At 41.5% G+C, this 288,358-nt stretch overlaps 5 protein-coding genes and 2 pseudogenes across 11 annotated transcripts; 6 read left to right on the forward strand and 1 right to left on the reverse strand.

The window, feature by feature from the left end:
- Window positions 1–7,853: 7,853 nt before the first annotated feature.
- Window positions 7,854–53,359, forward strand: Cdkl1 (cyclin dependent kinase like 1). 4 transcript variants are annotated; one of them, XM_076941815.1, is made up of 11 exons: window positions 7,854–7,999; window positions 8,125–8,209; window positions 8,855–9,129; window positions 28,931–29,052; window positions 38,857–38,929; window positions 41,682–41,772; window positions 42,367–42,567; window positions 44,696–44,778; window positions 47,370–47,426; window positions 49,118–49,273; window positions 51,608–53,359. In XM_076941815.1, exons 3-11 carry the CDS (start codon window positions 8,962–8,964, stop codon window positions 51,713–51,715), a joined length of 1,059 nt encoding a protein of 352 aa, XP_076797930.1. In that variant the 5' UTR covers window positions 7,854–7,999; window positions 8,125–8,209; window positions 8,855–8,961; the 3' UTR covers window positions 51,716–53,359. The 4 variants fall into 4 exon arrangements, with proteins under 4 accessions (XP_076797930.1, XP_076797932.1, XP_076797931.1 ...); XM_076941817.1 differs by having other exon boundaries at window positions 7,855–7,999; window positions 8,131–8,209; XM_076941816.1 differs by having other exon boundaries at window positions 7,884–8,029.
- A 498-nt stretch (window positions 53,360–53,857) lies between these two features.
- Dmac2l (distal membrane arm assembly component 2 like) lies at window positions 53,858–71,128 on the reverse strand. 2 transcript variants are annotated; one of them, XM_076941819.1, is made up of 6 exons: window positions 71,043–71,102; window positions 70,489–70,599; window positions 58,820–58,930; window positions 56,721–56,929; window positions 56,008–56,179; window positions 53,858–54,790 (listed from the first exon to the last, which is right to left on the reverse strand). In XM_076941819.1, the coding sequence occupies exons 3-6, from the start codon at window positions 58,924–58,926 to the stop codon at window positions 54,676–54,678; spliced, it is 603 nt and encodes a 200-aa protein (XP_076797934.1). In that variant the 5' UTR covers window positions 58,927–58,930; window positions 70,489–70,599; window positions 71,043–71,102; the 3' UTR covers window positions 53,858–54,675. The 2 variants fall into 2 exon arrangements, with proteins under 2 accessions (XP_076797934.1, XP_034370196.1); XM_034514305.2 differs by lacking the exon at window positions 70,489–70,599 and having other exon boundaries at window positions 71,043–71,128.
- A 30-nt stretch (window positions 71,129–71,158) lies between these two features.
- Window positions 71,159–103,098, forward strand: L2hgdh (L-2-hydroxyglutarate dehydrogenase). The gene is made up of 10 exons (XM_034514640.2): window positions 71,159–71,399; window positions 73,808–73,923; window positions 74,649–74,800; window positions 80,860–80,991; window positions 85,298–85,460; window positions 86,653–86,687; window positions 89,832–89,999; window positions 90,778–90,935; window positions 92,408–92,539; window positions 100,984–103,098. Exons 1-10 carry the CDS (start codon window positions 71,260–71,262, stop codon window positions 101,177–101,179), a joined length of 1,392 nt encoding a protein of 463 aa, XP_034370531.1. The 5' UTR covers window positions 71,159–71,259; the 3' UTR covers window positions 101,180–103,098.
- An 8,316-nt stretch (window positions 103,099–111,414) lies between these two features.
- Window positions 111,415–207,296, forward strand: Sos2 (SOS Ras/Rho guanine nucleotide exchange factor 2). Of its 2 annotated transcripts, none has more exons than XM_034513816.2 (23): window positions 111,415–111,628; window positions 136,428–136,553; window positions 142,162–142,293; window positions 144,145–144,309; window positions 154,587–154,793; window positions 158,153–158,296; window positions 161,654–161,764; window positions 165,945–166,043; window positions 176,953–177,080; window positions 177,625–178,280; window positions 178,778–178,859; window positions 180,151–180,273; window positions 183,225–183,328; window positions 186,341–186,563; window positions 190,620–190,739; window positions 190,890–191,052; window positions 194,626–194,743; window positions 196,967–197,139; window positions 199,617–199,733; window positions 201,553–201,814; window positions 203,513–203,554; window positions 205,367–205,476; window positions 206,441–207,296. In XM_034513816.2, exons 1-23 carry the CDS (start codon window positions 111,542–111,544, stop codon window positions 206,948–206,950), a joined length of 4,002 nt encoding a protein of 1,333 aa, XP_034369707.1. In that variant the 5' UTR covers window positions 111,415–111,541; the 3' UTR covers window positions 206,951–207,296. The 2 variants fall into 2 exon arrangements, with proteins under 2 accessions (XP_034369707.1, XP_034369709.1); XM_034513818.2 differs by having other exon boundaries at window positions 176,956–177,080.
- LOC117717308 (chloride intracellular channel protein 4 pseudogene) lies at window positions 116,598–117,179 on the forward strand (annotated as a pseudogene).
- A 1,720-nt stretch (window positions 207,297–209,016) lies between the features above and the next one.
- Window positions 209,017–219,341, forward strand: Vcpkmt (valosin containing protein lysine methyltransferase). 2 transcript variants are annotated; one of them, XM_034513820.2, is made up of 6 exons: window positions 209,017–209,326; window positions 209,417–209,527; window positions 209,695–209,764; window positions 210,972–211,091; window positions 212,513–212,684; window positions 215,053–219,341. In XM_034513820.2, exons 1-5 carry the CDS (start codon window positions 209,061–209,063, stop codon window positions 212,645–212,647), a joined length of 702 nt encoding a protein of 233 aa, XP_034369711.1. In that variant the 5' UTR covers window positions 209,017–209,060; the 3' UTR covers window positions 212,648–212,684; window positions 215,053–219,341. The 2 variants fall into 2 exon arrangements, with proteins under 2 accessions (XP_034369711.1, XP_034369710.2); XM_034513819.2 differs by having other exon boundaries at window positions 209,018–209,326; window positions 212,513–212,617.
- A 59,298-nt stretch (window positions 219,342–278,639) lies between these two features.
- Window positions 278,640–280,315, forward strand: LOC117717263 (splicing factor 3B subunit 4 pseudogene; annotated as a pseudogene).
- Window positions 280,316–288,358: the final 8,043 nt, after the last annotated feature.

A 288,358-nucleotide genomic window follows, 5' to 3' on the forward strand; every position in this document is an offset into this window, starting at 1 on the left:
CTAGAGGAAGAGGTGGTGCTTTGAAAGGACTGGCTTCTGTATTACATATAAAGAACCAGGTCAGGTTTATCCAGGAGGTGAAACATCTTACTTGACTGTTGGCTGGGCCCATATGTAAAGTCAAAGACACTTGGTTCTTTTAAACTTACACTGTTCTCTCTATGCTTAAACTGACTCACCAGCCTTGCTGATATCAATGAACAATAAAAGCAATTTTTCCCTGCCTGGATCTGTAGTGTTTCTACAGGGACTGGTTAAGGAAGATTGTGGCTGTAGCTTCTCTTCAGGTTGCTACATGTTGAGATTTGCCCATCAGGTCTGCTCTAGTGTCAGAGTGCCAGAGGCTCTGGAGGCTAAGGACAGAGAATGATTCCCAAGGTGTTCTTAGGTGCTCTGACTCCATTTGGAAAGAGGTAGCACTGAGTTTGGACCCTGTTTCAATCCCAGGTGTCAGAAGGACTGTCCCTTTCCACACTGATAAACATCTCAGGGCCTTAGCAACTGCTGTAGAGCAGATAACTACGTCTATTTAGTAACTATTAAAGCTGATAAATGCCTGTGGAGTTGGTATATAAATAAGAGAAAACTGAACCTGAGATGTAACTTCTCATGGTAATGATTAAGATCCTTTTTGTTGTTTGTTTGTTCGTTTGTTTGTTTTTGTTTTTGTTTTTCGAGACAGGGTTTCTCTGTGTAGCCCTGGCTGTCCTGGAACTCACTCTGTAGACTAGGCTGGCTTCGAACTCAGAAATCCACCTGCCTCTGCCTCCCAAGTGCTGGGATTAAAGGCGTGAGCCACCACTGCCCAGCCTTAAGGATCCTTTTTATGTGCCCCCAAAACAATTCCCTTTCCAAATTCACTTAAAGAAGGGACATTTCCAAATTCACTTAAAGTAGGGGAAACAGATGTAAGCGATTTTCTCAAGCTGCTAAATAGTGTCATCTTCCAATGCCTGTGGCTGAACTCTCTCTTCCTTATAAGAAACAGAATTAAGGAAAATACTGCAAGCATTGGTCCTAGGATCAGCACTCAGACAAAGCCATATCCTGTCCAAATCTATAGAGGTGGCTTCCCCTTGAACATTGAGAAGAGACTGCTGCATGTGGAGAGGCTGCTGAGGGACATGAAGAGTAAAAGTTCAAAAGGAAGGAAGTTTGCGCTACATTGCACGGGATAAAATAGACCAATTGAATAATCCCAGTATTGACCCCTATGCATTGGGTAGTATTGGCAAATGAGAAGGAAGGTTCTGGAATCAAAATGCCAGCATTCTAACACATATCTACAGCCTGCAAGCTGTGTCTCCTGACTTACTCATCCTCTCTGACTCTATTTTCTCCTCTAAATCCTCATATGCTTATGAAAGACTACTGCAAAAACTATGGTTAGCACAGTGTCTATCTTGAAGTAAGTGTCCAGCTGTTGGACACGGTTGATACTGTTGCCCAGGCATCAGTGATCACGATGCCTGGGATCAGACACCAATAAGAAAGTAACAACCCAAGTGTGACTCCAAACCCCATGAACTTCTTTTTGCACTTGCTTGAAGAAACCCCACATAACAGGCCATCTATCAGCTTTCTGAAAGCGCCAACCTGGAAGTTACACCTAGCTATCGAAACCAGTTCTGTACTTACCAACAGAAAGGGCCTTTGATTTGACAGCCTGTGGCAATAGTGTCTTCTGTGGTGACATGAACTGTTATCTCCCTTTAAAAGTTGTCCTCTAATATTTTGCTCCAGTTTCTCTCCAAACAAAACAACTCACAGCTGGAAGTCACGCTAGCTTTCTGGTTCACTGCCTGCTTAGGCCTAAGTAGCCAGAATACTGGCTCCTACTCTACCTACCACTGGTTCTGGCCCTGTTCCACAATCCTTGGGCACTGAACCTTGTGGAGTCCATAAAGTTAATTTTCCAAACAAACTTTATTTAACCTGATATGAACTTTCTACAAGCTAGCTCTGGAAAAATTCACATTGACAGCCTCACTTCATTTCAAAATATTTTCTTAATTGTCAAAAAAAAAAAAAAAAAAAAAAAACATTTACCAACACAACTATATTATGGACCATAAAGCCAGCCTTAACATATTTCAAATCATTTAAGTTATAAAATCAGCTCTCTGAAAACAATGGAATTAACTGAAAGATTATTAGAGAAAGATATTTGGAAAATTCTTAAATCATTGGAAATTAAACAATTCACTTAAAAATAATCCTTAGATCAAATATGAACTCACAACGAAAAGTAGAAAATTTGTGAACTGAATGAAAATAAAAAATACAGCACATTAAGATTTCTGTGATGCCTTCACAATGACTTGGGGGATGCCATTAAAGCCATATTTAAAACAAAGAAATCCCTAAAACCAATGATGTAAGCTTCCATCTATTAAAAACAAAAAAAATCACCAAAAGCAAAGCAAAAAGTGGAAGAAATGAAATCAATAAATTAAAATGCAGAAAACAAAAAAAAAACCCAACAAAATAAGTAAATAAAATCAACAAGCCAAGCTAATTAGAGAAAACATTTACCAATATCAAGAATGAAACAGCCTGCCATGATGGCACAAGCCTGTAAAGCCTTAGGACTGAAAACTGAGGCAGGATGATTACAGCTCTCAAGACTAGCCTGGGTGCCACAGTGAGACAAGGACTCCAACAAACAACAAAAAGAAAGAAACCATTACTATAGATCACAGAACATCACTATAGATCACAGAACATCACTATAGATCACAGAACATCACTATAGATCACAGAACATCACCATAGATCACAGAACATCACCATAGATCACAGAGCATCACCATAGATCACAGAACATCACCATAGATCACAGAACATCACCATAGATCACAGAACATCACCATAGATCACAGAACATCACCAAAAATCGCAGAACATCACTATAGATCACAGAACATCACTATAGATCACAGAACATCACTATAGATCACAGAACATCACTATAGATCACAGAACATCACTATAGATCTGACAGACAACAGTATAATGTGGAAATGTTGGACAACCAAATCCAAAAAAATTCATTTATCTAAGTGAAGTAGACAAATTCACTGAACAACAACAAAAACTAACAAAGCTCTCTCAAAATGAAATAAATGTCCTTAATGGTCCTCTAATTTCTTAAGGAAATTGAATTTGTAATTACAACTATCTCAATAAAAAAAACTCTAGGCCTATGTGGAATTAGTTGCAAATTTTACCACACTTACAGGAACTCAGAATATCAACCAAAAGTAGATATCTTTTAAATATACAAGAACAAGAAATGTTTTCCAAATCATTTGTAAATCAGCTTCACTAGACATAAATAAATAATAAATAAATAAATAAATTACAAAACCACAGATCACTGTATCTCAAAAAACAAAAATGTCTAGCAATGGAGGTAGGAAGTCAGTCAGCAGTCAAAGGCAATTACTGTTCTTTCAGAGAACCCAAGTTTAATTCCCAGCACCTACCTGATGCTCTCAAACATATCTCCAGTTCCAAGGGATCCAGCGCCCTCCTTCGACTTCCTTGGGGACCAAGCATGCATATATGGTGCACATACCATACGTGCAGGTAAAACACTAACACAAAAAATGAATATATCTTAAAAAGTATATCAACCAAAATTAAATATTGCTGGTCTAACCCAGCAGTGTCTCAGAGTGGCAGAGCATAAGGGTCTATCCGAGGAGACAAAGGTTGGTTCAGTATTTTACAAGTCAGTGTCATTCACTGTGACAACAGACTTTATAAAGAAAAGTCATATGGTCATCTCAACAGATAAGGATGGGAGTGGGAGATGGTTTGGTGGTTAAGGTGCTTGCCATGAAGCATGGGGACCTGTGTTTGGATCCCCTGAAAGCACATGAATGCTAGGTGTTCTTAGCAGGCTGCCTGTAATTCCAGTCTTAAAAGGTAGAGCTGGGGTTCCACAGAGCAACCTGGCAGTGGCACTGGACATATGAGTGAGTTCCTCATTCGACTTTATAGGATAAGATCAAAGAGCCATGGAAGGTGATGATTCCTAACTTCAGGCCTCTACATGTATTCACACACATGTATAGCTGCACACATACAAAGGTGCATACACATACTACACACACACATGAAAATGGAAAAAGAAATTGGAGAAAAGAATATGATAAGTTCAGCACTTGTTCATGATTGAAAAACAAAAGGAAATCAATTCTTGTTATCTAAGGAAACAAGAATTAAAGGGAACTTATCAACATTATAAAAGGGTAGTTCTATTTTTGCGCAACAAATCACCCAGAACATAACAAGCAACATCTGTCTCTCAGGTTTTAGGGCTAGGTATCCATGGTTAGCTCAAGTGGATCCTCCGGTCTTCTGGCTCAAGGCCTCACAGGTTGAACTGAATCTGTCAGTAGAGTATGGAGTTCACCTTCCCATCTCACTCACAGGGATGCCGATAGGACTTTCTTATTTCTTCCCTGCCTCTTGGTCTGTCAGGTCCTTTCTTGACTTGAAGCTTTCCTCAGAGCAGTGAGGAGGGCACCCAAGGCAGAGTCATAATCTCCTAAGTGGTATTCCATCGCTTTGCATGCTTGAGTCCTTATAGATAAATCACCAGATAGACATACACCCTCGGGCCTGCTTTCTCAAATGGCAGATTGTGTAATTGAATGGGGCTGCCAAGAAAAAGAATTGGAAATAATGAAAGATTTCTGAATATGAAAGGTTCATTCGAAATCAAACAAGTAAATCCTAGCGGTTTCTGAGAGTGCTCAGCTGCAATGGGTTATGTAATCTCGTTGCAGCCTTTGTTTGCTCTGAACACACCATGTGCACACCTTGCTCTGAATACACACATAGTGTGCACAGCCTTGCAAATGCCTTCATTCGGCTCAGCAGGAACCAACACCACCTGAAACACCTTCTGTCAGATTTAAGACTTTTTTTTGCATGTTATAAGCACAGTGCTTTTTCTGTAAGTACTTCATGGTTTGACTGTGGGAAAACAAATGCTTTTAATACTTCGCTATATAGTTCTTCAGCCTGTAAGCATCCTTAGCTTGCATTGTTAGAACATTTGGTTTTTCAAAAATCACTGTTTAAATTAATGACCTGAGTCTTGTTTTTTTTTTTTTTTTTTTTTTTTTTTTTTTTTTTTTTTTTTTAAATGAATTCTAACTTGGGATTTAGAACACATTTTCCATGAAATTTTGAAACGGCCCTAAGTATACTACTGCCGTCCTATATAGCATAGTTTACTGTTGTTTTGGTGCAAGTATGATAAAATCAAGGAGTTGATCAACTCTTAAAAACAAAGATACTCTTGCAACATCAAATGTTCTTTATGGGAAGATAAACAAACATATTCATTTTCTTTTTAATAAGTGATAAAATTATATAGACACCAAAGAATTCAAAGAATTGGTGTGTGTGTGTGTGTGTGTGTGAGAGAGAGAGAGAGAGAGAGAGAGAGAGAGAGAGAGAGAGAGAGAGAGAGAAGTGTTATGTACAGGAGGTGGGTTTTTTGAGACAGAATCTTACATAGACTAGGCTGGCTTGAACTACCAATGCTGTCTGGGAATATGATTATAAACTCCTGGTCCTTCTGCCTTTAGCTGCCAAGTGTTGGGTTTACAAGAATGTGTCACCATACCTGACTCCCAAAGAATTGTTTTAAAATAATTTTTTTCATGATTTAATTTTAGAAAATGTTTAACTTGTAAGCTTACTTTATATACCTATACACCTGAAGTCAGTTAAAAATTTCTCAGGTATAGGCACAGGCCCCCAGTGGTGGGAGGGGGCTACACGCGCATATCAAAGTTTTCAACCCAGAAATGTTCCTGTCCAAAGGAAGAACAAGGACAAAAAATGGAGAGCAGATACTTAAGGAAGGGCCATCCAGGGACTGCCCCACCTGGGGATCTATCCTGTCTGCAGACACCAAACCCAACACTGTTGCCATTGCCAAGAGGTGCTTGCTGACAGGAACCTATTATGACTGCTCCTTGGGAGGTTCAGCCAGCAACTGACCAGACAGATGTGGATGCTTGGAGCCAACCATCAGACTGACCTCAGGGATCCTAGTGGGGGAGCTGGCAGAAGGACTGGAGGAGCTGAGGGAGATTGCAACCCTATATGAAGAACATCAGCTGGCCGGACCACCCAGTGTTCTCAGGGACTAGACCACCAACCAAGGAGTGTACAGGGAGGAATCCACGGCTCCAGATACATAGGTAGCATAGAATGGCCTTGTCTGGCATCAATGGGAGGGGAGGCCTTTGGTTCTGTGGAGGTTTGATGCCCCAGTGTAGGGGGATGCTGGAGAGGGTAGATGGGTGGGGGAGCACCTTCATAGAGGTAAAGGGGAGGGAGGAGAAGGCAGATGTGCAGAGGGGGGTTATGGAGGGGTAACCAGGAAGTGGGATAACATTTGAGATGTAAATGAATGGAATGATTAATTAAAAATAAAATAAAAGGATATCTCAAAGTCAATAATAATGATGATAACAATATAATAATAATAATAATTCCTCTTGTAAAAAAAGAACAGAGTGGGTAAAGCTTAAGAAGGCCTATAATGGCAGAGCTGTCAGAAGGCCATCATCAAGGGGCCTCTTAGAGGTTGCCTACAGGAAGCTTAAGGAAATCAATGAATAAAGAATAGCCAGCAATGTGCTTACTAGCATAAGATTGCTTTCAGTAACAATGCAAGGAATGTGGTGTTGCCATCACACTGAAGAACCTACCTAGTGAAAAGAGAAACAAAATCAAACTGATTAAGGAAAATTAAAATGTTCCCACTTGGTAGTTCCTATAAATAACTCTTTTAACTCCTTTAAAAGAGTTTAAAAGAGTTATAATAGTTCCTTTAACTCTTTTAAAATGCGAAGGGGAGCATTGTCAGTGGTAGAGACAGTAACAGCAATCCTGTCTCCCACTGGGGGCACCTACCTGGTGAGCACTCCATCCTCAGTATGGAAATTACTAATGATATCACTGTCTTGTACTTAGTTCAATCAATGAGAGGTTTTTGGCCTTTTGCCATATCCCAGGTGAGAACTGAGACCCTCCGGGGAAGAGGTATTGGGGCTAAAGAGCTTCTATAAGCCTCTTAGAATCCGGAAGTAAGAACACATCTGTAGGGAGGTAAGAGTCAAACTCATATTAAAACCATCAGAAGCCATTAACCATCTGTTTAATAGCTAAAGTAGAAAAGACAGCAAGGATACCGAGCACTGGGAACATTGAACGTGGGAAGGTAAAATGGAAAAGATCAACTCGATGTGCAACCCAGAGGTCGTCTGCTAAGTATTTCCCCAAGAAAAAGGAAGACATATCTTCATAGAAAGAACCATGTATGGCGTCTATAGTGGCTTCATGTATAATCACCCCAAATTGGAAACAATTCAAATATTCTTCAACCAGGATTGACTAAACAAACACCACTACATTATTCATACAACAGAACGCTACCTGGAAATAAAAAGGAAGGCATTGCTGACATTTGCAAGATGTGTGTGAATCTCAGATGCATTCTGTAATGTGAGAATCTGATTCTTAAAAGCTGTGCACTGTATGTTTCCATTTATACGATATTCTGGGAAAGGCAAAGCTATCGAGAAGACGAAAGTTAAAAAGAATAGGCATTCACATTTGCACACGATTTCTGGGGAGGGCCCCAGACCACCGCTAGCCCATTCCTGTACCTCATTATACTTCTACCCTTTGCCAGGCAGCCGCCACACCCTGTGTGCCCAGCCCCAGCTTCCTCTTGAGCTCTGTGTACATTTGCATCGCACGTTCCTTGGCCCGGGTTGGCCAGGTTTCACATTGTGCCTTTTCTCTGCTGAAGTCCTGCCGCCAGTGCACATGCACCTTGGCGCCTAGCATAAGCGATGGAAGAGCTGACAAAATGAAAGGCTGTCTGTGCGGTCCTTATTTCAAGATTTTCTGCATCCATCAACTGCTACTGTCACTGTGCTGAAAGAGGTTCAATAAGGAGGTGATTGGGGAAAGAGTCAAGGCAACCAAGGCAGGCTCTGCACCGCCAAGACCCCACTACTTGGGAGGGAAGGCCATCCTGCCTCGCTCTGTTGCCTCACTCTCTGTCTCATTCATTTTTCGAAGCTGCAGAACCGAGCGGGACCCACGCAATTGCTGCCCTCCGGGGTTCACAGGCGAGGAGGGGACACCAAGGAGTGAGCGTTGTAAGGTATGGACCTGGCCACCCTAGCCCGAGCAGGCTGCTAGGAAGGACAGCCTGGGTGCAGGCGTTCTCCCTGCAGACTCTCCGTGCTGTGACTCCCACGATCTAAACCCTGCGGACCTGCAGCGCAGGATCAGGGACCCTGCCAGGTGGCTGCGGGGACAGCAGGGCGGAGGGCGGCCCCGCCCAACCGGCGTGGTTCCCATGGGGATCGCAGCAACGACCCAGCGGAGCTGCAGGCTGCGGTGTCCGAGCTGGGCCGAGAGGCGCCGGGAGTCAGGGTGGGAGGTCCCCGCAGTCCCCGCAGTCCCCCCGGGCCTGGTTGCCCAGCCGGTGTCCTCTTCCGGAGCGAAATGAGACCCGAAATTAGAACCGGGGAAGCCCTTCGCCTTCGCTGTGCTTCAGCCAGCTCAAGTGTCTTAGATCGTATGAACCATAACGTTAAAAAGATAGATTATCTTACAGCTCGGCTCATTTTTGGATGCTGGCTACATCTTTAGCTCGAGGGAATGAAACAGACAACTGAAATTGGGTCACCCATGGCAGCCACCTGTAGGCTTCCAGCCTTGACCGCGATGTCATTGCTGGGTGGGGGTGGAGTCCACACCTGGCTGGTCCTTATTTTTTAACTCGAGCCCTTGTTTTCTCTAGATCCGGAACGACAGACCTTGTTTGATGAGGCTCGAGAACGGTTGGTTCACGTATTTCATAAGCGACCTATATGAAAATCCATTCTCAAGAAGACTTGCTCCTCTGTAATGGAGAAATACGAAAAAATTGGAAAGATTGGAGAAGGCTCCTATGGGGTAGTATTCAAGTGCAGAAACAGGGACACGGGTCAGATCGTGGCCATCAAGAGGTTTCTGGAAACAGAAGATGACCCTGTCATAAAGAAAATCGCCCTTCGAGAAATCCGCATGCTCAAGGTAGTTGATTTGCTTTTTTCTGTGTTAGGTAGATGCTGTGGGCTGAGGCTCTGCCCTGTTCCCTCACAGGCTTTGTCTTCAGTGGTACAAACCTGAGTCTGTGCACAGAGAACGGATTATGTAAGAGTGAGCAAGGTGGAGGGGAGAAGTGATGGGGTCTCATCGTGTCAAATGCAGGCAGCCTTTTCACGGGTCCCTGAGAAGCAGAATTTAAAACAACTCAACTTTGCTAGAGTTCTTGAGTTTTGAACTTCTAGACTGTTTTCACTTCATATTTTTAACCTATTGTCCTGTTTTCTTGGGCTATACATGCATGCATACGCGCACGTGCGTGTGTGTGTGTGTGTGTGTGTGTGTGTGTGTGTGTGTGTGTTGAAACGGTGTCTTACTAGAACCCAGAGCTTAAGGACTGCCAGGCAGTATTCTCCAATATCCAGCACTGGGACTGCAGGTGGACAGCTGCCCTCGGGCAGCATTTATGTGTTGGGACCTAATAGACTTACATGACAAATTTATCCATAAAACTCTGGCCCCAACACCTGTTTTCTCACTGGGAGAAAGTGATTGGTTTTCATTACACCTGAAGCATTATCTACTATGGGGCTTCACAATGTCCTCTTATAAAGCAAACATCCCAGCACAGAAGCAAAACAGTGGCGTTGTCAACGTGTATTAATCCTAGAACTTAATGTGTGTGTGTGTGTGTGTGTGTGTGTGTGTGTGTGTGTGTGTGAGGGGGGTGTTCATTACAAGATAAACGTGTTTTCCCTTTTCTTTTGGAAACAGGCTTCTTCTCTGAATTTATCAGAGGAGATGCAGTTGCTGCTGTAGGATGAGGCAGGCCATGGCTCCCATGGGAATTAACTGTGCTTTAGAAAGTATGGCCTCTAGTCAGGCTGTGGTGGTGCATGCCTTTAATTCCAGCACTTAGGAAGCAGAGGCAGGCAGAGGCAGGCAGATCTCTGAGTTCAAGGCCAGCCTGGTCTACAGAGTGAGTTCTAGGACAGCCAGGGCTATACAGAGAAAACCTGTCTCGAAGAAAAAAAAAAAAAAAAAAAAACAAAAGAAAAGAAAAAAGAAAGTATGGCCTCTGTATTCACTCCTGCCTTCCTACGTGGTTAGGGAAGGGCGACCCCTCATCAATAGAAAGAGGTTGAAAATCAGGCTGTACTCTTTGTCTTGCGTCTCCCTTTTCTCCAGGCCTCTCTAGAAATTCTTTCACATGGATTAAATGCGTGTATCTAGATGAGGACCAAGGACTGGAAGCAGCGACCCTAGGTAAATTACCACAGATGCTAACAAGAAGGTTGCCGTCTTGGGACTTGAGATGTTTATAACTTGTGGGTTGTTGTCTGTTCTGAGAAGACACTGGCCAAGTGTCTGAGTGGATGATCCTTTCAGAAGGGGTGAACTCAAGTGTTTGTGCCCATCCACAGCTGAGCTCCCCTGCCTGCTCATCTCCACAGAGCCAATGTTTGCCATCTGCTCTTGTGAGCGCTGGACACTTCCGCTTTCTCAGTAGAAGGTGATAGTTGAGTTACTCTCTATTTTATTTATGACCATCATTATCATCAATATTATTACTACTTTGTGGTGTTAAGGATTGAACCCCATAGCCTTTATCAAATTAACAAAACCTTCTCTCACAGGGAACATTGCCAATGTTCAAGGAGTTGTTTTATTTTAAAATTAATAATAATAATAAATAATAATAATAATAGGCTAGAAAGATGTCTCAGTGCATAAATGTGCTAACCGCCAAGCTGACAACCTCAGTTCATCCCTTGGACCTACATGATATGGAGAGAATCGATTCCCTCAAGCTGTCCTCTGACCTCCATGGTGCACAGTAACACTGTGTGTTTCATCCACCAAAATAAAAGCAAATGTAAATTTTAAAAACATGTCCCCAGGATCTTGGTGGCTGTTCTCTCTCTGGCTCTGAGAATGTCCTCGCTGACCTCTCACCATCGGTACATGTATCTCAGCACATTTTAGCAACACTGTATTCCCAAGTTTCTCTAGGTTGGGGATCTTGCCTCCCTGTCTCTGTGTCTTCCTAGCACACTCTGTGGCACCTGCTAGACTCCCAATAAATATTTTTTATTGAATTTTTTTAGGGTTAATAAAATAAACTCTTAGGGAAGAGAAGGTGTTACAAGTCGATACTAATTGAGTGAGAATCAATTCTCCCCAAGGTGACCTCTGACCCCTCAGTGCTCTGTAGCATCTGTGTGCTTACCTACCAAAATAAATAACACTGTGAGGTGGGTGATGAACACCACAGAGGATGTGAAAGCGGGAAGCGCCCACCCTCTAAGCCAGGTGCTCAATGTTTCTTCTCTAGTCTAAGTAAGGTGATGGGAGATTAAAGAGTGTTGTGCAGAGTTGTCTCACAAGCTCAGCTATTGGAAAGGAGGTGGAATAAGAGCTCCCGGTTCTCACTTCTGCTATGCTGAGATCCTAATGGGCAGAGCCTATGTCACTCACTGACTTTGTGTCCCAGGGGCTGGCAAGAGCTCTTCTGGTGATGTTGATTAAAGAAAGCATGTTAGAAGTAGACTTTAAAGTTTGAGGGAGACAAGGGGTGAGATGAAGCAACTGTGTTTCAAGTAGGCTAAGCTGGAACTTGAGGTGTAGCTCTGTGGTTCTAGGGGAAAGGGATACTAACCTGGGTAGGAAATGCAGGTAGACACTACAGGGCCCCTGGCAACTAGGTGAGCTCCTCGGGAAGGTTGCTGGATGCACAGTGAGAAGCTGAGATCCCAGATGAAGAGAAACACTCAAAGTGAGATCTCAAAGCAAAGGGTGAAGGCTCCTCAGTGGCCACAGGCCAGACAGGTAAGGGCTGGCCCAGACAGCCCTTTACAAAAGCCAAAGAATAGCAGCTGATGCAGTAAGTGGGACTTTGAACATCATACTAAAGGATCTGTTTTTCTTCTGAAAAGGATAGCTAGCCAAAAAGAGGAGGATGGGTGGAGGAAGAAGAGGATGAGGAGGGGGACAAGAAGGAGGCAGTGGCTTTGGTTATTTTGAGAGAGGGTTTCTCTGTGTAGCCTCAGCTGTCCTGGAGCTCACTCTGTCAGTCATGCTAGCCTCAAACTCAGAGATCTGCCTGCTTCTGCCTCTTGAGTGCTAGGATTAAAGGTATGCACCACTATTGCCCAGCCCGCTAAGATTATATTTTATGGAAAGGTTGTCATTTGCAGACTTTTTGGACTAATAACCGATGACATTTCAAAACACATTTTTTTCTCTTTATCAATTGAGGTAGAATTGTTAGGATTTCTCAGGGCGTCCTGTTAAGTACGTGGAGTGTAGTCTTGCTCCACCAGACCGTGCTGTGTTTTCTTTTTCCATTCCTTGAAACAGTCTTATGCTGTAGACCAAGCTAGCCTTGAACTCCAAGCTTAAGATTGAACCCAAGGTCTCTCTCCTAAACCAGGAAAGTGCTATATCCTGGGCTACCCTCAGCCCAGTCAAGACCTAAAAACAACAACAAAAGCAACCAGCAATAATCTACTATCTTAACCATCTCTTCTTAGAAGATCAGAAACTTTCATATCAAAATGAAAGCAAAGAAAGTCACCCTTTGGGCAAACATGACCTTCCTGAGAGAGAATAACTGGCAATAGCTTCTAGCTTTACTTACATCCGACATGTCTGTGTTGAGTGTTGCATGTCATTGTGTGTTTGTGTATTGCTAGTTCTTTTCTTAGCTTCAGTATCCACCAATGAAACAGTGATATCATTTTCTTGTACTCTGTAAATCTCATGACTTTGAATATTACATCTGGGGACATAAAGATTCCCAGATCAAGTGCTCTCCTACACAGAGGATGCATAGCTGGTAAAACAAAATACCATTTATGTGGTTCCAGTTGGCTTTGAGAGGATGGTCCCTGGGATTTCATATTGTAACAAAATTGAGAATTCCTTGTGTAGATCTTTTCCAGACTGTACTTTGCAATATTGTAAGGCCCACTAACTGCTTTGTACTTCCTAAGTCTACAGTTGTTTCTTTGTAAACAGATGTAATTATGGGAGGTAATTGTCTAGCAACCAACTGGGTAGTTATAAGGTTTTGCCTCTTCCATGTTCCCCTCTCTGATGTGAAGTCTCATCCTGAAGTTATAGCTAGGGGGATTATATTATCAAGGTCTTTATCTTGCTAAGATTTTACAAAAAAAAAAAAAAAAAAAAAAAGGTTTTTTTTCTTTCCAAAAAAACTGGAAACACTACAAATAGCATTGTTTCATACCACCTGGAGAAAAAAAAATGTGAACTTTTTTACAAAACAAATCTGTTTTTTAATAATAATAAACTTCTACCTAAACAAGATGTAACCTGTGCTTACCAAGACGCCTTATGAGAGTCAGCCTCGATATCTTAATTACCAATCAGGATTTTCGTGGGTTATATAATTGAGCTTGTTAGAAGAAAAAAAAAAAAAGGTGAATCTGTTTCCTTAGAGCTGTAAGCAGCACCATAGTCTCATAACATTACAATTGTTCTGGTTAAAATCAGTCAAATCATCCTCTCGGGACAATTAACACCGTTCTAGTGACAGGGATAAGACTGTGCCATGGTGGATAGATAATAAGCTCTGGGTGCCATTTTCAAATAGACTTTCTGGAATACAAAGAAAAGAGTGAAGTACATTCAGCTGGTGTTTTTGGTGAGATGTTTGTGCACAAGATAACTGACTTGCCCACCCTGCAAGCATGTGCAGAATGCTGCCACCTCCAGGGACTGTTCTTTGATGCCACTCCCCCACATAATTTAGCAAAGAGAGACCAGTAATAAACAAGTAAGCTGTAAAGCACAAAGCAGGTTCAGGGGAAAGGGAAGGGTGTGAGCTTGCTTTTTTAAATAGTGGAACTCAAGCCCTTTCTATAGCTTGTTTTCCAATGTGTTACTACTAACATTTAAACACGTTAAAGACATATTTCATGACAGGAAGAGTGGTCAAGGGATTTGCCAGAAAACAGAGGGGAGAAAGATCTCTTGCAACGGTGCATGCCTTTAATCCCAGCACTCAGGAAGCAGAGGCAGGTGGATCTCTATGAGTTTAAGGCTAGCCTGGTCTATATAGTGAGTTCTTGGACAGTCAGGGTTGTCTCCAGTGAGACCCTATCTCAAAAAAAAAAAAAAAAAAATTACCTTAAATCACAAACTCAGGTATCAGACTGGGGAGCGGGTTCAGTGGGTAAAGGGACTTGTTACGTAAGTACTAAGATCTCAGTGAATCCCAGACATCATATTAACAATTAAAGTAAATAAATAAATAAATAAATAAATAAATAAATAAAGATGCTTAGTGAGGCCAGTTTCAATCCCAACACCCCTACAGGGAGACTGGAGGTGGAGCCAAGAGAATTTTCTGAAGCCGTGGGCCTGTTAACATGGCGTATGCAGCAGAAAAACAACAAAAAGACCCTGTCTCAAACAAGGTAGAAAACAATGTTGTCCTCTGACCTTCAAATGTGTAGTGTGGCACACACACACACACACACACACACACACACACACACACACGAGCCAGGCATCATGTGCTATACCATTAGGGTCCCTGTGGTGGGAAGTCGGCACTTACTTTGCATAGAACACATGCAAGCATATAAATGTGCTTTAATCCACCCCATACCCTCCCATCCTACCCCCAGTAATATACATGTATCCAGCAACAGGGACTGTGTGGTTAAGACAAATGTGAAGCAGCCACCTCTTTCCTGGGCCTCCAGTCTCTGTTGCTGCATTGCATCTCTGTGGAGTGAAATGGTAGACCTGCCGAGAGAGAGGAATCTATTCCATCTGGCCTTAATAGAGGGCACAGAGGGCCCTGGGGCAGTTGGAGATCAAAGATAAAACAATGCTACTGTGGGTGTCTGGGTGACTGACCCCAAGTAGGTGGTACAGGGGGTAATAGAATAGACCAACTCCAGTCAAAGGGCTAGAAGCAGCAACTAGGACACAGCAGCAGCACTCCTGTTCTCTCTCTCTCTCTCTCTCTCTCTCTCTCTCTCTCTCTCTCTCTCTCTCTCAAAGCAGGAGAGGGCATCACACATTTTCACTTGGAAGGTAGTAGTTGTTGACCCATCAGACTTGGCTGAATTGCCAACTCAGTTGCCTAGGCCTCAACAATTAACAGTAGTAACTGCCTCAGACGGTGGCTATTGTATCCTGTTTTGTATATTGGTTAAGAATGGTTAATGATTTGCCAGAACCCTCCTAGACAGGTAACTGGAATGTAGACACAACTCTGTCCATCCCTAAGACCAGGCCCTACAGCTTACACATATCAGAACAACCAGCCGTGGGTCCTTGGGATCTATTTCGTCCTCTCTCCTGCAGGCCTTCTCTGTGACCTGTGGCTCCCATGGACGTCTAAAGACAGATTGAGAATGACAACAGTAGGAATGGTGGTTGGCCATGGGGATTTCATTTTTAAAGAAGGAAAAGTTACCATTCGCTACCAACGGGGATGGTGAGAATAAGTGTGGGAGCAGGGTGTCCACCTGAAACTTTACCAAGAGGCTGGAGATGTTGCTCAGTGATAGAGACCTTGCATGGCATATGCAAGGTCATGGTTTATGTCAAGCACCACAAAACTCACTCTGCTATACCTATTACAAAATTCATTGGGTGTGTTTGTTGGGGGGGGGCACCCACTAATGTGTATGTGTACTTCTGTGTACAAATGGAGGACAAAGGTTAATCTCTGTTATCAGTCTTTAGGTGCCATCCTCCTTGTTTTTTGGAAACAGGGTCTCTCTTTGGCTTGGAGCTTGCTAATTAGGTGAAGGCTGGCTAACCATCGAGCCTCGGGATCTTCTTGGTTTTGCCTTTCCAGGGTTGAGATTAAAGGCATGTGCCACCTTGCCTAGCCATGCCTAGTTTTTCTTAGGCAGGCTTAGGGATTGAACTTGGGTCTTCACACTTGCAAAGCAAACACTTCATCAGCTGAACTATTACCCAGTGCCTATAGTATTCATTCTTCATATTTTATTTTGTGTGTGTGTGTGTGTGTGTGTGTGTGTGTGTGTGTGTGTGTGTGTAGGTAGGTAAATATGCATGTGACACAGTGCACATGTAGCGGTTTGAGGACAACCTGAAATAATTGGTTCTCTCTTTCTACCATGAGGGCTTACAGACTGAACTCAAACCATTAGACTTTTGGCAAGTGTCTTTACCTGCTGAGACATTTTTCTGGCTCTCCAGGATACATTCTTAATGAGAACAATGTCACCTTCAAAAGGATCAAAACAAGTTCTTACAGGAGGATGACAAAACATCTCCTCTTTTTACTACATAAGACACAGATACATATGCAATGTGTACACAGCTATCTGATATATGAGTAGCATTAAGTTTTCTTTCATAAGTGATTAGGGAAAAGACGAGTAAAAAGACACATTTGGGAAACTGAACTGGGAAAGGTACTCAGGTGTGACTGGGACTGGAATACAGTGCTCGGCCGGAAGTGCTGTCAGTCATGGCCTGCCTGGTGCTGGGAGAGGCTGCTGTTCTCACCTTCCAGTGGGGACAGAGCTGGGTGACTGTATGGCCACAGAGCTGTGGCTAGGGACCTCGGTGTTGATCCTGCTCAGGGCTGTCAGATGACCTTGGACAAGCTCTAATGCCTTCTGGAACCCTGCCTATCCTTATCTCCTGATTTATGTCCCTGCCTGGTACTGCTTCACTGACTTTTTGCTGAGGGGAGCATACAGGGCTCTGGAGCCCAACATGGAATGGCGTTGGGGCAGCCTGGAGATGCAGGGATAGAAGAGTGTGAAGGTCAAAGACAGCAGTAGCAGAGGAAAGAAAAAAGCTAATGAAGAAAGGCAGAGGGTGGGATGAACATGAGACTGTCTCCAAAGGGACATGCGCGATCTCAATGCCTGTAAACCTAGGATCAGGAGTACTGGGTGAGTCACCACCCTGCTGCCAAATGTCACTGGGAAAAGTGAGACCCCCTAAGGCTCCCTGTTATTCAAACAAAACTTTAACTAAGCACATGATATGAGCTTTGTGCCAGGCTCATGCCACTAAATACGACCAGTGTGCCATGTAAGTATCCTCAGCACCACAGCCCAGTCAAAGCTTTCATCCAATATTATTATTATTAGATGAAATACTATTTGGAGGAATATTTAGCATGCAAACAAAAACCTCTGTGGGTAATCCTGTGGTGTTTCATCCTAACAAAATAAAGAGAAAAAAAACAATCAAACAAAAACAGGAAAAAAACTACCTAATCCTGCTTTTACTAAAAGAAACTATTTCTAGGTTTCTTCTCTTCAACTTGTTCAACTGGCTTATGAAAATGGATTACTAATGCAACCCATTAGTAATGACTAACTAGTTGTTACATTGTTACAGCCATGTTCAGCATTGTCAGTTACGGACTGTAGGGGACCAGACTCACAAACTCACCTATTGGTAAGGATCACATTAATACCATAAATGTGCAAAGGTGCATGAGTGGAGAGCAATGTGGAGAGTCGGGGACTGGGGTAAACTGTAGCACTCATGTCTCTGAATGGAGCCAGTGTTCAGCTCTGCAGGAAGATCACTCAAGAAGATCAGTTTTCTGTTCTTTTAACAAGAAACTGGAATTTTGTATATCTCCTGAGAGTTTTCTCTACAAGTTTTGAAAGACAAATTCAAAATGTTCTTTATCTTTCATATGCGTGTGTGTCATGTGCATATGGGTGCTTGCATGCTGTGAGATGGATATGGAGGTCAAAGGACAACTCTCAGGAGTCAGCTCTCCCCTTCTGCCTTGTTGAGGTAGAGTCTTTCCTGATTCTGCTGCTGCGCTTTGTATCCCAGGCTGAGCTGCCCACTAGTTTCTAGGTAACTCTCTTGTCTCCACCTCCCATCTCACCAGAGAAGGGCCAAGATTATAGATTCACACCATCCCATGCAAATTTTTATGTCAGTTCTGGTGCTAGATCTCAGGTCGTCTAAGCTAAGCTCTTCCCCTCAGAGTCATCTTCCTGGCCCCTAAACTCATAATATTTAAAAGTAATAAGAATCATTCAGTTGATACCTATAGAATTTAACTGGTACATTCATCCATGTTGGAGCCTGGCTGTACTCCTTTCTCTTACCCCTCTGCTCCACCCCCACATTTTTGGCAGGGCCACCTCTCTGGATATTTGGCACAAGGCCATTCTTCTACATAACCATATTGTGAAATTTACCAGCAATTCAATACTGTTATCTAAAGCCTAGATGATACCCAGATATTTCATATTGTCCCAGTAGTAGCTATAAGTGTATATGGTGCATAAAAACTAATAGATAATTGGATGTGGTAGTGCATAAGGAGGCAGAGACAGGCAGAGGCAGAAGGATCTCTGAGTTCAAGGCCAGCCTGGTCTACCTAGTGAGTTCCAGAGTAATCAGAACTACATAGTAAGACCCTGTGTCAAAACAAAAACAAACAAACAAACAAACACCTCCCAAACAAACCAAACAAAAATCCTAATAAATGTAGCGAACAGGTGTTAATATCTGTTGGTGATTTTGCCTGAATCCAATTATTGTCACAGTTGTTTTTTTCTGTACATTTTTCTTATTTATTAGTGTTTTTTTTTTCTGTTAGAAAAGAGCTTTCACCCCCAGAAGCATACTTATTAATATCATTATATATTCACAAATGTGTAAATTCAACACATTATATACTGTTAATAGAGCCATTACTCCTTTTTGATTCTCAAGGTGTCACATGTTTGGCTATTTGGCCTCCTTCAGTCTGCCCCTGGGTTCTGACAGGTGTCCATCACTGTTTGAGGACTTTGCTGTGTGACAGACAAATAAAATGTCTTGGACTCATCCTGCCCCAGCCCACAGATTATCTATTTTTCCAGGAACCTGGTTCCTTTTAGTGATAACAAAATGTCCTGAATTTAAAATGTGAAATAATTTTTAAAAAATTCTCACATCGCTCAAGCACAAAACAACGCAGGATCTGAAGACACCATTTGGCTATTAGGGTGCCAGTTTGGGGCCTTTGGACTCTCTGGCTTTTGTTCTGTGCAATATTGGCTCCAAGGACCAGTGGAGCTGGGGCCAGTAGAGAGGTATTTTTGGGGAGAGGGGGGCAGAGGTTTTATTTTGTTTTTTTAGAGTATACAGTTTTTTTACACACTGGGCATTTATGTAACTGGTTGTCAGTGTCATGGAGGACAATGGGGGCAGTTCCCTGACCACGAGGAGAGAAACCAAACAGCCCCTTCTCATCCTCTCTGTTTGTTCAACAAGTGGAGACCTGTTTAATTTCATTTCCATGAGATAATGTACAAACTGCAAATAGTAACTGGTTGCATTGTTTGTTTACTCGAAGATGTTTTGGCCTAACTCACAGGTGTTTATCTACACAGATTGTGTTCTCCACGACTGTGGAAGCCCAAGCAATAAGCTGGCAGGCAAATAGTTCAAGAACAAAAGGAACGCAGGTCAACAAGTAGGTACATTTCCATCTTTGAGGCCACAAAGAGAGTGAGCCTGTTCCCTAGTCTGTTAGTGTCACAGGCACTGTGTCCTATGTCTCACACAGAAAAACCAAATACCTCAGGACAGGAGGAGGCAGAATAAATTATTTTTAGCAAATAATTTTGGATCAGTTGATGTTCATATGTGCCGGGAACTGAATCACTCATTACAAATAATAATTTTATAGTTCATGGATGTGATGCTCTGATATATGCTTATGTTATGGTGCGATCAAGTCAAGGTAATTTGTGTACCTATCCATTCAAATATTTTCTATTACTTGGTGTGCTTGTGTGTGAGTATGTGTGTGGGCATGCTTACATGTGTGGACACGCTGTGGGGGTCAGAGGACAACGTGGACATTGTTTGTCACACACTATCCACCTTGTGTTTTGGGCAAGTTCTTTCATTGGCCTGGAACTTGTTGGTTAGGTGAAGCTGGCCTCCTGTCTCCACTTCCCCAGTGCCGGACTCTAAGCAGTGCTGAATGCTTGATCTTTTTCCTAGGGTTCTCAGGATTGAGCCCAGGTCTTTTTGCTCACAGGCAAGCAAGCAGTTTACTTCCAAGACTGCGCTATCTCCCTGAGCCCCAAATATTCATTAAGTCTTTGTGATGAAAACTTTTTTTTTTTAAATCCTCTCATTGTATTAAGTTTGAATAATAATCATTATTATATAATTATAACTATACTCACTTTGCTGCATAGCATAATGTTAGGCTTCCAAAATGAGAGTTTGTATAATTCATCTTGATTTAAAAAGTTATCTTACGACTTTCTTTCTTATTTAAATTATTTTTTCTATTTCCAACCTACAAGAATTCTAGCCAAACCATCTGTGTTACATGTAGTTATAAAATATCCACACCACACCTGAAAGTAGTAATTTTCCTGTAGGATGGAATTTTTTTTTTAAAAGGAAAAAAAGAAACTGGGTCAGGGGCGTGCCTTTCACTTAGACTTTTAAAAATGTTTTAATTCAGCTGTACATTTGGCAGGATTAATGTTTTATGATGCAATTTTGCTTCCAACAGGCATATTCTCTTGTTAATCATTATCCTTCTCTATTGTTTATTAACCTTAAAGGCCTCTAGTAAAAATACCAGTGAGTAAAACTGTGTCTCTGAAAATCGTTGAACTTGATCTCCATTTTTGGCAGAACAATGGAAGGTTCCAAACCAACCTTACCGCTCACAGTGAGAAGCCAGCCCCATGACTGCCAGCCTGTGGTGGCCTTGCCACACCGGCTCTGCATTGTTTGCCATTGTGACCATGGTCGTACTAATAAGTCTTTCTCTGTATTTTTCAAAACAAGACAAATCAACCATCCGCTGCACACATCACTGGCATGCTGGATTTTCAGAAGGCTCCAGAAGAGCTCTCAGACCAGGTTGCTGGTCAGAGAGCCAGGCTGGCACATTCTGTCCTTCTGTGGAGCCTGCAGCAAGCCTATGAGCCCCCGCTGCCCCAACTGCAGATTCCCAAGAATGGTGTTTTCCTTTTAACTGTTTTGTCCAGGGTTGGGCTGAGAGGAAGGCAGGCAGTTCTGAGGGTTTCTGCTTGTCCCCCTCTTACCGTATAAGATTATGAAATGAATATTTGCCACCTGCCAAGGGTCTACCTGAAATTCGCGCTTGGGAGTAGAGGGAATGATTTCGGGGTGGCACTATGGATCTGTTTATCCCACTGTCTGTCAGTTTTTTAACCTGGGGCCCTGAGAACACATTGAGTCTGAGGAAGTAGTGCTTAGACCTCAGACCAAATGGCTTTGTGGGTTTCCAAAGTGGTCACAAATCCCTTTAGGAATGCCCATGGTGGCATCACAGGGTCCTTTCTCAAATGTATTTTGGTTTGTAAGCTGTATGAAGAACTTCCACTTTCCATTTTAAATGTCAACATCAGCTTGGCTATCTTTCAACTCTTTCTGCTACTACAAATCAGTTAACACATTAGCAGTAGCCTGTGGCCCACCTCCCCTTCAGGGATCCATGCCATGGTATTGTGTAAGTTGGCTCAGAGATCTGTGAAATGAGGCGTTCTGGCCCTGCTTCTCGTTGCAGTCATTATATGCCACTCTGGGCACCTAATATTGGCCTTTCTAGACTCTTGTTCCCATTGGAAGAAGAGAGACTAATTCCCATGGTAGCAACTGCAATACAATAAAGACAATGCTTTCCACTCAGCCTACCCAAAGCAGCCATGGATGGGCCCTCCAGGCCAACGACAACCTTACTGTTTGCAGGGAGAGAGTGGAGAGAGTATTTTCAGGGCCTTCAAAGAAAACATGATCATGTGTGGGGGTGAGGCTCTGCAGGTTCACCTAACATTCCAATTTAGAATTCCTACCTCTTCAGCTTCTCCAATCTCTTCCTTCCTCAATGCTCTGCCAAGGCAGCTCCTGAGTGCCTACCTTATCTGCTGAAAGCTCAACCTCTAGACAGCTATGCCAGAAACATAAACTGTCTTCAGGTGCCCTTGTCAGGAGCTAAGTCCAAGTCACAACAGTGCTCTTCCATCAATGAACGTGCCTGCAGCTTTTATATTTCACTGTACTGATGCTCCAAGCCTCTCAAGATTCCTGCTAGCCCAGATGAGACAGGTCTTGTTTATTCTCAGAAGATGGATACTTCCTCCTTGTTGCCCTCTTCATGCTGCTTCCTTGTAATTAGGGGTCTTTTGGCCTGGAGGAGTAGGGACTTCATTTTAAAAGGATGACTGTCTTCTGCAGAGGCACCTGAACCGTAAGAGAGATCTTCAAACTGTGGAAGGAGCTTCAGTTCATCTTGCCAGTGTGCAAACCTCTCCAAGTCAAGAGGGTTTGGGAAACTTTAGGATTTCGGATTTCCAGACTCATCACCCCAAATATCACTATCCCTTGTCACAGGTCCTTCTTTTTTTCTGACCTTACTCCTAACTGTAGTCTGAGGAACCTGTCTCCTTTGGGACACAGTACTTTGAAAGTGAAGTGTTTTCAGCAGTCTGTCTCACCTCTACAGGGGACAAAAGTCTCTTAGACTACAGTTGGCAAACCCTCTACTTCCCAAGCACAAAGCTGTCAGGTGACCAAGCTTGACCTGTCATTGTCTCTTTTCTTTTTTAATGATTTAAAAGAGCTAGTAAAAGCCAGGTCATGTAATACGCCCTGTAATTACCACGTCTCCATCTTTCTCTTGTGCCACCATTGTCACACAGTCACCTGCATATCATTCAAAACCAACGAAGGTCAGAGTATTCATGTTTGTGTTGATTCTCCATGGGGCCTGCCTTCCACTGGACCCACCCAGCCTTCATGAGTACCATGTGACTGGCAGCTGATCCATTCTGTAGATGTACAGTTCCATTCTGTAGATGGAGCAGGGCCCACTTCTCACGTCACGCCTGTGTTTGGCGAATTCCTCCACGCCAGAAGCTAAAATCTGAGATATAGAACCACACGAGTGTTAGTAGTTTACTTTGGGAAGTAACCCTGGGGACAGGAGAATAAGGAAAGAGAGAAGCCCATAAAAGATCCAGGACCTTGAACCCTTGAAACTTATAGTAATTCCAGTTTGAGAATCCTTAAGAAGGACCCTGGATTAGTCATTTTAAAGCTATGAGCAGGGAGAAGGGCCCACTTTCCATTCTGCATGGACTGGAACTGAGAAAAGACTCCCTCCAAAATGCATATGAGACCAAAGAGTTAAGTTCACAATTTTAAACGATTGTGAAAACCATTCTACTGGGACAATTACCACTTTCTAAACTTTAATTTCTGGTCTTTCGTTATTTACCACAGTTGTGAGAGAAGAAGGTTTTAAAAAGGAAAACTAATGTATAATAACCACTGAGGAAAAGGTTCAGTGTGCGTCCCTAAAGTACAGACACTGGATCAACATCCTCTTACTCACCCACAAAGAATCCAAGCCAGAGGGAGAGGGAGACCACAGACACAGTGATCTGTACACTGGTCAATCTAAAAACATGTGGCCACTAAGGACTCTCTAGAAGATCACTAAGCCAGTACCTTCAGGGGACCAGGCAGGTTTTGAAGAATGATTCATCATGGTGAATAATACGCTTGGTTATTGGTCTTGAAATGTGCTGTCATCTCTATTGCTGTGGGTTTTCTCTCATTAGACAGAAAGACCTGTGTACCAGGAATAGTTCATTTCCTTGAATATTTGGAATCAGTAATGGGAGAGCGATGAGATGGGCTGTCTCACTGGGCTGGAGTGTCACGGGGTGAGAGGGAGAGGTGAAGAGAGCAGCAAACACAGCACAAGGTCCTTCACCGAGGCGGCCCACTATTCTCAGAGCAAGCTCATTAAAGCCACGGGGATGGTGGGCCTGAAACTGCCAGATCGCCAGCGTTTTCCAGAGCAGCCTTGTGACGAAGATTTTAAAGTGACATTTCCTGATCATTAAGTGTTGGCAGTGAATATTAAGTCTTAAAAGTGCTGTGGAGGAGGGAAACTAAACAACAGACCTCGGGGAGGTAGGGCCTGAGCTCATCGCAATAGGTAGATGGATGACCGAGGAAGAAATGGGGTGGATGACAGACACAGGAGCCATCCAGGAAGGACATGTGACGCTTTGCTCTTCATAGGAAAACCAAGTGAAGACCAGGTCAAATTCAACAAAGGAGAATTCTAAAGCACAATCAGAAGACTTGGGGGCGTGCAGAGATGATTCAGAGGTTAGGAGCATTTGCTGTTCTTGCAGAGGACCTAGTTTGGTCCACATCTGTCTGCAACTCTGGTACAGGGGGATCCAGTGCTTTCTGGCCTCAGGATGTAGATATACACAGTGTGCATGCATACATACAGATAAAAAATATACTCATAGCCATAAAATAAAAATAAATATTTCTAAAAGAAGTTTTGTTTTTGTTTGGTTTGGTTTGGTTTGGTTTGGTTTGGTTTGGTTTGGTTTTTTTATGCCAGAGAAAGTGCCTCACTTAGCAGAGATAACAGAAAACATCAGAGAGAAAATAAAGGGAGAGAAATTCCAAACTTGACCAGCCTTGTTTTTAAATGGAGCCTCACTCAGAACAGTGGTAATGACCTAGAAAGGACAATCAAGATCTTCCAGACTAGGCCAGCCCAAGAGAGAGGATGCCAAGAAATAAAACCAAGCTTGAGGCTGTGGCTTCACCCCGCCTCCCAGTAAACCAGGAACAATTATGGCTAAACAAGCTGTACCACCTTCGTAGTATATTTGGCAATTTAATATGTTCTGTGTATTCACATTTCTTGTACATGACATTTGGTTTTTGTCATCTAACTCATTTGCATGTTCCTCAAGAACTCCCTTCTGCACTGATGTGGAAATAAGGCCCAGGCATGTCCAATCTTCTGACATCATGACACCCAGTGTTGACATCTACAAAGTTGATGCTCAAGAACTATACAGCAGAGTTACAAGCGAAAAACAAAAACAGACAGAAAACCTCAAGATGATTTAAGTATGTTTCCAATTTTGTGTTGGGCTGTATTCATAGCTATCCTGAGCCTTATGCAGCTTGTGGGCCATGGGAAGGAAACCTGAGAGCCTCCATAGGCTGAGATTCAAAGCTACAGGGTTGTGAACCAGCTTCAGGACCAAGGTGTCCTCCTGACCCTACCTCACTACCCCAGGCCAGTGAGTTAATGGACAGAGAGAAGGAAAGTGGCTTGAGATGCCAAATCCACCACAGTCTGGTTCACCACCCTTTGCAGGAATACCACAATGGGTCACAAAATGCCCCAAATAACAAGTCCTTAGGGTGCCTTCAGTCTACTCCCCACCTGACCTTCCAGCAGCCTCTGTTGCCACTAGGGACCTGTTTTTCTCTCTTTTCTGCCTCTTCCTCATCTCTCTGGGTGTCCAGGTTCTTTGGATTTTTTGCTGTCTTAGCTCACCTCTTCCTACAGCTCCACCATGGCACATGGGGGCTCTCTGACTTTATCCTCAGCTCTAGCTCCAGCCGACCTGATGTGTATACTTTGGAATCTTTGGCTCCTGTGAAGTCAAAGGATCAAGAACAGCAGTTTCTTCCTTCTGGACCTGCTCTTCCTCTCTCTCTGCTGACATCAGCAAGCCCTCAACTAAACACATCTTTGTTCATTCTTGATATCTTCCCTTCCCTTGTCTCTTAACTCGAGTTCATTGTCACATGCTGACTTGTGGTAACAAAATATCTCTAAACAGCGCTTTTCTGCCATCCCTCTAGTCTCTGTGCTGGTCCAAGCTCTATCATCTCTTACATGTCAGAAGGCCCCACACTCTCCCTTCTTGTCCATCTTTGCCTCTTCTGAGCCACTCTTTGGGGCCATAATGCTCTCAAAAAACCAAGAGCTATTGTAACACAGCTTCCTGAACTTCCTTCCCGTGGCCTAGAAGAAAGTGTGTATTTTCAGCCCACGGGGCCCTGCAGGAATTCCCTAAATGACCTGAGTCAAATCCCTTCTTGATTCAGCCCAGCAGTCTGTTATTGGTATTTATCAGGAGAAAGGGGATGGGTAAAGAAGGTATTGTGGTATACAGAGACTTGAGGAATTATTGTTCTTCTGTGTTGGGGTATTTTTTTGACAGATACAATGTTTCAATTTTGTACATGGAAAGAGTCCTAGAGATGGATTGGGTGCAGAAAAACAATGATCCTCTCTTTATAATAAGAATACAGGAATCTGTACAGCAAGGCTGTTTATTTTACAACTTTATAAAGTTAGGCATTAGCCCAGAAAAAATGCAAAAATGGGTGGCCTTTGAAACTGGAGCAAAACAGTGGTTTAAATTTTTGTTTTAATTTTTTTTGCTTTTGTTATGAATCATAATGTAAATATCTATGTTTTCCAGTGGTCTTAGGTGACCCACAGGTTGAGAAACACTGCTCTAATATATATCCTGGAGCTTGAGATTCCTGTCAGGTCCAAATGAAACTCCTATTTCTTAAACTCCAAAAGGCAATGCAGAATGACTATCTTGGCCCAGTTCAAGCTTGACTACAGAGGATTTCTGGTGGTTAGATAAGAGCCAGCATTCCTCAGAAACTTGTGAAATGTTTTCCCTTCCTGAATCCCAGGAGTCATTTCCCTTGCCTCCAGCAGAAGGGACATATGGCTTTCCATTGACGTACCCCCAGGGTTGCATATCAAAGCCCATGCTGGCCTCCAGGCTCCTACAGTCACTAGTTACAAGTATCCCCTTCGTGCATTTCAAAACCATACTAGCATCCTGGTTGCATCAGCTCTGGGCTTCCCTCCCAAAGTTACTCCCCCTTTTTATAACCCACCATTTTCCACTGTTGCCTCCCTCACTATCTCTCTGTCTCCACTACTCTCTCGTGTTACTCTCTGCCATCTCTGCTTCTCTAGTCCTGGCCATTTCCAGGCTGTTTCTTTCTCTGTCTGTTCTGGAGTCTTCCAGATGCCTCTGGATGTCCTCTCTCTTTATGTACAATAAAAACCTTCCTCTCAATGCAGTGGCCATTTTGGTAGTTTCTTTGCTGCACCCCTCAAGTGCTATTCCCTCCTTTTCTGGGATGTGAGCTCAGTCACATGCATACTGCCTGGAGCTTTTCAACCTTAGGATGAACTAAGAGTGCCTAGACAAGCAGGTGCAACTGCCAGCTAGTGAAGAAAGAGCCCAGTGGCTCCCGCTTGTCTGCAATTCTCCAGTGAGATCTAAACACACCTCGTGTTGAAAATGGATCACAGTGATTTATTTCTTACTATTGTTATCATTGCTTAAATATGAGTTACTTAGTGTCACTGGACTTGAGATATATATGTATATATTCTTAAGTGTGTGTGTGTGTGTGTGTGTGTGTGTGTGTGTGTGTGTGTGTGTGTGTGTGTTGAGACAGGGTTTCTCTGTGTAACCCAAGCTATCCTAGAATTCTCTCTATAGACCATGTTGGTCTTGAACTCTACCTGTCTCTGCCTCCCAAGTGCTGGGATCAAAGGTGTGAGCTACTTCCACCTGACTTCTCAGGATACTTTTAATGAGATAGAAAAGTTAACATGATAAAGACAAATCTTGACTATAAAATTCGTGAGGAAAACTGTTAGCAACTTTAGTGGTTTGAGTATGAAATGTTCCAAGACACTCTTGTGTTTGAACATCTGGTCACCAGCTGATGGCATTGTTTGGGAAGGTTGTGGAGCCCTTAGGAACTGGAGCCCTTATAAGAGAGAGAGACCACAGGTGAGTGGAGGTAGGACTTGAGATTTTGTAGCTCAGACTCATTTTGTGACATTCTCTGCTTTCTGAATGTCAGATAATGCTATCAGCTACCTCATACTCCTGCCACCGTGGACTGGATCCCTTCAAACTGTAAGCCAAAATAAATCCTTCTTCAGTACATTGTTTTTTGTCTTGTGTTTTTCCATAAGAACAAGCAAAGTAGCAACTATCAAAGATTATTTGGAAAAAAAAAGTGCTAAGTGCCAATGTTAGAAATCATTAAACAATAATGAAGTAGACATGAATGGTAGTTATTGGTCACAAACAAAGAAGGGGTACTACAAAGATGGAATGGACTGGGAGGTTTCTGCATGTGCGTGGTGTGTGTGTGTGTGTGTGTGTGTGTGTGTGTGTGTGTGTGTGTGTGTGGTGTTGTATATCTCTTTTTTTTTTTTTTGTTAGAAAAAAAGAGAATGTTAATCATGCTGGCACATGCCTTTAATCCTAGCTCTCAGGGAGAGGCAGATGGATCTCTGTGAGTTGGAGTCCAGCCTAGTCTACATAGTGAGTTCCAGGAAGGCCAGAGCTACATAATAGAGAGGTCCTGGAGAGAGAGAGAGAGAGAGAGAGAGAGAGAGAGAGAGAGAGAGAGAGAGAGAGAGAGAGAGAGAGAGAGAGAGAGATTCTACTGGATTTACTTATTCTATCTATAGGTATCCATGCAACCAGAAAATATTAAACAGCAAAGTAAAAATAGTTACTAATTACATAATAGCAATTACTAATTACTTAGTACGGTCAGAGTGAGCCATCTGGGATTCTGACACAGGGGCGCAGAGCCAGTTGGGAGAACTCTCCAGGAAAGGATATTTAACTAGAGCCTTGAAGGCTGAGCTTGTCTAACTCAGCCCCCTCAGCATTTCCTCATCCTAGCCAGCCTTCTCAGATCTCCCTTCTCACAAAGCACTGGCCCTAATCTCATTCACCTCTAAGTCTGACTAAGAGCCGTTGAAGAGAGCTCGGATAACCTTGATTTCAGACTCCTTCCACACAAAGAACGAACCTCCTGAAGGAGGACAGCTTTATTTTTACTGCCTGGGACTCAGGGAAAGACTCACAACTCCTATTAACCACCCTGCCTCTTCTACTTTCAGCAACTCAAACACCCCAACCTTGTCAACCTCCTGGAAGTCTTTCGGAGGAAGCGGAGGCTCCACCTGGTGTTCGAGTACTGCGACCACACGGTGCTTCACGAGCTGGATAGATACCAGAGGGGGTGAGTGGCCCACCCCTTACCAGAACACAGAGGAGGAAAAACCCACAAGGGTCTGTAAGGGGAAGTAGCCTTGGGAACTTTTTTTGTTAAAGGCTGTGTAAGAAGCTGTGCGCCGTAATGTTTGTAGTTGGGAGACTGAAGGAAGAGAATTGGCAGACAGGTTGAAGCCACACTGGGCCATAAAACCTGTCTCAAAAACAAACAAATAAACAAACAAGTGAGCAAAAGTATCGGTCTCTGCTGCTAATAGCTGAGAAATTTCCAGAAAAGTTGTGAAATAAGTGATAAAGTCATTTTAACGAAGAAAGCATAATACCATGGAAGACAAACCTTGGCTTCTGCGCTGAAGTTATCTCAGCCTCTCAGAAAGCAGCAGACACAGACAGTAGATACTTTGTGTCTGATTAGGGAAGCACAGTGGCTTGGACTATAGAGGAAAACCTCAGTGGTAGAGAGCTTGCCTAGCAAGTGCAAGGCCCTGGGTTCCATCCTCAGCTCTGAAAGAAAAAAAAAAAAAAAGAAAAGAAAAGAATGGTGACACGCACCTGTGATCCCAGCTCATAGGAGGATCACCAGTCTGAGGTCAGCCTGAGCTACACAGCAAGACTCTGCCTCAAGATAGATAGATAGATAGATAGATAGATAGATAATCACCAAAGGGACATTTAAGGCCATCAAAATCCTAATGTAATCTAAGTATTTGGCGTGCTGCATTAGTCAGGACTTCTTTGGTACAAGTGACAAAAACTCAGCTTGAGGCAAGTTCAGGTATAGAGCACAGGCCTTGGTGGCTCTAACTGGCAGAGTGGGAGTGACTGGTGTTTGTGGCCCCAGACAAGAAGACCTGGGAAAGGAAAAGTGCAGGCCGGGCATAACCCAGCCTATATAAGTCCACACAGTTTTCCCAGAAGAAGGGAACTCTTAAAGAGGAGGCTACACATAAAATCTATTGAATCTCTGATTGTCCAGCTAGAATGATATGGCTATCCCAGGAGCCAGTTGTGCCGTGGGAATCTTATACTCCGTTCCTGGAGGGGAGAGGGGTCTGCCTTTGGCTGGGGAAACACGGAGAATGCCTGACAGCTCAGAGCTGTGCAATGGTGGGCAGAGTCTTGCTTATGTCTTCCCTCCAGTAGCTGGAGGGTGAGACTCTTCTCAGCTTTGCCCAAAAGCTTGCTCTGCCCTGTGATATTGGTTACATAAGATCTGCCATGACATCCTGTAAATGAGATTACAGTGGCCTGTGGTTTGTTAATGTCCATGAAGCATGCTTTTCGAGTTCCAGAATGTTAGTGCCAAGAAGATAGGCACCTCCCTCCAGAATGCCATCAACACAGAGAAATTATGTATTGAAATAAGGGAACATTTCCTGTGTTGCTATTTGCTCTTTTGGCAGCTTGCAAGTAATGTTCAATGAAACCTTACTAGTGTAGTTGCTCCTGCTGTGTGGTACAACAGCGACACTGTGGTGAGTTGGACTACTCATGGTGGGCTCATTTTCCTGTGTTTTATACCATAACCAACACAGAAGCCTTCAGGAGCCTCAGATGGAGATATATATATAGATATATATATATATATATATATATATATATATATATATATATATATATTCATTCTCCCCAAGTAACAAGCAAGTAATTAATTGTACAATGGAAAGCAGCTAGCTGGCTGTCCCCTAATCTAATCCAGTCCTTATGCTGTCTACACAAATATAGCAGCAAATCCCACATGTTCATGACTTTAACTATCCAAGACTGTCTGTTTCCCTTAGATGCCAGTCACAGCCCAGATTATTTTATCTTGGCTTCTGACTAACTGCCTGTGAATCAGGACACCCACTACCTACATCACCCTTGGGTTTGATATGTTTACTCCAGAAGCATACAGGACTCCAGAACACATTTGTCACATTTGCTGAGATATTACAAAGGATACAGACAAAAGTTACAAACAGAGTAAAGTATGAGAAGGGTGTGTGGAGTCCACTCCCTCTCCATACTCTCTGTAGGAAGACCCACAAGTTTGGCTCTCTGCAGACTCTCCAAAGGCTGCCATCCTTTTGGGTACTTTTGGGGACACCAATGAGAAGACATGGTTGCTGACTGACTGCATGGGGAATTCAGCAAGACTTGTCTGTTGAGATTCTTCATGGCTTACCTGTGATAAGCCAGAACAGGGAACAGGGCCACCGGGGATGAGCAGGGTCGACAGATGAGATACTCTCTTCATGGCTATCTTATCTCTATGACAGAAATAGGGGGTGGGGCATGTTTCAGGTTTTATGACCTGCCTTCAGGAAGGAGTTATGAACCAGGCATCATAGATAAAACTGACAGAAACAGATAGATGGACGTGTATGTGTTAAGACTTTTTTGACATTGTGACAAATCTCTGAGAGAAACAGTTGTTTATGAAGAAAGATTATATTTGGGTTCACGATTTCACAGGCTTTGGTTCATGGTTGACTGGATCTCTGGCTGGAGGCCTGAGGTAAGGAAGAATGTCATGATGCTCCTGTGATAGGCTGAAGCTGCTTGTCTCATGACAACCAGGAAACAGAGAGGAGTAACAGGAAGTGGGGGTCAACCTTTACCCTTTAGAGACATGTTCCTAGTGACTCACTTTCCTCAGCTAGGCCTGTTTTCTACTGTTCCACTCTCGTCCAATAGTTCACTCAGAGTTTGAACCCATCAATTAGTGAAACCTCCATCCATTAGGTCAGAGTCTTTGTGATCTCGTTATCACTGGAAAAGCCCTCACAGACAGAGCCAGGGGTATGCTTCACTAGTTTTCTTGGGTCCCCTTAATGCAGTCAAGTTGACACCTACAAGTAACCATGATAACTAAGCAGGGGTGAGGGCAGGGATACCCTAAATAGAATAATTTGTTATATTCAATTAAAGGCATTTTATCTATTGACATGGGTCTCTCTTGAAGTGGGCATGGATGTAGCCAAAGTGCCTCAGCATGATGACAAGGGCAGTCATGCCTGCCCCACCCCCAACCCCAATTCATTTCTCCTCATAAAGATTATAAACTAATTTACCTTATAAATTGCCTAGGACTAAGCCAGCAGACACAATTTATATATGAATGAGAAAGTTGCTGCTCTGGTGTTCTGTACCAGGCTGGATGATTTGCTTGGCACTCATCTTGTTGTGGTGCCATGGTTACTGTCTTGGCATGCTGACAAAGCCAGGTGTCTAGAGAACTGGAGATCATGGCCACAGTAGCCAATTCACCAGCACCTTAACAAGAAAGCAGTGCATGCCCTGTGTTCTGGAACAAGTTCTCTGCTTCATTAATACACTTTCACATGACAGGAATATAATTTTCATACCTATTATTACTGTAAGTCATTACACTAAGTTACATTATTTCTAGCCATTCCTTCATTACTGAATATTCAAGAAGTTGTCAGCATTTGGTCTGATAAATAATTCTACTGTAATTTTCCCTACAAATAGGTTTTTCTTTTTCTTCACTTTCGATTTAGAAGCTCTTGAACTAAGGTTCTGGGGTGCACATTTCCCCTAACAGAACAAATTTATTTTGCCACCCAAGATGGGAACTGTTATACATTTTTCCTTATAACCATGCTAACTTGGGTTCTAATATTCAAATATTTTTGTGAAGTCTATCAAATGCATAAGAAGGAAATAGCAACCCTATTCAAATTCCATGAAAACACAAAAGGAACATTTCCCAAGTCATTTTCTGAGTCAACTCTCTCCTGATGCAAAAAACAAATAAAGGCATTTCAAGTCAAGAAAACGATAAATGAGTGTTTCTCATGGACTTTAGCGAAAACCCACTACTAAAATAATTAGCAGATAATGTAAGGCAAAATGTGGCATAATGACATTTCCTAACATTTTTGGATATTGTGGGCTTCTTATTTTAAATTTAACTTGTTGTATGTGTGTATCTTGCTTCCATGTGTGCTATGTGCATGCCTGGTGTCCTCAGAGGGCAGAAGAGGGTGTCAACCTCCTAGGACTGAAGTTATGGATAGTTATGTACTATCATGTGGATGCTGGGAACTGAACCTGGGTCCTCTGCAAGAGCAACAAGTGCTCTCAACCTCTGAGCCACCTCTCCAGCCCCTGCAGGCTCCCAATTTTGATAGATGAAGATTTAATTCTCTCTTAAATTATTATCCCCTCAGCTTCCTTATCCTACCTAATTGGTTGAATACTTATATAAACTAGTCACGTTATACAGCTCTGGCTGTCCTGGAACTCACTCTGTAGACCAGGCTGGCCTCGTACTCACAGAGATCCTCTGCCTCTGCCTCCTGAGTGCTGGGACTAAAGGCATATACCACCACTGCACCTGACTTTATCAAATTTTTCCTCAAATTAATATCTGCTTTGCCTTTTAATTTGCCTAGCATTCTTTAACCCTATAAATAATTTCTTCCATTTTTAAAATGGCCTCTCATACTTTTCTTCAGGGCACTCACATCTGATTCTACTAGTAGTTATTTATTTATTTATTTATTTATTTATTTATTTATTTTTCCTTTGTAGCATCACACTGTTAATCCCCTTTGTGAGAGCCTGCTGCCCAGCTGTCCTCCTGGAGCTCCCCTTTGCTGCTCTCTTGTGGTTCCCGCTGCATTTCTCTGTAGATGAATTCTTTATTTCCTGGGTTTCCTGTCTTCCTTTTTCTGTTTTTTTTTTTTTTTTTTTTCCAAGTACACCTGTCTCTAATTGGTAAAAAGATAGTATAATTACTCAAAAATCTAGACTAGATATTTCTAACGATTCCCCTCTTCTACTTCGAAATCCCCAGGAGTGAAGCAATGAGGAATCCTTTGTGTTTCTGGAATAAACTTCCCAAAGCAGGCAGATTTTTGTGAGTTCAAGACCAGCCTGGTCTACAGAATGAGTTCCAGGCCAGCCATGGCTACACAGAGAAACCCTGTCTCCAAATAACAACAGAACATAGTGCAGCCATACTGGCAGGCAGCTCCAGAGTGTGGCTATCCTCTACACTCCCTAAGCAGATGGATTTCAGTTCACTCTCCATGGAAGAAGTTCTGGAGTTGGCAGCAGTCCAGGGCTCCAGTGGGACAGTTGTAGCTTTCAATAAGGCAACTCCCTCATCCAAACAGAACCACATGACTACCAGTGGAAGGATGTGACTTCCCAAGTTCCCTCCAACTTGGTTTGAGTTGGAACGAACACCCATGCTTGACTTTTCTCATAGGTATTACCCGGCTCCTGAGGGCCTCGTGTGTAGGTCTGGGGATTTGTGCTCTTCAGGAGTATAGTTCCAGGGACTCAGGCTAGATTGTCAAATTCTAAGCATTCCTTACCTAGAAGAAATGGATATATGGCTTGTCTAGAATTTAGTCAGCTAATCACCTGGTGGAAGAGACCCAGACCCCAATTTCTTTCAGAAGTTATGTTCTAGTAAATTTGTGATTCCTTTGAGGGAAGAATGTGGACTCCCTCAAAGTCCCTTTGAGCAGGACTCCAGTGGGAGATATCTGGGGCAGGAAAGAATGGGAGGGAACTGGCTTCTTCCCACTACCATTACCCCAGTCCTCCACCTTCTGCCCCAGAGCAAGATCACATTTTGCTATCAACACAGAACCCCACACTATGGAACCAACCAAACTTCTTAGCCTTGTTGCCACAGACTACAGCTGAGGAAGACCTGTCTCAGTCTGGGGGTTCTATCCAGTCACCCCAAATTTCCCAAAACATTTAAGTTTATTACAGATTTTTATAATTTACTCAGGATGAAAGAAGGCTGATGGCATGATGACAGCCTCCAGCCTTCCTGACTTGTAAATCATGTTATTGCAATCTGACCGGTTCCCTTGCTTGCCTAAAAGGCAATTAGTCACCACCTCCCTTCACCATCCCCGCTGTGCTGAGTCTCCAGCTCTCTCCATGGCATTAAGCTTTCTTTCAGTTCACTCTCCATTTTGAAGAAGTGAAGCCTCGGAGCCTTCCTGATGAGGCATTACATGATGTTTCCATGAGGCCTACATGATGTCTACATGATGCTTCCATGATGCCTACATGATGTCTACATGATGCTTTCATGAGGCCTACATGATGTCTACATGATGCTTTCATGAGGCCTACATGATGTCTACATGATGCTCTACATGATGCTTCCATGAGGCCTACATGATGGAGGAGGTACAAGGAAAGAAAGAGGAGGCTGAGGTTTGCCCTGTGTCTCCACTCTCACAATGACTCGTATTCACTTTGCTTGAAGGCTGTCATCTGCTTGGTTGACATTTTTCCTTAAAAATTCTGATAATACTGTTTTTGTGCCTTCCCTTCCTCGCTGATGTCAAGGAGTCTGAGGCCTCCAGTCATGGTGGAACATGCCTTTAGTCCCAGCTCTCAGGAGGCCTCTGTGTTTGAGGCCAGCCTGGTCTACAGAGTGACTTCCAAGACAGCCAGGGCTGCACAGTAAGACCTGTCTCAGGGAAAAAATAAAAAAAGTGAAAGAACAAGGAAAAAAAAATGGTGACATTCTATATTTTGTTTCTTGGGGTGTTTTGTTTTGTTTTGTTTTTACTTCCAGAAGCTTGAAGAGTTTTCTTTTCATCTTCAGAGTTTCAGATTCTGAAAATTTTGGACTTTGATGAGCCTTTCTGTCGATGAAATGCATTTTAATTATTTTATTATTTATTTTCTACTTCTTTATTAGTTTTTAAAAAAATTTCCTGGACCTTTTATTATTTGAGTGTTGGAGTCTAGCCTTTTTGTTGTTGTTGTAGCCTTGTTTGTTTGTTTTAGTTGCTTTTTTGAGACAAACTTTTGCTATGTAGCCCAGGCTGCCCTTGATTTGAGATCCTCTTGGCTCAGCCTCTAGAGTATTGGAATCAATCACAAGTATGTATCACTATTGCCACAGTCCCCAGTTTTATTAGAAGCTGCTCTTAAGCATCATATAACCTCTAGTTTTGTTTATAGGGAGGATCCAGGAACTACTGGAAGCCCAAGCTTCACTGTGCAGTTAGTTATCTGGCTGAGCCACATAGTGGGACACCAAATCAGAACCTTCAGATCTCTGTTCCTGAGCTTGCCCTTAGTCTTCCAACTGTGACTGACTGCCAGCTGTCTCCCAGCCTGTGAAGAAAGCAGGCTCAGAGTCTCAGTACTCAATAGTTTACTTGTGGGTTTGGAGAAATGGCTCAGTAGTTAAGAACAGTGGCTGTTCTTTCAAAGGACTAGTGTTCTGTTCACAGTACCCACGTTGGGCAGTTCACAACCACCTATAATTATATCTCTGGGGGATTCAGTGTCCTCTTCTGGTCTCTCTCTCTCTCTCTCTCTCTCTCTCTCTCTCTCTCTCTCTCTCTCACACACACACACACACACACACTCACACACATACACACTTCCAGTTTTCTCCCAATGCTGCAGAATATATTCTGGTTTTCTTCCTTTTTGTCTCTTCCCCAATAGCGAAAACCTGTGTCCTGGCATCATCTCACTGTGCTTCGGCTAAAAAGATTCTTAGAATATGAGGCTCCCATGTTGAGGAAAATGAAATAATAAAGGCAGGAAATAGCTACTAGCAGGGGACACTGTGTAGTTTGTAAAGTTTCTACACTGAGAAGTGAACAATGTGATAGTGTGCTCAGATAGTGTACTCACACAGTATGCTCACACAGTGTGCTCACACAGTGTGCTCAGATAATGTGCTCACATAGTGTGCTCACATAGTGTACTCACACAGTGTGCTCACACAGTGTGCTCAGAAAGTGTGCTCAGATAATGTGCTCACATAGTGTGCTCACACAGTGTGCTCACACTGTGCTTAGCATTAGGGGAACACTAATGATACGTAATCATAATTTACTTGTAAACACTCCTTTTGCATTATTTATTTTGGGAAATATTTTTGGAGACTGAAGTTTCCTGGCACTTTTAACTTTATGTTTAAAAGTCATTGAATAAGCACAGTTCATTTTTCTGAACAAAAGATAGGTGCTGGGGAACCTTTAAAGCCCACTTCTTACTTGTATTTTTCTAGGTCATTTTCCTGACAGGTGAGTTCCCTTGGTGTTTGTGCCTACGTGTCTCTAGAACAAGAACGAGGATTTGGTGAGAAGCTACCTCAAGCCTGAAAACAGTCCTAATCCAAAAATGTCCTGGCCATTCTTCCTGGAGGTGGCCTCTCCATTTCCGGCAAGCTGTCCCTGGGTCTGTCCAAGCATCCTTTGATTTGCCTGAAAGGATTTCCTGCACATCTGGTCTGCGACTACAGTGGCCTTGTGGCCTCTACCAAGGGCCAGAAGTGACTCTGTGTGCTCACTTTTAACACATCTACACAGTTTCCTCCCTGGTCTGCTACATAGTAATTCTGGCTGAGGGACACAACACCATTTAATTTTCGATTCATAAAAAATAATAAGTTTAGCATGTGTGTCCAGGGGTTGTCTCCAAAAACAAACAACTCTTTTCTAATTAATTAATTAATTTACATCCAAAGTGCTGTCCTACCTCACGGTTCCCCCTTCACTGAGTCTCTCCTTCTATCCCTCCTTCACCTTCTCCTCTGAGAGGGTGGGGTCACCCCTGAGTATCCCCCAACCCTGTTGGATCAAATCTCTGCCAGATTATACGCATCCTCTCCCACCGAGACCAGAAAAGGCAGCCCTGTTTAGGACCGGGTACGGCAGTCAGATTACAGCTTTAGGGAGAGCCTCTGCTCCAGAACAATTTTCTTTCTAATCATTCTTTGTCTTGTACAGTAACCTACATTTGCTCAAATCACATCTGCCAGGACTCCGGCACCCATGGTTAAATCCACAGTGAGTCTGTGAGGAAGGGATGAGGAAGTGGCATGGTTAGATGTTGTGCGTGAGCGTGAGGGTGATGAGGAGAGAGGTGCAGTGTGGAAAAGGAACACAATGCTTATCTGTGTCTTCAGTTATTTTGAACTTTAGTTATATGGTATGCAAAATAAACCTTCTCCTTGTCTCAGGAAAATCTCATTCTTCTCCCTTCCAAGAAAACAAACAAAGCAAGTGACTCAGGCATTTGGAGACGCTGCACACACAAATGGAAGTCTTGCTTCAGGACCATGGTTTGGAGCAACCGGAGCAAAGAGCACACCATCTTTTGTGCTATATATTAACTAGCAAGGACCCCCATTATAGAAATGGGGCTTGGTGGTGCATGCCTGTAATCTTGGAGGATGATCCAATACAGGATGATCTGGAGTTTTAAGTCTCCAAGCCACCTTAGCAAGACCCTCTTAAAAAGCAAAACAAGGGGCTGGAGAGATGGATCAGAGGTTAAGAGCACTGACTGCTCTTCCAGAGGTCCTGAGTTCAATTCCCAGCAACCACATGGTGTCTCACAACCATCTTTAATGGGATCCAATGTCCCCTTCTGGTGTGTCTGAGGACAATGACAATGTACACATATACATAAAATAAATAAATCTAAAAAAAAAAAAAAAAAAAAAAAAAAGACAAAGACAGAAACTGAGAAGTTCAAATTTCAGGCAGTCCCAGGTCATAAATACTTGTTGAAATCCCTGTGGATGTCACTGTTCCTCCCTGTTTTAAAAAAAAAAAAATCCATGTTTGTAATTTTGTTAACCTGCTTCCCCCTACAACTCAGCAGTGTGCTGGCCACACATTACCAACACTGGATTTGTGGGCTGACAGCCTGTGGATCCAGAGGAGCCTGGGTCTCCTGAGATTTTTCAGTACTGCAGCCTGGCCTGGTTTGGGTTTCTTGAGCTGAATTCCATGACTAGAGTAAAGAATGTGTTTGTGCTGTTTTTTTTGTTTTGTTTTGTTTTTATTAGGGTACCAGAGCCTCTTGTGAAGAACATAACTTGGCAGACACTACAGGCTGTAAATTTCTGCCATAATCACAACGTAAGTGTCCTGGCCAAGACTGAGCCTCATTCAAAGTTCATATCATACCTTTGTAGGTATAATTTTTTTCATGGAAATCTTCCTAAGACTGGGGGGGGGGAGGGGGCTCCGGTAAGAGACTTAAAGATGGCAGCTTAGCTATTCCTTTGTACCCAGATCTTATGGAAACATACATTATAAAAATCATTGAAAGAAACTTGTTTGTTTTTTAATTTGTAAAATGTGAAGTTATAAAGAACCCCATTTATTTAGAGAGTCTGTGTTGGGTTGATTTCCCCAGAAGGCTTTGAACTGGGAGAGGTAACCCCAGATGCCTGCTGTAGTTACAATGGGTGGGGTCCTAGGATCTGAGTGCTAGTGTCTGCGTTGGTGAGATAAGAGTGTTAAATAGGTCTCTGGTCCTCCTTGCCACAGCTGGGCTTGGGGGAGCCACAGTGGGAAACTGCCCATGTGACATGGCTTCATAGATGCTGAAAAATCTGCTATCCCCTCTCACCCCACACAGAGCTTACCCACTTCCTGGGCTGAGCACAGTTCCGTGGTCAAGTATTTATCCAGAATGAATGCAGCCTTGGGTTTGATTCCCAGTACTGTAATCAATCAACCAACCAATTAATCAATATAGCAAAAAAGAAACGGGGGTGGGGGGTGGGGGTAGGGAGGAGATCAGATTCCAACCACTAAAACCACCCATAATCCCAGACGGGAATTTTAGAGTTCCTAGTCACGAGTATGATTGGACCCCAGCTCATCTGAACTGCGCGGGTCGCCCAGGCCTGAGGGGTTAAATGCCCTCTTTTGAGTTTGCCCAAGTAAGTTTTTCTGAAACTGCTTACAAGGAGAAAACATGAGAACAGACGCTATTTTGGCTGTCATTAGCTTTGCCAGAGCTAGAGAGGCACTCCATGGTTAGACCTCTTGCCTAGCTCACATGTGGCCTTGGGTTTGACTCCTCACACCAAAACCAACCAACCAACCAAACAGTGCCATTTCTCAGCAGGAAGACTGGATGCTTCCAGTTGCTAGCCCCTTTTATTAGTGATTAGCACTTTCCCAACAAACAATTTTCAGCATAGGAGCATAGGGGTGGCAGGAGGGATAGTGGGGTGGAGGGAACAGAGAGAAGGGGAGAGGAGAAGGCGGAAAGGATGAGAAAGCTCTCCAGCCAGCCCTGGTGGGGGAAGATCCGAGGAAAGTGAAGATAAATACAATGCATACCACAGCTCTCTGGAGAGTGCAGACTCTGCTGGGCTCCACGTGCTTGGGGGTAGTGGGGGCCGGCTGACGGGGTGGGGGAAGGGCGCAGAAGCTTGAAAACAATTCCCAAACAAAGCAGTGGGGGGGGGGGGGGGGGGGGGGGGGGAGGGGAACACATTCTTGTTTCTGAGTCCATCTGCCCATATGACATTCATGGAAGGACCTATTTATAGCAGAATGCAAAATGGCTAGTGAAAGACTTCAGAGCCCAGAGCCATCGATTACTGAGAACCAGATAGGTAGGTAGGTTATAAGGTAATGCACCCACCCCACCCCGCCTCCATTTTTCCAGAATAAAAATGCTGGTGGGAAACACTAATGTTACTCTCTCACCCTAAACGTCCCTTGGAGTGGAAACTGCTGCGCCCACGAAGAACCTCTGTCCCTCTTTCCGGATTCTAGAGTCAAGGATAACCTCAAGGGTTGCAGGCTTCAGGCCAACAATCAGTTGGGCGGCAGAAAGACCCAGCGTTTCCCAGCAGAGAGGAAAACCCTTGGGAGAAGGGAGGGAACACAAGGAACCCAGAGTGATATTTTGTCCCAACTCAATTTTTAATGTAATTGTTGACTAAAAGTTGTTGACTTAAGAGATTTATTTGTCAAAGACATTGTCATTTAATAAGAAAGTCCTGTGAAGTTCTCAAGCGATCCTCTTGGTAGTGGCTTCACCCTGCTAAAGAATGTAGCTTGAGACAGCTGGTGAGTCAGGATGCAGGAGCTGCCTGCAGAGCTCCACTGTGCTGTGGGACAGAGCTGACATCTAGCGACGGACGGCGGCGCACCCCAGAGGGTGAGGCTGCAGCCAGCTCTTGTTTATCTTGTCAGGACAAATGTCGGAGCTGGAAGGGAGATCTTTTGGCAAGCGAGAGCTTCCCGCCCTCTCTTCCCTAGCTTATCTCAGCAGGCCCAGGGCTTACAAAGCAGGCCGCCTTCCAGTGAACCCAGCTTCTGCTCCAATCTGTCCTTCCTGCCACAGGCTGCAACCTCAAAGCCTTTCAGCCCTTTCCCCTTCACTGACAGCCGGCAGGTTAGGGGCGACTCCTAGTTAAGTATGAAGTTCCTTTTTTCTAACGTAGACTGTATGAGATATATTTACATTTTAGTTGGGTTGGAGGTGTAGGTCCGAGGCTGAGAGTGTGGATAAGGTTCTGGACTGATCCCAACACTGAAAAAAAAAAGTCGTTTATCTGAAATTCAAATGTAGCTAGGTGTCTTACATCTTTTTATTTGCTCTCAACATTCATTTTTCCTATTACACTTCTTGGTCTTTGGGGCCATTCAAGAATTTGAAATGATTCTGTCTGTAGGTATAGAACTAAGTTTATTTTAGTCTGCTGTTTTTTTTATTATTATTATCCAACAGGTGAATGGCAGATTAAAAAGATGTATCCAATATTTGCTAAATATTCCGGCCCTTTGCTCATGGTAGATATTAGGGCTGCTCCTTCATGACATTTTGTTTTGTTTTTTGTTTGTTTGTTTGTTTTCTAACCAGTGCATACACAGAGACGTGAAGCCAGAAAACATTCTCATCACCAAACACTCAGTCATTAAGCTCTGTGACTTTGGGTTTGCTCGGCTTCTCAGTGAGTATCTTCTTCAATGTAAAAGAAACATTTTTGTTATGATAGCTGGTCTAGAGACTATAGAAAGCTGGCTCTTGTATTCTTCCTCGGGGATAACCTTGTTATAAATTACAGTTCTTGCAAAATTTTGTAATGGAATATAACTTGAAAATATGTATAAACACACAATGGTTTAGATATGTATGATATACGTGAATTGTACCACAGACGTTTCCATAAAGCATGCTAGTCTCTCGACTTCTCCTCCTCTCTCCAAAACAATACTTACCAGAAGTTTTACTTTAGATGAATGGCTTTTAATCTTGGCTGTAGATTAACACCCAAGGAACTTAAAAACAAACAAACAAACAAAAAAAAAAAAAAACCAAAAAAACCTATGTGGCCCTCTCCTTGGACCCTCTCCAAGTGTTCAAATTAATTGGACTGGGACAAAGCCCAAGCATCAGTAACTTAAAACATTCTAGTCAGTGATTTCAACTAGCAGCTAGCACTGAGAACAGTGATTCAGAAAAATTTTGTTTCTTAGGTTTTTTCCGGCCCAATTTTGATCTCAGGCTTTCACTATTCTGTTTTCCATGTTTCGTCACTGGCCAGCTGGACCAGGTGACTACTACACAGACTATGTGGCCACCCGGTGGTACCGCTCACCTGAGCTGCTAGTGGGAGACACGCAGTATGGTCCCCCAGTAGATGTCTGGGCAATTGGCTGTGTGTTTGCTGAGTTGCTGTCCGGGGTACCTCTGTGGCCAGGAAAATCCGATGTGGATCAACTCTATCTGATAAGGAAAACCCTGGGTAAGTGATTTCTGTCCTGACTTTTAGAGAACCAGCTAGTTTCCCCCACATTCCCTGCTCATCAGACACCTTAAACAGAAATTTCTTAGCCTCACTGAAATGGCTCCATTTAAAGTGTCTATGGTTGGGCAGGAGAGATGGCTCAGCCGTTAAAGTCTAGGCTTACAACCAAAAGTGTCTATGGTTTGTTTAAATGACAATAATGAATGATTACTGAAAATGTACTGACTGCCCAGGATATATAGACTTATCTCTGGAGCTTAGGTCACATCCTCTTAACTTCTAAATGTGTTAATCTTGGCAACAGAAATACTGCAAGGACTTAGCTGGTCACAGGCTGCTTTCATGGCCGACTTCAGTTACGTGCTGAATATCCCTCATCCAGACAGCTTGGGTCTAGAGTGTTTATGACATTGGAGGCTTAAATGAGGTATCTTAGGGAAGGAACCCAAGTCTAAACACAAAATTCATTTATGTTTCATTTCACTTTATTCACATATCCTAAAGGCCATTTATCTGATCATTTTAGTGTGCCTACGTTTGACTGTTGACACTTGGGGTCGAGTGTGTCATCTCCTACTTGTAGGGTCATGTTGGCAGTCAGTCCCAGATTTTTTAATTAGGGATGCCAAGCCTGTTTTAGGATGAGGTGATTCACTCAGACGTCCTCACTGCAGCCTGCCTGACAAGTTTTGGATTATTCAGACTACAGTAGAGGAAGAACCTCAGCCTTCTAAGTGTCGAGAAGAAAGTCTTGTCTGCCATGTTCCCGTCTTTTCTCTACAATTAAGGGGAATGGCAAGGACAGAAGAGAGAAGGGATGGGAGGCGGGTACAGTTAAAAAGATCCATAACCAGTGGTTACTCTTTTCAAAATCCAGGAGTTAGATCCCACTCTGCTAAGGAGCCCAATTTAAAGCAGACTTTGTCTGCTCCATAAACTCCTGTATTATCAGTAATCACCATATAGCTGTATCTTTCCAAAGCACTGAAGGCCACCTAAGGGTGAGACTGTTTCCATTTGTTTGTTTGTTGAGACAAGGTTTCTCTGTCTCAGAGACAAGCTCTGGCTGTCCTGGAACTAACTCCTTAAACTCAGAGTTTCATCTGCCTCTGCCTCCTGAGGGCTGGGATTAAAGGCATGTGCCACCACTGTCTGGTGGTGTTTCCCATTTTTATCATCTCCACCAATGTCTTGTTCATTGGAGCCTCCTGAAGTTCATGCAGGGTCACTCAACCTTCCTTGGCTGTTTCCTCCAGTGGCCTTAGGACACTCTTCTGCCACTCCAGCCCTGGTGAGGAAGCTTTGACAGCACAGGGGCATATGTCTCCACTGTGCGTGTATCTGTAATTCATTTTTAAAGTTAGGGGCTAAGGGGCTTCATTACAGTGTTTTCAGACATAGGAATCAACACCCTAGAAGCTGTGTTTTTGCTTGCTTATCCAAACTAGAGCAAGGTTCTGGATCTGGGTGAGAGGTAAAGTTCTGAACCGAGTAGCACTGGCTACTCAGATGCTCTAGTCAGGGGCTACAGCCACTTTGCTGGCAGCACCACAGGCTCCTGGCTGCAGACCTCTGCTTCCCCTCTGCTCTAGAAAGTGGCCATTTGTGCCCCAGAGAAGCAACTCATTCTGTTTTTTGAACAAGTCTTTCACAGTAATATCCCTAGGACTTTACATGAAGCCACCGTCAGCTGACTTGGCGGCCACTGCTACTGAATGAGCTTCCTTTGACAGGAAACTTCATTTCAGAGTTTCATACTATAAGTGTTTCTAAACCTTAGATGACAAAGTTTCTAATAGATCAGCAACTGGCAAAAAAGCAAAAGATGATTCCAATTTGGAAATGGATTCTTTATGAACAGAAGGCCTTCCTGCAGCTCCCATGGTTTAGAGTCTTCAAATACAGTGTAAGCTTACGAGGGCAAAGAATCTTGAAGCTCTCAGTTTCTGTTCCTGACACAGGGCACTGTTCCGTGTAGGCTGTGCTGTGTGGATGCTTTTCCTGACAGGAGAGGAAAGCTACAACCTTAGCAGCCTGAGGCACAGGTCCACAAGGCTGTGGAGGGAAAGCACAGCTCTGTGTTTCCTAAGCAATCCCACTCATTTCTGTCTCTTCTTGCCCAAAGGGGATCTCATTCCCAGGCACCAGCAAGTATTTAGCATGAATCAATACTTCAGTGGGGTGAAAATTCCAGACCCTGAAGACATGGTGAGTAACTCATTTTGGAGGTGGCTCCTTAGATCAGGCTAGATAGGTTTTGGTAGTTACTCACATATGGGGCCCATGACTCAGTCTGCATTGAAAGTTTTGTCTAAGAGTGATAAGGAAAACTGGAGCAAGCTGGTGAGCAAGATCCTGGCCTCAGTTCACACTTAGGAGCCCCTGGGAACAGAGGTTAGCCAGCCTGTGAGATAGGAAAGCAGGACTGTCCTGATCATATCAGTCCTTGACTGAGCACAGATCAGAGCCAATCAACTTTAAGCAAACATAAACATTGGCTCACCTGTGGAAGCAGCTCCCTCTCCCCAACATTGCCCAGATTTTCTCTTCTCCTGTTAACTTGCCCTCCAGAATATGGAGCAACACCACCATGACCCCATTCTGCTGCCCCTCCTCCTGTGTGGTTAATGTGGAAGCTGCTCCTTTAGAAAGGCCTGAGAATCTAAACGCTCCCCAACCCACTTTGAATAACGTGTCCCAGTGAAATCATTAGACAAGGGTGTAGTGGTGTAGCGTTTACACTATTGCCTTTAGTATTCAGTAGAGGTTAAGTTGAGGTACACCTGTGCAGTAGCTGTCGTGGGGCTAATAAACATAACTAGATCTGTATTCATCTATCTGGAAAAGTCTACAACAGGTTGTTGAATGAGAAAGTATAATTTTAATATTTTATACCTATACTTGTAAATATACTGTTTAATAGCAGCAAACAGTATAATTTAATCTAGTGATTCAAATAAATATTTAATAAAATATATACGCACATATAAATATAAAAAAGATGAGAACAACTAGGAAGTCATGCAAAATTTTACTTTCTCTTTCCCTTGAGATAAGGTCTCAGCTTATAGCCCAGGCTGTCTTTGAACTTCTAAATATTTTATTTGTTTATGAATATGAGTGTTTTTGTTTGCATATATGTCTGTGCCTCACTTGTATCCGTGTGCTTGTATCCGTGGAGGGCAGAAGAGGTAGCTGGATCCCCTGGAGTTCAAGATGGTCTTAAACCAGCATGTGGGTGCTGAGAATTACACCCTGGTCTTCTGTGAAAGCTGCTGGAATTTATCAGCTCAGCCAGCTCTCTATCCCTAGTTTTGAACTTTTGATTCTCCAACTTCATGATCCTGGGGGCTGAGATTACAGGCATATGCCACACTTTATGCAAACTTCTTTACATTTGTTAAATAAATAGTTGAGGCTGTCTCTCTCTCTCTCTCTCTCTCTCTCTCTCTCTCTCTCTCTCTCTCTCTCTCTCTCTCTGTTTCCTGTTTGTTTTTCCGGTAGTCTAGACTGCCCTTAAACCCCTGATTATCTTGCCTCTCAAGTATTGTGGTCCTTGGTGTGCACTACTCTGTCCAGTTTACGGAAGTCAGCTCTTTGTAGTGAGATTTGGAGTGGTTTCTATTGTCATTTCGTTTTTTTTTTCCCTTAAATTTTTGAAATGTCTTCTAATGGGTCTATAATGCAGTAAAAAGTACTTCATAACTTGGGGATGGGGGGCAGTGTAGCTCAGTGGTAGAGTACTTACCCAGTAGGCCCTGGTGGGTTTCTAGCACTGCAAAGAAAAGACTAATAATAGAATTTCAGGGCATAATTAAGGTTTGTGAGGTCAAGTTGCTACTGTCTGAGAAAGTGCTTTCAGATGGGAACTGACACATCAGTTTCCAGATGGAAGTTCCTTTGGTCTGCTGGGTTGCATTTCTGTCTTTGTCCCACCAACAAAGCTCCCATTTCCCTACAGCATTACCAGCTTTAGGAAAAGTGGGTCATGCTGGGATGAAGAGGCAAGAACAGCACCTGGCTTCTGGGAAGTGACCCACTGCTCCCTTGTGACCTGGACATCCCCAGCTGTGCACCAAATACCCCTTAGTAATTTCCTGGCTGGGGCATAAGAAACAGCCTCTGCTCTGTAAACGTGAAGAGCATCTCCTGGTTCCCAGAGGTTGTCCTACAAAGAATTTCCTGTGGACAGAAACACAGGAAGCAGCAGCACATGGCTATGCTCTCCCACTTAGCAAGGCCTGCTGGCTGCCTGGGGCTGAGGAATTGATTCAGCAGGCAGGAGGGGTCCCCTGTCTTCCAGCCAAGTGGCAGGCATTGTTCCTGAGAACCGTGGCAGTACTTGCATTAGATAAATAGAGCTTTTACAGTTGTGGGGGCAAAGCTCATGGAAAGGTACATTAGGATTCTTGCTCATTAGCAGGTGTGCAACTGGGAACTTATGTTGAGGTTGGCCAGAGTGTGGGCAGGGGCACACACACACTCTCACACCTCAGCACGTGTGTGTCTATTGATATTGCTGCTTTGGTTTTCTCCTTCCCCCTCAGTATTTACTTATTTATTTATAATGCTGCCTTTCTCAGGAAGGGAAGTGAGTGATCAGGAAATAAAATTGGAAAGGCATTTTGGAGGTGGAGGGAGAAATTTATGGCAGTCACAAGGGGATTATTACTGGTGGGAGGCATGGTGGAAAAGGGTGGAGGAGGCAAGGAAGATGCCAGGAAGGTATGCCTACTCAAAAGAAATGTAGTGTGAGGGAACTTTAATTAGAACGTGTGCTGTGTTCCTTTTCTTTTCAGGAAACACTTGAGTTGAAGTTTCCAAACATCTCCTACTCTGCACTGGGCTTCTTAAAGGTAAAATCCTAGGGCTTTCAAAGGACACAGTTGACAGAATTGTCAATTGATGAATTATTTTTTTAAAATCCTTCTTTTGAAAAGTTATATACCTTTAATTTAAAAATGGGTCTCATTCTATTATTAGTGAAAATATATGTTTTTCACTTTAAATAAAAAGTAAAATTCTATTGGAATTCTAAGTTTATACAAAATGGAAATTAAGAGGAGTGTTTTACAAAACAATCCTTTCTTTCAAAAAACATCCACAACTATTGGATGCTTTAAATAACCAACTCCCAGGACTGAGAGACAGCTCAGGGGCTAAGAGCTCTGACAGCTATTCCAGAAGACTGGGGTCCAACTCCTAGCACTCACATGGCAGCTCACAACTGTCTGTAACTGTAGTTCCAGAGGTTCTGGTGTCCTTTACTGGCCTCTGTGGGCACAGCACACATATGGTGCACAGATATACATACATGCAGGCATCATACATATAAAATACAAGTAAAAATTTAAATAATCAACTACTGTATACATTTTAAAGTTGGTTTACATATATATTTCCAGAAACACAGATCATGTAAAATGTGGTACAGCACTGATTTGCAATGTACAATTTCCCAGTATTTCAGGAAGTAGTGTGATGCTATATTAAGTACACAGAATTGTTAAAGAACAAATACAGAATTGAGACAGTTCTGCGTCTTTCCTTGTGTACAGATAGGCTTGTGATGCACAAACTGTTTCTAGATCTAGCTATCAAAAAACCTGGCAGACCCTAGAAAGGGAAGAACCAGACTGGTGCAGACTGATGACACCATGGACATTAGTTCTACCATGTATGAGTCTAATTTCAGAGTAAAAGTACAAAAATTGCTAAGTGAATTATTCCCATTGGCCACTGAGCTGAACTCCAGAATTGTATACCCGTGGCAGGCCACCAAATGCCTCAAACACACAACCCAAGGAGGAAACCCACTTCCAACACTTATCCTTTCTGGTTTCCAAGAGTGTTTGGTGTTTCACAGAGAACCCATTTGTCACACGTGCTCAAGCTAAAACAGGTTGATTTCATACATGTGGAGAGTAGAATGGTGGTCACCAGTGGCTAGGAAGGGTAGGGAGACAGAAGACGCAGATGCTGCACAAAGGATGCCAGTGCACAGACAGGGATATGTTCTCGTGTGCAGCAGCACAGCAGGGGGATATGACTTACAATAATTTATTGTACATTTTATGAACCAGAGAAGAGTTAAGACTCGTAATGGAGAAATGGTAAATGTTTAAGGAAAAGAAAATGCTGCATACACATTTGTATGCATGTATCTAATTATCAGACCACACCCCATAAACTTCTATAATTTTATATGTCAATTAAAAATGTTGAAAATCAGTGCTGGAGAGCTCAGCAGTTAGGAGCACTTGTTCGGAAAAACTAGGACTGAGGGTTGGCTCCCAGTATCCATGTGACTCACGACTATCTCTAACTCCAGTTCCAGGGGACCCAGTGCCTTCTTCTGACCTCTGTGAGCACCAGGCATGCATGTGGTATGCTTCCATACATGAGGCAAAATACTCATGCACATAAACTTTAAACATTTCAGAAAAAAATTAAAAATGGTTAAAACTAAAAGTGCTCAGTCTTTCCAAGAAGTAGAATATAAGTTACTGCAATTTCAAAGGCATAAAGGGGTTTTCTGTGCTTTCAGGGCTGCCTCCACATGGACCCTGCAGAGAGGCTGACATGTGAACAGCTGTTGCAGCATCCGTATTTTGACAGCATTCGAGAAGTTGGGGAGTTGACAAGACAACATGACAAACCAGTGAGGAAGACCCTGAGGCAGAGTAGAAAGCACTTGACTGGGGTAAAACTGTCTTACAGAAACATCTACGCTTACAGTTTTAAATGATCTCATACTTGTTACCTGGTACTGAGTTGGGAGCTAGGTTGAGTGACAACTGTAGCTTGCAGCCCCGGCATCCTCAGTCCAGAAATAGGAGACAGGTCATCTGAATTATCAACCAGGGCCTCAGAGATATTTGCTTCTTAAGGATCTTTCCTGAATCCTAAAGTTATCCTTACCATGTTTCCTGATGCTACACAGGAGTCAAGCTGTCTGATGTACTTGAGCTCAGGTTGAACATCATGTGTGTTCAGCTGTTAATCCAAAGTAGACTTTTGTCATGTTACCTCCAGTGTTAACACTGCAGGTTTCTCCCCAAATGGAATTGTTTCCTTTCTGCTTTGTCAGGGCTAATGAAGATAACACAGCAACAAGGGCCTGCTGGATAGCACCTTTAACCACAGAACAGGATCCAGCTGCATGCATAGATTGGTGAAGAATCCCGACTGGTGTAAAGTGGGTTACACAGCCTTAAATCGCAAAAATATGTAATAATCTAGACTCTAGTTGAACCATAGCTAAGATGGGTTGGCTGTTCTTGATCACTTTTGGATCCACACAGAAACTTAAGGTTCAAATTATCTTGCCTTAGTGTCTTAGTTACTCCTCTGTTGCTTTGAAGAGATGCAAGGACCAAGACAGTTTACAAAAGAAAGCATTTAATCTGGGGCTTGTTTACAGTTTCAGAGGTGAGTGCATAACCATCATGGTTGGGAGTACAGCAGCAGCAAGCAGGCAGGCAGGCAGACAGACAGACAGGCAGGCAAGGTGCTGGAGCAGTAGCTGGGAGCATACATCTTATCCACAGGAAGCAGACAGAGACTGTCCAGTACTTTTGAAACCTTAAAGCCCACTGCCAGTGACATACCTTCTCCAACAAAGCCATACCTCCTCATCTTTCCCAAACAGTTCTACCAACTAGAAAACAAGTATTCAAAATATATGAACCTATGAAGGCCAGCCTCATCATAAAGGCCACCACAGCTAATCTTTCCTTTGTATCCCCAGCTTCCTCAAATATACACCTGGATGGTGTACAGGTGGTTTAGGGAGGGAAGAGATAGAGAGGTTATTAGGAATAAGTGCTTTCTCAAGGTCAAGGCTCTGAGGTGGATTCTGGTTATAAAATCAGGCAATGTTTTTAACTCCCTGTTATGTATGACTCAGTGAGTAAATGAGGCTGAAGTCTTGCTCTCTCCACATTAAGCATCCCCCACTGCTGTGCTACTTTGTGCTCATGAGCAAAGAGACCTGATGCAAATATTCCTACTGGAAAGAATAAAGAACCTCACTGTTTGGTGTGTTGAAATCCTGAAGGATTATACAGGCCTGTTCTTTTTTTTTTTTTTTTTTTTTTTTTTTTTTTTTTTTTTTTTTTTTTTTTTTTTTTGGTTTTTCAAGACAGGGTTTCTCTGTGTAGCCCTGGCTGTTCTGGAACTCACTCTGTAGACCAGGCTGGCCTTGAACTCAGAAATCTGCCTGCCTCTGCCTCCCAAGTGCTGGGATTAAAGGCGTGTGCCACCATTGCCCGGCTCTGTTCTTATTTTCTTTTCACACTGACAATTGTTTTTCTGGAAGATCGAAGGAAGCCTTTTTAGTTATAGAAGTAAGTGAACAATGTGCCTACGTGTTATGCACTGCATGTTTTCTTCACACACAGGGCTGTGGGTTACATGATATTCTCAAACATTATAAACAAAATAAATACTGTTTTGTTCCCCAATAATGAAGACACCTCCTGATTTTTCAGTCTTTAAATTCATTCTCTCTCTCTCTCTCTCTCTCTCTCTCTCTCTCTCCCCCCCCCCCGTGTGTGTGTGTGTGTGTGTGTGTGTGTGTGTGTGTGTGTGTGTGCGCGCACGTTCGCTCGCTCATGTCTCTTTCTGGTGCTGGGGTTGGAATCTAAGGCCTCCTACATGTAAACAAGCAGGTTATTACTGAGGCACAGCTCCGGTTCTGTATGTCTTAGTGTATGATGGTGAGACTTAACCCAAGGCACTGGTTGCTTCTCTTCTTTTGCTTTGTTCTGAGGCAGGTCTCACTATGTGGCCCAGGCTGTTCCCATTGAGATCTTACTGCTTCTGCTTCTGCTTCTGGAGTGTCAAAATGCCTAGCTTGGATTGCTTTTTAAAAATAAACACATCTTTAAAAGGAAGAAACCAAATTGAAACATTTCTCCCTCTCTCATGTTCTGGATTTAGATGGAAAAGATTTATTCCTATATCTCCAACGTTATGTCATGTGATGCTTTCTACATGGCTGAGTTTTGAACCTGATTTTGTGTTGTGTTTTCAGCTGCAGTACCTACCTCAGCTAACAAGCAGCAGTATCCTTCCAGCTCTGGACAGTAAGAAGTACCACTGTAGTACCAAGAAATTCAACTACCATTTTCCAAATATTTAAGGAGCTGGCAGAGTAATGAAGAATTGATTAATAATTTGAAGAAAAAATGTACACATTTGACTCCTGTCTTGAACACACATCAGGAGAAAACACAAACAGGAAGCTGGAGGTCACTGCCAGGAAATGAAGGGAAATTCCAGATCTAGACTTCCATGGTTGGTGGAGATGTCCGAGAAGAAAGCAAAAGCTTGGGGTTTCGCTGAGTTGGTGTTTATCTAAGCAACAGAGCTTATGGACAGAAGATAAACTGGATCTACCGCCCGCAGCCGCAATATTAGATATGTCAAAGACCTATGCTTCAGTTTGGTCTCCGCCACATGCACAAAGTGGATCAAGAAATGTCCGTGTACATTTCTTTAGATGTGTTGCCTTGAGTCCTATCTCCTACGGTGTTTGCAAATCATATTTAAGTATGATTTTAGTCCCTGAAATCAAAATGTTTGAGACTCTATTTCTTGTTTGCTCTTCCTTGATTTTTATGGTTTAAGCATTTTTTAGAATTATCTAACTAAGTTGATCCAAATATCTAGAATCATACAGATTATCTTAAAACTTAGCAGTTTACTAGGCAGTGGTGGCTCACGCCTTTAATCCCAGCACTTGGGAGGCAGAGGCAGGCAGATTTCTGAGTTCAAGGCCAGCCTGGTCTTCAGAGTGAGTTCCAGGACAGCCAGGGCTACACAGAGAAACCCTGTCTCGAAAAACCAAAACAAACAAACAAACAAACAAAAAAACAACTTAGCAGTCTTTATGCTTTTATAACCAATGAGATCCTTATACGTCTTACATATACTTTTATCTCTAAGATCAGGAGAGAAGAGAGCCAGATTTGCAGGCTTCACAGAATGTACTGAGTGGACCTGTCAGCCTAAATGTCATTATCACTGCAGTCTTCAGCTCAGACTGAAGACTGTTTAAACAAAACTCACAATGATCTGGATGTAGATATGGCTGCTTGTGAACATTAACTTCGATCAGGAAACATATAAGTTAATTGATATTCTCTCCTGAAAGTATCTTATTACATGTGTAAATGTCTGTGAGCACATACACATTTATATGTGTTTGTGTGTGTGTGTGTATATACTAACAAATATAGAACAACCAATAAGAAAGTGGTTAAAAAATATTGCCAAGCATTCTTAGTTTTAAACAGTGAGACTTAAAATTAAATTACCTTTGATTTGGTTTATTACTCCTAATAGAAAAGTTTTTCTCCCCTGTCCCTGGACACGGGCAATGCTAGTCCCACGTCAGTTTCTCACTAACATTTCTGGCTGATGTGCTGCTGGCTCACAGGAGTTCTCAGGCATGGCTTTCAAAGCTCTGCTTTATTGCACCTTCAGAATGTTTCTTCTGCACTCTCATTTCCTTCCTGTGTTTACTTCATGACATCACTTGCTGCTATGTAGTTCACTAAATCCTATCATCTGTTCGACATTCTTGGCTACTCTAAGACAAATTAAGGCTTCCTAAATTCATATAGTTTCTACCACAGACATGACAGTGGGTTAAATGACAGCTCCAGGATTATTCAATTCTTCTTAAATAGCCATGATTTAAATGACAAGGAAGGATATTAACTTCTGAGAATAATTAAAATTGCCTTCCCCCCTTAAATCAATAAAAATATATTTGATGAAAGCGGATGCCTGTAACTGCCTGTTTTATCCAGTAGTTTTACAGAATACATTAGAGTAGCAAAGTCACTCCAGATGAAATCATGATGAGTTTGCTGTTGGACCACACAGTACTAAAGATAGAAGGACGTGTCTTTTACATGTATGCTTATCCTCAATGGAACCTTCTGCAAACCTCTTCCTGATCCCTCCTGTGGAGTCACTACACATCACATGCAACAGTCTACAGTGTTTTACCTCGTCCTTGTTTTATTACCATCTTCTGACTTGTGCTGTATGTAATTTGTACTTCCCCATGAATTAGGGTGGTTTTCCTTAAGCATAGCTCTAAATACAGCTAATGCTCACTTTTCTGCCTGGATGCTGCACTGCCAAAGGCCATTCCTAGTTAGATTTATATTCAGCAACCTGGCATCCAAACATATATACAGAAACCTACACACCAAACAGCACACAACTAGCAACGATGGAATTGCAGCTATTTCAAGAAATTAAAGACTAATCTTTGTCTACTTATGGCATTCTTTATTAGTCTTTTCTAGATATAAAATTCATTTTTGTATTTATATTTTTATATACCTTGAGTTCACAGAAGGTAGAATTCAAAGTATTCGAGAGATAGCAAAATTAGCTTCTAACAGACAAGCATTCCTGTTTGAAGCAGATGGAGAGTAGGGTTGCCTGTTTCCTCTGTTTGTTTTACCAGCAAAACTAGTTGGGTGTAGATAAGTATTGCCTTCTGTTTTAACAGCAGGAAGTAGCCCAAAACTTTAAAGTAGGACAAAGCAGCCAGCACCTCTCTTTCTGAGCAAGGGTATTTTTAAAAGTACGCACTATTAGGAATGCAGCTTGAGCAATCATGCAAATCCTGGGAAGTGATACGGCAGGCATGCTGTTCTCAACACCACTGACAGCTCTGTACAATGAAGCCCATCAGTGAATCTGTAACTGAGCTTTCAGGTTTTCATAATTGTACATTTACAGTAACATGCTTCAATGTGATGTAAATTATTATAAGAAAGAATATTCACATTGCAGTTTAAAGAACTCTACATTAACATCTACATATATGTATATTACTGAGAAATACATTAGAATTAAAATGCTATGTTGTATTTTTAAAAATGATTCAATGTACATAATTTTTCACATCCAACTAAATAACTTTACTGAGTCACTTTTGATTATTTATTCTCTTCCTGACATCCATTCTCCACTTGTAAATCATTTTCACAGTTCTATTGGTGATTATGTAATATTTGTAGCTATCTAATATCAGCAATTTCAAGTGATCCTTAATAGTGAAACCAGACACTTATTTTACTTCAGGTTTAATTTTAGTTCCAGAGAAGGCAGTGCTGTCTTAAAGACCTGGGCAAGGTATTCTTTATCTTTTATTCCAGGAAGATCACTTAAGAACAAATACCTGAGGTTCCTGCAAATAGAGAAAAAGCAATCACTTCACTGTGGCCTTTTATAGCTTTAAAAATGAATTTAGTTTATATTATTAAAAAAAAAACATGCAGAAGGTGTTTACAATGGCTCCTCAGAGCAACAGTGGGCGGGGGAATCACGTTAAATGAAACTCATATAAGACTTTAAAATTATAATTTTTTCTTATTTCATTGATTTTTTTTAGTTTTGTTTTATTTCTGTATACATCTCCTTTGTATGTAAAATACTGGTAACAATGCAAACAAACAAACAACAGCACTCCCAGGGCAGGGGTAAGTTCTTAAAGGTATTCAAGTTTCTATTAGAGGAAGTCTTGAAGCCTCAGCTAGTGCTGAGATGAATGACTTAGTACTTTTGCTTCTATGTTTCAAACATCTCCAGCTGCCTGTGGTACTGAGATTCTGATGGATCCATTGCATATTAAAATGAATACACCAAGTAGCCCAGAGTCTGAATGCTAGGATGAATAAAACAAGATCCAACTAAACTGACTTCATGCTTTTGTCATTATCTGATAGAACTGAGAACCCTGTGACATCCCCTCCCCTGCTGTCCACTGTGCCAGGGTACTGTGTGTATATACACATGTGTGTGTGTGTGTGTGTGTGTGTGTGTGTGTGTGTAAGTGTGTACACACATGTGAACACACAGAAGCTTGAAGAAGGTGCTGAGTACCCTCTGCTATCAGTCTTCCCCCAGTTTTTCAGCTAGACTGGTATCCAGGAAGCCTAGCACTCTTCTCATCCCTGTCCTTGTCAGTGCTGGAGTTGCAAGACTGAGTGGGACCACACCTGGCTTTTATTTGGGTGCTGGGATCCAAACTCTGTTCCTCATGTTTGCATAGCAAGCATTCTTAACTGCTGAGTTAAGAGTTCACACTCTTGGGAGATGGCTCAGTGGCTACAGGGATAGTCTGTCTTTCCAGAGGACTAGCCACATGGTGGTTCACAGCCATCTGAAACTCAAATTCTAGGGGATGCAACGCCCTCTTTTGGCCTCTGAGGGCACTGCACACACATCAACATGTATGTACATCAACATACATGCAAGCAAGATATTCGTATACATAAAATAACAACAAAATGTAAAACTCATATTTTTAAAGTATATTTTTAGAACTACAGACATCATCTCTAAACTGTTATATATTCTGAATAGTCATCTTATCAAGTTTTTGGTTTGGTTTTGACCACTTACCTAAAATGTCGCAAAGCAATGATGCCGTTGTCTGTGACATTTCCACAGGCAATTATTTCCAGCTCCAATAGGCTTTTTCGTAAATTTTCAAGTTGACTAAGCCTCTGCAAACTGTTATCTTCAATATAATGACACTTGCACAGTGTTATTTTTTCAACATGCTCTAGACCCACTGGGGGGAAAAGTACAGTTAAGAATCCTTTTTACTGTTCCCATGACTAACAGTTCTTGGTTCACCTAGGACAGAAGTGTCCTGGCTTTGACTGTCCTATGAAAACTGGAGTGACTTCTCACCCTGTTAACCATATAGCATATTCATTACACAGGTTGTGCTGATGGAGGGGCCACTGAAGTCACATGCCCATGCATGGGAAGAATTGAGCACAAGCTATCTGGATATAATTAGTCTTATGTCACTGAGCAGTGCACAGAGGCATAAATTTGACAAAGATAGTCTGACAAAAATCAAACAGGCTTTGGATTTAAAGTGAAAAGAATACAGAAAGAAGCTCATGAGGGAGAGGGGGGAAAGGTGTTTGTGATCTCTATTTACTTTACTCTGAAATAAACATCAAACACAGGAATAAGCAAACTTAATTTTCCTGAAATGGGCAAAATACAAAAACATGCCCGTGACTATCAGAGAGTCAACTGTAACAAAACATTCCTTGCAGACCACCTGCATGCCCCAAAAGCCAATGACAGGGACTTACCCATGTGTTCCAACCCAATGTCCATGATACAAGAATCGGTGGCATCAATTGCTTGAATCTTGTATCTGTCCACGGAGCCTCCTGGGAGTTTGTTATAGTCCTGTAGCCACTTCTGGTGGCCACAGTAGCGTACTTTGGCTCCACACCGAAGTAGCCACTCAGATGCTGCCCTGTCAGGGCCAACATCCTTGATTCGTTCATAATCTACTCTGTTGACAAGGAAAAAAAAAAAAAAGCAGGTCATTTCCATTGTCACTAGCTTCTTAGTTGTGTTCACCAACATAAGTACGGACCAGCGCTGGGTGGTCGTGGTGCAGGCCTTTGATCCTAGCACTTGGGGGGCAGGGGTGGCAGATCTTGAGTCTACAGAGTGAGTTCCAGGACAGCCAGGGCTACACAGAGAAAACCTATGAGGGAGTGTGTGTGTGGGGGGCAGGAAACAAAAACAACAACAACAACAACAAAAAAAAAAAACAATCAGAAAACAAACAAATAAGGACCAGAAATATATTTCTATTTCAAATGAATGAATTGATGGGATGCATGGGAGTAAAGACTGTAGCTTTCTGTTCCCTCTTTTTTTTCTTATATTTTTTCTTTCTTTCTTTCTTTCTTTCTTTCTTTCTTTCTTTTTTGCTTTAGTTTACAAGATAGATCAATATCAATATAATTACTAAGATTTTGGAGGTAGAGTCTCACTGTACCAGCTAGGCTAGCCTTAAACTCAGGATGTTTTCCCCTTTGCTTCCCCAGTTGTGAGATTACAGGAACAAGCCCTCATACCTGGCATGATGGGATTTTATTTCATTTATTGTTTTTGTTCTGGAGCTTGAACCCAGATCCTCCCTATGTTAGGCAAGCATTCACACGTGCCACAGAGCTTGACAATAGAGATCCCTATGTTAGGCAAGCATTCATACGTGCCACAGAGCTTTACAGTAGAGATCCCTATCACAGTATAGTAACTGTCTGGTGACCATTTTCATTACTGATAAAAAAAAAAAAATTAAAGAGAAGCCAGGTGTAGTATCTCACACTTTAAACCCAGCACTTGAGAGGCAGAGGCAGCTGGATCTCTACGAGTTTGAAGCCAGCCTGGTCTACATATTGAGTTCCAGGACAGCCAGAGCTATACAGAGAGACTGTCTCAAACAAACAAACAAACAAACAAACAATTAAAGAGGGAATAATTTTTAACCCATTTTCAAATTAGTCTCCTTGTGCTATTTACTAATTTCTGCAAATGCTTTTTTCTCTACCTTGTAGTCACAATGGTAATATTTAGCAGTAAGAAAGGGTTTGTTGTACCTGTTTTAATACGGTACTTCTACAACTATGTCATATACTAAGTTTTCACTTTTTATTTTTATTTATTTTATTTACCCTATGTAGTCCTAACTGTTCTAGAACTTACTATTTAGACCAGGCTGGTTTTGAACTCATAGAAATTGTTTTGCCTTTGCCTCTCAAGTGCTGGGATTAAAGGTGTGAGCCATCACATCTGGGCACACTAAGTTTTTAAACACCAGAGTTCTCCTAGCAGAATTCAAAAGGCTGATAACATTCCTCAAGAAGCTAGAGAATATGGCATTTCAAAGTTGCATATACTGTTAAATAAAAAAGAATAAATATTCACTTTAGAAAACTTGAAGGGCATCAGTAGATAAGAAAAAACACATGTGGGGCTGGAGTGGGGCTTGCTGGGTAAGAGCACAAAGTGCTCTTGTAGAGGATGTGGGTTCAGTTCCCAGCACCCACATGGTGGCTCTGATGCCCTTCCAACCTCTGTGGGCACCAGGTACATACATAGTACATATCCATACATGCAGGCAACACACACATACACATAAAATAAAATGAATAAATCTTAAAAAAGAAAAAAACCTAACATTCTATAACTCAGATAAGCAAATTTATTATTTTGTAAGCTTTTTTTAATTTAAGTATGTTTTGTTTGTAAGAAAAAGTTAGGATCATACTATATTTATCATTCAAAAATTATTTGAAACACAGGAAATAACTGTCTAGCCAATGAACAATTCAGAGCCTGTCCAGTTGTAGAAATCTTCACATTTCTTCATGTAATTAGAATCACTTACTTATTAAACACTGTATTCAACCATTCCCAGAAGTATCTGGAGTCACACGACCATGGGATTTTCTTTAAGCTGAAGAGCTGCCTTGAAATTTTTCCAAACATCATCATTGATCTAGACACACAAAACAGTATTCTCATCAGCCAGCAAGCAGGGTCCCACAGATCTAGTAACTCACCACACAACTTCAGTGTCAAGACTCTTGTGCCAAGAGAGCTGATGCTACCTACTGACCAGTCACTTCTGTCTGTAACTCTTGGGGTTTGTTTGTTTCTTATTTGCTGCAAAATGAGAAGTTGGTACTAGGTGCTGTCTAAGGTCCCTTTAGCTTAAACTTCATTGTTTGAACCTTGCCTGTCTGCAGGTGCCCCCTCATGTATATTTTCTGTATAACTCCTGATTTGCTCAAACCAGCTCCGCTTCAATATACATTTCAAAAACAAAATGACAAACTATAGTCCTGTAGGGAACAGTGAGACAAAGTTAGGGTTTCCATCCAAGCAGGGAGATAAAAGCAGATCTAGTTAGGATAAAGACACGAGTGGATCACCAGAGCAGCAGACAACCCTACGAATGGCAGCTGAGGGAGCTGAGCAAGAAATTTCACTGGGCTGACCCTGGATTTTCTCCTTTGTGAAAAGAGATGATTCGTTCATATGATCACTGGCCAGGAGCATCGGAGAAAATAATTTCTGATTAGGTCTCCGTAGATTTATCTCAATTCAACTTCTCTCATTGTGGACCAGCTGTGAGGGTTAAGGGTTGCAAGAAAAGTGAAATGTGTTCTCTGTCTTTGAGGAAATTACAAGTGAATCCAGGGAGGAGAGGCTCAAGATAAGTCACCAATTAGTTTAAATAAATGACAAGACTTGATACATGCCTTGAAAGACTTAAAATAAGGACAGAGACAACTCAACAGAAAACCTAGGCAGTTATGCTAGGTCTTAAGTCAAGGTAGGAAATTAAGGCTTGCTATACATAGTTTGGCTTGTACATGAGGGTCAGGACAAGGAGAGTCAGACACTCACTACTAGGTCACAAAGGCCTTGCAGCCCAGATATCTGGACTATATTCTGTAAACAGCAGGGAGTCACTGGGATGTCAGAACAGAGCACTGGCATTGTTAAAGCTGTGTGCTCCAGGAAATTTACTCAGACAGCAGCATCAAAACCAAAGGTCAAGTCAGGTATGGTGACATGGTCCTGTGATCCTAGCTATTTCAGAGGCTGAGGCAGGAGGATCAGTTGAGCACAGGAATTTGAGGCTATCCTGAGCAATATAGGTACAGTCTGTTTCAAAATAAACAAATAAGTAAATACAGAATGGCCCAGAAATAGCTAACAAGGCCCTTCAAGATAGGACTTAGTTACAGAAGGATGGAATGACATTAGAGTTAAGACTCTGTATGGCTCAGTAGGGGACATTCAGAGATAAGAGATAGAGGACTGGGAGATGATACTGAGTTTTGGTCCTGGACCACTGGTGCAATGGTGAAGTCATTATCAGAAGCCAGTATCAAGAGGACGGCTCAGTGGGTAAGGTGCTTGACAACAAACAAGAGGACCTGAGTTCAGATCCCTAGCTTTCATGTAAAAAGCCTATTTGGCAGCATGCATCTATAACACCAGAGGTGGGGAAGTAGAGACTGAAGGAGCCCTTGCTGGCCAGCCAGTCTAGACTAATTGACGAGCTCCAAGATCAGTATGGGATCCTCTAAAAATAAGGTGGAAGTATAACAGGGCCCCAGACTACCCCCTTAGCACAACCAACTCCTCAATGGAAGTACCATTCAGGCCATAACACTCAGCATGCAAACAGCACCACCTTCCAAAGTAAAAACAAAGACCTACTTCGTCAAAGTCTGCAATTATGGGGAAGTCTCTAAATGTACTAACCTTGTTTTTTGGCTTTTGCAGTTTTGCTTCTGGCTAACTGTTCTTTTTAACTGAAGCACATCAATCCAGAATATGGTTTTTGTGCTTAAAATTTCACCCCCAAGAAAGGCTCAGGGCTAAACTGGGATCCCAAACACCCAGTGTAATCATCCACTGGCTAACAAAGGCTTTCTACTGGCCTAACCCCATGTCCCTAGTCTTTTTTAGTGGATGCTACACAATAGAACGTGACTGAAGAAGACACTCCATGTTGACCCTGGTCTCCACATACAAGCACACACATGTGAGCACAAAGGACATGGACAGATGCACACATACACACTGTGGTACGAGAACAAGAGATCATTATGGGCTCAATTTCTTTTCCTTCTGCTTTTCAAATTCTAAATATGAAGTGTTGGTGGGACTCCTAAGGGAAGATGACCAACAAAATCATTGGAATCAGATTCACAAAGTGTTAGAGTTGGAAGGAACTTAGGTCAGCTACATGGAACCTCTCATTTAGCAATGAAGAAACTAAAGCCTTGATATTAAGTAACATGCTGACACTCTAAATCCTTTCTAGAACAAGGTGGGGCATTAATAAATGCATACACCTGAAGGACCTTGCTCAATATCTCATAGCTAATTTGTGTCAGGGTTGCATTTGAACCTAGTATTCTTTCCTACCAGTCAGGGCTCTGGGTGATTCTAGAACAAGAGAGAGAAAATTTAAAAGATGACAGAGTGGGAAGCATTTTAAAGCTGAGGACATGGGATGCTGGGGCAGTGAGGTGTGAGCTGGAGGAGACCTCAGGAATACCTTTCTCAGGCCTCTCTCCTCTCCCCTTTCCCCCTGTCTTTCCCCAACCCCTCCCTCTTTTTGGCAGTGCTGGGACCTGATCACAGGGTTGAGTATATTAGACAAACACTCTACTACTCAACTGACAGCACCTGAGTCTTCATCTTTATCTTCATCTTCCTTCCAAGGCTGTCCTCAACACCACAAATGTCCATGTCTGCTACATCCCACAGCCTCAGCCTTTCCAGATTTTTGTTGAGCTCTCTGCACTTATATCCATCGTGAATAACCTGTTTGTTGCCAATTTGGTTTACAAAGCGGGGCTTTCTCATTCTTTACTCAGGCTATTCCCTGTATTCATTCCACCCCAACCTCATCTGTGAAAACTTACCCAGACTCTCATTTAAATGCCACACCTATCTATTCATTCATTCATACATTCTCACTGAATGTGTGCTATACTTAGTACAAACTAGCAATGGAGAGGCACAGCAGCACCAGAAGTACAGAGAAAGATCCCACCCTGTTCTCTTACAGCCCATAGTTTCATGGAGAAGACAGATGACATGACAAACATTATCCAATATGGTTCCTTGAGGCATGGATTATGCATGAAAGCCTAAAAAGGTGGGAAGGGGGAGGTTTCATACCAGATTAACTTTATGAGATAGGTCTCAAATAGTCTTTAAGGGTTTTTAAGCATCATGTCCCAGCACTTGGTAGGCAGAGGCAGAAGATATGAGTTCAAGGCCAGCCTGGTCTACATAGTAAGTTCCAGAACATTCAAGACTACACAGTGAGACCCTGTATCACAGAGTTTTCAATCATGAAGGTTAAGGGGGATGGGAACAGGCTGGAGGGGAGGAGCAGGCATAGGTAAACAAGCTAAAAACACTTGTTTCCTTTTTCAACATAACACAAAAGTTATCAGTATCTGTTGGTTAGTAGTCTTCAGTGGCTGGCTACTAGGGTGTAAAGGTCAAGCCAGAGAGGCTGTTACTAAGCAGGTAAAATACAAAGTCTCTGAAAACTCACTTCTTCATTGGTTTCATTTTGGTTCACTTTCTAATTGAGCTTAAATAAAGGCAAGGCCAGACTAATTTTAGCTATGATTTCTAAAGACACTAAATGTTTTCCCTAAATTGAGTTATAATAAAATTAAATTTATATCTAGAAATAAAGTTTTAAAAATTTGGTGGGTTTTAACATTCTCAACTTCAGGTTTACTAACTGACATCTGAGAAATACTTCCTGCTTGAAACCAAGAAGTGTGCTTTCTACATGGAAAGAGGAGACCTCTAGTGGTGAGTAAGTGAATATAACTCAAGTAAGTTAGAAAACTAGAAAATAGTTGTTGCTATATGCTAGGTTATATGCAATAAATGATTTAGAAATTTAAATTATAAAAGAAAACACACTTCTGTTTACTATCAGAAGAATCCCTAAGTTTATAACGGTGTTTCTAACATTTGCAATTATATTTGTGAATTAATAAAGGCCAAATCTTGCCGGGCAATGGTGGTGCAAGCCTTTAATCCCAGCACTTGGGAGGCAGAGGCAGGCGGATTTCTGAGTTTGAAGCCAGCCTGGTCTACAGAGTGAGTTCCAGGACAGCCAGGACTACACAGAGAAACCTTGTCTCGAAAACAAACAAACAAATAAATAAATAAACAAATAAATGCCAAATCTCTAACGTGTTAGTTACTACACACACACACACACACACACACACACAGAGAGAGAGAGAGAGAGAGAGAGAGAGAGAGAGAGAGAGAGAGAGAGAGGCAGAGACAGAGAGAGAGACAGAGACAGTTTTCTGAGTAGATCTGATAGCACTTCCTTATTTGCATAAAGTGAATATTTTAAAGGTGGAACTTTTGATCATATATATTAAATGCAATTCCTGAATAGGCAGACTATCAAATGATGGCTAGTTTGTTGACCAAACGTTGAATTAGTTCTTGAGAGTGATAGGGTGAAGGCAGGGGTTGGGCAACAGAATGGGTACATTTTTCCTTAAATACAACTCTATCCCTCTCTCCTCCTCCCTGAGGGAATAGACCCCTCATTATCTGCTGAACTGGCAGTGACCTTTTCTGAAGGTGATGCTAAGCAAGACAACACTGATGTCCCTCAGTGCCCACCAGTAACTGCCCCTGTACCTGAAACCACCTCAAGGCTAAGCAGGATCCTAGAAGTGAGAAAGTTTAGTCCATGAGGAAGTCTGCTATACCACTGAAGAGCTTAATGAGTGTCAGGTCCCAAAGAAACCCAGGACAAGGCTCACCCAGAACCTGTGGCTTTTCCAGGCACTTCTCACCCATCCCCTACCCTAAACCTCTCCAGTCCAGGGGCTGAGCTTCCCTTCCCACAGCTTCTGGTTCTCTTGGTCCTTGGCTCCCTCTCTTGGCCTACTTGCTCTCCCTCTTCTCCCTCTCTTACTCTCCGCCCCTTTTCTCTCATGGATGCCTCTGGCTGAACTCTCCTTCATATCTACAATAATCTCCTTCTCCTTAACCATATCCTGGCACTGTCATGTCCTCCTTTCATTCACCTGCTTACTGAAACTTGTGTTTGAGCTCCCTTCCAAGGGGACTCAGCCTCTTCGAATCAAGCTGGTGATTTGACTCTCCTAAGGTACGTCTAGATCATTTGTTTCTGCTAGCTTTGCCTACTACCAAAATTTGACTCCAAATTCTAGAGTCTGTCTCTTGAGCTAATTCTTCCCTTCACCTGCTCCAACGGTCAGTCTGTCCTTGCATTCTCGGTGTTTCTTTGGATCCTGGAGACTGCCTCACCCTCCTGGAGCATCTGTTACCTGGGCATCTCTCTGGTTTCCTATGCCCTTGTGGACATCTATTAAGACACTTTCCCTTCTCCTGCTACTGGAGCCCTCCTTTTTACAAAAGCCTCTCTCTGACCACCTCTTGAGCTATTTTCTCCTCTACCTGCTCTTGCCACTCATCTCTCCTCTTCTACTGGGTAAATGTCCCCCTATGACAGACACCATGTAGGAGCAGCTGCAGTGGGCAAGTGAGCTTCCTGGAGAAGCCCTGCTGTTCTGCACAGCTGTGACTGGTGAATGCTGGAGAGGCGTGGCCTCAGGAGCTTTGTTCCAGCATTGCTTCTTGGTGCCTCATGCCTTCTCATGTTTATTCCTCGTTTTTTCTAATATGGTGTGATTGGGCAAAGAAAGACCCTTCTGCTTATAGTCTGTTATGATTGATTCTTGGGGATTATACTACCATATTGGGCAAATGTTCCTGCATATCAACATGAAGATGGAACTTTCATGAAATAATGTTGTTTAGATGAATTAATGATTTTATAGAATTCCTGATTTGATTCAAATAATTTTAGGAAGTTAGAATAGTTGATAGAAAGTTTTAAAAGAGGGTTTTTTGTTTTGCCAGAAATATAATGAAGTTAGAATCAAGACTAGAATGTGCCCCCTCCTCATAGAATAATAAGTAAAGGCTGCATGAAGAGGAGCACAGTGAGCTTCCATATGTTACAAGTACACAGAGAGAAGAGATTCTCTAATGTGGGAAGTAGAAGAGGCTTTAGGGTAAGAGGCTTCTGGCCTGTGTTCTACACCAGGCTTCTGGACATTTTAAAATAAGGAGCAACATATGTCTAATGAATAAGGTATATTTGATAAATAAGGTTTATAAATTCCTAAGGTTATAAAGGTCTATTCAGATTAACAAAAGATGACTTAAAGACCCATGTCTAACTACTTCTGTCTTTACTAACTGTTCAACAGCAGGCTTCTAAAAATGTTTAGATTAGTAGCATATGTTTGATGAATGAGGTGTTTGATAAATAAGATTTATAAATTCCTAAGGCCTACTCAGTTTAACAGTAACTGATTTGAAGATGTTTATCTAGCCTTTTTGTCTTTGATAACTTTGCTAGGCTGTAGCTACTTAGATAAACCCAAGTCATTAACAAACAAAACAAGCCCTGATATTCTGTAATGGCACACTATAAAAAGGATCAGGGACGTTCCCAGTCTCCCTGTGGACTATATTTATAGTTTAAACTTTGCTCTGTTTATGGTTTAAAGTTTTATGTTGATGCTTAAAGGATCTTCAATAAAATCTCCAATTTAAACTTATAGGCTCAAATTTAACAGGAATAAATCTGTAAAATCCTAATCTTATAAAATTGATTAACTTGTAAACTGTTAAAGAGAATTAAGACATGCAAGTTAATGCTCAGACACCATTAAGAAAAATCAAATTCTTTAATGTGCTCAGGACTATACTCACAGTCATGTGAAGTACTGATGTAATTCATTTACACGCTTTATTTAGTCTTCTGTATAAAAATCATGTATACTTAGTAAATAGTGGTCCTCAAACTCCAAACTGTGGATCGGCATTGAAAATGTTTAATGAAAAACTTCCTATGATAGATGATAGGCAGAAATGCCAGCTCCTCACGGCAACCCTCAGGTCTCAAAGACAATAATGGAGCACGTATGACTCCACATGGATTGTGGTAATGCTAACCACTGGGCAAAGAGCTGCCCCATGCCTCACTTGCAGCCAGGGTCTGGACAAACTGTGGATACTGTTGGATGGAGAGCTCTACTCTTGTCAAAGTTGGTCAGTTTTCCCAAGTTTGTCATCAGAGGAAAAACCTCTCAGACCTGGGTCTGGCAGCCAAAGGCCAGACTGTCCTGTGTTACAGCTGAAGATATAATGCTATCTTGTGTGACAGCCAAAGATCTCTAATTCCTGCCCCTCAATGAAGGCATCATCTCCGGGAACTAGGGTAACAGTCTAGGTAGCAGTAAGTCTCTGCCATTTTAACTGATACCATTTGGTTTACACTTCCTGCTATAATTTATCCTTTTCAGATCTCTAATGGTGTTGATGGCTAACCGTAGCTTTGTCAGTTACCAGCTACAAGCAAACAGGCTCCTCCCAATAAGACTGCAGCTGCCTGGTCATTTCATTTCATATGTAATATAAGGCCCCACCTTTCTAGAGCTAATAGGTCTCCAGCTGAGAAAGGTAGACACAAACTTAAGTTTACCTTGCTGGCTCACTTGACCCTGAAACAGATAAACGTACAAAAACAGGTTTCAGCAACTTTTAAACTTGCTTTGCATGACTACTCTCAATCAACTACTTGTGTCTCATGCTAAATGACTGAACAAAAGAAAAGGGTTGAAGTTTATGTAAGTTATGAGGTTCTAAAATAGTATTTTATACAAGTTGGAAAGGTTTCACATTTTTCCCTTCTCACTATGTTATGGTTATATTAAGATGTCGAACGTTCAGAGTTTAACATTATCATAGTTACCAGCTCAAAAGTTAAATTTCCTTTGATTGTCTTCTAAGTACAGATTTAAAAGTGTTTCTCATTGTGCTAAAATAATCTCTGTCCAATCTATATATCCAGCCCTCTGAATATATAGGAAAGGTAGTAATCATTTGTGGGTCCTCAAACTCTTACTATGACTCAAAGTCATGAGTCTACTGCCTTTTCTACAATGTAAATTTCAGTACAGATTACAAACAAAGGTAATGCTAACTTATCTACATTTTTTAATCTCTTTTTGCAAACTTAAAAAATGTATGGTGGTGGTGCACGCCTTTAATCCCAGCACTTGGGAGGCAGAGGCAGGTGGATTTCTGAGTTCAAGGCCAGCCTGGTCTACAGAGTGAGTTCCAGGACAGCCAGGGGTATACAGAGAAACCCTGTCTCGAAAAACCAAAAAAAAAAAAAAAAAAAAAAAAAAAAAAAAAAAAAAAAAAAAATGTATTTATGCTTCAGGGAATCATTAGACTTGGCTCCACAGGTGAAATGGACTCAAGATAAGTACTCCTGTCAATCAACAGGCTAAGCTTCCCCACCTACTGCTTATTCCTCTATCTTCTCCTCTTCCCACCCCCCTGACCCCCCCGCCCCGCCCCCTGATTCCCTTCATCTTGGGACTCTTCCTCTCTCCCAACTATCAGGACCATGGGCCTGTAAGTATCTATACCCAAGATAAAGATCCCCTAAACTCCTTAGCTTTACCTTCTATCCCTAGTCTGTATCTGTCCCAGCAGGTTTCCAATCAACTGCAAGACTGCAAACTGTGCCAGAACTGCCTACAATAGGCTAACCTCAGGTGTTCCTAGACTAGTCCAAGTGGCCTGGACTTCACTAGCCCTAGGTGGTCCCTCAGAACCTGGGCAGTGATGGCAACTGGTCACCCAGTCCACACTACTCTCCCTTTCCAGCCTTTGACAAACACTCCAGCTTTCCTGAGCCCAATGAAGATACCCTAAATTCAGCTAAGAAGCAGTTACAGAAGAGATTTACATTTGCCCCTTATCATCCACAAAAAGGCTAGAATATCAGATCCCAAAGAAACCAAGGACAAGGCTCACCCAGTACCCATGGCTCCTTCCAGCACTTCTCACCCATCCCCTATCCTAAACCTCTCCAGCCCAGGGGCTGGGCTTCCCTTTCCTTCCCTTCCCCCAGCTCCCGATTCCTATATCCTATATAACTTGGCTACTTTGGTCACACATTCTCTTGGCTCTACTCTTGGCTCTCTTGGTCTACTTGCCCTCTATCTTCTCTTCTCTTTTGCTTCCACCCCCCACCTTCTCTCCTCTCCCAGCCTGGTTCACTCTAGACCTTTCTAGATGACTCTGGCTGAACTGTCGCTCACATCTAATAAAATCCTTCTCAGTCATGTTCTCATTTTCATTCACTGAATTTGCTAATTCATTCAAGAAGAAATCTGGGGGAAATATGTGGGAATGGGTTTTTAAATATGGAATAATGGTGGAAGAAACATAAAACTAGAGCAGGCTGAAATTGTAGATATGGAGCCATTGAGTGAATATTCTAGGTTTATTTAATATGAAAGCTCACAGAGCAAAAAAAAAAAAAGTCAAAATTTTGATTGGTTGGCAGGAGAGCACGTCAAAAGCCATCTGGGCTGGAGATATCTAACATTCCTTGTCTTGGTGCTGATGAAGGGGTTTTAAGGCTCAGGCAAACTGGAGTGGGTACATGTAAAAACCAATTCACACTGAGAGGGTCCAGAGGCGTGGCTTTCAATAATCCCACAGAACTGAAAACGGTGGGAGCGGCATTGACACATTCAGGAGCTTTACTGTTGCTTCTTCTTTACTTGTGCCAGACACTGATGCTCAGTTAAGTCAGTGTGATAGATCTGAGTCCTGGATTAGCAGGGGTCAGGTGGCAGCATTAAATTGTCAAAGGTTATGCTATATTTTATATATTAATATTAGTGATATTAATGGTAACATGGCATGTTGAGAACAAACAAGAAGGGGAAGTTTATGGTTTAACAGTTATGTGCTTGGGTCCAGTTGACAAGATGTCAACTGTATTAGTTTTTGGTCAAAATGACAATAGCTAGAATCATCTGGGAAGATGGAATTTTAAATGAGAAAACTCTTCCATATGACAGGTAAGATTGTGGAGCATTTTCTTGATTGATGATTCAGTGTGGAAGGGCTAAGCACACTGTGGGTGATGCCATCCCTGGGTAAGTGATCTTGAGGTATACAAGAAAACAAACTGGGCAAGCAGTAAGCAGCACTCCTCCATGGCCTCTACTTCAGTTCTTGCTCTGACTTCCCTTCACAATAAACCCTTTCTTTCTGAGTTGCTTTTGGTCATGATATTTATCACATCAAAAGCAAACTAGGACACTGGGGTCTTTATTGTTTTTCACAACTGTATGAGATCCACAATTACTATAACACACTGAATTTAATATACAACCACCCATGCTATTTGTGTGTGATGGAATGAATAAACAGGGGACACTGTTTCTTCTCTTCCAATGAAACATAATATCTAGTACTGTTCATGAAATACATCAATCAAGCACAATAAAAAGCTAGTGCGTTGTTGAGCTCCACATCTGATGAATCTTGTCACATGCACTATTATCTGCTCAAGGGCACTCCAGAGTGTCTTGAGGTGGAGATGCTAGGATGAGCCTGAGCCACCTACTGGCTAGAACTAACATTCAAACCAGCAAGTTCTTCCAACAGTAGTCTGTCCTGTCAAGCCGTTCTAACCTTAAAGATGAGGAACTACCATCAAGCACAGAATACATTGCTATGGTGACAGAGAATCACAGAGCTGTACCCTTCCCCCTACCATGAGCAGGCCTGAGAGACCTTGTTTACCACAACAAGGTCAAGTGATAGGATCTAGGTGGAGTTACCCACCTTGGTTGCCCAGAACACAGAAGCAGAACTGCCCCTGGGCTTGCCTTGAGACATCTCCGGCCTTGACTTGGAACGGACTATGGATTATCCCACCCATCTGAAACCAGGAGGGGTTGTGGGTTGGGTCTTCCCCTTTAAATTGAGAGCTGAACATTAAAGCTTGGGGCCTTGATCAGAGAACTTTGTCTTGGCCTCATCTCTTCTCGCCCTCCTTCCCTCTTCAATTCCCAGCCCCCCTTTCAGGTGAACCCAGTTGACTTGTGGCCACAGGCGGCTACACAGAGCTTTACAGAGTTAGTTATAAGGTCTTTTAAGTGATTACACAGCGCTCATTTTTACAGTAGAGGAAACAGAGTAAAGTGCCCTGCTCTGTGAGTATCTATCCTGAGGCATGAACAATTAAAACTGTCTCTTAGTCCAGTGGTTAAGGAAAGGTTGGGCCAGGAAGCCCACATGGGACTGACTCCTATGCGCATATGTTACAGTTGTGCAGCTTCATGTGGGACTCCTAACAGTGGGAGCAGGAGCCATCTCTGACTCTGATGCCTGCCTTTGGGACCCTTTCCTCCTACTGGGCTGCCCTGTCTAGCTTCAATAGGATGGAATGTGTCTAGTCTGATGCAACTTCATGGCTGGTTGATATCCAAGGGAGGCCTCCCCTTTTCCTAAGATGAGTGGATGGGGTGGGGGTGGGGTTGAGAGTGATAGGAAAGTGTGGAGAGCTTTTGGAGCTAGAGAGATGGCTCCATGGTTAAGACTGCTAACTGGTCTTACCTGAGGACCTATATTCCCAGCACCCACATGGCGGCTGACAGTTGCTCAAAATTTCCAGTTCCAGGGGATCCTTTACTCCCTTTTCTGGTTTCTACGAACTCCTGCACATACCTGTTGCAATAAGCTCTTATAGGCACATACACATACATAAGTCAATAATAAAAAAACAAACCACTAAATGATGACAGGGACCGAGCTATCTCCTTTCATCCAGTGCCTAGCTCGACGCCCGATATTTACAAGCCGAGTCAGTGGTTGGATGAACGACACCAACCGGGAGCCCCACGAAAGGACTAAAAAAACTGCGGGCAATCAGCCCGGTAATGACAGGGTGCGGCAGGAGGTGGCTTAGCCCCTAGCTCCCGGGCCACAGCGACGCCAACCGACCAGGAGGCGTGGCCGAAGGAGAGGCCGCGGGAGCCAGAGGTCATCCTGCCACGCCAGACCTTCTCTGGCGGAACAGCGTTGGCGTCTAGTCAGGCCTGTGCCGGCCGAGGCCCGGGAGAGTGGAACCACCACCCGGTCCCCGCCTTTGCCCTCACTCCTCTACTCACGGCGTGCGGCGTCCCTGCGTCTGGCCAACCCTTCGCCCTCGGCCTTTTTCCCTCCACCGCGCTCGCCCATTGGCCAGAGGAGGCCACGCCCATGCACGCTAAAGCGCGCGGTTCATTGGCCCTTGCTTGGAGGCGGGGCTGGAGAGAGGCGCGCTTCACCCTTGAGTCAGTTCAGGCTGCGGCTGCTGAGGTTGAGGAGGGGGAGGTAGCGCAGGCCATGTGGCCCACCCTGCGTTACGTGAGCGGTGTCTGCGGACCGGCCCGTTGCTGCGTTACTGGAATTTTCCTCCGCGCAAGAGGGCCGGCGTCCAGGGTGCCCGGGCTACTGTGCGGGGGTGGCCGCAGCTCTAGCACCAGGTAAGCGAGAGGCGGCGGCCTGCACTTGCTGCTCTCCTCAGATTATCTCCAATTGAACCAGTGCCCCGACTCGATGTCTCTGTCCCCGGCGAGGAAGTCCTGATTCTGTGGTCCAGCCTCGAATTTCAGGAGCTGCTAACCTGCAGGGTTCGTCCACAGCGTTTGTGGGCCACAGGAAACAGTGTTGAGTAGAGGTCAGGAGCCAATCTGGCTCCGGATACACACCTCCTATTTCTTAACCACTCTAAAGGGTGAATGGTGAATAGGATCCTAGTCTGGCCCCTAGGTGGTCATTTTGAAGATTAAAAGACCTAGCACACTTCAAATAAGTATGCTGCTTCTTAGCTAGCACCCGTGTGTTGCTTGGAAAATCCAGAACTTGGGCTTCAGTGGGTCAGTTCCTAACACACACTAGAGTTGTCCTCAGGAGAAACAACTCAGTTGCCTGCCGTGAGCTGTCCAGGAAAGCCGGCCACTGCAGTGTCCTGTGTGAAAGCTTTAAGGGGAGAAAGCTTTTGGTTGTTTAAGACAAGGTGGGCCATGCGAATGGATTTAGTGGCAGACAGGCGTGGAAAGACTGGAGAGGGGCAGTGTTTTTGTTTAAGCTGCACATCAAGTTTTAGTCTAAGGGTCATGTTAAATGGTAGTGGTTTGCTTTTCTTTGGCTGTCCTATAACTCCCCTTGTAGATCAGGCTGGCCTCCAATGCCTCAAGCGATCAACCTACCCCTCCTTTCCAAGTGTTAGAATTAAAAGCACTTGCTATACCACCTGTTCCACCTAAACTTTTGAGACTGGGTCTTCCCCAATCTTCCCCCCTCTCTCCCTGTCCACCTCTCTGTTCCTTACCCCCTCTGTGTGTGTATGTGGTGTGTGTTTCTGTTTTTCCACTAAGGATCTCTCTTTGTATCCTGGCTGTCCTGTCCTGAACCAGGTTGGCCTTGAACTCAGAGATCTTCCTGTGTCTGCCTCCATCGTGCTGGGATTAAAGGTGTGTACCACTATTGCCTCTGGGGTAAGATAGGGTCTCTTAAGGTGACTGGTTGGCCAGCAAGCATGAGGGACGCCAAGGTTGAGAAATGTCTTTACATAAAGGCACTTTGGATACAAACTCAGGTTCTCCTGTGTACAGTAAGCACTTTACCCATTAACCATTTTCCTATCCCAATTTTAAAAATACTGATTATTTTGAAACAATTGAAGACCCTTAAAAAGTTGCAGAAATCATAGAATGGTTTTATTTCACCTTCCTCCTGTCCCACCATCGCCCTAGTGTTAGCATAATAAGACAGCAACGCCAGAAGATTAATATTGATTCAATGCACACATGTTCAGGTTTTATCAACTTTACATGCATTCTATGTGTTCTGTGTATAGCTCTATACAGTCTAATCATATTTTGTATAACCTCAGTTTGGGCATAGAATGTTCCATTGTGGACCTAGACACAAGTGCCCACCAACATGCCAGGGCCCAGCTATTAGGTAACTCTTGAGGCTCACCAAAGATGAACCCTGGCACCTACCCACAGCTCTGCCAGACACTGGCTGCCCTTGGTAGTAGCATGAATGAACAGTATCTGCCAAGTGCTGGCTGCTGTAATAGTCAGCAGTGATACCAGCCAAAATGCAAGGTTTAGGGATTTTCCTGGATCCTATAACTATGGACTAGCTCTTTGATGGATTTGTTCCCATTTTGTCAGGTTTGGGGGCCTCCATGCTAGGTTCTAAGGTTATAATGGTGCCTATAACATGGTGTTGGTTGTGCCTCTGACAGCATCTCTGGAGACAAAACGTTGGCCATAGCCTATCTTCTGGTGGAGTCATCTGCTACTTGTCACATGTAGTGGGCTTCCATTCTCTCCACCCCTTAGTTCACTTCCATCCACAGATCCCCTAACTCCATCCCTGCCACCCAGAAGCATATGATAAATGCATGGTCAGAGCAAAGCTGAAGAAGGTTCAAATGCCAGAGACTATAGTCCCAGCAGAACTTCAGTTATCTAATTCTGTCTGGGAGGGCAAAGAGCCTGATTATATATGATATATAAGTAGTATAAATATAAATGATATGTGCTATATAATGAGATATGTGTTATATAATACATAATGTTATAAATTAGTACTTTAATTGCTCACTAATGAAAATTATGAATGTGAAATTTGGTGAGATCTATAAACATAAATTCTTTTTAAAAATTTATTTATTCATGTGTTTTATGTATGTGGATGCTCTGTCTTCATGCACATCAGAAGGGGGACTCTTATCCTATCACAGATGGTTTTGAGCCACCATGTGGTTGTTGGAAATTAAACTTGGGACCTCTGGAAGAGCAACCAGTCCTCCTAACCACTGATCCATCTCTCCAGCCCCGAAACATAAATTCTTAAAGCTTGCTTTCTTTTAAAGCTCCTTTGATATAGTCATCGTTGGAGGTGGAATTGTGGGGCTTGCCTCTGCCAGAACACTCATCCTGAAACATCCTGGACTTTCGATTGGTGTGGTGGAAAAGGAGAAAGATTTAGGTATGTATACCCTCAGCTTGCTGGGAACCTGCTTATGAATCAGTTATGAAACATGTGGATGTTAGTGTCTCTTGAAAGCAAAGTCTGGCCAGGCGTGGTGGCACACGCCTTTAATCCCAGCACTTGGGAGGCAGAGGCAGGTGGATTTCTGAGTTCGAGGCCAGCCTGGTCTACAGAGTGAGTTCCAGGACAGCCAAGGCTATACAGAGAAACCCTGTCTCAAGCCCCCCCCCCCAAAAAAAAAAAGCAAAGTCTGGGACAAGAGCTTGAGAGGAGGTGGTTTATTTGAGGGATTATATGAGATGGTAGGAAGAAGGGAGGGGGTGGGGAGAATAAAATCATAGGAGGGTATACCTTCTCCTGTGGCTGGAGGCTTGAGTACACTGGGACCCCTAGTAGCAGAGTGCTCTCCAGGTTTGTGCTCATTCATCCAATCAGCTTCTAGGATTGTCACTATTGATGCTAATAGCTCCACTTTCCTCCAAAAAGACAGAAAGGGCCTTAGAGCATGTGCAGAGAGCCCCAGCAGGCCTTTAAAGTGGCTTGGTGAAGTAAGTAGTGTTAAAACAAAGCTTAAGGTGAAATCAAGCATGGATGATTCAGCATGGCAGGATAGCTGCTATAGGAGATGATGTGGACTCTGATAGCTTCGTGTATAATTGTTCTTCACCTCCTAGGTTTTGTGTGAGTCATTTACATTTTTTTTAATCTCTCTTGTTTCATAGCTCTTCACCAGACTGGACGGAACAGTGGTGTTATACATAGTGGAATCTACTATAAACCGGAATCTCTGAAAGCTAAATTGTGTGTAGAAGGCGCAGCCCTCATCTATGAGTACTGTGACCTCAAGGGAATTCCCTACAGGCAGTGTGGCAAGGTACAGCATTCCACTATGTTCTCGGCTTATTTATAACTAGAGTCCTAAAGTTTAATGTTGAAAAATTTAAAAAGATATGACTTCTGCTTTTGTGCCTATGTAACTTAATATAGTACTATGGAATAACAAAAAAGATATTATGATGTCATACAATTAAAAGTAAGTTTTATTGACATAATAAGTATACATTTAGGTTTTAGTATATTTACAAAGTTGTGCCAGTCTTAACACTAATTTTAAAATATTTTCATCACCCCTAAAATAAACCCTATACCAGCAGCTCCCATTCCTACCAGACCTGAGCCCCTAATAACCATTTTGTTTTCTGTCTCTACAATTGCCTGCTTTTATACATATCTTTTCTTTAATATTTTTTAAGATATATTTATTTTATGAATGAGTGCTCTGTCTGCATGTACATGCCAGAAGAGAGCATTAGATCCCATTATAGATGGTTGTGAGCCACCATGTGGTTGCTGGGGATTGAACTCAGGACCACTGAAAGAACAGACAGTGCTTTTAACTGCTCAGCCATCTCTCCAGCTTATATGTATCTTATAGGTAGAATTATGTCAGAACATTTTTTCCTGTGGTATTTTATGATATTTTAAAAAGATAGACACTTACCATAATGTCATCAGAGATTGTCCATGTGGGAGCATTAATTAGTACCCTGTGCTCTCTAATGCCTGACCCCATTGTGAGAGCCAACTGCAAGTCCTTTCCCCACAGAACCATCTCCTCAGCACTCTTAAGTTTATTTTTAATTGACAAAATTGTGTATACATATATATATATATATTAAACATATACATGCGAATATGTGTGTGATAGTGTGAACACACATGACAGTCATTTTGCAATGACAGTCATGTGCTTTATCTCACACACTTGATGAATTAGGTTTCTTTGTTGTTGTTTTGGCTTTTCGAGATGGTTTCTCTGAGTAGTTTTAGCTGTCCTGGAACTCACTTTGTAGACCAGGCAGGTCTTAAACTCACAGAGATCCTCTGCCAAATTTTAATCAAGATATCAAATTTTGGGATTAAAGGTGTGCATCGCAAGCTGGGCGGTGGTGGCGCACGCCTTTAATCCCAGCACTTGGAAGGCAGAGGCAGGCGGATTTCTGAGTTCAAGGCCAGGCTGGTCTACAGAGTGAGTGCCAGGACAGCCAGGGCTACACAGAGAAACCCTGTCTCGAAAAAAAACCAAAAAAAAAAAAATCCAAAAGGTGTGCATCGCTACCACTGTCCAGCTTACTCTTGCTATTTTAAAATCTGTTCTCAGTAGTCTCCAGGAATACAACACGTTGTACTTCCTGTAGTCACATGTTTACAAAGGATCTTCTGAACTGTTCTTCTGTCCAGTCTTCTGTACCAGTCACTGGTAACCAACATTTAACTGGCTACTTCACTGAATTTAGTTCTTCCAGATTATACGTGCAACAGCCTCTATGCCACATTTTCTTTATTCATCCATTGCTGGACACTTAAGTTGCCTTTCTGCCTTTGCTACTGTGAGCAATGTTGCAGAGAACATGGGGATGCCATTAATCTCTCTAGATATCTTGATTTTCTTTCTTTCGAACATACATCCAGAAAGGGACCTGCTGTACCTATTTAATATCTTTTAATGGGCTTATTGGTCACTTAAGTAGTTTTCTTTAGAGCAATAGATATTCAGTCTTTTACTCATTTTAAATTTGTGCCATTTGTTTTTTAATTGTTGAATGATAGTATTCTATATATATCTTGAATTCAGAATACAATAGTTAAAACAGCCTAAGACTTCCCATGAATGTCTGAAACCTCAGATAGCCCTTTGCTTTTGGTCTTTCTTTTTATCCTATCCCTTTCCATGCGTTAGTTTTCCTGTTCATGTACACCAGTGATAATGTTTAATGATAAAGATAAGAAATATAAGAGGCTAGCAACAACTGTTTTATTAAAATAACAACTTTAGCAAATGCTCTACTAAAAGTTATGTGAATGTGATCAATCTCTGACTTTCTCAGAATACCTGATTATGCTATACTAACCCTTCTTGTGATGTTATGAAATACTTGCCAGCCCATGACTCTTGCACTTTGGGCCATTGCTAAGTAAAATAAAGGCTAACTGAACACAGGCATGATGATAGCATGCAGTCAATCTTGTGTCCTGAGTGACTACAAAGTGACTAATGAGTGTGTAGCATATACAACATGGTTGTGGGAGACAGTGTTGGTCCACATCCCACAAACTTTTCATCTAGAGTTTTCAGACTGTGCTTGTTTGGGAATAACTGAAATCTCAGAAGATGAAGCCATGAAGGGGAGAAGTTTTGTATTACTTACATGATCCCGAGCATTTGGTCTTAGTCTGTAGGCTTCCCTGATGGTAACCTTTGAAGTTCCAAGAGTTTGGATTTTGACAAACGATCCAGGGTCTTCTTTTGTGACTTTGCTTCCAGTATTATATCTAGGAAATGACCAGCTGATACTAGACTGTAAAGATTGGCTCCTGTGCTTTTCTCCTAAGAGATTTGTATTTTTTATTACATGTAAATCTGATGTTGGAATTAACTTTGATATCTGGTCTGTGTTAGGGTTCAACTTTGTTCTTTGGTGTGTAGATGCCTGTGTGTCTCAACATGATTTGTTGGAAAGTCTTTCCATAGGAAAGACACTTTCGTAAAATCAGGTGTCTTCTTGTTTTGACACCATTCTATAAATCAGTTGAACATATGTGTATCCCTATATACAGGATGTAAGTCTCTTAACTTTAATGCTTATTTTTCAAGATTGCTTTAGCTATTTGGGAAATCCTTGAATTTCCAAATGAATTTTTAGGGTAATTTATCAATCTCCACAAAAGGGCAGCTGGGATTTTGATAGAAATTGTATTAATATGTAGATCAATTTAGAAGATATTAACATCTTTAATTTTTTTTTTATTATTTTTTATGTGCGCGCGTGCCTGTGTGTGTGTGTGTGTGTGTGTGTGTGTGTGTGTGTGTGTACATGGACCCATGGAAGCAAGGAAAGGGCATTAGATCCCCTGGAGCTGGAGTTACAAGTAGATGATCTGTCAGAGGATTCTGGGAACCCTCCGGTCCTCTGCAAGAAAAGGAAGTGCTCTTAACTGCTGAGTCATCTTGATATTGCCATCTTGACAGCATTAACTCTTAATCCATGACTATGGATTTCTTCCATTTGCTTATTAGATCTTTAACTTCTTTTAACTGTTTTATAGTTTTTCTTTTCCTTCCTTCCTTCCTTCCTTCCTTCCTTCCTTCCTTCCTTCCTTCCTTCCTTCCTTCCTTCCTGACAGAACCTGGCTATCCTGGAGCTCACTCTGTAGACCAAGGTGGCCTTGAATTCAGAGATCCACCTGCCTCTGCCTCCCAAGTACTGATTAAAGCATAGTTTTCAATATGTAAGTCTTGCCGCCTCTTGTTAAATTTATTCCTCTATAATTTATTTTTATTGATGCTTTTATGAAAGAATTGTTTTCTTTCTTTTTTGTTTGTTTGTTTGTTTGTTTTTGTTTTTTTGAGACAGGGTTTCTCTGTGTAGCCCTGGCTGTCCTGGAACTCACTCTGTAGACCAGGTTGGCCTCGAACTCAGAAATCCGCCTGCCTCTGCCTCCCAAGTGTTGGGATGAAAAGCGTGAGCCACCACCGCCCAGCGAAAGAATTGTTTCTTAATGTCATTTGTTTTAGTTTTGTGCGTGCATGTGTTTCCGTGTGTGTGTGTGCGTGTGTGTGTGTGTGTGTGTGTGTTTGTGTGTTTGTGTGTGTGTGTATGCTTTCTTTATATATACTGTTGTGTGTGTATAAAAGCTAGAGGACGAACTATGAGAGGCGTTCTTTCATTCCACCATATAGGTTCTAGCAACCAAACTCTGGTGTTTAGGCTTGATGGCCTTTTCCAGCTGAGCTACCTCGGCAGCCCCTGGGCTTTTGCTTTTTAGAATTGTCTTTCTATGTCTGTTGAGCTTTTCTTACTTTCTGCTTCATTACTCTAATGTATCAGGTCATAACTAGCTTTTGGGTGTTAAGCTGATCTTGTCTTCCTGAGATTCATCCTACTTGGTTATACCTACCATACAACCCTTTTTATATGTTGCTGTATTTAATTTTACCATTTTGCCAAAGTTTTTTGTGTCTGTATTTACAAATGATGGCTGAGGGTATATAGCTCAGGAGAGCATGAGAGTGTGCTGACTTCATAAAAGTGATTTGAAAGCTGGGAAGTAATGCACACACCTTTAATCCTAGCATTCTGGAGGAGGAGGCAGGTGGAGCTCTGAGGAGGCCAACCTGGTCTACAAAGTGAGTTCCAGGACAGCCAGGGCTACACAGAGAAAGTAATTTGAAAAATGTTTCCTCCTCTCTCATTTTTTGAAAGTCAGGTTTGAGTCCTTCTTAAACGTGTGATAACTTTCATGAGTAAAAGCTTTGCTGCATGCCTTTTGTAGGCAGTTGGTTTTTGTTCTTAGTTTTTTGGGTTTTTTTTTTTGTTGTTGTTGTTGTTTTTTTTTTGTTTGTTTGTTTTTGTTTTGTGTTTTAGTTTTTCCAGACAGGGTCTTTCTTGTAGCTTTGAGTGCCCGCTTCCCAGCTCTGCCTCCCACGTGCTGGAATTAAAGGCATGTATGCACTGCTATGCTTGTGTTTTGTTGGCTTTTTATTCTCTTTACGTGTTATGGATCTAGTCAGGTTTTTTTTTTTTTTTTTTTTTTTTTTTTTTTTTTTTTGTCATTTCTAGAAGTATCTTTCTAACAATCTGAGCATCAACACAATCTAACAGCACACAGTTAAATGTTCATCACACTCTTTATGAGCCTTTTTTCTATGAGGTTGGTCTCGATGTCTTTTCTCCATATTTTTAAAGATTGAAAGCTCATTGTTGTCATTAAAGATTCATTATCCTAAAAAAAACCAACAACAAAAAAGATGAATTACAGTTTTCTTTAGTAATGAGAGAAAATGACCTTGGCATAATGTTAAGTGAGAAAAGGAAGCAGAAAGCTCATGGGTTGGATGAGGTCAAGATGGTGGACTTTCATCTGCACTGTGATTTACAAATATTTCCATTCTGTGATTTGTCTTTTACTTTCTTGATGGTGTCCTTTGACTCATCTTTTGTTTAAAGGTTAATAATTTATGACATAGGTAGCCTTTGTACCTTGACCAAAAGCATTACTTCATGGAATTCTGTTGACTCTTTGTATGAAGTAGTGCCCTGTGCATCTAATGTACCGTGAATATGTATCTGTGTTTTGCCTTGCTGCAAAATAAGAAACTCAATTAAGATACCTTTCTCAGAAATAAATAGAAAAAGAGTTTTGAAGAAAGTTGATTAAATTTAATTCTTTTTTCTGCATCAGTAAAGACAGTAATTTATTTCAAGACATCAAAAGAATAGTTTGCCAAGAATGGACCCCCATTACACTGATTACTGGCTGTCTTTTTTTTGTACTGGCATTTCACATTTTCTTTGAAAGTTTAAAGAAAGCTGGAGATGGCTCAGCAGTTAGGAGCACTGGCTGCTCTTGCAGAAGATCCAGGTTCAATTCCCAGGATCCACATGGTAGCTCAGAACTACTTGTAACTCCAGTTCCAGGGGCTCCATGACCCTCTCTGCCCTCCATGAACATCATATACAAACGACACAAAGGCATACATGCAGGCAAAACACTTATATACATAAAACAGATCTTAAGAGCAACAAAAGAAAGCTGTAAACATTTGCTTTTCTTGCTACCAGGATGGAGGAGGTGGTAATGATGACTGTGTATGTCTGGGGTTGTGTTGCTCAGCAAGAAATGGAAATTGAGGCAGCATGCTCCATTTTGGGACATTAGCTTTAATGCTATTTTTTTTTTTTTTAAGATTTTTTTTCTTGGTGGAGAAAAGAAATAAAATAATGAACAAAGGAAGAAGACTTATAAAAGAAAAATGCTTTATATCAACCTCAACTGAGAAATCTGATAATATATGATTTTTACATTGACTTTATATATTTTATAGCTGGTGATATTTTTAACTTTATTCAATCATTTGGTCATGTCCTGAAGCTAATAGTAGCTGTTGAACAAGAAGAAATTCCTAGACTTCAGGCCCTGTATGAGCGAGGCCTACAGAATGGAGTCCAAGGCTTGAGGCTGATCCAGCAAGAGGATATAAAAAAGAAGGAACCATATTGCAGGGTAAGTGACTGACCAGCCTAGTGCACACAGTACTTTCCATAAGCTATTCCAAATAACACTGCTGTGAGTGGACATTCTAGAATACATGTTTGGTAAATACATACTAATATTGCTGTTGGAGATATGTGTGTGTGTGTGTGTGTGTGTGTGTATGTCAAAGAAAAATTGTTAGGTTACAGTTTATGTGTGTATATTCAGCTTTGCTATTGGGTAAATATACATCAAAGAGAATTTGTTAGGTTACAATTACGTGTTTTATCTTCAGCTTTGGCAGATATTGCCAAAAATGTTTTCCAAAGTACCTGGGTTTATTCCCTTAGTCATATATGTTCCAGTTGCTCTGTGTCCTCACCAACATGTGGTCTTTGTTTTCACTGAGGTCACTTCTATGGGTGTGTGGAACAGGCTAAATATAGCTCACTGAAAGCACAGCAAGCCAGAAATCCTTCAGATTCAGGGGTGTTGCCATAGGCTTTACCAGTTGAACACTCCTAATCCAAAGGTTCAGAAAAATCAAAATGTTCCCAAGTTCAAATATTTTTGAGCATCTTGTTGCTATTTTAAAAGCTTCATATATTTTTGGATTAGAGATTCTCAAACTATAGCATTACATTATGCTTTTAATTCATATTTCCCAATGACTTGGTATTATGTCCCTTTTGATATGTTTATTTCCCACTTGGAAACTTTGCTTCTGAAGTTCCTGTTTAAGAGATTTGCCCATTTTTCTATTGAGTTTATTGCCTCTTTTATAATTATTAATTCTTACTAATTATAGAATCTGTTACATAGTCTGGTTATGTCTGTGTGTATATAAATATATACTTGTTCATTCATCTAAATATATATTGTAGGCATCTTCTGCCTCTTCGTAGCTTGTCTTTTATTGTAATAGTATCTTTAGAAGGACAGAAGTTTATAATGTAATCAGTTTAGTGGCTTATGCTTTTTTATGGTTTGTGCCTTTGTTCTGTTTGAGATGCCTTTTTCTGCTCCACAGTTTGTCGAATATCTTACATGTTTTTTTTTAAAAGCTGCATTTTATCTTTCATTCAGAGTTGAGTTTCGTATCTAGCATAAGGCACAGGTCAAAGTATGTTCCTCCTTTATGAATACCCAGTTGACTAGAGGAGCATCATTTACAAAGAGATGATAATCCCCCTGCTGCATACAGCACCTCTTTTTGATGGCAAGTGTGTGTCTGAGTAGAGAATGGATTGTATTCTGTCCTACTGTTCCTTCCATTAGGCCATATTTACAGTATGTGCAATATCATGTCTGAGCTACGGTAGCTCAGATGAATACTGGCTCCAGGGAACTGAGCAGAGGAGGCTTAGGTAGAGAGGGCCAAGGAGAACTGAAGCAGCACACAGCAGTAGGGCACTGCAGGTATCTCTTTCCCGGTGGTTCACATAAGGGATACTTTGTCTCACCCACTAAAATTGATCACTTTGGAGATTTGGCTGTCATTTCTTCCTCTTGGGTTTTTAGATAAGCAGTTTAATTTACTGACATGAAATTGACACCATTTCAGTTCGGTCTGTCAGGATTTGATGCTTAGTCTGAAATATAGCCTCTTCTAACTTTTACTAAACAAGTGTTTTCAGAAAGCACACTAAATTTGTTGGTGTTTCATAGCTTTATATGGATTTAATACATTTTGATTGTGAACCTAATATTTTAGAATTTCTCTGGCATGGATTGTCTTTGACAGTAAAACAATTTGTAATCTTCAGAAAGCATACAAGTTTAACATGAAATTTTTATCTGACAATGAAACTTTAAAATTTAAAGATTTGTTTGAAAAGACACACACACACACAAAAGCTCCATTTGATATCTATAGGTTTAGGCATGCTGTAGAAATTCCAGTTTAGTTCCATTTTGAGCTTGAGAACAGACTTTCCCCATCATCCTAAAGTTTCGGGATCTAGAAGGGTCTTTGATTGTCATCTGCTGTATGTTCTTGTGGAGAGTTGTAAAGATTAAAAACCGTAAGGAGCAAGATAGGAACAGGAGCCCATGGTTCCTTACCAGGCTTTGCTGTCTAAAAACAAAACTTCTCACCTATTGTGAGGACTGGAGATGAATCTGGATAGTGTCTTCAAACCTGACCACAGGATCCTTCTAAGTCTTTTGAATGAGGCAGATGAAGATAATAAAAAGTGCTATATGTGCACACTTTGTTTTTAAGAGAAAAGAAATTGATTGTTATTCTCCCAAGCTCCTAAGTGTGTTACCCCCAAAGGACTCAGAACAGGTTTATTTTCTGTTTGAGCGAAGGCAAATTCTTTATTTGTGCCAAATACTTTAGGTCTGCAGATATGATCGATGTGTAATAAAGTGTGTCTGTCTGCCTGAAAGGAGTCATAATGTAGAGAAGAGAGAGTTTAGTCCAGCACAGAGTGCCAACTCTTCTGATAGAGTTAGTTCTCTAATTTGTACCAACAAAGGAGTGTGTTAGCTTAATATAAGAGGATGAGCAGCCTTCCCAGTGGTGAACCCCCTTGAAAATGGGTGGATAGAGGACTTATAAAATAGGCAGACCTGGCTTCTCTCTGAAGCTGCCACACAGTGTTGCACTCTATGTGATGGCACCTGTGGTCCTAAATGTGACAGTACATAGTGGAAAATACAGTCTGGATATTTCCTAAAGGGACCTCCGTCCTCACCACCACAACCAGGAATGTTCCATGGTACACAGTCACTTCTGAGCTCCTGACCTGCTACAATGAAGTTTATTAGGTCAGCTCTAAGACTGAATAACCCCAGGGAGAGGATCTTGCCAAACTCTAAGCTGTGTCTGTAAACTTTGAAGTAGGAACAACTCTTGACAGTACCCTCTGATACTCCTGCTGTTGGGTCTCACCCTTGGGCCTTTTCTATTAGCATAAGAAGTCAACCACATGGTTTTGCTCCTTTGTGTTCTTACTGAGTTTAGCTCCCAACTTTTCTTGGCTCACTTGCCTGGCTCTTTCCCAGCTGTTTGACCTGCCCATGCATTATTTTTTTCAAGCTAATGTAGAAAGCATATGGCCAGGCCCCAGGCTGAGACAAGTTTCTATCCACAAGCTCCAACTCAGCTACAGCCAGGTCTGGACCTGGGAATTGGACGGCTTGGCCATGATAGCTTGTTCAACATCTTCCCTGCACATTTGCTTAAGGACACCAACACTTCCAAGACTAGAAAGAGAAGAACAGAAGGGAGACTCTAGAGTTCTGAAAGGTGCAAATGCAGTAATTTAAAAACATGCCTTAAATGTTTATTCACTCAGGAAGCACTTGAATGGTTTGTGTGCAGGTGCCAGGAATACAGAGTGAGTAAGGAGAATGTTTGGATTGTAAAGACTGTTGATTCAGAATGAAGCACATTTGCAGAACGTTTCTTTCTATCCCTCCATTGTCACAGTTTTTATGCTAGGTGAGAAAGTTTCGTGGGTTAAACTCTTGGTACATTACCTTCCAAGGTTGCTGCACCCAGAATTCTTTTTGTAGGTTAAGATTGAGTATAGCTGTTAACTTGTATGGATTGTTTAGCATTAAGTCTCACATGTGTCCATCATATCAAAATGGCAATTTCCTAACTGTGACAAAGGCTTTCATGTTCTAGAATCAAGCCTGGTGATATAAATGGTGAGGTTTGCCAGATGTTCTGTTTTGTGAGCCCTTGGTCCAACCTGGGCGGCTGGAGGTTGTGAGATGTTCTTATTTAGCTAGTATTGTTTCTGTCCTCTAGTACACATGTGCATGCATGTGCACATGCACAGACACACAGAAACATGCGTACTTACATACATACCATACATACATAAATATATATATACATAAATTTGGCCATGAACACACATATATGTATGTATACATATTTGTGTGTGTGTTCATGACCAAATTTAGACATATAACAAGAGCAAACTTTTCTGTTACTTTTAAAAGATACTGTCAGATTTTTGTCAATCAAGGATAATGTGTGCCACCAGTCAAAGATAGTTTATATATCTAGGTTGGGTATTGGGTTACACTTCTTATTGAGCATTAGCAAACTTATAAAGCCCTTAATTAACATTTTAAAAATGTATAAAAGCAAAAAGGAAAAGGGGGCATGGGATAGGGGTTTTCTAGGGAGGGGAAATGGGGAAGGGGGATGGCATCTGAAATGTAAATAAAATACAAAATAAATAAATAAATAAATAAGAAAGAAAAAAAGGATAATGTGTGTTACCCATAAAAATAAACAAATATAGAAAAATAAACAAACCTTACTGATTCTTGACTGCATCATTTTGACTTTTTTATACATTTATTCTAGGGTTTAATGGCTATCGATTGTCCATACACTGGCATTGTGAACTACCAACAGGTAGCTTTGTCATTTGCCCAGGATTTCCAAGAAGCAGGTGGCTCTATCTTGAAAGATTTTGAGGTAAAAGATATTGAAATAGTTAAAGAAAACCCTTCAAGAAGTAAGGATGGTAAGCTGTCTCTATCTTCTCTACAAAATATTTGTATTAATTAAAAATGAAATAAAATTGTCCCTGTCTGGGTAGTGCAGAAGGGCCAGGAATGGGACTGTCCAGAGCAGACCCAGAATTCCTAGATTTTTGTGTGCTGATAGAACTGGCCATGGAATAGACGTTTGACTGGCACTGAAATCTGAACAGCCAAGGCTGTTATGTACAGTTGGCATCCAGCAGTTCCCTTAAGGCTAGTCAGCACCTCAGCAATACTTGCTATAAATATGGATTTTAGCATCATCTAGACTTCTTGAATCAGCCTGCCAGGGGATGTGGCTTAGGGAATAGTAAGTGGTTGACTATCTTTGAACACACTCAAGTTTCAAACGGCAGACCAATATTATAAAAAGACTCAGCCATTCTTAGTCTAACCTCCTAGGCCCCATTTAGACTGTAGCTAAAGCCTGCTTTATTTTGTGTTGGGATGTGTATTTTTCTTTTTTAGTCAAGTGAGAGTCTTACAAGACTTCTGCTTGCTTAGAGGAAATTTGAGGGAGAATCCAGTTTTTCCTTAGCAGGTTTTAAAGGAGGTCTGGATTGAGTGAGTCACTTGTCCAGCGTTCTGCACTCTAAAATGATGAACAATTTATTAAGTGGTTGGAAGTGGGTAGCAGAATAAGTCAAATTCATAATATAATAATCTTTTTTTCTGTAGGTATGTTTTATAGGGTATTACTATCTCATCAATAAGTACAAACAGATGTAATAAATGGTCAGTTCATTGTTGAAATTTTTTGTCTTGTGAAAACTTTTGCTTCTCTGAACAACCCAGACTGCAAAGCATCAGGTTACCAACACTTGGACACAAGGTTGCCTTGTATTTGATATCCCATGCTTTGGTTCTGTGGGCTAAATTAAATTCATCTATGATTGTATTATAGTATTTTATTGTTGAAGTAGGTGTCTGTGCTAGGGTAAGCTAGAGAATGTATGTTAAATAAATTTTAAAAATCCACCTTAAAACCTTCTAGCATTTTATATTTTGTCAAATATGAATTGCTTTAGTTTTCTTACTTGGTAAAAGTTTCAGAATGAAAATTAAAATGTAATTAAGACAATCACTTAAATTTGTCACTGGTATAATATTTTAATAATAACAGCTTTCTTTTGCTCAAATAAAAGTTTCAATAATTCTTTTTGTCTTTTCCAGGGATGAAATACCCAATTGCTGTCAAGAATAGTAAGGTAAAGAGTCACAAAGTCTTTTCACTTTCATTGACTTATTAAGTTGAATTATTGACTGATTGCTATGTTTTTGTGTATGTCTTGATTGCTATGTTTTTGTGTATGTCTGTTTACATGCATGTACATGTTCAAGTGTGTACAGATACATGTGTACGTGTGTGTATACATGTGAGAGTCAGAGCACAACCTCTGTTATGGTTCCTTGGAGCCACCCACCACATGTTTTTTTTTTTAATGTCTTTTGTTAGCATGTATTAATTACACATAGCAGCAGGCTTCATTATTGTGTTTGTATCACATTCACCCCTACTCACTTTCCTTTTTCCAATCAGTTTCCCCTCTTGCATGTCTTTTTTAAAATAATATTTATCTTATCCTATGTGTATGGGTGTTTGCCTGCATGTGTGTCTATGCGTGTTGTATGTTCCTGCTGCCCTGTGAGACTGTCAGAGGGCATTGGAGCCCTGGGACAAGAGTTATAAGGAAGATTGTAATTCGCCATGTGGGTACGGGAATTGACTAGATCCTCTGCAAGAACAGTCAGTTCTCTTAAGCACTGAGCCATCCATCGCCTTCGCTCCAGCCAGCTGATAGGTACTTTATCACTCCGCCATACATTCACTTATTAATTTCTAACTCGGAGACTTGGGGAGGACTGCGCAGGTTGTGCAGGGGGAGATGATTGTTTTCCTCCAGTCTCCATAGTCTAAAGTGAGAACCATAGGACACTGGATTCCCTATACCTTCAGGGGTCAGCAAGAGCAGAATCACCTATAAGTGATACTGGATTTATAAAGCATTCAGCCTTAACAGTTAGGGGATACCTAGGTTAGAAGGAAGTTGGTAGGTCATGGGCTTTCTGGCAAACTGAGAAGTCAGTTGCTGAAGTGGACACTGCAGCTCTTACCATCATTCTCTATGCCCAGCAGATACAGGACGACATGCCCCTGTTAAACCGGACTTGGGTTTGACAAATAAAAACAGGGAGGGGCAAAACTACTATGTTTTTATCTAATAAGATGTAACTGTTTCTTACATGAATGAAACATGCTCACTCTCCAACACAGATTTTAAAAATCATTTAAAACCATTGTCTCTGGGAGAAGTTCATTATGAGTTTTACACTTCTACTCTGAGACCTTAAGTGCTGAGATGTAAGAGTGGTCACTTTAAACATCTTACATTAGATTAATAGTCCCAACTGGAAATTATTTTGAGTTCCAGGGAACAGCAACAGTGGCCCCTGGAGACTTTTTTTGGTTGTCAAAACTGGATGAAGGGCCATGGCTGCTGGCGTGTAGTGGATAGAGGTCAGGGATGCTAATGAACATCTTTTACTTTGGGAAGCAGCCTCCCTGCCTCCCAAGAAAAGAGTGTCCTGCTTCAAACGGCAGTAGTGCTGAGGTTGAGAGACCCTGTGTTAGACAATGAGAGAAGAGGAGAGGCCACCATGAAGACACACCACAAACTGGGTGACCTGACAAACAGTCATTCTCTCATACTTGAGGCTCTAGAAGCCCAATACCAAGGTGCTGTCAGGGTTAGTTTCTGGTGTGGTCTTTCATCCTAGTTTCATGTGTTACTGCTTTTGAGGTGCTGGAGGCCGAACCTAAGTAGCTAGAGGTAGTGCCTAGGGCTTCTAAGGTGCTAGGTGGAATAAGTGGCTTGTCCTCATGTCTCATCTTGGGTATCAATTCTTTTGGGTCAACCCATGTGACCTCATCTAACCTTAATTGCCTCTTTAATGGGGACAGAACTTGAACATAAAAATTATGGAAGAACATAAATTAGTCCATGATACTGATGATAAAAAATAATTGTGTAATATATAGATAAATGATTTATTTCCCAGGAAGTGTGAGAGGATATCCTGAGGCTTTGTTTGTTTGGGTTTGTGTTTTGAAATAAGTCTCTCTTTTTAGCACTAGCTATGCTGGAGCTTCCTATGTAGACCAGGTCCTCCTGCCCCTGTTCTCAAATGCTGGATTAAAGGCATGCACTACTACGCCCTGTCCCACGAGTTTCAACTTGCTCTTCTCTGATTCTGGTGTCAAGCACCTTTCTCATTACCTTTTGGTAATTTACATGTGTGTTTGAAAAGAGTGACTATCCAGGTCCTTTTCCAAGTTTTGTTTTGTTTTGTTGTAGGTTTTCTTTGTGTCGCCCTGGCTTTCCTGAAACTAGCTCTGTAGATCAGGCTGGCCTTAAACTCTGCTTCTGCTTCTCAAGTGCTAGGATTAAAGGTGCATGCCTCCACTGCCCTGCTCCTTTCTCCAGTTTAAAGTGGATCATTTACTTTTTGGCCATTGAGTTCTTGAGTTCCTTTTATGTATTAGGCATTAACCTTTGTCAAGTGAATGGCTTGCTGTGCAGAAACGTTGTCTGGTGTAGTTCAGTCTGTGGTGCCTGTCTACAAAAATCGCTACCAAGGCCAGTGTCAGGGAGCATCTTCTGTATTCTGTAGCCATAGGTTTTACATTTAAATATTAACTCCATTTCAGAAAAACTTTGTCTGAGATAAGATCTTGCTTGCTAAGTAGCCCTGTCTGGTCTAGTGTTTGGGGTACAGTTCAGGCTGGCCATGAACTCACTTTTGTTTGAGCCACTCAAGTTCTGGAATTAATAGGAACTTACCACCATCTGCAGCTTCAAATTCATTTTTTGTACATTTTACAAAAGAGGGTTCCAGTTTTGCTGATAGTTAAATTGAATTTGTTCTTTTAGGAAAAAATATGTCTACTTATCCTTATTTTTTAGTATATGTTTTCCCTCTTTGACCTATTTATTTGTTTATACAAGTGCGCATGCACAGGCGTGTGTGTGTGTGTGTGTGTGTGTGTGTGTGTGTGTGTGTGTGTGTAGCCTAGGCTAGCCAGGGCTACACAGTAAGAATGCCTGCCACCTCCAGCCCCTGGAAAAGTGTCTTAGTTAGCATATATCAACTATATAATGGGATTCAGTGTGGTGTTTCCAGACATGCATATAGTTTGTTGATTTACCTACCTCCTATGTTGCAACCTCTGTTAATTCTGCATTCATTGGAGGGTTTTGTATTTTTAAGGTTTCACACACAAACAAGGGCTGCTGCATTTTCTTTTCTTCCTCATATTTAGAAATTAACCATATTCCTCTATTCTGTACCAGGGAAAGGAAATTCGGTGTCGATACGTTGTGACATGTGCCGGTCTTTACTCAGACCGTATTTCAGAGTTGAGTGGCTGCAATCCTGACCCTCAAATTGTCCCATTCAGAGGAGATTACCTGATCTTAAAGCCAGAAAAGGGCTACCTTGTAAAAGGAAATATTTATCCGGTAGGTAATGATACTTCTGTCTTCTCACTCATAAAGGTGGTTGGAGCCACAAAGGAAATGAAACTAAAAACGTTTACCTGCTTTAGAAGAAAGGGTTTCAGGGCTGTGTGTGTGGTGTGATATTACCTGTCTGTAGTGGTTGCTGGCCTAAAGCCGCCTTCTGCTCTGTGGGTCCATGTCTCCGACAGCATGAGTATACACTGGAAGTACAAAGAACCAGCTCCTCCTTCCTCTGTGGGAGAGCAGCATGAACACTGAATTGATTCATCAGTGTACTAAGAACAGGAGGGCCATGGCTGCTCCAGTTCCAGGAGGTAAAAGTCAGGGGTTTGTAAATAAAGCACTTGCTCTCCTGCTTTATTTACCCTGCTGATGAACCAGGGTCCCTGAGAGAATGTTAGGCTGAACTAGGTGACTGAATTCATCTGTTGCTTCTCACTTCCCTGAGGCCTATCTTGTAAATGTGTGCATTTTTTCCGGGCAACCCTGATTTGCCTGCCAATCACAGACCTCTCTTATAGGAGAAAGACCCAATAATATGACAGTTCATCTTTCCCCCCTTTCCCAGAAAGATGAATAAGTGGAACAATATATATTAATTAATGTCACTGGCATTTAAAAACAGAATATGTGTTAATAGAAAATCCTGTCTGAATACAGCTCATGCTGCACACAAAGGTCTAGAAGGAGCTCTCTTACATCACCAGTTAGATGTTTGTGTGTGCAGTGCAGTGGATGTGAGCGGTGCTAATTGTTTATTGCTCTGTTGAATCTGCAGGTCCCGGACAGCCGGTTTCCATTCCTAGGAGTTCACTTTACACCAAGGCTGGATGGCACTATCTGGCTAGGGCCTAATGCAGTGCTTGCCTTCAAACGGGAGGGTTACAGACCCTTTGACTTTGATGCCAGAGATGTTATGGAAGTAATTCTCAAAAGGTGACAATGTTATCTTTAAGATGTTATGTGCTTATTTTTTTAACTCCAGAAGTTTTTAATATTCTGATAGACTAAACTTTCATATATGTGATTGTTAGGTTAATTTTTTATTATTCCAAATTAAGATCTTTTTATAATAAGCATAAATTTGATTGTTTGGTTTTGATGCTAAGGATTGAAAGTAGACCCTTGTACATCCTAACTAGGGTTTTTCCACTCTGGAATATGTTTCATGCCAAGTGTAGTGTTTAACTACCTCACAAAGATTTTGATGAACCAGGGTAATAGTGTCTTAGCTAAAAAAGAAAGTAAGACCAAAGCCATTCATAAATCTAGTAGCCATATCTTATATGTTGCTAAAAGACCCGAAAAAATCTTTGAAAAGATCATTTTAAGCTAGTTACCATTGTTATGTAAACTATTAAATAAATTACTGATGAGATGGCTTGTGTGTGTGTGTGTGTGTGTGTGTTATGTGTGTGTGTAAATCTAAGGTTGATACCATATAGACTTATGACACTGTTCTAAGAAATAGCCTTATGAAGTATTGTTTGGTTTTTTCCTATATGCATGCACATGTGGGTATGTTATGTTTTATAAAATGGCTGTATGATGCAGTAGGAGGGAGTATCTCAGTGGGCCTGGCCAAGGTGTTCCCCTGAGGAATCATCACATAGGCCTAGTACAAAAGGAAGTTTATTGGGGGAAAGGAAGGGGACCTGGTAAAAGGGTAGAGAGAAGGGGGCAGTGCAGAGAAAGACAGAAAAAGAAAGGAGAGAGGGAGAGAGGAAGGAAGAAGGAAGGAAGAACAGTCTGGCTCTTATCTGGCATGTGTGGTGACACAAGCTGTTGCTAGGTAGCTGTTGGGCGGAGCCTAGTGGAATTGCCAAAAGGTGTCTTCCTCAATCATCATTCACCTTATTTTTATTTTGGAGACACACTCAACTAGGAGCTCACTTATTCAACTAGACAAGCAAGCCCCAGGGATTCTCCTCCTCTGTCTCCCCAGTATTGGGACTACAGGCATAGGTGTGAGCCTTCTCCAAGCCCTCTGGTCTTTTATGTAATCTTTCTCTTCAGAGGATTTTATATAAAACTACTGGGAAACATTTTAACTATATATGGGTTTTACCCTTTGCAGATTCTGTAACAGAATTAACTTGAACTTTTTAGTATGTGTACAGAATCACACTTAAGAACTATTACTAGAATATTGTACCTCTGCCAGACTAAGCTTGGATAGGTGTCCCACTGTTTTAAAGATGCCTCTTTAGTGTATTGAAAGCATTAGAAAGACTACCATTCTGAAATCACATTCCATATAAATTTTGAGTATGAATGAATTTCTCTCCTTATATTGGCCAAAAGTTTCTTTACTGTGTAACCTTTTCTGACTTTTTATAAAACATATAGATATTTTATAGTAATAAAAGATTTCTCTGTCTCATAAGTTTTTTTTTCTTCATTCTTAGTGGTTTCATTAAACTGGTGTTTCAGAATTTTTCTTATGGAGTTAATGAAATATATAAAGCCTGTTTTCTTAGTGAAACAGTGAAGCATCTTCAAAAGTTCATTCCTGAAATTACCATCAGCGATGTACTTCGGTAAGGAGATGTGGTGAGGGAGGGAACTTGAGCGGAGGCCTGACTGGTGATAGCTCTCATGCAGATGGCACAGCCTCAGCATCTTTGCTCTCTTTCCCAAGAGGCTTGCATCCCTCCTGCATTACTATATCAAAGCCCTTAGTTCTTCATAATCATCTATCCTTTTTTTGTTGGTTTTGTTTTGAGGCAGAATTTCTCTTTATAGCCCTGTTTAACTCTCAGCAATGCCTCCTTTGCCTCCTGGGTACTGGGATTAAAGGGGTGTGCCACCTTGATTGAATCTTAAAAACCTTGTAGACACATACTTCTTGCCTTTCATCTTCTCTACTTACAATTTTTTGTTTTATTTTTAATTGTGTGTTTCTGTGGAGAGATGAATGTGTGCACACGAGACCAGAGGCGTTGGATCCCATGGAACTGGAGCGGCAGGAGTGGCAGGCTGCTCATAGCGGGTGCTCATAGCGGGTGCTGGGAGTCACACTCAGATTCAGGTGGTGCACACTCTCAGTCACTGAGGATCTCCCTAGGCCCCTCTACTTGTGCTTCTGTCCACTTTGACTCTGCTTGTGGAACAGAAGTAGGATGTCGTCTGGCTATAGTTGCTCTAAATCCTTGCTTCAGGGGTGTCAGGAAAACTTTGTTGGCATTTTCTTCTTGGAATTAAAGACTTTCTGGACTTGATGTATAGATTATCCTGAATTCATCAAGCCCATGTATTTGTCCTCCCTAGAGGTATTTTTAGTGCCCATGCCAGTTGTTAGGCCTGACCCACTCTATAGTCGAGGTACTCACGCTGTATAATAACATAGCCATCCACAATGCTCCAGAGCAGCTGTGGACATTAGCCTGGTGTAATATGTCAGTGAGCTTCACTGTGTATCAGCAGAGAGTGATAGTCATGTCAGCTGTCTCCCTTAAGGTGCTGGTGGGGGGTTGCAGGGAGATCTTTCTGCTCTAAATTTGTCTTTCATGTGTCATTCTGAGACCATTCTGATGGACTCCTTAGAAGGACTATTCAGAACCCACTTCATGTTTCCTTTCTTATCTCTTCAACTCAGCTTCTGAAATGGAAGGGATATAAATATTAAGGCTTTGTTTTCTTGTGCTCACTTATAAACAAAGGCTTTTATTCTCTCTGGTTTACAGTTGCAGACTTAGACTGTCTTAAATCTGAAAACAGGCTGGTTAAATCAGGTTTCATTACTGCTGCTAATACTCTTTGGGTGGCTGGGCATGTGGGATTCTGATCAAAACTGTGGCAATGAGTTCACAACCCATATTCTGTTATCATGCTTTTATAGAAGCCTGAGGCACACCTGTTTGCAGGTGTGTGTGGAGACAGTCGACTCAGTCACAGACGAGTTCCCCTTTAGAGACATAGATGCTGGATGTATTGAGTGATGCTATTGGTGTCTTCTCTTGATTTCTTCTGGTTCCTCCGGCTGTTAAATTCAGGAAGTCTCTAAAAACAAGGAATGTGTATTTGATATCATTTGTATGAGTTGAAAAACAAGTCTAACATCACACATTGCTTGTAGATCACTGTGAAAGTAAAGAAGCAATCATAAAACTAATAAATACCTGATTCAGAAAAGTGACTACCTCTAGGGAAGGAAGATCAAATCTGCAAATACCATGTAGATTTCTACCATATCTCTAGTGATTTCTTTCTTTTTAAAAAATTATTTTTTATTATTTCCAGTTTTCCTTAAAGAATATATCTGTTGTTACGTATATCTTATATGCCTGAAATATTTAATGATAATAAGATCAATAGAACTTTTCACAGCTTGAATGAAGTCCTAGTCCTGCCTGTCTTAGTTGTCATATAACCCAGTGTATTCAGACCATAAATGTCCTGTCAGTATTGTGTCATAAGCATGTACGAAGTGTTAGTAAAATCTAACAGAGCATAAAAGAACAACAAGCTAATAGAAGCCACGCTAGGAGGATTGTATTATCTAAAATTATGCCCTAAAGCATCAGGAGCTACCAAAGGTCATTCATCTTGATTCTTATTGCTTAGCAAAGCATTGTGAATAATAATTTAGTATTGTGTGTTAGACTGGAATGTAAAGTTATTATCTATCAGATACATACATGAGTTGTATAAACATTACATAACTGTCACTAAGGCCCTTAGATTAATTCTAGGCTCCTTACATTCTTGTCTGATTAATATGGTGCCAGTGACATGTTACTGCTACTGCAGTTTGTTAGCACTGTAAGGAAGTAAAAAGATGAAGTCATAAATGCTGTGATACCCCTCTTCTCGTGTATCGTTTTGTTAAATGTCTTATTAAGGAATTCAAAGTAAAATTTCAAGCAAAAATGAAAACTATACTATGTCATAAAATGCAAAAGCAAGGCACCTCTGTAATCTTGGTGCTGTTGACATTTTGCACTAGATAATTCTTTGCTGTGAGGCCTGTCTAGCTTATTGCAGAGTATTTAATAGCACCCCTGGACCCATGTGCCCATTTGTAACAATCTAAAATGTCTTCAGATATTGCGATTCTTTAGGGGGCAGGATTTCCCTTGGTTGAGAACCGCTAGTCTAGAGAATTAGATAACTGTCACACTACAAAATTAAAGAGAAAATGTAAGAAACATTCTTGATATATATATTAAGAATATATGCTGGGCGGTGGTGGCGCATGCCTTTAATCCCAGCACTTGGGAAGCAGAGGCAGGTGGATTTCTGAGTTTGAGGCCAGCCTGGTCTACAGAGTGAGTTCCAGGACAGCCAGGGCTATACAGAGAAACCCTGTCTCGAAAACCAAAAAAAAAAAAAAAAAAAAAAAAAAAAAAATATATATATATATATATATATATATATATATATATATATATATGATTGCATACATACATAGCTGACATTGAGGGAATGCAATGGGTGTCCATATATCTCAAACAGAAGAAATTGGAAACCTGTTTGCCAAGAGGAGCTGGTACTGACACTGCCCTATAGCAATAGGAAGATTTTAATAACTAAGAGTCTTGGGTTACAGATATTCCTTGTCTTTTTTATTTAGTTCATTTTTTAACTAATTTTAATTTCATACATATATATATAGTACATTTTGATGACTTTCTCCCCTCACACTTTTCTGCCTCCCTTATATTCCTGTCAACCCCCTTTTTCGGATCATGGTTTCTGTTTTGTTTTGTGACTTACTGGGTTTAGTCAGAGCTGACTTATGAGCTTTGTTTCGGAACTCTTTGTTGGAATCTTGTAGGCTCACTAGTGGGCACACAACTGAAAGCAATGACTGCTCCCAGAATTTATCAGTAACAACTAGTCAGCATGAGGGATGGAGCCCCCTTAGGTCGTCCCGTTTATACCTGACTGTTATTAGTCCTGTCCTTGTGCAGGCCCAGTGTAGGCATCCACATTGCAGCGAACTGTTATTGCAATGGCTGTAGCTGTGGTGTGCTTCGAAGGTAGCATTTTGCAGTCTTTCTCCTTATCTTACATTCATTACCTTATATTATCTTCCCATTGAGCTTATATTTGTTTTTTAAAATTTTATTTGTTATGCATACAGCGTTCTACCTGCATGTATGCCTGCAGGCCAGAAGAGGGTACCAGGTCTCATTATAGATGGTTGTGAGCCACCATGTGGTTGCTGGGAATTGAACTCGGACCTCTGGAAGAGCAGCCATTGCTTTTAACCTCTGAGCCATCTCTCCAGCCGCGAGTTTATGTTTTTAATTGATGTATGATTCACATGTAATAAAATGTACACAAAAAATAAAAAGTGCTCAGTGAAATTTGAAAATTGTGTCTGTCCATCACACAAAAACAAGGTAATATAGCATTAGGAACTTTATTTTAACTTCCCCTAGGGGGCTTTTGATCTGTGTAACTAGTAAGTTAGACTCTAAGGTTTTATTTTTATATTTTAAAGACAGGGTCTTTGTAGTTCTGTCTGGCATAGAGCCCTCTGTAGACCTTTGGATTCAGAGAGACCTGGTGCCTCTGTCTCCCAAATGCTGAGGTTAAAGGCATGCACTACTATGTCTAGCAAAACTGAGGGTCTCTTAGTAAAAAAGGAATCTAGAAAAAAATAACCCCTTGGCACTAAAATATACTAAGGAATTTTATCTGTCCATCCTTGGGAATTAGGATGTGAAGGTATGAGAATTTAAATGTATAAATTATCAGAGAAGCTAATTTATAAAAGTGGACCCAGGTATGACTGATTCTGCTTGAATCTCAGTCTCCCCGACACTACTCTCTCTCCGTGCCCTTGTCTGTAAATTAGAGAGTTAAAATCTAAGGCCAGTTTGGTTGATGTAGGCTGAATCTTGTCAATACTAAGTGTGTCCTACTTTATAATATAGTATTCATACACATTGACATGAAATGGTGTGTCATCAGGGGTACGCCTTCAATCATTGGGAAAGTATGACTGTTGGATGAAATATACATAAAAGAAGAATGGTTATGTTTATATAATTGTTGGAAAACTTATCATACAAAATGACATATAGTAACTCATACACGGAAGTTCTTTTTGCTTTTCTACTTTTTTTTTTTTTTTTTTTTTTTTTGGTTTTTTTGAAACAGGGTTTCTCTGTGTAGTCCTGGCTGTCCTGGAACTCACTCTGTAGACCAGGCTGGCCTCGAACTCAGAAATCCACCTGCCTCTGCTCCCCAGTGCTTGGATTAAAGGCGTGCGCCACCACCGCCCAGCTATACATTTTTTTTTTTTAAGTTCCCCTCAGAACACCCAGTAAAAACAAATGCAAGACCCGTACAGAGGAACATGCCTAGACACACTTAGAGCCACAGGATTTTCTCAGATAAAGTCCTTTTGAATCAGGTGAGAGTCAGCAGATAATTTACAGAATTAGACCCCTGACAACTAAAGTAGATCCCTTCTGCCCCCAGTATAGACTGCTGGTATTCTGTAGTCTCTCACAGAAGATATATAGGACCTCACAATGTTCTAATCCCTAACACTAGGCATATAGAGCACTTGCTCAGTACATACGCGGTACAGGATTCCATCCCTAGCACCTGCCAGAAAGTAAGGAGAAATGAGCCTAGATAAAAATCATATTCTCTCATAATGCATTTTTGTTAAAGATTAGAAAGGAAAATAACTGCTCCTTCAGATCTGGAAATTAGGTTGGAATTGTTTACTTTCTCCATATCAGCACATCCAAGTTAACATGTGTCCACACAGCATCACACACTTAGATTGGCAGGAGTCCCCACATGAGCTTCATAAGCACTTGGCCATATCCTATTTAGGACCAGCCAAAGATGTCAGTTACAACTTTTCATAATACAATATATGTCATGTGACAGTACTGCAGTAGAGGATATCTCAGACAGAAGAATGTACTTTGTTATATACTCAGCTGCTGTTGCTTCTGGACATGTTTTAGCATTCAGATGTACCTTGCCATTATACTTAGCTACAAATAGCAAGCACTATATTTAATATAATTGAGTCCACAGTTATTAATTTGCTAAATCATTCTTTTTAGTTCTTAAAAATTGCTTAAAAATATAATACATAGCTTTATTGAATGTCTGTATACTGTAACACTCAAGTCTAGACATGGAGGTGAAGTAGGTGTTGTATAAGACATCGACTGCCTTCGAGGTGTTTTTGGTTTATCTTTTCTAAGGTTTCATTTTATAGTGCTTACATCAGGCTCAAGTCTTCTGAAAGGAAAGGATGCACATAACTATACCACACAGGAGAGAACATAGGTTTTCTGAGATGCTGAAATTGAAACATGGGAGTTTGGACATTCCATGCTAGTGGATCTTCTGTTTTGTTTTTGTTGTTGTTGTTTGAGACAGGGTTTCTCTGTGTATCCGTGGCTGTCCTGGAACTCACTCTGTAAACCAGGCTGGCCTCGAACTCAGAAATCGATCTGCCTCTGCATCCCAAGTGCTGGGATTAAAGACATGCACCACCATTGCCTGTCTCATGCTAGTGGATCTTAAGAAAAGCATAGTGTTTTGAGGTGCAGATTTTGGACACTTAGGCCAAAAGTATTGAGAGAAAATTTATCTTTATATGGGAAATAACTATAGATACATTCTTTGCTGTGGTTAGTTAGTATTAACTCCAACGTACTTCGAGGTGATGAGGAATATACAGTTCGAAGCTCTGTACTGAGGAAAGTGACTTCACACAGGACTGAGCACCAGTGACTGTCCCCTGGAAGACAAAGGACAAGACAGCAAGCTCCATAGGCTCTTTGACCAGCAGCCACATTCAAGGGGTGCCACTGCAGAGTTAATAAGTGGTACAGATTGCAAAGAAGGAGCCCACATTAGTATGTATCTTTGTCCTCAGAAGTGTTCATTTCAGTGCAGTTCCTCCTGCTGTCTCAGATGCTCATGGGGAAGTCCTCCCAACCCCAGATTCTCTAGAGCGGATCATTGCCTTTCACACGCACTTTCTCACAGTTGTAATTCTTCCTTAGCTCTGGAAGTGAACAGTGGAACTGAATGCTTCAGGAACTCAGTCTTTCTGTGTTCCTCTGAGGTTACTTATGCACCACACCAGCCTCTCAGCAGTTGTAAGGAGAAAGGAAATGATACCAGCACATGAAATACTTGGTCAATAGTAGCTAATTTTGTCCTTGTCCTTGTTCAGCTAGGCTGAGTTCTAAAGACAGTGTTACCATGTTGCTCTTTGTATCCTCAGGTTTTTATCCGGGCTGCCCCAGAATCAATAAAAACTGTTCATGATTGCCTAGCTTCATTGTGTCTTAATGATGCACAGATAGGTTTTTGTTGTTGTTTTGTTTTTCACAATATGCTTTGAAAGTGAACACTTTCAAAGAAGATTATTTTGGATTCTAAACATGTCTAAATCAAATTTAATCGGTAAATTTTAACTATTTTTTAAAGCAACAGAATTCTAAATCTAAAGCAGAATGTTAACATGCCTATAATCCCAGCCCTCAGGATATAGAGTAGGATTAGGAGGTTCAATGTTGAGAATGTTCCCTCCCTCTCTGTAGCCGACCATGACCAGCTGCAGTCTGTCCTCCAATGTCTATGAACTTTGATGGGTGCTGGAAGATGCTGAACAGTGAGAATTTTGAGGAATATCTGTGTGGCCTCCATGTCAACTTGGCTGATTTGCCAAAACAGAGACAGAGATTGTGCAGGGAGGCAACCATATGATCATCCATTCACTGAGTACTTTCTGGAACTGTGTCATGGACTTACAGTTGGGAAACAGTTTAGGGAGGATCTGACAGACATAGATGACTTCAAATGCATGGCCATAGTGTGCTGGGCAGGGACAAGCTCTAGCATGGGCAGAAGGATGAGAAGGGCTGATGTGGCTGGACCCAGTGAACCAAGAGTAATGAGCAGCCCCTGGCCATGAAGAGCAGGGCTACGGTCTGCAGGCAAGTCTTCAAGAGTGCGCTGAGCAGCCAGAGCAGATGAACCTTGCTCTTGAGGGAAAAGTGTCAAGAACCTGTGGTCAGGATTCCTCCTCTGCCCAGCATGGGACAGGAACCATCAACTACCTGACCTCTCACCTCACCTCTCTTCCTTTTCTTAAGCCTACCCCAATACAAGTGAAAATTTTTAAAAGTGAATTTAGAAAAAGGTTCAAGGTCATCCTTGGCTGCACATGGACTTCAAGAGCAACAAAAAAAGTTAAATGAAATAGAGCTGGCCTAGTGACTGAGTCCCAGCACTCAGGAGGCAGAGGCAGGTGGATCTCTGTGAGTTTGAGGCCTTCCTGGTCTACAAAGTCAGTTCCAGGACAGCCAGGACTACATAGTGAGACCTGACTCAAACAAAACAAACAAAAAGCAGAACTTGAGTTGATACACTACAATATCAACATGTTGCTGAATTAATTTTTTATACTTGCCATTTTTTATAATTAATTGAAGGTTTTCCTTATATTGGAAGTTAAACTATTAAGAAATTAAAAATTCCAATTGAGAGTATACTCGTTTTTTTCCCTTAAATTTTAATAATATATCACAGCAAAGTAAAAACCTACCCTGAATGGAGTGTGCAGCTGTAACCAGCTCCTACTCCCACTGTTTCATAAGAAATATGCTGCGGCCTCTGATTTATATGATTGTCGCTGATTGAGTTCTAGAGTAGTTTGTGATTTTAAATAAATAGACATCTATTCCAATTAAATGTGAATTTGCCTGCTACTTTTGGAAAGAGCAGATGTTTACAAGTAATGAATTGCTTGGATATTTGTGTGGTAGTATTTGTTACACTGTTACTCAATAGTCATTCTGCTCTGGCTAAGACTGTGCATTGGCCAGAGTATTGTCTACGCCCTTTTGCTAAACATGAAGCAAGTGGATTTCCAGATAATTGCATTCAGGATAAAGGCTTAATTGCCTTGAGAATGCTTTGGAAGCTTGTAGGCTGTCCTCTCTCTTCAGCTCACATGATTAGCACTTTGTTTTTGCTTTTGCAGAGGCCCTGCTGGAGTGCGAGCCCAGGCCCTGGACAGAGATGGAAAACTGGTAGACGATTTTGTGTTTGATGGAGGAACTGGCGAGATTGGAGACCGAGTTCTTCATGTGAGAAATGCACCTTCGCCTGCTGCCACTTCCTCCCTGGCAATTTCTAGAATGATAGCAGAGGAAGTACAGCAACGGTTTAAGTTATGAATGACGGAGGTGCTGTGCTTGCATTATAGTCCCTACATCTGTAACGAGAGTCTACAGGGTGCGGTTTAAAGTTATAGTTTAAGAAAATGGTTTTAAAACCATGTTTTTAAGGTTAAAATAACCATTGACTTACTAGCAGGATACAGTAGATATAATAATTTAAAAAACTTCAGGTCCATATTCTTGTGAACTGAAGAAAGAAATGAAGTGTATCACTACCTGTTCTGAACTTCAAGTTTATTAGAGACTTACCCCAACCCACCTCAATCTAGGAAGGGCTCTTATAGAATGTTTGGGAAGACAGCATAAAAGATGGACTGTCCCTAAATAAATGTTTGGATTTATAATATTTTTCCTTTTTCTAAATAACTGTTTATTTAAAAAACAAAAATGCTTGATTTCAAGAAAATAAGTGAAATTTTGCATTTCTAAGTAGCATAGAACAAACTCAGTCTTGTACTCGCAGTCCTGCAGTATGACACTGTCACTCCATGTGAATAGCAGTGTGCTTGTGTGCTTGCTGCCTACACTGCAGTTTTCTATGGCTGAGAAATGAAAGTCCCTAAAGGGACTGTGGTTTTATATGTGCAGCTTAAAATCCTGACCCTGGGTGTGTCACTGTGTAATTTTAACCAATTATGTGTTTCACACCTTAGTCACTTGGTCACACTAAGGTTCCCAAGATGTTGGCCAGGATTATTAATGATTCATATCTACTTGGGTTTTCAGAATTCCTATAAACTTTGTGAGGACATTTCTCCATTTTTGGTTAATATCTAACTTGGAGGCATTCACTTTTGTAAACCGCGAAAGTGCCTTACATTCTTCATACTTACTTCACTAACATGTTGAGTTGGTGCCAAGTGCCATACTGTGTGTGTGCATGTGCATATGTGTGTGCGGAGTGCCATATTGTTACTGTGTATACTGTATGTATGGATGTGTAGTACCATGTTGTATAGTGTGTATATGTATGTGTGTAGTACCATAGTATATTCTGTGTATATGTATGTGTGTGTGTGTGTGTGCACACGCATGCATGCATGTGTTTTAGCTAGTAAAGTGTGTCTTACAATTCAGAAAGTTGTAAAATAGAAATGTAAGTGAAGAACTGGTAACCTGTCCATGGGAACAGCCAGCACTTAGGGGAGACACTTCATCTGTCCTCTCCCGAGTGTTCTCTCAGGGTTAATTTTCCTTTTCCTCGACAATACTGTGATGGATGTATGAGAAGAATGTGCATGCTGATAGGAAAACCTTTTCTTTTTTTTTTTTTTTTTTTCTCTTCACTTCAGCCCTTGGTGGTTACATTTATTAAGCTATCTAATCTATTCATTTAAAAGGATACATACTGTGGGCTTTGTTCAAGAGGCGACATATCCCAGGTAAATAGATGAGATAGTTATTCAACCCTTGGGCTGGGCATATTGAAACATTCAGAAATCATTTACAGAAAAAACGAATCCTAATGGTCCTCCATAACAACTAATTCCAAAAGAAACACACTGCACAGAGTACTTTTCTGTTCTAAGACTTAAGTGATACAAACATTACATTAAGATTGTTTTACTTTACGAATAAGATAAGAATATCTTCCTTTTAGATGTGGTGAGAGAAGTATGCATTGGTTTTGTTTCATCAACTGTGAAACCTGTGCACATACACTAAGCTGTGAAAAAATAAAGTTACAAAATATAAAACACAAAAATAACTATCATGATTGAAGCAATTCTTACTCCATTGGGGTCTGTATTGTATGCCCCAAAATAATAGTGAAAATTTGTTGAAATATGTCAATCTGTTTGTAAAATATTTGATATTTATGTCAATAGGACTTTTGTTAAATACTGATATATAGGAATTTTTGTGTCTTTCTGAGAAAATAAAAGTGTATATTAGTATTAAAATATTTTAATGTTTCTTGGTGTTATGATCATATTTTAGTCCCATTAAAACCTCTGCTGAGGAGCTGGAGAGATGGCTTAGTAGCTGAGAGCACTGACTGCTCTTTCAAAAGACCCAAATTCAATTCACAGCACCCTCAGGGCAGGCATCTCACTGTTGCAGGATATTTGATCACACTGTGAATTCTGAGATTGTGTTGTTGACTGGGAAAACCTGTTTCTAGTTGTGGTATGGCTCAGCCTTAGAGCACACCTTTAATCCCAAATAATGAACACAAAGTTGGTTTGTAGAAGGAAGCTTTTGTGTTTGAAAGTGATATTTAATTGAATGGCAGACAAAGTCAGAATCAGAAAGATTGACAGAATGGGAAATTCCAACTCTCATTCATGAGAAGAGAGAAGGAAGGGAAGGAAGGTCAGCTTGGAGAGGAGTTTTCCCAGAACACCCAAGTTGACCAGCCAACCTGAGATCAGAAAGGACAAGAAAGGGTGAGCTTATTCAGCAGTAAGTCTTAGAGGCTGAAACCATTCTAGGCCTAGATAAGATTGTAGAAAGGCTAGAAGTTTCCAAGACCAGGCTTAGGTTAGCAGACTGAGTAGTAAGCCTCTGAGACTATAATTACCCAGGCAAATAAAAGGTACCTTTATAGCTCACAACTGTCTGTAGCTCATGCATGTGGTCTACAGACATATGCAGGCAAAACACCAATGCACATAAAATAAAGATACTTTAAAAAAAAAAAGTTCTAAGACTGTAACATTTGATCCACGTGGGAAGCACTTTATGCAGGAATGTAAACAACTCAAAATAGGTTAAGGAAGTTCCTGAAACTGACTAGATTTGGTGGTAAACAATAAAAACTTGAGATTCACACCCCCAGGGAAGGAAGCTGAGCTGCAAAGAAGACTCTCAAACAATCCCAGATTTGGAAGAGGTGTAGAGCAGCTGAGTTGCTTGGTTGGATACTTTTCAGTCTGCTGAGCAGCCTTCAGGCTGTCTAGTGTATGCCAGGTTCCCAGCATTTGTTATAGGCCTTGGTGATGCAGCTGCCTGAGTCATTTCTGCTCCTGTAAGCAATCCTTCACTCATATTCTATAAGTGACCCCAATAAAACTCATTGGTTCACCCAAGTTGGACTTTGGTAGTATCCGTGCTTTGGTCTGTAGTGGGTTCCCTATCTGGGCTTGGTAGACCTGTGTATCGCATCTCCCCGGGAGAAATTTTCTCACACAAATTAAATTATGTAAACTATCATAACTGTAGATAGAAGTCTTTAAAAACTCTTCTAAAATTAGGTATAGTAGTGTATACCTGTAACAACACTCAGGAGGTTGAGGGAAGAGGATTACAAATTCAAGGCTAGCCTAGGCTGTGTAGTGATATTCCTGCCTCAATACAGTAACAGAATTGCTTCTGTATTTGTGAATAATATAAACTTTAGGGATAGACATTTGTATTTTGGTGTGACAGTGAACCACCTTAGAATTTAGCTTGAGAGTGCTTAGTTTGTGGGGAACTCTTATGTACATTTTTAGCGTTTGATGTTATGTAACCTGATCTTTTTTATCCACACAAGTATGTGTGTATCAAAGTTCTTCACTTGATCACCTTAGAGGTATGCATTGTTGGAGCAGTGCCATTACTGTTGGCAGAATTCTACTTTTCCTGAGGCTATTTGGAGAGCTGCCCACCAGCCTATGGGATAACCTCAACTCCTAGAACTTTCTTCAAAAGATAGTAGTTTATTCTGCCAAACCCTGGCATGTGGAAGTCTGTTGGGCCTGTATTGGAGACTAGCCAACTGTAATGGTTTGTACTGTGAGCTCTTCCTGCACGATCGAGCCAGTGGTAAGGTGGCTGCATTGGTTGAGGGCCAACTGTGGCCTCTGGGGCCCTTCTCTGGTCAGATGTTTTCTTTCTTTCCTTTTTTTAATATAGTATAAAATAGTTTATTCAGGGCATGGGGAGGGGAGTTGGGAGAGAGAGAGAGAGAGAGAGAGAGAGAGAGAGAGAGAGAGAGAGAGAGAGAGAAGAGGGTAAGGGAGAAGCAGCGAGCAAGGGCAAGGGCTCAGATGTTTTCTTATATTTCTTACAAGTATACTTATCTAAATGTAAATATTTTGGAGGAATAATTGTGAAATCAGTTACTGGATTTTTAAAAATGTATTTTATTACTGTATATGTATGTGTGAGTGTTCAAACCATGTCCTGCATATGGAGGTTGGAGACCTCTGTGGAGTCAGGTCTCTCCTTTCATTTTGACATAGTTTCTAGGGATTGAACTCAGGCTTGGCAAGCTCCTTTACCCAATGAGCCGTCTCATTAGACCCAGTTAGATTATCTAATATATAAGGTGCACGGGAAATAAAAACGATGTCTACAGACATTTTCAAATGGTTTGTGCCCACTGACATGTTTAAGAATAGAAACACCCAAATGCCTGAGAGGAAGAGCAATACCGTCCCAACAGGCTCTACTCTCTGCCTTCAAATCCTGCAGTGTCTTGTGCTTTCTGGTAAGTGCTACCTTCTACTAAAAGCAGGCTCTCACATCAAAGTTATGCTAAGCTTCTTTTTGTTTCATGGATAAGGTGAGGATTTTTGCCATTATATGTGTCTACAGTGGTCTCTGTGAGTTGCTTAGGGAGAGCCCCTTTAATCAACAAAAGATTAATCAGTGGTAAGAGAAATCTCCCTTCAATCCCAGCAGAGGTGGGGTGGGTGGGTCTCTGAGCGGTCCAGGCCAGCAGGAGTGGTATAGTGAGGTCCTGTCTTGGAGGGGAAAAACAAACAAACAAACAAAACCAGACCTCTGAGTAAAAGAACCTTGAATTTCAGCCAAGTTTTACTTTAAATTGTCTTTGATTATCTTTAAGATAAGCTCTTTTTAACACTAGTGCTCTGGAATAGTGGTTTTAATTTTTGTTGTTTTTTGCTTTTTTGTTTTTTTTTCAGACAGGGTTTCTCTGTATATCTCTAGCTGTCCTAGTACTCAATCTGCAGACCAGGCTGGCCTTGAACTCACAGAGATCTGCCTACCTCTGTCACCAGCCATGGTCGATCATGCCCAGTCTTTCACATGCCTTTTTTAAAAAAATATAAAAAATTTTATTTTGCTTGTTTTTCTACTGAGACTATAAGAGCTGTCTTTTGATATCTATATATATTGTACCTAGTAATGAAAACTGTACAAATTGTTAATATTTGGAAGAAAACAAATGACTTTGTTTTATTTACTTAATTCCTTATTATCTGGGTCCACATATATGATTGTTGACAGCTCCCTGGCTTGGATCTATGCTGAGTAGATGATGAATTCATTGTTGTTCATAGCTTAACTTAATTACTGACAGGGCCAGGAAAGATTTTTATTGTATTAATATGAGTAATAAAAAGCTGAAATGGTGTCTTTCCTTTCCACCCTATGGTAGGAGTTGGTGTCAGGGACAACAACTTATAAAAAATGATTTCTCAACATTTAGTAGCAATATTTCGATGACATCGTGAGCTCACTGTCATCCTGAGAGCAGCAGGAACATGATTTGTGTTTAAGAGCAGACTGAATGTAACACACTGACATGAAGATTACTTGCTCTTCTGTCTTTTGGGGGAATAGGATGGGGGTAGAGGGCACACAACCCTTCAATCCCTTAAAATTTCATTAAAATTATAGTTCCCTCCCTAAATGATTGACTAATCATGTATGCATAAAAATAATTGAAGAATATAAGGTCATGAATTTGAAAGAGAACAGGGAGGGCCATGGGAGGGATTAGAGAGAGGGAGAAATTTATATAATTATATTTTAATTAAGTAAAAAGAAAATTATAGTTGCTGTTGGGAAGATATTCTCCACATGCAGTCTCTTGTAATTTTGACAAGCTTGAACATCCAGTGAGAGTCAAAAAAATGGTTTCTCTCTGTGCCTTCTCCAGCTTCTTTCAAACAGGTGACTGTAAGCAGACTAAAGCTGTGGCAGGGAACCATAAACGTGAGCAATAATAACATTTATTATTTCCTGTGGTGCTGCTTTGCTTTGCTACTGATTGACAGCACTTGTGACTTTAAGTAAATTGAGGAAGTATGAAATAGTAAATGGGAAAAATGTCAAATCCTTGAAAATGTTTTTTTCAGTGGGAGAATATTAGTAGTAAAAATATTTAACTGTCTTTAAAAATGAAAAATGTACTTGGGACATCCAAGTTATTTTTCAAAAGCCATTCTATATTTTAAAAAAGGCAGACAAAATCAGTAATATGAAATTAGTGCCTTCAAATTCAAATATGTTTGAGATTTTTGTTACAGATACCCCTTTTTATAGTATGTATTTTAGTATTTCCAGTTTTAATACTTGAAGCAAAGGTTTATGTTCTGGCTGAAAATTTTGTCATTAAAAATGACTTAATCAGTCAGGGCTGGAGGGAAGGCTGACAACTTGAGTTTGATTCCCAGGACCCATGTGGTGGAAGCAAAGGACCAACTCTGAGACACTGTCCTCTGTACATCTGTTTGGGCTGAGTACAGACTTTCACACACAGAGAATAAAGAAATGCTTAAAAGATGACTGTTGTTTCTAAATGATACATTCACTAGGATGAAAATGCAAAAGCTACAACATTTCTAAGTGAAAATTCTGTCTCTTTCAGCCGCCTGGTTTTCATCCTTAGGGTAACAAAGAACCCCGTGTCTCCTTGTTACCTAGTAAAACGTCACTTTCTAAAAAAAAAAAAAAAAATACAGGTGGAATCAGTCTGCATAGTGCTGTGCTTTGTGAAGCATATCTTGAAGAATGTTTTACAGAAGTCTGCTTTTTGCTTTGTTTCATTTAGTTTAAAAAACAAAACAAATCTTATGTTGGGAGGTTGGAGCAACTGCTGAGCAGCTGAAGTTAGAGTGCTTACTGCTCTTGCAGAGTGCCCAAGTTTGGTTTCCAGCACCAATGTGGTGGTTCACAGCCATCTTTAACTGTTACATATACAGATACCACTTTTATAGTATGTGTTTTACTATTTCCAGTTTTAATACTTGAAGCAAAGGTTTATGTTCTGGCTGAAAATTTTGTCAGTGAAAATGACTTTATCGCCTGGCAGTGGTGGCACACACCTTTAATCCCAACACTTGGGAGGCAGAGGCAGGTGGATTTCTGAGTTCAAGGCCAGCCTGGTCTACAGAGTGAGTTCTAGGACAGCCAGGGCAATATAGAGAAACCCTGTCTTGAAAAAAATAATAAAAATAAAAAAATAAAAATAAAATTTGTTTTAAAAAATGACTTAATCAGTCAGGGTTGGAGGGAATTCAAAGTCCTCTTGAGACTCCATGGGCACCAGGCTAGCACATGGTACACATGCATATTTGTAGGCAAAACACTGATATACATAAAATAAAAACAAATCTTTAAAATAGATAACTATTACTGTATTGACTTACCATCATTTATTAAAATAATACTATATTCCTAATGTTAAATAAAATGGTGTGTGGGGGACTGTGATAATGCTGCAGTGGATAACCCTGTCCTTTAGTGATTTCACCCACAAGCAAGTGTGTCTCCAGGACATATTTTACGTCCATAGTTGTGTACCTTTGAAACTGAGAGATGTTGTGTAGTTTTTTTGCCCTTTATTAGAAGTTGAGACAGTGAGTTCCTGTTTTCTTAATATCTTTATTCTATAATTAAGTTCTGATCTAATAGGTGCAAAATGGTACCAGTATAAGTTTGTATTTCTCTTAATATAAGTGAAATTTAGTGTTTATTTTTTTAGAAATACACATTCCCTTTATATGTGTGAGAGACAATTTTTCAATCTCTTTTTTCCCTCATTTTTTCCCCTTGAGACTTAATTCTACTAATTTGCAGGGTCACATCTATAGGTAGGGAAATTAACTCGAAAACTGAATTGCTGTAGTTGTGGTTTTTTCCTAGCTTGTCATTGCCTTCTAGCTTGGCCTGTGGGTCCCCCCCACCCCCGTCTCATTAAAAAAATATCAGTATATCAGTCTAGATTTTTGTTGTATATAAAAGTTATCCTTTTTTTTTTTTTTTTTTAAATTCTGAGGTCATTCGTAAACCCTTTTTTATACATATAAATCTTTGACCTATTTGGCATTTCTGCCTGAGTCTGAGATATGGATTCAACAGTTTTGTTTGTCTTTAAATGAACACTTGTCTGGCTGAGAAACTTCTCTGGTGTCATTCTTGGACCCTTCGAATCATGTGGATCCCATTTCTGTTTGCCTAGCCCGGAGATCACAGGGCAGATGCCTGTAGAGGCTAGGCAGGTTACATAAAAGGGGGAACGGTGCCAGATCGGGAGGGCAGCCAACTGGAAATGGGTGGCACACTTTTGTAAAGAGGACAGTCTCTGCACTGCCTGCTCGTTTCTTTGCAGAGATGCAGTAGGCCACGGTTGCCAGATCTTTGTCAAGAGAAGCTAGAAATAGACTTTTTTTAAACTTTAAAATGATAATATCAATTAAAACTTCTTAATACTGGCTTGGCGAAACAAATACATCTTCAGGCCAGATTAAGCTCAGGGGAATCTTCCAATCAATAACCTTTGCCAAGAATGACTTGGCAATAACCTTCCCACCAATGACGAAATATGAGAAAATACAATCATAGTCTGATAATTTGACAGTTTCGTCAAATTTTATAGCTGGGGTCTGGAAACTTTAGGGAAAATAAGGGTTCTCTATAAACCAGAGTGTCTTTAGTACATGGGACTATGAACATGACCATTTATTAGAAGAGAACTTTAGAACTTTTATTAAAAACAACTTTAGTATTATTGTGTACACATACGCGTGCAAGAACACACACATGCCACATGTAGAGGTCAGAGAACAACCTTGTGGAGCTGGTTCTTTCCTTCTTCATGTGGGTTCCAGGGGTGGAACTCGTGTTCCTTGTGAAGCAGGTACTTTTTCCTCGACAGCCCTAGAGGACCTTTTTGTTTTGACCCAGTGGATACTTAGATTACTCAAAACAAACAAACAAACAAACAAACAAAAACCTAAAACAAAACCCAGAAACTTCTGATCTCTTTAAGTATTTAGTCTGCCATTCTTACTTTATGAAGACAAAATGGTGTTGTGTTTGGAGGAAAACAATGTTCACCCACTGATTCTGGAACTGAAATTACTGCACAAGTTATCTTTTTACAGTCTGTTCTGTTCCCTTCCTCACTGCTGGTGGCGGGATGCATGATTGTTTACAGCCCGTTTGGAGCAATTTGTTCAGCAAGTTTAGTGGAATAAAATTTGGGCTAGTGAAAAAGTTTCCAGAGTTCATGCCATTTCAACGAGAGGATTTTTTATGCTAATTAGTATGACTGTATCGCAGGATCCAGGTTCTGTAGAACCTTAAGTGGAAAGGACTTGAACACGATTAACCAAAGAACAGTATCTGAAAGTTTTTAAATACCCTTTTTTTGTTTGTTTTTTGATATACAGGGACCTTAGGTGAAATACCTCGAACTGAAGTCATTTGGCCCTGCAACGTGCGCTAAGGGCCTCCCACGACCCCACAACGTGACTTTATGAAATAGCCACTATCACCTAAATATACAAAGGAACCACATAGAGCACACGTTAAGTAAATATCCTATTATCCCAAATGTCCTTTTCTCCTTACATTCGTGTTCTGCCTCACCCCAGCGCTGCAGTCACGGCTCGGGGTCCCCTAAGGCTGCACCGAGTCAGGATTATCTTCCAGGACTCAGACGCTGCGGAGTGTGTCTGGAACAGCCACCCCGCCCCGACGCACGTTTCCCAGGAGCGACCGATTACCCTCCAGGCCCCCGGGCCCCGCACCAGACGCCTCGGTCCGCTCGGCGGCGCGCATGCTCCGTGTTGGTCTTCTCCCGAGACTCGGGAGAGCGAGCGCAGGGCCGAGCCGAGCAGCCGCCGCAGGGATCCGGCGCTCGGCGGCGGCCCGCGGGGCTGGAGGGGCGGCGGCGGCGGCGGCGGCCAGCGCCGTGCACGCCGGACACGCGCGCCCGCTCGGTCCCGAGGGCCCTCTGGAGGTGACTCGGGCGGGCCCGGCTCGGCGGCCGCGTCTGCGCGGAGGGCGGGGGAGGCGATGAGGACGCTGCGGGCCGCCGCTGTCTGCCCGCCGCGGCCGTAGCGGGAGTCGGGGCGGGGGCGAGGCCGGCGGTGCCCCGCGCTGCGCACCCAGACAAAGGAGGAGGAGCCACCGGACAAGCGGGCCGGCGCCGCAGGGACAGCAGGGCGCCTCGGGCCGCCGCGCTTCCTCGGGGCTGCGGGGCCGCCAAGCCTCGGCGAACGCCCGCCCGCCCGCCCGCCGGCGCCGCCTCCGAGCGCTCGGCCGGAGCTGCGGCCCGGGCGGGAGGCGGCGGCCCGGGCGGGAGGCGGCGGCCCGGGCGAGGCGAGGCGGCCCGCGCCCAACCTGTCAGGCCACCGGCCGGGCCTCCGATGCGGAGGCGCTGAGGCCGGGGCCATGCAGCAGACGCCGCAGCCGTACGAGTTCTTCAGCGAAGAAAACAGCCCGAAATGGCGGGGACTGTTGGTCCCGGCCCTGCGGAAGGTCAGTGCTGGGGCTGAGGGAGGTGCCGCGGGGCGACGGGCTGGGGGGCCGGGCCGGGAGCCCGCACAACTCGTAACGGGGAGAGCCGGGAGCACGGCTCGCGCCCGCACCGGGTACCCGGGCCGAGCCTGCTCAGGCCGTGCGCCGGGTCCTCCTCATTGCCTGTTGCATCCCGAAGGACGTTTTCTCAACTTTCTTTTTTGGCCTGGTCCCGGAAGGAAGGTTTTGTTATGATCATAAAACTGGATTTCATCTTACAGTCATTTCGTCAGGCAACTTCCGCCGTTGACCAATGTGTTGTCCTCAGGCTGGATTCTGGCAAGACAAAGTCCTACTGGCTTTTAGTTTCTAAAACAAATGCACAATTTCGGACCGAGTGACTACTGTGAATTACGTTCTTTGGGGGTGTTCACCTCGGGCGGTTTGCTTGCCACGGTTGCCCATTCGCTTGTTGAGGCAGTGCTGTTTTTTTGCTAATATGGATGTGTGTTTCACATGTGTGAAGTGTCAGTGAGTCATAGTATTCATTTTCCAGCTCTTGAGGTGAATCTAAAGCGCCTCTTCACTTCCTGCAGAAGTCTTACCTGAATACAAGGATTGCCTCACAAAATGTGGTCAGTTTCTTCACAGCGATGAGAACTTGTAATAATCACTTTTAAGGGACAGTTGTGGGGGTGGGGGGACAGCTCATGCAAATCAATCTTTGAAGATTAGATACATTGCTAGGATGCGTGTCTCTTGGTTGGTGCTATTCTTATATGAAGTTAGGTGATTAATTAATTAATTACGATGCTTTTTGTTGCTGTTAAATTCTTTTTGTAAGAGACTTGTAGATTTGAAGACTACATGGGCTCAGGGTTAGCGGTCATGCCTCTTGAACATGGGCTTCTCCCTGTAACTTTTTTCTTTTTGGCAAAATAAACAATAATTTATGTATGTATGTATGTATTTATTATCTTTAATCCTGGGCCTTCGAGAGACTCATTAGGGAAGGTGATTTGCAGTCCAACAACACAAGCCTAGTGGCTTGAATTTCATTCCTAAAATTCACATAAAGGTGATAGGGAGAGCGGACTCCACAAGGTTGACCTGGCCTTCATGCAGGACCCTAGCCCTCCCCCCCACACACTTTAATAAGAAACTTCCATTAGGCAAAATAACACAGTTGAGGGAGACTAAGATGTAAGGAGTAAAAGTACCTTTTTGGCAAGCTACATAACTTGAGTTTATGTGCATAACCCGGGGGGGGGGGGGGAGTGGAGAATTGACTTCCAAAAGTTGTCCTCCTCTCTCTCTCAGAAACACTCACACTAACAACAACAACCGCACTTGAAAAATAATTTGTCATACATGTCTAGGAATGGAAAGTCAGGTCCACTTTAATGGTACGAACATTTCCTTGTATTTTCAGAATTTCAAATTTTCCATTGGCATAAGTCTCATAAGGAGATATTTATTGGTTTCTTTGGGGACACACACCAAATCATGTCTTTTAGAAGAACTTTGTAGAAATGGAAAGCATGTTGAGTAGTGATAATGAATTCTGTTTTGAATCAAAAGCAAAGGGGAAATACCTAGATAGTAATGAGCCTTTCTACCTCACGGAATGGCAATGTATTTTTCAGCTCTACCCGTGTTGGCCATGCGATACAAGTATATACACATTTGTAATTTTGTTAGCAAAAGGTGGCTTAGACTCTACATAATTCTTGACGAATAAATACAAATTTAATTTTTCAGAGTAGACCAGAAATAAAACTAGAACTAACATCTATTCCCCATCTCTTGCTTTGGTCCTGGAACTGTGCATTTATCTGTTGTGTTTGTTTCCTAGATACTTTGTACATATTATATTACTCCATAGTAATGAATTTTTTTTGTATATTAAAAAACATACCCACAAAAATTTCATATTCTGTGGTGAATGTTAAAAGCAGCTAATATTAATTTATTAACTTAGCATTATGAAATTGAAGTTCATGCCATGAAAAAAATTATGTTTTTAGAAAAATTTAGTTGTGATGTATTTTAACTTTATGTATTCATTTAACATTTGTTGAACACAGGTGCTTGATACCATGCCAGATACAGAGGTGAATTTTCACTTTTATTTACTTGGGTTTTTTTCAGACAGGAATTCTTTTTGTAGCCCTGGCTGTTCTAGAACTCACTCTGTAGACCATGCTGGTCTAGAACTCACAGAGATCCTCCTGCCTCTGCCTCCTGAGTGCTGGGACTAAAGGGCTTCGCCACCACCACCATGCTGGTTTTGGCTTATGTAAATGAGCAAATGTGACTTTATTTTCCTGTAAGAAGTATCTTTCTCTGCGTGAGTGAGTGAAGGGGTGTGTGTGTGTGTGTGTGTGTGTCAGAGCAGTTGGCTCAGTCAGAATAGTCTACTGTTGAGGTCACCAAAACATTTCAGAAAGGTAAAGTCATGACTTCATTTAAAATGTAAATGAACACATGTCAAGTGATTTAAACCTAATTTATTTTTGAGAAAGGGGCACATATATCCCAGGCTAGCCTCAAACTTGTCATATAGTAGAAGGTGACCTTGAACTTCTGGTCCTCCTGTCTCAACCACCCAAGACAAAATCCTGGGCTTCCTGCACTCTACCCATTGAGTTACATGTCTCCAGCCTTCAGGTTTTTATTTAATGAAAGATCTAGTAAAGTGTCAAACTCATTCATATGACCATTTAGGTATTTATAGGATACTTAATGGAGAAATAGTAAGGCTATCGGGCTAGGTATAGAATTAGTTAATATTCTAAATAAGAACATAAAAGTAGGTTTTGGCCATCCTTTCCACTAGATAGAAATTATTTGCATTTTGACCAGCCAGAATTCTATAAATTCATGTTATAGACTTGTTAAATAAATTAGTTAATAAAAAGTGATCAAAAGTTTAAACTAAGTACCACACTGAAAAGTGCCTACTGTTTTTGTTTTGTTTTTGTTTAAGTTTTGGGTAATGTTTTTTAAAAAATGAACACAGAGTGTGCATATGTTTATATGAATTTAGTAAAATTACCAGTGTCAACTTGAAAATGAAAGGATTATTCATTTCTGTGGCACTTACACTAAAACTGGAACAATACATAAAATGAATGAGTTCAATTTGATTTAATGGAAGTTTTCTTAAAAACTAAAAAACAAAACCAAAACAAAATGCTAGGTGTGGTGGCACGCTTTAATCCCGGCACCTGGGAGGCAGCAGCAGGTGAATCTCTGGGTTTGAGATCAGCCTAGTCTAAAGCAAGTTCCAGGCCAGCCATAGCTACATAATGAGACACTGTCACAAACAGTAAGAGAGGAGGAGGAGGAGGAGGAACCCCTGTGGTAGAAGGAGAAAACCAACTTCTGCAGGGTGTCCTGGAACCTCCATACACTCACACAGCACACACAAACACATAAGTAAAAGTTAAGAATATAGTCTAAATTTCCAGTTTTCTTTAATAAAAGCATCAAGTATTCATTTTAACACAAGTAAAACACAGGTTGAAAAATGCACTTATGAGAAGTAATTTTGGAAGTAGAAATCAATTTTATGTTTGCTTTTTATTTTAAAAAAAGTTTTTTTTTCTTTCTTTCTTTTTTTTTTTTTTTGTACTAAAGACTGAACCCTGTGTATGTAAGTATGTAAGTATGTTGTAAGTATGTGCTCTACCACAGATCAGCATGCCCAGGCCTTTCTTTACCTTTACAAAGAAAGCCTCACCTAGTGCATCTAAAAATGTACAGAGTCAGAAGCAGGGTGAAGTGACACTACTAATGGATAATATATGGATTGTTAACATTACTGCTAAATTATGTATCATCCCTAAAAGAGCCAGGAACTTTATAAATGCCTTTACCACTGCTCTCTAAGAACAGTGAAGCTGTCATATTCCTGGGAGCCACACAAGAGCATGCACTTGTGGATGCAGTGCATCCCCTTTGTGTCTAAATGCTTGGAGGTACTTGTGCATGTGCTGTTTGATATCTTGCTGAGATAAATCAACACTTTTTATATAAAAATTTGCTTTAAGACCATTTAATCAGGTTCTGAATCTCTCATGTTATTATTATTGATTCCTTTTCTGTATGGTTTCATTAGGCTAGACTTGGAAAGGAAAATATTGTCTTATCATCGGTAGTTTTAAATGTAAGAGAGAGATAGCAAGAGTTCCTGGGTAAAATTCGATTTGGGTTAAATATTGACCTCCTACTCTGTGACAGGTTGATCTCAATGATGTGAGGAAGTGTCTGGGTTAACTAACAGTGACTGTGTGGTAAGGTGAAAGAAGGTTAAGGAATGTGTGTGTAGATTCTGAAGGCTCCAGATGTTTTCCTTTGTATCGCTGTTCCTTGGGAGTTCATTTTAGGAGATACACTGGATCTCTTCTCTCCAGAAGATTTATAGGGTGATTTGAGAAAATAAAGTTGGTGTCATTGATGTATAATTGAAAAAAGCCATCTTTGAGGAAGCTAAATTCTGGAGATTATAAGTGACTGTGTTACTGAGTGCTTCTTATGTGTCAGCAGTAGTTTTTATATTGATGCTCTAGGTCCTGCTGACATAAAGCTTGCATTCTAAGTAATTGTGGTAGAGAGGTGAGAGACAGACAACTTAGCAAGCAGTTCTCTGAAAGATATGAATTAACAACATACAGCTGAAGAAAAGATTTGCAGCAAAGGAAAAGGTAGGTAGTGGTTTGTCTTCTAAGCCAGGAGAAGGAGATCAGATACAGATTATGTGTAGATCAAGTTTTTCACCAGAGAATAGGAAGTCCTGTAGGGTCATCATTCTTGTAGCAGAGCAATTAGATTAACCTGGACCTAACTGGGTTTTGGAAGGATTACAGTTCCAGGTGAAGTCCAGTAATTAGATGTGAAGTAATGCCAAGGATGGAGCGAAGGCTGGATTACAGCCCCAGCAGCTCCAGAACCACGGCCTCATTGGCATCCTCTAGGCCTGCCAACCATGGCACTGTTGATGTCTCCGAAAGGACTGAAGGAGGAGGACAAAGCCCCTCATCCAGCTCTTCGTCAAGGCTGGCAGATGGAGAAAGCATAGGAAACCACCCCCTTTCACAGAGGCCCTTCATGATTCTTTGCTTTGGCTCAAAGGAGTTATGTTTAATGTCACACCTGAATTCAAAAGGAAGCCTGTAAACCTGCAGAACCTCCAGGAACGCACCCACTGTAACTTTCAATAGCGAAGTCAAAACAGATGTAAATAAGATTGAGGAGTTTCTTATCTAGCCCATACCACCAAGTACTTAATTAAATCTTTTACCAAACCCCCAGAGTCAAACACTGCTGGAACATCTTTGTCAAATTCTCTGCTTATTTCAAGACCTCAAGGCCAGAGGCTAATGAAACACTCGATGGAGGGGAGGGGGCTTTGAAAATACTGCAGAAACTAGAGGAGTATCTGAATTCTCCCCTCTCTCATGAAATTGATGAGAACAGCATGGGTGACATCAAGTTTTTAACAGACTTTCTCTCCCTCTCCCCACATATCCCCCACCCCTTGGGGAATCTCGACTTTGTGAAGTCCTGACAAGCTTCTCTGTCTTTGAGCCCTGCCGTCCTCAGTGTAATTCCTTTTTTAAGGGGTAATCATGTGTCTTTCTGTTTTTGAGCAGCACTATATAAGCTGACAGTCAGCTGTAGCAGCCCAATGACTAGTATGTAAAAACTACTACAGAAATTAACCTGGGAGATGCCTTGTGACCTCATTAAAACGTCAAGTACACTTAAAAACATAATAAATTCAGAAACTGATGGAGAGCCTATGGTTTTTAAATTTTTAACATGGAGCCTGTTCTGGATTTCCTAAAGCTGCTGACCAGAACAATAGAACACATGGGAATAGTTTGGAATTATTCCAAAGTAATAATGACCCAAACTGACCTAAGGGGTCAGCCACACTTGAGCATTAGGAATGCACTTTAACTTGGTGCATTTAGCTCCCTGTCAGCCATGATTTAATAACCTTTTTCTGTTATCAGTTTAATTTTAGTATGGTATATTTGGAGCAATAATATTCCATTAAAATGTTTTATGCTGAGTATCCAAAACATTACTGTGTAACTACTTGACATAAATCAAATATATGTCTATTATATTAATCATGGCCTTTCTTTCAAGGGTTTCGAAGTTTGATTATATCCTATGTTAGGCTGCATACTTGACTGAGGGAGGAATTTTAATGGAACTAATGGATTTAGAATTATTTTATATAGCCATGTTAAAAATTAACAACCAAAACTTCTTTTCATAAAAATATGTGATAATTAGTAGAAAGCTTTTTGAAATCTATGAAGTGTTATATATTCCAAATTCACAAATTAATGTTTAGAGGTGGAACAACAAAGTGAAAATAACATGTAGGCAGTTCTAGCTGGTCAAGTCTTCTTTATCCTTCCTCCCTGCGTTAACCTTCCCCGTTTCTTTTTCAACAGACTGTTATGCATCCAGGGACATATAGAAGTCTTTAGTTATCTTTATTAAATCATGTATCACTTTGTAAATGCTACGACACCTCTTAACAAAACACTTTTTAGTTCTTTTGTAATTGATCCATTAGCAGGATTTGGTGGTTGCTCTCTTTTGCCTTACAAATCATTTTTAAAAACCAAAAGCCGGGCAGTGGTGGCTCACGCCTTTCATCCCAGCTCTTGGGAGGCAGAGGCAGGTGGATTTCTGAGTTCAAGGTCAGCCTGGTCTACAGAGTGAGTTCCAGGACAGCCAGGGCTACACAGAGAAACCCTGTCTCAAAAACCAAACCAAAACAAAAACAAACAAACAAAAAACCAACCAACCAAACAAAAAAAACCACAAAACTCTTATCTTTCAAAACTTGAAACACTCCTGGCTTGTTTTCTCTGTCTCATCTTCTCTTGGTCTCTTTCTGCCTCTTTCTTCTGTCTTGATTTCTTACCTTTTAAAACCTTGTGCCAATTCTTAAAAACCCAGTGGTGATTCTCTCCTGTGGCTCATATCAGGCTGGAATCTAACCTCTCTTGAGTCTCCTAAATTGGGAGTTTTCTAATGTTTTTGTTATGTATCTCCAAGAGAATTTGCACATTTTATTTTGATATATAGCATTTTACATGTTAAAGTCAAGTAGTTACAAAAGGTATAATTTTGTATTACAAATACTGATGATGTTAAAGTAAAATAGTTTAATCAGCTAAAAAGACTTTAATGGAGGTGCTGGAGAGATGGCTCACACATTAAAAAACAAACAAACCAAACAAAAAACAAAACACTGGTCGTTCTTGCAAAGGATCCAAGTTCAGTTCTTAGCACTCACAATGGTGGCTCACAACCATTAGTAACTCCAGTTCCAAGAGATCTGAAGCTCTCTTCTGACCTCCATGGGCACCAGGCATGTGGGTGGTATACATACCACAGGCAAAACATAAGATAAATTTATTTTTAAAAACCTTTTAAAATATCCAATGGAATGTAAATGCCAAAGTAATTTGCTATGCACTGTGATTCTTTTAAAAATGAAGATGGCAAAGTCAGTCTTTAACAGTTGCTAACTTTGTATCAGCCTTTTCTCTGTGAGCTTTGTATCCTGCATGTACATAATTATGTTCTCATGTAATATTTTTATTTTTGAAAGACCTTGGTTGCTTCTTATATTTCTTTGTAACAGAGAAAACTATATGTATTGAATTAATTTTCTCACCTCTATGCATAAAGTTCTAACACTTATTTTGAGTTAGTATGATGGTGTGTATTTGTTTCTTTATTTCTTATTTATTTAATATGTGTTTTATCTGGTGCCAGTGGAGGCATTAGATTGATGCTACAGACAGTGAACCATCATGTAGGTGCTGGGAATTGAACCCTGGTTCTTTGGAAGAGCATCAATGCTCTTAACTGCTGAGTTGTTTCTCCAGCCCCTTGATGACACATACTTGTAATTCCAGCAGTTAGAAGGTTATAACAAATTCAAGGCCAGTTCATGGCTAAGTACAAAAGCTGGTAAGGGCTACATATGAAGACCTTGCCTCCAATAAAAGAAAATTTACTTTTCTTTTATATAGATATTAACTTCCAAAAGTTAATATAAATGAACAAAAATTTTAAAGCAACTAAACCCAACCTTTTAACCTTTTAAAAATGATACGCAAAATTCTATCGTTCTTTCTAACTATTCAGTGAATCTAATATCAAGCTGCTTTTAATCTTTACCTACTCATTTAGGACTTTGATTCTGTTTAAAACAAAGATCATTTTACTAGGGAAATAATGTTTTCAGATTTTAAGAATCATTTGCCTTTTCATTTTCTAGCTTTTCCAGTCTTTACTAAACAGCCAACGACTATGGTTATTATCTTTTTAAATGTTTCTACTTAGAAGTTCTTTGATGAATATATTAAAGAAAGAACAAGACAATCAAAACTTTTAAGTGTGCCTTAGTCAAGGTAGTATTTATTGATAAAATGCATTTTATCCTACCATGTTCTTTTAAAAATAGTATTTGTTTTAGTGAGCTCAAATCAAGTTACATTTCTGTTTTTGACTCCTATTCCATAGTCAAATCAATTTACAGCTAGTAATCTAACAACAGGTACTTTAAATAATACATTTCTAGGTAGGTAGGTTTCAGAGGTTTCTTGTTCCTTAAAGTCTAGCTGTTCATTCATGATACAATTATGAATAGTCAACTCCTCTGGAGTGTAACAGTAAGACAGTGGTCATCACCCACCTTACACCTCTTTTGAGACAGGGTTTTGCTGTGTGGCCAGTCTGGCCTTGAGCTCCAGTCTTTGCCTCAGCCTCCTGAATGCTGAGGTTAGAGGTGTGCCTACTACTGTACCTGACCTCCTGCTGGTTTTTCTCCCTTTTGTTGCCCCTTGGTGATTTAGGGGGACTATCCTGAAACCAGTATAAACACTTTATAAATATTTTGCTATTTTCTAATCAATACAGTGTATTTGTTTCACACTGAACAGCATCTTTTAGCAAGAAAATGCTAAATTTGAATAAGAAAGACAAAATGAGATGGGACAATTAAAATTTACTTTAAAATTTTCTTTATGGGTAAAGATACCACATGTGTACTTAAGAGAAATACTTTTACAGTTTAAGTCTTTCATTCTCATTTGTATATCTACTGAGCCAGGGATTCCTGAGGCATGGGCTCCAGCATCTCAGACTCCTTTCTGTTCACACAAAGTGTGGAGCAGGCTGGAACCTCAGTGGAACCCTTTAGTTCCTTCCCTCAGGTGCCTTCTCTTTGGCTTGGTTTCTTTCCTTTTTCCATTGAAGGAAGCCATCTGACTCTTACCTTTCCTTCATCCACTGCAGGAAGCCATCTTGACTCTTACCTTTCCTTCTTCCATTGCAGGAAGCCATCTGACTCTTACCTTTCCTTCTTCCATTGCAGGAAGCCATCTGACTCTTACCTTTCCTTCTTCCATTGCAGGAAGCCATCTTGACTCTTACCTTTCCTTCTTCCACTGCAGGAAGCCATCTTGACTCTTACCTTTCCTTCTTCCACTGCAGGAAGCCATCTTGACTCTTACCTTTCCTTCTTCCACTGCAGGAAGCCATCTTGACTCTTACCTTTCCTTCTTCCACTGCAGGAAGCCATCTTGACTCTTACCTTTCCTTCTTCCACTGCAGGAAGCCATCTTGACTCTTACCTTTCCTTCATCCACTGCAGGAAGCCATCTTGACTCTTACCTTTCCTTCTTCCATTGCAGGAAGCCATCTTGACTCTTACCTTTCCTTCTTCCATTGCAGGAAGCCATCTTGACTTTTACCTTTCCTTCTTCCACTGCAGGAAGCCATCTTGACTCTTACCTTTCCTTCTTCCATTGCAGGAAGCCATCTGACTCTTAGCTTTCCTTCTTCCACTGCAGGAAGCCATCTGACTCTTACCTTTCCTTCATCCACTGCAGGAAGCCATCTGACTCTTACCTTTCCTTCATCCACTGCAGGAAGCCATCTTGACTCTTACCTTTCCTTCTTCCACTGCAGGAAGCCATCTGACTCTTACCTTTCCTTCATCCACTGCAGGAAGCCATCTTGACTCTTACCTTTCCTTCATCCACTGCAGGAAGCCATCTTGACTCTTACCTTTCCTTCTTCCACTTCAGGAAGCCATCTGACTCTTACCTTTCCTTCTTCCATTGCAGAAAGCCATCTTGACTCTTACCTTTCCTTCATCCACTGCAGGAAGCCATCTTGACTCTTACAGTGCTTACCATGCTCACTGTGCCTGTTCCTTCTCTTGGCAGGAATCTTGCCCTTAACATGCTCATTTACAAGGCCAGCAGCAGCTGAGTGGCATTGTAGACGCTCCTTTTGTCATGGTAACAATTAGGGATTCCTTTTTGAAAAGTGCCTAATCCCCTAATATCTGTGGCATCACTCTTGTAGATGTCACATGTATGTGGCCAAAGAAACAACTCTGTTTTCTAAAAGGCTTGGGGAGCATGCATGAGTGCCTCTCTTCTTTCCTACTGTTTTGTCACTTTGGAGAATTACTGGAAGATTCAGTACAGGTGGATCTGGCTAAGAGGAAGTCCTTAACATATTCTTAAATTCTCATTAAATGTTTATTGTGTAAGCTTTCTGTTGCTGGATAACAAAGAGTGCTCAAAAATGTAGATTAAAGCTATATATATTTATTTATCTGATATTTTTGTTTTTAAATCAGGTCTAGGTTAGCTTAGCTTGATTCTCTGCTTAGGTTCTCAAAAGGAGGAAAAAAAATCATCCTTTCTGGCTGGGGTTTTCTCTAAGGCTAGTGCTTGTCTTTGAAGCCAATGTAGGTAGAGCTTCTAAAGAGCCCCATTTCTAGGCACATCTGTTCATCATAATACATTGGTTTGCTTCTTTACATTCAATAGGAATTCATTTTATTCTGCTTTTGTGGTTCTGGGCATGGAACCCAAGGCTGTGTTCATGTGAAACAAGCATTCCTCTATGCAGCTAAACCCTAGTCCTGTTGCTACTTCTCATATTCTGACACTCACATTTTTTTTTTCCCCAGTAAGGTTGTGCTCACCCAGGGTAATCTCCTTTTTTGATTAACTCAGGGTCAGTTGATTAGTGATATTAGTCAACCTTTTTCATATTTGGTTTTTGTTTTGTTTTTGTTTTTGACATTTTCTAACTTGTATCTATGCATGTGTGAATGTATGTCACATGAAGGCAGGAGGAAACTGAGAGGGATAAATGAAGGCATTAGGTTTCTGGAGCTGGAGTTACAGATGGTTAAGAACTGCCCACACTGGGTGCTGGAACTGGGAACTGAGCCATCTCTCTATCACCACCTTTGCCATATTTTGTACCATGCTCAGAGAATTGCTATCTGACTGTATTCACAATGCCTATAACACTCCAAGGTAAGCAACTATATATACAGGGCATGCAGAGGGGTTAGGGGTCATCTTAGAATTCTGCTTACATTCATTTTATGAAAATACCTCTATATAACTTAATTATTAAGGCCAGTGGTAATTGTCAAGCTAGCTAGTCCTACCATGTTTATCTTTTGTCAAAGTCTGACTTGATATTTTAGTTCAAATTAGTGCCTTAGTACTTGTCATGTGTCTGCCACCTCACTTCTGAATGTACACTATAAGACAGACAGAAAAATAGATAATGTGTAAAAACGGGCATTGAATATTTTTTCCTGAATGAAGTAAGATAATATTGCCTGAGTATATTTTTAAGATATGCTTTTCCATGGCCTGTCATTTCAGGAGGTTGTAATTTTTGACAGTAGTCAAATAAATGGAAGGGAGAAAGCACTTAAATGAAAACAGTGTAATTGTACCTTTGTTTAATGTTACAGAATGTAAGTACACACGTATGCATTGCACTTTCAGCAGCATACCATACCACGAGAGGAGGCATTTGGGAAAGACTAGTAAAACTGCTCATATTTATCCCTGTGTGCATGTGCCTTGTTTGGGGTCTTACCTAAGAAAGAGTCCATATAGTAGTTTAGGCACTATGCTGATGGATGTGAGTGGTGGGTGGTTAGCCTAGAAATTCCTAAATTTTGATTAAATGAAACAAATCTAATAACTGTGGTCTTTTGGGGTGTGTGTGTATATGTGTGTGTATTGTGTGGTCTGTGTTGTACAGGCATATAAGTGCAAGTACATGCATCCATGCAGAGACCAGAGAAGGATGTTGAATATCATTCTCAACCAGTCTCCACCTTCTTCCCTTGAGACACAGGATCTTTACTGAATGTGAGGCTCTGCTGGCAGTGGGCAAGCCTGTGATCCTCCTGTGTCTTTCCCACACAGTTCTGGGGTTACAGGTATATCCAGCCACACCTGGCTTAACTGAGTTCTAGGGATTAGAACTCAGGTCTTCATTATTGAATAGCAAGTGTTCTTACCCACTGAGCCATTGTTCCAACCTAATACTTGAAAAAATGTTTTCTATTAAAATTTTTTGTTAGCTATTTGGTGTTCACTGTAGTTTATTTACTAGTGAGATGATGAAATTAATCAAAAAAGATATAAAATTTTTCAAGAGGAAACGACCTTTTACTTTTTGTCTTTTTCTAAAATACCTATAGTATTGATTTATGCTACTTTTTCCTAATCCTGCCAACAGTAATGACATACAAGTATTTAAATATTTTATGTTCTTCAGAAGAATACTGAATTCACACACTCTGCTACCTTGTGCTTTCTTGATTTATAGACTACCTTTATGGAAAGATGTTTACAGTTTATATGAGGTTCTGTTCAGGAAATTTTTAATAACAAAAATTTTAGATTCAATTAATAGTCTTTCTTACATATTTGATTACTTTATGGTAAGCCCTCTCCTATTATAAAACTAAATAAAATCAAATTGCAAGCCTCTACTTATCTTCATTTTAAACAAACTAGTATATTTAGAGACAAGAAGGTACCTGATTAAGAGACAGACTTTAAGAAGAGGCTGTTACTAGACAATGGAAATAGACATAAGTAGAAATCCTTTTGTGATGCTGTTACAGGGGAGCAGTTTTCCACTTTGTGGATTCTGTTCCAGGGGAGCAGTTTTCCCCTCCTCTTCTGCTCTTTCCCCATCTCCTCCTCCCCTCACATTATATTACAGATAATACAGTAAAACCAAATTTTATCAAGTTCTTAATTTCCCCCCAATCTCCAAATAATTTTAGTGAGGTCATGAATGCTCTGAATCTGTTTAGCAAGTGTTTAAAGTTCTTTATGGAAAGAACTATGGCTTTAATGGCATGGTATAGCACTGTATGAGTTACCCGTACGTTAGGAATAAAAGTGTAAGGAAATGGAAGGAAACCAGAAACAGCAGATGGTTCTCTACCTTTATCAGGAGACTGTTCCCCCAAATACTACATTCTTTAACAGCTTTGTTGATGGCATAAATGATGTATAAAAAGCTGATATAGTTAAAGTATATAGTTTGGTAAGTTCTTCTAATCTGTACACATCAGTGAAACCACAACATGGTGAACAAGAGTTGAGAATGATGGCATAGACTTATAGTCCCAGCATTTAGGCTTCGAAAGCAGGAGAATTACGAGGTCAAGACTAGCCTAAATTACAAAACTTGTTCTAAACTAGCCTGGACCAGAAGGGAGTCCTTATCAAAGAAAAATAAATAAATAAATAAAAACAGTGTAGTGTGTCTTTTGGCTCCAAAATTTCCTCCTGGCTATACTTCCCTCCCCTTCCCTTGCCACTGCCCCATCCCCCAGCAGTCCCTGATCTGCCATCTCTGTAGACTTCATTTTCTAGAGTTTTATGCTAATGGAATCTTACAATAGAGACTTCTTTTGGAGGCGTAGGTTGACTTTCTTCACTTGGTGCAATTATTTAAAAGTTACTCATGTTGTTGAAATGTCAATAGTTTCTTACATGTCAATGTTCAGTAGCATTCCAGTGTGCAAAAGTACTATAAGACGTTTAGATCTTAAGGTTGTGGCTATTACAAATAAGATTACTATAAGCATTTTGTGTGCAGGTTATTTGGATAATTACCAAAGAGTAATTGGATCAGTAACTGTTAAGTCATGTGTAGTGGGCTGTAATCCTGGCTGCTCAGGAGGCCAAGGTAGAAAGATAGAGGTTCGAGGCCTTTCTGGGGTCCAAGCCAGTCTGGGTAGCTTATGAGACAATGTCTCAAAATAGAAGATACAAAAAGGGCTTCTGGATATAGCTCAGTGGTAGAATGCTTGCCTAGCAGGCATGAAGCCCTGGGTTTAATTCCTGATACTATTAACCATAAGGCTGCCTCCCCAATCCTGTCCACAAAATAAAAAACAAACAAAAAACCCAAAAAATGAAAAAGGAAAAATTTATGGCTGTTTTCCAGAGTTTTGCCATCCTGCTAGCAGACAGTGGTGACACATGCCTCTGTGTTCAAGAACAGCCAGAGCTACACTGAGAAATTGTCTCAAAAACCAAAATAATAATAATAACAATAATAATTTTAATTATAATATGTTATTATAATATATTATTATTTTGGTATTTTGTGGCTTTGGTTTGTGTTTCCCTAATGATTAGTGATGCCAAGTAGCTTTCACATGATTTGCTAGCTATATATTTTTACTCAAGTGTTTGTTCAGATCTTGTACCCATTTTGGTTTTTTTTTTTTAATGTATTTTGATAATGTTGTATTTAGTGTGTTTGTATATGAAGTTTTAAAGATTTGTGTATGAGTGTTTTTCCTGCGTACACAAATACGTACATTACATGCATGCCTAGTGCAATGGATCCCCTAGAACTGGAGCTACAGACAGATGTGAGCTGCCATGTGGGTGCTGGGAATTGAACCCGGGTCCTCTGCAAGAGCAGCCAATGCACTTATCCATTGAGCCATTTTCTAGCCCCTGGCTATGAGTCCTTTTCAGATTTCTAAACTATGTATTAATTGTTTTTCATTCTCTTAACCCTAACTTTTCTCCCCTTTTGAGACAGGGTCAGGTCTGAAAAGATCTCAGGATTTTATCAAGCCCTGTCTATTCTCTTTTCAGACTACCTTCTAGTGTGTCATACTTAGGAATCATGGCTGAGTCCAGAGTACAGACATTCTCTCAATTTTTTTCCCCCTTTGACTCTGGGTTTTGATTTTTGAGGCAGTCACACTGTGCACTTCAGACCAGCCTAAACTTTGTTATGCAATCTCAAGCTTGTGAGCCTCCTGCCTATGCCTCCTAAATGCTATGGTTATTGGTGTGTACTATCACACCTGGATTTCTATATTTTTCTTCTAGAAGTTTTCTAGTTTTAGGTTTTACAATTTAGACTATATTGTTTAATGAAATTCTTGGTCTTCTCTTTGATAGATAACTCTCTAATAATGTTTGTTTTCCTATATTTTTTTATTTCAAAGTTGTTTACATTGTTTGAGAGCCTCTCTTTTTATGTAAAAATTTTGGCACTCAGAAGGCAGAGGCAGGTGGATTTCTGTGAAGTTGAGGTTAGCCTGGTCTACATAGTGAGTTCCAACTTACTTAGTGAGACTCTATCTCACATACAACTTAGAGGGAAAAACAAAACCCTTCAGGCTGATGAGATGGCTCAGTGGTAAGAGCACTTGCTTCCAAGCCTGACTATTACCTGGGTTTGATCACCAGGAGGAAGGAAAGAACCTCTATCCCTGAAAACTGACCTCTGACCTCCACACATGGGTTGCAGTGGTATAACTCCCTGCCCTGCCCTAGATGAATAAACATTATTTAAAATGTTTTTAAAATTAAAAAAAGGTCATTAAAACTTTAATAAAATATTGCTGATAGATATCAAAGACTGAGGACTCAGAAATACAGCTTAGCCTGTAAAGTGCTTGCTGTTCAAGTGTAAAGACTTGGGTTTAAGTTCTCAGACCTATGTAAAACACCAGAGGCAACATCTAGTGCTTGTAATCCCAGAGCTTAGGAGACAGATGGGCGGAGTCACCAGCTGACCAGAACAGACAACTGAAATAGCTATTTGAGTCATAAGCACAGACCCTAGGACAACCAGCTCTAGTCTAACTGTGTATGATCTTGGAGTAAGCCTACAATGAGGAGAAGCCAACTTGTGCTAGGTGGATTTTCATTTCTGCATTTTCTCTGGGTGGTCAGCATTTTCTGTTCTTCAGCATGGCCTTCCATGCTCCAGCCTCCACAGAGCAGAGGCCAATCAAAAGCTATGTCTGGTATTCAACTATGAGCTTCCTCTTCTGAGTATCCACCACTTGGACCACCATCTTCCTGATTTCCATCTCACTGGGATGTCCTTGGAAACTGTCCCTCCAACATCTCTTTCAGCATTCCCTGACAACTTCTTCACAGGCTGATGACCTCTTTCTCCCAAAATGGTCTCCTTAAAAGTCACTCTCAAATATCAAAGACCGCCCCCAATTTCTGTCTTCCTTAATAAAGGACATTAACTTTAAAAACAAATAATATAGTAACTGCATATTGTGGTGTACACTTATAGTACTAGAGAAGCAGAGGCAGGCAGATCTCTGTGAGTTCAAAGCCAGCCTAGTTACACAGTCAGTTACAGGGCTATATAGTGAGACCCTATCTTGAAAATAAATAATTAAATAAGGTAGAGAGTAGCTGTAGAAAGTATTCTATGCCTATCTGTGACCTCTACACACGTGTACACACATGAGCATGAACATCTGCAGATACATGTTGACATGCAAACATGTATACATACACATACAACAAACATACACACATACATACATGAAGACAGAAATTGAAGATCTAAACATACAGACTTTTTTAAAATCTGAATACTCAGCAGTATAAGATACCAATTTTTTTCAAACGACCTATAAACTGAACAAAATTCCATTTTAAATCTCAGCAGGCTTTTAAAGCAGAAATTGATAACATAAATTTCAAAATTCTAATATAAAAAGAGGCCCTTAAATAACATAAGGAACTTTGAAATAGAAAAAAAATATAGGAAAACAAACATTATCAGATAGCTATCTATCAAAAACAAAACCAAGAATTTCATTAAATGAGATAGGTGGCTTTAAATAGCAGTCCTCCTGCCTCAGCTTGCAGAGTGCTGGGATTATAGGCTTGCACTACCATGCCTGGCTTAATTTCAACAGTGCTTATAAACATCTGTCTAAGCTGAGTGGCACTGATCTAAAGACACTCAACAAAACCAGTGGGACTGAACAGACAACCCAGAGTAAGCACATATATGTGTGTGTGTACAACTGACTTTTATAATGGTTCTTGAAGACCTTTCGAAGAGAAGACAGCCTTGTCAATAATGGTAAAATGATCATCTGTCCATATGCAGCACATGTGCCATAAACAGAATTATCACATTGTTTATAACATTAATTCAAATAGGTCATAAGTCTAAGTTGTAAACCCTTTAAACTATAAAACTTATAAAAAAAAATACCAATCCCCACCCCTGGGGTCCCTACATATAGGCATTTGTATTTCTGGAAATTTTTAATAAAAGATTTAGAATAGCAGTCAGTCAGAAAGTGCAGATGGAGAAATTTACTTACTACATTTTCTTGAGATGTAAATGTTAGTTGATTGAACAAATCCACTAACAAGATTTTTTATTTGATTGTAAATGCAGAAACCTAAAAAACATAATTAGTAGAAACATTTCAGTAGGACAATTTTGGAGTTTTGGTTTCTTAAAAAAACACAGAAATATTATAAAAATATGGTTTTGTTTTAATCCCAGGTGTGAGGATATGGGGCTGCTTCAGGTTGTCCACGGAGGCTATGATTTACCTCGAGCTCTAGGAGGGGCATGATTTTACCAGCTGCAGATAGTTTCTGCAGTTGTATGATATTTGGTGTTCGGGGGACTTTTCAGAGGGTATATAAATGCTAGGGCCTTTTGAGGCGGGATGGCTTACTGTTGGTTGTTGTTGGTCATGGTTTGTTATGGTCTGGTAGAATTCTGCACTAAAACCATTTGGTCCTGGGCTTTTTGAAATTGGGAGGTTTTTAATGACTGCTTCTATTTCCTTGGGGGTTATGGGACTGTTTAGATAGTTTACCTGATTGTGATTTGACATTTGGTATCCATCTAGAAAATCATCCATTTTTGTCTAGATTTTCCAGTTTTGTCGAGTATAGGCTTTGTAGTAAGATCTGATGATTTTTTAAAATTTCCTGAGTGAGGTAACCCAGACCCAAAAGGACATGCATGGTATATACTATCTGATAAGTGGATATTAGCCATAAAGTACAGAATACCCATAATACCACAGACTGTAAAAAGTTTAACAAGAAAGAAGGCCCAATTGAGGATGCTTCAATCTCTCTTAGAAGAAAATAATCCCAGGATTCAGACGGAGGGAGGGGTCTGGGTGGAAGAAGGGAGAAGGAAGGGAACAGAGAGGGGGTCAGGATCATGTGTGGGAGGAGGCAGAAGAGAAGCCCAGAGGAGCAAGAGAATGAATTGAAATATGCAGTTTCTGGGGATGGGGGGAACTTCTAGAAAGTCCCAAAAACCTGGGATGTGAGAGTCTCCCAGGACTCAATGGAATGACCTTAGCAGAAATGCCCGACAGTGGGGAGATGGAAGCTGAAGAGACCACCTCCAGTAGATAGACAGGGCCCCCAGTGGAGGGATGGGGTCACCAACCCACTTTCAAAATTTTTGACCCAAAATTGTTCCTGTCTAAAAGAAATGCAGGGACAAAAATTGAACAGAGACTGAAGGAAAAACCATCCAGTAACTGGCCCAACTTGGGATCCATCTTGTGGGCGGACACAAAACCTTGACAGTATTGCTGATGCTATGCTGTGCTTGCTTCAGGAGCCTAACATGACTGTCCTCTGAAAGACTCTACCAGCAGCTGACTGAGAAGATGCAAACCATTGGACTGTGGTCAGGGACCCCATGGAAGAGTTAGTGATAGGATTGAAGGAACTGAAGGAGATGGCAACCCCATAGGAAGACCAACAGCGTCAACTAACCTAGACCTCTGGGAGCTCCTGGAGACTAAACCACCAACCAAAGAGCGTGCATGGGCTGGTCCAAGGCCCCTGGCACATATGTAGCAGAGGACGAGCCTAATCCTGTAGAGACTTGAGGCCCCAGGGAAGGGAGATGTATGGAGGTGGGTGGGTGGGTGGGGGAGCACCCTCTCAGAGGCAAGGGGATAGGCTGCAGAACTCTGAGAGCAGCCACCTGGATGAGGGCAGCATTTGGAATGTAAATAAATAAAATAGTTTTTTAAAAGAATAAAAGAAAAATGACATGATGAAAAAAAAATAAATGAGATTTTTTTAATGTCAGGGCTGGAGATTTGAACTCAAACCTTCATGTTTGAGCAGCAGACTCTCTGACCCATCGATCTCCTCACACCTTCTTACTGATTCTCATGCTGTCTTTTGTCTTCTTGCCTTACTGCACTGGCTAGGGCCTCTATAATATGGAGTAGAAATGTCTCTGCCCTTTCTCTCTTTCCTTCCTTTCCTTTTTCCCAGTTTTTAAGACAAACATTTCTCTGTGTGTAAGCATGTGTGTGTGTGTCTCTATGTCTGTATATCTTTCTTGTGCTTTTTCTTTCTTTTTTTGTTTGTTTTTGTCTCATTTTATCATTACTTTTTAGATACCTGGTTGTTTTGTAATGAAAGAAAGAAGGTGTTAGGACCCTGTGTTGAGAGAACAAGATGGAGAGCAACTGAGGGACACACTAATATACTCCCCTAGTTCATGTACACATGCGTGCACACAGATGACACTAACATCCTCCCCTAGTTCATGTACACATGCGTGCACACAGATGACACTAATATACTCCCCTAGCCAACATACACATGCGTGCACACAGATACAAAGAAGGAATAAAAAACTGATATATAATTTTTGGGTGCTGATATGTCCAGATAAACATTTCCCTTCCCTCTGCATTATCTCTGGCTGTCCTGGAACTCACATGCAAACCAGGCTGGCCTCCACCTCAGAGAGCTGCCAGTGCTGGGGTTAAAGATGCACACCACCATGCTTTGCCTCTTTTTTTTTTTCCCTTAAAAGATTTATGAAACATATATTTTTTTCATACAGTATATTCTGCATTCCTCTCAGGTCCTCCCCTCTCAACCAAGTTCACAACCTTTCTTTCTGTCTCTCATTAAAAAACACACAGGCATCTAAAAAGTAATAATAAGATAAAATAAACATAAAAGAAAAAGAATTTTAAAAAGGGCAGATGAAAAACATATGAGATACTCATGTTTACATACACAGAAATCCCATAAAAACACAAACCTAAAAACCACAATATATATGCAAAAGACATGTAATGTTTAAAAAAATGCTTGACAGAGCATTGAGAGACAAAGAACTTCCAAAAATACCATTAAGTTTGTTTTGTGTTGGACATGGGGCCTGGCCTTAAGAGTGGCTTGTATACCCAGTGAGACTCTGTTGGTGAAAATTATGCTCTCTTTTGTGAGTGGTTATCAATTAGAGAAAGCTCTGGATTAGGGCTAAGGGCATGTGTCCACTTCCTGTCTTTGCTGGGACTCCATGTGCTGCAGACCTATACAGGCTGTGTGCATGCTGCCACAGGTACTGTGAGCTCATGTTCATCAGTCCTGCTGTGTTTAGGGGACTTTGTTTTTTTGTTTTTTGCTTTTGGTGTCCTCCATCCCTTCTGTCTCTTATACTCTTTCTGCTTCCTGTTCTGCAGGGTTCCCTAAACCCTGAGGGGAGGGATTTAATGGAAACATCCCATTTAAGACTGAGTGTCCCAGTAACTCTCACTCTCTGCACAGTGTCCACTTGTGGGTCTCTGTATTTGTTCCCATCTGTAGGAGATGGCTGAGAAAGGTGCTGATCTATGAGCATAGCAGAATGTCTTTAAGAGTCATGTATTGCTGTGTTCCTTTAGTAGAAGAGTAGTATTGGTGTTCTAGGTTCTTGGCCTATCTAGTCTCAGGTTCTTTGAAACCCGAGCAGTGTCGAAGATGTATCTTTGCAGGGTATCCTGCAGACAGGTCACCACTGGAGACGGAAGGGGTTGTGTCTGGGTTGCTGTCTGCCTTCCCCTTTGGTGGTGTGTCCAGCATCTTGCAGTACCAAGAACACTAGTCAGTAAGAGTGAAGGCTCCAGGTAGGCACCAGCTTGAATTCACACATTCAATTAGTTGTTATAGGTGTTGTCTTCAGCAGTAGGGTCTTACCATCAGTTTGTGCAAGCAACCAATAGCCTTGCCTTGCCTTTCTCTTAATCCCAGAGGCAAGTTTTCATTATTTTATCATTAACTATGATTTTATTATAGTATTCTTACAGATACCTTTCCCCAATTAAAGAAAAAATTTTCTATTAAGTTATGGAAACACTAGGAAAAGTTTCATCATGAATGAATGTTGGATTTGTTTTCAGATGCTTTTTCTTTTTTTTTTTGTAAGTTTTATTATTTTATTATAGCTCATATATTACCAAGTCAATTCAATCTGGATTGTGTATGCAGTGTTTCGCCACACTCCCTAAATTTATCAGTTCAGATGCTTTTTCTACATCTATTAAGATGGTTATAATTTTTCTTTTAATACGTTAATATGATAAATTATGTTACTTGATATTTCAGCATCAAATCAACTTTTTTTCATTAATTAATTTCTTCCCCATATATCCTGATCACAGCCTCAGTTCCTCCTCTACTCCCAACCCCACCCTAACAAATTCCTCCATTACTCCCTCCCCTTCTCAGAGAAGGGGAAGCCTTCCGTGGGTCCTACCCAGCCAGTCTCAGTAGGACTAAGCACATCCTCTCCTACTGGGCCCAACCAGGCAGTTCAGGTAGGGGAAGGAGATCCAATGGCAGGCAGCAGAGTCAGAGACAGCCACATCTCCAATTGTTAGGAGACACACATGAAGACCAAGCTGCATATCTACTCCAAATGTGTAGGGTGCCTAGGTCCAGCCGCTGCATGTTCTTTGGTTGGTGGTTCAGTCTCTGTGAGCCCCATGGGCCCAGATTAGTTGACTCTGTAGGTCTTCTGGTGGTGTCCTTGACACATCTGGCTTGCTCAATTCTATCTCCTACTCTTCCACAAGATTCTCCAAGCTCCACCTGATGTTTGACTGTGAGTCTTTGCATCTGTTTCCATCTGCTGCTGGATAAAGCATCTCAGGAGACAGTTATGCTAGGCTCCTGTCTGCAAACATAGCAGAGTATCATTAATAATTTTAAGAGTTGGCTGTCTCCCATGGACTGGGTCTCAAGTTGGGGCAGACATTAGTTGGCTGTTCCCTTAGTCTCTGCTCCATCTTTAGCTGTGTGCATCTTGTAGGCTGGACAGATGTTGGGTTGAAGGTTTTGTGGGTGGGTTGATGTCTCCCTCCCTCCACCAGGAGTCCCACCTGGCTACAGGATGTGGCCATTGCAGGCTCCATATCCACCACCCCTTGCACCCCCTACCACACACACACTGGAAGGAATCTCAGCTATCTAGGAGAAACCAAACTTGTTTATGTTGTCTTGTGTATGTATCTGTCTGTCTGGGCTGTGTAGTGGAATTTATGTAGCTGATACTTTATTTTGGATTTCTTTCCTGGGTTCATAAGGGAAAATCACATATTATTTTCATTTCTGTTTGTCTGGGCCAATCTCAAAATACGTCTGTCAGTCTTTTTTTTTTTTTTTTTTTTTTTCCCTGATTGAGTTTGCTTCAGATTGTTGTATTTCTTCTTTAAATGCGTGACAATTTGTCAGCATATAGTTTGTCAACTATAGTGGACTGTGTTCTCAAAAAATTTCAAAAAACTGAAATAATCAAGTTTTTATGTGTTATTTATTCTTTTATGCTTCTGAGTAACAAACTCAGAACCTTGAATATACCAAGCAAGCACTGTGTCAATGAGCTAGCTCCATCCCTGAATCTCATGAAGTATGGTTTTGTTTTTTATATCACGTGCAATTATTGTAAAACCCAATGCAAAACATCTTAACAACCCATGTATAATTGAGGCACGACAGTACACTACCAGTAAATCCTAACACTTGGGAGGCTGAGGGCAGGGATCTAGGCCAACCTGGACTGACGGGAATACTTAGCTTCAAAAACAAAACAAAATCTCTATGTTTAGGAATTCTGAAATAATTCCTGGATTCTAAAGTATGTTAAAAACATTAAAAATTAAGAATTGGTTTGATTAGGAAAATTTATTAAAAACCTTAGTTTTCGTAAAGGTAGATTTTACAGTGTATACAATAAAAAAAATGAGAAATGGTCATGTAAATAGCCATCTCAAAAAGTCAGTAGAACCAAAATGCAGAATATAGTCAAACAGAAAAAGAAGTAAAATCTAGGATCAAGAAAGTCTTGAAAAGATTAAAAGTGTTGGTAGCTCCCTGACCTATTGCTCAAAAAAGAATGAAGACACTCATAATGTGGGAGTAAAGGAAAGAGCTTCTCCACGGACCCCACAGACTTAGAGGATATAAGAGGAGGTAACACACTAGTTTATGCCTTGATAATTTTCAGGAGTAGTCTACTCCATGTGTAAGGGAAATTTTCATGCTAAATTTTGCTAATCAAATTATCTCATGCTGATTTCTTTGTGGGAAGGCTTTTCAGTTCTTGACCAGTTTTTTAAAATACTTTTGAGGATATTTAAGATTTTTGTTTTGTGTATTGATAGTACTGATAGCCTTTTAATACTGTGGCATAAAAAGTTAGAGCGGTACCTAGTTTTTTCAACAACTGTTTGCAATCTGTAGGTACAAGTGTTAATTGCTGTGTTTTTTATATCCAATCACAGTGGATTATTAGGATAAATTACTTGTTGTAGCTTTAGGAAAAACAACTGTAAAAGCTCATCATAGTTGAGTAGTGGCATTAGGGAGCACAAGCCATTGTAAAGGCTGAGTGCGACCTACTTCTGACTGCCTCTAATACGGGCTTTCCGAAGTGTCTCTGTCTATTGCAGGAACTCAGAGTTTTCTGTCTTCTAGTGGATACTTTAGGTGGACTAAGGATATCTATGATTCCTCTAAAATTGTATCTAATAGTTTATGGAAGTATGCTTTGTCTGTGTGTGTGTGTGTGTGTGTGTGTGTGTGTGTGTGTATTTGTGTGGGTACATGTGTGTTCATGTGCATGTGGAGGCCAGAGGTCAGTCTTAGTCATCACTCCTCTTCTTGCTTTTTGAGGCAGGGTCTCTCTGTGGCTCACCAAGTAGTCTAGACTGATTGGCCTGGGAACCCAAGTGTTCTGGCCAACTTCAGTGCTGTGATTGCAGGCATGTGCCACCATGCCCAGCTTTTATTATGGGTTGTAGGGATGGAGCTCAGGTTCTCATATATGCAATACAAGCACTTTCTTGAAAACTGTCTCCTCAGCCTTGAATATGGACTTTTTACTTGTAGTGAACTTTCAGATTCTCAGAATTTAAAAATGTTTAAAGAAGAGTTAAGAAAAATGAACACAGACCAGAAAATTGTTTTTCTTTTTACTTAAAACTTTTTGAAATATATTTTTATTTTATGTGTATGTATGTTTTGCCTACATGTATGTCTGTATACCACATGCATGCAATGCCTAAATAGTCTAGAAGAAGATATTGGATACCCTGGATCTGGATTCACAGACAGTTTTGAGTGGTCATATTGGTGCTGGGAACCTAACTTTTGCCTTTTGTAAGAGCAGCAAGTATTCTTCATTACTTAGCTACCTTTCTAGCTACCTGTACACTTTTTGCTTTAAAAATATTTATGTTGGTATATAATGATTTTAGTAAAATATTAAATACATGTAAAATTCTTATTGATTTTTGTTCATTTCATATTTTTTGTCAGTGCCTTAACTGAAAAACTTTCTTTTCAAGGTCCAGGAGCAAGTGCATCCCACCCTCTCAGCTAATGAAGAGTCTCTCTATTATATTGAAGAACTGATTTTTCAGCTGCTTAATAAGCTATGCATGGCTCAACCAAGGACTGTTCAAGACGTTGAGGTAAATGTAATTATGTCATTTCAGAACCCATGAAATTAATTTTTAGATTTGTACCTCTGTCATTTTAAACTTCTATGGAAACTAAAACCACTGAAATTATGTGTGATATATATGTTCAGTTCACTTTCAAGAATATATCAACTCAGTTCATTTTAAAAAAATGAAAGTGTTTGGAAAAATGTGTAGATAAATGGAAGGAAAAACCTTGAAACTTCATTTCCTATGATAGACAAAGATTAACTCGAGATCATAACCTCCTATATAAAAACTGAAATTATAAAGGAAAAAATGCTGACGAATAGGATCATAATTTGGAATTAAGCAAACACATTTTTAGAGAAGATTGAAAACACAGACTATCAAAGGTTAAAATTAAGAAAATAAAAAGGTATCCATCATGCCTGTAATCTCAGCACTCACAGGCTGGGAAGGAGGATCTCTAATTTGAGGTTAGCCTGAACTTTACATACAAAATGATGCAAGCCACAGACTTAAAAAAAAAGACAACTTCCTCCTCCAGATTTGCAAAGTTATTGAATAGAAACTTCAAAAAGAAGACATGTTAATTGTCTATAAACACAACAAAAGTTTCTGAAGCTCAGAAACCACCTGAAAAATGAAAATTCAAGTCATAATGAACTTCTTTCCTAGCCACAAAAAGTGAAAAAGTACAAAAAGGTGGAGATGGTGGTGGTTATACTGCTCACAGGCGAGCGACTGCGTAGAGCTTTATGAGTGGGAGTGTCAATGCTATAACAGCTATGCAAAGTTGTTGGGCAGTTTCTACCAAAGTTACTTCTGCGTCTAACTGTTAGGCATGACTTGACTCCCAGTAGACAGGCCAGAGTGTGGGCATGGCTGGGGACCGTGGATAAGCACCAAAAGTACATGTCAAGTTTTTGACCTATTTTCTCCAACTTGCCCGTATTCCCTAAAGTGTACAAAATCTCCCATAATAACACTACCGTGTATTAACAAGCGTTTTAATACATGAGCATGTGAAAGATATTTCATGATCAAACCGTATCTTTTTCCCCTTGCCCAAAGACTCATTGCCATCTCATAATACAAAATGCATCTCATCTATTTCTAGAGTTTCCAAAATTCTGAACAGTTCTAACATTGTTCATAAGTGTAAACCCAAAGTTTCCAATAAAATCAAAGCAGTCTCTTAGCTGTGATCCTCTAAAAAGTTCAAAAAGAAAATTACTTCCAATGTGCAGTGGCACAGGATGAACAGTTCCATTGCAAAAGGGAAAGTGGAGTTACAGAAAAGCATTGTAGGACCAGAGTAAGACTAAAGCCCAGCAGGGAAAACAGTAAATATTGTAGCTCTGGTTCCAGCATCCTTGGCAAGTGATACTGACATGTGAGGGCCAACAGGCTTGGACAGCTCCACTCCTGTGGCCTTGCCACCTGTAGCTGACCTGATAGAGGAGAATACCACAAACCTGATATTTTCAACATTCTGTTATCTCCATTGCAGCCTAGGTTTCTTACATCCAAGCACTTTGCCTCCTCAGGGACTTCCTGCAGGAATCCTGACCCTATCACACATCACCACCTTTGAAAGCTCATTGGAAGCCTACATGAAGACCTCATTACTCTTATATTTTGCATGCCCACAAACCCAGTACCATATGGACAAGACCGGACTGCCACAAACCTGAGCTATGACTAGGCTAAGATCACATCAGCAGCAGCTCTGGGTACCAGAGCAATTGAAGCTAAAAAGCACTTTCCCAGATGGCTGGGCGGGGCACCTGTCTTTTAAATGAATTAAACCCTCTGTACCCTGATCCTGCAGTAGGTAGGTTCTGGCCAATTCATATATTCTTTAGGTCATCTATCCTGTTACTCAGGTACAAGGGACTTGATTTCTTTTTGAGATGTGGAGTGGAGGTAAGGCAGCTGTTTCGGCAGGCTGGCCTTGAACTTACTATATAGCCTCATTCCTGATCCTCCTGCATCCCCCTCTCAAGTGCTAGAATTACAGGCATGAACTGACATACTGGGCTTGAAGTTTCTGTTAGTTTGTCACTCTTTTCCAAAACAGATTTGTTTATTTTTATTTTATGTGTGTGGATGTTTGACTCGCCTGTATGTCTATGTACTACGTGGATGCTTGGTGGCATTTGATCCCTTGGCCCTAGAGTCACAGATGGTAGTTTGCTGCTGTGTGCTCTGGGATTTGAACCCTGATCCACTGCTAGAGCTGCTAGTGCTCGTCACTACTGAGCCATGTCATTACACCATTAATCTTAAACAACCAAGTCTTCCGTGTTTGAAATTTAAAAGCATTCCTTTTTGATCAAACCACACATTTTCCCAGTCTTTCTACTTCTCTTTTGCTCTGGATCTTCACTGTAGACCAGACTAAAACGTGCCAGTAACAACTCTTGTCACAATATGAATGCTATGCTATTTTGAAATTTTCTCTACTAAGTTATTTTAAAATTCAGCCTCACTCAGAGTCTCAGAACATATTCACAGATTCTTCCAGAGTACAACATACTTGACCTCTGGTCACATTCCTGACAGTATCCTTTCCATCTGGAACTATGTCAGTACAGTTTACTGTCCGCATTTTAGCAGCATCTTGTCTTCTGACTGCTCACTGGAACTGAGTCCTAATTGAAGCACCAAAGGATTTTGCTAGTTTGCTTCTCCAGATCTCTTTCTACAGATCCCTTCCAGAGGCTTAAGAACCACTTCATAGGTATCATCGACATAATGGCCCTGGTTATGTGGTACCGATTTCTTCTATTGGTCATACTTGTATCACTGTGGTGAAGTACCTAACATGAACAACTTAAACTCTGGATCATGGTTTCAGGTGGTCAGTCTGGTCATTTAGCTCATTTTTCTATGTCTGGAATGAGGCAGAACATCTTAGGGGCAGGAACATTTGTGGAGGCCATTTATTTCATGATGAAACAGAGAGGGAGGCAATTCAGGGGATGCAAAGAGAGAGGAATACAGAAACAGACCACAGTAAGAATAACCTTGAGGACACAATCCCAAGTGACTTACCTCTTCCATTTTACAACCTGCAAATAATTCCATTACATAATGATGCTGTACTTTGGTCAGAGTCCTCAGGATTCAGTCACCTTTCCCAGAGCTCATCAACTTGCAAACACGCTCCTAATACATGAGACTATGTGGAAGCTATTATATTCCAATCATAACAATATGTGGAAAAGTCAGGTTCTCTAGAGGAACAGAACATACAGAATAAATATATAGTACAAGAGGAATTATTTGATTGGCTTACATGATATGGATTAGGCTGGACAAACAGTGGCTGTCTTCACACTGGAGCTATACTAACCTGGTCACTTCTCAGTTCATGAGGCTGGAGCCCCAGCACTCCCAGTCTGCTGCTGAATACTTGTAGGATTTCTGGAAAGACACTGGAGGCACACTAGAAGGCCAAAGAAGCTGGATTCCCATGTTAGAAAAGAGTAAGAGCAGGAGCAACATGGTAGATGCACCCATGAGCAAGGGGCAAAGACAGGAAAGCAAAAGACAAGTTTTCCCTTAGAGTGTATGTCTAGGCAGCTGCCAAAGGTACCTACTCTAGGAGAGAAGCTGGCAGTATGAATTAAGCCTGCTAGGAAACACCCTCCTAGTCCTACCTATGTCTCAAAGTTGATTCCAGATCCAATTCAACTAATAACCAAGATTGACATTCCCAGTCGATAAACAAATGACAATAGATTAATAAAATATTAGGAATAAAATGAGAAAATGAGAGATTATGTGGTAAAAGCTACATTTTACAGAAGTGTAGGATAAACAAACAAACAAACAAAGCTCTGCCCAAAAGACTACATGTAACATTTCATTTTATGAACTTTAGAAACTGCTAATACCAATGGCAGTAGAAATCAGGGACCAAGATGGTTCAACATGTAAAGGTGCTTGCCACTTGATGATGTGCAACGATGGCATGAGTTTGATCCCTGCAACCCACGAGAAGTTGGATGGAGAGAAACACCAAAGTTGCCCTCCAACCTTCATAGACATGCTGTGACATATACGTATGTGTGCATGCATGCGTGCACACACACACACACACACGCATTAATAAGATCAAGACTACAGAAATTATATATTGATTTGGATGATGGTTACACAGGTGTATACATTTTCAAAATTCATTGAACTGTATAGCAAACAGTGTTTTCAGCTTGGCGTAGTGGTACATGCTAATAATCTCAGCACACATGAAGCTGAGACAGGAGGAATGTAAGTTTAAGGTCATTCTGGGTACATCTCAAGAAGAATAAAATTGCTCATTTTAGTACATACAAACATTACCTTGATAAAAGATTAATGTAAATCTTAAGGTTATTTGTTCATTGTTTACATATATATGTATATCCTTCTAAAAGTCTGCATGAATTAGTGTTAAAACATTTTTTGTATTAGTTATGTAAGAACATTTTTAGATTTAAAAAGACTGTCAATGCAGCTTCTTTTGCATTGTACTGGTACATTGTTTGAAGATTATGTAATAAAGTTACAACTTCCCATGTAAGAAAAACTGTGCTTTAGACACTCTTAAAATTAAAACATTTAATTTTTTCTCTAACATTTCAGCATTAAATAAGTATAACAAAAAATCCTTTCAATAGCTAAATTTTCTTAAGTTTGACAATATTATTTAAATATAGGAAACCCTACATAATTGGAGTTCAGTTCTAATAGATAGTTCTTATTCATGTTAACCACTGGTTGAATTTAAGATTCCATGAGCAGGAATTTGGGTTGTTTCTATGGAGATGTGTATTTTCATTACCACTTTGAGCACCCTAATCCTACAGTATACTAAGAGTCACATAATAGCTGTCCTCTTAAACTCTTCTCTATTGCTCTAGGGTTATCAGAGGGTGAGAGACTTTCTGGCAATATTAATAATGAGATGACTTCTAGGTAAATGATACTAACCTTAAAAATAAAGTTTAAAATCACTGATACACACTATTTCATGTTAATATATAGGTTTTTTTTTTTTTTTTTTTTTTTTTTTTAGATTTCTTTCTTTATTTCCTCTATATGGGTACACTGTTGATATCTACAGACACACCAGAAGAGGGCATCAGATCCCTTCCAGATGGTTGTGAGCCACCATGTGGTTGCTGGGAATTGAACTCAGGACCTTGGGAAGAGGAATCAGAGCTTTTAACTGCTGAGCCATCTTTCCAGCCCCCCCTCCCCCTCATATTTTTTAACTGTGCTAGGACTCAGACCTATGCCTTGCACAGTCACACAGGCATTCTACTGAACTATGCGATGCTGGCATGATAAACTTAAAAATTTTGAGGTAGGGTTTTACTGGGAAGCTTGAGCTGGCCACAGCTCACCATGGCGCCCAGTCTGGCTTTGAACACACAGTCTTCTACCTTCTTAGTGCTGGGATTATAGATGTCTGTCATGACTAGTGACTTTTTTCAAACCAAGAAGCGTTCTTATTTCTGGGATCAGAATTAATTGTATCCCCATGATTTTCTTGTATTAAAGAGACTGATCAGGTTTTTATATGTTTTCTATTTATAAACATTTCTGATGATTCTGAATGGCCCTGCTCTGATCTGAACAGGAACGAGTTCAAAAGACCTTTCCTCATCCTATTGATAAATGGGCAATTGCTGATGCACAGTCTGCCATAGAGAAACGAAAACGAAGAAATCCTCTTTTACTACCTGTGGACAAAATTCATCCTTCCTTGAAGGTAATAAAAGATTAGACACTGGGGGAATTCTTCATAATAAGTAATATTTTTTATAATATTTATGTATAATATTAATGGTCTCTTTGTGTATGTATTATGTACATTGTAATATGTGTATGAATTAAAATGGGGAGATGGGATGTATGCCAGTGGTATGCTTTACGTGAGTGCTACCCTGGGATACCCAAACATGCCATCTACACACCTCCAAAAAAAAGAACCAAATAAAAATAAATATACCCTAATGAAATCCATGGCTCATATCCTCTCTCCACTCCCTCTCCTCTCTCCCTGTCCTCCATCTCTGCTTGCTCATGTATACACACATGCTCACACACACACACACACACAAACACACAGTTATTAACAGCAGTATTACACCTTGTGGCATTTTGTGGTATCTTCAATGACAACTACCTCTTATCACTTCCAATGTAGTAGACCATGATTTTCAGTTTTGCTGTTAAGAAAATGTAATATCAGAAGGCTCTTGAGTGTTTTTAAATTAACCTGTATACATTGGAGAAAGACACTAGAGAGTAATCTGTAGAATTTGCTTGCTATATCTAGCTTTGAAGTTCCTTTGGTAGAAATTTCAGTAACCTCCCTCATACTAGTTTGTTTACTGTTGTTGTGATGAGCACCACAACCAGAAAATAACTTGGGGAGAAAAGGACTTATGTCAGCTACTGCCTTACAGTCCATTATTGAGGGAAGCCAAGGCAGGAACCTCAAGCAAGATGTATGCTGTTCGCTGCCTTGTTCTCTATGGCTTCCTTAGCACCCCCTCCTCCTAGAACCGTCTGCCCAGGAATAGCTGGGCTAGGCTCCTCTGTCAGTCATTAATAAAATAGTCCACACACTTGCCTACAGTCTATCTGGTAGAGGCATTCTTCTTAACTGAGGTTCCTTCTTTCCATACCTCATATTGAGCTGACAAACTACACATACACACACACACACACACACACACACACACACACACACACACACCCCACCCCTGCCCACTCGTCAGACACATGCATAGAGAAATTCTCTTTCACAGGAGACCACAGAGGTTAAAAGATAATGCCTAGTACAGGGTCCTTTGTGTGTTTTCTGACTTTGTCTTTTTATGGTGTGTGTGTGTGGGGGGCTTTTTTTAAATGCTGGTTTTTAAATTTTGTTTGGCTGTTTGTTTTCCAAACAGAAAGAGAAAGAGGGCTTAGAGTTGGATGGTTGGGAGGGTCTGAGAGGAGATGAGGGAGAGTCAACCTCAAAAACTAGAGCTCAGATTTCCTGTTAGAACCACCTTTATTGTTTGATGAAAGCTGCATTTATTAGATTAGATCTTCTCCTCATTTTTCTCCTCCTCCTCTTCTTCCTCTTCCTCTTCTTCTTGGTAAGATAAATAATACTAAGATCAACTGTTAATTTTATACCCTTTTTCTGTGGTTCTAGACTTTCCTAACAGTGTCCCTTTGATGTGACCCCAACCATAAAATTATTTTTGTTGCTACTTTATAACTATAATTTTACCATTGTTATGAATTGTAGTATAAATATCTGTTCTCTGATGGTCTTAGGAGATTCTATGAAAGGATCGTTTGACCCCAAAGGGATCACAACACAGGTTAAGAACCACTGTCCTAATGGCAGCCATATATTGAGATACTCGGTTTTAAAATTTTGTTTATTAGTAAAAATGTAAGAAGAATTTTTTTCTTTCAGTGCTCAGTGTAATCTTGCTTTTGCCAGGCAAGTTCTTTACAGTGAAGCCACTCAAGCTCTTAAGCGGGAGTTTTAAGCATTTAACTGATACTTGGCAATGCTTTTATTTTGGAATTGAATTATTACTTTTTTTTTAAACAGGAAGTTTTGGGATATAAAGTTGACTATCATGTGTCCCTCTACATTGTGGCTGTATTGGAGTATATCTCAGCAGATATTTTGAAATTGGCTGGTAATTACGTTTTTAATATCCGGCATTATGAAATATCTCAGCAAGACATTAAAGTGTCAATGTGTGCAGATAAGGTAAGTGTTAAAAATAGTAACTCTATATTGCATTAGTTTTACTTTTTTAAAATTAACTGTGATGAAGTTAGTTTTTTTTTTTTAAAGTTTATCAGGACTTTTATATATTAAATGCCCACATTTCACATAGAATAAAAGCTAGTACTAGAAATACAATGCAAATAGTTCCTTTTGTTGAACTAGGGATCAGAACCAGGGCTCTGCACGTGCCTGACGGGTGCTTTGCCACCACTGAGCTGCACTTTTAGTTTCTTTTACCTTTATCCATTTTATTTATTTGAGAAGTTTTTTAAGAATGGGAATTGTTTTTACACACACACACACAGAGTGCACATGTGGAGGTTGGTGACAACTTTCAGGCATCTTCTTTCTCTATCTACCACGTGGGCCTCAAGATATCAGGCTTGGTAGCACATAACTTTACTTGCTCAGGCATTTCCATGGCCCTGCTTATTTTGGAGACAGATTTCACTGAATAGTCCAGGCTGGCCTTGAACTCACTGTACAGCTCAGACCAGCCTTAAAATTCTCTTGATTTAGGCACTGAAGTGCTAGAATTATCAGCATGCACCATCACATTGGGTTTGTTTGTTTCTTTCTTTCTTTCCCCTCCCTCCCTCCCTCCCTCCCTCCCTCCCTCCCTCCCTCCCTCCCTCCCTCCCTCCCTCCCTCCCTCCCTCCCTCCCTCCCTCCCTCCCTCCTTTCTTTCTTTCTTTCTTTCTTTCTTTCTTTCTTTCTTTCTTTCCTTTGTAGTACATGATGATACTAGGTTATTGCATTTCGTTTTAAAGCCATGCATCCCCAGCTGGTCTGAAACTTGCTTTGTAGACCAGGCTGATCTTGAATTCATAGAGGTTCTCCTGCCTCTGCCTCCCAAGTATTGGGCTTAAAGGGGTGTACTTTCATGCCATGCTGTATATTAGTAAATTTTATAATTCCTGATACTTCAAGACAGAAAATTACTGGCTTTGCAGACGATGGTATTTCTAGAGTTGAGCATCAGTAGTAGGGAGGAGAGCTCTCCTTTTCAGCAGGAGGCTTTATATACAGGAGGGTGGAGGTGGCGGTATTGATCCATCCAAATCAGTTGAAGAAAGGTAGTGTTAAGTAATGTTTATTCTGTCCAGTTTTTTTTTCCTGTATTGCTTTTTAATGGCAGGATATCACTATATAACTCAGACTGGCCTTGAATTTGCTTAGGTTGACATCAAACATGAGATTCTCCTGCCTCTTGAGTGCTGGAATTTCTAGACATGAGCCACCACACACTCCTGAGTCTTTTCTTTTTAAAAAGGGAATATACAGTGTTGTTTCTGGTAATACTAGTAATTTTGAAGAATATGCTTTGCTATCTTAAGACAGCTTGATAGGACATGGGCAGAGAGACAGCTCATAACAAAGCTGTTGCCCTCCGGCCATTCTCCTGATTCCAGATTCATCCTGCTTCCTGTTCATAACGACTGCTTGTGGAACGTTCAATCTTCCATTTCCTTCTTTCCTCTTCCATCCCTTTTTTTCCTCCTCATATTTCTCACCTATTATTGAGCATTGTTTGAAGAGCTTGGTCCTGAACAAGTAAAGTACAGCAGTGAAAAAGATAGCAATCTCGTGTTAAAGAAATATGTGTTAGTGTGAATGAAAATGAAATATGAAAATATCATAGACAAATAACTCAGTATAATGTGATTTAAATATTATACCAGTAGATTCAGTGTGCAGAGAAAGTAATCAACTCATGTTGGAGTCTAGGAGGTCGTGACAGAGTAGATTGCTGGAGTTGGGGCACCTGTCCTAGTACAGACTGGTAGTTATCAGCCTTGACTGTACATTAGAATCACTAGGAAGTTTTAGAGAATACTGGTGTTTGCAGAGGTTTAAGTAGCCTGAGTTAGACTTCCAAGCCACATTATTATTTGGAAAAAGTATTTTTTAACTGTAGTTGAGATCTATTATTCTATACTTTAATTTAAAAACTGAGTTTTTTCACTTCCATTTCATTGTATAAATTTGTCATTTTTATTTTGATGTCTAAAATCAAGCTTACATACTTTTTATTACTTTGAAAGTAACTTAAGCTGATAGAAAAGCTGGAAGCACAGTATGAAGTAACCATTGCATTCTGAGTCATTCTGAGAGTAAAGTCACAGCATCGGATGCTCTGTTGACAAGAACATCTCCCTAGAGGACAGTAGTCCCGCACAGAGCACATCGATGCAGTGTGCTGTGCAGTTGTGACTCAGACTCCATCCCAGTTTCAGCTCTTCTTCTGGTGGTGTCCTGTGTAGCAAACTGAACTAAGTCAGTTAGTTGTCATGACTCTTTCCTCCTAAGAAATTTCCTTCTTAACTTTTATGACCTTGACCCTTGAGAACTATGGGTCAGTTATTAATGTAGCATGGTCCTCAGGTTAGAACCATGGACACGCACTCTGTCCTCTTCCATCTGTTCATGCGGCACACAGCAGTGCTTTCCACTGGTGATGCTGCTGCCCACCATTCTTCTCTTTCAGTCATGGTCTTTCCTTCTGTAAGTAACACATGTTTTGTGAGTTATTTTGAGACTGTCTGTTATTCATCATGCTTTTAAGTGTATTTGTTCATTTAAATATGGATTTACAGTGGGCTATAGTTAGTTATTTAAAGATTCAAATTAACTCAGATTTGGTCAGGTCAGGTGGAAACTCCAGTTTCACTTCTTTATTTCTGTCTTTCATTATTATTTTTTATTTAATAATTGAGACTTCATACCTTTTGGCCTTCATCTCTCATTTATCTCTCAAGACTCTGAACTCTTTGCTTCTATGAACATGATTCTTTTAAGTATGTAGTGTCTGTCTTTCAGGAGCACTCTATTTCAGCAGTAGACAATCTGTGTCCATCTTGTTCAATATGGCACTCTCTAAGCTTAGAATTAAGTGTTTCTCTTAAACAACAATAATAATAACAACAGAAACAAACCTTGAGCTCCTTTGCTGTAGGGAATGGTATTTAGAAACCCAAGATGTGAGCACTAGAGGAGCTCAGTGGCGTTGGAGGCACACCATCACACACACTATCACACCCACATGCGTGCGTACGTGAGCGTGCACACACACACACACACCATCACAGATGCACATACACACAATATACACGCACCATCACACATACATACTACTACCACATACACACATCCACCATTTTTCTCTCTCACACACACATCCACACATACTTACATCTATATACAACATCCTCTCTCTCTCTCTCTCTCTCTCTATCTCTCTCTCTCTCTCTCTCTCTCTCTCTCTCTCTCTCTCACACACACACACACACACACACACACACACACACGTTTCTCAGCTCTGTAATCCAGTCTATAAGATTTCACTTTAGTCTTCCCGTTTCATATGTGCAGCTGCCTTCTTTGGCATTGAAGAATCTGTCTTTATTTTTCTGAATGTCTTATTTGAGCAATTCTCTCATGTGTTATCAGTCTCTCAGTCTCTCCCCTCCCACTACTGTGGTAGGCACTCACTCACACTCTCAGTGTTAAGTGTCAGGTTGCCTTCTGATAGGTGTCTTCCCCACTCCTTCCCTCCCTCCCTCCCCTGCCCTCTCTCATGCTCATATATTAATTGATTTGTGTGTATCTCAGGCTCATATATTAATTGATTTGTGTGTATCTCAGGCTCTTATATTAATTGTATTTGTGTGTACCTGTGAGTTTATAAGCACCAAGTACATGCAGTGTCTACCAAGGGCAGGTGGCTTTGGGTTCCCTGGAGTTAAAGTTAGTTGTAAACTCCCTGATGTAAGTGCTGGGAAGTGAACCCAGGTCCTCTACAAGAGCACTAAGCACCTTCAACTGAGTCATCTCTCCAGCACCCATCCCCATGCCCCTTCTTAGAGAGCTCTGGTCCCAACACCCTGAACTGAACCACCATAACTTTTCACTCTGTACCTTGCAGGGGTTCCTACCTTAGGCCATCCTCTTCCTTCAGGGGCCTTAGACAGACTGTGAGAGACACTGAGCCCTCTCTGCAGCCCCTATACTGACTCTAACATTTAAGGGCAAAACCTACATTCAGTTTCATCAGCACTGACTGTAATGCATGGCCAGCTCCTAGATTTCACATGCTCTTCGATTACAGTTTTAGTACTAACTTTTTCAGTCTGTTGTCACCCTGCTTACTTGAGTTTGCAGTCATCTGAACTTCTTAGGACTTTTCTTTTTTCTAATTGGATATTATATTTACATTTGAGATTTTATCCCCTTACCCCATTCCCCCAGCCCCAGGAACTCCCTATCCCATCCCCCTCCTCTTGCTTCTATGAGGATGTGCCCCCACCTACCCCCCTACTCGATGTCCAACGTTCATGGGACCAAGGATCTCCTCTCCCATCTGTGCCCGACAAGGCCATCCTCTCCTACATATACAGATGGAGTCATGGGTCCCTCTCTATGTGCTCCCAGGCTGGTGGTTTAGACCCTGGGGAACTCTGGTTGGTTGGTATTGTTGCTCTCCTCATGGGGCCACAAACCCTTTCAGCTTCTTCAGTCTTCTAACTCCTCCATTGGGAAGCCCATGATCAGATCAATGGTTAGCTGTGAGCATCCGCCTCTCTGTGTGTCAGATTCTGGGAAACCTCTAAGGAGACAGCCATATCAGGCTGCTGTAAGCATGCACTTCCTGACATCCATATCAGCGTCTATCTTTGGTGACTGCACATGGGATGAATACCCAGGTGGAATGGTCTCCAGATGGCCCCTCCTTCAGTTTCTGTCCCACACTTTGTCTCCATATTTGCTCCCTTGGGTATTTTGTTACTCCTTCTAAGTAGGACCTAGGCATCCACACTTGGTCTTCCTTCATTATGAGCTTCATGTGGTCTGTTATTTGAATCTTGGCTATTTCAAGCTTTTGGGCTGATATCTGCTTACGAGTGAGTAAATACCATGTGTGTTCTTTTGTGATTGGGTTACCTCACTCAGGATGATATTTTCTAGTTCCATCCATTTACCTAAGAATTTCTCGAATTCATTATTTTCAATAGCTGAGTAATACTTCATTGTGTAAATGTACCACATTTTTTGTTTCCATTCCTCTGTTGAAGGACATCTGGGTTCTTTCCAGCTTCTGGCTATTATAAATAAGGCTTCTATGAACATAGTGGAGCATATATCCTTGTTATGTGTTGGAGCATCTTCTGGTATCAGTCCAAGATCTTCTGGCTTTTATAGTCTCTGGTGAAAAGTCTGGTGTAATTCTTATAGGTCTGCCTTTATATGTTACTTTACCTTTTCCCCTTACTACTTTTAGTATTTTTTCTTTGTTTTGTACATTTGATGTTTTGGTTATTATGTGACAGGAGGTATTTCTTTTCTGGTCTAGCCTATTTTTAGTTCTGTAGGCTTCTTGTATATTCATGGACATCTCTTTCTTTAGGTTAGGGAAATTTTCCTCTATAATTTTGTTAAAGATATTTACTAGCCCTTTAACTTGGGAGTCTTTACCCTCATCTATACCTATTATCCTTAGGTTTGGCCTTCTCTTTATGTCCTGAATTTCCTGGATGTTTTAGGTTAGGAGCTTTTTGCATTTTGCATTTTGCATTTTCTTTGACAGTTGTGTCAATGTTTTCTATGGCATCTTCTGCACATAAGATTCTCTCTTCTATCTCTTGTATTCTGTTGGTGATGCCTGCATCTGTGACTCCTGATCTCTTTCCTAGGTTTTCTATCTTCAGGGTAGTCTCCCTTTGAGATTTCTTTATTGTTTCTACTTCCATTTTTAGATCCCGGATAATTTTTCTTAATTTCTTCACCTGTTTGGTCGTGTTTTCTTGCAATTTTTTAAGGAATTTTTGCATTTCCTCTTTAAGGGATTCTACCTGTTTACCTGTGTTCTCCTGTACTTCTTTAAGGGAGTTATTTATGTCCTTCTTAAAGTCCTCTATCATTATCATGAGAAGTGATTTTAATTCTGAATCCTGCTTTTCCAGTGTGATGGTGTCCAGGGCTTGCTATGGTTGGAGAACTGGGTTGTGATGATGCCAAGTAACTTTGGTTTCTGTTGCTTACGTTCTTGTGCTTGCCTTCCTCCATCTGGTTAACTCTAGAGCTACCTGTACTCACTGTGTCTGACTGGAGCCTTTCTTTCCAGTTATCTTTCTTGTGTCAAAACTCCTCAGGGTCCAAATGTCTCTGTGATCCTGAGCTCTAGCTGCTCTGAGTGCACTGGCTCCTCTAGGATGTCTCAGGATATGGTCTCTTCACGGGAACAGAGCAGCTAGGTGTCTACCCCCAGCCACAAGGACCAAGCGAGGGGCTTGGAAGGGCCTTTAGGACTTTTCTAAGTGAGCTGCTTTTGATTTCTTCAGCTCCTGCTATGAATTTTAACATTTATCAGCATAACTCAAATTTAACCACAGAAAATTTCATATTGTTTTTAAAGTTATCACAATCAAGATACTCTAAAAAAAAATCTGGCATTCATTTTAGATATCCAGCGTTTGAACATATAGATAAGTTTGAGAACCTTTTTTCAGTTGAAATTGCCCAATAAAGGTATCTTAAAAGAGTAATACAAGGACTAGGATTTTAAACAAATTAAGATATGTATCTAGGTTTAAAACATACCACTGTTCTTCTGTTGTTTTATCCCATGTCCAGTTCAAGATCAGGATGTACGTGAAGAGCCAGCCAAAAACTAGGTATGACAGAACATGCTTGTAATCTTAGCACTCAAGGGCAGTAGGCAGGAGGATTGCTGCTAGTGTGAGGACAACCTAGTGTCCCCAGCCAATTCTCAGCTAACTCCAGGTTGCATATTAGTATTCTGTTTCAGAACAATAAAACAGCAGCACCCTCCCACCCCCACCCCCACCCCCACCCCCACCCCCAGGAACCCGCAAAAGCTAGATGGTGACTGTCGTAGGCTTTCTTGGAACTGCTCCTTTTTACCCTGGTAGCAAAAATAGCCATAAACAAATGAGCATGGGCTGTGTGCCAGCAAACTTCTTGAAAACACAGAGGGGCAGGATTTGGCGTGTGTACTGTAGTTTGCTGATCCCGGTTTCAGACTTCCTTTTCATAGTCTCCTGTTTGTCACAAGAGACAGTCATATGCTTAGCTAAAAAAAATGCAGATGACTGTATTTGTGATTCTGGTGATGGGAGTGAGTTAATGATTGTGTTTGACACAGGATGATCTGCAAATCTAAACGGGTTTCAAGAGCTCACAAACCATATGTTTAATAACCATTTGGGAAATCAGTATATTCTAGAGCTGTTTCATTTGCTAGACAAAAAAAACAAAAGAAAATATTTTTTACATTTAAAAATAAAAGCAGTATTTGACTGTTACAAAGTGTTCTGCATATCAGATTACTGAGAACAGTCACAGGAGAGAAGGTAGAACTCAATTTTCATCGTAACTGTCACTCTTGAGTCTAAACTGTGAGAGTGGAGCATATGTTAAGGGAGATGGCTGCTTCAGATGGGAGAGAAGGAGGGTGCTTCTCAGGAGAGGTTTAATTTGTCAGACCTCATGGAAGGAATCCAGTTGTCTGTCTTGTTCTTGCATGGTAATATTGCGTCTGTTTCAAAGCCTCCCTCCCCTCTCTCTCCCTCCTTTCCTTCTTCTCTATCTATCATCCATCCATCCATCAATCATTTGTTTGCAATACTAGGAATTGAGCCCACACACAGTAAGTGAGCTCTGTAGTGGAGTCACATCACTGGCCCTTTTTATTTTATTTTGATATGAGGTCTAACTGAAATTCCCAAGTTAGCTTCATGTTTGTCTTGGAAGTAGCTGAGTTATAAGATTGTTGTCGTGCCCAGCTTGACTTTGCTTGTTTGTTCTTGTTTTGAACATGACTTTAAAAATGCCTTATATTGTGCTGGATTGTTCGTTTGTTTTTCTGAGACAGGGTTTCTCTTCTGGCTGTTCCGGAACTCACTACATAGATCTGGTTGGCCTAGAACTCAGAGATCTGCCTGCGTGTCTCCCAAATGCTGGGATCAAAGGCATGGCCCATTACTGCTTAGCTATTGTGCTGTGTTTTCAGTCCCTGCAGTCATTGAAGCTTTAGAGTATGTTCCCGTTCTAATAGTTTGTAACATTTACACATATACAAACCCTTTAAGCAAACACTTTTTTTGTGTGTGCATGGTTTTTAATCCTTAGACAGCTATTGTCTAGTTAGGGAAAACATGAACAGAAATTTCAATGTATATTGGGCAGGTCTGTGATGCAGCAAGTCTTGACAGTGAGCCCACATCAGCCTTTCTTCTTTTTACATGGATCCTTTCAAGGACAGTATTTTGTAACAGTAACAGAAAACTGAGAAAAGGAATAATATAATACAATGCCAAACTCCTAAGTTTAAACCTCCAGGCAGGTATTGCATAGAAGATAGACGATTGCTAATAAGCAGTGAGAGTCAGGGAGACTCTGAAAAGCTGTGTGAGGTTTCCATTTGCACTAAGTTCTGGAGACTGGGTGAGGATTGACTCTGTGAAGAAGATTTTAGACAGGAATGCAGGAAAGTGAGCGGACTGCAAAGGATGTATGAGTTAAGAGGCAGCAGGACTGGGGAGTGATACAAGGGTATTGGCAAGTTGGTGATGGTAAGTTGAAAGAGTAACAAATAATTTTACAAATCTAAAAATCTCACATAAAAATAATCTAAATTTCAGACTTTGTTCAAAAAGAAAATACTTAGTATTGAACAGTAAAATTTTATTTTATATGTATATTCCTTCCACTTTGCCCTGATTTTTGTTGTTTCTTATATAAGAAACACTATACAACACCTGACTGACCCCTTTAACATTTAAACTTAGGAGTTAGGTATTGTGCTATATTATATATTAGTCCTTCTTAGTTTTCTGTTAATGTTACAAAATGCTGTCCTTGAGAAGATCAACATAAAAAGAAGTAAGGCCATGTGGGCTCATTGTCAAGGCTTGCTTGCACCTGGTACTTGGACTGTGGTCAGAGAACAAGGCAAAGTGAGCTGCTTACTGTATGGTGACCAGGACACAAACTGAGAGAGTAAGGTGTGGGGTCCAGTACCCACATATACCATACTATGCCAGTGATTTATTCCCAATAGTTTCATGGCTAGGGACCAGATCTATAACACATGACCTTTAGGGAAAGCTGGATTCGAACCGGGAGGGAAAGAACAAAGGGCACGGGCTCACCCTCTGCAGGCTGGCACCTAAGCCGCTGCGCCACCACTGGCTTGCTAAGGAAGGCAGGATTCTTTATTCATTACTGTAATTCACCAAGAGCTGGTACAGTTTCTGGTGACAGGCAGACACTTTGCTGAATGAATGAATGTTATCTTTTATTACAATAAATTTCTCTCATCTGAAAGGACTTTTTTTCAAAGACATACCTTTCTTCTTTCCCCCTGAACTCTTAAAAAATTAAAATTGTTTAGTGTTTATATAGGTAATTCATGTGGAGGTCTGAGAACAACCTGTGGAAGTTGGCTCTCTTCTTCCCCCATGTGAGTTCTGGGAACCAGACTCACATTGTCAGGCTTGGGGACTAGCAGCCTGATGAGCCATCTTGTCAGCTCTTTCCCCTTTTAAAAACAGTAGAATATATTCATTTTTATTTGTGTGAGTATTTTACCTGCTTGTATGCATGTGCTTGGTGCCTGCAAAGGTCAAAAGACGGAACTGAAATGCACCTTGATCATTTGCACCTCCAACCCCCAAGGGAGCCCCAGCTCCTCCCTCCCTTTCCTTCAGGTATCCCCAGTGTATCTCCTCCCCCACTCACATCCATCTTGAACTCTTTTTTAAAAATAACTTTTATTTATGTGTATATGTGTATACCTACATCAGTTTCTGTGCACCATGTGCACCCAGAGTGGCTAAAGGGTACCAGATCCTTTGGAGCTCATGTTACAGGTGGTTGTGAGCCACTTGGTGTTGGTGCTGGGAATTGGACCTGGGTCCTCTGCAAAACCAGGAAGCATTCCTAACCACCAAGCCATTTTATAGCCCTTTCCTGAACTTTTAGTAGTACTTTTCAATCAGTTTTGAATATATAGTTAACTAGGTCCAATAAAAAAAAAACTGTTAAAGTATATAGTCACCTTATTTCCATTGCCTTTGATTTATGAATAGTCTTGCCTATTGGCTGACACTTGCACACTGTGTGCACATGTGTACATACAAATACACATGCATAAAGTAATAATGACCAAAAGATGTTTGAGACACCTTTGCAAAAGGAAGGAAAGTAACTGTACATTCCTGATTTGTACTTTTCAGGTTTTGATGGACATGTTTGATCAGGATGATGATATAGGCTTAGTTTCTCTCTGTGAAGATGAACCTTGTTCTTCTGGTGAGCTAAACTACTACGACCTTGTCAGAACTGAAATTGCAGAAGAAAGACAGTATCTACGGGAACTGAATATGATCATTAAAGTATTCCGGGAAGCCTTTCTTTCGGACAGAAAGTTGTTCAAGCCTTCTGTAAGTACTTTGGGTGCTTTAAATTCTGTGTATATCCCTCAAGCAACTAGCAGGTTAAAATCCATATTAGTGTGTTATTTACCTCACTGCTGTATAAAAGTGTTCTTTCATGTATCTCTGAACTTTAAACCCATCCAAATTGTTACACAGATATAAGTACTGTGGCAAGAGATTCAAGAGGAGGGGTTTTCAGTGGAAGGATATTTTCTGCTGCACAGTAACAGGCTAGTCAGATGTAGTGGCCTGGAACTTACTAAGTAGTCCAGACTGACTTTGAACTCACAGAAATCCACCTGTTTCTGCCTTAATAGTGCTCAGATTAAAGGTGTGTGCCACCAAGCTCAGCTAACTGAGAATTTTGTTTTAATTTTAAAAATTATTTATTTTACGCATGAGTGTTTTGCCTGCATGTGTGTCTGTGCACCAGATGTGTCCCTTGTTACTATGGAGGAAAGAAGAGGACACTGAGTCCTCTGTCACTAGAGTTATAGATGATTGTGAGCTGTCATGTAGGTGCTGGAAAATAAACCTAGTCCTCCAGAAAAGCAGCTGGTTCTCTTCATCATTGAGCCGTCTCTCCAGTCCCAGCAGCAGGAAATTTACAAGAGAACATTTTATAAGAACCCCAAGAGAAGAATCAAAAGCAGTGGTCTTCTGTTTGCAGACAGAATGGGGATGGGATGAGTGGCCTGGATTCAAACTGCCTTTGCCCTCTTTTTTTCTCTGAATTGTCTAAAGCCAGTTCCTCAGGTATGGATTCCTCATGCCTATAGGCCAAGAATTCAGGATACAGAGGCAGGAAGATTGCGAGTTGCAGGCCTACCTAAGTTACAGAGTGAAATACTGTCTCAAAGTAAAAAAATGAAAACCAAGTCAATCCTAAGAAATCCAGCTACAGAAACAGGCTTCTTTTCTTTTCCTTTTCTTTTCCTTTCTTTTCTTTTGCAATGGTTTGGCTTTCTCTAAGTATGTTTGACCTATATTTTAAAAATATTTAGTCTTGAGCTTAACTATTTTATGCCTCCTAGGTTCTTCCCCCCATCCCGATCTGCAATGATTTTATGACCAAAACTCATAAACATTGATCCATTTGTAATCCAGCAACACAGCCCCAGAGTCACGTAATTTCAAAACATTCATTTAGACAGCATCTGATTCTATCCATTGCTACTGTTTATGGCAGGATAAAAATCAGCTTCCATAGTACAGATCTAATGAGAAGAAATGCACATTTAGGCCTGAGATATACATGGTAGAGAAAGAGCACAGAATGCTACTCGCTCTAACCATATTCCATTTGAACAGTCTAAGGACTTAATTACATAGACAGACTCTGAAGTGTGTGATTATGCCCTCAATTTTAAAAACAGTAAACATTTTAACACATATACTGATTAATGCATAAAATGTAGCGCCACCAAATATGTGCAAAAACTTCAGGGATTCAATATAAAAATTCAGGTTCATGTTTAAGCACAGTATTTCAACTCATCATCTGAGAGAAAATTGTACTTATGGGCAGAGATCATATAGGCATGCTTTTCTGAGGATATGTTATAAAACTACCATAGTTAATACTTAATATTGCCTTAACATTTCTAAGTCACAGAAAATGATCTTTGATTGCCAGTACAATAAATTATGAGAATATTTTACTTCCTGCTCACTAGTAACCAAACATACATAAAACAGATTCAAACAAATATTTAGAATCAATTATTTTGCATAAACAAACATTTCTGAGATTTTAAGATTTGTGTCTGAGCACACAGTACTACAATGTTGGCTGCATCAAATAAATAGAAAGTCATTGAGAAAGTTCAACAATCAAGAGGCTGTATTGCATTTAAGATGGAACGCTGGCTATCTATACATACAAGGGGACATCAATGAGGGATACTTCCCATTCTAGGTCTTTCCACGCGGCAAAGCTCATGAGCTTACCGTTCTGACATTTAAAATGAACACAAATAGCGTTACTCTTTTATCCTTTGGTTCCCAATGACAAATAATGAATGCAGTTTCTGGATCAGTTCCTCCTAGGTTCTTTACTACAATAACTTATACAAATAACCAGGCACAGCCTCTGGGCGACACCTCCAGGCTCAGCTGTCTGAATGCTTCAGGACTCACAGCTTTTACTCTTTTCCATAAGAATGATTCAAATGATAATTTAAGGTGCTTTAGTTGAACTTGACTTGTTTGTTTTGCATGAATTTTTAGTTTAATGATGTTGCTACCTCCTGCTGGATATGCCTAAGTGTAGTCAGGATTTTTCTAAATACCATTCAATTTTGTTTAGTTAACATAAATGTGACACAGCTAGGGCAGACATCATCTCTGCCTTTCTAGTGTAAAGTGGTGATGAGTTTGTTAAATTCATTATCACACTTGGGCTTGAATTTGAATTCTACCATACAATAAACTGATTTTCTATGACAGTATGAAGAATAAGAGGAGCAAACAATGCAGTTGGTCAGTGTCTTCTTTGCCTTGCCTGTACCCTGCCATTTCCTTTTCATTGGAGTAACAAGGATGTGATAGACAGTTTCTGTTATACTGAAGGTTCAAAGAAAAAATTCCTTTTGTCTCCATCTCTGTATCTACTATAAACTTTTTTTTGACATAGAATACACTAAAAACTATTAAGTTAAAGACTAAGGTCAGAATAGTTCTTGACAAATGTTGGAAAATAAATAAATGAGTTAAAATTAATCTCAGTTACAAGAAATGTAGCCTGGGCAAATGCTCTGGCTCCTTGGTACCTCTGCTCTCATCTGTCACACAGGGATGTTGAGGGTTCCCGTCCAGTAAGAGTACATGAATAGTATAAGATTTGAGGATTATGAGTTCAAGCTATCTAGAATTTATATTTTCTAGTGTATTTATTATCTCTGATCTAAGAGATTCTTAAGAAATTGCCTTTGTATTCATGATTGACTTTTACTGTGCATACACATGCACACACATATGGAGATAAGAGGACTGCCGCTGGGAATAGGCTCTTTCCTTCACTGTGTGTGTCTAGGGATGGAATTCAATGGCCGTTGCCAGCTAAGCCGTCTTACTACCCCTTTCCTTTTGAGACAGGCTCTGTCTGTGAACCTGCAGCTCATTTATTGTGCTTGGCTGGGTGGCTTGTGAGCACCAGGGATCACTTGACTCTATTCCTCCAGTCCATGGCCACAAATGCACACCGACCCACCTGGCTTTCACTGAATGCTGGGTCTGAACTCAGGCCGTCTTCTGTAGTAGTCACTGGCTCAGATGCCTCAGCTCGCTTCCCTATCTTGTAGTAATGTGTAAACATGATTCTCAATCTTATATGCCTTAACTGTTTTTTTTTTTTTCTTTTTTAGGAAATTGAAAAGATTTTCAGTAACATTTCAGATATACATGAATTGACTGTGAAACTTTTAGGTTTAATTGAAGACACGGTAGAAATGACAGATGAAAGTAGTCCTCATCCATTAGCTGGTAGCTGTTTTGAAGATTTAGCAGAGGTAAGTATATAAAGCCACTCTAAACTGTCATTAAAGTCCTAAAAATTGTATCAAGAAATTTCATATTATATTTTTTGTGAAATTTAAAGGTACTGCTGACTACTATAAAATACTCCAGATTCAGTTATAACTTTAGTAGTACTTTGTGTTTGCAGCTTTGAACTTACCACTGATGCTCCAGCCTCTCAGGTAGCTAAGATGCAAAAGTGTGCTGATGCCCAGCTACTGAAACTTTCTTTATAGTGTCCTTATGCTAGCATTTATTGTAAAAGCTCATATACTAAAGTAATAATGCATACGAATTATTTAATACTAAGTACATTTAAGGTAAAAGAAATAATTTATTGATATTATTCTCTAGCTTTTGGGGATTTTAGACTTGATTTTTAAACGTCAAAAGGCTTTTTTCAAAGTAAAATCTTATTTTGTTCTTTTAAATTATAAAAGTGATATGTATATATTTAAAATTGTCCAAAATTAAATATAAAGATGACCACTATAACATAAAATTTGTCCTTTTTTAAATATTGTTTATTTTATATGTTTGGGTATTTTCCCTACATGTATGTCCATGCACCACATATATGCAGTACCCATGGAGGCCAGAGGAGGGTGTTGGATCCGCTGAGACTGGAGTTACAAACAGTTGTGAACCACCATGTGGTGATGAGATTGAACCCAGGTCTTCTGGAAGAGCAGCTAATCCTCTTAACCACTAAGCTATCTCTCCAGGATCCTATATTTATCCTTATATAAATATTCTCTGTGCATTTTATAGAGCTATGTGCATATTTGCAAGAATAATGTTCTCTTGTTTTATAATGTCTTTTATTCTATCATATTTTTCATGTTAGTAAATATATATTATTTGTGTATCATTATGCACGAGAATATATATTGTTCTTAGAGTTCCTCTTCTGTGTCCTCTTTAGACATCTTGGCATAATCACTGGCTGTTTCCCCCTAAGGAAATTGTCTCTTTAAAAGTGTTGCTTTTAGATTTCTTATACAAAAATCACTGACTTCCATAATCTCTGCCTATATTTTCTGAAAATAGAGATCATTTTTATTATTCCCTTTTTGTTACTGAGTATTAGTTTGTCTTTGTTTCTGATTTTTGAAACACAGAGTCCTGCTGTGTATCCCATTCTGGCCTTGAACATTTAGTCTGCGTATGTCAGCCTCCTGAGCATGGTGTTACAGGCCTGAGTCCCAGTGCCTGGTTCAGCCTTGGTTTTTAATAATCTAGTTTATATTTTGATAGTAATTTATGGTCTCATTAATTTGCTATGCCCTAAAAAGGTTCTTTGCTTCTAAAAATGTTGTATTATTTTTATTTTTAATTTTGAATATATAAGAAAATAACATTTGAATGTTAATCACTTTTTTATTAGATTTATTTATTTGTGTACATGTGTGTTTATGCATGCATGCATTTATGTGTGTGCATGTGGAGACCAGAGAACAATTTACAAGAGTTGGTTCTCTTTTCTACCCTACAGGTCCCAGGAACCGGTTAAGTCATTAGGCTTGGTGGCAAGCTACTTTGTCTGCTGAGCCATCCCACCAACCCCATTTTAATGATTGTAAATGTGTAGTATCTAAATTTTTAATATTATAACAGTGGTCATAATCACTGTTTATTTCCAAAAATAATTCATCATCCCAAATAAAAACAAAAACCTCCCAATGAACAATAATAGCACTCTCTCCCAATGTTAGTGCATGTCAGAGCATCATTCCTTCCTTTGGATGAGTGATGTTCTGACACATGCCCTGCCTTGTTAGAACATCCCTAAGCCGCAGATCCAAAGTCTGACATGTTCTGAAGTTCAATAACCAGGGCCTGAACTAAGTAATTTAGGTTTTTAGGACATTCTGGGGACACACACACACACACACACACACACATAATATTTCTATAATAGCATTTATATAACTATTTATATAAATTTATAAATAATATTTATATAACATATAAATATTCCAAAACCCAAAAAACTCTAAAATTTGAAACACTTCTGTTCTTGAAACATTTCTCAGAGGGAGTACCCAGAATGCATCATGTTTGTTATTCTCTCACTTTTAAGAACGCTGTTTAATGCTTGGGGTTTTCAGGCACTGAGGATATATTTAAGTATGAGAATACTGGCTCACATGGCAAGTATGTTTTATTTTTTGAAGTACCGACAAGTTGCTTTTTATGGGCTGTACTATTTTAACATTCCCAGCAGTGGACAGGGGTTCTGCTTTCTCAGCATCTGCTAAAACATGTTGGTACATGTTTATTTTCCACTCCATAAAACAGACAAAACCCCCTATTTTTTTCTTTTAAAATGTATTTATTGGGGCTGGAAAGATGGCTCAGTCGTTAAGAGCACTGACTGTTCTTCCAGGCGTCTTGAGTTCAATTCCCAGCAACTACATGGTGGCTCACAACTATCTGTAATGGGATTTGGTGCCTCCTTCTGGTGTGTCTGAAGACAGATACTGTGTATTCACATATATAAAATAAATAAATCTTTTTAAAATTTTTTAAAAATGTATTTATTTATGTCTGTGTGTAAGCATGTATGTCAGTGCACCACATCTGTGCCTGGCACCTGAGGAGGCCAAAAGAGGTTGTAAAATTCTTCGAGACTAGCAATGCAGATGATTATGGCAGCATGTGGGTACTAAGAACTTAACTCTGGTCCTGGAAGAACAGCCGGTGCTCTTAACTTCTGGATCATCTTCCAGTCCCTATTTTGTATTCTGAAGGTATAGAAAGGAAATAAATCTCTTAGATCTAATTAATTAAACTTTAGGATTATTAATCATTCTTAGATAACTGGAATTTTTATAAATATGAACATTAGACAGTTTAAGCAGTTTCTGTGTTACTAGTTTACTATGTATTTACTCTTACAATTTTGGAAACTATAAATAAGACAAAGATACTGATTTTGCTTTCTTTAAGAGTATAATTTAGTAAATTTATTTCAACCTAGGCAGGTTTTTGCATTTATAGCTTTTTTTTTTTTTTTTTTTTACATAGAAATGAACTTTAAATGTTCTAGGAATAAAATGTACATTTTAATAATAAATAGTTGGGTACCATAAAATCAGTCATTTAGTCTTAAGGCCTGTTACTGCTTATCTATTGCTTAAGGTCCATTAATTAATAGATAATTAATTAATTAATGTTAAAAAAAAAATCCCCTGTAACCATAACTGTTATTTTTCCTGAAAAGTAGAGAGAAGTGGTAAGACCTAGTTGGAAACATGAAGAAGTTATTGCCATTAAGTAATTTGTATTATATTAGTGTAAAATATGTTTTCCTTATGCCTAACACATTACAAACCTTTTAAAAATAGGAGCAAGCTTTTGATCCCTACGAAACACTATCACAGGACATTCTTGCGCCGGAGTTTAATGATTACTTCAGCAAGTTGATGGCCAGACCTGCAGTTGCTCTACATTTTCAGGTAAACTTGAATTCAATGTTGTTATCATTTTTAGTCATAAAATAAGTATTTTATTATTTTTTAAAGAAAGTGGGAATAATTCCCATCAGTCCTTTTAAACTCTGTGTGTGTCTGTGTACGTCTGTGTGTGTGCATGTGTGCATGTGCGTGCATGTGTGTATGTGTGTGTGTGTGCGCGCACACGAGTGTGTGTGCATGTGTGAATAGGACACAACTTCAGTTGTCCTTTAGGTTCTGTCCACCTTTTTGTTTGAGACAGTCTCTCACTGGCCTGGAATATACTAAGTAGGCTGGGTTGGCTGGCCAGCAAGTCTAAGGGTCTAACTCTTCACCTCCCAAATACTGGGCCTGTAAGCACAGGTCACCATGCCCAGCTTTCTTTGCATGAGTCCTGGGGTCTAACTCAAGTCCTGGTGCTTCCAAGAAAAGCAGCCTCTGTCTTGAGTTCTTTCAGTATGTTCTTCATGTGCATCATCCACACGTAGTGACCGTGGACTCCATAATGATTTAGGCAGGGATGGAGAGAGATGAAGCTGGAAAGCTACTTTAGTGTCTGTAGGAGAATGATTGGGAGAAATCAATAGTTCAGAATAACTTGGTATATAACAATAATCATTTATCAGTCGAACAGTTTAAAGGAAGTTCAAGAGATGGCTCAGCCTCAAGAATGCTTGCTGGCCTTACAGAGAACTGGAGTTCAGTTCCTGGCACCTATACTGGGTGGCTCAGAACTGTCTGTAAGTCCAGCTCCAGGGGATCTGACAACCCCTTTTCTGGACTCCATGGGCATCCTCCCCCCAAATAAAAAATGAAATCTTCTTTTCAAAGGAGATAAATACCTTATAAAAGGTACAAATGTTTCTAAGAAACATAAGCTGAAAATAGAGAATGAGGGAGAATTAATTGCAGCCGCACTCACCACCATTGACAGTGAAGGCTTTGCTGGCATAGCCAGCCTTGACTGCCTGTTAGTTATGGGGCCATCTTTGGGAATGGCTCCTCCTTCCTAGCATAGAACTGTGGTCAGATCTGTGTGCTCCTAAGACAAGCACACAAGTACACAGACTTTCCGTCACTTTAGCTGTTCTCCCATTGTTCACTGTGCAATCAGCTGTCCTGATGCAAGTTTTCAGTTCTTCCTGTGTCCTAACCAAGTTACAACACTAGCAACTACCTGGGACAAAACTTACTTGCCATGTCCAGAGAGTATTTTAGTTAAGTAGTATTTGTTAGGCCTCTTCTTGCCCCTTGGCTCCCATAATACAATTTCTCCTCATTTCTGCCATCTCTGGTTTCTTTTTAGTCTCCCTGATTGTTGTTTTTCCCAAGTTCTGTTATCAAGTCCTTCTTCAGTGCTCCTATGCTGGCCTTGGTGGTGTGTGTGTGTGTGTGTGTGTGTGTGTGTGTGTGTGTGTTCGTTCCTAGAGACTCGGCCTATCTTCTAGACTAATACTCTACTACTAAGCTACACCCACAGTTATTTTTCATGTTTGTATTTGAGATAGGGTGTAACTATATTTCACAGCATAAGCTGGTCTCGATTTTATAATCCATCTATCTTGACCTCCTGAGTAGCCAGTGTTACAGATGTGCACAACCACACCTAATGTAAATCTGAATGACTTCTTCTGAATGTCTTCTCTCTGCCAACTTTAATGTGAATACCCTGCATTAACTTCTTCTAATTTACTATTCTCTGAAATATATCAATGTAGAATAAAAATTTCATTTAATTCTTAAAACTTCAAACTGTGATTTTAAAAGTCAAGTATAATTCATATAAACCATAAAGTAAACATTAGCTGGGCAGCCTTTATCTAAGAACCTGGCACACAAATACACCAAGAACATAGTTCTTGTTTTGTTTTTATTTTATTAGAAAGTCTGAGCTGTGTTTGCAGCTTGGTGGTAGAGCCTTACTCAATGTAATGTATAAAATCCTGTTTTTGATTTCTAGGTCAAAATCAAAACAAAACAAAGAGTTAATAAACATCAGGAAGTCTTTTCTGTGATATTTGAATCTATAGACTCTGGGAAGGGAGTTCTAGGGGTCAGACCCAGTGCCTTGTGTACACCTAGCAAATTGTACATCATAGTCCCTAGGATCTGATTTTGTAAGTTATTGCTACAGGTAACCATGAAATTAAGAGTTAGAGAAGATCATTTTTTTTTTTTTAGGTCAAGCTTATCTGTAGTATATTAACTTTAAAGCATCATTCAGTTGAAATAGTGCATCATTAAAAAGAAAACAAAATACATTGTAGAAACTGTGTAGTGAAGAATCAGGCTTGTGGTTTAAACTCCTGTATTCTCAGCACACAGGAGGCTGAGGAGGGAGAACTGCTACAAGTGTGAGGCCAATTTGGGCTACACAATGATACCCTGTCTTTAAAGCAGCAGAATCAAAAGCAACTGAGACGTACAATATAGGTTAAGAAAATGAACCCAGGCAGTGGTGGCGCACGCCTTTAATCCCAGCACTTGGGAGGCAGAGGCAGGTGGATTTCTGAATTCAAGGCCAGCCTGGTCTATAGAGTGAGTTCCAGGACAGCCAGGGCTACACAGAGAAAGAGCTTTGAAGTCAGAACTTGTGGTTTAGGTCAACTAATAATTGTGTTACCTATTTCTAATGGTCAGTTTGCTCACGTTTAAAAGGTGGATAAAATAAGGTGTACAACCAGGCATAGTGGCACATGCCTTTAATCCCAGCAGCACAAGTAGATCTCTGTGAGTTCAAGGCCAGCTTGGTCTACATAGTGAGTTCTAGGACAGCCAGAGCTGTATAGAGAAAACCTGTATCAATGTGTGTGCATGTGTGTGTGCGCGCACACACGTGCCTTATGTGTGTGTGTGTCTAAGGGATGTGAACTGGCTCAGTTGAATAAAAGCACTTGCTACCAATCCTGACAATCTGAGAATAGTCTCCAGGACCCCCAGGGTAGGAGAAAATCATCTTCCTCAAGTGTCCTCTCACCTGCATGCTATGACGTGTGTGCAATACAACACACACACATACACACAATAAATGAGTATATATTATAAAGCGCTGTAATGTTTGGCACCTATTACACATTCAGCTCATGTCATTATCAGAAAAGTCTACTGAGAATTAGCAATGCAAAAATTTTAGAATGCACTGAGGTAGCCATTTCACTACAAATTAATAGAGTAGATGGTCTTTGTAGAATAGCTTTTAAATGTCATATTGGTTCTAGCTAAAACTGTTCAGCTGCCTGGCTCAGATCAGTGTGCAGCTGAAATAAAATGCTACAAATTGGGTAACTGAAAAGGGTGAAATTTGCTTTTCACTGTTTGGGAGGCTGGGAGGCTGGCGATTCCAGACTTACAATGCTGGCAGATTCTGCGGATGAGGTCTTCTCCTTTGGTTCATGAAGGCCCTACCTCATTCATTGTGCTGTAGGCGGTGGAAGGGGCCAGCGCACTGCCTTGGGCCCTTATCAGGTTATCAGCCTCGTTCCTGAGGGTGTGTCTTCATACCCTAATTGTAAAACTAGTGAATGGGATTAGGTTCCTAAAGGGAAACCTGGCCAGGCTTCCTGACACACCCAGTCTGCTGCAGCTGCTCACTTAGTAAGCATTTTGCTGTGTCAGGTAAGTTATGTGCCAAATATTTTTCATAAACAAACTAAATCTGAAATGTATTTACTCACTGGGTAAATATTTTTTAGAGACATCATATGTAACATCCTTAAATACATTCTTCATAATTATTTGAATTTATACTATTTCTTTTTATTTATTGGCTGTTGTCTCTTTTTAAAGCTAGGTTCTAGATCTGTAGCTCAGGATGGCCTTTTGTGTGCAGCCATTCTTCCTTGGCTTCCCAGCAGGTGGGATTGTATCTGTATGCCACCTTGACTTGCTCAACTTATAGTAAATAGCTTTTAAAAAATCCTTTAGGGTATGAGGAGACCCAGAGGGTTGAAAACAATCTGTGGACAACATTGTGAAAGTTACTTCATCATGTAAGAGATGCAGAAGTGTGTCTGTTTATCAGAGATGTGCAGGGGATCAGGAGGGAAGACAGTTTCTAGCATTTCATTCTCACTAGGATGCACTCACCATTACCCTCCTGTATCTTGTATTGAAAGCTGCTTCTCTCAGGCACTGCTGCAATGTATCCCTGTCTCAGAGATGTGCTGTATCTTTTGCTTTGCAGTCCATTGCTGACGGCTTTAAGGAGGCTGTGCGTTATGTCCTTCCGCGCCTCATGCTGGTGCCGGTGTATCACTGTTGGCATTACTTTGAATTATTAAAGGTAAGACAAAAGCTTCCTAGAACAAGGTCATTAGATGACTAATAATAGCCTAAAGCCTGTTTTTATCTGATTATATTCTTAATATTTTTACTCATAAAACTATAGATTCCTTGGGCTAGCAATAGTGCTCAGTGCTGGAATGCTTGCCCTAGTGCTTGCCTGGGTGGAGCCCTAGGCTGCTGCCTAGCTGGGCAACAAACATACAAGAGCCCAAAGGATACATACTAACATTTCAAACTTCCATACAAAGATCTTTGAGAAACTCTTACAGATTTTACCTCTCAGTACATCATTTTTATGTTGTAGACAGACATGAGGAAATTTATTTTTGTCAGTTTGGAACATAAATGCTCAAATTATCAACCTTAATCGAAGAATGTTTTCATGTTAAAATTAATTTTTGGAGATCTGCAGTACCAATCTTTGAAAAAATACTTTTAATTTTAGATTATTATAAATATCTTTTATTGTTTGACCTTTTTTTTTTTTAAAGATTTATTTATTTTATGCACATGAGTACACTGTAGCTGTCTTTAGGCACACCAGAAGAGGGCATCAGATCCCATTACAGATGGCTGTGAGCCACCACGTGGTTGTTGGGAATTGAACTCAGGACCTCTGGAAGAGCAGTCAGTGCTCTTATCCGCTGGACCATCTCTCCAGCCTGTTTGACCATTTCATACATGTTAATAGTATGTCTTGATTAAATTCGCATTACCTCCCCTCCCACTCCCCCTGGGCATTTCCAACATTTCTCTGCCCCCCTTCTTTTTACGTTTTATTATTTATGAATTTCATATCATACACCCTAGTCACACTCATCTCTTCATCTCTTTGTATCCACCCTCTGTTTTACAAGCTCCCTCCAAATAAATTAACAATGAGGATGATGATGATGATAAGTTTATAAAAATCTCATTGTGGAAGCTACAGTGTATTAGCATGCCATACAGTATACCCTTTTGACCTAACATCTTTACTTTCAAATGTTCATTGTAATGAACCATGAACTCTATGATTTCTGGATCCTCACCAGGATTCCTCTCAGATGTCCTATTATTGCCCTGTGTCATGGAGATCCTGCAGCTTTGGATCTGCAAGAATGGCCCCTCCATGTGCTCCAGCAGTTCATGGGGTAGATGTTGGGCTGGGCCAACTCAAAAGCCCTGGATCTGGGCCTGGGTGGTAGCTGCGTTGGTCAGCTCACCCGCTCTCCTGCACCCACACCACCACACCAGCAGGTGGATCTCCTCAGCACTGCTGTAAGCTTACCCAGGGCCACAGCTGGCAAGGGCCAGGGCTGGTTCTCCCCAGCTCACAAACACACATGCCACCAGGGCCAGGTCTACTGTAGACCACCAGGTCTACCAGGTGGGTGCAGGGCCCTGGGGGTCCTCTCCCCTTTTCATGTCCTCTCTTTTGTTTTGAACCTAGAGTATAGTTATTTCTGCCTGTTAGACTACTGACCTATCTCATATAAGAAATTCTTAATTTCATCTAGTTTTATCTAAAATTATTTTAAAATGTTATTTTTGTGCATGTAAGTGTTTCCCTGCATATATGTTCATATACTACATGTGTACTTACATATATGTTCATATACTACATGTGTACTTAGTGCTTAGGGAGGCCAGGAGAGGGCGTCAGTTCCCTGGAACTGGAATTACTGATGGCCAGCAGCCACGTGGGAACTGGCTAGGACTGAACCCAGGTCTTCTGCAAGAACAGCAAGTACTCCTAATATCTGAGCCTGTCTCTAAACTTGAGAAAATCAGTTTGAAGTCTTCATGAAATGTAATATTCTTCATTTCTTAGTGTAGACCAAGTGCACACAATTGTGTGTGCACATGAGAGACAGAGCAAGAGAGAGGGAGGGAGAGAGGATCAAGAATGAGTAAATGGGTCTTGTTTTTTGAGACAGGATCTCATGTCATCTAGACTGGCCTTGAACTCAGTGTCTAGCGGAGGATATCTTAGTAGGGCTGACATTACACTTGTGCTCTATATATACAACACAAACAGTGGTTCTCTGTTTTCATTTCCTGACTGGCCCCTAGTCTTAATCACATTGGCAAAGGAACTTTAGTGATTAATTATAGCAGAAGTGGCATCAAAGTGAGTCAGGTCATCATGGTCACACTTGTCTGCTCTTCCTTAGATGCACCGTAGCAATGAAGGCAGCCTTGCAATCGTCCAGCCAGGGTAGAAATATAGAGGACAACTGTAAACGAACGATAGCATTGCTAAGACTTGAACTTTGTGGGAATCCAAATAAACATCCAGGCTCTTCGTGAAGCATGCAGCCCTTCTCACATCTACCTCTGTATCTGTTAGTCTCCAAGGATGAAGCTAGTATCATCAGCTTGTTTATCTATGTGTGCACAAAAAATGAATTCCAGGCATTTAGTGGGAATGAGACACCTTAAACTTGTCTTCTTGAAATACATGTTCTTTAGAAACTGCCAAGCAAATTCTTTGCCTAGATGTCTACAAGACAGCTGTGGAAGTAGTCTAGCTGTTATTCCAGAATTATTAACTGTGTATTCAATGGACAAAGCCTCAGCAGGCAATTGAAACCAGTAATTTGGAGCCTTAAAGGCGGGTGCAGAATGGTCAAGCAGAAAGCTGCTTTACTTGAAGAGCAATAGAAAAGAGGTGGGGGGAGGAAATGTTACTGAGCTAAGTATACTGGAATTGTATTCACAAAAGGAAAGCCAGAGGTGCTCACGTGGGGTCTGGGGTCCCCAGGACTGAGGCGGGGTGAGAATGGGTGGTTACCAGAGAAGCTTCATGTTTGTCTCCTGCTTTGTAACCAAGTCTGCTCTAAGGGGAGCAGACGCCACCTAAGGCACTAGACATGAGGAAAGCTCTTCTTGGTGAAGTGTTTTAAAGCTTCAAGGAATGACCAACAGACAGAAACCACCGTGTCCAATTAATGAAGCTACAAGCTCAGTATCTATAATTATATGAACACACAGCAACAGTGAGGACAAATAGGAACATAGAATGGAAAGTCACAGAAAGGATGCGTCAAATCTCAAAAGATCTGAATGACCCACAAAAAAGGTTATTCAAAGGCCAGTAACCCGCACATTCCAACCCATCAGTAGTCAGAAAATGCACATTAAGATCACAACCATTACCTGTGCATCAGATTTAAAAGTCTAAAACAAAGCAGAAAAGGCCACATGAACATCCTAATAGTGAAAACCATATAACCAGCTTCGGAGAATAGTTTGACATTACTAAATTTGAAAATATGTACACTCTGACATTTTTGCATATAAACATGTACTCTAAAGTAGTGGTTCTCACCCCGTGGGTTGTGGACTCCTTTGGTGGTTGAACTGTCCTTTCACAGAGGTCACCTAAGACTGTTAGAAAACAAAGATATTTGTATTACGCTTTACAATCGTAGCAAAATTACAGTTATGAAGCAGCAATAAAAATAGATTTATGGTTAGTGGTTACCATAACATGAGGACCTGTATTAAAGGATCACAGAATTAGGACGGTTGAGAACCACTGCTCCAGAGAAATGCATTCATATGTAATCAAAGAGGCATGTAAAGGAAAAAGGCGCTAGCCATGAAACCGACAGGATCCAAATGGTGGATGAAGAGGACTAATGTGTTCGGGTTGCCTCTCCCCCCCCCCCCATGCTTCGGCCCCCTCACATAAACACAGAGTAAATACGTAAATGTAATAAAGTTTTTAAAGAATATTTGTCATCTACAATTTCAAACAGCAAAACACTGCCAACTGAAAAAGAATAAACTGTTTAACTTTGAATAAATGATATCTGAAATGAGTTATCTGGGAAGAGGGAACGTCAGCTGAAAAAATGCCTCTATCAGACTGGCCTTCGCTTTGTTCTCAATGGCTAAGTCATCACTTCACTACCACTTTTAGGTACTTTAAATAGTTTTTTATTAAAAACTAGGTTTTAGATTTTTTTCTTAATATATTCTTCAGTCTTTATGCAAAGAGTTCACCTCTCAATCTGTAAATAACTTTATAACTACTGCAGTCAAGTTTATATAAATATATATAATAAACATATAATATTATCTATTGATAAAAGATAAATATTTTAAATTTGGTTTTCAAGGCAGAGTTTCTCTATGCATCCTGGCTGTCCCAGAACCCCACTCTGTACACCGGGTTGTCGTGGAGCTCAGGGGTCCACCTGCCTCTGCCTCCCTAGTGTGGGATTAAAGGTGTGCACCATTACGCTCAACATATACATCCTTTAATACAAAGGATATTGTTTTAGTTAGGTTTTTATTGTGGTGATAAAACACTGACCAAAAGCAACTTGGGGAGGAAGAGGTTTATTTTCTTCTACATTTCTAGATACCAGTTCATGACTGAAAGAATTAGGGCAGGCACCTATGGCAAAAACTGAAGTAACTGAAGCAGAGGCCACAGAGGAGTGCTGCATACTGGCTTGCTCCCCTTGCTCAGCTTGTTTTCTATACTACCAAACCACCTGCTCAGAGATGGCACCACCCACAGTGGGCTGAGTCCTCCCACATCAGTCAGTAGTCATGAAGATGTACCACAGAACTGCCTATTGGCCAGTCTGATAGAGACATTTTTTCAGTTGAAGTTCCCTCTTCCCAGATAACTCATTTCAGATATCATTTATTCGAAGTCAAATAATATTCTTTTAGTCCTTGGGCTTTTCCTTGAAATTTATTAGTAGAATAAAAGTTATTTTCAAGAGGTCTATAAAGCTTAATATTAAAATATACTATTAATGACTTAATAAGATTCATTGAGAAAGATTAGCCAGTGCTAAGTTCCATTAGGTGATAATTTTAACCTTCTATTCTGAAACCTGGATGAAATCCCTCCACCTAGACTCATCAGTTCACAGAATTAACTGCTACGTGGTATGTAGTGTTTGCTGAGCTGCACGACCCAGGTCCACTCATGAGTGCTGAGGTGAGGACTGGGGCTGGAGATGGCCAGTGCCAGCCACCCACTGTGTGTGTGTGTGGTTGTGTTTATTTGTTTTAACTTATCACCAGACTTAGGCATAGACTGATGTTTTGCATAGTTCAGTCTGCTCTCATTGTAGAGACAACACAGTGTCATGGCAGAGAACACATTTTATATCAAAGCTTCTGGGCTTGAATATTTAGTTTGGTGTTCGTATTGGACAAATGACCTGACTTTTCTGTATGCGCTGTGCCTCACCTGTACATGTAAGCTGTGATAGTGCACATTCCACTGAGTTGTAGTAAACATTAAGTAAGTAAATAAAAGGTCATGCACAGAGAAGTAAAAAATATTCAGTTATTTGTATATAAACAAATTTAAATATCATACACTCACAATCTTGATTACTTTTGACAAGTGGCTATTGGTACTTAACCAGTTTACACTAAAAATGGAAAAAAGATATCTCTAGGTTTAAGGACTTTATTATTTAGTAAAGAACATAGATATGTCAAAATAATTAGCATATAAATGCTTAATAAATACATCCATATGTTGATAAACATAAAGAAAATGTGATACATTTATAGTCACACAATAATTCTTTTCTCAGACATAAAATTATGATATTTGTAGGAAAATAGACTTGCAAGTTAATAACCCATACTTAGACAAATACATTTTTCTCTCACATGTCAATGTTAGATATTAATTTTAATATATGTAGGGGTGAGGCATGGATATAAGTCATTAACGTGGCTTCTGAAAGGGGGAAAGGAGATCTTAAGGCAGGAAGGAAAAGAGAAGGGGAAAATAGATGGCAAAAATGCATGTGACATGAAACAGAAGCCCGACGACTGGGTTAGGAGGGAGACTAACACCAGTCACTTTGTGTTCTACTTTTAAAAACTAAGAAAAAACTTTCCACAAATGTAGTAATATTGTAGGATAAATGCTGTAGACGTAACTAGCTTTGCCTAGGGAAGTCAGAATAAAATTCTTAAGAGTGTTGACTATGTAGGAATTTATCTATCTGTGTCTGTGTTGTTTATTTGGAAGAATCATGTAAACAAATGCCAAGGAGCTCTACGGATTAGAAAAAGCAATGCACAGGTCAACTTAGTGCAACACTTACTAGATCCTGTAACAGAGGAAAGATTGCCTAAAAGGACATTATTGAGACAGAATAAAATCACTATATTCTAGATGAATTAAAAGAACCTTTTGTTGTTAAGTATTTGTTGAGATCAAGTCTCATGTAGTCCAGGCTGGGCCCAAACTCACTATGTAAATAAAACGACCATGAACTCCCAATTTTTCTCCCCCCACTCCCAACTGCGAGGATTACAGGTGTATGCCACCAGGCCCAGTTTAGGTAGTGCTAGGGATTGAACTTGGGTTTGTGCACGTTAGGCAACTGAGGTATGATTAGGCAACTGAGGTATGATTAAAGCCTATGATTATAGAGCTTTATTATAAAATTTTTTGAAGTTGATCTGAACTATGCTCTGATTCTATAAGAAAATTCTTAGTCTAAGATATAATGCTGAAATATTTAAAGACTAGCATTTGAAAGTATTTTTTATTTTTCTAAGATTAAATTATTAAAAAAAATATGCCCACTGTATGAAAATAAACACTTTCCCCATAGTTCTGTTCATTTGAGACCAGAGAAATGTCACTGTCCCTACCCCACATCTTTAAATTTATATTCTCAGGTCATAATAGTAAGTCTTCCCAAAGGAGACCTTCCAAAAAGACAAGCTGTTTCCTCGGCTATAACTTCCTACTTTTGGTGACATGAACCAGCAATCTGTCTAAGGGGTGTATGTGGGGTATGTGTGGGTGTACATGTGCACATACATACATACATACACACACATACATACATACATCATACATACTGGGAAGTTAGAAGGAGGCATTCTACCAGCAAGCCCATAGTTGTTGACAGTCATAATGTTAGCTATAAGTACAAAGGGGATATGTCAACATTACTGCCAAATAAATCCTGTGACAGCTTGTGAGTAACTGTTCATCTCATTTACGATGGAGACCCCACTATAGGTATTGACAAGATAAGCTAAGGAGTTACAGAGCCTCAAAAAACTTATGTACCCTAGGAATTGAAGAGTTCAGTCATGGTGGTAGGAGAGAACCGACTCCCATAGGTTGTCTTCCACTTGAGAGTGATTTATGATATAAGAATATTCCAAAAATAACTTTAAAGTCATTCAGCAATGGTTTCCTCTCTGTGAGGAGTAGAATTGATAGGATTGGGGGATGGTGTGCACACAAATAGAATATGAGGCAACAATATATTAAAATTTAGTAACTTGAGTATACAGGGATTTCTTTTGCCGTTTTTACAACTATTCTATAAATTTGGCTTGTTTCAAGAGAAAAAATATAAGAGGAAAAACATTATCTGAAAAACAACTTTAATACAATGCATTTTGTTGTATACTAGAAGCTAAATTCACCAGTTAGGTGAGGAGGCCAGAGGCCAGTATTGCAGAAAGGTTGTGGAGACATGAGTCTTGTTAAGCTGATTCACCATAGTGACTTCTGTGTCAGCTCAGGAAGTATAGACTGTGTATTTTCAATTACCTGTAGAGAAGCAGCCTAGATACTCGTTATGCTGATTTTTAAGTCTCACTACTAACTATGCATGGCCCTCAGTGGTCAAAAGCTTTCCTAGATACCCAAAGCTATGAGTTCCAGCCACAGGGCCATAAACATCTCTCCATTTAGCTCCATTTAGTACTGAAAATCGAAGAAATAGCAAATTATTGAACTGAGATTATAGCACACAGCCATTGTCACTCCTGGAAAATTCTAACTCTCCTGATTTTTTTCTACTTGACAAACTTGTAATTATTATATGACTGTTTAAAGATAACGTGTGAAGGATTTTGTTTGAATAGTCTTAGAGAAAACAGAAGTTTAGTAGCTTCAGAACTGAATTTAGGGTGGTTCAGTTTTGGTAGAATTTCACTGCTGCTACTAATTGAAGATTTTTTTTTAATTATTTGTTTATGTTATGTCTATGAATACATTTGTTGCTCTCTTCAGACACCCCAGAAGAGGGCATCAGATCCTATACAGATGGTTGTGAGCCACCATGTGGTTGCTGGGAATTGAACTCAGGACCTCTGGAAGAGCAGTCAATGCTCTTAACTGCTGAGCCACCTCTCCAGCCCCTAATTGAAGATTTTAATCAATAAAAATAAAAGCTTATAATAGACATCTTATTTCATCAACATCCATCTTTATTAAGATATATATCTATATCTATTTAATATAAATCATATGTGTGTGTGTGATGGCCACTGTTTCTGGACAGTGTGTAATGGGAGATGTTTGATTAGCACTGAATTATGGTAACTGTGATGTTCAGTGTATCACATATATATGGTGTATATATATGATATAAGATATATACATAGACACAGACACTGTCTCACTATATATCCCTGGATGTTCTAGGACTCACTATATACTCCAGGCTGTCCTTGAACTCACAGAAATCCACCTATCTTGGCCTCCCAAGTGCCGAGATTAGCAGCATTAGTGCCACACTACACCGAACTATTAAGATATTTTAATGTAGAGCTGAAATAAATTTTTTATAAGAAAACTTTTTAAATTTTAGCTTTTTATGTATATGTTTTGCCTGTATATGTGTCTCTGCACCATGTAAATGTATTGTCTACAAAGGAAAAAGGAGGTGTTGAGTACCCTGGAACTGGAGTTACAGACAGTTGTGAGCTGTCATGTGGTTGCTGGGAACAAAATCTGGGTCCTCTGGAAGAGCAACAAGTGCTCTTAACCACTGGGCCATCTCCCCAGCCTGAGAAGTCTTTTATACAGGCAAAGTAAGTAATTTTGCTGGTGATCTTCACCTTAAACTTCAGAATAACCAAGCACTGATACGTTTTCAAACTTGTGGCAGTATTTTTTGTCTCATTGTCTTTTCAGTGTTTATTTAGTAATCTGAAGATTAGGACGTTACTGCTAATATAGTCGTTTAAATTATTTCCATTGTTATTTTTTTTGGTGGCCAAATGTTAGGTATCTTTGGAAAATCTGATATCTCATGTGTTCTAAGTAGGGGACAGTTTATAGGACACAAATGAAAGGCACTGGACCAGGTCTGCAAGCAACATCCAAATAGTTATTTTTGAGCCCCTTGAAATATGAGGAAAATGTAAATTTTACCACAGATTGTCTAGATTAAGATTGTGAAATAAATTTAGTGTTTAAATTTTTCTGAGGTGATAATTTTTACATGGTTGTTATATAGATATGCACTTATACAATTTCTGTATAATACCTATGTAATACTTTGCTCTCAATCAAAAAGATTAAAATATTGGCATATAATCTAACATAAATTATTATAAGGTAAATTTTTTTCCTTTCAAGAGAACATTTTTTCTTCTGAGAGAAATATTAAAGAAAAATTTCAGCAAACAAAATAAAGCCAAATTTTAAGGGATTAAAAAATTAGATGTAAATTTTTATTTCTAAGGATTAGTACAAAATTTTTTAAATTAACCTTCATGGTTTGTTGATACTGCAGTGGTTGAATTTGATGTTATAAAAATATCCTCTTGCAGAGGATCTGGTTTGATTGCCAGTACCCACCTGTACTCACAGTCATCTGGGACTTCAGTTCCAGGGGACCTGGTGCCCCCTCTGGCTTCTGTGGGCACCAGGCACATATGGCTTGTAGATATGCATGTAGACTAACTACCCATACACATATAATAATGCAAAGATTAAAGTATGTCAACAAAATCTTTATGGTGTTTAGTTACACACAGCTTTTGACACATTAAAGTGTTAAAATTTGATTGTTTTATTCTGTTGTATAACAAATATATGTAAACTTTTTGAAATTGCCAGAACTTAGGTATTTAACAGAGAATATGTAGTAATTTTAGGAGTTTATCTTATTGTATGTCTTCATATTAGTGAATAAAAGTAACTTTAAAAAAAAAAAAACTTTTTAATCCAGGCCTGGTGGCACACACTTTCAACCCCAGAACTCAGGAGGCAGAAGTAGATGGATCTCTGTGAGTTCGAGACCAGCTTTGTCTACAAAGCTAGTCCAGGACAGCCAAGGCTCTATTACACAGAGAAACCCTGTCTTGAACAACCAAGGAAAAAGTGTTTCTTTGTAATTGTGTGTGTATAGTGTTGAGGTGGGGTGTGGGCACCAAGGGACACAGGTGGAGGGCAGAGGGCAGACTTCATGGGGTTGGTTCTCCTTCTGCCTCTATGTGGGTTCTGCATACTGAACTCAAGTCATTAGGTTTGCCTAACAAGCACTTTAGCCAGCTAGCCATCTTGCTGGCCCTAAAGTAACTTTTAAACATCATGCTTTAAATACTTTAAATTATTCTGTATGATGAAAAGTTCCTAAATAATTTTCACAGTTCTCTTTTTTATTGATTGTTATGCTGACAGTACTTTATATCATCACTGGATTTGTTAAAAGAGGATTGGTTTTAAAGAGTCAGATGGTATATGTAATTATACAAAGTTACAGTTGTCTTTATTAACTATATTAGTCTTTTGGCTGTGTCCAAATATCTGACAAGAAGCAAAGTTAGTGAGGAAGGAGAACTTTGGTTTACAGTTGAAGAAGGGAAACAGTTTGTCACTGTGGGGAAAGCATGGCAGCATCCTCAGTCAGGAAGCAAAGGACTAGAAATAAGACCAGGCTACAAAACCTTCAGATGTACCCCAGTGGGAAGCTCCACCTCCTAATAGTTCCATAGCCTTCCTCAAACAGTGCTACTAGCCGGAACAAAGTGTTCAGACACATGAGCCTATGGGAGACATTGCATATTCAAACTGCAGCATTAAATGCATTTAAGTTTTAAATATCTGTTTCCACTTTAACTACAAAGAAGTTGAGACTAGAACCAAACAATGTATTTTATCCCCCTAGCAGTTGAAAGCGCGCAGTGAGGAGCAGGAGGACAGAGAGTGTCTGAATCAGGCCATCACTGCCCTCATGAATCTCCAGGGCAGCATGGACCGGATTTACAAGCAGCACTCACCTAGACGCCGACCTGGGTAAGTCCAGACTGACCTTCACCATGTGATTTACAGTGATACCACATTCTTGAAAGTTATGTTTGTCCTTTTGTGACCTGTGTTAGTCTGAAAAATCACCAAATTACCATTGTTACATTGTTAGGATATAGTTTATAAACTTAAATATATATTTAGTGAAATTTTATGCAAACAATGTGTAATTTTTTTATAATTTTAGTTCTTATGGTTCTAGGAGTGAAATATTCAGATGTAATATTTACTTTGATAGTAAAATTGAGTCAGTTGCCATTGAGGGACAGGGCTAGAAGAAAATAATTGTTAATATTTCAATTAACAGTTGAAATATTTCATTATTTAAGTTTAATATTTCATTATTTAAGCTTTTGAATGCTGAGTATTCAAACCCAGGGCTTTTTATATGCTAAGTGTGGACTCGGTCATTAAACTCTAACCCTCAATTCAGTTTAATACTTTTGTTATTTGATTTGGAATTACATAATCGTTATTCAAGTCAAATTTATCTTGCTTTTTAATTTTTTTAAAAAAATATTTTCTTTTTTAGGGATCCCGTTTGCCTTTTTTACAATCGTCAATTAAGAAGCAAGCACCTGGCTATCAAAAAAATGAATGAAATTCAGAAAAACATAGATGGGTGGGAAGGCAAAGATATAGGACAGTGTTGTAATGAGTTCATAATGGAAGGGCCATTGACCAGAATTGGTGCTAAACATGAAAGGCATATTTTTCTCTTTGATGGCTTAATGATCAGCTGTAAACCTAATCATAGCCAGACCCGACTTCCAGGTTATAGTAGTGCAGAATACAGACTAAAAGAGAAATTTGTCATGAGGAAAATTCAAATATGTGATAAAGAAGATGCTTGTGAGTACAAACATGCTTTTGAATTAGTGTCCAAAGATGAAAACAGTGTAATATTTGCTGCCAAGTCAGCTGAAGAGAAAAACAACTGGATGGCAGCCCTTATCTCCCTACACTACCGAAGTACTCTAGACAGAATGCTGGATTCTGTGCTACTGAAAGAAGAAAATGAGCAGCCCCTGAGGCTGCCGAGTCCAGACGTTTATCGCTTTGTGGTAACAGACTCTGAGGAAAACATTGTTTTTGAAGACAACTTGCAAAGCAGAAGTGGCATCCCCATTATTAAAGGAGGCACCGTGGTGAAACTGATTGAAAGGCTAACGTATCACATGTATGCAGGTATGTGAGACTAGTAAGTGCTCACCTAGAGACTAGGACCCAATGGCTAAGAACACTTCACAGTTGATGGGGCAGGGGACAGGGAAGGGCACCACAAATAAACAATAACGAAAAATCAAAAGAGTGAATAAGTCATTAAACATTTCTAAAATGTGTTATTAATTCCAGTGACAATAAATGCTTGTAGAATGTTTATTTGTAAAATTAAATTTGAGAAAGGTCCCTACTTTCATCAAGAAGTAGATTGTTCACCTGAGGAGTAGAATAGGGACAGGAAGGTAAGAAGTTGAAGGCTATCCTTGACTACATAGTGATTTTTGAAGCCAGCCTGGGCTACATGAATTCTTGTCCATATGTGGGGTCGTGGGATACATCTGTCAGGAAAAAGCTACAGTGGAAGAAGCCAAAGTTAAAAAGGAAAGAAAGGAAAGTGGGACTTCAGTTACTTAAAATGGATAAAGTCAAACATGAATCTGTTCTTTGCTCAACTTTTTCAGATCCCAATTTTGTTCGTACTTTTCTTACTACATATCGTTCATTTTGTAAACCACAGGAATTGCTAAGCTTGCTGATAGAACGGTAAGAAAGACATATTTCACCTCTCTTAAATCTTTGTGCTTTGCCAAGGTCCGAGTAACACTTAAGACCTGCTTGGTATAATGCCAATAACACTACTGTTCTCTTCAGCAGGCTTGCCCAGCCTTTGCTGAGGAGGGCTCTTCAGTGGGAAACAGAAAAAACGAGCTTCAAGGATAAAATCTGTGTATTTTAATAAAGTTTATTTTGTTCCTTAAAGATGCATCTTTCCCTTTAACTTTTACAATAAACTTGTTATGATAAATTTCAAAATATATACAAGGATAGAAGACTTAGACTTTGCTCTTTCATCCAGCTTCAGCAGTCACTGACTTACCTCATGTTCCTACAGATTTGATCATCTTACCCCAGGATTGTTTTGCAGTAGATTCTAGACCATGGATTTTTATCTAAATATTTCTATATGCATCTCTAAAATAGTGGTTCTCAACCTTACTAATGCTGTGACCCGTTAATACAGTTCCTCACATTGTGGTGGCTCCCCCAACCATAAAATAATTTTTGCTGCTAATTCAAAACTGTGATTTTGTTACTGTTAGGAATCACAATGTAAGTATTTTTGAAGATGGAGGTTTGCCAAAGGGGTCATAACCTGTAGGTTGAGAACTTCTGTTCTAAAAGATAGTTTCTTATTTTTAAAACTCATGTATTATTGACCCTAAAAAATTAACAATTTCTGTATTATTAATTTATAAATATTAAGGTTTGAGCTGAAATTTTCACCATATTTTGAGTAGTATTTTAAATGCCTTACAGTTTAAAATTTAAAATGTGAACCTTTTCTATGCTGATCAGTGTGCTACCTATGAAACTTTTTTGAAAATAAAAATAAGAATACAGGGCCTAGAAAGATGTCTCAGGGGTTAAGAGCAAGTAACTGCTCTTCCAGAACCCAAGTTTGGTTCCCTGTACCCACATTGCTTGAAACTCCTAATGCCTCCGGCCTCTGTGCATGTACACACACACAGGCAGTATACATACATACAGTACCCACACACACAGTACCTACACACACACACACACACACACACACACACACACACACAGAAGTAACAATAAGTTCTTAAAAGAAAAGACTACACACCTTGTACTAATTGTTAGCCAAAGGCTATTTTCTTGCTGTGTGCAGTTTCTTAAGGAGGGTAAACAGTAATTATGTTTTCTACATAATGAGAGAAAAAGGATTACCGAGCCATAACATTTTTCTTGTTGCATTCAAAGTCTCTTTCATTTATGTATGAACAAATTTCTCTTCTTTTTATTTTATTCTTAGGTTTGAAATTCCAGAACCAGAACCCACTGAGGCGGACAAGCAGGCCTTAGAGAAAGGCGAGCAGCCAATCAGTGCAGATCTGAAAAGATTCCGCAAGGAATATGTCCAACCCGTGCAACTTAGGTTTGACCTGAATGTCACACCTTAAAAAATAGTTTCACTATATACTTGACATACAAGTTCTTAGCTCTTAATTCAAATCCTTCTATTATTAACTTTATTTCAATTGTTTCCTTCTAACTTTCTCTGCAGGATAATAATTAAATAACTAGTCCTAAAGTAGTTTTAATTACTTAAATATGTTATTTGTATCATCTGTGTGTGGCACATGATAGATTATCTTCATATACCTATTTGTTTTTATTTTTGTCTGAACATGTGTGTGTGCCTATGTGTATGCATTTTCACATGTGTACGATACATGTGTATGCAAGTTTGCATACATATGAGTCCCAAAGTTAGCATCTAGTGTGTCTTCCTTGATTACTCTTTGCTCTATTTATTGAGACAAGCTAGTCTAGTTAGCCAGCTTTTTCAGGGAGTCTCCAGTGTCTCCCACACAGTGGAACCTGCTGGGTTACAGATAGCCACATAGAAACGTGCCTACTGTAGCCTCATTTCCCATTTTCTCCTTTCATAGCCCAGTATGCTAATATAGTAGTTGTGGATGCTTTCACAGTAGACAGTATTTGTGAAAGTTGTAGTTCCTTTCCTCCTCAGAATATCTGGACATTCAATACTTTAAGGAATCTCTCATAGTGAAAGAACATTTCATTACAGCAGGTATCTGTTGCTAGTACTTACAGTTTGCCAATTATTACCCACTAGTGCTTTATCTTTTCTATCTTATCCTTGCAACATCATTTCTTTGTACTACTAGAAATATAACATAATTTTATGACTACTTTATTTATAAGGAAATAAGAACTTAGTAAGATAAAGTAATTTGAAATAGTTTCTATAAAGGGAGTGGCAAGATAAGGTTAAAACCCATGTCAGACCTCCTTAGCCAGCGTCTTGTCTTTTCTTTACTTTTTTTTTTTTTTTTTTTTAAACTAAACACTGACATATATGTCTTTTTTTGTTATTGGTTTTTTTGTTTTGTTTTGTTTTTTGAGATTAGAGTTTTTCTGTGTATCCCTCCCTGGCTGTCCCGGAACTCTATTTTATAGACCAGGCTAGCCTCAAACTGAGATTCGCCTGCCTCTGCCTCCCAAGTGCTAGGATTAAAAGCATGTGCCACCAAGCCTAGCAAGACCCATATATCTTTTTACTACATGTCAGAAAGATCCTTTGTGTCCTCTCTAATAAAGCTGTGTTCCACCTCCAGGCACTGTCCTATCTCTCCCTCCATACACTAGAGTTACCTTTTTAGATGTGAATTGAAATGTATTGTCTTCATTTCAGACCCTTCCATTGAACGTGCTTTTGAGATTGATCTATGTTGCTTATATCAGTCATTTTTAAATATTTTTAAATATATTGATATGGTTGGCTCAGAATGACTGGATGGAAAGTTTAGGTACATGTTCAGTGATAGAGGGAGTTGTCAGGACTTCTCTAAACATTGTCAGAACACTGCATATGAGTGCCTGTGTTTCGTACCTTGCCAGTGTTTACAGACATGTCTGGTTTGCACCTCCACTGTATTATTGAGTATACAGTTGCTACGTGCTGTGATTTTGTTTTCCCTTAGTGACTCACAATGTTAAGAACTTTTGTTTCTTACTGATCATTCATACTTGTATAACCAGAGTCTGGTTAGAACTCCTTACCTGTTTCACTTGATCTTTTGTTTTGAACTGGGGTGTAGAGCTGAGCTGAGAAGCTTGTGGTCTACTGCATTTTGTCGAGAAAAGGTTTTGCCAGTCTTTCCTTTAAACACAGTGGCTAGCCCACTATTTTTCTTACTGGTGTTTTGACAAGCTAAAACGTTTATTTTTGGTAAAGTCTGATGCTAAGACTTTCTCCTTTCATATAGCAACCTTAGAATTGCATGGCTCCTGGAGGAAATGGAACTGTTTGAAGTGAGCTAAGCATAAACTAAAGGCTAACAGTTAGTTCTGTGATCTTGGTGCATTCCCAAGCTGCTGTGCCAGCCAGACACTCTGTAACATGAGGTTGTTTGACACAAATAGCACAATTACACTGAAAGTTAATTGTGTTCATGCTGCTGTGAGGAAAGAATAGGACCTGACTGGAAATAGTCATTTTTTGAAGTAATAAAACAAATGCTAAAGTGACTAATTTATATTACAGTGTATCGGTGGTAGGGAGTGGAAAATTGTGTCTATATAGAGGAATAAATCTGTGTACTTGAATATCATAAGTAATCATCTTGTGACATCATAAAACAAATGCTCTGTCCAAAGTAGTGTTTTTGTCTTTGGAAATAAACTACAAGATTATATACTTATTTGTAGCTTACAAAGAAATGATAGCAGTTGAATTCAAAATCAAATACACTACATGCTAGTTTTTTATTTTATGTGGAAAATGCATCAAGATTTACATCTTAAAAGTGATTTCAGGGGCCTGGGGAAAGTCCACAAAGTACTTGCCATTGCAAGCATGAGGACCTGGCTTCAATTCTCAACACCCATGTAGAAATATTAAGTATGCTAGTATAGTGTGAGCCTGTTATCCCAGCACTGGAGAGGTAGAGACAGGAGGATCCTGGGAGCACACTGGTCAGCCCATCTAGCTTAATTAGTGAGCTTCAGGTCCAGTGAGAGACCATGTCTCATGAGGAGGAGGAGGAGGAAGAAGAGGAAGAAAAGGAGGAATGATTGAAGAAGACATGTGATGTTGGCTGGTTTTTGTGCACACACCCATATAATGCCTTTTCCGTGTAAGAAATTAAAAAAATATTTCATACGATGAAGCATGATTCTTTTACATACGTATAAAAGTCCCTTTTCTTAAGATAAATGAGTAAGCACAGAATGAAGTTTTATACTTTACAGTATTTAAGTTTCAATTTAGTGCACAGTCTGAAAAATAATGTTAATATTTTTGAGCTCTGTGTAGTATTGAGTGTACCTCTCAATAAATGTCTACTTCTGTTTTATTAGGGTCTTGAATGTCTTTCGCCACTGGGTTGAGCATCATTATTATGACTTTGAAAGAGACTTGGAATTGCTTGAAAGACTAGAATCCTTCATTTCAAGTGTAAGAGGTATATTATTTAAAGGCTTGATTGACTCTTATGTGTGTTGTACATGAGTTTACTTTAGAAACTCTATGACTTTTAGTTAAAAAATAAACTAGTTGTCATGCTTGCAAAACTAAAATAATACTTAGGATATTTGTCGTTTGTCCTAAACAATGCCGTGTGTCTTTAGCATCCCCTGCTGTTGAAGAACCTTGCCTTCTCAGATGTTGGCTTTGTTCTTGTTTTCCATCAACACTGGAGACAGAGCACATGGCCTGCTGTACAGGCAAGCCTTTACCCCTGAGCAGCCCCTCTCAGCTCCCTTTTGAAGTGTTGGAGAATACCTCTTTTAAAGAAGCCAAGAGCTTCTTTTCATTTATTTATTTATTTTCTTTTTAAGATATTTAGGGGCTGGCGTGGTGCTGTTTGAGAGGACTGGAGTCCCGTTCCCAACACCCATCATGATGCTTATAGTTGCCCAAACTCCAGCTCCAGGCTATCTGAATCCCTCGTCTGGCCTCTGTGGATACTTGAATATACATGGTGTACACACACACGCACATGTACACACGCATATTCATACACACTTGCACACACACAGGCACACATACACTCTTTTATACTCATGTAAAGATTATATGAAAAATTTTTAACATTTTATGTCAACTCAAGGTTGTCACTCCTTTAGCTAAATAAAAACATGACTAGTTTTGCCTCCTATTCCCCCTATTCCTCTTATTCTTTAATTTTGGACATTGAAAAAAATGTATTTACTTGTGGAAAAGTATTCCAGGAAAAATATCTTCTGCATTGAAAAGGTAAGAGTTTCCTACTTGAAGGTCAGAATCACAGCGTTGAAGTGAAACTCCAGGACTTGGCAATTAAACATACAGATATTATCAAAATGTGTGCTATTAATGAACTACATATGTTTTAACTAACAATATAAGACATTGCCTGAAAATAATGTAGCAAGCCAGCTTTTCCCACTTCCTGTTTGCTCCTCTTGTTATAAAAGCAGAAAACAAATGTTCTGGCTCACAGTTTCCAAGTTTTCAGTCTGTACTTGGCTGGCTCCATTTTCCTGAGCTTGTGATTTGAAAGAATACCAAGACAAAGGGTGTAGTACAATAAAGCTGTTCACCTTACGGCAACCAAGGAGCAAGGAGCTTACTTGTTCTTTAAGGGGAATTTTGCTCAAAATAGAGGATGTGATTCCTTAGTCCTAAAACTTTTGAGATGTCAAACAGAATTTTTATTGTTCATGTGTGTCCCAATTGTTCATAATACTAAATTAAATTTTATTTTTATCATTTATTATCTTTTAAATTTTATGTATATGAGTGATTTGCCTGGTGTTATCTATATGCCACACTCATTCTGGTACCTGGAGTACTCAGAAGACTGCATTGCATCCCTAGAACTGAACATGATAAACACTGAATCCTCACCATGCCAGTGACAAGAACTGAACCTGGGTCCTCTGCAAAAGCAGCCAGTGCTCTTAACTGCTGAGTTATCTCTCCAGACCCTTTTTTATATTTTTGAGAAAGGGTCTCATGTACCCTAGGCTGGATTTGAACTCATTAATGTAGCCAAGGATGATTTTAAACTCTTATTCTTCCTCTACTTTCTGTATGCTAGGAATGAATTATATCAAAACTGTTAATGTAAATAGTAAGTTGTACATAATCTAAGCTTTAAAAATACATATATTAAATTTATCTATTTATTTATTTAGAGAGTGTGTATTAATGTCCTAAATTCTCTTTTGTACAAATTAAATCTCAGAGTAACCAAATATTTCATGAGGCAAAGTTTTTTTTAATAGAAATAGCCTAATAACTGAAGAATTAATAATATATCCCCATTCCCTAGTGCTAGTAAAATAATAGATCTAGGGGCCAGAGAGATGGCTCAGTGGTTAAGAATGTTTATTGCTGTTGCAAAGGCCCTGGGTTCAGTTCCTACTGACTATGTTATATGGCTCGTAACTGCCTGTAACTGGCTCTGGGGGAATCACACATCCTCTTCTGGTCTCCAAGGGTACGTTTGTGTGTGTGTGTGTGTGTGTGTGTGTGTGTGTGTGTGTGTGTGTGTGTGTGTATTAACTTTTTAAAAATAATCTAGAGGCTTAGAATTAGTAAATATCACAAAAGGAAAGATAAACAGACATTCTGTATTAGAATTAGACTACATGCCTATATCTCTGGCTAAATAAAATCAAGGAGATAGATATATATCAAAAATAATGTCATAGGGAAGAAATTACAAAAAATGCAACCTTGGGGAAAATCCACAGAACAAACACCATAGGATAAGTAATTCAGTTTCTTCAACAAATAAACTGCGAGCATTTTGAGTGATAAAGAGGAGCGTGCGTAGTAGGGGAAGTGCTAGATCGACTTAATGCCATGGTTGTGTCCTCTTTACACTTAATTTAATTTATGTGTTTGGCGTCTGTGTACTATTGAGGCAAGAAGAGGGCGTTGGGTGCTCTGGAACTGGAGTCATAGACGGTTGCAGGTGCTTGCTATTGAACCTGGCCCTGTGGAAGATCAGCTGGTACTCTTAACCAATGAGCCATCTCTCCAGCCCTTGTGTCCTTTTAAAAACAAGTCAACTCTATGAAACATTTGAAAGTTAAACTTTCAAATACTAGCAAAACATGTGAAGACATTAATATTTTGTCTTAAGACAAAACATATTTTAAGACAAAACATAAGAAGACATTAAGACAAAAGACACTTTTCTGGATGTGGTGATTCAGCATTTGGGAAATACAGGCCCAAGGATTTAGCATTTAATACTAGTTTTTGGACTCTATAGTCAAACGCTGTCTGAAGAAAAGATGTTATGGATCAGTTGCTATGTGTAACAGTGGTATTGTGATTACTTTGGAGGTTTTAAAATTATCTGCTTAAATATTAATGAAATGATAATGTCTTGTAGTTGTGGGAGCCAAGTGATAGTTGATCTTGCCATTTGCAGTGATGTTTGTCAAGTAAAAGGCTTTTCTGTTTGTTTCCCCACTAGGAAAAGCCATGAAGAAATGGGTAGAATCCATTGCTAAAATCATCAAGAGGAAGAAGCAAGCTCAGGCAAATGGAGTCAGCCATAACATCACCTTTGAAAGCTCACCTCCACCCATCGAATGGCACATAAGTAGAGCGGGACAGTTTGAAACATTTGACCTCATGACCCTTCATCCAATAGAGATTGCACGGCAGTTAACACTTTTGGAATCTGATCTCTACAGGTAGATTGTGTTTATTTCTTGCTTTATTTCAAGAACTCTAAACATACTTCTTAAGGGTTTTCAGAATACTTTGCTAATTATTTATGAGTGTTTAAAAATAGCTCTGAGACGCTGGGCGGTGGTGGCGCACACCTTTAATCCCAGCGCTTGGGAGGCAGAGGCAGGTGGATTTCTGAGTTCGAGGCCAGCCTGGTCTACAGAGTGAGTTCCAGGACAGCCAGGGCTACACAGAGAAACCCTGTCTTGAAAAACCAAAAATAAAAAAAAAAAAAAAAAAAAAAGAATAGGTCTGAGCCAACACAGTGAAAGAACTGACCTCTCTAAGTTGTTCTCTGACCTCCACACGTGTCTCTCTCTGTCTCTCTGTCTCTCTCCCAATAATGTGTGTGTGTGTGTGTGTGTGTGTGTGTGTGTGTGTTATTACAAAAGAGGTCCAACAGGCTTCCCGGCTCTGCCACCAAGTTCCCGCAATGAGCCCATTGCTGGAGCTGGTTCTACTGGGCTGCTCTCTCTAACTTGCCCCCATAGCGACCAGTTGCTGTGCTTCCAGCTCTGGTTTGTTTGTCCCTAGACCCACTAATTCCTTCACAGCCATAATCACCCGGTTGTCGGTTGACCCACCTCCCAGTAACCCAGTAAAGTGATAACTCTAAAGCTTAGGATTAACCAAAGAGATTTATATGTCATCAAATACTCAAATCACAAGATGCCCACACAGATTAGACAAGTTATCTGATATATCCTAACCTTTTCGTATCATCTCTGCCAAAGGCTGGTTAAAGTCATCCTTGTTAACATCAGTTTCCATCTCTCTCAACTTTCTCGCCCCCCCCCCCCCATTCTGCTTGTATCCTTGTCACTTCAACCCTTAGCTCTGCCTCCCTCTTCTCTATCCAATCATAGGCCTCCCGCTGCAAATAGATTGGTCAGGGAAATTTCTGACACACACACTTACTTCCCTACTTCCTAGATTATTTTAGACTGAGATTAGTACCGTCAGTCAGTCATGATGAGAGATTCTTGGCAGATAAATTAATAGAATAGAGTATTAAGTGAGATAAATCTTTTTCTCATTCATTTACAACCCAGGCTCCAGTGACGACTCTATACCGTGTAGGTAACTGCTCCCTGTTGAAAAATAAGCTTTTACCTTGATGTCATCAAAACCTTCCTGAATCCACAAACCTGTTTTTGTATCCTAGCTAGGTGTAGTGGAATAACCCTGTCATCCCAGCAGTTGTGAGGTAGAGGGAAGGAAGATCAAGAGCTCAAGCCAGCTTCCAGCTACATACAGCAAATTTAGGGCCAATGTGAGCTGCATGAGGCCTTCTCTGAAAAAAATAAAGTAGACAAAAACTACAAAAAAGTATCCTGGAGAAGTTATCCTCATCAAGAGATTTTTTTTAATTAATTTATTTTTTGTAATGGGTAGTTGGGCTCTGCGAATGTCTGCATCACATACATGCCTGGTGCCTTGGGGTATGGATCCTCTGGGACTGGAGTTACAGACACTTGTAAGCCACCATATGGTTTCTAGGAATTGAACAGAGGTCCTCTGGAAAAAATAGCTAGTGCTTTTAACTGCTGAACCATCTCTCCAGTCTAGCAGCTATTTTAAAAAAAAAAAAAAAAAAAAAAAAAAAGATTGCACAGGAAAAAGCAAGGCTGTATAAACTTCAGTGCTATAGAGACTGTAGGAAAGAGCCAGATATAAACTGTCTTCATTAGAAGTGTGTCTGTGGTTGGCTCTGGCAGGGCTATTCAGAATTTGACCTTTAACTAGTCAGCAATTTGTAAACAGCTTGTTAGTTATGGTATATCTTAAGTAATCTGGAATTACTTAATGTGGAAGGTAGTCTTTAAAATAGATATATATTGTGATCTGTGACAGGTGGCATCAAGAAACTTGTTACTTGAGGCAACAAAGCATTTTGTATTGAATAAACTTTTCTCTCATGAATGAATGTTTTATCAGTTTAAAAAAAATAACATGAGTATCATTTTTTTAAGTATGTAGCTCCATGTAGACATTCTTTGTAGCATAGAAATGCATTTCTTTGTCTATGATTTGTTTGATAGAAGAAAGGTAACATACAGACATTGATACTATGCAAATTTCTAGTAAAATGATAGTTAAGAAAACATATTCTAAAAAAGCCAGGCATAGTGGCACATGCCTACAGTCCCAGCACTTGGAAGGCTGGGGAGAGAAAAATCAAGAATTCAAGGCTATATTCTCATACAGAGAGAATCAAGACCAGCCTGAACTACATTAGTCCCTGTCTAAGAAAACAATAAATATGTTCCAAAAACTTTTAACAAGTACCCATTTGTCTCCAGATCTACTGACCAAAAAGAATTTTTAAAAAATATTTATTTATTTATTTATTTATTTACTTTATGTATGTGAATACACTGTAGCTGTCTTCAGACACACCAGAAGAGGGCATCAGATCCCATTACAGATGGTTGTGAGCCACCATGTGGTTGCTGGGAATTGAACTCAGGACGTCTGGGAGAACAGTCAGTGCTCTTATCTGCTGAACCATCTCTCCAGCCCCAAAAAGAATTTTCTAAATATTGAAAACTATAGGACATTGTTGTAGTAATTATTAAAAAACAAAACAAAAACAAAAACGGCCTCCAGTCAAGCCAACTATCTAAGCTGCGGCAGATCTGGCTAGATCAGATGCCATGTTCAGTGGCCAGAGGCCACGTGGGCTCCGCAGCTAGAAACTGCCATCCAGAAACACCAGCTCTGCCATCCACTAGATGCCAACGTGGGAGATGGCTCTGCCAATCTTCCATGCTGTCTCTGCAAGGCTGGGCATTGCCCAGACCATCCCACCATCCGCGTGGGCCCGGTAGAAAAATAAGACTCTAATGCTTAAAGATTAATCAAAGGCTTATATATGTGATAATGATCAATAACAAGATGCCCTTATGATCAGAGGTGTAACCCAACCTAAATATACCAACTACCTTTGACTGCTACAGACAAGCATCAGCCTCCATGTCCCTCTCTCTCTCCTAGCTCCTCCTCTTCCTTCCCCTCTTCCTCCCTTACTCCTCCTTTTCCTCTCTTTACTCCTCCCACCTTAGCTCCTCCTACAGGACATTAATGGAAGTGCATTGGACAGTTTTTAAATTATGCAGTCCTGACTCATTAATGATTTAATCTTCTCTTCCGGTTTTTATTAGCTATTTCAAGCATTCTAAAAGTATAGATAATAATGACTGTTCATAGATAATAAAAATTACAGATAAGATTGAAATTCTTAAAATTCTCCTTAATTACACTGTTCTTCATTCTTCCCAGGAAATTACCATGACCTATGCCTTGATGTTTATTTATTCTTCCTCTGTTTGTCTTTATGATTTAGGTATCTGTGTACATAGCCCTAAATAATACAAATCATTAGCTTGTATATCTTAAAGCCACATATATTTATGATACCACTCTTTACCAGGTTTTTAAAATTTATATTGTTTTTGATACTTGTTCAAGTTGCTGTCCAGCTTAATTAATTTATTTTAGCCATCGTGCAGTATTCCATTGCGACTGTTCTATAGTGTCTCCAGTTTCCTGATGGTGAGCTTCTATGCTGTTTGGGGTTTTCACTTCTGCAGACAGTATTTCCCTGAGCATCCTTGTAAATGCATTCCTAGGACTGTGTCTGTTTATCCTCGATGTGTTCATAGATGCTGAAGTGTTTTGTCAGTTACTCTGTGTCTTCAGGGCTGTGAGATTCTACCAGGTTGTTTGTCAGGTGGTTGGTGGATCCATCTTTACGTCAGCATAGTTATGGAGACAGACTTCCTGCTTTCTACTTACCTTTTGCTGTAATCATCAGACTTCTTTAGGTGATGGGTGTAAAAGGGGATTTTATTCTAGTTTTGTTTGTTTTTCCCCTGAATGGTAAAACATATTTTCCAGGCTGTTTGGGTCTGCTTCTCTGTTAATTAATGTATTTCTCTATTTACCTTTAGAACTGCTTAGATAATTCGATACTAATCTTTGTAGGGTGAATTGTATTGACGGTTATTGTTTTACAGGAAAGTGCAGCCTTCTGAACTTGTAGGGAGTGTCTGGACCAAAGAAGATAAAGAAATAAATTCTCCAAATTTATTAAAAATGATTCGCCATACAACAAACCTCACTCTGTGGTTTGAAAAGTAAGTTTTTATTGACTCTGTCTTATGTTTCTTAGTAAACATAATGTTAAATCATATTTAAGCTAAAACTCTGGCTCTTTAAAGAAGTCTCTTGTTTTCCAAGTGAGGTGGAGAAACTGTCTGAAGCCATGAATATCTTGTTGTTGTTAGATGCATTGTGGAAGCAGAGAACTTTGAAGAGCGTGTGGCGGTGCTCAGCAGGATAGTGGAGATCCTGCAAGTGTTCCAGGATCTGAACAACTTCAACGGTGTGTTGGAGATAGTCAGTGCGGTCAATTCAGTGTCAGTGTACAGGCTAGACCACACATTTGAGGTAAGTGTCAGTTCAGTGTCAGTGTACAGGCTAGACCACACATTTGAGGTAAGTTTTAGCTTGAATATTTCATCTTTGGGAGAGCTGATAAAATTAACATAAGAGGTCACTTTTACTTATTTTTAAGCAAATGTTTTTTTAAACATTTGTTCTTCTGTCTTTTCCCCTTCAATTCAGAGGTAGAATTACTAAAGTATATCATATATCAGCATATACTGGTAAATGTAGGGTTTTTCCAGTGACATATTGATAATCTCATCAATGGCAAAGAATTTTATTATATATTCAATATACAGATTATTTCTTGGTTGCTGCAATGTATAGTCAAAAAGAGATAATTCTTTTTGAAACCTAAAGTTATTTTATTTTAAATTATAGATTGTTATATTTTAAATTATGTTTAATATTTCTTTGAGAAATTTTGGGATATAGAGAAATATACAGATTTTGTGGTCTTTAAACATGAGCAGCATATTTTACATAGATATTTATGATATTCATCTCATTTTTATAAACATTATTCTATAAACACAGTTTGTCTCTCAAGACAAGGGATTTTTTTTATTTGTTTGTTTTTAGTCGCTACATAGTTTTATGTCCTTTGGGTGAATTATAATTTAGTGCATTATTCTATTTGGGAACAACTAAGTTAATTTTGTATTTTCATTTGCATATATAATTTATCATGGGCCATTAATTAATTAGGTAACTAATTAATTAATTAATGTGTCTCTGTGAAAGCCTGATTCTTTCCCTAGAATTAGTTTCTGGAAACAGACCTCCTATCCCCAAAGTTTAGGTTCAATTTCTAGCATCCACATGGAAGCCTAGAACCATCTTTTACTTAAATTCTAGGAGATCTGACACCCTCTTCCGACCTCTGTGGGCACCAGGCACACATCTGGTACACAGACTTGTGAAAAAATAAAAATAAATAAATCTTTTAAATTTTTTAAATGAAAAATTATTATTTTAATCCTGATATTGTAAAACTGAAATTGTGTTAAACATTTCATTTCAGAGGTTAAACATTTTGATTTTTAATATTGTGGCAAAATTATTCTAAAAGTACATATAATATATAAGAAATAATAGCATCAAACATGTGAATTTGGCATCCTGGTTTATTAGTGTTGGAGGTTCCCATGCCACAGCATACATGTGGAGGTGAGAGAATTTTCAGAATCAGTTCTCTCTACCATGTAGGTCTCAGGTACAGTCAGGGAGTCTTGGGGGCACTCACCTTGAACCACTGGGCCATGTGTTGGCCCACTCAGCATGTTATTTGCTTTCTTTCCTCTTTAGAACAGCACATTATGAATTTTGTGCTTTTAATTACCTTACTTTTTATCCTGTTTTAAATATTTGTGTCTACATAATTTCATTTTTGTATTTTTGTTTTTATTTTTAAAGTATGGATTCGTGTGTGTGTGTGTATAGGGGCACATGCACATAGAAGCATATGCACACATGTGTACAGATATTTCTCAGGAGCTATCCACCTTAATTTTTGCGACAGCGTCTCTTTTACTGGAATCTGGGGCTTGACAGCTGTCTAAAGTGGCTTGATAGGGACCCTCCAGGGATCTATCCACCTGCCCCTGCCTATCCACCTGCCCCTGCCTCCTCAGCACTGATATGATAAGCAAGAGCCATAACACCTGGCTTTGTATGTGGGTGCTGGGGCTCAAACCTAGGCCCTCATGCTTGTACAGCAGGCATTGTGCTGGCGCCAACATCCCACAGCCTAACTGCTATTGTGATGTTCAGTGTAGCAAGTCTAATGTTTTGTCTCTCTCCTTATTGATCCTCAAGGCCTAAGGTAGGAGGACTGAGAGTTCAAAGACAGCCTTCACTGTATAATGAAACTCCATCTCAAACAAAACAAAAGGAAGATCGTTAATTGAGATGGAATTTTGTTTTGAATATGGGGTGAGGTTGTGTTGAAGTTAAGTCCCAGTTCTTCTTCCTAGCCCCATGCTCCCAGAAATAAGACTCAGACTCAAAATATATTTACAGATACCTTGTCCATATAGCTAGGCTCTATTCTTACTAGATCATTTCTAAAAATAACCCATTTATTTTAACCTACATTCTGCTACATGGCTGGGTACCTGTGCTCAGGGACCAAGCGTCTGTCTCCTCACATCTTCCCTGGCCAGTCTTTCCACCTTGGGTCTATCCCAGAATCCTTTCTCTCATTTGTCCCACCTCCCATTTCTTGCTTAAGTCATAGGCTGTAGGCTTTTTAATTGGCAGGTGTTGCATTCGTACACCTGAAGGCTGGGCTTCACAAGAAGCCCAGAATACACAAGAAGGCTGGACTCTGGTTTTAGTTGTTTTCTATATGGTTGTTCAGTTGTTCTCACACATTTAAAGTCAATTTTCCCCACATTGACCTATTGTGCCTGCTGTGTCCTAACTGAGTGTATACATGTGGGTTTGTTTCTGCTCTGTATAGCTTTGTGACCCATCTGATTTTCTCTGCTGCGTGTCTAAACACTGCTACTATAGAATCAACCTAAGTTTTTTTGTTTGTTTGTTTGTTTGTTTCGAGACAGGAAACCTAAGTTTTACTTTTTAAAAAATTAAGCTTAGTAGGAGTTGTGTTTAGATCTGAAAGTCACTGTGAAAGACTGACAGTTTTATAGTAATGAGCCTTCCTAACCATGAGTTTGGTATATCTCTTTGTTTATGATTTCCTGACAGACACCTTCACTCCATTGTTACCTATATTGCAATCTTTTTAAAAATAATTATTTTCTTTTTGGTGAAAAAATTTTATATCTAAAAATACAGTTGAATTTTGTTTGGCTTTTATATACAGCACCACCACTAAAGCTTCTCCCCCACCCCCACCCCCGGAGACAGCCAATTATGATGTCTGGGAATAGTGATAGATCCCTGACCTTTTTTTTTTCTCTCCTTGTTCATGTTGTCTGGGACTTCTGTAGAGTATTAAATAAAAGCTATTAAAACAACCACATTTGATTAAATATATGGATCTCAAGTATAATACTCACTGTGGGTTTGTTTTTATATATATTTGCTTGTATTCATCATTGATTGTAAATTACTTTATTTCCTATAAGAAAAATATGGTAATGAAATAAAAAAAGAAATGCCTATGGTTACTTCATTCACTAGATTTTCTTCAAGCTTTCCTACCTTCCTACATTTTCTTATTACTAAAATTTGCCTCAGCCTCACGAGACCTTTTAGTTAAAGAACATTCAGTCCCAAAAGATCATAGTTCTTCTTTCTTTCTGGCCTTGTAATTTATACCTAAATGATTAAAATGATAAAAAAAAAATAAGGCCCCAAGGGAGAATTTTTTTATTTCTAAATCTTCTAATTTATAGTAGAAAGAAAACAAATTCTTAGTTTTTATATTTATAGATAAGAGATAGAACAACTCAGTTTACAAGTGTCCAGAGGAGTGAGACTCATAACTTTCAAACTGATTTTAAGTATTTGTGAACTTTTATAAATTCCAAAGTTTTATATTCTTATGGATATTTATACATGATTGAATTATATGCAAGAATTATATTCAACTTAAATGTTTTAAAGGCATTGCAGGAAAGGAAGCGGAGAATTCTGGATGATGCTGTGGAATTAAGTCAGGATCACTTTAAAAAATACCTAGTAAAACTTAAATCAATCAATCCACCTTGTGTGCCTTTTTTTGGTAAGTCATTAAATATAAATACTATATTTTGAAGATGAATGTGTTGTATCCAAAAGAGACTGGTCTTTCTAAATAGATTGTTCTTATGTCATACATATGAATATATTATTTTTCTGTATTGATAAATTAAAGATAAAACATTCTCTATTTCCTTGTCTATATAATGAAGATGAAGATAATTGCTCCTAAAATTGTTGTAAGAATTGAAAATATTTTTTCTGTACTACTTAACAAGTCTTGTGAAGACTCTTCTGAAGTGCAACTATTATTTTTACTTATATATGACACATCTGCAGTGTTTGTTTTTAATTATCAGAATAAAAGTGCTTTTGCAGAGACTTTATAAAACCTTTTTAACTCAGAATTGCATGATTAATATAAATTACATTGAGCAGAGCTTTTTTATGTGACTCTTTATTAACTATAATTATGCATAATAGTAAATGCACAAGCTGAGAAAAGCATCACTAGGCAGTTTTGTGTAAACATCACAGAGTACACTGATACACTGGTCCACTGGTCCAAGCCAGTCAGTTACTATGGCCTCTTCAGAGATGTTTTCTTTGTTGTTCTTTTAAATACAGTCTTGCTTATAATGCCCAGGTTGGTCTCAAACTGCTGGACTCAAACAGCTCTGCCTCAGTGTCCTAAACACAGCACTCTGTTTTATAGCAAACTTACACTCTAAAATAATGACAGAAATTTTCCTTATAAGTAAAATGACACTCTAAAATAATGACAAAACTATAGCATAGCAACTGCATAAGCCAGCATATGCAAACTGTTGCCCACCTGACATTGTTACATTGCTGTATTTATATGTTGGGTCAACAGGAGTCTATTTATACCAGAGTCACCAGAAACACATGAGTCACACATTTTACTGTAATGTTACAACAGCTGTTAACAATTTTCTCAGTTCCCGCTTATTTGGGGGGTGGTTCTGGTGATTAAGCATAAACTATAGTTTATTGTAATCTCTTGGTACCATTGTTATATATATTATTGTCCATGGTTTAAACATAGTTATGTGGCACATGACTGGCTTCACTGGTGGAATTGGATGGTTATTTAAATCAAGGTTTGTTTTTTTAAATTGTAGTACTATTGATTGCAATTGAGAGGAAATAATTGTTTTTTGTGAAGGTTGTCAATCACATTGTAGGATATTTAGCAGACTCCTGACCTCCTACTCACTGGAGTCCAGTAGTACCCTAATCTTTTAATTACCAGAAATGTTTTCTCACTGGAGTCCAGTAGTACCCTAATCTTTTAATTACCAGAAATGTTTTCTCACTGGAGTCCAGTAGTACCCTAATCTTTTAATTACCAGAAATGTTTTCTCACTGGAGTCCAGTAGTACTCTAATCTTTTAATTACCAGAAATGTTTTCTCACTGGAGTCCAGTAGTACCCTAATCTTTTAATTACCAGAAATGTTTTCTCACTGGAGTCCAGTAGTACCCTAATCTTTTAATTACCAGAAATGTTTTTTGGGTTTTTTGTTTGTTTGTTTTGTTTTGGGTTTTTTTTTTTTTTTCTTTTTTTGGTTTTTCGAGACAAGGTTTCTCTGTGTAGTCCTGGCTGTCCTGGAACTCACTCTGTAGACCAGGCTGGCCTCGAACTCAGAAATCTGCCTGCCTCTGCCTCCCAAGTGCTGGGATTAAAGGCGTGCGCCACCCCCACTGCCCAGCCTATCAGAAATGTTTAAAGATATTCCCGACTATTCCTTGAATGAAGGACAAAATTGCTTTTAGCCACAAACCATTAATTTAAATGAGCCAGTAATAATGCAAAAAAGGGATTAGAACTTTTTTTTTAACTAATGAGCTTTGAGAAGCAGTTTGTCTTACTGTTCTTAGGCAAAATTGCTTAATTTGTTTATAGTCACTTAAAGATCAATGGCAGTAAATATTTTAAATACTAAAACATTTGATTAGACAAACTTTTAACACACAGGGTTTGGATATTCTTAGCTTGCCATTTCTTAGAATAGTAGCCCTTAATGTTAGTGAAAGGTAGTCTTCCTTTTCTCTACATTTTAAACTCTGTTACAGATTGTTACTAGGGAATCTTCTGGGTCTGGACCTTTTTCCTTTTTGCCTTTCAGAAGTGGGAAAGCTAAATTCTGCAGTGTGTCTTCCAGCTCTACCAGACCAGTTGTCTTCCCAATGACGGATTAAATGAGATCAGTCTTAAAATAACTTTAAACATTTTTCCCTAGGAATATATTTAACAAATATTCTGAAGACTGAAGAAGGGAACAGTGACTTTCTAAAGAGGAAAGGGAAAGATTTGATCAATTTCAGTAAGAGGAGGAAAGTGGCTGAAATAACTGGAGAGATTCAGCAGTATCAGAACCAACCATACTGCTTAAGGACAGAACCAGAAATAAGGGTAAATATTTTCTTATTAATCTTTGAAAGAGAGAGATAGCATTAAATCTTATGGAATTGCTAAAAAGTGTCACAGTGATGCACATGTTTTCTTGAAAGGAAGCTGCACTGCAGACAGCAATGTAATACAGGTGTGTGTGTGCTGTACTAATCTTAAGGGCCTTCTCCTGAGAGCCCTGCCTCTTTGTGCTGTGGAACATCTGTGCAATAAAATAAAACCCCACTGCTGCTGCTATAATTGAGTAATAGCCATTTTAGGTGTCTCACATGCCTGACATAGCGTTGACTCCTTCACGTGATCACTGTGAAGGACTTGGAGAATAGCAGGTATATACGCATAATAGATTTTTTAAAAAACATTCTGTCTGTTGGGTTTCATTTTGAGTAATAATGTTTAATATAGCTCATACAATACCACACACACAAAAGGAAAGTGGTGATGAGCCGCTAGTGGCCATCAGTTTTATCCTTTCCTTTCTCAGCCTGCCTGCCCTCTGCTGTGGAACGTCACAGGGATACAGAAATACATTCTTAAGCCTGGATTCGAGTCTGCAATGCATTTCCCATGAAAATAATGTTGTAATGTAGTTGAGTACTCTTGAAATAGTACTTTTCTCATTTGTATCTCAGAAACATCAGCTAGTACATTCCCATGATCTTCTTTATGCTTCTTACCATCATTCAGAGCAAATCTACCTTCCTTAGAATTGAGTCAACGTAATTTTAAAATTAACCAGGCCCAGGCATCATCGATGGCTTATGTACATAATCCCAGCGCTTGAGGGGTAGGGGCTAGAGGATCAGGAGTTCAGGGTCAGTCCCTGATAGATAGATAGAGAGATAGAGAGATAGAGAGATAGATAGATAGATAGATAGATAGATAGATAGATAGATAGATAGATAGAGGTCAACCTAGGCAACATAAGACCCAGTCTCTAAAGAAATAAATAGCATAGCCATTCACTTTTCAAGGCAGACTTAACCAATAAAATAAAGCAAATGTTGGGAAAATAGGGTGCGTCTGTTACAGCTTTTTATAAAGGACGAAATTACTGTTGCCTGATAGCATCTTAATTTATCCATGATGATTTCAAGAAGAAATTGTATATTAAAGCAAAAATATAATTTTCTGACATTTGTAGAATGCCTGAAAAGTAGAAAGAATTTTATATTAAAAAATTTAAAGCTCATTTTACCTACTGGTAAAGTTAAAGCTCTGCTTTTATATGTCCTCATAAATCCCTATAAAATTCAATAAAACTAGCCACCTAGGCATAATAGCACATGCCTGTGATCCCTGCATTTGGAAAGCTGAGGCAGGAGGACTACAAGTTCAAAGCAACCTGAGCTTTTTTAGAGACTCTGTGTCAAAAAAAAAAAAAAATTAAGCTAAACCCAGTAATTGGATTCCAATGTTTATTATTTTTTAGAAATAATAAAACAGCATAAGAAACATATATATAATGTTGTACACAGTTTATAATTATTAGTGTACCAATGAGTTAGAAAATACCTGTGCAAGTGACCGTATAGAGATTAGTGAAATCAGTCCTAGAACATGTCGGATGAGTAACCATGTTCGAAGTAATATATCTATCACACAGTCCAGGAACACTCTCAAAGTAAAATCAAAGTCTCTGATTAATGAAATAACTGCTTCTTTTTCATTTTTTGTTTTTTTTTTTTTACCGTTTGATCACATGCCAAGCCCAATCATTTTATCATTTATAGTTTGAAAAACTGAGATGCAGAGCTAGAAAGATGACTCAACATTTACGAGCATTCGCTGCTCTTCCAGAGGACCAGAGCTCAGTTCCTACCAGCCATGTCAAGCAGGTGACATCTTCCTGTAACTCCCCCTGCACCTGCTCTCGTATGCACACAACTCATGTGTACGTGCACATAGGCACACTGACATGTATACACATACACCTTGCACACACAGAGATGTGTGCACTCACATTGTTTTTGGCATTTTACTAAATCATCTCAGTATTCTACTTAAAAATGTAAAGCTTAAAATATATATTCATAGTAGATTTTTAATTTACTATTTAAGTATTTGCTATTAAAATATAGTAGATAAACACAGGTTTGGGTTTTTTTATTTTTTTGGTCTTGGAGGGTAACACAGAAAAAATTAAAGCTATAATTGTCTTTGAAGTTACTTTTGAATATACCTTAACCCAATTATCTCCACATTTTTCCCTACTTATCTACTACATGCTGTGGTTTTCAGGCATAATCGTCATTGTAAAGTCTGTTGGTAGATGAATGTTGGTAATTTTGGTGTCATAGTGAGCAGGAAGATAGTTGCTATGAAACAAGTAATGCCAATAACTGAGCTGAGAATTTGTTCAACGAGCAGAAAGAGCAATCTGTATAAACGTCTCATACTGTGATGTCTTGATTTGTTTTCTTGTTAAAGTTAATAGGATCTAATTTTATATATACATGTACTTATGTGTTTAATTCTAGAGATTCTTTGAAAACCTCAATCCCATGGGAATTTTATGTGAAAAAGAGTTTACAGATTATTTGTTCAACAAATCACTAGAAATTGAACCCCGAAACTGCAAACAACCACCTCGATTTGTAAGTCTATTTGTTATAATTATGGGAAGCTTTGTCTCTTTTTAAAAATAATATTTTCAGGGGCTGGAGAGATAGGTAAGCAGTTAAGAGCACTGACTGCTCTTCCAGAGGACCTGAGTTCAATTCCTAGCAACCACATGGTGGCTCACAACCATGTAATGGGATCTAATACCCTTTTCTGGTATGTCTGAAGAGAGGGACAGTATACTCACATACATAAAATGAATAAATAAATCTTTAAATAATAATAATTTCAATGCTTAACAATATATTCTCTTAAAATTGTTATATCACCAATAGCTGTTTTGTTGTTTTATTCTACAGTACTATTCTATTTCCAAAATTATGTATACAAGGTGGGATTGGGGCTCAGAGATAAGAACACATATCTGAGGCCCTGGGTCTACCTTCTAATATCACAGAAAAGAAAATAATACTTAGCAGAAAATGTCAGCCTTACAATAGAAACTGATTTTAAAAAATAACAGTACTGGGTATAAAAACTAGGTCCAAATGCATGCTAAGTATCCTTCATCTTGGTATCATTTATCTCTCCATTTTTGTGCCTTCTGATGTAAGAGAAAAGGTATACAAAAATGAGGCCCCAAAATAAGTAGCTGGATGGAACAAGTGAGAAGCCAGGGAAGGAAAGTCTGTGTACTGTGCTGGGTACCTCTAACCTGCCATTAGGGTTCTGTGGTTACATTGGAGGACTCCCTCTCACTAGAATTGTTGCGGCAGTCTGTAGTTACTCTAGGAATTTGCAGTGGAAAGCCCATCTTAAGTATCAAGGGGGAAAAATAAAGACAACTAGAACAAACCAACTTGTGGAAAACAGTGAACTAGGGCATTTTGTGTCATCCCATCCTCATAATAGTTGAATGAAATGGATCATTTCCCAATGCTAGAGGTCAAGCCCAAGGACATAGATGTTAGTAGGCAAGTGTCTTCCCACATGAGCTCTACTTCAAGCCCAACTGGGTCATAAATCATTTCATCATTTGATAGTTTAAAAAACTGAGGCACAGGGCTGGAGAAATGACTCAGCATTTAAGAGCATGTAGTACTCTTTCAGAGGACCATAGTTCAGTTCCCAGCACCTATATCAAGCAGCTAACATCTTCCTGTAACTCCAGCTCCAGGAGCTCCAACCCCTGTCATCTCCACAGGCACTACACTCATGCACACATATCTAATTAAATGTAATAAAATAAATATTTTTAAAAACTGAGACTCAGAAGAGTAAAATAGCTCTCAGGGATACATGGCTAAGTAGCTGGCACACCTGTACTTTACCCAGTTTTTCTGATTCAGAATTCTCTGCACTTTTGTTTGTTTCCATTATGTTACCACTGACCGGGGTTTAAAGCCAAGCAAGTTAGAATGGAAACCATGATAGTACTTCTATTGAAGTCACTGAAGTGCTTAGGTTGGGAGAAAAAATTATCTCCTTTAAAACAGTGAAGCACATATATTATGTCACATAAATTCTGTTCCCAGTAAATTTTTTATATGTGTTTGTGAAATCAACACATATATAGTATGAAAGAGAATTTTAGGATTGAATATGTAGGAGCAAAACATTGTTTACACAGCAATTTTTAAGAATTTTATCTCTAAAATTATATAAAAAGAGATTTACTTATCAAGTCTATGATAAACAATCTAATCAAGTTGAGAAATTAGTACAAAAAATGTTACAGGCTGCCCTTGAATCATGATTTTTAAAAGAATGCACGTAAAATAAGATAGCTAGAAGTTAAAAACAAATCACCTACACATCAGTGCTATTTTAACTGCACTTACTTGCTTTTTCTAGCCTAGAAAGTCAACCTTTTCCTTAAAATCTCCTGGAATAAGGCCCAATGCTGGCCGCCATGGCTCTACCTCAGGCACATTACGAGGTCATCCAACGCCTCTGGAAAGAGAGCCTTATAAGATAAGCTTTAGCAGGATTGCTGAGACAGAGCCAGAATCAACAGTGTCGGCACCAACGTCTCCCAACACTCCATCCACCCCACCCGTGTCTGCTTCTTCAGACCACAGCGTGTTTCTAGATGTGGACCTCAATAGCTCCTGTGGTAAGTACAGAACCTCTTGGTAAGAGGGGGAATTTATGTTTTGAACAATTTGTTTCTTCTAATTGTAGAGCTATAGAACTCTTGGTACCTGTGTGTTTGGTTAGTTGTAATTGTCAGTTGTTAGTTTTCATTGACACACTCTAGAATCACCTGGGAAGAGAGTCTTATTTACTGAGGGATGGTCCAGGTTAGGTTGGTCTGTGAGCATGTCTATGGAGAATTGTCTTTATGACATGAATTGAGGTGGGAAGACCCTCAGGTCTTAATTTGAGCATCTTGGTGTACACCTTTAGCCTAGTACTCAGGAGGCAGAGGCAGGTGAATGGGTCTCTTAAGTTCAAGCCCAGCCTGGCCTATGTAACAAGTTTCTAACCTGTCGGGGTATACTGGAATGTACCTTAGAGGTGGAAGTGAGCTGAGCACCGGCATACACTCTGCTCTCTGGCCCCGATTATGGACTATAACCTGGAACTGTGCTGAAACAAGCCCTTTCTCCTGCTTTTGTCACAGTGTTTATCATAGCAACACAAAACAAAACTAAGATACTGTGTTGGTATGCATAGTGCCATCTAAATGCAAAAGTAGTGCTTTTCTTTTAGAAAGAGCAAAGCATCCTGTGGTGGTGGCCACACCTTTAATCCCAGTACTTGGGAGGCAGAGGCAGGTGGAACTCTGAGTTCAAGGGAGAAAGGTTCACAGAGTGAGTTCCAGGGCATCCAGGGCTACACAGAGAAACCCTGTCGCAGGGGGTGAGGGGAGCAAAGCATAGTTTATGCGTTGTATGTGTATATCTTCCAATTTATTCAGTTAACAGTTTTTTATTATTTTTTGAAGTAATGGGTAATAAAACAAGGACAGAAATGGAAAGGGATTGTGATAGAAAAAGAATCGCTTAGGCTACAAAAGGAGAACCATTTTAGGTACAATGACTGTCAAGCTCGTGTTACAGACTAGCACAGCAAAAGGTGGTGGTAGTAGTTTGTTATTTCTATAGTGCATTTTACTTTGGGGGGTGGGGCAGGGGTTGAGACAGGGTCTCTCTACCTGTTTACCTGAGCTGTCCTCACTGTGTAGACCAGGCTAGCCTCATACTCACAGAGATCCACCTACTTCTGTCTCCCAAGTGCTGAGATTAAAGACATGCAGTAGTGCATTTTTGTAAGTGAAAATTGTAGAAACTATTTAATCCCAACCCAGGGTTTCTTCCCCACCTTAGACCATTTACTTCCCTGATAAACACACACAGCCTTTATATTTACAATAAGCATTAAACAGTATAAAAGCTGGGCAGGCGCCTACCCTCTATGCTATTAGAATCTACTTTCCTATTGATAACCTTGAGTTATTATTTACTGCTTACTGTGTTTCATCTGGGCCAGCCCTCAGGGCCCATGTTCTCTTGACTGCTAACCCATGGCTGCTTCTCCTTCCTCCTCCTGCACCTTCCTTTTCCTCATGGCCCCTCTCTGACCCCCAAGGCCGGGAACCTAAACCCCACCTTTGTCTCTTCTGCCCAGCTATTGGCATCTTTATTTACCAATCAGAAATAACTTGGGGCCAAGGTGTATGTGTGGACTCTTTCATCTTTGGGACAACCAGGTCTTGGGGGCCACACTTAGCATCACACATATATAGCAAAGGACCACAAGATCACCCATGTTAGCTTTCTGCTCAGATGACCTTTTCTCTTTCTAATAGGCAGCAATACCATCTTTGCTCCAGTCCTCTTGCCACAGTCAAGTAAGTAAAACATAAGTTGGTTACAGTAAGATGATTATAAAGATTGTAATCTGATTTGTTGAAAGTATGTTTCCATATTTGGATGATTTCAAGAAGAAATTATATGTTAAAGCAAAAATATGTTTTCTGACATTTGTAGAATGCCTGAAGAATAGAAAGGATTTTATATTAAAAATATATATAAATGTTTTTCTTTTATTCTTTTCTCTTCCCATCCCCCCTTACACACACACACACCTTCCCAGTCTCAACAGATGCTAGGCAGTTATAGTACTGAGCTTCATCCCCAGACCAAAAGAAAATTTTATGAACAGTCTGAATTACTTACAACTTAGTGCTCCTTAAAATTTGTTAATTTTTGTTTTAATCACTTTTAACATATATTTTTGATCTTGTCTGAACTTGAACAACTTGAACTTGAATAAGTCTTCAGACTTATTAGGGATCAAATGATGTATAACTATAGAGAACACCTAGCACGTTCTTGGCCTGGGATTTAGAGTAAATTCATCTCAACTGCTTGACTTCTTACTACTTCTAATTTCTCCTGAGAAAGGATACATAGTCAGTTCTTAAAGTCTGTATTCAACCAGCCACAGACTGAAAACATGGTTAGGTCAACAGTGGTGATTCCTGTACTCAAACATGCAGAGTCTTTTTGCTATTTGGCATCATTCTCTAAACAATAATTTATATAAGGGTTACATTGTGATGAGTAAGGTAAGTAAAGTCTACTGACAATTAAACTTATAGGATTTATATACATGCTCTGCCATTTTATTTAAAAGACTAAAGCATTTGGTGGATGCTTACATTCATGTAATATCATGGACCCAGTTGTTAGTTAGATACCAAGGGACAATTGTACTAAATATTTATCATGTGCCCAAACTGCATGTTTGTGTGGTACATATGTACACATGCATGTAGAGGTCAGAGGTCAACCTCAGGTGTCATTCTTTAGAGATGTTCACCCTTCTTTTTGAAGCAGGATCTCTCACTGGCTTGGAGCCACTGATGAGACTGCACTTGCTGACCAGTGAACTGTCTTAATGCTTTGGCACGCCTATATTGGTATTTAGTCATTATTTATTGCTGTGATACTTTAATTTTCTAAGGAATCCATCAGATTACCACACTTAAAATATAGTGAAGTCCCTCAATATGATTTATATTACAGACTTTAATTGTAGATTCCTTACTTATGCATAGTAACTAGATATTTTGTATTAGAAATAGTTTCTGCTCAAACGGTGTTCCTCTGAAGCTAATACACCACCAGACAAGTGCACACATGAGTGCACATGTATATTTTGTTTTAGTTTTTAAAAGACGTTTAGGGGAGGGTTTCTGTTATGTTTTTAAGGTGCTGATCATCAAACCTAGGGCCTCACACATGCTAGGCAGGCATTCCACCACTGAGGTATATCCTCAACTCTTTTTTTGAGACAGAGTCACTGAGTTTTCCAGGCTATCCTTGAACTTTGTGATCCTGCTGCCTTAGTACCTGTGATTACAGGCCTGCCCCACCAGGGCCAAATCAGAATTTCATTATTAATCTTAAAAAAATGTGCCACCTTCATTTAAATATTACAACTGCCATGTGCCAATTGCCCTGGTAGATGCTAGGGTTACAGACACATGCACAGAGTGTCCCCTAAAGCTTAGAATTCTCAGAGAGGACAGAAGAACAAAGAGAGAGAGAAAGAACACATTTGACAAATGCAGTAGCAGAAGTAGTCACCCGAGTTGTATTGAAGTTTTGTCCTGTAACTGCACTGTGAATGGTAAACCAGTCTTTTCCTCCTCCAGAGACTTTCTTCAGCTCATGTGGAAGTTTACACAAACTGAGTGAAGAGCCACTAATTCCTCCTCCACTTCCCCCTCGAAAAAAATTTGATCATGATGCTCCAAATTCCAAGGTAGTGATGCAGACCTGGGTTTCCCTGAATACACACAAAGTTGTGAATCTTCAAAATTAGCACTCGTGTTTTAGACTGTGTCAGTCATAATCTAGCCATATTCTATGGCTTTTTAAAATTTATATGGCTGTGTTTGAAAAATGCTTTAAGTAATTGTTTAATAAATTTTTGAAAACTTAAAAAGAAAGTGGAAAATTTCAGATAATCAGAAGTACATTGTCTTTCTTATGCAGATTGGGGAAGGAGGGTGGAATTCCTATTTGAAAGAACCTGAAAACTTTAGACCTCAGTATGATTTATATTACAAACTTTAATTGTGGATTCCTTACTTACACATAGTAACTAGACTTATTTTGTATTAGAAATAGTTTCTGCTCAAATGGTGTTCCTCTGAAGCTAATTTGCTTCTCAAATGTAAGGGCATGTCAGAATCACCTGGGAAACTTGTTAAAAGTAGGCTGCTGAGCCAGCCTTAGGGTAAGGCTGCAGCGGGGCCTCACCATGCCATGGCATCCTCTGCTGGTGCTGCTGCTGCTGCTCCCTGGATCACACTTTGAGATCCACTGTTCTAATCATCATGGGAAAAACAGAAGTAGATGTTCAGTCAATAGAAGTTAGGTATTAAATGCCATTGATAACATATCCTTTCATATCTATAAAACTGTTATTTTCATTGACCTGTTGCCATAAATAAGCTTTACGGATTTCTGGAATGTTGGAAACAAAACAAGACAATATGGAGCTCTATGTGTTAAGATTTCAAGGATACCATCTTAAATATCCAAATGTTAAACTGAGCCTAGAATTTAACTAGAAGCAATTTAGTCAGAAACCTGATAATTAAACTTCACTGATTTAATTTGAGCCTCTAGATTTAACTTTTCACAGAAGAGTTTTTCAGTCTTTTTAAATTGGCTTGTACATTTCCCAAGAGACTATACATGTCCCTTTCTATTCTGCTTAGGGAGCTATGAAATCTGATGATGACCCTCCTGCTATTCCACCAAGACAGCCCCCTCCTCCAAAGGTAAAGCCAAGAGTTCCTGTCCTCATGGGTACATTTGATGGGCCTGTGCCCAGTCCACCTCCACCTCCTCCGAGAGACCCTCTTCCTGATACCCCTCCACCAGTTCCTCTTCGTCCTCCGGAACACTTTATAAACTGTCCATTTAATCTTCAGCCACCTCCACTGGGACATCCTCACAGAGACCCAGACTGGCTCAGAGACGTTAGTACGTGTCCTAATTCACCAAGCACTCCTCCTACCACACCCTCTCCACGGATACCACGAAGATGCCATTTGCTCAGCTCCAGTCACAACAATCTTGCTCATCCTCCAGCTCCTCCTGTTCCACCAAGGCAGAATTCAAGCCCTCACTTACCAAAACTGCCACCAAAGACTTACAAACGGGAGCTTTCACACCCGCCACTGTACAGACTGCCTTTGCTTGAAAATGCAGAGACTCCTCAATGACCTTGGCCATATGTAGTCATTGACACTGGAATAGTATTTGTAAAGGTTTTTAATTTATTCAAAAAGACATAGTATTTTAGTACTTTTTACAGAAATGCTACTGATCAAATAAGCTTTTAAAAATTAGTAAACTCATCAGATGGCAGTGGCGCACACCTCTAATCCCAGCACTTGGGATACAGAGACAGGTGGGTTTCAGGGTTTGAGGGCAGCCTGGTCTACAGAACAAGTTCCAGGACAGCCAGGGCTACACAGAAAAACCTTGTCTCAAAAAGTCAAAACACAAACAAAAAAAAAAAAAAAAAAAAAAGGAAGGAAGGAGGAAAGAAAGAAAGAAAGAAAGAAAGTAAATTTGAAATATTAAAATGCAAAAGCTCTCACTGTAGCCCTCGGTGATCAGTAGCATTGCCTAATCAGCTCCTCAGTGCTGCCCAAAGGCCAGTATAATGAATCGGTGTTGCACTGTAGACTCTGCTGAAATACGGCTCAGAATGATTTCTGACTGCACTGAGAGGGAATTCTCAAGCCTGAGTTATAGAGGCCTTTTTAGGGCAGTGAATTCACGCAGATCCAGAGGGTGTGTGGTGGTGTTACTGGTGTTTAACCCTCTGACCCTCTTCTAGCTTTTAACTTTGGTTTTTACATCTAGAAGAATTATAAATAATACCTGCTGTTCTTAAACCATTGAGGCCATGTCTTAAATGTCAGTATTTGCTGCTGAAGACAAAGATGGAAAATGGAATGAAATAGAATGCACTGTGTATTACTTTGTTAAAATTACAAACAGTTCTACATAACCTGATTATAGAAGAAGGGCATGTATCTCATTAAGATGTGCCTTTTGTTTTGCAATGTATGGTGTCTTTAGCTAATGATTTGCCTATTTGGGAAAACAAAATTAATATGCTATATATGTACAGTTTATTTATATTGTATATATTTAAAGATAATGCTAATAACCTATATAAATGTAAGTGACTTGAGGCCTCTAATACAATCTGCTATTTTACTAATTTGTAAGTCTGGAACAAAAGTTTCTTATGGCATAAGAACCAACTGCCATCTGCCTTGTCTTCAAACCTATTAACTGTCTTTAATTTCGTGTTAAATGAAATTTTAAAAGTTTTCCAGATTAGTAATATTTAAACAGAAAATACTTTTAAAAGCTGTATTAAATTTTTTAATCAGACAGGATAAAGCTTTTGCCATTTGGGTACTCTCGTTCAAAGTGATCAAATTATGTTATGCTGATAGTGCAGTAGCAGCCGTTGTAAAGTAGCCAAAAGCCACGTTGTTTATCTTCTGGTCTGTGGCCTTTTACTGTGCTTTGTATCAGAGTTCTTAACAAGATTAATAAATCACCTCAGTCTTAATTTGTAAAAGATTTGCAGTATTGTTTTTCATCACAAAGAACAGGGAGAAGCTGGGTATAGTGGTGAACACCTGTAATCGCAGCACTGGGAGGTTAGAACTGAAACATCTGGAGTTGAAGGCAAGACTCAACTACATGATGTTTGAACCTACTTGGGATACAGAAGAGCATCCTGAAAACAAAAAGCAACAAAGCTGAAAAAAGTCTAGAAGAATGAATATATATCATCTGTATGTGTGTGTGTGGGGGGGGGGGGGGGTGTGCATACCAGAGATCCAGTGTGAAAGTCGGGTCAATCTGCAGGTCCTTGGTCTCGCTGGCCATCTTTTGGCCCCGTGGGATGTAAATGTTAGAGGATTAACTTTTCTTTACCATTAAAAGCAAGTAACACGTTCCCAGCCACCACTTTTAAGCACAGTAGGAAAACTTCTTGAATGTAACCATTTTTAGATACGACCTGGGTAACTGCCTAGATCTATATAGCCAACAGCTCAGTGTAAGCCATTCTCCAGCTATGTAAAAGCACTGTTGTTTGCTTTGCTTCTTAAAGAGCCAATCAAACTAAGCAGCCAGCTGGGCCACTCCCAGATAGGTTCTGCGGGTTCCTGCCGCCTGCCGCCTTCCGGGCTTTGAGAGACACGCATGCGCTTTGGACAGTCGTTGTGCCTCTGGGAGGTGTGGGGCCTACGTGGGCGTGACGTCACCACGTGCCGCAGCCTGTGGCGGGCCGGTGTAGAGATGGCGGCCGCCGTGGAGCCGGGGGTGGAGGACCCGCTGTGGAGCTTCGTGCGGGTTCTGGAGAAGCGAGATGGGACAGTGCTTCGACTGCAGCAGTACGGCTCCGGAGGCGTGGGTTGCGTTGTGTGGGACGCCGCTATCGTCCTTTCCAAATACCTGGAGACGCCGGGGTTTTCTGGCGATGGGGCCCACGCGCTGAGTCGGCGCTCGGTGCTGGAGCTGGGCTCCGGCACGGGGGCCGTGGGGCTCATGGCTGCGACCCTCGGGTAAGAGCTGGCGGGAAGGCGCTGGTCACCCAGCATCAGGTCACCGGCGTGCAGCCATGCGCCTGTACCTCAATCGAGGTTGTTTTTTAGGGCAGATGTTATAGTCACTGATCTTGAGGAGCTGCAAGACTTGCTGAAAATGAATATTAATATGAACAAGCATCTTGTGACTGGTTCTGTTCAAGCCAAGGTACTGAAATGGTTTGTATGGCCTTTCAGCTTGTTTTAAGATAACCGCTTGCATGTGCTTTAAATTGCGTTTTGCACAACGCATGCTTAATATGAGGGAAACTTTCTGCTGCTCGTTTTAAAAATGAACACTAAATCGTCGGAGCATCAGTTAAAGACATATGTTTGACATTTTTAAGGGGTGAAGACATAGAAGACTTGACGTCACCAGACTACATATTGATGGCAGACTGTATATACTATGAGGCGGTGAGTACGGAGCTGGCTAGTAGTGAAGCCCACAGCTCTCCGAGGTTTAACACTTCCAGCTGTGAGATATTTGTTCTGTAGATGATGAGGCAGTAAAGAGAAGATAAATTTTCTAGGGCAACACATTCATACAGTTCAGGATAAGCATATAGGCCTGTGAGTGGTGGTTGAGAAAACTTTGATGCATTCTACTGGAGCCTTTTTGTAAAATTTTAAAAGGATTTTCCGATTTGGATATATTGTGGAAAACTAAGATACCTTCTGTTTGTTTGTTTTTGTTCATTTGCTTTCCTTTTTTTTTTTTTTTCTTACCTTTCCCGTTGACTGCTGACCATGATATTGAAAATTAATTGAAATGCAAGTCGGCTCACTCCTAGAATCCTAACACTCATGCTTGCCATGAATGCTAGGCCAGCATGGACCACACAGTGAGACTCTCCAAAATTAATTAACTAGTTAATTTTCAGTGACAAGATTTTATTAAAGTTGTGGAATGGATTTCTTTACATTTCAGTTTATGCAGTGTTGGACAGTACTTGATTTTAAATTAATGCCTTGAGCCAACTGGTGTTCAAATGAGGGTCAGCAGTTAAGAGCACACACTGTTCTTCCAGAAGATTCTAGTTCAATTCCCAGCACCCACATCAGGCAGCTCACAGTCCCCCTGTAACTCCAGCTCCAGGGAGATCCAATTCTTCTGGCCCCTGCAGGCACTAGCACGTACTTACACACAGACAAACACATACATATAATTAAAATAACAAAAATAAAATTTAAACCATTAGGGTCAGGCTTACTTTTGTAGAATAAATTGTTGATTGTTTAAATACCACATTAGCTTAGTTGAAATGAAATTAGACTTGTAAGACTTGAGTCTAGCTAGATGTGATGGCACAACTTGTCTAATTCTAGCCCTTAGGGAGGCTGAAATAGGATCGCTGCAAGTTCAGTGCCAGCCTGAGCTACATAACTAGATGCTTGTTTTCCTGAGGAAACAAGTATAGGATTCTTCTTCATTTTTTTTTTTTTAATAGAAATCAGTATAATTATTGGTTAGTCAGTAGTTGTCTACCAGTCTAGTTTGAGAACCTTGCTTTGTTGTGTTGATTTGACTCAAAGGCAGGAGCTCTTCGCCTCCTGACCCCCTTTCTGTAATGGGAAATTCTTAAAGTAATAAACTGAAAATTATACTTTTTTTTTTAAATAGTCCTTGGAACCATTGCTGAAAACATTAAAAGATCTCAGTGGATCTGAAACTTGTATTATATGTTGTTATGAACAACGTACAATGGGGAAAAATCCAGAAATTGAGAAGAAGTATTTTGAGGTGAGTATCGTGTTAGGTCTGTCTTTGTAGGGTACTCGGGGGAGCTGGACGTGGTCGCTGTGGTATTCTACGGTATTTTAGGCAGTTCGATTTGGGGGAAACATTCTCAGGGAGACGTCCTTCACAGTCCTCCTCACAGAGCCCACGTTCTCTGACCTTGCCAGTCCGAGTTTGCTGGCTTTTCTCACAGTCCATACTGCTCTACTGCGTGGTTCGAGGGGCTGGTGATGACAAGCTTGTCTTCTGAGACAGTTTTCAATGCTGTTATACACAGGACACTGGGGGAGCGTCTCAGTGGTGTATTTTAACGCTTACATGATAGAAATGTAGAGGGGGTGAATTTTACTTGTGTCTTTTCCTGTATATTTTTATTTTACGTAAGTAGCAATTTTCAGGGTTTTGTTGTTTGTTTTTAAAGTTGGAAGGGAGTGCCTGTCTTGCCTGTTTTTTATATGTTCTTAATTCTCCCCCCACGGGGGACCCACACCCTTTTATGGGCACAAATGCAACCTACTAAAAACTGGCTCATTTTGAAGCTGTAGTCCTGAAATTCTATTTGCTGAAAGGGTTATTTTGGCCTACTGACAAAAACAACTATGTGACTCCCTCAGATAATATATGCTTATGCTATAATATAATATATAAATATGCTTAATTACTACATTATTAATATATTCCATGTTTTCTATGAAAATGTTACTCAACTTTTGAAATTATAATTTAAAAAATTTAAGTAATTCATATTTACTTAAAACATGTACCGTGCACATATATCAGGTTCTCAGCTCATGCGTTTTCATCCAAATAACTGCTCCAACATAAAGATACAGAACATTTCTGTTGGGAGCCGACTTTTAGCAGAAAGCGGCTAGATTATCTTTGCAGCCATCTTGAGCCATATACCCTGATAAGAGATTTGGTTTTCAATAGCCTACAACAGCTGAAGCACACTCTGATATCCCACATATTTTGTGTTGCTATTTACTGCCCCCAGCTGCAAGGTGCACGTGGTAGCCACGCCTGCAAGGCATGCTGTTCATGTGCTGTCCACGTGCTATCCAGGCCATATATGCCTGTAAGGCGCACAGTGCACATGCTATCCAAGCTATAGACGCCTGTAAGGCTTACGTCATATCAACACCTGCAAGACACGTGGCAAAAGTGTATAAATACCTCAGAATTCCCTTCAATAAAAGAGACTTGGTATGAGACTTGAGACTTGATCAGAACCTCTGTCTTGTCTCCATTCTTTGCATCTCCTGCCCCGAGAGCCCCACTCTCTCTCTCTCTTGACCAGAGTACTTAGCCCCAAAGCGTTGAGGCAGAGTAAGATTCTCAACACATTTCCAAACTTGAGAAGGCTTCTACATTGCCCTTAGCAGTTGGTCTGAATTTAGCATAAATGTTCTTTAAATTTATAGCTCCTGAAGCTAGACTTTGACTTTGAAGAAATCCCGTTGGACAAACATGATGAAGAATACCGAAGTGAAGACATTCATATTGTATACATCAGAAAGAAAAAACCAGTACGTGCATTCACCGTTCTTCATATCTGATTTCGTAGGCTGGTTCTTGCCTGTGCACTAAGCTGTGGTAAGGTTTGTCCCCTCCACGTGTGTGAAAGGGCTGTTCTGACTGACACGTAGTATCTCCATCGCTCACTGTCTTGCCTTGGGTTCTTGGTCACAATCCCAGAACTCAAGAAGTGGAAGGCTATGCAGTTGGAGGCCAGGCTGGGCTACAGTGGGACACTGTATCAAAAATTATATAAGGCTGGCTTTGTTTCTGCCATTCTGGGAAAGGAACCTTTGGCTTTACGCGTGATAGGCAAGCTGTCTGCCACAAAGCTAAGTTCCCAAGGCCTCTTTAAAGTCCTTTTCAGTTATAAATCAAATGGCTGAGTAACTGGGAATGTCTGTGAGCAGTTACTTTATAACAATGAGATACAGAAAAGTTTATCTTGGTTCCTTCAAGTCCTGGATTTGGATGGCCTTACTGTAGGGTCTGTGAGCAAACTGTAAGTAATGGCAAGAGTGTGCAACAGAGAGGACCTGGTCACAAAAAGAAGGGGGAACAGGGTCCAAAGATGTATATACAATATATATACAAATATACATACATATGCATGCATATATATAATCAATGTTCCCAATGATCCTCACAGTGCCTCGTGGAGGGGCATTTTTCCCCTCCATGAAGAGTACCTCAAGTGATTGTTGTAGCTTTCTCTTCTAACTTTTTTAAAGGCCAATTGTAACTTCTGAACTGTGGTCATTCTCATTTTCCTTTTTAAGAGGAAAATGGGCAGTCTGACGCATAGAAGAAAAGCACCCCAATTTAAGAGGAAAATGGGCAGTCTGACGCATAGAAGAAAAGCACCCCAATTTAAGAGGAAAATGGGCAGTCTGACGCATAGAAGAAAAGCACCCCAATTTAAGAGGAAAATGGGCAGTCTGACGCATAGAAGAAAAGCACCCCAATTTAAGAGGAAAATGGGCAGTCTGACGCATAGAGGAAAATGGGCAGTCTGACGCATAGAGGAAAAGCACCCCAATTGAATACAATCTGATGTGTGCTCCCATCTGGTCATCTTCCCACCATAACGTTTTTAGTGGCTCGTCTTTATCGCACTTGCAGTGCCTGTGGAAGGGGGAGTCTTGTATGCTCGATTGTAGATGTTAGGGCCGTAAGGCAAAGGCATCGGTTTCACTAATGACACTAAAATCTAGTGTGTTCCACTTTCTGATGATTTTGCTGTGATCAAATTGAATGAACAGTGAACACCTGGCTCATGAGGCTTTCTAATAATAAGGATTCTAGCCATCAACACAGTTTGATGGGCCAGGAATGGGGGGTTAAAACTCAGTCTAAGGAAAAAAGGGTAAGAGGGCTTTAAATCAGATTGTTGTGGAATGTGCTAAAATGGCAAAGAAAATATATTTTGTGCCTTAGAGGTTGTGGTGTTCGCCGAAGCTGCTGCACACTTTTCAAAGTAGAATTTTTTTGAGGCATAAATGTCTTTTATGTTTCTGAATTTAAAGAGTTGTTTTGTTTTTGCATAGACCTATTTTCTTTTTAAATTGATATAATTCTCATTCCATAAAATTTACCCTTTCAAAGCATGTGTCTGGGGTTTTAGTCTACTGGACTGTATTTTAAGTGTTTTCATTACCAGGTAGGAAATGCTGCCAGCTTTCAGTCCCCGCTGTTCATTCTGCACACACTTTACAAGTCTAGTCTCGTTCTGTATTCTTCTGCATCTCACTCCCTTCATTCAGCAAAGTGTTTTCTGGTTCCTCCATGCTGCATACCTCACCTTATACTCCTTTCTGTGTCTGGGTCTCATCCCTGAGCAATCCACACATTTGTTCATCAGCTGGTAACATTTCTCATTTGCTTCTTGTCTATAAGTAATCCTGCCGTGTGTGTGCAGAGACTTCATGGGTATGATGAAGTCACCAGAGTTCTCCAAAGCTACATTTTGTCTTTACCTTCCCACCATGAGTGTGTAAGGGCTCCACGCTGCTATATGCTCACTGACACTTGTTACTGTCTGTCCTTTTCATGGTAGCTGTTGTAGCAGATGAGGTACAGGATTTCATTGCAGTTTTTTTTCTTAATTAATGATATTCAAAATCTTCTTGTGTCACTAGAGAAATATTTGCCCATTTTTAAATTGTGCTATCTTAGACATTCTATGAGTCCTTTACCAATTGCTACCAGATGTGTAATTTACAAATTTCTCCTATTCTGTGGGTGTCTTAAATTTTATGATACTGTAGTTTTTGCAACATGGAGGCTTTTAAATTTGATAATATTCAGACATCTGCTTTCTTCTTGATTGCTTTTAGATGTCAGTTAAGAACTGTCTGTACACATTGTACATAGTTCTCCTGAAGTGTATTTAGCCACTACTTGGTGTTATAAAATTAATGTTTAAACTCCCCCCTTTTCCTTATAGAAACCGCCATCATGAAACCCTTTTCCATCTTAGCCACGCCCCCAACATCCTGGGTAAGGTAAAGATGTGAACAGAGCATGTGCATATCGCATGGAAGATTGCGTTACAGATTTCTCCAGCATGTCCTTAGAGATCTGGTACATGGATGACAACTACCGTGGACTGCCCACAATGTGAAATGCCTGCCTGCCCGTGGGCTTGAAGTCTAACTTAGGTTTATTTAGCTCAGCATCAAGTTCTGCTTAAAAGAAACATTGACAATCACTCAAATAAAAATTAATTTTGAGGGTAGCCTTAAGTCTGAAGCAGCGTTTCATTTTCAGGAAACTTAGAAATAAGTTGATTCAATTTCTGATGGCATCTATTACTGTATAGTAATGTTCTGAGAGCTGGTGTCATGATGGTGTCTGCCTTTAATACTAGCACTGGGGAGACAGAGGCTCTCTTGAGTTCCAGACCAGCCTGGTCTACAGAGCAAGCTGGTTTCATGAATAATAAGACTGTCTCGAAGGAAGGAGGGAGAGAGGAAGGGAGGGAGGAAAGAAAGAAGAAAAAAACCTAAAACTATAGATAAAGTTGATCCAATCCGGCTTCCAGTGATAGCATCTCTTATATTCTATTGTTTAAGGTGGAAGCCGTGAATTCTGTCTTTAAGGTAAAGTTCAAAGGCAGTCTCACTTACAGAGCTGTGCAGTCGATTCTCTGGTTTCCCTTGTGTTATGTTTAATACTTACATGTTCTTTGAAAAGAAACTGAAAATATGTTTTGCACCTTTGCTGGCCAGAGTTGTGTTTTCCTCCATCACAGGTAGGTGAGTGAACTAGAGTTGAGGGTGCTGTAGCTGGTCACCAAGAAGATAAGTCAGGAGCCGGGAGCAAGTGCTGTCTCAGACGGAGGTGTGAGGAGAAGCCAGTTGCAGGCTTCTGTGCTTGTGTGGCTCCGGGAGTTGTTCTTATGTATTCGATCCAAGAAAATCTGATTTTAAACTACTGATGTTGACATCATATTTAAATGAAGTTCTGTGTGCATTTATCAAATGCTTTTTACTGTGTTGTCTCCAACTTTTGTTCCAATAATCATCTGCTCACATAGACTAGTGTGTCGATGTCTTGAACACCACCAGTTCCAAAAAGTAGTAACCAGATGGAATTCTGGAATTCACAGTCGTTGGTGCTAGATGGCACATTTTATGTGCTGAAATAAACATCGTTTTTGAAACCTGTGGCTCTGCTTCCAAGACGTCTCTGAAGAGATGATCACTCATAGCGAGCAGCTGCTTTCCAGAAAGCAACGGCAGCTCCGGTTAGAGACTTGGAAACAAGAATGAGTTCAGAACGATGCTTTCTTCAGTCTTTTAAAGCTTGCTTGCTGTTACGTTTTCAAAATACTGTGTCCATGCATGGCACCTCTTGAAGCAGCTTACCCCAGGCAGGCAGAGGCTGACTGTGCACTGCTTGCAGGCAGCAGCATAGACGTCATAGCTTGCTCTGTATCATGGAACTGGAGTGAGCACTGACCTTAGACCACTCGGATTCTCACCCTTCCCACACGCTCCCCAACTCTACTCTTCATGTGTAGTCCAGCCAACTTAACCCACACAGCAGCTCAGGACTGGCTTCCTGGGAACCACACCCTGCTTGCCCCCCCCCCCCCCACTAGCTAGACCCACTCCTTAACCTGTCCTTCCACAATCACTGCCTCTGGGGACCTGACCTCGGGGAGTGACAGACTGGTGCTACATAATTTGTAACAGAATGAAGTGGGATCTTAAAACTCCCATTTCTGGAGTGAGGCCAACACTGAGCTCTACTGCAGGACTTAGCTAAAGGGCACCCTTCAGAGAACACCTTCGTGCCCACTGCATCCCACACAGAAGCCTGGGAGGACCTCTATTGGAAGAGTTCAGTGTTGGGCACATTTAGGTCTTTTGGTGAACAAGGCCCTGTAGTTGGGACCCACAGGAAGAAGGGCCTAGGGAGTAACTCGTCTGTTGAAGGTCAAGGGGAGACCAATATCTCTGCTTAGGCTTGTGTTGTTCAGGGAGAAACTTGGCTGGTTTAGAACAGAGCTTGGGGCAGAACAGCTGCTGTGAGCACTGAAGCAGAGGGTAGAGGATCTGGCAGCCTGGGAATTGATCTGTGAGTTGTGGGCAGGAAGACTTAGCAGCGATGTGTATATCCATGGAGAGCTACACAGCACACACTGGAAGATAGAGGCAGGATCGTGGGTTCAAGGCCGTTCTGGACACACAGGAACATATCTCAAATAGTAGATGCAACAGATGAATGAGGCCACTAGCTGGGCATCAACCAGTGTACTAGCTGTCTGGCTTCAAGTAATTGCTAGTGTCTCAGGAAAATGTTAGAGATGAATTGGGATCCTCTTGAACAAGCAGGGTTTGTTGCTGTGGGCCTGTGGGCAGTGGCGCTATCACCACTTACCAGAATGTAGGTGGAAGTCACCTGGGAAGAGATTGCAGCCCTGCACTGTCTTGTTTTTGTTGCCGGTGTAAGTTTGGGTTTTTTGTTGGTTTTGGTGTTTGGAGACAGTTTCTCTGTGTAGCCCTAGCTGTCCTAGAACCGGGAACTTCCTAGCTCTGTAGGAAGTCTTTTTTGTTTGTTTGTTTGTTTGTTTTTGTTTTTGTTTTTTTTGTTTTAATTTTAGCTTTTTTTTTCAAGACAGGGTTTCTCTGTGTAGCCCTGGCTGTCCTAGAACTCACTCTGTAGACCAGGCTAGCCTCAGACTCAGAAATCAGGCCTGCCTCTGCCTCCCAAGTGCTAGGATTAAAGGCGTGCACCCCCACTGCCCAGCATAGGAAGTGTTTCTTAAACCAGCTGCACAGTGAGGTCACCTGGAGAATTGGAAGCAAGCAGAAGCCAAAAGCTATGTGCTACGCTCAAGCTTCAGTCTAGCCGGATTAAACAGGCGTGGTATTGTTACTGGAGGACTCCAAATAGCTTTAATGTTTCCTAAATTGAGAACCATTGCCGTAAGGAAACCCGAGTCTACTTCCCAAGGGGGAGGCTAGAGAAGGGGAGAGAGCAAACGAAGTTGCTCAGGCCTGTCCTGCAGGGTGGGGCTGGACCTGAAAACCTGTGGAACACCTCAAGAAACCAAAGTCACTGCTAGCTCTGGTTAGAGTGGCCTGTCCTGCAGGGTGGGGCTGAATCTGAAAACCTGTGGAACACCTCAAGAAACCAAAGTCACTGCTAGCGGCCCGAAATGTAGGCTTGGGAAGGTCAAAGAGGCACACTGCAGGGAGCATCACCAATGACCTGAGTCTCCTCCATGTTCTGCCTCTGGTTGGCTAACTTTGTTTCTTCTCCCATTTCTGTCTGTGGATCATAGTTGGTAACACTGGGTTGGTTTTAATTACCTACTATTTAAATGCAGGACAAATTGGTGGTGGGTCTTCTACTTCTTTTCACCCCTTCCTCAGGCTTTCTGGTTAAATGTGATGAGTAAGGGTTTCTCACCCCACCCCCTCCCCCAGTGGAGGGTGGACATAAAAGTAGGAATGTAGTTCCAAAGGTCTCCTGTAGGTGGCATTGCACATCTTTGTCTTTAAATAGTGTCTATGGAAAAAGGGGGAGGGTTTTTAATTGCAGTCACTCTGAGATTTTTAAATTTTAACTAAATTTGGTTTTCAGAACTAGTCTACCCATTAGGAAGTTCCTTGCTGAAGAAAACATGGCAGAAGCTAAATGAGATTGTTTTCCCAGGAAGTTGTCTTTGGTGTAGCTTTCTTGCAGTTTCTTTCTGTTCAAGCTTTGTCGCTCACGAAGCTGCATCCACTGTGATTCATGAATCGCTTTTCTGCCATAGATCCTGTATACAAGGAAGAGAGGCCTGTAAAAGTCTAAATTAGTTCTAATTAGTGCAGTTCTAAAAATAAGGTTCAAGGTGAGCTTCATTTTTATATCCGATGTGCTTAGAAGTACTTAAAACCTCTAAATCAGTTTTAACTAGTTCTCCAAATGGGCACTCCTTCTTCAGTAAAGGAGATTTCACATCAGAAGACTAAAGCTGTCTGTCAGCGGCTCTCTCACAACCATGTAATATGATTCTGAATGGGAATATGGTAAAGGCTCAGGCAGGTAAAGGCAGGTGAACTCGTTAAAACCTTAAGATCCATGTGGTATAGAACGCAGACCACCCAGCCACTGAGGTCCTGTCACTTTTAATTATAAGATGCAGTTTACAAATAGCATATACAATATGCTAGGTCAAGTCCTTTGTATGATAATGTTTTCTCCCTGTGCATTTGGAATAAAGTGTGTCAGAACAAACCTGATTTGATTCCACGGCTTGTCATTTACTGTCTGTGTGATCTTGTTGCTTAAACTCCGTGCCTTGTTGTCCTCACATAAGTAGAGGATTATTTTATTATGGGCCTCGGAGGCTCCCATGGGAGTTTAAGTTGGTTGCTATATGCATTGCACCCAGGTGCTTGGCAGATACTAAGTGCTCAGTAAACGTCTTTACAGCAAGTGGAATAATAGGTGGGGACTTGGGAAACCTGCATAATGCCAGTTGCTTTTATCTGTTGCATTATGAAATCCAGGTCCCTTTGAGAGTATAGAATTCATGCCAACATCCGTCCCTTATCATGGAGGAATGGCAGCTGAGGCAGGCAGAGTTTGAGAACACTGGTCTACTGTGTTGTTAAATGAATCAGCCATTTTAGATGGGGAAAGTCATTGCTATTCACTTATGAAGACAGCATGTGTAGTGTATGTACATTTTTATGATTTTTTTTTCAGTACTGGGCTTTAAATGCCTAGTCTTATATGCACTGGGCAAGTGCCTTGCCACTGAGCTGTGTCCCCTGTGTGTTTGTATGTGTGCATGTGTGCACACAAATAAACTAGGCCTTGTGCATGTTAGGCAATTACTGCACAATTAAGTCACATCTTGGTCTCTGGCCTTTTGAAATACAGTTTCACTGTGCAGCCCAGGCTGGCCTCAAACTCACAGGAAACCATCCTGCCTCTGCCTTCTGAGTGCTGGAATTAAAGGCACGGCCCACCCACTATGCCTTTTTGAAGGATTTTAAATCAATTGATGTAAATACTAAATAGCTCATGGTTTTTTAAATCTTTATTGATGTTACTTTAATGTATGATCAGTTCATGTTTTTAATATTCGTAAGGTTGAAAACATTGACGTTTCTTCTTTGAAAAACAAGACTAAGCATTTTGAGGTCGTGCTGGACTATAAATGAAGATTCCACAGACTTTTCAGGCTCTGCTGAGGCACCAGTTGCAGTCTGTAACATTCTTCACGGCCGCTCTGTAGTAAGTTTTAGAGAATTACCTTGAGTTTGGCTTTGTAATCAACTGGTAATCAGGCTTTTGCAGGACATGTTTCAGATTGTGTGCTAGCTCATTCCTGCCTTGGTGGTCATTTCCAGACTTGTATGTATTGTACCAGCGACCCCGTGTAGCAACCTTTAGCCTTCCACATTGTTTTTCAGAAGAATTCCTTCCAAAAACCTTACACATGTGCAAAATAGCTGGTTATTGTGTTGCTCTGACTGGATAAGAAGCTTTAACCAAATTGTCTTAGTGAGGGTATTCATTGCAGTGATGAAACACCATGCCCATATGCAACTTTGTTTCCATATCATAGTCCATCATCGAAGGCAGTGGGGGCAGGAACTTAAGTGGGGCAAGAACCTGCCTCAGGACTGATACAGAGGCAGTGGAGGGGTGCTGCTTACTGGCTTGCTCCTGGTGACTTGCTCAGCCAGATTTCATATCACCAGCCCAAAGATGGCACCACCACAGTGAACTTGGAGCTTGGGCCCTCCTACCTCAATCACTAAGAAAATACCCTGTAGGCTTACTTACAGCAAATGAATAAAATAACTATCTTTCTAAGTATATTTTTGTGGTTTTGTGTGGTATTTATTTATTTATTTTGAGGTCTATTTTTTATAATTTTTTTATGTTCATTAGTGTTTTGACTGCATATACATTTGTGTGAGGGTGTTAGATTCCCCTGGAACTAGAGTTACAGACAGGTGTGAGCTGCCATGTGGTGCTGGGAATTGAACCTGGATCCCCTGGAAGAGCAGCCAGTGCTCTTAACCACTGAGCCATCTCTCCAGCCCCTTATTTTGAGGTCTTCTATAGCCCCGGCTGACCTCAAATGTGCCACATAGCTGAAGCTAACCTTGATTTTCTGATCCTCTTGCCTCTATCTCCTAAGTGCTGGGATTGTAGGTGTAAAATAGCTATTAAAAAAAAAAAAAAAAAAAAAAAAACGGTATTTACATTCTCGCCTTTGACATCAAAAGCATTCTAGGCTTAAACTTTTATTATTGAGGAGTGTTAAACTTGCTTTTCTCGTTTTTCAGTTTTAGAAACTAGCATTCTGGATGAACTCTGTGCTCTGAGGGGATTCTTTTGAACAGTACATTTTTGGCCCTTGTCTCGACTTGAGCTAGTCACAGGAGAGAAGGGAGCCTCAACTGAGAAATTGCCTCCATATGATATGGCTGTAAGCAAGATAGTGTAGTTCACACCCCTCATCAAAGAAACTAATTTTGTTTTTTGTTGTTGTTTTCTGTTTTGTTTCATTGAGGTTGTTTGTTTGGTTGGTTGTTGTTTTTGAGACAGGGTTTCTCTATGCAGTCCTGGCTGCCCTGAAACTCACTCTTGTAGATCGGGGTGGCCTCAAACTCAGAGATCTGCCGACCTCTGCCTCACCCCTACTCCAAGCCCAGCCTCCACCTCTGCCTCCTGAGCTCAAGCTCACTGAGATGAAAGGCATGCCACACCCAGTTGAGACTAATCTTTACAACAGACAAAGATCACCACAGAAAACCACAATCAATCAAAACTGCAAAGAACAAGTGGTCATGTGGCTTTAGCTCCAACTGCCATAGCTCAGAAGAGGTTTTGAAAAAAGATTGTAAGAGCCAAAGGGACCAGCCATGACAATGTGTCCTCTAGAGATGACACAAGTGTCACCCAGGATATCTCAACAATATGGCTGCCTTGAACAAGTACACCACAGGCTAAAGTGGAAAGGGGAGAATCTCATGGGGTCCTCACTCCTACATAAAGAACTATAGACAGCCGAGGAGCACTGAGAAGGGAAGGAGAGAAAGACTTCCCCAGAATGGAACTCCTTAGTTGGTTATCCAATACCAAGTCTTCAGCCCTGAACTCCTGTAACACAAGTAACACTAGATGGACTGACCAGATTGTATTTATAACTCTTAAGAATTAATAGCATATGTATAGGGTGTGTGCGTTCGTGCATGAGTGATTGAGTGTGTGTGTGTGTGTGTGTGTGTGTGTGTGTGTGTGTGTGTGTAACAATAATAGTTTTGGTTTTTTTAAAACATAAACACAGTTTTATTGGCACCAAGGAACAAGCAGGCTGGACTTGGAATTCCTGCAGCAAGGGAGTGGGGTAGAGGAGGACTGTGGGTCAGATTCATAACAGAGATGCCATCTTGTAAGTCAACAGACAAAATCCCTGGTGCTGGAAAGAGAGGAGGGAGGAGAGGAGGCGACACTGCCATCTAGAAGGGAAATGGCTCCTGCACAGGAATGTTGAGCTCAACAATCATGTCTGGGGTGCACTTGGCTCTCTGAAGCAGAACATCCTTAAAAGTGGCCTCTCGTGGGTTCCAGACTTTGGCATACATATGTTCCACCTCCGAGAGTAATATGGGCATCTCTTCTTTCAGCTGTTCAGTAAGATGACTGATGACTCTCCCTCGGAAGCATGGCAAATCCACAACAATAGTTTAAAAGAGGACATAATTTCAAGAAGGGAGCAAGACATGGAGGAGTCATGGAAGGATTAGTGGAAGGGAAGGGAAAGGGGAAAATAATTTTAAAAATTAAAATTCTTTTAAAATGTGTATGCAAAGAGGACAGAAATGACCTGTACTTTGCTGCTATTTTGCATATTTAATTCAAGGCTGAGGGTCCCTGTTTAACACTCTACAAGAATGTATGACATCGGATATCTCGGTACATTTTTGTCCCCTTGGCCTGTTATCCAGGGAGTCTTTGGTTTCCCTGACACACAGGACCCACTTTTCCACTCAGATCAGTCACATGCTGTTAGGCTTCCAGAAGACACAGCCTTGCTCTTGTTAGGTTTAGGGTGGGAGACGTAAATGAGTGTGGGGGCTGGAGAGATGAACAAATCCTGCTCTCAAAGAGAACTAGGCTTGGGTTTCCAGCACCCACCTCCTGTAGCCAGCAACCTCCTGTAAGGAGTGTCCATTGCTTCTGGCCTCTGATCACTCCAATCACACACGGAGAGTTTAAAAATAATAAAAATTAAGTCTTTGAAAAATAAGTCAGTGAGATGCATGCCATCCCCTGAAGCTGCCGCTCATCCATGAGAGGACCAAGCAAAGAGCATCTGCAGTTCTGGGAGAAGTTCCGGCTACATGTGAGAACTGTCGACAGCTGCAGTGCAGAGGAACTGGACAAGTTCACTCGAGCCCGTCAGGAAAGGGTTCGAGAGAAAACCATTGAGCAGACTTAAAAAAAAAAAAAACAAAAAAAACAAACCAAGGCGAACATCTACTCAGTGGATTTGTGTTGTGAAATAAAGGGTTTTTTTTTTTTTTAATTCTTGATCATTTCATATGTGAAATGTGATCATATATATCCCCGTTTACCACCTCCAAATCACCACATATCCAACTGAACATATCCTTCAATCAATTTCATGCTTTTTGTTTTCTAAATAACCCACTATGCTGGATACCTTTAATTCAACGTAACAGAAGGTAGAGTCATTTCCAAGGAGGGGACCTCAATTGAGAAGAATGTCCACATTAGATTGGCCTAAGGTGCATTTCCTTGACTGACAATTGATGTGGGAGAAACTCTCCCACCGTGGGTGGTGCCACCCTGGGTTGGGTGGTCCTAGATGGCATAAGTAAGCAGGCTGAGTAAGGCCTGGGAACAAACAGTGAGCAGCACTCCTCTATGGCCTCGAATCAGTTCTGTTGCCTGGTTTCTGCCCTGCTTGAGTTCCCGCCCGAATTTCCATCACGATACTGGGATGTGGAAGTATAAGCCAAATAATTCTTGTGTTCCTCAGGTTGCTTATAGTCATGGAGCTGTCTAGAAACCTAACTAAGCACTCATATGTGCTGCTCATATGTGCATGGGTGTGGGGTTGTCCCCTGGAACGGGAGTCTTGTCAGTGGCCACACCCTCAAAAAGGAACAATTCTTTTGTCTCCAAAAACTGTCAGTTGCCAATAGCTCCTCAGAAAGGAGTCGGGGGTAGGGCTTAGAGAACCTCTGCCCTGTCTGCAACTGAATAGAGACGGAGGCAGGAAAACACTCATGGGCATTTGTGTTTTTAAAACATGGGGGAAACCTACGATTAACTTTAAGAATTACCTTGTCAAACTTATTTGGAATAACTAGTTGTCTTCACACTCTCCAATCTAAAGCTATGAAACTATCATGAGTAAATATAAATTTAGGTTCACCTAAACTTTTCAAACATCCTGGCTGAACTAGATCATCACAGCTGGAGGCTTCTGTAACATCCGCAACCCAGGGCCAGCTCTGTCTCTAGCCCAGTGCCTCTTCTGCTTCCACTGGAGCAGGACAGGTGTCCTGCAGGTTGGCCCTGTCCTCTTCCCAGCCCTGTGCAGCACACAGCTGCAGCCTTTCAGCTCCTGGCTGAAGGTGGCGTTGGGTGTCAGGTATGTTCCCTACTCTGGCTTTTCACTTCTTGTATCACAAGTAGGCTGCACTAAAACGGCCAGACTTTCCCCACAGATGGATAATTACGGGGAATTAGAACAGAAGAGGGGAAAGTCTAGAACTTGATCTGTGGGAGCTTTAAGTAAGAAAGTGCAGTCAGTTCCCATTTCTCAGACACGCTGCTCAGCACAGGGGTTAACCCGGCTCCTTGTTGCTGAAGCCATGGCAGAAAGCACTTGAAGATTCTACTGTTATTTCCCTTTCTTCTAATTACTTTGGTAGTTCTCTGGGTCTCCCACTGGGCCTTTTCTACATCTGTACAATGGAAGTGATTTCTAGACTTCTTCACTAAGCATCTGCCCTCTTCAGCCTCTGAACCTAGATAGGTATCTGCCTACCTCATACCCCAGCCAGCGCTAAAGTGTGTTCAGGCTGGGTACTGAGTGAACACCATGGAGGGGTGCAAGCCACATAGCAGATATCATTGCTGTTTCTGCAATCAAACCAAAAAGTGTAAATTGTAACTCTTGATTCTAAAGTTGTACAACCTGCATATGTCTTAGCTAAGGTTTTACTGCTGTGAACAGACACCATGACCAAGGCAACTCTTATAAGGACAACATTTAATTGGGGCTGGCTTACAGGTTCAGAGGTTCAGTCCATTATCAAGGTAGGAGCATGGCAGCATCCAGACAGGCATGGTGCAGGAGGAGCTGAGAGGTCTACATCTTTATCTGAAGGCCCCTAGGAGAAGACTGGCTCCCATGTGGTTAGGAGGAGGCTCTCATTGCCCACGCCCACAATAACACACTTCCTCCAACAAGGTCACACCTATGCAACAGGCCACATCTCCTAATAGTGCCACTCCCTGGGCCAAGCATATTCAAACCACCACATCATACATGACAACTTCCTGGCCAATGCTGGTAAAGCCTGTAGTTCTAATAAGTCTTGTAACTCTTGTCCATCAGAGAAGGGATCTGGTGCACACAGTGAGCTCTGTGGAGGCCTTGACTCCTCCAGCATGTTTCTCAGACATGTACGACTAGCTTTTAGTCAGGTTCCACAATGGCTCTCAGATCCATTCTTCCCTCCACTGGAACAGCTACAAGCCAAGTTTCTGCTGAAGTATTTAAAATAACTTTTGGTTGCCTATACAATTCAATTTACACTTCTAAATACACCATGCAGATGGTCTGTGCTCTTTGACCTTCCTCCCTGCCCAGCAAGCAGACATTTCCGACACACACATTTCAGCAACAGTGAAACCATGTTTGATGTGGTTTCCATGCATTTGTCTACAGCACCTGACAGGCTTTTCAACAGACTTCATTCCATCCTCCTACAAACCAGCTCTGATGACTGCAATAACCGTGTTCTGTCCAGAAGGTACTTCACATCGCTCTGCTCCATCCCCCGCCCCTTCTAGTCTTTCCATTTCCTCTTCCGCTATCTTCTCAGAGCCTTGGGGTGGGGTTGTTTTGTACAGGTGTCCTATTTAAGGCTGAGCACCAGCCTCCGTCTCTGTCTGGTATAGATGGAGTAGGGGATCTCCAGGCCCCACCCTTTTCCGAGGACGTGCAGATGCTTGCCTGTCTGTCTGCATGGTTGTATAGTGTTGTAAGAAAATGACTGTCAGGAATCAGGTCTCTCCAAAACTTTTGGGTTCCAGGAACCCAACAGCTTGTTAGGCTCCACAGCAAGCACCTGGCCCACTGTCCCTTAGCTGTGTATTTATCGTGCTGAGTCCTTATGTCATGACATGCAGTCGTCTAAAACTAAATTAAACAGAAAATTCTAAAAGAAAAGATGGCTATATCTTTTGTATCTTCTATAGGTGGCTGTAGCACATGCTTATATAATGCTAGTATTAAGCAGGCTGGGGTATGGAGAATGAGCTTAAGGCCAGCCTAGACTACTTACTGAGTTTGAAAACAGAGTGAAAATCCTCACTTCTCCCTAAAAAAAATAGACTGAATTTCAAAACCTTCCAGAAAGATCCTTGACTCTCACAGGAACTGTCTTTTCAAAGACATAAAACAGCTATTGTTCCTACAACAGACTCCTAAACCAATCTTAAAAAGCAACATTAACGACAGACATATGATTGGCTGTATTTGTAAAAGAATTAAGTTACCAACCAATGTAAAAGCAGAAGTGGGCAAGAGACCGTCACAATGAATCTCAATGTCGCCTTATATGCAATCAGGGCCGATGCAAGACCCTAACCAACATTTCTACTTAGCAGTTCAGAACTATGCCTGTAGACAAGGGTCTCTCCCATCCATCTCTGGCTTAGGAAATGTGAGCAGAGAGTAGGGTGTGTGTGGAAGGAAGAGTGAAGGCCACAGGGAAGAGTGAAGGCCACAAGACTGTTGGCAATGCATCACTAAAAGACTGGAGGTATGTGCGGCTTTTCTCTTACAGCGTCTCCAGGCTGGGAGGACTCTAAAGAGGTTCTCCCTGTTCAACCTGGTCTGGTTAGGAGCTGACCCACCCCATTCCCTCACACATCCTTCCTCTCCACCCACTGCCTTGCAAAACTCTCCTTCTACCACAAGAGATTTCCCTAGACTCTCCCCTTGAGTTTCCTGGGTACCTTTCTATCAGTCAGTGTTACATAGGAGCCACCCTTTGCCTTTCCTGATTAAAGATTTGCTTCAACACTCTTTAGTGTAAGCTCCTGGCAAGATATAAGCCAGAAGTTAAAGGCCGAGCCCTTCTGCTGATGCGTGGCTGTTATGCCTGAGCGAGGTCTTTGGTCTGTGTTTTATTCCCATAGCCCAGTGATAATGCCAGTGAAGTACATGTGTTTGGTCCATCCACAGAGTTCTTGGGAAGCCCAAGCAGGAAAAAGAATAGAAGGAAGCATAAACTTGACAGGTGTGTGGATTTCTAAGTTCCCAGGGCCGATACAAGTGGACTAACGGCCTAATCCCCTCTGCCCCCTTCTCAGCCAGCATATCCATTTGAGGAAGTAAACTTAGTTCTCCCGAGGTTCCGCTGACTTTCATCGTTTTCTGCTGCTGGGGATGAGGTGTGCCAGGATGAGCACCAGGGTTCTGAGGATGCTTCAGAGAAGGGAACAGGGGTAGGGAGGCTCAGCATCCCCCCACCCCACCCCGGGGCCTCACAGCCTTCTTTTCAGACCTTGGTTGACCTTGGATCAGATCTTAGCAATCTAGCTCCCCTTGAAGAGTGGGTGGTCAACATTCCTCTTCATTTGTAAGCTGCCCTGGGTTGGTGCTGGAATGCCACCGGGTAACACTGTCATGCAAAGGAGCCGGTTCCTGAATAGGGCATTGCAGGACCAGGCTGAGATTGCCAAGTCCCGGCTGTTGATGGAAGGTTTGGTATTCTCATTTCTTAAGCATAGAGAAATGTCTTGGATTTTCAAATGTATTTACTTTCACTCCTCAGAGCAGTATTGTTTGTTTTGTTTTGAGACAAGGTCTCATCATATACCCCATGGCTGGTCTGGAACTCACGGAGATCGTCTGACTCTGCCTCCTGAATGCTAGGAATGATGGTGTGTGCAACCATGGCCAGCGCTAGGCTCTCCACTCTTATTTCATTGTTCTTGCTGAGGGAACTCAGGAAGGCTTTGGATACTAGGTGCCAAGTTCCCCAAAAGCCTGGCCTATGGGAAGGACTCCTGATGAGAAGCAGCCACAGGAATGTGAGTGTTCTGGGGCCTCCTCTCAGCTGCCAGCATTCCACAGAGAAAGGAATCCTGTACCCACCTGGAGGTTGTAGAGGACAAGGGTCGGAGAATAGAAAATCACCAAGATTGTTGCGACTCTGCATATCTTTAGAGCACTAGCTGAAGGCTGGATGAACTCGGTGTGCACACATAGGGAAAGCTAGGACTACATCCTAGCAGTGTCACCCAGAGAGTCCTAGCTGTTTCAGGCTGCTCTGGGGCATCTGACTGACCCATTTGTCCACTGGTGTCTTTCTCCTTCCTCGGGCACTGGAAATCTCCAATAGAAGAGCAGCTTCTCTCAGGCCTCCATCCTGCGCCTCGGCCTGATGAGGCAGTGGCTGGCGCCTGTAACTACAGTAATTTTCCTCTGACTTTATCACACTGAGCAGTAGGGAGACAGAGGAACCTGTTACTCCAGCCATAGGGGTCTCTGCACAGGCAGCCACTTTAAAGACTCTAGTCTGACTGGTACAGCTAACTTCATTTGGCTTCTGTCCATCTGGTTTATTCCACAGCTCTGTGACATTTTGAATCCTGCCTGACTCTTGAACTTATCTCTGAAAAAATATTTAATTATCTAGCCCAGTGGTTCTCAACCTTCCCAGTGCTGTGAACCTTCAGTATAGTCCTCGTGTTATGGTGATTCAAACCATAAAGTTATTTTACTGCTATTTTTGCTACTGTTACAATTTGAAATGTAAATATTCGATATGAAGGATATCTGATATGCGACCTCCAAAGGGATCACAACCTGCAGGCTGAGAATCACTGATATAGCCCAGTAATTAACTCAGTTTTTGTTTGTTTGTTTGTTGGTTGGTTGGTTGGTTTGGTTTGGTTTTAGTGCCTATGATATGTGTAGCAGGTCCTGGTACAATACAATACAAAATAAGAATTCAAAAGTAAGAAGATTGGTTCTGAAGTAAGATGGCAGCGTCTTCTACAGAAGAAAGGGAGCGGGGGGGGGGGGGGTGCCGGGGAGGGGGGTTGTGCCCATGAGTGTGGAGGGAAAGGGGCTCAGATTTCCTCTGTTAAATAAAACAGGAAAGGGACCTGGAATTGGCATCAATAACCCAGAAGCAGTCAAGTGGCCTGACTGGGGGTTGTCAGGGAAAGAGATGTGTAACTGGGAAACTGATAGTCTTAGCATTGCCTGCTTTCCCACATTTACCCATTCCCCAGAAATAAGGTCCTGAGGCCTTCAGGATCACCATACTTGACTTATTCAGTAAAATAACACGTTCTTAAAGGGCAGCGACTTTGAACTCCTTCAGAGGTTCAGCAAACCGACACACTTTATTATGAGTTAGTTGCTAAGTACATTCTCTAGATAAAGCTGAAGCTCGTCCTTGGTGTGGCCTTCCGCACCCACCAATCCTCATGTTGAAACCCTAATCAGCAGCTCGTCTGGATGTGACTAATGAGATGAGATAGGACCTTTCGAGCGTAATTAAGTTGAACAAGGTCATTAGAGTGGACCTTAATCCAGGATGACTAGTGTCCTTATGAAAGATTAGGACACAGACTCCCGAGGAGAGACCACAGGAAGCCAGGACATCCAAGATCAAGATCCCAACAGATCTGGGATCTAAGAGGGGCCCTCTTCCTGATTTTCACGTGGTGTCTTCTCCCTGTGTCCTGACATGGCAGAAAGCAGAGAAAGAAACTCTTCAATGTTTTGATAAAGTCACTATAGCCATTTATGAAAGAGCCCTCTGTGACCGCCTGACCTCCCCACCCTGTCTCACGGAATCAGATTCAACACACATAGATTACAGCAGGCTCTGTATTAGAACTCCTCTCAAACTCACTGAGAACACAGCACACTAGTGCTAGACAGCACCCAAATTCATATTCTGGACGACATGGGAGTAGGAGGTGGATAGCTCATGGTGCATTTGAGGCCATGATACTGAAAGTAGCTGACTCCCTTGGGGTCCAGCCTCATCACTGGGGTGTGCCCATGTAAATCTGGGCGACCCAGTAAATCTGGCTCTGCCATATCGCAACCTCATACCCAGGCAAATGGCTGCACTTCTTCATCCCCCAGTATCTTCATTTGTAAACTGAGAAGACACTACATTTTGCCTTGTGGGGCTGCTGAACAGATGAATGGGATGCATACACCTGGTGCAGAGCTTGGCATAAAGTCCTGTTAGCTAGGAGTATTCACTTAGGAAATACTCTTAAGTAAAGATACCACCAGACATCACACACAGTGTTTATAAAGCTCCTCAACTTCTCAGATGAGGAAACTCAGACAGAGTGACTCAGATGGCATCCTGAAGCCTGGAAGTGGGGAAGGGGACTCAGCCATTCAACAGTCATTGTCCCTGACAATGTCCTTGGCAATTCCAATTTTCTGTTCTTTCTCTGTCTCTCTGTCTGTCTCTCTGTCTATCTGCCTGTCTGTCTGTCTCTCTCTGTCTCTCTGTCTCTCTGTCTCTCTGTCTCTCTCCCCCCAAATTGTCTGCTGCTATAATGAACACACCAGAGCTGGGCCTAGTGATGTTCCCAACATTGGGAGGAGGAGGCAGGAAGATCAGGAGTTCAAGGTCATCCTCTGGTACATTTCGAATTAGAGGTTAGCCTGGGCTATAGGAGACCACATCTTAAAATAACAACAAACAAACAAAACATCCTCATAGAAACACCCAGAATAATGTTTAATCCAGTATGGACACACTTTGGACCAACTACACATTTTTAATATAGATGTTTTGTTTTAAGAATTTGCAGCAAAATGTTATGCAAGGGACTGGTCCTACCCCAGATCTCTGACTGTCCTGGCTCTAACCTTGACCTCTGACTGCCCTGGCTCTAACCTTGACCTCTGACTGTCCTGGCTCTAACCTTGACCTCTGACTGTCCTGGCTCTAACCTTGATCTCTGACTGCCCTGGCAAAGTGAGAAAGCAGCTGCGGGTTAAGTTGAATCTTTGAACCCGATGTGTTCATCCTTTCTTCTTCAGAAGCGAAAATGCTGGGAGGGGAATAATTTATTTTGCTTCATTTTAAATCTCCTCATTCCTGGTGTCTGTTCGTCTGGCTGGCAAGGCTAAAACAGGTGAACACGATTGTTCTCTTTTGTCCTTTCTTTTGATATGGTTGTAATATTGTAATTACATATTAATGACAAGCTTCCATGCAACTTAATGAAATAGGGGGGAAAGATTTATACTCTTCTCTTTAATTATGATACTTAAGGTTAAGCTTGAGCACTGCTCCCCCTCCACCAACGCACATTATCTAGGTAGAACTGCTCCTTCCTTTTTTTTTCTTTTTTCTTTTTCTTTTCTTTCTTTCTTTCTTTCTTTTCTTTTTTTTTTTTTTCTTTTTTCGAGATAGGGTTTCTCTGTGTAATCCTGGTTGTCCTGGAGCTCACTCTGTAGACCAGGCTGGCCTCGAACTCAGAAATCCACCTGCCTCTGCCTCCCAAGTGCTGGGATTAAAGGCGTGCGCCACCACTGCCTGGCGAACTGCTTGTTTCAAAACCAGAGTAAGTTTCCTTGAGAGAGACGACCTAGTGGGTAAGTGTTTTTGCAATACCAATGTGAAGGACATTAATGTGGACACCCAGAATCCATGTAAAATGAGGGCCGTAAGACATCTGTACCCCAGTGCTCCAGCAGCAAGATGAGACAGGAGAACCCCCAGAAGTTCCAAGGACAGCTGGCCTGACATACACAAAGGCTAACAACAAATGAAATTCTGTATGTGTATGTGAGACAGAGACAGAGAGACAGACAGACGGACACACACACACACAGAGAGAGAGAGAGAGAGAGAGAGAGAGAGAGAGAGAGAGAGAGAGTAAATAAAAGAGACACTCACACACATAAACACACACAGAGAGCTATAAAGACAGAGAGAAACACAGACGGGGACAGGGAGAGAGGGGGAAGGGAGGGAGGGAGAGAGAGAAAGATGCACTCCATACATGTATATGATATAAAACTAAAACCCAAGTTTTATGCACAGAGGAATATGGACATCTTTCATCTCAGAGATACAACCTTGGAAGTTGCTACATCACTATTTGGTGGCAGTGTGCCTGAAGTGTAGGTGAAAATTTATCCTCTTAGATATTAAAACTATGGCACAGAAAGTACAAGGCCATCTCATTGTGACATTATTAAGATTACTATGACTACTGGGTAAGAGGCTACTGTTAATATGCAGACGTTTTTGCCTCGTATCCAACACAAACACCCACTGCTATAAAGATCATCAGTGGGCCACAGAGCTGAGTGAAGATTGCAGTCACATTAATTATCTTACGTTCCTATGGCTCTCTATGATATTTTTATTATATTTATCTACTTACTTATTGAGTGTGTGCATTCGCATGTGCCACAGTGTATGTCAAAAGACAGTTTTGGGGAGTTGGTTCTCTCCTTCTACTTTGTGGGTGCCAGAGGGTGAATTCTAGTTGTCAAGTGTCTTTATCCTCTACCGGCATGGCCCTTTTTGATTTGATTCTGAAAGCCACAAGACACATGAATAACATTCATTTGCCCCATTGAGAATAAGGTCCAAGCGGGGAATGGGGTAAGGGGATAAAATTTGAAATGTAAATATAATATCCAATAAAAAAAAAAAAAGAAAAGAAAAAAAGAGAGAAAATAAGGTCCAAGATCTCCTATCTTCAAAGTTGCAGGGACCAGAGAGAGATTGTCATTCTCCACAAAATAAATAAATAAATAAATAAATAAATAAATAAATAAATAAATAAATCAGCCCCTATGACAAGTCGCTGAGACCCACAGCCAGGACTCAAGGTGAGTGAAGGAGATCCAAGGACCCAGAGAAAATTAGTCTTGTTAACTGGCCCACCTCATAGAAAACAGTCAGTTTACGGTGGCATCTGGGAACCAGGAGGTGGCTCTGCTGCTGATGTGCTTGCTGAAGCATGAGGACCCAAGTCAAATGTCAGAACCCAAGTTTAAGAAATAAAAGCTGAGGCCTAAGCACAGGCTTGGAATCCCAGCTGGGGGTGGAGACAAGATGATTCCCTGGATTTGCTGGCCTGAGAATCCAGCTAAGGTGCAAGCACTAGGTTCAGTGAGAGACCCTGTCTCAGAGATACAAGACAGAGAGCAACTGGAGAAGAATCCTGACATTGACCTCTGACCTCTACACACACACACACACACACACACACACACAGCATGTATATTTTGAATATGAATTTGAGCCATATAACTGTACAGACTTACCCAAAACCCTTAAAGCAGATTTAAAAGGGACAGAGATGGACTCTTTCACAATTTACAGATGACTGCCTTCCTCACCAACAAAAAAAAATGTCTCCCAAGCTGTGAGGGATGGAAGTGGAGAAGGGGCAGGGGAGGAGGCTGCTGAGACACTCTCCCTCTGACAGGACTCAGCCATCAGAGCTGTGAAGAATAGCCACATACATCAGCACTTTGTACAGATGCCTTGGGAGTCTGGCCAGGAAAGGCTACAACAAATACAATGTCCTTTTTAGGAATTTGTCATTTTCTAGGGAACAGTGAGGTCAGTCTGGGGCTAAATTATAAATCAAAATGAATGTTAAACATGAGTCACATGGCTTCTGTGGGCTGTGTCCCCTCTCTGGGATGTTAGAAGGATCAAGAGAAATGCCAGATTTGGGCGTAGAGGGCATCCTTCGGTTCTCACCTTTCATGCAGGGAGTCACACGCCCTGGCTTCTAGGGTGTGTCCTTCAAGTCATCATGGTTAAGCTTCACTAAAGCAGGGTCCCTATTTTCTAAATGAAACTACAGGTCAGGGACACTGTGGTTGAATGGATTCCAACTCAAAGTCCACACCCTCTCCACTTGTCACAAGGTAGGCTACTCTGACTTTAGGTAGGGACAAGATAGCTAATGGAGTATCTCTCTCTCTCTCTCTCTCTCTCTCTCTCTCTCTCTCTCTCTCTGTGTGTGTGTGTGTGTGTGTGTTGTATGTGTGTGTGTCTGTGTCTGTTTCTCTGCCTCTTTAGCTCTCTGTATGTGTGTCTGTCTCTTTGTGTGTGTCTCTGTCTCTCTAGCTCTGTGTGGGTTTGTGTGTCTGCATCTCTTATTTACTATTTCTGTGTGTCTGTCTCTCTCTCACACACTCACTCACTCTCTCCCCCTTCCCCTCCTTCCATTCCTCCAAGATTTCACACAGATTTCTTGAGAAACCTGTCAGTGGTGATTATAATACCAGATGGTTGTATTTTGAGGTAATATAACATTTCCTAGGAAACAGAGTAGATCCATTTGAGATTAAATTGCAAAATATAATTTAAAGCCCATGACTCCTTCACAGCCCTGAAGAATGAAGGCGTCCCTGCCCCCAATAACAAACATATGCTCTCCTTCCGGTCTAGGCCCAAGCACTGAGCAGATCTTGGGCTCCAGCTCTAACCCCAGTAGTAACACCCACCCCACAGAGTTCTAATACAACTTAGATAACAGGAAAGACAGGCCCTAGTCAGAAACAGGGCAGGTAGCACTAAGGAGATCCAGATGGTGAAAGGCAAGCGCAAGAACATAAGCATCAGTAACCCAGGGTACTTGGCATCATTAGAACCTAGTTCTCCTACACAAGAAAGTCCTGAACTCCTCATATCACTAGGAAAGCAAGATTCAGATTTTAAATCACTTCTAATGATGATGATAGAGGACTTTAAAAAGGACATAAATAACACTCTCAAAGAATTTGAGGAGAACACAGGTAAACAGGTAGAAGCCCTTAAAGAGGAAACAAAAATCCCTTAAAGAATTACAAGAGAACACAACCAAACAGGTGAAGGAATTGAACAAAACCATCCAGGACATAAAAATAGAAGTAGAAACAATAAAGAAATCACAAAGGGAGACTACCCTGGAGATAGAAAACCTAAGAAAGAAATCAGGAGTCATAGATGCAAGCATCACCAACAGAATACAAGAGATGGAAGAAAGAATCTCAGGTGCAGAAGATACCATAGAAAATATTGACACAACTGTCAAAAAATGCAAAATGCAAAAAGTTCTTAGCACAAAATATCCAGGAAATCCAGGACACAATGAGGAGACCAAACCTAAGGATAACAGGTATAAATGAGGGTGAAGATTCCCAACTTAAAGGGCCAATAAATATCTTCAACAAAATTATAGAAGAAAACTTCCCTAATCTAAAGAAAGAGATGCCCATAAACATACAAGAAGCCTATAGAATGACAAATAGACTATACCAAAAAAAAAAAAAAAAAACCTCCTGTCACATAATAATCAAAACACCAAGTGCACAAAACAAAGAAAGAATATTAAATGCAATAAGGGAAAAAGGCCAAGTAACATATAAAGGCAGACCTATCAGAATTACACCAGACTTCTCACCAGATACTATAAAAGCTAGAAGATGCTGGACAGATGTCATACAGACCCTAAGAGAACACAAATGCCAGCCCAGGCTACTATACCCAGCAAAACTCTCAATTACCATAAATGGAGAAACCAAGATATTCCATGACAAAACCAAATTTACACAATATTTTTCCACAAACCCAGCATTACAATGGATAATATCGAGAAAGCTCCAATACAAGGAGGGAAATTATACCCTAGAAAGAGCAAGAAAGTAATCCTCTTCCAACAAATCCAAAAGAAGATAGACACCTCTAATAACAAAAGAAGATAATTCCACCTCTAATAACAAAAATAACAGGAAGCAACAATCACTGTTCCTTAATATCTCCTAACATCAATGGACTCAATTCCCCCAATTAAAAGACATAGGCTAATTGACTGGATACATAAACAGGACCCAGCATTTTGCTGCATACAGTAAACCCACCTCAGTGACAAAGACAGACTTTACCTTAGAGTAAAAGGCTGAAAAACAATTTTTCAAGCAAACGGTCCTAAGAAACAAGCTGGAGTATCCATTCTAAGATCGCCAGCCGAGAACACAAAGGGAGGAACTCATGGCTCCACCTGTATAGGTAGTTGAGGGTGGCCTTGCCAGGCATCAGTGGAAGTGGACAGCCTTGGTGCCTGAAAGTTTGGATTCCCTAGTATTGGGGAATTCGAGAGCAGGGAGGTGGGAATGGAAGGATGGTGGGAGTACACCCTCATAGAAACTCCCAGAATTATATGGATTAGACATGACAGAGGCAGGCAGCCAGAAGACTAGATTCCAGAATTCAAACAAACAATTATCTTGATACTAAAATTTGTTTTGAGAATTGTATATTGCAGAATACACAGCCTTGGTGTATCTACTCATTAAGCAAGCTGAGCAGACCTGCTCGAACCTCTGATGTCCTGGAATTCCATCTGAATGCAGTGAAGACACAGAGTCAGAGGCTTATCAATTTACTCTTCCCCCTGCCCCTCTTCTAATATCTCAACGCCCTTAATCAGCTTGAAGAAGTTAATGAAGAGTCGGCCCCCTTATTCCCTGGACTTGGGGCCTGAGGTGGTTAATATTGGGCTGTCTTTCTAGGGAAAAGTAGTGGTTTTGTGGGAACAGAGAGGAATAGCTAGGATTTATTGCATAGTCATAACCTATTGGTAGAAATATGTATAATTGTTATTAAGATGAAGTTATAATTTCTTTCTATTTTTTTTTTTTTTTTTTTTGGTCTTTCGAGACGGGGTTTCTCTGTAAAGCCCGGACTATCCTGGAACTCACTCTGTAGACCAGGCTGGCCTTGAACTCAGAAATCCGCCTGCCTCTGCCTCACAAGTGCTGGGATTAAAGGCATGTAAGCCACCACTGGCTGGTGAAGTTATAATTTCTTAAATGATACAAAATTTACTTTGATTTCAAATTTAAGGTTTTCATTGGTATGAGCTTCTTATTGATATAAAAGTGAGGTTAATATTGTTACTCTCATAGGCTTTGTGCCTATATAACACATTTAGGAATACAAGGCTTAGGCCCAGTCCTTCTTTAACTTTTCTAACTGATTTGAGATGGTTAGCCTGTGAGTTAAGGGCCTATAGCAAACTCTTGGCTCAGAGTTTATTGTTAGGGTGTTTTCTATATTTTATTTAGAAATAGCTGAGAGGAGTTAACAGACAATAGTTCAGATTGCCTTACATGGATAGTTAGTTTTCAAAATGTCAGAAGTCCATAGAATTTATGTTACAAACATTTCTGTATTAATGTTCATTTTGATTAGAGACCTGTCTGCTCCTGGCAGCTTCCTGTCTTGGATTCTAAGAAAAAATTGAGTATCTTTGGAGTTACTCCAGTTATGGTGAGAGACCCACTAGGCAAGAATTACCTCTTTTCATTTACAGACAAATCACTGTCCAGAAAAGGACACACTAGCGGAATAGTCAACTGATTATATCTGCCAAGACAGAGTAATCAGCCCTTAATAATTCTGTATAACTAGGTCTGTCAGATGATCCTGGGCCAGAAAGCTGAAGATCTGATGCTCCAACGTTTTTGTAGTATAGGGACTGTCTAGGTGTTCAGCGGTCTCTATAAATTAAGGCTAAGTTTTAGAAGCTATGCTTTGTGCTTCCCATAATTTCAGTTAATCCAGTCATTCTGGATTTCTGACGGGGTTGAAGACTTTAAGTCTCATAGCCAATCCCAGCTATTTACTTTGAGAGGATGGTTTTCAGCTGACATTCATTCTAAAGCCAAGAAAAAAGCCATGTTCAGAACTAAGTCTTTTAGTTAGGAGAGATGACAGAGGTTCTGGTTAGTCAACAAAATGAAGGACTGGGTATTAGGTCTATCTTGTGCCTTACTGACACAAATTGGTATAGTTATGCTGTAATTGTATTTTAAAAGTTTTATTTTAACAGGAATGGTGATATGTACGAGGAGCTAAGGTGGGAGGAGTAAGGAGAGGAAGAGGAGGAGCTAGGTGACGAGAGAAAGAGAGAGAGAGAGAGAGAGAGAGAGAGAGAGAGAGAGAGAGAGAGAGAGAAACATGGAGGCAGATGTTCGTGTGTTTCTACTAGTCAAAGATAGTTGATATATCTAGATTGGGTATTGGGTTACACTTCTGATTGTATGGGCATCTTGTTATTGAGCATAACCAAACTTATAAAGCTTTTGATTAACATTTAAAAAATCGTATAAAAGCAAAAAGGAGAAGGGGGTATGGGATAGGGGTTTTCTAGGGAGGGGAAATGGGGAAAGGGGATAGCATCTGAAATGTAAATAAAATATCCAATAAAAGAATAACCATATGCTCAACCTCTGAGCTTCACGCCTAGCTCTCCTGTGATCTTTGATTGACTACTTATTAGGAGATACAGGCACATGCAAAGCAAACTGATGCAACAGCATGTAGGAAGCTGCAGTTAGCGGTGATACATCCGTCATTCCAAGATGGCGCGGACATCGTGTCCTCCCCACTAGTAAACAACTAACTGCGCAGGTGCAAAGGCAAAAAGCGCCAAAGTCACTGCCCATCCCGAGGTGTAATACTGGGTGATGAGTGAACAGCCAATCAGAAGTGAACACACACCACTCTAGGGCATAAATAGCAGTGCCATTCCCAAGGTTCCTCCCTTCCGCGGTCTTCACTTCTGCTGATACAAGATTAAAGCCTTGCTGTGGTAATACCCGAATTCCGTCTCTCGTGTCTCTCTTCCACGGGCGAAAGGGGACACGGGAGGCGCAAGGAACAACTGGTGCCGAAACCTGGGAGTTTCAAGGCGACGCGGAGGCCCCCAAGTTTTGGGGCGGGTTAAAAGACTACAGGAACGAGGTACGCCTTTGAAAGATATGCCTGGGGTGGAAGCTTTCGTTGCATTGCTTTTGTTTTTAGCTTATTTGTGTTGTGAGAAAGAGGGCCACTCTAGCATACCAGAACCAGGGCATGTTAGCTGGCATCAGGCCAAAGAGCCTGGAGAAAGGAAAGAGTACTCAAGAGGAACAAGGGCTACTGCAGAGTTCGTTAAGCTTAAGGACCCTCCACCGGTTGGTGGAGAGAGAGTGGAGGTCAATAGGACTCCCCTTCACCCCATTAAGGAGCTTGAGGCCATAGACCTTAGCAGCTCTGAAGAAGACCTAACACTAGGAGAGGAACAAGAGGCAGCCACCTATACAAAAAATAACCGTTCTGAGATAAGACTAAGAAAGACCTTAAGTCATTCAGCTCAGCCCCATCGCCCTTGGCCGGCGCCGGCGGCTCGCTCGGGCTTGAGGGTCCCCTGCCATGCTTCCCGGCTTGGGCTGTGGGAACAGAGGCGCTGCAACGGGGCCCGGGCCAGAACGGTTGCAGGGGCATCTGCGCTCTGCTACCTGTGGCGGCTTGCAGCCCGGCAGAGCAAGAGCAAGGTCGAAAGACAGCCAGAGGAGGGAGACAGTCTGCACTGGGAAGCGGCCTCCCAGCCGGCACACGGGGAGTGCCCCGAGAGCTTAGAGCAAACAATGCCAGGGATAGAACAGATGATCTTTGAAAATGCCACAGCTGAATGCTGTACAGTCATTGTCCCTCATAGGAACAAGAGGCTACAAGATTGGCTGAGAGCCTGTTGTGGCCCAGGAAGGGGAGATGTTTGTGCTTATTCCACAGGTGAAAACAATTCAATTTGGGTCCCTACAAGGCTGGTTTAGATCGTGAAGAAGGAAGCCAGATTGCAAGATTACGACCCTGATTCTTCTGATACTGATGTTCGATTTGGGGATAAGTATACCACTATGGGCCATAGTTAGATCTCGGCCTGTTCCCTTGCCAGTACATTCAAATTCTGCAGTGCTGCCATTGTTTACAGCTATTGAGTGTTACTTGGTTGCCCCGGCCTTAGGCGCATCTGCCAACAGCCTGGGTCATAAATGCTACAAGTTTTCCATTAAATTTTACACTTTGTTTTGTGGCAGCAAAACTTTACAGCATAAAGGTAATCTACTTGGTGTTGATTTTAGAAAAAATAGATTGCTTACATCGTTAAAGATTGGTTTTGTTTCTCAAAATTATGGTTATGCTCTAATATTACAAAAGAGGCTTAAAAACATAGTTAAACTGCCAATATTCCATGGGCTACAGTTGGTAGTTCAACCGCAACCGAGAGTTTGAAAATTTTTGATTTGCCTATGTTTATAGAGAAAAGATACAACACGTGTCTTTTAAGGTTTACAGTTTAAATTTAAGATTCAAAGTTAAAATTAAGGTCAAAATCACACAGTTCAGGTGTAGCCAAGCCTCAGAGAACAGGCCTGAGGGAGGTTACATTTACATTTGAATTGAGACAATGCAGACTGAGCTGCAGAAGCTCAGGTGCTAAAAGCTCCTTTTGTTCTGGGTCTTCAGACCAGGTCCTAGAAATGTGCTTACCGGAATTCTTGTCTTCATTGTTTCTTGTGAGAAGAGGGATAAATCTAAAACCCAAAGACTTTACAACAGTCTGTGGGCTAAAAGTTGTGATTATGCTGGAGAAATTAAAATTATGCCTACTTCCTTCCATGAGTATAACTGTACCTGCTGATAAAATATGGTTCAAATTGTTTTAATTCCTTTATATTCAAAGTTGTTAAAAATGAGATACTTTGGATTCCTCTAATGTATGTAACAATTATTAGAGAATAAGGTTGGCTTTTATCCGATATATTCATTGGACTAAAAAAGATTGGTTATTAAATTAATCCAAAATAAAGTTTAAATTTAAGATTTATACAGCCTAACTTGCCTACTCCAGCTGCCGTTTCAGTAAATGCTTATATAAAAGATGTTTTATACCTTCCCTTTACATTTCTGGTAAAGGTGAGAGATTTACAGTTAGTAAATTTATTCATAATTTTTAAGAGCCCATGAAGCAATATTTGTTAAAAAAATAATTGCTTCAGAAAATGGTTAATCGTTTTACATTTTATACATATAAATATTGTTGTTGCTTTAATACAAAAAATTAAGAGGTTAAATCTTTCAGTGTATATTATTCATTGTGTGATACTTTATTAGTGGATTTCTCTAAAGAAGTTTTCTACAAGCCATTGCTCCAATATAACGAGCTTTAAAAGTTTTTTGTACTACTTGTTGCTCCAGAAAGGATTCAAAGGCAGTGTCTTTTCAATATTTGAGACAAGTTGGGGCTAGAGAGATGGCTCAGCCGTTAAAGGCTAGATTTACAATTTAAAATATAAAAGCTGAACTCCCAGCAACCACATGGTGGCTCACAACCATATGTGGTAGGGATCTAACGCCATCTTCTGACTTGTGAGTGTACATGCAAAAAGAAAATGGTTTACTTTTAATCTTGATTTGCTCTTAGTGATTTTTAAAAGTTGTTAAGAGATATTATTTGGCTAAAACCTCATCTTAAGCTTACCATAGAAGGATTTAAACCTCTGTTTGATATTTTCAAAGGGATGCAAGTCCTAAATTAAATCATATGTGTATTCTCTTGAGTTTACCCTGCTTCAACACAATTAAATTATGTGTTTTAGCCACTGTTTAGAATGTTAAAAGGGGTGTATCTGCCTTTGTCTTGTTGAATGGTATATTTCATGAAGTACAAAATGTTTCAGCTACATGATCTAATATCTCTAGCCATTTGGATAACATTAAAATTAATAAGGTGTTTAGGAATGCATCTGCACAACCGGTGTTGGTGTGTGTGGACCCTCCATTTTTCTTTATGTTATCCAACTTTCAGAATAATTCTGATATCTTGGATTGTAAGAATGTTACATGCCTTTTAGCACAATGCTGGAATGGATCACTAGACCTAGCCTTGGTTGTGCACGTGCCTACCTTTGTGCCCATCCCAGTAGAAGCTGATCCTGAAACTCTCCATACTACATCATTATTGAGACATAAAAGAGACTTTGATCAATCAGAGAGTTGATTTGCTCCAAGCCCATGTGGAGCAGCTCATGGATGTGGTTTAAATGAGCTGCGTGTCAGCAACCCCACATCCAGGTATTACACCTCTGAGATTTGTGAATGATACACTTATTCAAAGCCATAATCTTTCTGCTTATTTAAAAGGGAAGTGGACTAGAAAGTTGGACCAGGTGCAGCAGCAATTGCAGATCCAGATCTTGAGCCTTGATGGAGCACAGATGGACCCTGTTACCCTTGGTGATCTTACTTCTTGGCTTTCTTCTGCCTTTTTCTTTCTTTAAGGAATGGGTGGAGATAGGTCTGTTTGATGCAGCCCTATGTTGTGGATCGGTGTTCATGATGGTTGGTCTGTAAGCTCAGAGCCCAGCAAAAACGTGACAAGGCCGCTATCGCCCAAGCACTCGCAGTCTTGAAGCAAGGATCTCCCCCTGAAATTTGGCTATCTAGGCTAAGAAAGTAGCCGATGACTGAGACCCTCAGTCGATGCACCCCAAGGGTTCAGCCCATTGCACTGGGTCGATGAGAGGTCTAAGTCCAGCCAGCCCTTGCCTGAATAGCTGTGGTACCTGAATAGTAGGTTGACAGCCCTTGCACTCCTGGGAACTATACTCCATTGCACAGGGACGGGTGTCAATTCCTCTTTACATCCCCTTAGCCCTTGCACCCAGAGGACTTGTTTCCATTGCACCTGGTAGGGTAAGGGAGAATCTTCGGGCTGTAAGCTCTTGATCGCTTATTCCCCCAAGATGGAGTTTGCTTGATTGGGCTTGAGTTCGAATCTTGATTGGTGCTGCGTTTGATAGGCAAAAGGCTGTTCCATATTAATAATTTAAACAGGGGGAGATGTAGGAAGCCACTGTTAGCGGTGATACATCCGCCATTCCAAGATGGCGCGGACATCGTGTCCTCCCCACTAGTAAACAACTAACTGCGCAGGTGCAAAGGCAAAAAGCGCCAAAGTCACTGCCCATCCCGAGGTGTAATACTGGGTGATGAGTGAACAGCCAATCAGAAGTGAACACACACCACTCTAGGGCATAAATAGCAGTGCCATTCCCGAGGTTCCTCCCTTCCGAGGTCTTCACTTCTGCTGATACAAGATTAAAGCCTTGCTGTGGTAATACCCGAATTCCGTCTCTCGTGTCTCTCTTCCACGGGTGAAAGGGGACACGGGAGGCACGCGGAACAACAGCATCCTTCACTGTCTGCTGGATTATACTTATACTCTTTCCAAACATCACATGTCCTCTCAAGTGTCTGCCTCAGCAAAATATATTCTCATGTGTCTGCTTCAGCAAAACATCCTCTTAGAAGACAGCTCCCAGAAAAGCATCAGCTGACACAACTAAGTCTCCCAAGAAACCAGAAATTTCCACTTTAGTTTCCACTTGCTTTATCTTACCCAAGGAATTATGTGACCTAGGTATATACATATATGAATGAGAATATACACTGATAGTAATTCATAAAGAATTTTTAAAGCAATTCATATATATATATATATATATATATATATATAACCATTATTAAAGATGTAAATAATGTTGTACATCATGCTGGCTAGTTTTTTCGTCAACTTAACACAAGCTAGAGTCATCAGAGTAGAGGGAGCCTCAGTTGAGAAAATGTCTCCATGAGATTGGGCTATAGGCAAGCCTGTAGGGAACTTTTTAATTAGTGATTTGATGTGGGAGGGCCCAGCCCATTGTGGGTGGTGCCATCCATGGGCTGGTGGTCCTGGGTTCTATAAGAAAGCAGACTGAGCAAACCATGAGGAGCAAGCCTGTAATCAGCACCCCTCCATGGCCTCTGCATCAGTTCCTGTCTAAAGGTTCTTGATGATGTGATTCCCTGCCATTGAGGCGTCTCTTGATGCATTGTGACTCTGGAAGTGGGTGCTGGATAAACCCTCTCCTCCCCTAGTTGCTTTGGTTGTGGTGTTTCATCACAGCATAGTAATCCTGACTAGGACACATGGACGAGATGGATATGCTTGTTTATTTTTAATAAAGAAACATTAGGAGTTGAGAAGATGACTCAGATGTTAAAGCAACTTCCTTGAAAGCATAAGGATTTGTGTTCAGATCAACAGCACCCACATAAAAAGCTGGGTGCAGTAGTATATGGATATAATCATGAAGCTGGGGACACAGAGATAGAATTGTTCTGGTGCTCGCTGGCTAGCCAGTCTAGCCATGAGCTCTGATTTCAGTGAGAGAATCTGTCTCAAACCATTTCCTGGAGAGACACAACACAAACATCTACTCACTCCAGATAGGCAACCCACAACAGACTGAAGTATCAATACCACCAAAGCTCAACTTGGAGAGCTAATGAATTGTATTGGGGTTGCTTACATGAGCAGAAATGACTCAAAGACAGATACATCACCAAATTCCAGCCAGCACCTGTGACAGTTCATAAAAGCTGAGAAACATGTGAGCATACTACACAACCTGCAGGCAGCTCAACTGGTTGGAAAGTGTCCTTTCTAGGTGACTCTGTTGGTCCAACCCTCTTCCAGGCAGCTCAACTGGTTCCTGCTTCTTCCAAGCAACTGGTCTGGTCACGGTAGCTTGTCTTATCTGAGTTTTATTTGTAGCTCAGCTCCAATCTTCTGATAGAGAGACTCTTAGCTTTTAATACTCTGGCAGGGAGCCCCCCCCCCCCCCCCCGAATCTGATCAGTTTCAGGGACTTCCTGAAGCTATTTTGGGTTGTTTAACTTTCTGCTTAAGGAACTTCCCTGCAGGATGAAATGTTTCAATCTCTGGGGAAACTGTTACACAGCATTCACCACTCCTAGTGTTTAAGAAGGTCATTGGGCATTGGAACCAAGAGAACTGTCTGGGGGTAGGGGGAGATCTCAGCTTCCTGAGGCACAGTTTGTATCCACTTAGAATCTTTTGGACTATAAAGAGCAAAGCAGATGCTTTAACTCAACACCTTAGTATAGAAACAAAGAAGCAAGTTCAGACAAGTGAAAGCTGATTCTGGAGCCCAGGCTGCTTGCATCTCTTAAGTCCCATATTCTGCTCACTTGGGCTTCAATAGAAAACCTACTAAGCAGGTGTCTTGTTCTGCAGCTCAGAGTTCATACCAGGACAGCCTGAGTATTTGAAGAGCATTTCTGGATGCCACCCCAGCAGTAGGCACCTAAACTCTTAGCAAGCAAACGCTGGGGGCTCATAATTAAGTACAAAGGCAAGTCTGGGTTTGAAATTAATAACCGTGGGATTCAGAAATGATTTCAATATAAAAAGAGTGGTTTACTTGTGTTGCAGTAAACAACACTGCTTAAGGAAAGTGCCCTGTAAACTTTCAACAGACAAAGATCTGATCGGTTATTTCAATTCAGGCCTTAGGGACTTGGCAAGAGTCAGAAGGAGAATAAATCTTTTAAGTCTTAATTGTGTGGAAATGTGTTTTCTTTTTCTCGGCAGAGTAGCTTTTAAATATGTGGTATGTTCAGCACTGGTTACATACTTGGTGCATATATTATATTCATTTCTGTAATCTTCATGACATCCTTTGGAGGTATATGCAAAAATCAACCCCATTTCACAGATTAGAAAACCAAAACCAGAGAGTAGTTGGCCAAATAGCAACATCAGGAGCAAGCTCCAGCCTCTGGAGTCAGATAAGCTTTGTTCTTACTCTTTTTCTCTTAAAATGTAAGACATTTAGTTTTTTAAGTCCCCTTTCTTTCTTATTTATTTCTTTAGCATCAGGGCCTTAAGCTATAGCCTCAGACTTACAGTCTTCCCTTCTGTACCTCCAGAGTCATGGAATTACAGGCGTGAGCCCATAAGTTTGATTTCCTTTTTCATCTTAATTCAGATGCAATGGTGCCACTCCTAGTTTGAATAAATTAAATTACAGAGTCATCAGAGATCAGCAATAGACAAAATAGCAAATAGACACACGGGAAAGAGACACTAACCTGTACTTCCGTTTAGATGAATGAGCAAAGGCATCCATATTTTATATTAGGGGAAGATTTGTATCCATCCATACACACTCAGGTTCTTTATTCTTATTCCTCCACATACTTGTTTATTTAATGCGCCTTGGAACATATTCCATATTCAGTATTATCACATAAAGATTTACCTCATTCTGCTGGGCATAGTAACACATGCCTGACATTCCAACCCTAGTGAGGCCAGTGCAGAAAGAATCAGAGGTTCAAGGCCAGCCTAGGTCATGTAGTGAGACCATGACTGGAAAAAAAAATAGTAGGGGAGTTGAAGTTGAAAACTTAAGGGTTCTTTGCGAAGTCTTTTGGATGGTGTTTTGCTTGGGGCAAACACGTGAAGGAACATTTAGCTGAAGCAGACACAGGAGAGAGGATGTTCTACTAAAGCAAGCATGTGAAAAGACTCCCGATGAAGGATTCTTCGCTAATGACACACATATATCAGTCAGTCTTACATTGCATGGCTGAGCTGCATTTGTTGGGATTTCATAGAGAGAAAAGCACCACAAGTCTGGTAATGTGCTGCAGTTTCTTGATGCTTCCATGGACACAAATTCATCGTCTGGATTTTTTAGAATTTGACCATCATCTAGTAAAGGGTATTTCAACTGGGACTACACTTGTTTGTTGGCTTGTTGTTATTTATGAGGGAACTGTCAGGGAATATTTGTACTTTGAATTTTAATTCAGCTGTACAATGAATGGTACAAGAGTCTGCACAACCTCTCCAGGAGAATTCTGAATGTTAGGCACTGCATCTTGCTACTTTCCATCTGACCAGATCTTCACATAGCATACAGCTTTGCTGTGTGGTCTGACAGTGCCTTAGTTAGAGTTTCTATTTCTATGAAGAGACACCATGGCAGTTCGTATAAAGGGAAGCATTTAATTGGGGCTGGCTTACAGTTTCAGAGGTCTGGACCACTAGTGTCATGATGGGAAGCATGGTAGCATGCAGGCAGACATGGTACTGGAGAAGGAGCTGAGAGTCTGACATCTGGATCCTCAGACAACAGAGAGAGTGACACTGGCTGGGCCTGGCTTGAGCACCAGAAACCTTAAAGCCCAAACCAGTGATACATTTCCATCAACAAGGCTGTACCTCCTAATCTTTCTAAGTAGTGACACTCCCTAATGGCTAAGCATTCAAAGATATGAACCTATGGAGACCATTCTTATTCAAACCACCATAGACAGGTAAGTCAGAAAATAACAAATCTACTGAATGGATGTACAAACCAGTTAAAATATTTTAAACTGTGTTGGGAGGGAGTATGGAATCTGATTCACCCTGGGTTGGCAACTCATGACAGAGAAGGAGAAAAATCATGTGTCCTTTTCCTGTTGGGACCTAGGAGGTAGTCACTGTGTAAAGCATTTTCTGTATTTATCTGCATGACCTAGCCCTATACTCCCATTTTTAAAAATTACACTGTTTATTTTACATGTGTTTTGTCCACATAGATGTCAGTGTGCCACTCCAGTCCTTCGTGCCTGTGGAGGGCAGAGGAAGACATCAAATTCTCTGGAACTGGAGTTACAGATGGTTGTGAGCTGCCACGTGGGTATTGGGAATTGAACCTCCACCCTCTGGAAGAGCAGCCAGTGATCTTAACCATTGAGCTGTCTCTCCATTGTGTATCAGATAAGCAAGTAGAACTAAGTCTTACAAAACCCACTTTCCCTCTAAACGCATCTGGGAGAGTGTGTTCCAGGATCAGCATAAGCTAAAGCGACTTCTCCACCCAAGCCTCTTGAGATTTCAGCTATTCTTCTGCTTCATGGACTTCACAGATTCCCACATAGGCTGGAGGGCTTAATTAGTGCTAAGTCATATAGTGATCGGGAAACACTGCTGGCTGCAGACATAGGAGGAGAAAATTAAAGCTGTCAGCTGTGACAAGCTTTGCAGATTAGCTCTGAACTCACCACGATGTAAGATCTGGCCTTGCCCTTTATTTCCAAGGATGGCACAAACTCAACCACATTATTAACTTGTCTGCATGTGGTATGACTTTACTGTGTCCTTTCAAGGCACATACTGGCAGCTGATGCCCAGCCTTGTTAAAACTCGTGCTTCCATGCTAGAAACTGAATCTCCTATTGAGTCAGACCCAGGTTATTATATTAACAAAATGTGCCAAATGTCTACCCAAGCTTGACCCTAAACCAGGCTCAGTGGGAGAAATAAAGGTGACAGCTTCAACGCTACCAGCGTACCAAGCTCGGCATAGGCCTGGGAGATTAAAGAAAGACTCAGACTCGGGTCATTCATTATGAGAGAATGTCAAAGCTTTTACTGGGCAGGTTCAATATATACACCAATCCAGGGAAGGAAAAACACAAACTCAAGGAAAAACAGAAACTCAACTGGTGGGCAATAGGATGTCAAGTGTAAATTCCCTTCCTGGGGCACCATGCCTACATCAGGATGTTTTGATCTTAGAAAAACCGCAGAATGTTACTTAGTAGACAGCAGCACAGGGAAAGTCTCAGCCAGGGCATGGCAGCCCTTCAGGGTCCTACATAAAGGAAACATAAAGTTGAGTGCAGTTGAACTAGAGCACACAGACAGGCTAGCTGACAAGCTGAGGCAAGCGACTTTGAAGAGAGCAGTAGGCCTGGATTTGTAGGGTGCTGGCATAAACAGAATGAAGGTCCTGATTGTTGTGGTACACTGCAGAGTACAGGCTGGATTCCTGCCTCCACCGGGCTCCAGGACTTGAAGTTCCAGGAGTGTGGGCAAATCAGATAATCCCTGATCCTCATCTCCTCCCCCACTAAGTCAAATAGCAGAGAGATGCCCAGGCTTAAAGGAGCAAAAGGAAAGAGAGTTCTCTGACAGACTTCTGTGAAGACAGTCTACACTGTGGGCTATATTGGACACACTGTATTCTAATGCGTGACACAAGACAGTTCTTAGAGCAACATGGCCCAGAGAAGCTGAAAGACTGTATACCCCCATCTACTGCTCTGTCTTCCAAGACAGAGGCAGCTGACAACTGTGGAGGTAAATTTCACCCCCAAAATATGATGTTTAAGTCCTGATTCCTGAACTGAAAAGGCGAGCATGACCTTGTCTAGAAATCGAATCCTTGTAGATAGGGACAAGAGTTTCAACATGAGAGTATCCTGGACCCTAAGCCTAATGACCCGTGTGCCCTTATTAAGAGAAATGAGAGAGGGATTTGATGCAAAAGGGAAGGTTATGAAAGATGAGGCAGACATTGGAATGATGTAAGCCAGGGAATGCCAGGTTGAAACTGGGTGGGACAGGGAGGAGGCAAGTCCCCCAGACCCCTCAGCAGGAAGTCACTGTACCACCACCTTTAATTTAGACTTGTTACTCCCATATCTGTGAGGGGATGCATTTCTGTTAATAAAAGTCACCATCTTTGTAACAATTTGCTGTGGCATTTTTTTAAGGAACAAACACACCACCCAAGTTGAGAAGTCTGAGGAAAGGGAGCCAGTGTCAACCTGCTGGGTGATCTCAGGTGTTCACCTGCCCACCTCTCCCCTCAGATCACTTCTCCCTGGGCAGGCAAGGCTTTCTGCCTGAGGAAGCTTCTGGCCCACAGTCTCTGAGTAGTATGTGTGTTAATGCTGTTCCCCTTCTCAGAGGCCTCATCAAATTCCAGTTGATTCCTAATCACACCAAAGTGCTTTCTCACGTGTTCTCAGGGGAAAGCCTAGGGCGGGTTCATTTCTTTAACTTGATAATGGACATAGTTGTTATTCAGTAGTTGACAAAGCAAACCACAGTAAGTGACAATATGTCTCTAGCCTGTTGCTTAAGAAGATATTCTTAACCCTCAGGATGCATCAGAACTGTGTCAAAGGCTTGTTCTTCTCCGAATCTGCTGGGTCTCAGACTCCGGAGGGGGGGAAGAGAGAATTCTCATTTCTAGCAGGTGTGCAGGTGATGTCATTGGTATTGCAGCCCTTCCCCCCTCCCCCACATCGTTTGGTAACAGCTACAGCAGCCGTTCTCAAGCTCTGCTGCTTCTAAAATCCCCAGCCAGAGCTACACTCTGGAACTGCTAAATGAGAGTCTCTGAGAGGGGCTGGCATCAGTGGTTTTAAAGGTCCCTTTGGTGATTCTTGTCGAAAGTCAGACAAAAAGTCAGTGGCTTATCCGCCTGCTTTCCCTCCCCCACTTTGCTAGGTAGATGCCCTGGCTAAGCTCGGGGCCCACACCTCTCCTACCAGGTCTGTGGGCAACTTTAGGATGAAGCAAATAAAACAGGCACTGGAGTCCCTACTATCCCCAACAATCTAAGGCTCAGCCTGGGGGTCCTTCGGGAGTGGTGTTTGGAGACCTGGTCAAAGGCCTGAGTACAAAGCTCCTGGCTGTCACTTTGCAGAAGTCCCTCTTGCCTGTGGCTACACTTTCCCCTAGTTCAGTCGCCATGACTGATCATGGTCTGAAAGCATAAATGGAAATTTCCAGAAAGTAACAAATTCATAAGTTTTAACATAACCCTGTTTGATATGTCAATGCAAAAGCCATGGTGCTGGCCTCAATGAGAATAAGAGACAGTTTATTCTGGAGCCAAGTGTGAGGGTCTGTGGCCTGGAAACACAGATCAGACAGAGCTCCTCAAATCCCCAAATACCATGCTTCACCGTAGAAGTGCTTACCTGAGATTTTATTAGTTGCATAACAAAGAAAATCATAAATCAAAGTGTTTGCTAAATATATTAGTTGTGGGTACAGGTAGGCAGGTGACGGGAAAGCAGGGCCAACTCTGCTGTAGATTTCAGATAACATCTGATGGTATTTTTAGGTTTAAGATGTTAGGGGAGACCCAGGCGTGAGGAGTGTGTGGCTTCCAAAGGACTAAAAATAGCCCAAGATAATTTGACTCCGGTCTGCAACAGTATAACTCTCTGTAATCTTAAAGTTCCATCATTTAGCTCTGCAGAGAAAATGTTTAACACAGGTGCAGCTCCCTAGCATTCTCTCTGTCTGTGTCTCTGTCTGTGTCTCTGTCTGTCTCTCTTCTCCAGCTTCAGTCCATCAGCTCTTTCTCAATAGGCCTGTGTTGTATACACTTCCTACCTGTTAGTCAGGAGTCACCTTGGTCATGGGATCCACTGTCTTTGTATTAAGATATTTGCATTGTGGTCAAGTCAGGTGAGTGACTTTGAGGGGAAAAAAAGCAAAGAAACTAACCATAAGGAAAGAGAAACATGCCAGACTTGCTAAGATATCAGTAAGAGCTGTGTTGAAGCAAAAGAAAGCCATGCTAGTTTTGCTTTTACACCTCTAACTGCATAAAATCATGGCTTCAGTGTGTGAAAAAGAAATGCTTAAGAAAGATAGAAAGATCTCTGGATCTCCAGTCTTGAAATATATATTGCTGGGGGCAGAAGAGATGGCTCATCAGTTGAGAATACTTGTTGTTCTTGCAAAGGTGCCTGATTCAATTCCCAGCACCTACATGGTGACTCACAGCTATCCCTAGCTCCAGTTCCAGAGGATCTGACACCCTCTTCTGAACTCTGAGGGCACCAGACACACCAATGGTGTGCATCCACACCCACAGGCAAAACATTCATGTGCATAAAAAGTGAAATAGTTTTAAATTTTTTAAAAGAAGAGACATTTCCTACAGAAAGGGGGAAGGGACTCCTGAGTGACTCACGGATTTGTTCAAGCGGCTCGGCTCGCCTTTTGTTCTGGATTCCTCACCTGTGAAACAGGGACAATAAAAATACCACATTGTCTCTGTAAAACTGTAAAAGACCGGAAATGCCAAATGCATGTAAAACTCCATTCTGTGAGCTGTGAATGGGCCTGATTCCCTCCCTCACTATCCTGGACCACTCTCCTGCTGTTCAAAACTGGGATGGAGCCATAGCCAGGTGGACATATTCTCTGCATTTTTTACTTCACTGACAATTTAGAGCCCAGCATCTTAGTCCTGCTACTGGAGAGGAGAAGAGAGGAGAGGAGAGGAGAGGAGAGGAGAGGAGAGGAGAGGAGAGGAGAGGAGAGGAGAGGAGAGGAGAGGAGAGGAGAGAGAGACAGAGAGACAGAGAGACAGAGAGACAGAGAGACAGAGAGACAGAGAGACAGAGAGACAGAGAGACAGAGAGACAGAGAGACAGAGAGACAGAGGGAGAGAGAGAGAGAGGGAGAGAGGGAGAGAGAGATAAAGAGTTAGAGAGTTAGAGATCTGGGACCTGCCCATTGTTCTTTGAGTGCTAGTCAGTTTTTTTGCTGCTGTGACAAAATACATGAAAAAAATCCTATAATAAATACATAAATATTTTGGCTTGTGTTTTCAGGCCATAGTCACTTGGCTCCATTGTTCTGGGCCTGAGGAGGGGCAGGACATCATGGAGGATGCATGGGGTTGAACAAGGTTGCTCACGGCCACCAGGATGTAGAAGGAGCAAGGCTTTATAGCAAAACCTCTGCTAAATACATGAAGCAATGAATCTATAAACTGATCAGTTATCTCTTGAACTTTCTTAAGGTCCAAACTGTAGTCCTTTGTTCATTGTTCAGTTTTTGTTTTGTTTGTTTGTTTGTTTGTTTGTTTGTTTGGGTTTGTTTGTTGTGAGCCAGCATGGAGACACATGCCTGTAATCCCATCACTTAGGAGGCAGAGGAGAATGGCAAGTTCAAGGACAAATGATATCTTTTAAATTTTAATTTTTTAAAATACACATTTATATTTGTGTATATATTTATCTAAGTGGCTGTATATAAAGGGTTGTGTGTGTGTGTGTCTGTGTGTGTGTACATGTATGTGTGCATGTGTGTGTGCCCTATGTGTGCCATCCTGTCTTCAGGAAGGAATCCTGAAGCCCTCCACGGCTGCTGTCTGGCTGCTCCACCCCCTTAGCTGCTCTTCAAGAATGTTAGCCTTCTATAAGACCCCACAACTTGCACCCTCGCTTGCCTCTGTACTCCGTCCAACACCGTTGACCAGGCTTGGCTAGCAGAGCCAGCAGTGGGACAGTGGCTTCTGCTTCACACTTGTGCTCAAGTCTCATTCATATTGGCACATCTTGGTGGCAAAGGCAGCGTATGGGTAGGGGGGTAGCAAGTTCTAGCTGCCAAGGAACTGGGTGAAGGTAGGTTTTGCTGTTGTGTTTTGTCTTGCTTCGTCATCCAAGGAGAGGTTGAAATGCCAACCAGCACATTCAGCTTCTTTAGTTTCCAAGTGAGAAAACCGAGGCTCAGAGCTCCGTGCCATTTGCTCCGAGTCGTAGAATTTATTGATGACCAACAGCTCTGGATCTTTGTCAGAGGGAGTTTTAGAACTGGACTTGCATCAGGCAAACCTCTCAGGAAAGCTACTTCCCACACAGTGAGATTTTAGTACTTCCTTTTGTGTGCATTGTCATCATCCAGTTAGTATTTGGGATCAACCTATGTCCCACCTCCCCCAGATAAAATGTTGAAGTCCTAATCTCCAGTCCTCTGGTGCGACCTGCGACCATATAGAAAGTGAAGTCTGTGAAGAGGTAATGAAGTTAACCGGTGTCAACTGGGATGGGCTGTGATGGGCGCTAATGCAACCTGACTGGAGCCTTTATTTGTTCTCAGAGTTTCTCACTTTCTCTTCAAGGATGTAGTTTCTATTTGTTAGCTGGATCGTTCTAATTCATGGAGTTAAACAAAAGATGCTTCAATTCCACCATCTTAGCTGAGATCGCTGGTGTCCTTACAAGAAAGAATTCTTATGTTGGGAAGGAAGACAATGTATAAGGACCTGGGGGGTGTGGGGAAGGTGGTCACCCAGGACCCAGGGAAAGACACTGGGACACATCCTTTCCTCACAAGCCTCAAAAGGAACTAATGCTGTGATATTCACATCGCAGCTCCCCACTCTGAAACTACTGTTTACACCACGAAGCCCCGAGGACTTGTTATGGTAGTAACCCTGCTTATCTTATAAATGCAGAAACTGTGTCTTGGTGAGCAAGTGTGGCCCCAGCCGGCCCAGGTCAGACACTTCCAGTTGTTTCTCTCAGGGTTTCTTCCCACAACAAGTTTCTCCAGTGGCCTCACCTCCTGCTGTTTCTGGTGCCTTCCCTTCAGAGGGGGCTTCTCTCAGAAATGTTTTCACAGTTCAGAAGTCTCTAGAGCCCTGGATTTGCTGCAGCTTTCATTGTATGTGGAGCCTCTGGCACCCCAGGACAGTTGTGCACCTTAGAGTTTTTGCCTCGTTGGGCACCCAGTGAGAGTGTATCTCCTTTTCTGGCCCAGACTTTTGTGATCTGTGTTCCTGCTTTAGATCTATTTTCCGCATTTTCTGTGGAGGTCAATGTGGTATAACAAATGCTTTTTTAATGACTAAGATCTGCATTTAAACACATTTTCCTGCTTTGCTGGGTCATTAAGTCTTTAAACACTTCAATATTTTAATGATTTTTATAGTCTAATGATGTGCTGGTTTGTTCACGTTATTACAGTCTTTATGCTCCCTTGCAAATGAGATGAGGCTGTCCTGGAACTCACTCTGTAGACCAGGCTGGCCTCGAACTCAGAATTCTGCCTGCCTCTGCCTCCCAAATGCTGGGTTTAAAGGTGTGCGCCCGGCTAGGGAACTCTTTTATAAGGGCACTAATCCTATTCCCCTGGAGCCCTACCCTTAGGACCTATCCATACCTCAGTGGCCTCACCTAACACCATCACATTGCAGAGTCAAGATTGCAGCTTCTAAAGGGAGGGTGCAAGCATTCCATCTCTGATTTTGTCGGGTACTCAGAATAGGCTTGTTAGGGGCCTCAGTCCAAATCCAGCTCCTGTTCTTCTGGACTGGAGTCCATCTACCACAGGTGCAAGGAGAGCCTGCTGTTGACATTAGGGGACAGCTCCAGAAGTAGAGCCTGGTCGAAAGTTCAGTTTAAGCTACACAGGGATGCAAGGTGCACATTCTGTTACATCTGTCCCAGTTATAACACCACAGGCGGCTCCCTTCACTGACAGTGAAACTCACTCAGAAGGGAGTCCATTTTGTTCACCTCTCTATGTCTGTACTGCCCGATTGCTAGTTCATAGATCTGTCTCTCTTAATTATCATCATTTTACGGTTACACTGCACATTTCTTTTCAAACTTTTACCATGTTACACTGCAGCAGCCTCAGACACCTCATGTTTATTCTATCTGTTGATCAACTCTCTGAGAGGCTCACACCAGGGTGACATGTTCTCAGAATATATCTCTGCTTCAGGGTGATTCCTGCCTGTGTATGAACAGATTATAGGCAGCCTGCTCTTCTGTTCCTTAGCTCTTTGGGACTCTTTCTGAGCTGGTCACACAGAGCTGCCACCACTGAGGTTTTAGAGTGTATCTGGTTCTCTTTTCCACTTTTCATTTTAAGTTACCCATTTATAGAGTTTCTCACAAAGAAAGCCAGCCATCATATTGATTGGCTTTGTCTAAAGTGTATAGTTGAATCATTAATGTATTAGGTCCTTACCAAGTTATCCAACACAAAACATCCTTTATTAAGATGCTCGATCCAAAGCATAGAATGTGCTCTCTCATGTGCAGGTAACTTTATGTGGCCCTATTAGGACCTTAAAATGCCTGTAGACTTTTTTTGTGTGTTCTTGGTTAATAAACTCCTACATATCTGGTAATTCATGCCTCTGTTATAAATAGTATCTTTGGAGTAATACTTTCTAGCAGCAACTGTGGGCGGAGACAGCTGCTACTGAGTTTTGCAGGTTGATCTTGTGTCTAACACACTTGCTGAACCTTGACAGTTCTCACTTGTTTGAAACACGGTTCTTCTAAGCTGATGGATGTTTTGTTTTTATGCTACTGTAAGTATGGCCCATCCCCCAACCTCCACTGTGGTTGGTGGTGGGAGCTAGGGGAAGTGTGACTCATTGAGAAGTGGAAAATCTCCAGGCCTCCGAATGCTGAGATATGGGTTCCATGTGGTGTTTGGGGGCTTACTGTCAGGCCAGCAAACGAAGCCAGAGGAAAGGGAACAAAATCAGGGGCTTGGTCAGTGGTCAGCCTGGGGATTCCAGAGGATGAACCAGGTGACCCCTGGTCCAGCAGTGCCATCCAAAGAAGTCCCTGGGGCCATCACATCCCTAATGTAAGACATGGAGGAGCCCTGGCACAGGACACCGTCTAGGTCTGACCTAGGTCTGACAATTGCTCCACCTCAGCACGCGTGCACATGCACACACACACACACACACACACACACACACACACACACACACACACACACACAGAGGTCCAGCTCCATCAGAAGCCACCACACTATTGGGGCTGTGATCCCAAAACTTCTCAAGCCAAGGAACATCTCCAGATCCAAACCTTCTATGCTTCAGAGTCTCCGAAGTCAGGGCTAAACCAGTACTGGCTCCCAAGAAAAGTTGGTTGAGAACCTTAGCCCACCTATTGATCACTTTGCTTTATGAAAAACTACAGCTAAGAAGTAAGCTAGCTCTGGTTAGGAAACCTTCATGTCCTCCATGAAAAACAACAAATGAGGCTATCCCTGCCCTGCAGTGTCTGGGGACACTGGGGACAGGAGTTAGTTTACTAGGCCTGATTAGAGAGCCTAATTTCAGTGGCTAGCTTAGTGGCAGTGAAATCAGGAAGTGAACAGGGCTTTGTTCTCCCTTGTGGCTCTGCCGGGAGTTGAAACAGGAGTACAACGTTTGGCTGAGCGTTGCTGGATTCAGCTCAATCCCCAAATTTGCCCCTTAGTTGTTTTCAATGATTTCTGCACACAGGCAATGGAGCCCTGAACCTCCTGGGAGGAACTGCCTTTTTTTATGCAGACAGGGATGAGCAGAGATGCTTGGGCAGGTTTGTTCTTGCTGCAGGAAGCAAAAGATGCCTTCAGACCATACTCTGTGCCAGGGCCTGGGGTCTTCCAAGGAGGTAGGCTTTCTCTTACAGTGCCTGTAAGAAACCCTGGAAGAGACCAGACCCTTCTTGTGAATGTAAGAGCCGGGTGTGGCTGGCCAATGGAAAGGCGAGAGAGCTACCCTGTCCAGTTAAGTCCCTTGAGCTTGTCAAGTGAAGACTGGACCCAGATTTCCCCAAAGCCAGCGGCGAGACTGAGCCTCCTGTGAGCCTGTTTCCTGTTATGACCTGTCTCTACACGCCTCAGCCGAGTAGCTGTGAAACAACTGCAGTGACTAAGCTTTATAAATAGGACATTGAGAGGTAAAAAGCACAGGAAATTCCCAGAGTCTCCCGTGAAGTCTTATTTTCAGTGTGCAGCTCATAGAGAAGACAGTCTCTCATCCTGCACAGGCAGACACCTCTGCTCTACCTGACCGGAGGGGAATTGGAGTCTCTCTGGGTCCTTGCTCAGGGACATGCCCAGCATTCTCTCTTGCTTTGCTAACTCTTACTGGCTCCCAGGGAGGAAGCACGTTTGTAATTTGCACTTTGTGCATTCACACCCATGTCTGACTCACTCCTGATCAAGAGATTAATCACATAACTCAGTTCCCACTGAACATAGAACAATCATGCAACCAGACCATAGGAGATAAAGAGAGTCCTCTGAGTGGGAGCAGGGTGCCCTGGACTTTTGGTTATCTTTCCTTTCCTCTCCCCATCATCAGTAACATGGTTCTTGGAAAACCAGTCCAGTTTGGAATTAGTTGCTCAGTGGTTCCTGCTGCCTCGGGGGTTGGCTGTAGCGGGGGCGGTAAGAGCTATTGGCTGCAAGGAGTTGCAGGCTCTGAAGCTGAAGGGCTCAGCTTCTCATTGGTTTCAGAGCTAAAGGCTGTTCAAATATTTGCCCAACAACTCCCAGTGTGCTTTGGAACAAGCCACAGGAGCCCTCGCTGAGTCATGGGAAGTGCAGGCATTCCACAGAAATGTGGATGTGAGCAGGTTTACCAATTCCACCTTCATAATTAGCCAGGCTGCCTCTCACCAGTGGCCTGGTGACTCTGGAAGACTGCTGCTAGGCAGCTCGATGTGGTGGCACCTTCTGCATTTTCCCCCCCAAGGAACCTCGGGAGGCGCACTCAGCCTTCCTCCAGTAGCTGAGTCTGCCCGTGGCTTTCTGACCTGCAGAACTGTATCCTCAGCGACTGGTGTGAGATTTCCTCCACTATTATGTCCCCGAAGCTTCTAAATTCATCAAATTCAAAACAGAACACTCACACTGGCGGGGTTCTAGCCTTTCCCCATCAGTGAATGGCCTTACCCCCTCCTACTTGCTCTGTTTGAAAACGTTGGTGCATCCACAAATCTGCAGCTCCTGCCCACCCGGCCCTGGCTAAACTGCTGTCCCTGCTGCTGTCCAGGGCTTCCAAATCCCCCTTTACCTTCTGAAGGCATAGCTATACCATGGCTTGGCACCCCCACTCCCATCCCTTTCTGGTCCTAGAGATACAGGACCTCAGTTGAGTTCATCGGAGCCCTTCCCAGGGACTTTGTTTTCCAAGTGCCAGCAGGGTTAGGCACTCCTACCTTCTGTAAATGCCAGCTGGACGATTACAAAACCAGGGAAGCTTCCGCCAGGTACCTGCTGTGTGGAAAAATCACTTGCAGCAGAGAGGGAGGCCGTGCTGAGATCGCTGCATGTATCTCAGTGTTATTTTTGTACCACGTGGCACAACTTGCATTTATTTTTCCTCATGATTAAAATCATAATGAATTGTGTGTGTATAACACATACACACACACACACACAGAGAGAGAGAGAGAGAGAGAGAGAGAGAGAGAGAGAGAGAGAGAGAGAGAGAGTCTCTCATTATATCCCAGGCTAGTCTTGAAATTGGGCTCCTGCTGCCCAAGGAACTGTTTTAACTTCTCAAGTACAGGAATTACAGGTGTCTACCTGGTGTGCATATGACAGGGTCCTTTCGTACTGGACACTAAACAAGCCAATGTTTGTTCCAGGAGACACAGTCTCCATGTTCTAGGACTCTTTGCCACATAGATGTTCTTAGAGTGAGAGTCCATTACAGAAGCATAATGGATGTTCTGCCTGTAAGACAACGCAGGTTCCCCTGCTGTGGCTAGTTGTCCCCAATCTCCAGTCCCTCCACCTTCAGTGGTGGGCCCTACTCCACTCTACTCCCATTGATGAATACATGCTTCCCGGTGCAGGTCCGAATTGCTGTCTTCCCTCATAGTGAGGTGTGGCTGTTCACAATACTGAACTACTTCTGAACCAGTTAGTGGCCAACCAATTCCCTGAGACCCCGAGTGTCCCCACCTCTCTACTAACACAACACTTTCCAGGAGTTTGGGGTGCCGGGCTAAACTCCACAGACTGGATGGCTTGACCAACAGACAATTATTTCTGGCAGTTTTAGGGTCTGAGAAGTGCAAGATCTAGGTGCCAGACAATTCAGTTCCTTCGGAAGTTTCTCTTCCTGGCTTGCCGGTGTGTTCCCACATGGTGGGGGGAGGGGACTTTCTCATGTCACTTCTTATAAGGGTATGAGTCCCCTCAGTCACACACCACACCCTCGTGACCTCAACTTGCAAAGACTCCACTCCAAATCTCATTAGGCCTTCACCAGTCAAATACTGAGCAAACACACGCATTCAAGCCACATAGCTGGGGCATGCAGGCCTCCACATCTGCCATTCAGTCAGGACTATCTTGAATACGCAGTACAGGTACTCTGTCCCCAACATTCCATAGTGTGGCCTCGCTACAGCAAACTAGGAAAGCCCACTTAACCGTGAGAAAGTGAAGAGTTGGCGTGTGCAAACTAATGTAGAAAGACTTCCTTTTTCAGATCTTTAAAATATTACTTTTAATTACGTGTATGTCCCCGTCTGTGGGGATAGGCACATATACGCAGGTGCTCTCAGATGCCAGAACCATCGGATCAGACAGATGTGGAGCTGCAGGTGTAATAAGCCACCCAATATGGGTGAAGGGAAGGAAACCTGGGTCCTCTGCATAGCAGCAAGTACAGTTAACCATTGAGCATATCCCCAGAACCCCTCCCCTCCCCTTCTCCTTCTCTCTTCCTCTCTCTTCTTCCATTCCCTCTCCCTCTCCCTTCTCTTCCTCTCTCAATAGGGCCTCACTCTAGCCCAGGCTGGCTTAGAACTCACTACATAGCCCAGGCTAGCCTGGAAATCTTGGTAGTCCTGCTGCTTCAGCCTCCCAGATACTGAGATTACAGGTGAGTACACACCCAGACACCTTGATGAGAAGAAAATGTCAAACTGAAAATAATTATTATAGTATCTGTACCTAAGCTCAATACCAAAATAGTTTGTTTTCTGTTTAAAAAAATCTAAAATATTGTTATTTTAAATATACAGAAGTTTGGAGAATAAAATAACAAACATTTGTAAACACACCATGATTTTTGTCATGTTTGCTGTTTTTGGTAAACATGTGCACATGCCACAGCACATATGTGGAAGGTAGAGGTCAGCTTGCTGGACGGAGTTGGTTCTCTTCTTACAACATTATGTTCTGAGCCATCCCACTGGCCCCATGCTTGCTTTACAGTAGGAGCCGTATTCACGATACAGCATGTGAAATAAAGCTATTTATTTATGCTGTTGATGCCTGCCTGTGAAGCATAGCTCAGTGCAAAAGAAAATGCAGACCCTGGCCAAGGGTGGGAGAGTCAGTCTCCTCTTGGGAGGGGCCCATTGCTTCAACTCACACCAGAGGGAAGACCCCTCCCCCCGACACACACACACACAAAGAATTGTCACCTCATTCTAGAATATGCAGAGTATCTGCACTTGGTAAGGGTAGATATCATCACCGTCCAAAGATACAGCAGGTTTCCAGGCTGGGAAGATCACTCCTCTGTTTGTCCAGAGATACCATCCACACCCCAGACTGGGCTGCCTGACCCCGTCCTTGTCATGGGTCAAGGACTACCACATGAAGTGTTGTGTAGCTGACCCCACCCTGAGGACAGAGGGTGGTCATGAGGAGGAAGAGAGAAGAGAAGAGGCCAGGAAGAATCCTGGGCCTCAGAGAGTGGTTGGAGGTGGGGGCCACAGGATCACAGAGGCCCCAAACCTTGTGCAAACAACCACACTCCCTTGTCTCATCAAACTTATAAAACACAAATCCAAAGACCTTGAAAGCCAAAGTACTGAGTGTAGAGCATCAAACCCAGTGGGTGGTCACCTTCAGAGTGCAGGGTCCCCAGTGATGGCGAGGCCCCCAGTGATGGTGCCGTCTCAGGCATGTGGAGCTGGCCCTGCTCAAAACTTAAAGGAGGCCAGCCAACCCTGTATACAGTGGTATAGTGGGAAACAAGGGGCAGGGTTAGATAATGCAAGCACCTAGGAGCCACTGTAAAATCTCTGAGTTTTATAGCAGATGTGGTCGCACATCCCTGAGGTCCCAGCCCCTGGAATGTGGAACCAGGAGAATCAGGAACCCAAGGTCAGTCTCAGCTATACAGGATGCTTTAGGCCAGTCGTACACACCTTTAATTCCAGCGCTCGGGACACAGAGGAACCGAGCTTGAGTTCAAGGACAGGTTGGTAGTCTCCATAGTGAGTTCCAGGACAGCGAAAACTACATAGAGAGACTCTGTCTCAATACAAACAAACAAAACAAAATTAAAAACCCTAAGACTTAGCCAGATGTGGTGACACACACTTGTAATCTCTGGGACTCATGAAGTAGAGGAAGCAAGATCAGAAGCCTGATCTACACAGCATAATCTAGCATACTCTGGGCTAGCCCGTCTACATAGCATAGGTGTAAGGCCACTTTTTTTTTACACAGGTTGAAGGAAGTGGGAAGTGTAGGCTATGGAGCAGGGGCTCCTACCAGGTGACTTTGAATGAGGAACTGGGTAGGAAGGGTAACTGGGGAGGGCTGCAAGAGATGAAGACCCAGTGGTTTCACCACCTCACCTCTCCCTTTGGGTTCTGTGAACTTCACTTTACTAATACCACTTCTTGGTCACATTGCTTTGTGTATCGAACTAACCACATGGAGTGAGCTGAGTTCATCTCTGCCACCCTAGCAGGGTGGCCTTCACATGTCCAGTCTCTTCCAGAGGACCCAGCTAGCCTTCTTATAGGACCAACGAAGCCAATAAGAAATGAGGGGACCAATTCTTCACACCGCCATGCCTCCATCTGGCAGGATGGACGTGACTGTTAAAAACCATGTCACAGAACAGTAAGTAGCAAGGGGGAGGGACAGTGGTTACGTCTGAGAAGTCACCCTGAACCTCGGTTATCTCAAATGCCAGCTGTGACCTCCCTGCTTGTCCAAACCCTTCCTCCTTCTCAGGTCTGAGGACGTTCAGGACCAAAGGGCTACTTGCCAAGATTCTCACATGGCCAGAGCCACATGATAAGAGGGTTTCCACTTGGATTCAAGTATCCCTTACACAGATGCCTCAGCCTCTCTCTTTTATGAGCCATTAAGAAAGCAAGATGTTTCTAACTGGGCCAGAATCCCAGGGGAGAGGTGGAATGTAGAAGCCAGGAATATTGATCAGGACCCAGGAAGTTTTGAGGGATAGGGAGAGTAGTTTTGAGCCCACCATTTGGTAAGAGTGAAGGGCCAGCTGTGAGGCTTCTGGCATCTTGTTGGCTGTAGCATGAGGCCACAGGAAAATGGTGTAACATCTGGGAGAGCATTGTCTCACAGGAGTGGAGCCACAGAATGGTAGTTCTGATGTGTCTCAGTCATCTGCCTCACACCCCCCTTTTGTTTGAGACAAGGTCTCTCTACATAGCCCTAGCTGTCCTGGAGCTCACTTTATAGACCAGGCTGGCCTCACAGAGATCCACCTACCTCTGCTTCCCCAGTGCTGGGATTAAAGGTGAGGGTCAACATGCCTGGCCTGCCCCCCCTTAGTGACTATGGAAAGCAGTCACACCATTTGTCCTGATGCCACCTCAGTGCTGAGGAAGTTGGTGCAAGGAAATTATTCAAGTAGTGTCTTCAACCTAGTGATCTAGGGTGACCTCCAAGAAGAGAAACCTGTAAAAAAGTCTTGCCTTTACGCCACTTCTCCAAATTATTGTTCTCATTGTCTCATTGTCTAATTGTTCTCCAGAGCTTTTGATTATTTTGATTATTGCTCCAAGACTGGCTAAATAGTGCTCCAGGCAGGTGTTTAGCTTGGGCCAAACATCGCGGTGTGGCTCGACTTTTCTGTCAGAGTCCACTGGAAGTAAAGAATACCAAGAGAAGTGGTGGCACACGCCTTTAATCCCAGCACTCAGGAGGCGGAGGGAGGTGGATCTCTGAGTTTGAGGCCAGCCAGGTCTACCAAGCGAGTCGTAGGACAGCCAGGGCTACACAGAGAAACCCTGTCTCGAAAAACAAAACAGAAAACCAAAATGGGGAAGCTCTGAGTTAATAAAGGGGAACAGACACTGGGCTGCAGCTTGAGGGTCTGGGCTCCATCCCCAGAAAGAGTGTACAACAAGTTTCTTTTAGAACCTTAGACGTATAAGAATGTGATAGAACTCTACAAGAAGGGCATGGTAGGGGGAGTAGCTTCCTACTTAGGACACCCTGCACCTCCTGTCCTCGAATTTGCTGGGTTATCATATCTGCATTTGTGTGTGCCTCTTCAACCCCTGGAAGAGACGTGGATAAGTCTAAGGTGCCCTCTCTGATGGGAGCTGCTTTAGCAATGGTCTTGTGATGCAACGCTGTTGTGCATTTGGTCTAATGCTGCAAGTATTATGTTAATTTGGTCCCCAAAATTACAGAGTCAGCAGGTTTGCATGTAAGATGATGAGGGACCCCGCCCACAGTTGACTGGTAAACAATGTTGCTGGCAGCCAATGGCTGCGCAGGGAAACAAAGGCTGGACTTTAGGATTCCAGGGCAAGGGACAGAGGAAGGAGCAGGAAGGGAAATAGTCTCATGCAGGGGTGGGGGATGACGGGGTGGGGCGGGGGTGGGGGGGAGTAGAAACCAGCCTGACACTGCTGGACAGAGAACACAGCTGTCATGAAGGTGCTGGGGAACTCAGCCTGAGAGAGCTGCAGTTTGGGGCAGCCGAGATGGAATATAAGTTTTAGTAAGTGATGGGTTGGGATGGTCAGAAAGTACATCACTCATGTGGAGGTTGGGAAGTGGCCCAGCCAATGAGCTGTTTAAGGCATATTAAAATATAAGCCTCTCTGTGTGTGTGTGTGTGTGTGTGTGTGTGTGTGTGTGTGTCTGTCTGTCTGTCTGTCTGTCTGTCTGTCTTGCATTCGAGAACCCAGAACACTGGGGTGGGTAGCAAGGATCGCAACCACCACAGGGATGATTTGAGTAGAGTTATTTGGGTATTTGGGTTCAGCAACACAACATGTGAAGAATGGGAAGAAAATCAGGTGTGGGGACTTTTAAAAGGGTTTCTTAGCTTTTAAAACAAGACACAGGTGCTTACATCTTCCTGTGTTTGGACATTGTCATGTGAAGCCATGAGCCTGCAGCTGCTTCGGCCCTGTTAGAATCAAGAGGAGAATACAGAGGACATCTCAGGCACACTGACCTTGACCTCTGGTGTAAAACTGCTACCTTAACCTCACTAAGTGCCTCTTTGGCTTTGGGTCTTCTTGGTGCAAGCTGTGGCTTAGTCTGTGATTTCAGTTTATAGCATCCTGAAACTTCAGTACAGAAACAAACAAGAATAAACCAAACAACTACAAAAGCCAGCTCTTACCTCAGAGGGAATCACACAGTGTGTTCTGGAGGCAAGTGTAGGTTCAGGTTATCCCGAATACCATGCTCCAACTTGGTGACAGTTTCATTCAATTTTTATAGTAACAGAACAAAGAAAATCACAAAGCAGGATACTTCTTGTGTGCACTGGTGGAAACATCCAGCAGGCAAGGTTAAAGCAGGGAACCTCTGTCAGAAGCTTCAGGTGGCATTTAACAATACTCTTAGCCTTTTGCTTGGTACAGACTAAGGGTCTGTTTGTACAGTCCAAACAGATTTACCCAATAGTTGCAAGGACGTTAGGTCACACACAGGGCCGGGCAATAAAAGGCTCAGTAGAAGGCCAAGCTATCTCAAGATACTTTAGCTCCCAAGCTGTACCGTGCTATTACCCTGTAACTATAGTAATTTAATCATTCAGTCAAACTAGTAGAGTGTCTTGAGTGTGGCTTTTTTGGAGGAACTTCAGCACATAAAACCAAAAGAGACCTGATTTGTTTTGGCAGTCACCAATTCATGGTACCATAGCAGATTGTCTATGCATTGTTGGTGTTCTCAGGAGCATGTGCAGGGATACACACATGCCATTATTTATGGCAGCAATGCAAGATGAGTAAAGCATTTGAACTGATGAATAACAGCAAGAGAAAGTGTGTGTGTGTGTGTGTGTGTGTGTGTGTGTGTGTGTGTGTGCATGCAGGCACAGTCTTGGAGGAAAGATCTTCAGTGGGAGGGACAAGGCATAGACACCCAAATTTCCAGGTCCTATGTGAAGTTCTAAAAGTTGTATAAGTTCCTGGGTCTCATTTGAAACTCTGCAAAGATCTCACTGAAGATTCAGATGCTTAGAAGTGGGATGTACCTCAATGTCAGAGTGCTTGACTAGGATGTGTGATAAGACCCTGTGTCCCACCCTCAGCATACCTAAAACTGTCCCCTGTCTAATACTATATGTAACACATAGTGAGATCCTTATAGACAATTGTTTTAACACAGTGAGGGGAAGGGAATTCAATTTCTGTTTTTAACTTTTTTTTTTTTTTTTTTTTTTTTTAGGAAGCATTTATTTTATGTATATGAGTACACTGTAACTGTCTTCAGACACATTGAAAGAGGGCATCAGATCCCATTACAGATGGTTGTGAGCCACCATGTGGTTGCTGGGAATTGAACTCAGGACCTCTTAACCACTGAGCCATTTCTCCAGCCCGGGAATTCAATTTCAACCTCACTGATACCTAGGAATTCTAACCATCCCCCCAAGAACATATTTAGTGATTTCATTATCCCCATTGCCCCTCCATGCAGCAGGAAAGAGATAAAAGAACCATGAATATTTTAGATGAGTTCTCTAATCCTGGGGCCCATAGTCCTTAAAGTGAGCCCAGCCAGGCTCAACTGGGACATCTCAGGAGTACCAGTGTCTGTCTGTGTGTGTTCATGGCTTCAGGATAGTCTTCAGTGGGAGCTTCCACATGGACCAGATGCCTGGCTGCCTGAGACTGGCACTCTCCAGTCTAGACACTTGTGTAGATGCCAAGAGGACTGAGTTCTCACAGACAGCCCTGGCTAAAATTCAGACCAGCAGCTGGCAGACAGCTGACACTGACCCAGATCTAGCTCCCAGCACGTGTGCGCTCTGTCTCTCTCTCTCTCTCTCTCTCTCTCTCTCTCTCTCTCTCTCTCTGTCTCTCTCTCTCTCTGTCTCTCATTGAGGCATTGTATTTGTACATACAGTAAGTATGTATTGTATCCTAGAAAAGGAATCCTTTGGACTGTCCCTTTCATGTGTCTTGTTTTGTTTTGCCTTCCCTTGGTCCATGACAACAGCAAAGGTTATCAATACAAATAAAGTACTGATGAGAGCAACCAGCTTTTATTCTAGATCCTTCAGTTGCAAATCAAGTCTGGGCTGGATCACTCCACACTTGTTTAATCTGCCTGTGAGGATCACAACAAAGTCAACAGTGACTTCAACTGCTCCATGCTTAACTGTCGCAGTTAGAAAATGGATGCTAACTTTGGAGCACGGCCAAGTAAGAACTTGGCATTTGCTCTTTTCTGCACTGTTGGTGCTCCCAAGAGCATGTGCAGAGCACACACACCATTATTTATGGCAGCAATGAAAGATGGCTGAGATATTTGGGCTGATGAATAACAGCAAGAGGAACTGTGTGTGTGTGCACGTGCGTGTACATGTACGTGTGTGTGTGTGTGTGTGTGTGTGTGTGTATGTGTTGTGTGTTGTGCGCGCACACTGTCTTGGCTCAGTAGAAACTCCCACTGTGAATGTGAAGTGGATTGGCAAGCATTATTCCTCTTTATACACTAACAACCCAAGGTTCAAGGAGATGTCTGGCTTCAGGGATGACACACTAGTCAGTGGTAGAGCTGGACGGACAGCCCGCTGTCTCCCAGTCCCTCCTTCACTCTAGTTAGTGAAAGATGATGTTAGCAATGAACAGAACTCTCCGTGTCCAAGACAGAAGAGAGAAAACAAAAGAGCACATGAGCTGAAACTTAGTCCTGCCCAGAGCATCACCCACTGATAAGCATCACCCACTGCACACTTACTCCTGCCTGTCCCACCCTCTGGAGGGGACAGCCACCTAGCTAGGACAAGGAGAAAACCAGACAGAGCCGAAGAAATGCCATGTGGCTAAAAACAAAACAAAAACAAACAAGCCAAAGCAAGACATCTATCTGTCTATGGGATGAGCGTCCTCAAAGCAGAAAGGGGACAGGAGGATGGAGCAAGAGAAAAGCAATGTTCTCTAGACTTTGGGGATACTGGGGATGAATGCTTCTTGGGCAATACTTATAGAAAAGAAATGTATTGCAGTGTGTGTGTGTGTGTGTGTGTGTGTGTGTGTGTGTGTGTGTGTAGATGAGGGTGATGATGATTCAGCACAAATGTGGAAGTTGGAGGGAGACTCTTGGAAGTTAATTCTCTCCTACCTTGTGGGGCCAAGATTGAACCTGGGTCATTGGGCTTCATGGCAAATAGTTTAGTTTAATCTGATAGTTCTCCACAAGAATTCTGGTCACCATACTCATGTCAATTTGGAGACTGGACTTGATGAGTGTGTTGGTCTGGGAAGGCTTTGCAAGTCTTGCACTTAGTTATTATACAAACTTTGACTGCTTACTGTTTAATGTTGCAGGATATTTGATCACATTGTGAACCCTGAGGTGTGTTATTTACTGAAAAAAAACCTGTTTCTAGTTGTGGTGTGGCTCAGTCCTTAACACACAGCTTTAAGCCCTCTGGCTGGATTACAGACATGTCCTTAGCACACACCTTTAATCCCAAGCAATGAAGGTAAAAGCAGTTTGTAGAAGGAAGTTTGCATGTTTGAAAGTAATGCCTAATTGAGTGGCAGACAAAGTGATGAATCAGAAAGATATGACAGAATAGGCTATGCCCAACTCTTATGAGAATAGAGAAGAGAGAGAGAGAGAGAGAGAGAGAGAGAGAGAGAGAGAGAGAGAGTTTTCTCAGGAGAATTTTACAGAGACAGGTTGAAGACAGACTGAGCCAGAGAATATAAAGAAACCAAAAGATTAGAACAGATTGCCAGAGTTAGTTTGAGGCCAAATAGAGTCAGAGACCAAGAGAGAAGTGAGATTGAATCAGTCATCTTGGGAAGAGTTTGAACCAGAACAGCCAAGTCTGAACCAACCTGCCAGAGTTCAGAAAGGACTAGAAAGGGTGACCTTATTCAGCAGTAAATCTCAGAAGTTGAAAACAGTCTAGGCCTAGATTAGATTGTACAGAGGCGAGAAGCTTCCAGGACTAGGCCTAGGTTAGCAGGCTGAGGCAGTAAGCCTCCAAGATGACAACTGTAACAGATGAATAAAGGTTACTCCTACAGTCTGATGTGCTCAGGAGTCACCAAGGGTCTTATTCATCGGGGTTTAGCCTTTGAGTGTGCGTCTGTAGACAAGCACCCGACCACTGAGTTCTATCCTAGTCCTGAAGTTTTATGTCTCTAACAAAAGTCTTATGCTTTCCTTAGCAAAGTTATGATAGGTAATGAAGAGTTCTCCTACTGAAAGGACTCATTCAGAGAGGTCATTCCTGGCACCAGTAAGCAGTGCGAGGGTTTTGAGTGGAACAGAGGGGTAGTGGGACAGGCAGGAGGATTTTGCCTAAAACAGCATTCGAGAAGAGCTTGGAGAGAAGGCTATAGCTTGGATTTATCCTATGGATCATGGTGATTCCCACAGTGGGTGTCTTTAGCTCCACTATTGATTTATTGGTCTGAAGAAGAGTTGAAGTATCTACAGTTTTATTTTTATTTGATTTGATTTAAACACACACACACACACACACACACACACACACACACACACACACACTTTACTGTGTCTCTTGGGTCAGCCTCAAACTCTCAGACCCAGACGATCCTCTGTCTCAGCATTCCAATGGCTGCAGCTGCAGACCCATGATCTTATGCCCTGAGGAATATGCACTTCAAATGTTAATTGGTTTTACTTTTTAATCATTGAATTGGGCAATACTTTATTCTACCAAATAGGTTTTCTTAGTTACTGTTCTCTTGCCATAAAGAGACCACAACCAAGGTAACATAACAGAAAGCATTTAACCTGAGGCCTACAGGCAGTTTCAGAAAGTGAGTCGATTTTTAGCATGGCAGGAGGCAGGCAGGCATGTTCTAGAGTAGTATTTGAGAGCTTTACATCCTAATCCATAGGCAGGAGAGACAGAGAGAGAGAGAGAGAGAGAGAGAGAGAGAGAGAGAGAGAGAGAGAGAGAGAGAGAGAGAGATTCCTGATGTGGGCTTTTAAAACCTTAGAACTCACTATACAAAATGATGATATACTTTCTTCAATATCTCATTTCTTCCTAAACAGTCTACTAACTGGGAACCAAACATTCAAAAATATGAACCTAAGGAGGCCATTCTCACTCAAACCACCACACAGATGATCTCAGAAATCTGCCTTTTTAAAAATCAGTGTGATTCCAATGCAAGCTAAAGTCTGATGGGCTGTGAAGACTGTGAAGAGTTTCAAAGCGAAGAGGAAAGCCAAGTTAGATGGACATGCAAGTCAGAAGCCCAGTAAAAACGGAGGACAGAGACACGGGTGGGGTGAGGTTAGGGGCTGATGTAATTGTGATTACTGATATAACTGTAATTACTGATGTAATTGTAACTGGGATCAAGACCCTGGCAATCTGAGTGAGGAGGAGGTGATTCAAAGAACTCACTGGGGATTCGAGCTCATTCATCTGTCCATTCATTGACAATCTACCAGTCATGGGTTCATGGAGACAAGAGGGTGCTGAGCTGTCTTAGACCTTCCGAGTTTGAGGGTCACCTAACAAAGAAGTCACCAGGCAAAAACATATTGAGAGAATCTGAAGACCGTCTGGAGTAGTTCTGAATTGGCAACATTGTAACCATCACAGCGAACTTCACATTGACAACAGTGGGCCTTCCAGATCTTCAAAGAGTCTAGTTTGGTGGCAACGGTAGTCTAAGACTCCTGCCAGGAGGCAGTGAGGTTACCAGCAGTGAAGTTGACTGTCAGTGTGTGTTGCTAGGCCTTCCAGGAGAACCTTTATACAATGGGAACTTGTGTAAGTTCCTCCCTGGAGATTCGAAGACTGGTCAGGTGTTGAGCTGACTCAGCTGGGGAGAACAGAGGACCTCATTACAGGATCTACAATCTCTCTTTCCGCTCTGATTTGACCTCAAGATGTATATCTGCAGATCCTAGCATTAGTTTAAGAAGAATTTCTGGCTTCTAGAAACAGTCTCTGTCTTTGAAAAGCTCACAGTTGACAGGAAAAGGATGAATTGACCATGTGTCAGCCAAGTGAGCAGAAGTCTAAATAAAGCCAAAGTTCCAGAGAAGCCCAATAGAAGTGACTGTCACGTTGTAAAGAAGTGATAGGAACTAGGTCCATGAAGTAGTGGATGTGAGGACAAATGCACCCTCCAGGCAGAGGAAACAGCATGTGTCATACACAGGTCACAAAATCATAAACCAGCACACGGTTGGGGACCAGGAGGAATGGTGTGTGGCCGGAGCAAAGGGCATGTGTGAGCCAAGGACAGGAAATGGACCCCGGTGAGAGCGGCAGAGCCTGTTATGAAAGGCCCTATTATATGCAAAAAATACTGATTTAAAATAATCCAGGAAACTAAGAAGCAGAACAGAGGCCCTGAGTTCTCAGGTGAGGGAGGGGCAGGCAGAAACACTTCCAGCTCACCCAAGCACCGTATCTACCTCTCTCTGGTCTCCTCCCAACAGCCAGGAGCTGGAACAGGCCACATGCCCTTGCCACTGCAACCCTAACTGTTTTGTGGCTTCCACGCTTGTACTTCCCAGCCTGTCCTCTGCAGGGCAACTGAGCCATCTTTCATATTAGTTGTATCAAACAGGTGTCTCTGTTTGAAACCCTTCAATGGTTGGTTTCCGTGAGCAGTTTGGGGAATGAAATCCCACCTCCCTCTTCTAGGTGACCTGCTTCTCCCAGACTGTTTGATCTCTCAGCTGCACACTCTGTCCTGTCTACATCCCTAACCTATGTCCTGTCTAGTCCTTAAATGTGCCCAGCCCATACCCACTTTAGACACTTTATGCTAGATCTTTCCCCTGGCTAGACCTTCACGGACTGGAAATTTCTTGCCTTTCCCATGGTAACTTAAATATCACTTCCTCCAACTTTCCCCAGCACTGCATCTCCAGGTGATGCTCAAGTGACAGTCCTTTGTCACTTTAGCTCTCTTCATTGTTCTTCTGTCTACCCAGAATCCTCTTCCTCCATGGTAGACAGTCTCCATATTTTGTCATTTCACTGTACATACATGATGCCTCACTGGTCAAGAAGTGGAGCCTGTCTCTCCTTCCATTGAAAGACCTTAGGATGTCACTGTTTGTTCTGGCTGACAGGACGAGGCGAGAAGGATGCTGTGCCAGTTCTGGACCTCACTTTAAAAAGACACACACACACACACACACACACACACACACACACACGGTATATTTTTATATTTTTGTATGCTCATGTGGGTACATGCATGCCACACTACATGTGTGGAGGTCAGACGACAACTTTTGGGAGTAAGTCTTTCCCTTCTACCTTGTTTTGAGACAGGTCTCTCTTGACTCTGCCCTACTGTGTGCACTCTGTGCTGGCTGGCTTACCTGCAAGCTTCTGGGTGAGTCTCCTGTTTTCATTCCCTGTGCTGACCCAGGAGTGCTGGGTTTGCAGACACAGAATGTTGTCTCAGTTTTGTTACATGGTTACAGGGATAGAATTCATGCTGTCAGGCTTGTATAGCAAGTACTTTCCCCCATTAAGCCATTCCACTGGCCCTGGATCTTTTAAAAAGTTTGCTAACTTCTAATTTACTCTTGGAAACCAGCTGCCATGTAACAAGTCTGGCAACCTTGAGACCACCATGGGAGAAAGCACAAGCTCTTCACAGCAATCAGAAAGTGATGTAGAACACTTAAGTGAGGGGTGTGTGGACTATGGGCCCTTCCATATGACTCACTTACCAACCTACTACAGATGAGCGAATGAACCCAAATGATACCCAAACCAGCCAGATGTCTAGCTATTCCCTGACCCAAATCCTAAGAGACAACTGTTGGGCTTTATTGCTTGAAGTCAAAAAGTTTTAGAAATGTGTGTTATGTAGCAGCAGCAACAACTGACTGAAACACCCTTCTATTTCCAGAAGATAATGGTGGTTCTGAGGCCTAGCCTGGCTGTGCCTGACACATAAGTGAACCAAGCAGATACTTGTTGAGTTTTTGTTGTTTGTTGTTCTGTTTTGCTGTTTGTGGTACTGGAGATTGAACCCAGGAACCATGTGCTCTCAGTGACCCAGGCCCACAGATCTAAACGTGTGAATCTGAGGGGAAAGTGGAATTGTTTGTTGCCTTCAGGTTCTGTAAGAAAACAAGCAAAATGTTCAGTGTGACTACAGAACATTCAGTTCTGAGTTTTGAGAACATACAGGGTGAAGGCATGGCTGAAATACAGAGGAAACAAGATGACTTTGAGTTGAGGAGGTAAGCAGACTGAAGGATAGAATATTCACTGAGACCTACATATAAAACTCACCTTTTCTAGGCTGACTGCAGGATGGGTGCAGCACAAAAGCCTGGAACTTTCCAACTGAGGACTGTGAGGTGTGGGGGCGGGTCCTGTCCTTGGAGATATCTAGTTTCAAAATAGGCAAAAAGGATTCTGAGAAGGACGTGTGATGACTAGGATGGAATTGGGGACTCCGACTGAAGAGAATAGCCTGGGCAAAGGAGTAGAAGGGTGGTATGGGTGACACCGTGTTGCTGGTGTGGGTGACACCGTGTTGCTGGTATGGGTGACACCGTGTTGCTGGTGTGGGTGACACCTTGTTGCAGGGCTCAGGAGAAGGGAGATTAGCTTTGCTCTGGTCAGTAGAGCCGGTGATCTGAGATGTTCGCTCAGGTTTCAGATGAGATAGTGGTGACAGTGAGGCAGAGGGAGCTGTGGGTCAGCTCAGTCAGTGAGCTCTAGGCTGGCCAGCAGGTGAATCAGTAGACAGAGGCCAGTGTCACCTGCAAAGCGCTCCTGCAGAGTTAGTTTTATGGGGCAGTAGGCAGAAGTCTATCTGGGCTATTTTGTTTCTTTCTTTGGTTCTCCAGTCAAATGGAACTGAACAAAGGAGGGTGAGAGAAACAAATACTGGACTCCTTCAAGGTTGGCAGTCTAGTACTCAGACTGAAAGACATGTATTCATTAAGCCTCAGCCCATTAGTCGGCTCCTTGATTTCAAGTGGCAGAGACCCAGCAGAAACCAGCTGAGACCAAGCAGAAACTTGATTAGTTCATACCTAGTAGGGGTAGAAGAAGGAAGGAGAAAGGAAGAGAAGGAAGGGAGGGAAGGCGGGAGGGAGGGAAGAAGGAGAGGCAGAAAGAAGAAAGGGAAATAGGGATGAATAGAGGAAGGGAAGGGAGGTGAGGGAAGGGAAGGGAGGGGAGGGGAGGGGAAGGGAGGGGGAGGGGAGGGGAGGGGAGGGGGGGAGGGAGGGAAGGGAAGGGAAGGGAAGGGAAGGGAAGGGAAGGGAAGGGAAGGGAAGGGAAGGGAAGGGAAGGGAAGGGAAAAGGGAAGGGAAGGGAAGGGAAGGGAAGGGAAGGGAAGGGAAGGGAAGGGAAGGGAAGGGACGGGAAGGGAAGGGAAGGGAAGGGAAGGGAAGGGAAGGGAAGGGCAGGGAAGGGAAGGGAAGGGAAGGGAAGGGAAGGGAAGGGAAGGGAAGGGAAGGGAAGGGAAGGGAAGGGAAGGGAAGGGAAGGGAAGGGAAGGGAAGGGAAGGGAAGGGAAGGGAAGGGAAGGGAAGGGAAGGGAAGGGAAGGGAAGGGAAGGGAAGGGAAGGGAAGGGAAGGGAAGGGAAGGGAAGGGAAGGGAAGGGAAGGGAAGGGAAGGGAAGGGAAGGGAAGGGAAGGGAAGGGAAGGGAAGGGAAGGGAAGGGAAGGGAAGGGAAGGGAAGGGAAGGGAAGGGAAGGGAAGGGAAGGGAAGGGAAGGGAAGGGAAGGGAAGGGAAGGGAAGGGAAGGGAAGGGAAGGGAAGGGAAGGGAAGGGAAGGGAAGGGAAGGGAAGGGAAGGGAAGAAGGGAAGGGAAGGGAAGGGAAGGGAAAAGGGAAGGGAAAAGGGAAGGGAAAAGGGAAGGGAAAAGGGAAGGGAAAAGGGAAGGGAAGGGAAGGGAAGGGAAGGGAAGGGAAGGGAAGGGAAGGGAAGGGAAGGGAAGGGAAGGGAAGGGAAGGGAAGGGAAGGGAAGGGAAGGGAAGGGAAGAAGGGAAGGGAAGGGAAGGGAAGGGAGGGAAGGGAAGGGAAGGGAAGGGAAGGGAAGGGAAGGGAAGGGAAGGGAAGGGAAGGGAAGGGAAGGGAAGGGAAGGGAAGGAAAGGAAAAAGGCAATCAGCAAAGGTTACTGGGCTGACCTGATTGCATGTTTGAATGATGCTGGCAGGGTTCTGCTCTGACACCCCATCATCTCAGCTTCCTCCATTAGGACCAGCTTTACCTCAGGGACACTCCCCAGCTGGTGTCCTCAGGACTCTAACCTTGCTTCCTGCCAACTTTGCTGCTCCAGCCATCAGCTCCATTCCTGCAGCAACATCCTGAGCCTTGGTTCTCATATAGCACCCATCCATGAAACAAGTATAGCAGGAGAATGCCGTGCTCTCATTGGTCAGGACAGATCACATGCCCACCCCTGGAACCATAGAGTAGTGTTGAACCCATTTAAGTCATCTTTAGGGAGGTGGGTCTGCAGATTGAAATTGTGCAATTACCAGGATGAGGGTCGCAAGACAGAACTCAAGCAAACAATACGTACATAGTAGCCATGGCACAAGAGTGAGGATGTGGCTCAGGACCAGCTTTGTGAATATAAAGCTGTACAGTCACTCACAGCCCAGGTGCTATGGATTAATGCTCAGTTGCTTTGAAATTCTTAATTATTTTTTGGACTTGACTCATATCACTTCCACCTTCTTTTCCTGTAGTCAGGCGGTGGCTACTGCTGAAGTCATGTTGAAAGGCTCTTTGTCTTTATGTCAGTTGCCAACTTGAACTTCCCAGCTTTCTGGGTCGCTGGTCCCCTCATGGCATAGTATCTGGTTCCAGAAATAGGGAAGGAACTAGACTCTTGATAGTTTCGTGAGGCTTGAAGTAGGGAACCTGTGTGGGTCTGTCTCTTGTCTAAGATCTGTTGGCCAAGCAGCTTTAGATACCAGAGTCAAGGAGAGAGGACAGAGAACCATCTCAAAAAGGTGTTTCAGGGCTGGGAACTGCATGCATGCCCTGAAATACTAAGTCTTTGAGGGTGAAGGTATAGTGTGAATTTTCTCATTTAATTTTCGCCACTTTTCACCAGATTCTTAAGATTGTTTTAAAAATGAGGAGCCAGGCTAACTGGAAGCTGAGACTCAGAGTAAGCAAGTGACTTGCTCAAAGACACACAGCACTTTTACTGTAAAACCTATGTGTTTAGTTCCCTTCTACTCTGTGTTGGGTTCCACACAGAGAAGAGAAATTCTCAAAAGGCTGAGATCCTGAGAAGGTGATGACAAGGACCCTACAGCCAGCACTAACATGAGTCTGGATGTGTCAATGAGTGGAGCTGATAGCATTTGGATTATATAATAACTACCCACCCCACCCACGTGCATAAAGTATCCCTTTATATGGTCTGAGCTATTGAGCTTAGATACAATCCAAAAATAGTACAAGGTGAAGCCAAAGGTATACTTTCAACAGCCAGCTGAGTTACGGACTGTCATAGCAAGACCAATATATTTGTTGCTCTATTTCACAATTAGTTAATCTCTTATACTCCAAATTTATAAATTAAACTTACCATAAGTATCTATGCATAGGTGTGTGTGTGTGTGCGTGTGTGTGTGTGTTGGCTTTAAGACATTGTCTCAGAGAGATGGCTCAGTGGCTAAGAGCACTGACTGCTCTTCCAGAGGTCCTGAGTTCAATTCCCAAGCAACCACATGGTGGCTCACAACCATCTGTAATGGAAATCTGATGTCCTCTTCTGGTATATCTGAAGATAGCTAATTAATTAATTAATTAATTAATTTTTAAAAAGACATTGTCTCATGTAGTCCAGGCTGGCCTTGACTTCACTAGTAGCCCTGTAGCCAAGGCTGACCTTGAATTTCTGATCTTCCTGTCTCTGTCTTTGAGAACACTTATAGACATTGACCTGCTGCTCTTGGTTTTATGCAATGCTGGAATCAAACACAAGGCTTTGTGCGTGCTAGGCAAGCACTCTACAGTGTGGGTTATTTCCCCAGCCTGTAAGTGGAGGGAAATGATGAAGGTTTCCATGGAGGCCCTCTCAGAAGGCTCAGCTAGATCTTGCTTAGCTTCTCATTTGCTGGGGAAGATGCCCTTCTGGCTAGTGTGACTTTCCAGAATTCCCTCTTGGAAAGCGAGAGCCTTTTCTCTCAGAGTTTTTTGTTTGTTTGTTTGTTTTGTTTTAATTTTGGAACATGTGGTTTGCTGAAGACACAGCAAACTTGATTAAAATAGTTCTGCCATGCTACACACAAATCTACAGTTAGTTTGTGCCACTATCTGGTTTTCCTGGTAGAACAGAAAAGAACTGTTCTTGACAGGAAACCCCTGTGGTTTGTCCCTCCCCAAAAGGATATGTTGAGAAGGGTAGGGAGTGAATAGGGCAGGGAAAAATGGAATTTCAATTTCAATTTGTCTTGACCAGGTGTTTAGAAGGCAAAACATAAACCCAAAATATTGTTGCCTGTGAACTTGGAGAGAATAGTGGAGACTCTGATCTTGCCTGTCAGGCCCTGGGACTTCAGGCTCTCAGGTTGTCTTGAGAGGACACTGCTGATTTCTGCCTGGAGTCCTGGAGTTAGGCTGTGCCTCCCCACCCTTCTGTGGTGGAGACCATGACCTTCATCCTCAGCTGTCCTGAAGGGATGGGGGACCTGTGGTAGAGCTTGCCTAAGTCATCCAAATTAGGATCCCAAGGAGAGGAAAAGTTCTGAGGTCTAGCAACTCTCAGAAAGCTCTGGAAACCACTGTGGTGAAGAGGCACTTCTTCCTTTAGAGCTGAAACATTTTGTCAATGGAGCTGAGCCCTGAGCAAGACAGGCAGGAGGGCAGTTCCTAGCTGAGACTAAAAAGCAGACGTTTAGCCTATGATGGTGGAACTGAACCCAGAGGGGCATCACTTGCCCACAACAGGGATAGCAAGTCCAATCATGAAGTCTGGTAACAAGACAGGAAGCAGTGATCCTGCCTTGAGCCCCTGCCTGAGTTTCCCTCAGAGATGGACTGGTTGCAAGTGTAAGTCAAGCAAAGGTGCCTCCCTCGAGGTGCGTTTAGCCTGTGTTTCGTCACAACGACAGAAACGTGACGAAAACACCTCCCATGGTTTTTCCTCTTCTTCAAGTAGCTCTGCATCATGTTTTTTCCTCACATCAATAAATACATTTCAATAATATTAGATGCAAAGTTATAATTTATTTACTGAATGCTCTATTGTTGGAGAATAATATTGCCTAAGGGATGGTGTTTTGTTGATATTATATGGCAGTGTCTAGCATCATTTTCTGGATATATTCCAAATAATGGGTAAACTATGGCCTTTTGAAGGACTTTGATCTTACATCAGCTGGGATAGGCTAAATGTTAAAACAAACACTCCCCGAGTCTATGAGGCGTAAGATAAGGATTTAACAGTGTCTGCAAATTCCTTTCTCTACATCTTCAACGATTAAGACGGTGCCACGTGTTTCTGTCTTTTTTCTGTAGATTGTATGGAACATCGTGGCTCCTCTGCACAGATGCAGTGTGTCTGTTTCTGATCTCAGAAAGGTTGTCACTAGAGGACAGACAGCAGGACTCCTTTCAGAGAAGCCACTGAGTTACTGTATCCGAAGCTGGCTTGAACTTCCAGATTTCTCTCTGCTTCCTTCCCTTACTCCCCTTCTAATTCTTCCGGCGGAACAAGGTGTCGTGTGCAAAACGGACCATCTTTTCTAGGACCCAGCCCCAAACTCTGTGCCCCCGAATCACCTCTGAATGCAAGTTCACCTATGTGTACTAGCATAAAAGACAAGTTTGATTTGGGGACACGGATGGGGACAGACTCCAGTGAATAGAACTAGAAGGTAAAAATAGCATCCCTGTGTTGACTTGGCACATTGACTGTGACCAAAATCTCCCAATGCCTTATCCTTGGCATTTAGTGCCTCAGCAGAGCATTATCACAACAAAACCAGCCATTGCTGAGAAATTGTAATAGAAGCCATAGAACTGTGCGAGATTCGTTCCTTTACGTGAACCAGGTTGACGAATGCTGGCTCGTGTCTGAGCTGTGGCTTCCTCCTTGTTTTGAAGCATCTGTACTGGACTCCCAGCTGTTGACTGATGATTAGCTAGGGCTGGGCCCTTGCAAAACGATGTTTCCAGGGAGGTCAGCAAAAAAATTCCTCAAAAAGTCTACTTGTCCAAGGGCCTCGGAGAGCCGAGCCACAGCATCCCTAAAGGCAGTGTGTGTTTTCTTATGCGCAGTCAGGTGTGAGGAGGCGGTGCTGCTGCTTAGAGACGGCGGGAGCCCTTTGCCATGGCTGCGGGACCGATCTCCGGATGGAATCAGGATGCCACGGTGTACGTGGGAGGTCTAGAGGAGAAAGTGAGTGGGCCACTGCTGTGGGAGCTCTTTCTCCAGGCAGGGCCAGTGGTTAACACCCACATGCCGAAGGATAGAGTCATTGGCCAGCACCAAGGCTATGGCTTTGTTGAATTCCTGAGTGAGGAAGATGCTGACTATGCCATTAAGATTATGAACATGATCAAACTCTATGGGAAGCCAATACGAGTGAACAAGGCCTCAGCTCACAACAAAAACCTGGATGTAGGAGACAACATTTTCATTGGAAATCTGGACCCAGAAATGGATGAAAAGCTCTTTACGATACTTTCAGCGCTTTTGGAATCATCTTACAGACCCCCAAGTTTATGCGGGACCCTGACACAGGCAACTCCAAGGGTTATGCCTTCATTAATTTTGCCTCATCTCATGCTTCAGATGCAGCAATTGAGGCCATGAATGGGTAGTACCGGTGTAACCGCCCTATTGCTGTGTCTTAAGCCTTCAAGGACTCTAAGGGTGAACACCATGGCTCAGCACCTGAACGACTCCAGAACCCACTGTCCCAGGCTGACTGCCCTCATGAGCTGTTTGCCGATGCACCCCCTCTGCCCTCTGCCCCTAATCCTGTGGTTTCATCCCGGGATTCTGGGCTTCCTCCACCAGGCATGCCACCTCCTGGAGCCCTCCCTCCTGGGATACCCCCAGCTATGCCTCCACCACCTATGCCACCTGGGGCTGGAGGACATGGCCCCCAGCAGCAGGAACTCCAAGGGCTGGACATCCTGGTCTTGGGCATTCACATCCTCACCCCTTCCCACCAGGTGGGATGCCCCATCCAGGGATGTCCCAGATGCAGCTGGCCCACCATGGCCCCCATGGCCTAGGACACCCCCATGCTGGGCCTCCAGGCTCGGGGGCGGGGGGAGGAGCCACCACCTCGGCCACCTCCTGGAGTGCCTCATCCTGGACTTCCTCCGATGGGCATGTCCCCTGAGGGCCTCCTCTCAGATCTCCCATGAGTCACCCAGGTCCCATGCCTCCTCATGGTATGCGTGGGCCTCCTCCTTTCATGCCGCCTCATGGATACATCGGTCCTTCAAGATCCCCTCCGTATGGCTACCAGCGGGGCCCCTCCCTCTACCGAGACCCACTCCACGGCCCCCGTTCCACCTCATGGTCCGCTTGGGGGCCCACTTCCTCAGTAAATTGCCATCCTTTGTCTCCTTTTTATCCTTCCTGTATCTTAATTTCTTGGACCAATCAGAGATGCTATGGCTCACCAGGGCTAATGTACTGACCCCTCCCAGCAGCTCTGTCCCCATCCCAATGTCATGTTTTCCACAGGGGATTTTTCTTCATTTTTATTTTAAAATGTTGGCCCTAATTTCTTTACACGTGTATAGAAAAATAAAAGTATGCTTCTTGTTTAAAAAAAAAAAAAGAGTGGACAGGTGTGTCAGCCTTCCCAGTCCCAACCTCCTCAAGAGGCAGCCTCGGACTCTGGACCTCTTGACTGAGTGACTCACATTAACTCTAGCTCTTATAACCTAGAAAAAGAAACAGGAAGTGGCCACAGAGCCACGGTGCAGCTCAGGGAAGGGCCCTGGTGGCTCTTGACCTCAGATGAGATGGTAAACGCAGGCATGTGGCATAGCATCACTCTTTTCTCCCATCGCCATGGTGCCTTCTGGTGGGGCGGGACCATCTCAGTGGAGTTTGTGGGTGATCTTGGCATGGGGGTCACCACTTCTGGGCCAAGGACTCTTCCCAGCGTGAGGCCCTGTGAAATGATAAGCTCTTCTCTGCAGTGACCTTGGACCCTTGACATGGCTTTTATCAGCCTTATAAGTAGAAGTGCTTGCCTGAATGTAGTGGTAAACGCCTATGGGCCCAGTGCTTGGGAGGTAGATGCAGGACAAAGAGTTCCTGGTCGTCTTTGGATCTTTGACCACATAGTGAATTCTAAGCCAGCCTGGGTTACACATTCTGGGAGGTGTGTTCAAACACCGTGAACTTGGAGAGTGTATACCTAGGACACTGTGAACTTGGAGAGTGTATACCTAGAAATACATTGTATCTAAAGCCCATAGAAGGGCTTCCTTTATAGGCTGAGAAACAAAAGTCCATTGTTACCCTAGGTCCCCAGAGGAATGCTCCAGTGGTGTGGTTAGCACTGTTCTGGGCTTGGCCTTATGGTCTTCTGTCTGGGGTGGGGGTGGGGGATGGCTGAAGGGGAAAAGAGAGCAGAGGGCTAGCACACCCAAGCATCCATTTCTGATTCTCTCAGGGCTGAAGGATAGCTGGCTGCTGAGCCGTCCCCACTCCTACCCTCAGAGCTTCTAACTAGTTCTAGCTTCCCAACCCCAACCTTCCACTGATGTCTTCCCATAGGCTTGCCCCTGTTGTGGCAGGTGGTGCCAAGACACTGTGGAGGCCTTTCCCGTGTAGACTCAGTGCAACTAACTGTAATGGCCTCTTTAGGCCAGGGTCTCCAAGTACCAACTCATGGAGAAATGATTGTAGCACAGACTGGTTCTTGGCCTGCTCTGCAGCCCTCCAGGGCCTGTGCTCCCAAGCCTAAAGGTCTGGTTCTAAAAGCACCGGCTTCTCTAGGCCAGTCCAAATAGTAAAAGGCCTGTAGACAATCCCGGTCATGTTTTTCCTTTGAGTGAAGATAATTTGCTTCCTTTTCAGCCTCTTGTGACCTCTGGAAATGATCCCAGAGGTAGAGTGAATCACTAGCCTGGAGAAGTCATTTGAGGCCTAACACATCTCTTTCAGGAGGGATTAGAAGGAGGCCAGATTATTGGGCTGTTTCCCTCTGTACTGGCTTGTCACCTTTACAAGGGTTACCTCAGCTTTTCCATAAGCAAAGGGGCTTGGTCCTTCAGGAGGCTGTGTTCCTGGTGTCCTTTAGTAGCAGGCAGAGAAGGTCACTTCTAGTCACAGACCAGGCAAGACTGGAATCCACTGGCATCTTTTCAGAGAGAATGCTGACTCTAAGGTAATGTCAGGAAAGGACAAAAACCACCTTTACCTCATGGTCCTCTCCAGGCCCCTCCCAGATCCTTCTGGGACAAGAGAGAAAAAACAAACAAACCCCATGATTTATCTGGAGAGATGTTAAGATACTTCTGGATACTTCTTAGCACCTATATCTGGCTGTTCACAACTGTTTGTAACTCCAGTTCCAGGGGATCTGACACCCTCTTCAGACTTCCGCAGGCAGCAGTATTCACACACACACACACACACACACACACACACACACACACACACCTTTTTAAAAAGTGATTTGCAAGGGCAACCTTGCTTGATGGTAGTGGCCAATCCTCCTTAGTTCTCAGTATTTGAACGGCTGACTCACAGATGACTTGAACACTCACAGCTTCTCGTAAACCAAGAAGGGAAAACACTATGTATCACCTTATCTGCTCTCTCTTGAAATCCCCAGCCTGAACACGGGTTTCAGTTTCTCAGTCAGTAGTGGCTGGCTTTTGCCTAGATCACTGTGACTTGGTGGTATCGCTGTAGCAAATGCCGAGGAACAGAGTACAGGGGTGATTTTGTTTTGTCTGTCAAAGTGGAGATGAATCTTCATGTCTTTATTTCCCAGGCCTGGGGAGGTTGGGGAATTCCCCATCTCCTGGAAACTTGAGGCCTCACAGGGTTATCTGAGGGTGCTGTCTCTTTCTCCCTCCCTCCCTCCTTCTCTTTCCCCTCACCCCCTCTCCTTCAGAAGGCATTGCTTTTTGAGGGCGTCCTCCCTTGCTTCCTCTTTAGGAGGCTGTGGTCAGTAGCTGGAGATAGTGAGACTCCCTCCAGACCATTTGAAAGAGTTTAAAATGATGGGTTCAGAGCCATGCAGATTCTGGGCCCTGGCTTTGATTTTGACTGAGTGCTAAAACGGACCATTCTCTTTCCCCCTTTTTCCTTTCAGTGGTTTTTCATGCAACTCAGGTTGGCATCAAATTCTTTACATAGCCTTTGACCTCAAAACCTCCTTCTCCCTTTCCCACTTGCTGGGATTACAGGTTTACATCACCATACCCTGTTTTATATGATGCTAGGAACTGAATCTTGTATACACCGGGCAAGCACTCTAGACTACCTGAGCAACATCTCCAGCCTCCCCCCCCCCCAAAAAAAAAAGCTTCAGGAAGATTCTATGTCTAAAACCTAAAACAGAGATTCTCAACCTGTAGGTCATGACTATTTTAGGGTCAAAACAACTCTTTCACAGGGGCCACCAAGGAACATCAGAAAACTCAGATATTTACATTACAATTTATAGCAGTAGCAAAATCACAGTTATGAAGAAGCAATGAGTCTAGTTTTATGGTTGGGGGTCACCACCATATGAGGAACTGTAGTAAAGGGTCACAGCGTTAGGAAGGTTGAGAACCACTGGTCTAAAGGCTGAAGAACTCGTACTGATTATTTCTTGACTTTTAGGGAGACTTGTGAGTAAGACAGGGCGGGGTAGGTAGTTCTCATTAAGCTGAGTATGACACAATTTATCTACAATGCTGACAGTTCTTTGACTTTTCCTTTCTCTCTGGGGCCTGAAGATGATGTGGGGCCCAGGAGAGGGCAAGAATCCACCTTTCCTCCCCCAATGGGGCAGTAGGTTGTACTTTCAGATAGTAAACCACACACCTACATTTTCTGTTTGACCACCCTCCTGGGTTGCCCCTAGCTGGAGCTGGCCTTGTGAAGTGAAGGGTATTGAGGGCACAGGAGTCCCCCTCAGAGGCCTGCCTGACAGCCCAGCCCATACTCTTCCCAGGGTGTCCTGGGTGCCCAGATCCAGGCAGCTACACAGCCCAGGAGAAGCCAGCCTGTTCTATTTCTGTTGGGGAAGTTACCTCAAGAGAAAAGTCTCACTGAGAACATCCTTGAAACTGTCATCTAAATGATATCCAAGTCATTCAAGGTCAGATACTTGACAAATGTTTACTGAGGCCTACTAGGTGCCACCACTGGAGGTGAGCCCTCATGGAGCTCACAGTTTGGCTTTTAGGGAAGGAAAGATGCGTGAACGTTCTTGATGTCAGTGAGGGCCTTTGAGAAACAGAGGAAGACACCTGATATCACCTCTAGCCTACAGACATACACACACACTCATTAACACACACATACACACACGCATACACACATACACTCAAACACACAATATACTCATAAATATACACACATACTCAAACACACACATACACACTCATACATACACCATACATACATACATACATACATACATACTCATTCACATACACACTCATACACATACACACTCACACACATACACAAATACACATACATACTCATACACATACCCACATACTCAGAAACACACACACACACACACACACACACACACACACACACACACTTCTTCCCCTGACCCTTTCTTTGGCTACCCTCAGACCTTCTGCCCCCTAGGAATGATCTCACAGCCCAAAGACTCCACTGAGCTCCCACAGTGGTCCCCTGACAAAAGTCCCTGTCATGGAGCGGCTCAGAAAGCTTAGCAGGGTAACTCGTCTTCCCTTACTCTTCTCCTCCGGAGAAGGTACTTGATACTGGAAATATCAGGCTGACTTGAGGACCCTCAGCATGTTTTTGCATTGACGTTTTCAAACCTCAGTGGTTCTGCTTCCAGGTCACTAGCTGTGGGAGCCCACAGGTCAGGAGTCAAGGACTAAAGGGCAGAAGGCCAGGTGGAGATCTTTAGGTCTGATCAAGAGAGTACAAGCCTCAGGCAGGATTCAAGGAGGCCCTACCTCCTCCTCCAAAAACAGGTTAAAGTCTTAAATGCTGGTAATTAGGATATGGTTTCATTTGAAGACGGGGTCTTTAGAGCGGTAATCTAGTTAGAAGGTGTCATTACAATCAGCCCTGATTTAACATGACTCATACCCTTATAAAAAGGGGGAAATTTGGCGGCAGACACATGGGGACAACACCCATCTGTGAAAATGTAGGCAAAGGTCAAGCGATGTGTCCACAAGTCAGGGAACACTAAAGATAGCACGCACCAACCATCAGTCAAGAAGAGAACAGCATGAGACCAATGCCCCCACTCACGAGTCCTCAGAGAGGACCAGCCCTGCCAGGCCCTGACCTTGGCCTTCAGGCCCTTGGAAGTATGAGCTATTTCTCTCACCACACATCTCAAAATGCCCCAAATGTAGCAAACTGCCACACAGTGCCTCTGAGGAACAGAAAGGTGGCAACCATTGGTCTCCAGAGATTTCCCTCAGCTGCACTCCAGGATCTGGAGGAATGCCAAGTGGCCAGCTCCCGCTCCTCACCGGCTGACAGAAAGTCAAAGAGGGCTTGGTCTACGTCAAGGCCTCTTAAGAAGGTGTCTTTCTGAGAACCAAGTGCTGCATTCTGGAAGGCTGTCAGCACCAGAATCACAGTATAATCCTGCCTACTGTGTGCAAGATGCTTCCAAAAGCCTGAGTGTCCCAAATCTTTGGGTTAGAATTACACATGAAAAACTGAGGTAGAAGGTGGTTCACTAACTTGGTTTGCAGATGAGAAGGAGAAAACATAGCTCTTTAGCCTGACAGGTACCCTCCCTTTGCTAAGCAGTATACTTCAAGGCTGATGGGTTGCAACTTGGGCTCCATCCACACAACGTTGTGTTAGACTCTTGTGTTGGTTGACTGTACCTCCAGCTCATTTCATCCGTCAGTTTGTGTGGCATGCCACCCTCTGTGTCTGCCCCAGGTGGCTATCCCAGACTGAACTACTTCCAAACATAGTACAAACTTCACAGAAACAGACCCCTAATCTCTTCCCGGCCCATTGTGGACATCCATCCACAGTAGACCAGGTGTCTTCTCTGCTTGGTCCTCTCCTCAGAAAATCCACAATCCTCTCTATTCATATGTCCTGTGGGAGACTAAATCCTTTTCCAATGGCCTTTTCTGCCTGCCTCTGGAGAGTCATGTATGACAAGGGTCTTTCCTCAGAAGCAAGGTAACATTGATGAGCAAAGTCTGTCTGTGACTAATCAATATTTCATCTTTGTCTTCTTTTCTTGGCAGAAACTGCTATCTAGCTGAATACAGAGACTCTTTATAGTGGTTTGAATAGGTTTGGCCCCCATAGACTCAGGTGTTTGAATGCTTGGCTCACAGAGAGTGACACTATTAGGAGGTGGGTCCTTTTTAGAATAGGTGTGGCCTTGTTGGAGGAAGTGTGTCACTAAGGGGGTGGGCTTTGTGGTCCTATGCTTAAGCTATGCCCAGGGCAGAAGAACTAGTCTCTTCCTGGTTGCTTTTGGATCAAGACGTAGAACTCTTGGCTCCTCCAGCACCATGCCTGCCTGCACATTGCCATGTTTCCTGCCATAATAATAATGAACTAAGCCTCTGAACCTGTAAGCCAGCCCCAATTAAATGTTGTCCTTTATAAGAGACTTGGTCATGGCGTCTCTTCACAGCAATGGAAAGCCTAACTAAGACAGTCTTTGTCTCTCTTTCTCTGTGAAATACTCTTTTATGTACACAAAGGCATACATAAACATTTCCTTGAGGCTGAAGATGTAGCTTAGTGGGTAAGGTGCTTGCCTAGCATGCAGAAAGCCCCGGGTTCAATCCACAGGACAGTATGAACTAGATGCAGGAGTTCACACCTGTAACCCAGCAATCAGAAGGTAAAAATAGGAAGGATTGGAAGTTCAATACCATCCTTAGCTATATGTGCATGAGTCTTGGCTTACATGAGACCCTGATTGTTTGTTTGTTTGTTTGGATGTCAGATTTCCTGCCTGAATCCCTTTCACCCCAATTGACTTTACTTTCCTCTTGTGGAATTGAAAGGCAAAAGGAAGAAGGAGGAGGAGGAAGAGGAGGAGGAGAAGGAGAAGAAAAAGAGGAGGAGGAGGAAGAAGAAGAGGAGGAGGAAGAAGAAGAGGAAGAGGAGGAGGAAGGAAACCAAAGCATAAACGCAGGCCACTGGACCCTGCCGTCACCAGCTCCTTTCCACATGCCAGTCCCATGTCATATTCTAAGATAAGGCTGCCTTGAGGCAGGGTTGTGGGGGCAGAATGGAGGACTGTGGCCACAGGCCTCTGCCACTTCTTCTGCTTAGAGTGCTTCCTTTTTACGATTTTGCTCTTGCCTTGGGGTTAAGTCACCTTTGAGAGGCTGACTCTGGGGCTCAGCAATTTACTCTAAGGAGCCCAACTGAAGAGGCTTGAGGTTTATAGAAGTTCTAAAAGTCCACCCTGGACTGTGATCCTTCCACAGTGAAGGGTCACAGTGAAGCTTGGGCTAAGTGGGCATAGAGACTGGTTCCTGGGAAAGAAAGTTATGTTTTCATTTTCATTTGTCCCAAAATAATGCTTTCAGTTGGTTCTCTAGGCTTGGCTACATACAGGATGATAATGAGCCAAATATTATTGGTTTTAGTGGTAAGCCACCACAAGCTTGCCTTTTGAGGCCCCTCCTGCGGCTGGCATGTAAAGAATACACTCATAAGCCTTGCTGTCTAGGAGATGAGATTTTTAAACTGAGTCCAATCTCATCAGGAACAAGAGAAACTGAAGCTTCTCTAAACCCATAGAAGGGCTTCATTCAGGTTTTGTTGACAGGACAAATGTCACAAAAAAAAGGGGGAGTTTATGGTGGTAATCCACATGGCTGGTCCTGTAATCAAGTCAGCCCTGGCTTGCCCAGGCTTCGCCATCTCTCTCCTATGCATCTGTGCTCAGCTTCACTCTCAAAGTTGCTTTCTCTGATCCCATTCTTTCCTAACCCCAACTTGCTGGTGATTTCATCCAGCCAGGATTCTGACTGCCTCAAAGGATCCTCTCAGCTCTAACCACCTCCCCAAGATGTGTGTGTGTGTGTGTGTGTGTGTGTGTGTGTGTATTTTTTTCTTGCTTAATTGGTGGTTGTAATTCCCAGGAAAGGCTTGGTTTGGCCAAACTTCTAGCCTTTGTGGACCTATATTTTGGCTGACATGAGGTCATTTGTCCACCCTGGTGGTCCAGTCAGGTGTCAACAGTCATGGATGAATCATGGGTCACCTAAAAGGCTATGGGTGGGTAGAAATCTAAAACAACTTTAGTATGGGGGTCACTGTTTATGATTAAAGATCATAGAAGATGAAACCTGTTTGATCTGGAGAGAGTGGGCTTCAGGGACCAGTGAGATGGCCAAGGGTTCATTCAACACATGGCACTTAGGTCTAGGAGAGAAGAGGACACTGAGATAGAGGAACAGACATCATGGCAGATTGTCACAGTGTTTACAAGTCTTTGTCTCCCTTCCCCATGGAAGGGTGCTATGTCCAGGCCCTGATGACATCAGATCAGAAGCTTTAACAAATGAAGTGTGACATATGTCAGCTTTAGGCAAATATTT

Source organism: Arvicanthis niloticus, chromosome 11 (assembly GCF_011762505.2).
Source record: "Arvicanthis niloticus isolate mArvNil1 chromosome 11, mArvNil1.pat.X, whole genome shotgun sequence".
Lineage (NCBI taxonomy): Eukaryota > Metazoa > Chordata > Mammalia > Rodentia > Muridae > Arvicanthis > Arvicanthis niloticus.

Bases quoted from the DNA above. Each gene is read 5' to 3' on its own strand.
- Sos2 (XM_034513816.2), top strand. From the start codon at position 111,542: ATGCAGCAGACGCCGCAGCCGTACGAGTTCTTCAGCGAAGAAAACAGC. The intron at 111,629-136,427 runs GTCAGTGCTGGG...TTTCTTTTCAAG, and splicing joins TGGTCCCGGCCCTGCGGAAG to GTCCAGGAGCAAGTGCATCC. The intron at 144,310-154,586 runs GTAAGTGTTAAA...TGTACTTTTCAG, and splicing joins TGTCAATGTGTGCAGATAAG to GTTTTGATGGACATGTTTGA.
- Cdkl1 (XM_076941815.1), top strand. From the start codon at position 8,962: ATGGAGAAATACGAAAAAATTGGAAAGATTGGAGAAGGCTCCTATGGG. The intron at 38,930-41,681 runs GTAAGTGTCCTG...TTTTCTAACCAG, and splicing joins ATTTCTGCCATAATCACAAC to TGCATACACAGAGACGTGAA. The intron at 47,427-49,117 runs GTAAAATCCTAG...CTGTGCTTTCAG, and splicing joins CTGCACTGGGCTTCTTAAAG to GGCTGCCTCCACATGGACCC.
- Vcpkmt (XM_034513820.2), top strand. From the start codon at position 209,061: ATGGCGGCCGCCGTGGAGCCGGGGGTGGAGGACCCGCTGTGGAGCTTC. The intron at 209,528-209,694 runs GTTTGTATGGCC...GACATTTTTAAG, and splicing joins CAAGCCAAGGTACTGAAATG to GGGTGAAGACATAGAAGACT. The intron at 211,092-212,512 runs GTGAGTATCGTG...TTAAATTTATAG, and splicing joins TTGAGAAGAAGTATTTTGAG to CTCCTGAAGCTAGACTTTGA.
- L2hgdh (XM_034514640.2), top strand. From the start codon at position 71,260: ATGTGGCCCACCCTGCGTTACGTGAGCGGTGTCTGCGGACCGGCCCGT. The intron at 80,992-85,297 runs GTAAGTGACTGA...CATTTATTCTAG, and splicing joins AGAAGGAACCATATTGCAGG to GGTTTAATGGCTATCGATTG. The intron at 85,461-86,652 runs GTAAGCTGTCTC...TGTCTTTTCCAG, and splicing joins CCCTTCAAGAAGTAAGGATG to GGATGAAATACCCAATTGCT.
- Dmac2l (XM_034514305.2), bottom strand. From the start codon at position 58,926: ATGATGATGTTTGGAAAAATTTCAAGGCAGCTCTTCAGCTTAAAGAAA. The intron at 56,180-56,720 runs GTAAGTCCCTGT...TTTTCCCCCCAG, and splicing joins CATTGGGTTGGAACACATGG to TGGGTCTAGAGCATGTTGAA. The intron at 54,791-56,007 runs GTAAGTGGTCAA...CTCTATTTGCAG, and splicing joins ATTGCTTTGCGACATTTTAG to GAACCTCAGGTATTTGTTCT.